General features: G+C 41.6%; 5 protein-coding genes and 1 long non-coding RNA gene across 16 annotated transcripts; 3 read left to right on the forward strand and 3 right to left on the reverse strand.

Moving 5' to 3' along the window:
• Nucleotides 1–4,836: 4,836 nt before the first annotated feature.
• arhgap24 (Rho GTPase activating protein 24) lies at nucleotides 4,837–72,644 on the reverse strand. Of its 3 annotated transcripts, XM_083983826.1 has the most exons (10): nucleotides 72,201–72,644; nucleotides 61,317–61,541; nucleotides 47,424–47,511; nucleotides 17,247–17,369; nucleotides 12,001–12,208; nucleotides 10,967–11,099; nucleotides 9,769–9,842; nucleotides 9,236–9,357; nucleotides 7,900–9,118; nucleotides 4,837–7,082 (listed from the first exon to the last, which is right to left on the reverse strand). In XM_083983826.1, the coding sequence occupies exons 2-10, from the start codon at nucleotides 61,524–61,526 to the stop codon at nucleotides 6,818–6,820; spliced, it is 2,442 nt and encodes an 813-aa protein (XP_083839952.1). In that variant the 5' UTR covers nucleotides 61,527–61,541; nucleotides 72,201–72,644; the 3' UTR covers nucleotides 4,837–6,817. The 3 variants fall into 3 exon arrangements, with proteins under 3 accessions (XP_083839952.1, XP_083839954.1, XP_083839953.1); XM_083983828.1 differs by lacking the exons at nucleotides 47,424–47,511; nucleotides 61,317–61,541; nucleotides 72,201–72,644 and adding an exon at nucleotides 33,125–33,596; XM_083983827.1 differs by lacking the exons at nucleotides 47,424–47,511; nucleotides 61,317–61,541; nucleotides 72,201–72,644 and adding an exon at nucleotides 26,021–26,181.
• Nucleotides 72,645–81,574: 8,930 nt separating this feature from the next.
• Nucleotides 81,575–83,449, reverse strand: esm1 (endothelial cell-specific molecule 1). The gene is made up of 3 exons (XM_083983317.1): nucleotides 82,875–83,449; nucleotides 82,327–82,470; nucleotides 81,575–82,157 (listed from the first exon to the last, which is right to left on the reverse strand). The coding sequence occupies exons 1-3, from the start codon at nucleotides 83,407–83,409 to the stop codon at nucleotides 82,063–82,065; spliced, it is 774 nt and encodes a 257-aa protein (XP_083839443.1). The 5' UTR covers nucleotides 83,410–83,449; the 3' UTR covers nucleotides 81,575–82,062.
• Nucleotides 83,450–84,765: 1,316 nt separating this feature from the next.
• LOC310995256 (putative E3 ubiquitin-protein ligase HERC1) lies at nucleotides 84,766–124,007 on the forward strand. 8 transcript variants are annotated; one of them, XM_083984261.1, is made up of 80 exons: nucleotides 84,766–84,905; nucleotides 88,023–89,028; nucleotides 90,241–90,336; nucleotides 90,442–90,624; nucleotides 91,088–91,300; nucleotides 91,570–91,668; nucleotides 91,776–91,872; nucleotides 91,986–92,129; nucleotides 92,332–92,459; nucleotides 92,597–92,741; nucleotides 92,887–93,058; nucleotides 93,172–93,306; nucleotides 93,455–93,620; nucleotides 93,822–93,947; nucleotides 94,333–94,557; nucleotides 94,679–94,831; nucleotides 94,984–95,116; nucleotides 95,562–95,765; nucleotides 95,923–96,144; nucleotides 96,451–96,624; nucleotides 96,870–96,984; nucleotides 97,153–97,270; nucleotides 97,840–98,044; nucleotides 98,203–98,503; nucleotides 98,605–98,650; nucleotides 98,729–98,771; nucleotides 99,253–99,506; nucleotides 99,794–99,991; nucleotides 100,155–100,275; nucleotides 100,390–100,630; nucleotides 100,753–100,919; nucleotides 101,055–101,207; nucleotides 101,326–101,423; nucleotides 101,595–101,690; nucleotides 102,474–102,641; nucleotides 102,751–102,990; nucleotides 103,082–103,165; nucleotides 103,419–103,644; nucleotides 104,167–104,461; nucleotides 104,814–105,601; nucleotides 106,016–106,229; nucleotides 106,371–106,417; nucleotides 107,879–107,962; nucleotides 108,736–108,922; nucleotides 109,006–109,133; nucleotides 109,258–109,457; nucleotides 109,744–110,003; nucleotides 110,197–110,249; nucleotides 110,350–110,547; nucleotides 111,187–111,352; nucleotides 111,848–112,097; nucleotides 112,664–112,892; nucleotides 113,001–113,278; nucleotides 113,953–114,080; nucleotides 114,202–114,329; nucleotides 114,491–114,718; nucleotides 115,232–115,359; nucleotides 115,509–115,708; nucleotides 115,927–116,041; nucleotides 116,144–116,275; nucleotides 116,409–116,507; nucleotides 116,844–117,017; nucleotides 117,169–117,453; nucleotides 117,561–117,626; nucleotides 117,785–117,910; nucleotides 118,010–118,148; nucleotides 118,298–118,479; nucleotides 118,610–118,765; nucleotides 118,869–118,991; nucleotides 119,233–119,335; nucleotides 119,834–120,003; nucleotides 120,110–120,248; nucleotides 120,348–120,517; nucleotides 120,742–120,911; nucleotides 121,582–121,747; nucleotides 121,845–121,921; nucleotides 122,031–122,283; nucleotides 122,426–122,578; nucleotides 123,082–123,387; nucleotides 123,482–124,007. In XM_083984261.1, the coding sequence occupies exons 2-80, from the start codon at nucleotides 88,054–88,056 to the stop codon at nucleotides 123,665–123,667; spliced, it is 14,343 nt and encodes a 4,780-aa protein (XP_083840387.1). In that variant the 5' UTR covers nucleotides 84,766–84,905; nucleotides 88,023–88,053; the 3' UTR covers nucleotides 123,668–124,007. The 8 variants fall into 8 exon arrangements, with proteins under 8 accessions (XP_083840387.1, XP_083840388.1, XP_083840389.1 ...); XM_083984262.1 differs by having other exon boundaries at nucleotides 106,389–106,417; XM_083984263.1 differs by having other exon boundaries at nucleotides 106,392–106,417.
• On the reverse strand, nucleotides 114,165–119,935 carry LOC310995258. The gene is made up of 3 exons (XR_014595820.1): nucleotides 119,800–119,935; nucleotides 114,467–114,645; nucleotides 114,165–114,293 (listed from the first exon to the last, which is right to left on the reverse strand). It is a non-coding gene; the product is annotated as an uncharacterized lncRNA (long non-coding RNA).
• A 27,752-nt stretch (nucleotides 124,008–151,759) lies between the features above and the next one.
• Nucleotides 151,760–213,687, forward strand: hcn1 (hyperpolarization activated cyclic nucleotide-gated potassium channel 1; the record flags this gene model as incomplete). The annotated part of the gene is made up of 8 exons (XM_083984190.1): nucleotides 151,760–152,185; nucleotides 158,402–158,825; nucleotides 178,581–178,742; nucleotides 190,654–190,872; nucleotides 196,381–196,527; nucleotides 200,069–200,309; nucleotides 205,554–205,718; nucleotides 212,567–213,687. Exons 1-8 carry the CDS (start codon nucleotides 151,830–151,832, stop codon nucleotides 213,685–213,687), a joined length of 2,835 nt encoding a protein of 944 aa, XP_083840316.1. The 5' UTR covers nucleotides 151,760–151,829.
• Nucleotides 213,688–248,501: 34,814 nt separating this feature from the next.
• Nucleotides 248,502–281,158, forward strand: ccbe1 (collagen and calcium binding EGF domains 1). Of its 2 annotated transcripts, none has more exons than XM_083983833.1 (11): nucleotides 248,502–248,694; nucleotides 248,796–248,876; nucleotides 271,770–271,822; nucleotides 272,051–272,185; nucleotides 272,904–273,041; nucleotides 273,925–274,034; nucleotides 275,431–275,539; nucleotides 276,325–276,464; nucleotides 277,887–277,922; nucleotides 280,263–280,298; nucleotides 280,650–281,158. In XM_083983833.1, the coding sequence occupies exons 1-11, from the start codon at nucleotides 248,591–248,593 to the stop codon at nucleotides 280,923–280,925; spliced, it is 1,218 nt and encodes a 405-aa protein (XP_083839959.1). In that variant the 5' UTR covers nucleotides 248,502–248,590; the 3' UTR covers nucleotides 280,926–281,158. The 2 variants fall into 2 exon arrangements, with proteins under 2 accessions (XP_083839959.1, XP_083839960.1); XM_083983834.1 differs by having other exon boundaries at nucleotides 273,928–274,034.
• Nucleotides 281,159–288,358: the final 7,200 nt, after the last annotated feature.

Below are 288,358 nucleotides of genomic sequence, written 5' to 3' on the forward strand. Positions count from 1 at the left end.
TTACACTCAAACTTAAATTATTTTGATTGTGCTCAGACTTCGTGTGACTACATGTAAGGAGTCTGATTTGTGTGTAACGTCCCTTTTATTTCCCCTGGCAGTGTATGATTGATTGGTCCCGCCACCACCACCGCCACCACCACCACCACCACTCCTCCACCACTCCTGCATGTCATTGTGTACCATTAACCCCTCGTAGGCACAGGAGGTTGGTTGATTTCACTGTGGTGTGAACACATGGAGACTCTTCTTATTTATTTGACTCTGACACGTCGAACACTTTCCGAGGGAGATACAAGTTTCCAGTCTGTAGTTTAACGGGGCGGTTGATGAGTGTTAACCTCGTAGCGATGGCTTGTTTTCTTCTGGAGTAAATTCACGTACATGATTTCACATCACGCATCCAAGAAAAAAAGAAAAATGTGCTGTGTTTTTGTTATAATATGAATAAAAAGGGAACCGGACAGAGGCCACCTATCAGTTCTGTTTTTTTTTCTTAGCTGGAAGATTTATTTATTTATTGATCTATTTATTTTGATAGATGGAACCTGAATATGGCAAGTGCCTTTTGGAATGAAGCATTGCAGGTGCAGAAATCTTTTTTCTCTTTTTGTTTTTTCCCCCTCTGCTTCTTCTTTTTCTGCCTTAAAACTACCTGAGTCCCCAAAACTGTTCAATCTCTGGTGGGAAATGAAGCAAAACACTCTGGCCAGATGTTGCCGCTTTAACTTGAGGTGTCAGCAGCCAGTGACTTGTTTTGTGAGGCTTTTAGACAAATCTGTTGCTCATGCTATAGTTTTCTTTCACACGATCAAAGGTTTTCCACCCATTTCGATTTCAGTTTTCACTGAATCCGTCTCCATAGGACTAGATCTTTCTCAGACTGGGACACTAACACACTTAAACACTTAACATGCATTGTTTGCACTGAACTTTGCAAAGGCTTGGCAGCTGTAGTGCACTCTTTGTCTCATTCACGCTGTCAAGTTACAGCTTAGTAAATCACATCTAACCTGTGATTGTGAGAACCCATTGTGTTGTTTTCATTGAAGTTTGTTGGAAGATAAGAACCAGAGAATCATGCAGCATGGAAATGCATCTATCCCATAATATATTTTCACTTTTCATAACAATTTTAAGCTGCAGTATACAATAAGCTTTAGATCAAATTTGCATTATACTCGGTGTGTCATTATGGAATCAAGGAGGAAGTTGTCATTGTTTTAGTTTCCACTGCCATATTTCATGTTTCCATGCAGGTTTTGTGGGTTTAAGCCGTTGAAGTGACCACTGACTAACAGTGCTGGGTTTGAAATCATATTTTTTACAAGCAGAGAAATAGCTTTACACTGTAATGATCTCTGCTGGTGAACAGGAGGACCTTCTGGGAACTGTGAGCTGTGAACAACACAAACAAACAAACAAACGGATCACTCTGTATTTTATGCATCAAAAGCCTGGATTGCCGGTTTTGTCGTGTCAACTGACAACATACGATTTACTCAAAGGCACACCCAAGGATTCTTACACTGTCTCTCCATGAAACATACAATACAATAATCTCTATGAATAGCACCGTGTTTCCTCCATATGGAAATTTGCATGGCTCATATGTTCACCGGGGGTAAAAAAAAGGTTTGCAGTGGTGGTGACGTTGTTAAAAACAGATGTGCTTACATCACTTCCTGTGATCTCTGTATCAGCTGCAGCTGGAACACAGTGGTTCTCTTCTCGCATGTCAAAAAAAAAACCCTCTGAAGAACTTGTACATACATAACTTCGACATTAACAGCTACTTTGTTAACACTCATTCTGCCTGTGGCTTGTGTACAGTGAACCTCACACACAGACTTACAAGTAAACCTTCACGGAGCGAAGAGGGTAACTGAGGGCGGCGTCTCCAGAATAAGCTACGGCTAAAGCTTGGCTTTCTGTTCAGGGTCTGGCCAGGGCAATCTTTCAAAACAGGGTGCAACTTTAAAACATTTTTTGTTTTTTTCCTTTTGTGTTTTGATGTTACGATGAATTTCTCACAAAGGGGGGTTAGCCTGTAGTGTTTGAGCCGGCTCCCCCCGTACACCACAAATATACCCACCACCACAGTACTGTTGCAGTTTTTCTACAGGGCATTTTTAACCATCCACCAACAACTACACTCTTCTTTTCAGTCTATTTTGACATGTTCTGGACACTGAGTACAAAAAATATGAAACATATAATATCTTTTTTTTTTTTTCTTTTTTCTTTTTCTGAATGTGAACTTTGGATCTTTTTTATAAGACGTCCCTCCAGACAATTCTGTTGTAATAATGATAATTATAATAATTAAAAAAAAAGGTGCTTTTGGTCCTGTTTGAAAGTAGAGGTGACTCTAACACAGAAGCAGCTGGGTTGTCAGCACTGAATGTAGAAATGAATGGTTTCACAATATCACACGACATTGCTGCTCTGCTCATCAGTGTGTGCGTGTGTGTGTAAGAGAGAAAGATAGAGAGTGAATGAGTGAGTGTGTGTGTGTGTGTGTGTGAGATTTTAAATTAACCAGCATTCAACTCAAACTGTCTGTAAGGTTTAATTAGAAGATGTGATCTGGGCATATGGGCAAATAAAATTCCACGGTACATGATTTCAGTACAGAGCTCATGGCTTTGATGAGATTGAGTTTGAAGAATGTCGATCAGTACAAGTCATGTGTTTGAAAGTAGTTCATGTGTGTATTTTATTTTTATGTTCGGTCACATTAACTTTAGACTTTAGAAACGTGTCAACTACCAATCCTGTTCCTGATTTTTTTTTCTTTTTTCCCACCACTACTCAATGTGGATTCAGGATTTAGCCACATTCAACGTCTGTTAGCCATTTACCTGTAACATCTGTTCTGACTGACTTGTCATTCGGTCCACAATATTAACGCCAATGTGAAAGTTATATTAAAAAAAAGGATGCATCTCGTACTCAGTTGTGCCAACTTTAAAATCTTTGGGCTCGGTACTTGTGATCCCCGGCTTATTGAATCTCACCTCTTTCTTTTTCGAGTCATACTGTAAATAACAACAATGCGACAATGCAATAAACACTTTATTGCACTCAGACAGGGAGGCAAGCTACTGCAAGGGTCAGGTGATGAAGGCGAATCTTAAATGTGGAACTCAACAATGATGAAAAACCCTGTATAGCTCATCTGAATCAGGTGATGTTGTTCTTCAATTCTTTTATGATTCCTTCTCTCTTGTTTTTCTTTTACTCCGTGCTGTTTTAATGAATCATTCTTTTTTGACATTTGTCAGGTTGAAAAAAAAAGAAAAAAAAAAAGATTAAACTAATAAATTGTATCTGTTTCACGCTGATCTCAAAAGCTTCAGGCTATAGCGTTTCAAATAAAGTGAAAACAAATGCAAAAGAAAAAGAAAAAAAATTACTGAAAGCTGTTACTGTAAACACAACATTTTAAAGGAACTGTGTATGTAAAAATAGTATATGTATGTGATTGAAAATAAACAAAACCTTTGATCTTGGATAATGGAGTAGCTTTTTCTTTTACCTGGACTGTTTTATTTATACTGTGAGGTTAGATAAGATGAGATAGAGATAAAACATGATAGATAATTTATGACTATAAGATAAAATAAACGTTATGAATCCCAAATGAATTTGAGTTTGAGTCCCACCTTCACAGCCTCTAATCCACTGTCAGATACTCTTACTTACAATCTAAAGACACTAGCGTCCATCAACACGTTCCCAGGCAGAGAGAGTAAAAATAATGTGGCCTGGTGGTGCAGGATGTCAGAAGTGCATTGAAACCTGCCTCTTAAATGTTATTTTGAAGTTATGGCAATATGAAGAAAAGTATTACCTTAATGCCATGATATGATAAGGTCATATAAATATATCCGCTCTTAGAGGAACAGTTTATACCGCAGCTATTCATATTTCTGGTTGAATATCAGGCTGTTGTTGACAAGGTTGTGTATCACTGAGCAGAACAGGTTTATGGCAATATCAAATTTTATATGCATGAATGTATTGATGTATTTCAAACTGTGAAGAAACCAAAAATAGATATTATGAATAGATTTTTGAATATCTATTTAACAATTCCCAGAATATGTAAGCTATATTGATATTTTGATACATCTCTCTATGCATAATAGATGCATAGTTTCTTTATTTGCTGCTGTTTAGTTTTCATGGGATGTTTTACTCATGAAAATGCTTTTGGAAACTCATAAACCCATATCTTGGTCCAACAGATTACAGGTTTCACCAAAGGAATTGGATCAGCAACTGTAAAAAATGTTTTGCTGCTTCCTGTTTTTCAAAGGTGAGTATTAGCAGCAACTTCACGTGTCATGGTTTATACAGTATCATAATGAACTGAATATTTATTTTGGTATTAAGCTAAGCGGACCATGTGGAAAAAAAATGTTGGAGCATTTTTCTTGTTGATGTTGTAACAAATAATCAGCAGTGAAGATGGGTGAGAATCACCACAGGCCCTGAGATACATTTTCACGATACTAAATTATTGCGATATAAATGTCTCAAAATGAAAACTTTGATGACATCTGTTTTTTCTAATAAGATAAAACTTCTTAGTCTGTTCTGAGTGAAACTTGGTGTCTGTAAATCAATACTATATTTCCATGCAAAATATTGTGTTACTATGATGTATCGATTCTTTCCCCCACCACTATAGTGAAAATTGTTGTCAGCCAAATTCAACAAAACAGCTGCAAACAGGCTCCAAACAGGAAATAACAAAGGGAGACTCACATGAAAATGCATCTTTATTCATATTAAGTCTTTTTTTTTTCAAAGTTCCTTTGTGTATCAAGTATCTTGTCATGAAAATATTCCTCCATCACACTCCTCCTCTCCTATCCCACTTGCCACGTCCATTATCTGCTCTTTTGTGTGGAATTCACAGAATGAGGTGACACTGTCAGCTTGGCTTAAGCCTATTATTTCCCGGTGAAGGGTGCAAAATGAGAAGCACACAGTCTGCTCCACTCTCCACTCCCCTCCTTCGGTTGTTCAGGCACTTTTTTCTTTTTTCCTTCACCCCACATCTCTCCACGTTCACATTCCAGATGTCCTGCAATGACCAGCAGCAGGTTTTTTAAATGGGACCTGGTCTCCAGAGGAACAGCAGCCAGTAGCCGGCCCTAGTGTGCACACATAATAAACTCCCTTTGAACAACAAGTCCAGTCCTGGTCTGTACTCAGGTGTGTCCCGTGTTTGTACCCAATAGCGAAATCCACATAGCGTGTAGACATTTGGTTTAAAGCTAAATAAATACACTTATAAAGACTTTATCGATATGCAGATACTTTATAGACATTCACTTGTTGCACATCAACCCTCGTGGACTCATGCACCATCATCATGCTCTCACCAATTGCGACTGAATTCAGCAACCAGGTCGTCGGTGTTGACAGACTTGATGCTGTAATCCCCCCGTTTGGTTTTTTGTTTTGTTTTTATTCACATTTACAGCCCCAAAGCACAACTCTGTGATGTAGCTGCAGCTTGTTATTCTGCGCCAAACCACAGGAGGGTATTTTTAAAACTGGCATCATCTCATATGCTCAGACACAGACCTGACTTGTCAGATGGATTTCCCATGAGCATTCGCAGAACAACACCAGCTACACGTCTCTTAATGGGGAGAATACATTTCCATCAACCTGAAATGATGAACAAACTTTTTTGTTTTTTTTTCCTTATTCGATCTGGGATTTACGCCAGTGACCCGTCGTGCAAGTCGTCATCGTGCAAATTTATTTTACAAGCTACAAAACATTCTTCAATCAGTATCCATTCATGAAAACGTGCCATATCCATCTGAATACGCTTCAAACCACAGTACAGACTAACAAGTAGTGTCTACGATCATCTATAAAATATTTACAGTACAGGCTCTTATTCATTTTTTTGGTCATGGGGTACAATGCAACAGCACAGAAGCACAGGCACATCATATACAGTATATTGTTCAATTTTTAAATGATACACACATTGACCGACAGGACGTTCAGTACCACCTTGCTGAGAGACACGAAACAAAACATGTAAGTGCAAGGGAAAAAAAAGAAAAGAAAAAAGAAATTCTTAATATAAAATATCACACATTGATAACTTTGCTTAAATATCAGATAAACATTTAAAGTACTTCTTTAACTTTCATTTATCTTTACATACATATGATGCTGTGTTGTTCTGCTTTGTTTCCCTCTATGTACATGAGCAGAGACAGAATTACAAGGAACAACAATATGTTTTTGTCTTTTCTTTTTCTTTTTTTTTGGTTAGATTTTAAAAGTGAATTAAAAGTAGGGAGGAGTTTTGGTGCTTTCAGGTCCAAGTTGGTATTTTATTCTTTCTTTTTTTGCTGAACAACCATATTATATATCTTTTGCTTTCCCATTTTGACTCTAGGAGCTAATTTATATAAAATCATAGTAGTACTGTAAATCATCATAGACTGTGGCGTAGTGTCTCTTTACTCCACTGCCAAGTCGGATGAGTGCGTACGTACCACAACAGTTTCTAAGAGGGTTGGAGAGTCTGAAAACTGTTTAAATAATGCTGTATTTACAGATAGTGTCACTCTGACATCACTCCAGGTGATGTCTGCATCTATACAGGTGGCTTACGTTAGTCGCCCTCCACCTGTTTCTTTTAAATTAAAACATGCCTTTAACCTTTCCAACTTTGCTTTCTACAACCAGCAGCCAAATCCTGTTTGGAGCCTGCCTAAAGTTCACATCATATAGTTAACAATTTCCAGCCCACTCCCCCCCCCCCCCCCCCTCACTGTATCCAGATGGTGTTGTTACGATCCGGTCGGCGGGGGTCAGGGGCCGCCGTGTTGCCAGTCGCGGTGAGGTCACTGAACGTGGAGAAAAACTGTTCCATCTCTTTCTGCAGCATCTGATTTCGGCGCTCGGCGTCGTCCTTGGCGCGCTCGGCGTTGCGCAGCTTGATCTCGGCCATGGTGTACTTCTTCCTCTCCTGGTCCAGCTCCTCGTGGAGGCTCAGCATCTCCGTCTCCAGCTCCAGGTTGCGCTGCTCCAAGCTGCAAAGGAGGTTAACACAAAGGGTTAAGGAGAGGGAACAAGCAACAGGTCCCAAGGTCAGAAAGACCAGAAAGACAAAACGTGGAGGAAACAGCTTTGATTTTCAAACTTCAATAATACAATCTACAGTTTAAGTCATCATTTTGTAAAATAAAGCTGCTGTATTCAGGTTCTAGAGCCTTTATCACATCATACCCAGTTCTGTTTTATTGTAATATAGCAACTTTTCACCACATGCACCCAATCATGTACTATGTTAAAGGTATGACGAATATTTGATACTTTTAAGTGTTTTATTTGAAGTGTTAATATCCATGATATACTGTATTTATGATTTTAAAGTACCAAAAACCATCCTCCTCTTGTCTCCTCTCTCTGGAGCTCTGGCAACATGTTGGAGAACCAATCAGAAGAGAGACTGTGAGCTTTGGGCTAATTGTTTGCAGACTGATCAAATAATACATTTAGCAGATTTACAGCTAAACACTCCAACTCCAAAATCCTGCAAGGATGGACAGTTGGTCTGGTGGGCGGGGCTTGAAGGATTGACATCACAAAGTTACAGAAATCCTGGTGGCTCGTTTTAAAGCTCAGTTTCTGAATACAGGCTGTGAATATTTATGTGAACTGAACATTTTGATGCTTTCACAATATCACTATAGAACAAAGACTTGTTTTATAATCAAAAACACTGTAAGGATTTAACGGACCAATCACAAGGCTGTGATAAAAACAACTGCTCATTTCAGTTCACAAATAGGACATCATCACTTTTTACATTTGGCATGTAAAAAGTTTTTCATCCTCTTCATTTACCTCTTTATTCTGGCCTCATACTCCGTCTTCTGTTTGTGCATCTCCTGTTTGAGACTGGCCACTAAGCTGTGCAGAGCGCTGTGGTTGCCGGGTCCGTTACCGACAGTGAAACCGTCACTGTTATCACTACTGCTGGTGCTCCGGCTGCTCCTCCCTGCTGCGTCTCCTCCGCCGTCCCTGTTGCTGCTCCTGCCCTCCCCCTCTCCTCCTCCTCCTCCTCCTCCACCTCCTCCCGAGTGAGGAGGTTCATTATCCTGCGCTGGTCCATCCAAGTCTTCGTAGTGACCTCCGTAGAAGTCCTGCTCGGGGCAGGTGGTGGTGGAGGAGCGGCAGGAGGTGGAGTTGTCGGGGAGGGAGATTTCACAGGAGGAGGTGGACCAGGTGGCGCTGTCCACGCTCTGTTTGTCCTCGCAGCTGCTGTTCAGACACGTGTTGGCGATCTGGTTCTGCACCTGCAGGTTCTGGTGGTTCAACTGGACATTATCGTACGTGGACAGACGATTCTGATTGGTTGTTGTTTGTTCCCCGTTGGAGCAGTCGCGCGTTTTATTGTTCACCCGTAACGTGACGCAACCGTTTGGTACCCACAGGCCATTGTTGCGGCCATTCGGACTCCCCGTGCCGGCGGCATCGCACCCTGAAATGCCCATGCGCACCGCTCCAGTCCCGTTCCCTCCGGTGCCGCCTCCGCCCGCCACGCCGCTGGTGCCCATTTTTGTGCCTGAGCCTTTGAGCGTCCCGCTGCGCCGCACCGGTAAACTCCCCCCGCCGCTCAGAGTCTGGCTCTTTTCCTGACTGGGATCTGAGGAGGGGGAGGAGCTGAAGGAGCCGTTGGTAACGATCCCGCTGCCTTTGCTGAACGCCGGGTTCTTTTTCACAGTCAGCGGGGGGCTGCGGGTGATGTCGAAGCGCCCCGCGACCCCGTTGCGAGGGCTGGCCGGCCGCGGGGAGCCGCCGTTGTCCACGTGCTGGCGGTGCGACGGAGACTCGGGCGCCTCCCAGACGCACTGGCGGACCGCCTGCGTGTTGTTGTTCTCTGCGTTCTGAGACACCGTGGTGATGGCGGCGGAGGTAGTTGTGGTGGCTTGTTGTCGCCGTGGTAATTCGATGTTGTTGTTGTTGACCAGCTCCAGGGCTGTGGGGCTGTCCTCGCTGAAGGGGAATAGCACATCGTGGCGGCCGATCAAAACGGCCATGAGCTGCTGGACCAGGACAGTACCTGACGACATGAGACACACATAATGTCAAATAGAATCAGAATAGTAATAATAAATATATAGCTCAGAATAAATATCAGAAAACAAGATGTGTGTACACAACTGACGTAAATACTGACCTTCCATAATCGCTACTGGATCTTCAACCTTTGGCCTCAAGATATTTGGCCCAAACACTGTGGCCAAGTTCTGAACGCTCATTTTATTCACTCCCGAATACGACTGGACTTCATCTAGGAATCTAGAGACAAGAAAAAAATATCATCGATGCTTCACTGTTTAGGAGGGATAGTTCAACAGTTTGGCAAATTGGCCCATTGCCATAATCCCTATAGTTTTAGCAGTAGGTTTGTTATCTTTAATTGTCGGTGCAAGCTATTTTTAGAACGGCGGAGCAGAGCCGCGAGCTGCTCAGAGCTACGCTACGGAGGCTAATGGGATTTCTTGGTTTCCCTCATCAAACTCCTCAAATACACAATCCTGAGCAGCTCACGGCTCTGCTCCGCCGTTCTAAAAACAGCTTGAAGGTAACGAACCTACTGCTATGACTATAGGGATTATGGCAATGGGCCAATTTGCCAAAATGTTGAACTATCCCTTTAATCACACACACAATGAGATGTTATCCAGATGTTTGACGCTAACTCAGTACCTGCAGATGTACTTGAGAAGGTTGTAGTTGACTGGAGGTAGACTGTCCACGAGCCGCCTCAGCTCCTTCATCCCCTGAAAATAAAAAAACGTACACTCATTTCAACCCAGATCAATAATTCATATCAACTCATACAGGTTGTAATCGGTCTTATCAACAGGAGCCTGTGGCAGCGACTGCTCACTTAACCCATGACAATATGATAAAGGACCTTTAATTAACACTGGAACATGGTTTCAGACTCATTAAAAGATTTTTATGAAGGCGATCCTTCATTTTATTTGAGAATTAATGAGATTTAAAGATTCATCAAAACAGTCAGTGGCAAATTATTCCCAACACCCTCGGAGGTATGCGTAAAATAAAAAGGGGAAATAAGATTTTTTATCTTTAGAAGTATTATAATAATAATATAAATGTGTTCTTTTTTTTCCACAAATGTAAAACCTCTATTTTTGTTATGCAAAAACATGAAGTCAAAAAACTAATCAAAAAGATGAAAACTGAAATCAAATAACACATGACACAGTCAGATGATTTATATCATTCCTCTATTTATGTATCATCAGTCACAACTAGTGAATCTCAGAGGATGACTGTGAACCAAAAACCCAGCAGTAACCCGCAGACATGCATTCAACTTCTAAGACTCCACAGCTGCAGAGGCAAACAATGTTTAAAACAAATATTAGAATAAGCAGTATTCCTCTCGCTGCGTCCCCTCTCCCAGGAGGTTTAAACGACAGGGCAGTTCTAATCAAGACTTGAGGCGTTAAAACATTTCTGAACTTTAAAAGAAAACGCCCACGCTGGCGCAAACACAGACACACAAAGACACAAACTTGGATTCTCGAGTGAAAAGCAAAGGGAAAAGATGCTTTGTGAGCAGAAGGAGGAGGCAGGGGAATAGTCCTCTGCTGTTAACTGTGCTTTATGGTGTGAGAGAAATCCTATTTAGATGTTAGAAGTGAAGACAGGCACAACAAAGTCATTGTCAGGACAGCAGAGCTGACCGTGGATAACCGCACACTGAGGCTTTAAAGCCACAGAACAGCAGTGGGGAAGATTTATGCAGGAGCCGGAGCCGCTCACTGCTGCCTTGGATCAAACCTAAAACTTCACTTGGATGAATACAATGTGTGAAACTCAATTTGTTGGTCAAAACAGGTATAAAAGAAACTCATCGAGTCTTTCTCACCATTTCATCATCTTTGCCCAGGAGCTTGGCCGACGCCAGGAACTCATCATACTTGAGAAAGGGGACGACGGGCTCCGGCAGCTCTCTGAGATACAGCTTCAGCAGAGAGGCCACTGTGTGCACATCTGTGTTACTGCAGAGGGAAGACAAGGCGGAGATAGAGAGGAGGAGAGGGGTCGAGGTTATTATTTATTATGGCTGCATGGCATCATGGAGGAAAACACAAATCATCATGAAGGCCTCCTGCAGGGAGAGGGCTGCAGGAAGTGCATGGAATCAGAAGGAAAGATAATGTCAATACCAGAAGTGAAGTAAAGCAAGCAAACAGGTTATAAGAGGAGAAGTGGAGAGGTAAAAAAAGAGGAATAATAGGAAGACTGGAGAGGTTTAAATGATGAGGATTCCCACTGTCGGCTGAGAGACACTAATGAAGCAAGAGGTTCAGGGCCAGTGAGGGAACCAGCAGTTGTGTTAAACAGTGTGATCCTGTATCCATGTTGATGCTCTTACTCTCCTGAGCCTGTGACAAACAGGCTTTAAAACACACTGAGCCGTCACAGCAGGAGAGGCACAGGTGGAAATGATGAATGTGTCTCGGTGCCGAGTCAGCAAACACCATCATCCTCATCATCGCACGACTAAACAAAACTAAATCTAATGCCGTCGTCGTAATAAACCTCATTAACCAGGCGTAACGTTTTCCCCTGCTGTGACATATCAAAGTGTCTGCGGTGTACAGAGACATTAGATCAGTGCATTGTGCTGCTTTTATAGCACTGAGATCTGCCAGTTAACCACAGCACAGGTACTGGAGATTATATACACCAGCATGATACAATAAGAACAGACAGATCATACGTCATGTTCAATCAATCAATCATCAGCAGAATATAGTTGCAAATTTAGCATTAAAATCCAATTGAAAACTTTAGTCATCCCTTTGTTTACGATATGTATTCATGCACGTAGAGTTGAACCAATTATCTGAACCTGTCGACTTCACATCAAAATGCACTGAGGAAATCCAACCGTACCAATCGAAGGAGGGTTTCTCTCCGCAGTCGAAGGCGTCCTGCAGCTCTTTGACCAGGTTGGCCTGTCCGGGCAGCCGGAACAGACCCTCCTCCTGAAGGCCCCACTGCCGAATGAAATCCACACACTGCTCCACCAGCATAGGGGCCAGCTTGTTCCCAAAGCGGCGTTCATACCGCACCGTCTCCTCCAGCTTCTGACCAAAGATCCCTGAAACACAAGGAGACACACTTAATGATGGCGCAAGATTGATTAATAGCAGTGCTGATCTTATATTCACCTCATATTTGACCATTTATTCATATGGGGCGGGCTCATAACAACCTCAAATCAGTCATTTATAATGGGAGCTTTAAGAAGAATGACTTCAACACCTCAAAGATATATATAATGTGATTCTGTCCTTACAGATAGGAATAGAAAGTGATAGTTTATCATTTGAAGTATTGATACTGTTTGATATCCTGCAACTTTTTTACTTTCTCTCCGAAAGTGAAAGGGTCTTTTTTTTTTCAAAGAGTCGAACACACACACACACACAAAAAGAAACATTAGCATACCATCTATCTACAGCTTGAGGCACATCAAAGAGAGCAGTTAAATCAATTGAAAAAAGATTTATGATAAGGGGCGGCCAGACAGTCCAAGCAAAAAGTATGTACACCCACAAAGCCTTAGTCTGATGATCAAATCTCCAACTTCCTGCTGAGCAGCTCTCGCCTTTTGTCTGAGGCAGTCGCTGTAAAAAAAAAAAAAAATGGGTGGTGGGGTTTGGTTAGTTGGGTGGGGTGGGGTGGGGGGGTCTGATTTCCATTTGTAGCTGTCTCATGTGGACGCAACACAAGAGGGGATTAAGGCAGCCTTCCTGAGAGATTTGGATCTGCATACTTTTCCGGTCTCTAGATACAGACAGAGGCTACTCACACACACACACACACACACACACACACACACACACACACACACACACACATACACGTGGTACGGCGAGGTACCGCACGGTGACTGAATTCGGCTGAGCTTACCGGGCGGGACCCTCGTGCTCCTGACAGCACTGGACACAGCGTGTGGGTTTTTTTTTTTTTATATATATACAAACAAGCGGTAGTAGATCTGATCACTGATATCAATATTTGATCAATTCAAAGTGGGGGGGAGGGGCTTTACAGTAGAGAAATGCAACACTCACCCCTCTTGAAACTGACACACCTTGTGAGCTTCCAGAAGAGATGCCTATTAAGAAATTTGTGATAAGATAACATAGCAGAGGTGCAGAGTTTAAAGCGCCTGCATTCTGGCATTTTCCAGCCAGCCTCAGTTGTTTCTTTGTTTTTTTTCTGTTGTCTGAAAGAAATCAGAGCAGCAATCAAAGAGATGCATGGGTTGGAGAGCAGGTCAGCCAAACTGTCTTCATTTCCATCTCTGAGAAAAAAATCGTCTTTCATTTGAACACGAGCTGCTCAGAAGAAGAACAGCAGAGTCTTGTGTTCTCCTCGTCCTCCTCTGGGTCGGTCACGTCGGGGACTCGGATCTTTTACAGCAACAACCCAAATACGACAAAACAGTAAACAGTCACAAATTCCCAAGAAATGTTTGAAGCTGTGTTTTCCATATTCCAGATCTTAGTTGGATCAGAGCGAAGCGCAGATGAGTCGAGCTCCGTCCCAGAGTGAAGAAGGTTGAATATCCTCACACATACACACACACATACACACACACACACACATGTTGGAAAGAGCATCAGAGAACAACGAGGGAGAAGTGACTGAATGAAAACGAGGTCATCCCTCCAGACGTTCTGGTCATGAGTCTAGGAATGTTTTCCCGGGTCACATGTAAGTGTTGTGTGTGTGAACCGGCTTATGCGCTGGCTGCCTGTGCATGTGTTTATACGCGTATTTGCGGCTCTCTCGCTTGGACCCGGTCGTACCACAGACCACAGAGGCTTTGGCACATGCTACAAGTGTGAGACCTCATCGCTGCAGCCACTCAACAGGTTCATTCATCACATTCACACACACAGAGAGAGAGGTCCAGACACAACACACTAGTCCTATCTACTTTTTCTTGTCTATGTTTCTTCTTGTGTGGTGTCCTTCCTTCAACAATCCTCATATAACACAACCTGAGCTGTTTTAGTGTTTCAAACTATACACTGACTAACTAACTATTTTCTCATGCAACAATAATGATTTATCCAGCAGACGACAACAGACAAAACAACTACCGGTACTCATGTTAAACCATGCAACTTGTAAAACCTCTGCATCATGAGGTATTTGGCAAAAAAATATGAAGGTAAATATGTCAGACGTTGAATTTACCAGAAAACAACCAAAGCGAAGCTCGGAGGCTTCAGGGTGTATAAATATTTGCAGGAAGATACTTTTTTATCATGACATATTTATAAAAGAGTCCATCTGGCTTATTTTCATCTTCCTAAAAGCCTTTGTTCACTTTGAAATCATGATACGAGGCGACGTCATTAGAAATGGGAATATCTCACTCAACCAGCGGGAGATTCAAGCTCTGAAAACATATCAGACTGCTTCAGTTTTGGGCTTAGAGTTTAGATCTAGTCCCTGAACTATCACAACAACTCACCTTGATATCATGGTAACTCTTACTCTACCAATCCCATCAGCAGATCAGATTCAATCCATTGACCATTTTGTCCTTTTAACTGAGGTTTAACTCTGAATCAGGACAAAAATGTTGGTTGGAAATATAAAACGTTTTAAGATGCAGACTGAAACAGACACTACCAAGGCCAGAAGAGTGTGTGCTGAACCTGTCTTGTGTGTGGAAATGACTATCATGACCTCTGCCATTAGTGGATTTTTCACTGCACCACAATCATCAGACAAAAATGAATGAAATCAACCAAACAGTCTGGAAATTCTCAATCTAAGCTATAAAACGCACAACCGTTGTAATAAAACAAACTCTAATGGGGCGCTGCAGTGTTTTAATTTCAAGTTTTGATTGAAATTGCCTTTTTAATTTCCTACACAGCGTCGATCCAACAGCAACAACAGTCGCAGCAGCGCTTCAATTTGAAAAAAAAAAAGAAAAAAAAAGTCAGCTCTTTCCCCAAGTTACAGATAAACAAGCTGGTAATTACCATGAAATAAATCTCCAAAGATCCAGATGGAGAGGCCACAGCTGCACATTTCTCAAAAGGTCTGGCTTCAAACTCTCCCCCTGTCCAACTGTTTGCACAGGACGGCCAGTCATTCATTCGGCATCATAGCATTCAGCAGCACGTTGCAGCAAAACATGACAGCAAACCGTTTGGGGCTCCGGGCTCTTGTGTGGGTCAAACACTGGGGGGGCTTAGTTTTGGGAGCTCCCTCCCTGTCCGTCACTCTCTGAACAGAATCACACTTCAGGGCCAATCAGGGCTCAGATGGTCTCTGCTGCTACTGCAAAATGTGAAAGGCTGGAATATGAGAGCGATTGTGTGTGTGTGTGTGTGTGAGGCAGGGAAAGCCAGGCTCCGCTCCAACGTGGAGCCACCTTTCTTGTGGCATCTTTGACAAATGGCTCGTCCTTTTCAAGAGCAGTCAACTGCAATAGACATCAAACTCCCTGCACTGTAAACAGAGGGGGCCAGCTCGGCCTCATCTATTCACTGTGTCACAGAGAGCCGCCCTCAACTCCCCCGTCCGTCCACCCGCTCGCAAATGCCGCGCTTGTGCCCTTGTGCGCGTACACAATGTAGGCCAAGCTCTTGCCAAACTCTGCTCGGTCAACAAACAAGCCACAGCGGCGCAGCAGGAGGCTCACTGATCGACGCACTGATGCCACCAAAGTCAGGAACAAACGTCACCAGAACACATTACATCATGTAGTTCCAGCCACGAAGCGCTGTTTGTTTGATGATGAGCAGTTTGTTGGCTTATTCGACACACATAAATAATTTTAACACATTAATTTCCTTTGTTTATTAGCATGGAGAGGCCGGATACAGAGCAAAAACAAAGTGGAGGATAGAAGACACAACACAGGAGAGGAGATTTGAGGTCACTGGATAAGAGGACAAAGCAATTGTTCTTCCTCTACTCCTGCTAACGATGACTAAAGCTGTTTGTGCATGTTGAAGTCAGGTTTTGTGGATGTCGAATGAAACAGCTAGAGACAAATAAAGAGGCAACCTGTTGCTTTAGCTGCAAACAAACTTGCAGTAATTAGACTTAAAGTCAAATATGTGATGTGTAATCACAAAAGTACAGAATACTTATGCAAACTTAGCAAGTTAAACACAAATGCAGCATTGTGGAATTACTGCTAATTCTTTATTGCACCTCACCAATAGGTCACACTATTGTCACTAATAGTGCATTCACACCAAAAGCTTCCAAAGAGGAAAAGTTGCCTGAGGATGCACTTCAGACAAGACAGCGGCTAAAAATATTTTGCTGCTTTGGTCGCTCTTCATGTGACTGATGTCAAAGTTCGATCGCGCTGGTCATTTAAAGGAGCCAAAGACACCTCTATTCTGACTGGTTGCCGCTGAACCGTGTCATGGCTAATTACCATAAAGTTAACCGAGACTCAACTTCTTGTCTGGTGACGCTTTGGAAGCTTTGGACGCGTGGCTAATGGCAGTTGACGCTTTGGTCGCCGGGCTCTCATTGAAAATGAATGACTTTTTGCGTTTTTGAAGCTTTGGAAGCTTTTGGTGTGAACTCACACAGTAAGACTATTAAAGCTATTCTATTAAAGGGCACATTTATATTTTCTCTGCCACTGAATGGGATTACGTTCACGGCATTACTGATAAATACGGCCTAAAACACGCCCTCTCTGCAGTGCTACATGGATGCTACTGTACAGCGAGCTGCTATTGCACAGTGATGAGGGGTTGGGGCTAGCTGGTTAGCATGCTAATTTGCGCCGGAGAAAATATGTGAAAAAGACAAAAGTTGACATGGTGTTGCTTTCCACTAAATGGACACAGCTGTTGATGAGTAAAGGGAGTGAAGTGTGATGCTGAACTTGCAACACCTCTTCTAGACTGGCAAGTAAACAGCTGTAAATACTGTTTTACTTAGCTGAGTAGCAATAGCATCACTTAGCTCCTTTAAACTCCTTTTGACTGAAAACACACTTATCCTTCGTCCAATAAAGCATTTGTTAACTCTCAAAGTTTATCACACAACCTACACCAAACTCTCCTTAACAGTCTCACGAATCAATAATCATCTCATAAAAACACTGTGTGTGTGTGTGTGTGTATACTGACCTCCACCAAAAGGCGCCCAGATGACCCGGCGGATTGTCTTCACCCAATCCTCCATGTCATTCTGGGTGCTGGCCATAAGGAGGTAGGTCTCATGGTTGGCTGTCATCCGCTCTCTGTCTCCCCCTGTTCACATGAAGCGGAGAGAGAGAAACTGAGATGATTAAAACATCCTGTGCATAATCAAGTCTCACTGGTGGCCCAAATCTCACTGGGACCCAATCTGTCTCCCACATGAGAGAAATCGAGAGCGCTCTCCTCATCTGATTACTTCCATCCAATTAAAACAAGATTTATGAGACTGAGCAACTTTCAAAACATTTTAAAAAGTTAAAGATCCCCTCTAGACATAATTTCCCGACATGCCTAGAATAATAATTTGGTTCTGATAGGTTGTTCTGCAAAAAATGTTTAATATCTAATATTACATCTGCTCCTCCCCCCTTGTTAAAACAAAAAACTTGTTTCTTCTATTATGGGAATGTCAATACTGTCAAAACTGGAAAAAGGATGTGTTTAATGAGCATTGGAGGCTTCAGATTTCCATATTACATGTATGTAAATGTCACTGGCTTTGTCACGTCTGTCATTGTCTCATGTAAATGTCCTGTTTCAGTGCTTGCTATTGTTTGTTCTAATGTCATAGATGTATGTATCTACATCTGCTTTTAGTTGAAATTGTTTTGTCTGAATGCCAGTGCTGCTTTGTGTTACCATCTGCCATCATGAGCTACAATTTTTTATTCAATGTGTATTTGTTATTATGAGCTTTTATTAGGTAAATTGATATCCAAGTTGTACTTTTATACATTATTCAATTGATCCTCTTTTTCGGTTGCCGTTTCTGTTGCCTTTAACAACATGTAGCCAGGGCCTTAGCAACTTTGGCTCACTTGCAGTTTCTCTTAAACTGTTTATAAGTGTTGCATTGTCCCTGTCAAATAAACCAATAAATGCATTAATATTGGACCAAAATCAGCTTTGGCACAGAATCAGGCTTCTTATATGTTAACATCATGACCTCAGGAGTTGAGGTGAGCACCACCTTTGCTCCTTTCGCAGATAAATGAATGAAAACCTCCTTGATGCACTAAACACATCATTCTGCAAAGTGAAAGTCATACACCCAAAGTGAAGTTACAGTAAGTAAAACTCATTACCGAGTCCTCACATGACATGATAATTTACTTGAACATAACATAACCTCCAGTGTCTAAAAATATGGCAACACTCTCACATGCACACACACATTGGCCTTTTAACTGGCCCTCGGTAATAAATCAAAGAAATGTTTATATCTCGGGGCAGGAGTGTATGTTCCATTAGAGGTCGGCTCTGTATCCCGACTCCACTTGTGGATAATGGCCAGTGAAGAGTGTAGCTACTCTGCCGCCGCCGCTGCTGCCGCCGTCATGTGATACCGGACAGATTGGAGATTGCGGAACCTGTGTCACATAACGAATCTGGCTGCAGCAATCGCTATGACAACAGGACCATTTGCACAGCTCGGCTTCAGCTTTAGGGAGATGAAACGAGCAAACGGCGCCTGATGGCATTTCACAGGGACGCACCTGCTCTATTATAGGAGGGAGATGAGCTATTAACAGACCAAACCAATGTGTTACATGACGACAGTTGAATTATTCATGACTCTGATCATGAATGGATCCCGCTGCATTGATTGAGGTCCTGGAGGAGATCAGTGCATTGCATATAAATACTATTTATAGACAACAACAACAGAGTGAGGGTCAGGTGAAGGGCTCAGGTTCACCAGCAGGAAGTCGAGTGAAAAGGTTTATGATACAGGAGCTACCGCAATCAAATGTTGCCATGAATACCTGCATTCATACAAACAAACTCACTGTGCACCAACTGTTTTTTTAAAATAATGAATTCAATATCTTGTGACCGACCACTAAATAATAATATCGAAATAACTATAAAGACAAAACGATATATATTTATCGAAAATGGACCCATTAACAAGTGTGGGTAACGTAGATTCATCCACATTAATATGAGACTCTTTTATAACCAAAAGCAAACTCCTCGGGGTCTCTTTAAAGTTTGTGTCACCAGTGTCACAAACTGATTTACATATTTCATTTGCAATTAAATTGAGTGAAATGTGACAACAACAGCAACAGTTGAGAATAAGTTGGAGGTGAGACAGCTGTGTGTCTGCAGAGTGCCAGAGAGGTGGAGCGGTCAGAGAGCAGCCAAACGCCGACAGTGAGATTGATGCTGTGTGTCAGCCCTGATGAGATCTCATTAGCAGGCAGCAGATGCCAGTGTTTGCCCTGTGTGGCACCCAGCATGTCCACAGTGTGAGTGTTTGTCCACTAAGAGCTCAGCTTCACAAACACGGACGGTGCAAACTCAGTAATGAACCCCGAGTACGGGTCGGCCACATGTTTTGATCTCACATAAAGCGGCATATGTTTCATAAGTTCCAGCTGAAGAGTCCTTATTAGTGCAGATATTCAGGGTCCTGTCACTGTCTCGCACTCTGTGAGTTTATAGTTTCCTTCAGCCATCAACACAGCTCCAGATCTGGATACAGTATCAACAGGCAGTGATTTAATGTGTGTGTGTGTTTAGGCAACTTGTTTGTTTGTCTTATGGGCTGAGGATGATAACTAGCCCTCACTGTTAAGTGCTCCTCAGAACCACTGACATGACTCTGTGCTAACCTCGGTGTGTACTTTCATTTTCCAGTATCATCAGCTCCAGTAAATGCAGCAATGCCACCAAGGAAACAATAAATCTTGAGCTGTCAGTTGATTGACAGAAAATTAATTTGCATTATTTTATATGAGCATTTGCTGCTTTTATCAGTTTTGGACTGTTGTTTGGCCAAAACAATACATTTGAACATGCAAATCTGGCCATTTTAGGCATATTTTCACTACTTTTTTTTTTTTTTTTTTTTTTTTTTTTTACATTTTATGAAGTTAACTAACAGCAAAATTATATGATAAATAAGTCAGTCAGTCAAATCAGTTGGTGCAGCCTTAAAATAACTGGAAATTCTGTACCTTAACAAGTGATTTATACAAATTGATCCGTTATCTATCATTGATCCATTATCCATCACATTTAATAGTTATCCTCATTAATTAAATAATATAATGATAGTATCTGGTTAGCATCAGGTTTAATGTAAAGATAATAATGTAAAGGTTTGAAAACTCACAGGTTACACAGTGATGACGTCTGATGGATGAAGGGTTTCCAAACATCATTACAGCACCAACCCTCCATTCATGCAGTATCCATCCATCCATCCATCCATCCATCCATTCATTAAAGCATCCCTGGATCAACAGTGGCAGTGGTTTATTCGCGCCTGCAGTTAAACTCTTATTAAGTTTTCATCTCTATCTCGATCTGTGCGCGAAAATCAGCTCCTTCATTTGTGCCCCAGCCCACACTTTCCTGTGTCCCCTGATCCAGTGATTAGTCACCACCCGCTTATTGACTTCCCCCCTCACAGCCGTTAATTACACCTCGCATGGAGTCCACACAATCGATCAACTTTGTCAATCACGCCCACGTCTTTTGGCCGTGAACGTGCAGGGGGGTCAGCGTTCGTATCGATACTAAACTTGTGACATCATTTCCATGTTATATTCAGACGCTACTTTTGTCCATTAATGACACAATCATCACAGCTGCAGCTCGTGAAATCTCATCCATGATGTCATGTCATCTTTGCCAGTGCAGCGCGCGACAGGTTCGTGTTGTTTGTCAACAAAACGGAGGCGAGGCGAAGCCAAACACTCACCGGTCTGTGTGCAGCTCACTCTCCTACTCGCACATGTGAGAGATTCTCCAGCCGGTGTGAAAACAGCTTCCCTCCGAAAAAAAAATAAAAAAAACACTCTCCGAACAGACGCTTCACGTTCAGATGATTGACCTCCCCCTCTAGTCCTCCGCGAGACAAACTCCACACATCCGCTGCTCAACCAATAACCGATTTAATCCAGAGAGGAAGAGAGTATCGATCAGTCGGTGTGTCCACTGAGACCGACCGCGAGTGACGACCAGGGCCGCTCCAAGCACATCTGGCGTCCCTGAGAGAAAAGCCCCCACATCCACCCACCCAGTCTAAAGTGGGTTAGAGTAAGTTTCTGCATGTAGGGTTAAAATATCTGAATTTTGGAGCACTCAAAGCTCAGAAATTTCAAGTTTAAAGTCACACATTCACACAAAATGAATTTATGTCAGAATATCCAAGATCAGATAAATCTTGAAACCGAAATTGTAAAAGTAAGTAAGTAAAATTGTATTTATATAGCACTTCTCACAGAGAAGACTCACAAAGTGCTTCACACTTGTGTTTGTTACTCAGTCATAACTTCGCAAGTTTATAATGAAATGTGCAACTTTTAACTTGACAACTCTGAATTTTAAGATGATGGCTACAGATGGCTCTGTAGTTTTTAGTAAACATCAGGAGTACATTTTATTTTTGTTCAGGACTATTTTCAGCTACTTTCCCAGGACGGTGTATGGTGGTGGTGTGGTGGTGGTGGTGTGTGTGTGTGGGGGGGGGGGGGGACATTACACTACAGTCCTTATAATAATATCACAGGTCATAGAGTGCAGCAGAGAGATTGACTGATTTGTTTTGAATAATTTTAGCCTTTGCCTACACTGTTTTTTCTGTTTTGTTTTGGTCTTTTCTTTAGCCTTTTCCATCACAAAGCTGATCTGTAGCAACAGTACAGTATACTTACTGTATCTGTATCTTCTCCTAAATATCCTCCTCTCTCTTTAAAAACCAATCACACATACTTAAATAGTAAAAAGGGAAATAATGATGACAGGTTCATATTAATTAGAAAAGCCACCTGCTTCAACTACGTAACATCTCAGATTACCATGACTGTCCCAACAGGTGCAGGCTATTTTTTTCTGCTGTGAATTATTAGCTGTGCACCAGAAAATACACTTTTCATACTTTTTTTGTGTGTGCAAATTTTCCTGTGTTTGTCAAAATCTAACAAGTAGATGACCTGTTTTTGCTCTGGCTCTGAGATGGGTTAGTGGATCTGCACTGCAAAAACATTCATACATGTGCATTCAGAAAAGGTTGTTTTTTTTCCCATTCAGCTGGTCTGATGTTTTTGTTTAGAGAGCTTCACACTGTTGGTCTGTGTCACAATGTTGCTCAGCTCTGATCGATCTGATTCCCTGTGTTGACCTCTGAGTCGAGGGATTCCACAGTGACACTAATTATTCACACTGGGCCATTTGGCATGCAGAAGTTTTCCAGTCAGCGGCATCCCCACCCTGTCAGCATTGTTCCTGCTGATTGTCATGCTAATGAACAGTGGTTCCCTGCTGTCCCTGAGAGTGTTTTTTTGCCCACATTTAAGATGAATCAGCCTTTAACGCACAGCCGCTGTTTCCATTACTTGCGTTGGAGAGGCAGCATTTCCTCTTGGAAACAAACGGTTGTGAAGCTGTTAAACAAGCATGCAACAGGATTATACAGCATACCATGGCCATTACAACACACTCCTGTTCCTCCTGCCATTTCCTGTTGATGCTCAGCTTTTCTTCCACAGTGGCTGAGTCTGCCCATTTAGTTTATAAAGACGGGTGAAATGTCAAATACACTTAGCACATGGACAACTTCCTGGACAAAACCTTGAAAATTGACATTACAAGACCTCTGAGAGAGCTGTTCAGGCCAAATCCTCAGATTTCTCTCTCAATGACCAGGGAGCACTTCTGGAAAGCCCTCTCCAGCCCTTTTGAGTATTTTCATAGTATAAATATTAATATTATGGCTGTATAGTTGCAGAATATCCATGTCATATTTCCTCTAATGGAAGAAAAACATGCCATGAGAAGCACTTGGATAGAGGTGCAGTCTCAGGCTGTTTGAAACTCAGTCTTGAACAATAAGCCAAATCCAGAGCTGTGGGACCGTACTACGTCAGAAGCTAACAATACAATGTAGGCTGACAGCAAAATAATACTGGGTGCCTTTGTGTGTAGACAGTAAGTTTTGTTGTCTGTGAGAGGTTGACTGCTTTGCACTGGAACACGGAGTTACTGGCACCAGAAGCATCAGTTTGTGCCCGGAGTTGAAGAAGAGTTAGATTCAAGGAGTTGCCTGCATGCTATCAGTTTTAAAGCACTGTTGACTGCTCCACACACTCATGAATTGTGTGTCGTTTGTGTTAGTGAATAATAATGTTTTAGTGCACAGGTGCAACCTGTTGGAATACCTCTCTTTGGCTCATTCACAAACATTTCCAGATAACGCTGCATTGTTTCCTGACCACAGACACGCAAAAGGTCAATCAGTGACTTGACTCCACCATCAGATAAATGGATAATCAGAGAAAACTAAAGCCACATCCCAGCAAAGAACAAATATTAGATTTTCAATCCCCTGTCTGCAGCTTTCATCTAGATTCAGAAAGAAAAGATAAAAACATTTAGCTCAAATACCATCTTGTCGCCTGTGGGCAACTTCTTCCCAATCCGTCTGCTGAATAAAATGACTGGAGGCTGCCTCTTGACAGTTTCTTTACTAGCTGTGGTAAAGCTGCCTTGGAAGTATTATTCTCCACCACATAATTCTTAGACTACTTATGGTGTGACTGGCAACCGCCTCAATCATCGCCTCTTTAAATGAGACCAATCCTAGCAGGAGTTCAGCGCCGGAGACAGACGAGAGGATCTTCACTTATAGCTCGACTGTACCTGAGGAGACAACCGTGGCAGCCGGTGCAATTCCCCCGATTCGCCACGCTTCAGTTCAACTGCTTTCCAAAGTTTTACAAACTCAGCGGTGAACAATTGTCAGCAGCAGCACAGAGGCGAGCCGGCTGGTGCTTCAGAGCACAGCTCGTGCTAAAGAAGCCACACAGCTCAGGATTCCTTCTAATCTTCACAGTCAGATTTAGACTTCAAACAATTAAAAAAAAAAAAAAAGTTTAGAGAATGAGACGATTTCCACACACATTTTTTACTCTTCAAATGTGATTTTGTTGAATATTCTCCGCAGCAGAGCATGACAACTTAGTTTAGACACTTGCAAATCGGAAATACTGTGCTCCAGCTGCATCATATTGCAGCAGTAACTATAAACAGTGTTGAATATCAGCCATGGCACTAAATAAAGGGACATCATCAACCACATCCACACTATATAATCACACAAATCATATTAATAACACACGTCTGAGCTGCTAATTGCATTGATTACCATAATATTAATTGCACTGACGCCATCCCATAGTTTCCTTCTGTGTGTGTCATAATTACCGTGTGAGTGCAGACGGCTGCAACTGTTCACTCCGGTTGTGACCAGTGGCCTTAATAAGTGGCCGAACCCAGCTGCACACTAGCCTCTAACTAATGGCTCCAAACAGGTGGGAGACGACAAAGGATCCCACTGTGCTGTAATTGCTCACAAATACCTGGAGCCTTGATACACTTCACTAACCCAAACCTCTGTGAGTGAGTCATGTAAAGACAAAAGGAGATGTAGAGTATTAAATAAATAGTCAGATCATAAGGGGGTGATTTAATTTAGTTTGGACGAGTATTTATTTACACCAGACTCTTAAAAGAATTGTTGTGGGATATTTAACACTCTTATGTCACATCTGTTAAATATAAGCTACAGTTAGTTATCTTAGCTTAGCAACAAACGCTCCAGGAAGTCCAACACAACACCCCGCTTAAAACAGCAACTTGTCATTTTAACACTTTAATGTCTGTGAGTATTAAACAAACATAATATTACATGTTACTTTGTGAGCTAGGAGCTTTTTCCACCAGACAGAGCCTGGCTATGTCTCCTGCCAAAAGACTAGGCTACGCTAGGCTAACTATCTCCTTGCTGTAGATTTATATAATAAACAAATAGAGATGAAAAATGGCATATTGATCTTCCCTTCTGATACTTGGCCTGAAAGTTACTAAGTATATTTTCCAAATCATTCCTTTAATGTGGTGCAACACAGGATGGAAAACCCTCCCAAAAAATATGGTGTCTGGTAGCTTCAAAGAAGTCAAGCAGTCCGACTATATGACAAAATATTCATTATTCTCAGCAGTGGAATACTTTTTGTGGGAGACTTGTTGTGAGAAAGTTAAGTTCTTCCAGACTCTGATTATCCTGCTTGCCAAGTGGAGGAAGCAGCTGCTGCTGGCCCAGAAAACAATGCAGACACTGTAACTACCTTAGCTTTAAATGGCCAGAAATATGTGTCATAGCTCTCCCGGTGTGTGTGCGTGTATGAGTGTATTTGTGTATGTAAAGTACAGTGGGGTATTACCTGACTACATTAGTGTCAGCTCTCTGTCTTGTCTGCAAGAGTCCTCTTGTTTGCATGCAAGCAGGGACACGTTGAGATTCAATATTGTGTCTAATGATAGTCTTCTCAGAAGTCCACACATCATAAATACCTCCAGCAGAACAGGAAGTCACTCGCTGAGCAGCAACACTACACTGCAAACTGTTCTGCTCGTCCATATGGGATGATGCTGAGGATTAAAAGTGGAAACGAAAACTACTGATATTTCCCCTTTCATCTTTTGTGAATTATGGCACGCTTAAACACAGAGTCTCTTTGATTCATGGGTGATATCACCTCCAGATGAGCTAATCCTCTTGCAAAGTGCAGCTGAAACAACACAGGCGTCTGTAGTAAATACATCCATTGTAATACAGTAGAGACAGTTCATATAAAGCCATCAATAGGCTCAAAGCAGCAGTAGAATGACAAATGTATTATTGTTACCTTGATGTGGCGATAGTAAATCAGATAATCCATACTGTGGTAAACTATGAATCGCCTGATGAACCACCTCCATGCCTCACGCTCCCACACTCCACACTCCTGTCTCTCTGTGTGGCAGTCCAGAAAAGAGGCTTCCTGAGTGGGTTGCAAAGTCCTGGCTATACCTGGGTTAACTTGAGGACGGGAGTTCCTGAAGTGGAGGAGCGGCTCTGCCAGTTTTTTTGGCCTGACTCACAGAATGAGTGAGTGAGCACAGCTGAGAGGGTGTGAAAGAGAAAGGGAAGGAGGGGAGGGAGGTGAGGTTTGAAGAGGGGGTTGGGGAGTACACAGTCACACACACACACATACTTCTCTTAAGCACTGTAGTGGGAACAATAGGCAGATCACTCCGATGGCTTGACACTGGGCATGACCCCCATAAGTAAACATGCAATCTCCCATTCACACTGTGATGCTTTTTTAACATCCGCAACCACAAACTGTTTAGAGCAGAATAATGTAATGTTCCTGACCTTTGACATGTGAACTCAAATGAGCCTTACTACAACAAAAGAGTGTGTACATTATGACGTTAATCCCACTATTACGAAGATTATCACACTTTATTGCCTTAATTTAATTTGTATCATCATTTCATTTCTGCAACGTATCGGATTTATATAGATTTCAGTAAGTAACATCGCACAAAGTTAAAGTGATGACAACGGGGCCAAAGCTAAAGCTAGTTGTTGATAGCAATACAGCTCAATAAAGTCCCAAACGCTGAGCTGATGTGATAAGTTGACCAATCAACAAAAAATCAGAGAATTCATTGAAAACTACGATTTTTTTCCATCATCATTGGAAATCTAATATTTTTGGGATGTAATCTTTGTACCGGTATATAACAGTCTATTTCTACTACCTTTGTGATTTTGCTGGATAATGATAACACATCTCTGTCTTTCTTGTCCAACAAGCCTAAACTCTCACCACAACATGCGCCTTTATCGCGCTGCACAAACCCCCAGAGTACAGCTTTCCCTCTATGTTTCTATATCTTCCTCTGTATACGAGACTCCTGTTTCGCTCCTGGTAAAGGTATCGATGGCTCCCTCCCTTCCTGGTGGCACGGTGGTCCCTGCCTGTCAATAGACATAATATGAAGGCAGACACCACAACATTAGCCTCCACCGGAGTCCCCGAAGACATTGTCTGGTCGAGAACACAGACTCCATAGAGTTCCTATGGCTATCCATTACCATCTGATGCTGCCTGAGCAACAAAGTGAATAGGAGTGGGGGAGGTCAACAGGGTCAAGGCTTGCTTGGCTCTATTGTCCGTCCACAGGCGCCCATAGGGAAGAAGTTAATCATGGCACCAAAAAATGGGGAATAATGGCCACATCAGCTCCTCTTTGGTGCTGACGAGCAAACATGATACCTCATGGGATCAGCAGCTACAAGGTTAGCCACAACAACTGTAGATATCAGTGTGGTGAGGCAACAGGAATACACTTTTAGGCTGTTACTAAGAAACTCCTCTTGATAAAAACAAGTGGGATCAGTCAATACACACTCACTCACTCACTCCTCTGCTTTCAAACTTGGACCGCCCTGGCTGACTAGTTTTAATAAGTCGTCATGAAGACAGTCAGGGAAGCAATGGGTCAGTCCGTTCACGGAGGTCATAGTGCTGTCGAAGAGCCAAGTGTCTCTGTTCTGATTTGATGCCAACTAAATAAAGAGCTATTTCTCTGTGTCCTGCCAAGGCTGCTGTAAATATACCAGTATGTAAGGGGAATCGATTTCAACTTTAGGCAAAGGAAACAGGACTCAGACTTGATTTAAAGTCCCAAGTGTGTGCTGGAAAATATGCTGACATGATAATTAAGACTGATAGAGGCACATGAGGCACAGTAACAGAGTTGTACAGCGTTCCCTTGTTGATGTTTGATCTCCACAATCCAATCCAACAATGAAATGCAATCTTTTTTTTCTTATATTGCATGAAAACGATACTTCATCTTTATCATGAAGGTTAGTTTTTATGGTTTTTATGGTATGGGTTCAAGTTTCTATAAGTTGGTGTTTATATCTCACTGGAACTGAAACCACTGGCTGTCTACAAGGTAGGAAATTTGTATCAAACTGGAAATAAACCGGAAAATGCAAGCAAGAAGTGCATCGTAGATTACATTTTCTAGTAAAAGTGCAAACACATAGAAAAAGTAACAAAAGAATCCTTTATCTTTGTTTTACCGTGACTAAAGCCAGAACTGACGACTGTAAATACAAATCACAAACGACGTTTATGGACGCTCCAAGCCAAACCACAAATATTCCACCAGCCATTTATCTCTGTGGTGACTTGCAGTATAATGTGAGATTAATTCTAGACTAATTCCAAACATCTTCAAACTATGCATGACAACACTTTGAGGTTTGTTAAAATACCAAAATCTTTACGAGTGAACCGTTAAAAACCACTGACAGCTTCAGTGACTACCGGAGCGGGGGGGGGGATTAATGTCCCGTTTAAAAGTTGGGAGTGTTGAGTTTTGGTGAGGGCTGGCAGCTGCTGTCACTCGAACACTTGCACGCTATGCTGCAGGGAGGCTGAAACATTACATCAGCGATACAGGCAGGCTGATACTTAAGAAGAAGCTTCTGGAAAGGTGCAATATATACAGATCCAAGAGAAAAAGCCCCGGTGGCTCTCTTAAGACAACCTGACACTGGTTTTTAATGCGCTTTTAGCCGGGGCATCATCACCAGAGTGTTAGCCCTGCAGGCACGCAGCGACCTGCCAACGTCATTTGAAGTTAATATTTCGGTAAGTATCAGGTACTAAAATTTGATGTCGGGAAAATGTCTGATGTAAACATTAATTTAAAGTAGAATACTGACAACAGCTGAATTTGGTTTAAAGGTATGTTGAAACTTACTCCAACAACTCCATCTTGGATTAGAATAGGGAAAATCCAATGGCTGCTAATGGTCTCAAATGTAAATTAGCCATCAGTCCAATTTCCATTTCGAAGCAAAACGTAAAGTCTATACAACATTTGTTAGTCTGATGTTACACTGTCTGCAGTTTGTCAGACAGGATGAGTGTTGCATATGTGCGTTTCAGTGCGTCTGTGTAAAACATGCAGTCATCCTTGCGGTTATGTAAACATATCTCACTATGACAGATCACCAATTCGACAAGTGTATCATGCACTCGTGGCCGTGACACTGTAAATCTGTATGGCCTGCATGCCGGGGATTCATACTTGCTCTGCACTCTGCAACCCAAGAAAAATGATCTCCCACCGATGTTTATTCAATATTAGTTTTGATTTAGATACAGGATGTTGTCGGTGCTAAACCTCTCTCTCTCTCTCTCTCTCTCTCTCACACACACACACACACACATTGAAAGATAGAAATAAGGAAGCTAAAAGGATTTACAGACTGACAATGTTTCAAAGTAAAACAGTGAGATTTACGAAGATATGTCCGACCTGCTAACACCCCCTTCACATAGATAAAGATAAAGATAAAACATCCAATTGCAATTACGCTGGAAGGAACAGACATAGTCAAACACCCTGGAAACCTCCCTTATCTACACCACAGGATGAAACAAGGAGTGGACTTGACAAAGTGCCTGTTGCTTTCTTCCCTAATACCTTCAAATATCACCTTTCAGCACTGATGACGGCTTGAGGGCAGATGCACACCTGCACTCCCCACAGCCAAAATTGGTGGGTAGTGTCAGCCTGGACTTTGGGAAAAAGGCAAGCCCTTTGAACCTTTCAGGCAGGGTTACAGAAACCTGACTTCTGGTTTATTGTGACTAATGGAGGCAGAGGAGCTCACTCAGTCTGAGAACCAAAGAGAAAGGTCAGCAGAGGAGGATGCATGATCAGAGATGCAGCCTGAGCTTGGATCTGGGCGGGTAAACTCTGGATGAACTGTCAGTTAAGATCTTGACAGCTCTGGTTTAAGAAGAATTTTCACGCACCTGAAGTAGTTTCATTATAAAATGAATTCACTCCTGTTATATGTCATCGACGAATTAATCAGCCTTTTCATTTACTAGATTGCTTAAGGAGATTGACGGGCCTGTCAGAGGTGAACATTATTGTGATAGAAAGTAGAGATAAATCTGACATTCATCAATCACCGCTCTGCATGAGCCATTCCCACCACTTCATATTTCTACTTAGTGATTGATGAGGTACAACAGTGAGTATGAACGGTATATTTTGTTGTGCCTCCCAGAGCAGAAAGATCTGTGTCACTCACTATACAATAAAGTCGAGGTGCTGGGGGATATGTGTCTCTGCACACACGGCCAACCTCGGAGGCTAAAACCTCCTCTTGACTCGCTGCATGGCCAATTATTTGGACAAGCGACGGACAGCGTCCATCAGCTTCGGCTAGATAAGCGTGTTTTCATTTTGGCCATCGCAGCAGTCCTGTCTGCGTTGCCGCTCCGCATCCTCGTTGTTTTCTCTGACAAATCTGGCCACAGTGCACTGGGCCTGAGAGGGGCTGCAGCGCAGAGGGGAAGCACAGGGGAAGCTGCATGGGTCAAAGAAAAAGATCGGTGGTGATCTGAGCGAGAGAGAAAGAGAGAGAGAGAGACAAATGCTGACGATGAGGTCGCCGCTTTGTGTGTTTGAGCGTGCAGTGTTGAACTTTTGCTGAGGTTGTTCGGTCAGTTCTCTCAGTACAAACCTGTGCAATGACGTTAATATAAAACTTTCATCCCCATCACTGATAGGCTACTACCACTGAGCTATAGTGATTGTAAGGATTATTGCATGTTAATGTATCATGGGAACTAACAGCTATTATAAACTAATTTGAAGATTATTTCCTCAGTCTGTTTATTGTTTCGTTCATAAAGGTCTGAATATTTTGAAAATTACCATCCCAACTCTCATATCTTTTGCCATGTCCAAAACCAAGAGGTGTTCAATAGGAGCCTTCTGTTATGTAAGACTACAAAAAGACACGCCAGAACCGGAAAATGTTGGTTATTCTTTAATCAAAGTATAATTAATGATGTTTTGAATTTGTTCCTACACCAGTTTTGATGAAGATGTGAGTCGATGACATCTTTGAGTGTTCTGTTCCTGATTATGTTAAACTGGCCCCATTTGTCGGTTGTGCCCACTCATTGGCTTATCATCCGGTTTCCTTGGCAGGTCAGTCAGCCCCTCGCTCTCTCCACAGGCGAGTAATTAGAAAGATGTGTTGACTTCAGAGTCCAGGAAAAAAGGGGGATTTTACCCATTCACTAGTTCTCAATGTGCTTTTTTATCACAGAGAATTCGTTTTGTGGTGGTTCTGGTTTTCCTCCTCACCTCCAACACCAATTCCTGAAACCTCATTCCACACCCCCAACAGTCTGTATAATGTTGCCTGCTTCCTCTGCCATCTGTTGGCTCAGATTTTCGCACGAGAACATCTTTACCAGGATGGATTTACAGGCAGGCTGGGAGCTATGAATCCAAGAGTCTGCTCTGTTATCTGCCTCAAGCAGCCAAGCAAAGTGAAATTCGATCCAGCTATGAGAATGCTCTTTAGCTAAGCATGATTTTTCTTCCCCTGGCAAGATTTTTTTTAAAGCTACATATCTAGTTCAGCCATACCTGGGTGGCATTTAAATACATATGTGGTTTAAAAGCTTATGCTAATATACAAGTTACTCTAGTCTAATGGCTCTGGTGATTAAAGCGTAAGCATATTATTACCATGGTGATAGATTTACAGTAATAGCAAGACAAAATTACTTTGCAAAACTAAATATTAATTATTTAGTGATTATAATGGAGAGTAATAAAGATAAACATAGGAGTTTTACCATTGGAGATTGTATTCCCCCGAGTTGCTAATGGAAAGTACAGATTGGGTCTAGCAAGTTAGCATGCTAACTTTGGTAGAGGAAAAGACACGATAGAGACCAGAGTCAACACTGGTGTTGTTTTCCACAAATAAAGACACCTCTTGGGGAGTAAAGGAATCAGGTTTGATACTAAACTTGTAAGTAACCCCAAGACTGGTCAGCAAACAGCTGTAGATGCTACTGGCTATGTAGCAATAGCAAAACTTGAATGAATGAATGAAAAAATAACTTCTCTAATGCTTAACTTACTGTCTGGTTTTGTTGCTGCATTTCATTTTCAGCGATACAAGGACTGAAATGCATTGTAGCCTACTACCATAGTAAGTTGAACTAGTCCTGCTCTGTGAGGCTGTAGCCTATAGGCACAGTGGTGCTTCAAATGTTTATGTGAGCATGCTAACAGGCTAACAGAAAGGGTACGTGGCTGATATGAGATGAAAATACCATTAACGTTGAAGGTTTGAAGTCAAAAAACAAACTTTGAACAAACTGAAATTTCAAACCAGATGGTGCCCGATGGAAAAGTGCAACAACCACCAAATGTAAAACAGTTCATCCTGAGGGGGATGGATTTTATGAAAAAAACATCCCATGATGAGATATTGTTGTCAAAGACAACCAAAGCCGGTAGGATTCATCTTCTGGGGATCATCAGTGTCTGTACAAAATTTCATGGCTGAGACGTTTCATCCTGTACCAAAATGCTGGACTCCAAACCAACCAAACCAACTTTCCCGAGAGCAAAGCAGCTGACATGACGAAAAAAAAACAAGGTTTTGAAAGGAGGTATGCCAGATGAAGTTTTTAGAATCACTATTCCAGATATTGGTGTATTAGACAAATGCTGAGGAAGCTGCAGCGATGTCCCCACAGGAAAATCAGGAATGCAGTCATCATAAACTGCTCATCTGATATCACAGCTGTAATAAACATAAGCTATGAACTGGAACTTGTAAAACACCCGTCTGCTGACATGATGAATGAACAGCGTACGGAGGAAACACTTTCTCACTGAGAAAGGAGGGTCATTTGGATTAGATCTGTGAATATCTCTGTGCATTAAGTTTAAAACAAGTCAAGGAGTTCTTCCACACCTTCCTCCGGTTGTAACTGAAACTAAAACAGTGCGAAGTCTAATAATATCTCTGCCATCGTAATGAAACGGTCCAAACCGCATGCAAAATGTGTAAGTATGCATTTCTGTTATGTAAAGACACAGACCTGGGTTGGAGTTAAGATCCATGGGGTGCAGAGGAAGACGTGCCCCCTTGTCTGCTGAAGGGTGAGGGAGCAAAAGCCACGCTGTTGCTGCTGACCGCCGGCCCCCCACTGCCACTTCCTCATCTGTTCTTGTTCTGTGCCACAGATAGATTGATCTCCTTCTGTCTCTGTTAAATCACACGCCACTGCTCTTAACTACTGTCCCTCCAACTCTCCCCTGCTTTCCTTTGTTTCTCTTCCACTCATAACTCTTTCTTCCAAAAACCTCTTTTTTTTTTTTTTTTGTTTGGTCAATGGTAGGTCAATGTGACACACCAATCAGCGGCACTTAGGCGAGGTCAGGCTAAGGCTAGTCTGTCTGCCTCTCTGAAGCCCCCTTCCTCTTCATGTGCTTCTGTCAGAGGAGCTGAAGCAGCAGAGGAAACATATTTCTGAAGACACACACACACGAAAGCAGTGCAGAGAGAAAGTGAGTGAGACAGCAGGCAAGCCGAAGGCAAGATGGTGTGTCTGCTTGTCTCTGAGGGAAGTACAGTGTGAGGGGTGGGGTGGGGAGCTGGTGGTGGTGGTGGTGGGGCAGGAGGGGTGTGGGGGGCGTGGGGTGGGGTGGGGCGGGGTGGTGGAGGGGTTGGTCGGGGGTATCGTAAATCAAGCACAGTGGGCACTCAGCCAAATGACTCATCCAGAGCGCTCTATAAATACAGCCGTGCAGGGTCGACGAGGCTGCTGCTACCGCTGGCCAAGAAACCCTGAGACACCGGGGTTTCTCCCTCTCTCTCCCTCTCTCTCGGAGGAGGAAGGTCTTTAATAACCCTCCTTATCGTTTTTCAGTCGTACTCAGACTCACAGGCGAACCACACATCATTGACTTCCATTAAATGGCAAAGAAGCGCCCCTTTGAACCTATACTAGCCACAGAGGGTGATTACATTTAAAACCAAACCGTCACTACCTGTTGGATTTAACTCAGAGAGAGGGAAGAAAGAAAAAAAATGTAGTTGGGAGACATCTAAATATTTATCCAGAGACTAATCAGTTTACATACCACTGGCCTGAACATTCAAGTCGAGTGTGTGTCCCTATCAGACAAACACACCGCGGTCGTCCAGCAGCGACTTCACTGGGTGCCAAAATGTGCCCTCACTGAGAGCTATGGCCAACCTGATACATGTGGGGTGGGGGGGGGGGTGGTTGTGGACGGGGGTTACAGTGGGGGGCTGATGGCGGAGATTGGTATGTGACATGTCAAATACCGATCCCCTCAATAAGGCTGTTATGTAAGCATCTGGGCTTCCTGTCCTGCCCCGCTCTGTGTCCTGAGACTTGGCCTGTTTGCAGGCCTCAGTGCATTTCCTCCACAGGATCTCACAGCCGCAGCAGAGCCTCGCACACACACACACACACACACACACACAGACACACACATACACACACAGGAATAATGACGCATGGACACAAGGAAAGGAAGAAGACCGGCCTGGAATTCCTTTTACTAGAGCGGATGACAATGAGGCGGATATTTCAAACAACATCTACCGCACAGATGAGGTATGCAGCTTATTGTTTGGACACTCTGGATTCCCTGTCATCCTCTGTTTTGTCACGTACCTTTATGAATCAGCAAGTCCATCATTTCAAACATACAAAAAGTGCATAAAAGGTTTGTTTTATCAATATATGTTGGACTTTAAGCTCATGTAACATTTTCCTTCACACAGCACAGGCTGTTTATCCCTTTTTCATTATATGACAGTGTTGTTAGGAGCTAATGGAGGACACTTCATTAAATGAAACCTCTCCTGTGCAACAGAAAACATATAGCAGGCAACATTGCGTGTCCTCTCATCCCACACGTTATCCCTGTGTTGATGCAGCAGCTGTCTCTCTCCATTTAGAGCCTGATCAATCAGTGGCTTTATGAAAAATGGTCTTCATCATCCACTGTGCAGTCTGAGTCATTATGTGGCCTCCCGTGGGCTTTGAGCTCATCACATATTGTGTTGTTATAGATAAAAACATAAGAACTGTGCCCACTGATCAGGCTACTGATGAACATAAAAAACACCATCAATCAATATTTATGTGCATTTAGAAAGCCTTCTTCACAAAACACTCTTGTTTTATGAACTGCCTTGTGCACTGTGCTTTCCAATCAATTAATTGAACCTTTTCATTTCAGTCAAGTATGTGTACATAGGGCTGTCACAATCATGACATTTTAGGTGATGATTAATTGCCATAAAAATAATAGAAATTAACGATTTCAAATATATTTTTCTAATCATTTTATGCCACTATTATAGCATAAGCCTAAACATAGTTTAATAATACACATGCACCTTATGAAGAAGAAGAGCCATAACTTGGCTTTAAACACTGGAACATAAAAACTACATTTCTGTTTGCCTTTAGGCTTTGCACCTAAATCCATGATGCTTATGTCAACAGATGCAGATGGAAATGTGTTCGTCGAATATTACAAATTAAGCGCCTCGAGATGAACAGTTTGTGGCCATTAAACCATAGCGGAAGAACCATTCAAACCTCAAAAGCGGTGGAAAATGACAAGGAAATGTGATGGAAATATGACAATCTATGTTAGTTTCATCCAGCTGAATGGAAATTGTTTTTAAATGATTGTGGTCATTTCAAATAATTCTGATCAAGTAATTTTGTAATAATTGTGACAGGCCTATGTGTACAGAAGTGAGAGAAATCACATATTCGATGCTGGTTTTTAAAGAACTTTGTGTGCTAGGACTTGTAAGGCTCTAATGACCCAGAGAGGACACCTAAGGTGTCGAGTCGACTGAAGGCTAATTCTTCAGTAGCCTTCCTATAGCTTGTCGGCTGCAAACTCCTATGTAGGTGTTAACCATCACTCACGTGTTTCCACTGCAGCCTGGAAACAATAACTGTATTAACAGTAAAAGGAAGACGTTTACCGCAAACTGCACATTCCACTCATCACTGAACCAAATACTCTCCAGACCTCCTGCCTTTAGCAGTCTGTGAAAGCCTCACACAGTGGCTGGGACACCCTTGAGAATCCAATCTTCCTTTTAACAAACCATTATAAGAATGTAAACACTCCTGTCTGTGAGTGTACAGTGACCAAACATCATGTTGGAGCAAAGCACCTCCTGTGAAGATACTGTGAGGAGCCTGCGCTGGCCAGTGACCTTTTCCCTAATCCACAAAGCACATATTATAAGACTCAGGACTAGCAAACGCAAACTCTCTCAACAATCCGTGAGAGAGGAGAAAACGTTGTCTGCTGAAAATGTTGCTCCTGCTGTTTGAGAAACAACAGGAGCCTGCCGCATTCTTACTTTTAAATCCATTTGACAGTCAACCCGACTTTCCTCTCCAGCACCTTGTCAGAGTCTTTCAGCAGACGGGAGTTTGAGTTGTCTGAGGACTGTTCGAGCACACAAACCCCTCAAAATGCTCTGCTGCCGTAATGGTGGTGGAGCTGGTTCCTGAAAGCCACGTGTCATTCAAGTGTCTTTTCAGTCACGGGCCTCCATCATTACACAGACAGATTTCATTCATGCCTATATAGGCTACACTGCCTTGAAACTGTCTCAGCAACGTCTGCTAAGGGAACGTTTCTCAGGTTCCTCCTCTGTTACTCTGAATAGAGGGCGGTCCACTGGGTTTCTCAAACTGCTTCTTACATCCTCCAACTATTCCTCTATAGTCACTGCGTTTCCGTCTCTAAATGTTTTTTCCAGAACTTCATCGAGAGCTTAATATCATCCACCATTTCCTACATTATCTGCTCCCCATCCAGGGTTAAGTAAGAGAGTAAACTGGATCCAAGGAGCCTCCTTATCAACGGCAACACAATTTTAAGCTACAGCTTTTAAACACAACTCCAGATGGTTGTCTCCATGGTAATGAATAGAAAGGATTGGGATAGACAGTTTGGTCCTAAAATGTTCTTTCATTGTCTCATATGTTTCTCATATGTTCATATAAGTTCATGAAATAAGGACTACAAAGTCAAAATGCAGTTGTGAGACATCATTTGAAAAATTTCTGAAAATGTGCTTGGTTTGCATGTGTGACTATGACTCAACCTATCTTCTTTTTTTTCGGTATTTGTCAGAGCTTTCCTGTAAAAAGACTCATATTTACAAGTAGGATATACATTAAAAAGAGAGAAAAGCTCCAAAAAATATAAAATAATAAAAAATAAAATAATAAAATACATAGTGAAGTATTCTGGTGCCATTGGGGCACATTTATTGACGGACACTCCTCTTTGCTTTGCTCTGATTGGTCAGTCTACTGGCTGGACTGATTCAGAAAAGCAGAAACAACAAAAAGAGTTTTGTCAGTCAACAGTATTACTACGCAGTCTTCTGTATTTTACATGTGCAACTCAAGAGCTGACAGTGATAATGTAAAAAGATAGTAGTAGTAAATATCTCAGTTCACCTCTTGCTCTGGGGAAAATGTTAAATTTGACCAGACGATGGCAGCAGATTATGAATGCCTAAGTGGATAAACTAAATGTGCAGACCAGTCTTCATGACAGTCAGTGGCAAGCGCAGTTAAACAACGTAATTCCTTCAAATGACACGATGGAAACAGAGACATATTCTATTGTGTTTACTGTAAAGTTACAGGAAACTAATCGTGTTTAGTCTAGTTGAAAGGAGCTCTCTCATATCAGTTGCTTCATAATTCAGGCTTCGTGCCTCAGCGCTGAGCTCCAGAAGAACTGACACAATCTCAAACACAAACATCCTCCCTGAGGAAAATGTTACTAATGAAGCCGGTGGGTGGCTCTGAAAAACACCTCTTGTCTATGGTGGATGTTGTGCTTAGAGGAGGCTGATGTCGTCATCTAAATTAATATGAAAAACCTCTGTGTTACATCAGCGTGGAAAAGAAAGTGCAGTCGTTTTTTTTTACTGAAAGTGACAGAGATTTATATCAAAGCAGGAGCTGTATTTTCCATGATATCAGATACAACCTTCAGCTATAGCCCCAGGCATCATTTGGAGCTCACTTCATGTTTCCACAATATTGATATTCACTATTTATGTGTCAGTCTGGGACGGTCCACTACCCCTTTGTGATGCTGAAATCTCAGAGAACATAAATTCAAACATCAGCGGAGCAACAATATGAGATGTGACTCTCTAAAGCCCCATATGGTAATTGTCAACAGCAGCAGGTTAACCAGGCCACAACTCCTCCAGGAAGCCATATACCACCGCGTCACAGACAGCGGGTTATTGACTTCATATTTATACGCACACTGGGAAAACATGGATGCGCATAAACACGTCCACACCACACACACACGCAGACGCCCACCACATACTGTATATAAACAATATAAACGGCTAGAAGAGGAAGAAAAAGAGGGAGAAGTTCAGTTATTGACCTTTTTCTGGAAATGTCATATCACAAAGTGAATTCTTGAGAGGAGAAAAAGGGACGCTGAAACATCCCACGGGCTCCAAGCAGAGCGAGCAGTGGGAGGTGCAGAAATGAAGATAGACCACACTTTTATATGCAAAACAGGATCTTGTCACTCATGCTCCTCCGGCTTTTCATCGTTTCACCACGGCAACGTCGTCTACACCATCAATTCAACTGCTTCCTCTTAAGGCACAACCTCATACTGTTGTTGCCCATATTCCTCCTGGATTTATGATGCATTAGAAGCCGTGCAGGCACTATACATCCAACGGCTAATTAAATCAATATATCAAAATATGGAGTTTGAGACACAGGGAGCTGCTTGTTTATATCTTGTGTGTGTGTGTGTGTGTTGGAGATCAAATTTGATCAGACTCTTGTATGAATTAGCATATATTCTAGACATGACAGTGAAGTGTGCGTGTGTGTGTTGCCCTGATGTAATTTTCTTATTTCTAGGGGCTTTTTAATTTAATAAATTTAATAAAGGTGCATGGTGTGCAATAGCTGGGTCTGCTGTGAAATAGGTGCTTCTCATGTTTTTTTCCCATCTATTTCTTGTGTTTGATGAAATAGAAATAGAAATAGAAATAGACATCCCATAAACACCATTACCCAGTAGCAGCATGATAGAGCAGCACACAACCTATAAATATTAGATGATACATAATGGACCTCAAGAATTAAACATGATAAAAGTTAAAACATCATATAGTCAGAGCTGCACCAGAGGTCACTGAACTCATGCTTATGCTGAAGTCAGAGGGTGCACACACACACACATAGACAGACACATAAATACACACACACACACACACACACCAGTGCCAGCACCACAAGTTTTCCATGACTAATGTGACATGGGGCCTATTTGAAAACCACCTCCATAGATCCTGACACTGAAATGTCAGCACCACAGATTCATATGCTTTCTCAATTACTCCACTGGGGCTTCATTAACCTTAAACACCGATGCCTGGAGAGTCATATTCTCAGACTTAGCCGTGTTTACCGCCATCGACCAACAAGTGGAATAATTGTTGGGGTTATTAAAGGGCAACTACTGCTATGTTTGGGCTTTAAATTTTTTTTTTAATTCCTCTATGCGTCACTCCATCATCAACTTTAGGTGCTTCTCGTCTACATACCAGCTCTGCCAGCTTATGAGTAACCTCTGGCCTCCTGATAATGAACAGTACAGGTGGTGTGGTTTTTTAAAATTGCATGTCTGTCTTCACCTTCTAATAGCCTGACATTCAGTCATTACTGTGTAATTATAAGTATGGTAGTTTATATTCATCATTAAACAGAATAAAAAACAATAAAAAAGAACATTTTCATACACCTGGCCTCCGCTGTCTGGGGTCTGATTTACTCCCACTCTTGCCTGCCTGCTCATAATTACACCGTAATTATCATAACTCAATCACACAAGTCACATGGTGTGAATAAGACATGCTTCTCGGTGATATACGAGAGCCGTAACTCTCTGCAGAGGTCACCCAGGTGGCTACCTATGGCAACCCATCAGGCATGCATGTCAAGCAGTCACAGGATGGTGATGGAGCATTAGTCCTGGGTGCTCTAAATCAAAACATGAAATCATAAAAGACACATTTACATCAAAATCTCATTACATGTTATCACTGGGGAGGTATATGTGCTGATGGCAAAGTGGTAATTAGACCAGACTGAGGGGAGAAATGTAGTAAATTATGAAGCAAATCTAATAACTCAGAACCCACTGAACTATTTTTTTCCGAAGCTCTTGAGAGTAGCACACAGTCTTACTCAGTGCAAAGACTTAGATTTCTTAGTCTGGGTGGAATAAATGTTTACAAATATTCAATAACAAAACTATATTGCACTGCAGTGTTTTCCTTTTACAGTGTATGCAGGCCATCTTATTCAATAAACTAGTGCAAAAATAAATTGAAGTTATGCCTATGCTGCAAATAGAATTCCTACATATTTCAATCATGTCATCAAAATGGATTTAACCCCTTCAGCAACACCATTGTTTCAGAAAATAAATCTGAAATAAACAAAACACCTCATCACATTAAAATAAACTCTAAATAACTGTTGCAATCACAGATGCAGATGAGTCATACAACAGCTTTTGTAACATAAACATCACACAGCTCTCTGTTTGGCAATACATCTTGTTTTTGTTTTTTTGTTTTTTGGTGTAATTACTCAGAAAACCACATGATGGCACTGTCGCCTTTGTTTCCTCAGCTGCTCTGAAGCTTCTCCTTGTCTGAACTTCACCAAAGCATCAAGTCCCTTTAAACGAAGAAAGAGAAAAAACACAGCAGACAATACTTTATACAAAAATGTGGAGCCAAACAACGCCTGAGGAAACTCTTCCACCCCTCAGGTATGTATTACGGACTCTGGCTTTTGCTTTGTAAACAGCATTTAAGCTCGAGACTGTCCACCTGCTCACGGCAACATGATCCCACCGTCCGCTCATAAATGAAAGGATGGTGGTGGGGTGGTGGGGTGCGGGGGGAGGGAAACATTCCCATAATTCAGCAGTGGCATCCTGCTGTGGCCTGACCAGCTACTAACTAGACAACCAAAGGAAACTGAGAGAAACAGAGAGAGAGAGAGAGAGAGAGAGAGAGAGAGAGCAAAAGACTGAGCCTGGGGCAAAGAGAGAGAGAGAGAGAGAGAGAGAGAGAGAGAGAGAGAGAGAGAGAGAGAGAGAGAGAGAGAGAGAGAGAGAGAGAGAGAGTGACATATTGAACTCATACTGGAGCCACAGCCTTGTGTTTATTAGAGCTCGGGGAAAGAGGAGCACACTGTTTTCTCCATCAAAAACACAGCGGGGAGCTCTTCCTGTGTTGATTCTTGTTTTATAGGAATGAGGTGATTAATCACAGTTGGACTGCGGGAATGACATTTAGCTACAGGTATTTATGACAGGTAAATAAATAATGAGTCTGTGCCATTTTGTCTTAATCCACAATACAGACTCTGCTGTCTCACCACCACCATGCTGCAGCCTCAACCTCCTTAGTGTTAGGTGTTAGACATTCTTGGGAGGATTCAGTGACATCAGATAAACCTGCGTGCTGATCCTTTAGCGGCCGGATGTTCTGACGATACGTATTCCAGATATACAGCGTTTTTTTATTCTGTCAGAGCCGCCTGTGCATGAGAGATACTGTAAGGAGCGATGATTGAAGAAGTATGAAGTAACAACATTGAGAAATTTAGTTTCCCGGTGCATCTATAGCTATATCACTACACAGAATCTGTCTTTTGTGATAATGTAATCCTCGGGATGGTGTCGTGTAAACGTTGTGCATGGATTATCTTAAAAATAAAAAGTTTTTACAGAAACTTCGATCCTGTGTTTTGTTGTTATTCCTCTTCCTCTCTGCAGCTCAGGCCAGTGCGTGTGTGTGCTTACACATGTTGTAACGTGTCAGTGTGATGGGAGACAACGTCACGGGTGCTTCAAATCTCAGTTTTGGGTGAGCAAAACAAAAGCCCCAGTGTGTCTGTACCTGTCAAAACGGTCCAAGATATGACATAACCAGGATCCTATAGTCTAAATATTGTTGGCCTGCCTCGTAAATACCCCCACATCTACCACCTCATCATCCCCACTCACTCAATCCTTCTGCGGGTTTAACACAAATCATTCAGATGTGGTGGGTGTGCTCAGAGAGGAAGAAGAGACAAAAGACAAGAGAGAAGCATCAGGGGGTTGCACAGCACAGCGCAGGTGAATGAAGAAGTTGCGGAGATGCTTTCTGAAGTGCTTTGCAACTTTTTTGGGGCTTTTCCCGAGGCACAGAGTACAAGTAACGAAGTAAAACTTTCCAGAAAAGCTAAAAAAACACAGTGTTTGTGTGTGTGTGTGTGTGTGATGACAGAGCAGAGAGTCTCCCGTCCCAGTGTTTGCTATTCAAGCTCCTGCCAGCCGGTCACTAGATACAAGGCTGGTGTTCAGATCTCCTCACCGCCCCGACAAGACAACGGACATCTCTGTACAACTCTTGACTTCCAAACCCCACAGTCCCCTCGTCCCCAAACCCCCTCCCTTCATCACATCCTGTCCGTCTGTCTGTCCCCCAGAGACTGACTGTCCATGTGTTGTGTTCAAACTGCAGGGCCACATTTAGACCAGTGGAATATATGTGTTGTGTTTTCCTTTCATTTGCTCTCTGTGCTTCTCTTAGGGCCTCTTTATTCGCTGCCTCCTAACAAGCCACGTGCTTGTTTTCCAGCTTTTAGTGGTTCTAAATTAGCAGTAGGCTGGGCTGAAGCTCTGTTGAGGCCTGATGTGTTTTCATGTTCTGTGTGAACATGCAGGTACAGTAGTCACAGTTTTACTCCACAGTTTTCAACCTGTGTGAGTAATTTTACGTCATCTGAGACGCAGTCATAACAAACTAGTCAACCTCAGCTTCTGACGGTTTGAAGAAGACGGTTTACTACAGAGGTTGGGTCACTGGAGTTAACTACAAGACCTGACGAGAGTAAAACATCATGGACTGGAACTGCAGAATAACACTGTTTGACATTTGAGGATATAAGCGTATTTCCTTTCTCTCCCTCAAACATGAGGTTACAGCCAGGAGCTGGTTGTCTTAGCTTAACCCTTAATCTGGAGTAACACACAAGTTGAACCCCATAAAACCAGAACATGTTGCCTTTACACTTTGGTTTGTGTTCAGAGGAAATAGCGACGTGTAATATTCGTTCATTTGTGAGGTTTAGAGGTTTTGGCTGATTATTTGGACTCAGCCAGGCTCCTGTTTCCCCCAAGTTTCCATGTGTTATGCTAAGATAATTAAATTTGAGCTAGGTTGAGGTTTAAATTGTAGAGCACAGACATAAGAGTGGTATTGATCCTCCTTTTGACTACAGGTAAGAATACATGAATAACTGTATATTTCCAGACATTTCTTAAGGGTCTGTAACTGAGAGGCTTTTGGAAGAAGAAAAAACAAAATCTTTGCAAATCAAAAGTTTGAAACCAGGCCTCGATGTTACAGCCATGCTTGGCCCTAAATTACACGTAGCCTCCAGTGGATAAAGTTAAGCAAACTTCAGCTAGATGATGCTGTATTACTGAGCCGGTTTGATGCTGTACTTGTGCTTTTAGTCCTCATTGCACCCTGTAACCTCAATGTTCTTCAGTCTTGCTTCAGTGAAAGTAACTTGAAAACACAGTCTGAAGATAAATACCAGCACACTTGAGACATAACAGAAACCACATTTCCATTTTTACCTTAGAGTTTATATCTTTCTGAAGAAGAACATAGCCTATATATATTTCCACACCACATATGTTAGCATGGGGATAAAACTATAAAAATGTAGCGTACACAGTACTGTAAAGGTACAGTGCAGTAACGAAGGCATCATCAATCAAACAACGACCTTGGTTTAAAAAAAACAGATCTGAAAGTGAAGTCATTAGTTATTTCAGGCAACCTACTGGTAGCTGCCCCTGACATTTGACCTTGAACACACTGGCAACATTTTGGGAAATGGCATAGTAGGAAATCATTCATCTTAATCCTAATATTAACTTATGTGTGTCTCGTTTTCTTAATGTAAAAATGTGGTCCAAACTACACTCTGCTTTTCTTATATATAATTTAATGGGCCTCTACTGTGCAGTGACACTGTAATATGTTATCAGACACTTCAAAGTTCCTATTTTTATTATATTTTACGACTTAATTTGAATAAGTAGCACAGTGTTATTTGTACCTAATTTTCCCTGCTTTAATGAATATGGATAAACACTGCTCTGATATGATGAATAACAAAACAAAACAAAAAGTAGATCATGTCAACATTTGATTTACAGTAGAAATTAAGCTAAACTAAATCAGTGGCATGGTGCGTTCACCATATTCACCATCACTTTCCAACCACAAAAGACTATTTGATAAAATAAACACGGTCTCATGTATAGACGAACGAGATACGACACATTTAAAGGTGAGTTCAGGCGAATATGGCAGCAGGGAACAGCCTCTGGTATATTGTGGTAATTATGTTATGACGGCTGTTGCAGGTAGAATAAATTGAGTCAGTGGCATTTCATATTTCCTCTCTGCTCTTTCACAACTTTTACAGAAGTTAATACAGCCAAGTCCTACTGGAAATAAGAGCAGAGGAAAGCGGTAGAGACTGGAAAACACCAACATACTGTACACTCAAGAGCCTTTCAAGTCGACAGAAATTAAAACACCTCATCATTTCTGCAGATGGAGACTAGAAGGAAACTGTAACCCCAGCACCAGTTTGTGTTCACATGCTTACAAAAACATCACAATGCGCCACATCCTAAAATAAACTTTATTTTGGTGAGCAAAACGAACAGCGTGTACTGAAAGTGAAAGTATACGTCAGTGAAGTGTGTGATTACATTTTTGTGCGCTGTATTTACAGCCTTACTACAAAATACACATTTCACAGGAACTTGTCAACATGTCATTCATAAGAGCAATTTTAAATCTTCCTCTTTCTAGTGAAAGGTTAACTAATGTTTATCCCAGTGACTCATGTCTTATCAGGATCCTCTGCAACATGTGTGTTTAACGTTGCTCATGCATTTCTCTAAATAATGCCACGTCTGGGATTATGTACCACCTTCACTTCCTTAATGACTTATCCTTTTTGGGTTGTGGGTATTTTTCAGCTGAAGTGCACGGAAAAAAAAAAAAAAAAACGAGAAGCAGGAATTTATTTTTGATGTAAAAAAAAAAAATTCCCTTTGGTTTCTCTGATGATGGTTTTTATGCCACAGATGAATTGTGAAAAGTACCTTCTTTTTGAGGTCCATATGTGCGATGTCAGTCATGTTCGGTCACAGTGGCTGATGTATTATTATTATCCTGTCAATATGTCTTTAGCCGAGCCTCCAAACCCACACCTGCTCCCTCACTGAAAATAGCATCAAAACACCTAATATCTAGTTTTTTTTGGACAGCCATATACTTATAAAACATTTTCTTTTCATTCCACTTTACGTGCTGCGCTGACACTTCAAAATGCCTTCTACCATGACAACGCTGCTCAAGCATATGAAGAAATGGTAGCTAGACTAATAGTTGTATTGTTTCTCATATGACGTGACCACCTCCAACGCTGAGAAGAACGATTAATCACGAGATGACAAGTTGATTTCCAGTCTGAACATAAAAACTGCAGCACTGAAAAGCAGCGATTCAAAGTCCATGAAATGATCTCAGCGGGGGATTGCTAATCCTCATCTGATGTGGAACGCACCAGATAACCAGCAATGTCATAAGCAGCCGAAAAACAAAAACACCATCAAGAGTCTCTCAAGCTAAACCTACGACACATCTGGGCTGTTTGTCTCTCACCTCTGGCCAGATGCCCAAATACCTCCAGGCTCAGGTTTAGATCTCTCTAAGTGACTTTGGTCTGACAAATCTTACACAGAACTTGTAGCTATACTATTATCTGCGTGTGTGTCTGTGTGTTTCCACTGGGAGCCACAAATCGTATGAGAAAATGTCTTCATACTTTAACTCTTATTAAATACACACCAGGGAAAGAAATGAATACAAATAAAGCAGGGAGTGGATGTCGCACACATCCGGTGTTTTCCGCAGGGTTTCAGATGGATCAGCTGGTGCAGTTGGTTCAGTTTGCTACTGTGTCTTTTAACAGCTGTGTCTTTTTCCCAGGTGCATGTGCTGCGTTAAATATCTGATGCACAGACTCACATTCAGGGCGTTGCTCCGCCTGGGAATTCTTTCTTTATGTTTCCATACAGTCTGCTATGTGTGTCTCTGTCTGTGTCTGTGTGTGATCAGCTCTTAGTTTATGTATATGGGTACATGTGTGGGTGGTAATATAAAGGTCCCTTATTTTAAACTTTTCCATTATTATATGTGATCTATAGGAAGATATATCTGTGGGTTTAAGTCCCAAAAACAACCACAGTATAGTCTCTCATCTTCTCTCTCTCAGGCCAGTCAGCCAATCAGAAGAGAGACTCTTTTCTGAATAAAAATATAGCAAGAGAAACCAAATCCTGCGGGGTTGGACAGTAGCTATGATGGGAGGGGTGTGGGGCGTGGCTGAGGGTGGCAACTGCTTTGTTGTGACAACACAAAGTTACAGAAGTCCTGCAGGCTCGTTTTAAGGAGCAGAGGCCGTCTGCATTCCTCTGTGGATTCACCACTCTGATACTACAATACTTTGTACGAATTGTACAATATGTGAACTTTAAAGCATCCTCTTTAGAAATCCTACTTTGGAAACTGTTGTTAGACAATTGGTTCCTCTTGTTAAATCATCTGCGAGTGCTACAAGTGAGATAGAATATAAGATTATGGTGACATTTCCTTCCCATTTTCGGCATCACTTTTCCCTCCATCGGTGTCTGCATCGTAGAGCCGCCTGCACTTGAATGCCTTCTCATGACCTTTTTAGCAAATCACATCTCTCTAATCCCTGTCACTTTGTTGGATTTCGTCACTGAAGGGGAAATGCCACACAAATATACATACGAAATGTTCAATTATCTTCCTAGGTTATCAATTGAAATTCTGAAAGCCATCCGTCCATGATGTCACATAAAAGCAGACAGGATCAGATCTCACAGCGTCAGTCCCAGCAAACAATCAGTTAAAGCTGCAGCTGCCACAGAGAGCAGCATGAATAAAACCAGTAAATGGCAAAATGTTTCCCTTGACGATTCTCACAGTGTTTAAGACTCTGATTTATTTGCTGCAGACACGAATGATCAAAACCTTATGTTTTTGTTCCCGCTACCGCTCAGTCAGCATCGCTGCCATCACTCTGCCCCTCAGTAAGTGATTAAATTGCCTCCGTCCTCTCCTACCTGGAATGACCTCGAACAGAAATTTCCCCCCTTCATCGCTGCCGGTTGGATGCTCTGAAACTTTGTTTCCTGGTAACGAAATGGTTCCCTGTGGAAAACAAAGAACAGACTGATCAGAAACCATAGTAAAACCCCACACAGCATTTTGTATTTCCACTGTTTCATGTTAAAACAATGCCAGGTTAAACCCTCACAGACAGTCTACATTTGATTTATGCATGCCATGTGTATAATGTGCACATCATTAATATACAATAAACTCCACTCTGGCTATTAAACCCTGCACATACTTTACTTTGTGGAGCCTGCATGACTAAATCAGCCGGTCTCTTGTAACAGCAGCACTTCATGAGCTCAGCAGCATCCATCTCTCTGACGTTACCCCGGGAAAACATGTTTCAAACACTGACATGTTTGGTTATTTAGCATCCTTATATGTATCAGCTCCTCTGCCGGCCGAGGAGGACGGCGTATCGGTCCCGAGGGTTGCGCCCCGGACGATGGAGCTGAGCTGTTATAAAAAATGTGGCGAAGTGGCAGCATTATAGAGGATCACCATCTCAGTGGCTGAGCTCTGCCCACAATGATATATCATCTGTGTGACACCAAAGGCCAGAGATCCTCTGCTTTAAATAGCAGGGGCATCAGCATCTTTTTTACCAGAGTCAACCTCGCAGCAACCTCGCTGTCCAGACTCGCTGTCTGACAGAAACGCTGCAGGGCAGATTTGAGAGTCTCGTCGTCACCGAGCACCAGTGTCACATCGTCAACAGGCCGACACAGTCGATCTGCCTTTGACTGGAACCACAGACACCATAACATTGATTAAGCTGCGCCTGTTATATTGTTGGACATAGGAGGTTCACACAGCATGCGGCTGCAGATAATTATGAGTCTTGGTGGGTCTCATTAGTGATAGCAGCGGTGGAAAGAACCTGCATTTATTGAAGTCCTGAAGTGTTTGTACTTTATTTTTCCAAGTCCTCTATTCCACTATTCCATGCTGATTCATCTTTTACCTATAAAACATAGTATGATCAACTCAAGAAATATTATACATTGTTATGAACCACTTAAGTTCAATTCAAATCCACATGAATCATACAGAAACAATAATATATCATATAATTATGCAACAATGATTCAGTTTGCCAAATTTAACTATTTGCACTTAATTTACATTTTGCTTCTACATTTCCAGTTTTTCCAAGTTAAAATGATGACTGCATGATTGATTCGTGTTGAAACTGCTTTATAGAGGCACAGTTAGTTAAGTACTTGTTAAAACAATCCACAGAATTTTATTGAGCAAAGTGGCCAAACCAATTTAAACCACTCAAATGTGTATAATTGATCTGGTGGTTTGCTTTTGTGATTAAGAATTAATTATATTTGGGCTGTTTGGATTATAAGCTTTTTAAATATTCCCAGTTCAGTTTTGGGAAACTGTGACGGCCAGCTTCCAACGTTCTGTGGGTTGAACATCAGGCTGATCAATTATGCAAATAGTAACGTTACCAAGAAAACTACCAAGTGTGTTAAGAAGAAGTAGTTAAATGAAGTGCTGCATAATTACTGTGTGGTTTAATAATGTTCACATATAACCACACTTCACTTACTTAGCAAATACCTCACCTTCTCCTAATTGCTGTGCGTATAAAAGAGGATTACGACATAACCAGATGCAGGTTTATACAATCAAACAATTGCTTTTCGTTTGATTAACAACTCGGACCTTCGCGCCACAACGCAGCATGCGAGAGCCATTAGACTGACCCCTATCTGGGTTTTAATGCTAACGAAGACAAGATGTTCACCGGTGACAGCATCGGTATTCAGGACCCACACACATGAGCAGGATCTGAGAGGCAGTCGGTTTCCTTCCTGCTGAGAGAGAGAGCGCTTTAATGAGCCATAACTGTGACAACCAGGAAGTGGAAACCCTACCTGCGGCCCCAGATGAAGTGCTTGAAAGGGGGTTATAAAGATGGGGAAGACAAGCTCCAAAGTGGAGGGGAGAGAAGGAGGAGGAGGAGGAGAACAAGCTTGTTTGATGTGCTTGTCAGAAAGAGAATCTGCTTAGCATCAGTATCTTGGGATTAAAAAGCACCTTAAAGAACTTGATTTTTTTTATTTTCCTTCAGAGAACACAGATCTTTTTGTCATGCACGGTGTAGCCTACTGATTCCAGGGAAACAGGAGACGACTTATGAGACGTATACATGTGTGTGCGTCTTGTAAATATATATATTCTTTTTCAAAAAAAGAACAGAAGGGCCTGTGTTGTCCCTCCATACTGTAAAACCACAACAGCGTGGATATCCCACTCCTCTGTTCCACAGCCACACTTTCCATACTGACATCCCCTGGTGGGCTGTTGTTTGCTGCAGACAAACCCGACCACAGACAGAGAAATATTTACCCAGCAAAGACTATACGGCAGCCTGGCCCAACCCAACAGGACACACACACACACAAAGAAACCCAAACTGTCTTGGGGTGTTTTCTGCATTTTTACATTGCTGTTAACAAGGATGAGGTCATTTTTTGGAAACTGTGTAATGCCACCAACCCAATTATCTTTTGTTCTTGAATAGAAAGTCACACACACACACACACACACACACACACATGGATGTAAGAGGCTCGGGGAAATCTGTCAGAGGAAAGTGACAGCAGGAGGCTCAGGCTTGTAAGCAGCGACTCAGCCTGTCATCGGGGGGACTGGGGGAGGTGGTGGTGGGGGGGCTGTTTGTTCCTGGTGCTGTGTCCAACAGTATGCTCCAAATGAAATCAGATTTGTTGTTATTTTCTCAGACTGCAAGGAGGCAAACACCAGAAAACTGACTCCGACTTCAGCTCAGTTAATTCAGTAGAACAATCTACAGCAATTAGACTTGATGTGATGTTCATTTTGGTCATAAAGCAAATATTTCATCTCTGTGAAGACGCCATAAACAAGTTTATTTGAATGCACTATTAGTTCTTGGGGAAGTGTCCAACAAAAGAGTTTGGGACCTTCACATACACCATGGCACATTATAGACTATCTGTTATTATTGTCGTAATGCGTTTTCACCATTAGCATCAGGATAAAGAGCTGCAGTGAATCCATCAAGCCACTTTACATATTTGCTTTATGACATATTTGAACTGATTCATGGAAAATTTTAATCTTTTACATTTAATTGGACAGTTTTATGTGGCTCACTGTGCTTGCTCATTTTTTGTCTTTGTTAGACCCAAGTCAGTGTTTCCAAAATGTTTAGTCTAGTTTAGATCTGGTTAGCAGAACCCATGAAAATGGCCACAGTCATTATGAATAAGACACAGCCTCTTGTGGGGAGAAGAAACAACACAGACGTTGAAAGTCGATGACAAACTTAATGGCAAAGGCTGCTTAGACATCCAATAGTTCCTAAGCAACGTTAGCATCCATTTCATGAACACAAATCTAATATTTATCTCCTTTTACCTCTGCTTTTGGTCTCTACCAAGTCCTATTAGAAAAATATGACTCTGCAGTGGCTACATGAACTGCATGTGTTTTCATTACTCATCTTTATACTTCCACTCTGCTACATTTCAAATGGAAATATTGTACTTTCTGCTCCAGCACGTATTTGACAGCTTTACAGTAAGGCCTGTAACACTTCACTTCACTGACGCACACACCTACACTGTCCTGGGTTCCCCTTCGCCCTGGAGAAAATGTCAACGGGCCCAATAGTCATACTGTAAGTCACACATTGCTGCATGTTATGGTACTGAAGAGGAAACATGTCAGTAGAGGGACTGATCTCATTTCCCACAGAAACTGCTCCTGAGCCTCGGTATATAATGTCAACCCTTTATTAAATCATGTTAAATATTGCTGCCTGGAGAACTCATTTAATTTCACCCACAGGAACTTTCTGCGGGAACCAGGAACCTTTTGAGGGACCATTATGCATTACGTTTTTCATTGTGGTTAAAGATAAAGTCCCAGAAGCGAATGTACGACAGGTGGTTCAGGATCAACATACACTGCAGTGCAGATGATAATATCAAACACAAATTGAAATCAGCAAACCACAATGAAAATTTGCATTTTACAAAACATTATTGCTTTTCAGTACGTCATTTGCCTGTTTTGCATAATATTCCCTGGACTCTAGGTCATGATGGTGGAACATTATTTTATTTCCTCAAGAAAAGGAAAAACAGTTGTTAAAGACAAGGGAGGCAAGGCAAGAGTCTAACTGTAGTTTGCTTAATAACGATCTGGTTTGATGAAGTGGGGAAGAAAACAGGGCACATGTCAAGTTAATAAAATGCAATGCAATATATTGTGGGGCAGAAATTGATTTCACATTGCAAACATATAAATGCTCACACTCGAGTCTATTAACCTGGAGTTATTGGTGTAGCAGATCATTTAAGCGCTCATTAAGCCTTGGCTTGATGACCAGCAGTCTTTTTATCCAATAATTACTGCCCTCCAGCTGCAGTGACCTCTCACACACAGGAAGTCCAACTCAGCAGGACAACCGGAGATGTTAGCTATACTTATCTGCACCATATTAAGTGTGTATAAGTGCAGTGGTGTGTCTATGTGTTTATTTTTGCCTCTATGCGAGTCTCTATTTTGTTCTGAGACCTTCTTGTTCATGTGCCAAAGAGTTACTCATGGTTGTTCTGCTTCTGATTGCTCCACTGAGTCCATCAATCCAATAAATGTCATCGTTACTCCACAGTTATAAAACAGCTACTTCTTGGTCCTCAGCTCTGGCGGGCCGAGCTACGTTCGAGAGCCACTGTAAAATCCACAGCTGCAACTGCATAACACTCACTAAAATATTAATATGGCAGTCAACGGCAATAGGGTGGAAAAGTGGAGGGCTTCACCATTCATTTTTATTCAGGGGGTGGGTTAAGTGTGGGCGAAAGAATGAGAAGTCAGATGTTACATGATGATCCTATAAAGGGAGTGGCTGATTAAAAACAGTAACCCTTGAACTTGGTCGAAACCATCTTCTTAGTTTTTCTCTGAGTTTCTGTTTTAGTTTATGAGGGAAAAAAATCAATTAAAGGCCGAGGCTTTGTTGTGGGAAGACTTAATGAAAACCACACAATCTCTGGAACTAAACACAAGAACAAACCCAACAAATTGTGCAACAAAATCTGGGACAAAGAGCTTTAGTATGAAATGCAGACAACATGGACAAGAAAGGTCTCCAGCATGCTTCTTTGACACTGTGAATCCATCAAAAGCCACAAGATCCTAAAGACCAAAAACAAAAGCAAAAAAGCAAAAAAAAGAAAAGAAAAGCCGACAGTGATTTCTGTGCAAGCAGCTGGAAAACTCTCAACATCCTGTCACTTTCTTGTAGGAATACCTGTCACTGCTGCTGCTGCTGCTGCTTCTGTCGCTGCCTGATGCAAACCCCCCCAAAAAAACCTTTTATCTCTGTCCAAGAAGCACTTGAGTTACATATATAAAGTTCAACACAGGATCATCTGCCAAAAATGTCACATCAGCAAAGCCTCTTAAGAAATTGCTACACTGGTTTGTTTTTCCTTCGTAGAAACTCTAAATGCCGAAGCAATTGTCTTGAAAACTTCAGAGTATAAAATGTTATAAGATGTGGACTAATGGCTCTGCAGTCTATTGTGGGAAAAAAAAGTAATGCTGTAAGAAGAATATACAATAATTTTCAACTAGATATTGCTGCTCCAATTTATTCACTCAGCTACTCACAAAATACTATACAACATGTTATTGTAGGAAAAATATAAGTTAAGAAATAAATAAAATAAAGACAGAGTCGATTGCTTGGCTTTATCATTTTAGAAAATATATCAAACCTAACACTGATGATGATTAGTTTCAAGTTGTCCTCACTTTTCTGGTTGTTGTATAATCTGAACCAACAGTATTAGAGTGTTTTTGGAACATGCACATTTTCATATATAAGTATGATATTATGGACACTAAGCGTGTGTGCACACTTTAAATTCAAGGTAGGTAGTTTGACTCATGTTTTACTGTGAAGTTAGTTTGTAGCTTGTTCAGTCAAACTCTCAGTATCTAGAGCTTTTTTTAAAATGAGAGCACAGCTGCAGGAGGCATTAGTACTTTGGCTTGCAAAGTATACAAATACATAACCACAGAACCGACAGGAGGCATATCCCTGCTCATCAACTATTTTCCAGTGAAACTCGCCTGTAGTCACACCTTTTAAAAAGTGGAGCACAGCTGCAGCGACCACAGAACAGAGAGGAGACACGCTCCGGTTTATTAACTATAGTCTGTCTCACACTGACTGAGGTATAGTTGTGAGTCCAGCTACCAATATCAAACATTAAATAATAAATAAGACTGTGAGTCTCCCAGGGTGCGCTAATGGCAACAAGTGTAAGAATCAGTCCACAAAGAATAAAGTGGTCTACAAATTAAAGCTGACTGTTCCCACATTGTTTTATTGAGCCACAGGAACAGATGAGTAAAATGAGACCTCTCTCAGCAGACACTCTGGAGTCTCACATGATAAACACCCCAGAAGCTGGAAGATAACTGGCTGCAGAGACAAAAAGTACCCTGCAATAAAACACTGATATACAGTAAAAGCTCCCAAACTGATAATGATGGTGACATTTCATTTTCAGCCATATCAAACGATTACGAATGACGCTGACTGAAACAACAAAGGTCGTATGAATGCAGCCTGCCCAGTGTATACTGCTCCTCACATGACACATACAAGTCAAGTTTTGAACTATAACCTTCACTAAAAATGAAAGACGTGCAGTAAATCGTGCTAAATTAAAGGCGTAAACATTAAATATTGATATCTCTGACATTTTCAGCGGTGGGTGGAATGGTACCCAGAAATATAGTATATAAATCAATTTCATTTAAGTCTGCAACAGTGTGTTCAGAGTAGTTTTATACAAAGAGAGGAGCTCATGAAGAAATGATGAAAACCAGAGTTCTTCCTCTGGGGAGTATTAACACCCACGGAGAATTCACTGTGGCCATTAATTTTCAAGATACCTTGTCTTGGTCAAGGGGAATATCTGTGTACAGCTGATAGAAGAGCACTTTTTATTACAGCAGTTTGCAAAGTAGTGAGATTTATAGCTTTAATAAAATCTCATTTTCCAGACTGTGCCCTGTTTGTATCAACACACATGGTATAGCACTATAATCCTAGTGTCTATATACTGTACCATTACCTTCCTCCCATAGAAATAAATATCGTCAGTTACTGTTCATGGGACGACGTGCATGCAAACCCTCCGCTACAGAGGAATCAGAAAAACATTCAGATAAGGGTTGGAGCAGTCTGATCCTGTAGTTGTGTATTAAAGGGATAATTCACCCAAAATTCAAATTTCATCAATTTTACTCACCCTCATGTCGACTAAGGGCTGGGAGAAGTTTCAGAGTCCTCCGGGCGCAGCACTGCATGTCCATATGACGGTTGCGAGCGGAGCTCACTTTTCTTCGTCCAAAAAGACACCAAAAAACATCCAACAGTCCCAACATGAGAAATTGTTCCGAAAAAAATTAAATAAGTCTATATTTTAAGCTTGTTTGTAGCGGAAGCTCCCAGTGTTGCTCTTCCTGGTCCGTCAGTGGTCAGTTTCTCATGTTGGGGCTTCAATACAAGAGGAACATTACAGACAAGCAGTATGGAGGTATTTGGATGTTTTTTGGTGTGTCTTTTTGGACGAAGAAAAGTGAGCTCCGTTCGCAACCGTCATGTGGACATGCAGTGCTGCACGGAGCCGAGCTGTAACTCCGAGAAGGCACGGAGGACTCTGAAACTTCTCCCAGCCCCTAGTCGACATGAGGGTGAGTAGATAATGAGTGAAATTTGAATTTTGGGTGAACTATCCCTTTAAGTGTGTTGCACTGGCTGATCTGTAACAGTGTCAGCACAGGGCCAGCAAGGTCACATCCTGAGTCACCAGAGAAACATATTTGGATTCTGTCGATGCGTAACAGTGTGTTTCAGTGTGTCCGTGTGTGTGTGTGTGTGTGTGTGTGTGTGTGTGTGGCATTATCATGTGTAATCAAGATGATGTGCATGATCATACCCAGATATGCTTTAAGGGTTTCAACCAAGTCTCAGGCATCACTTTGATTTACTGGTGACGAATGGATGAAGATCACAAATCTGGCATGAGATCTTGTGCTGCAATGGATCATATTTTGCATATCTGAGAATCAACATCACATCAGCAGTCTGGACTCTGGGCTGATCGAAGACAAATTTTTCAACTGCAAGGCATCAAGAAGATTTTTTTTTTTTGTGTGTGTGTAGTTCTGACACCCGATTCTGCTCTCAGACCTGCCCCCGGGGCGTCTGAGAGGAGGACACAGTGCAGTGGATTATGTGCCATAAACTGATACTGCTGATGCACATTTTTGTCTGACAGGTTACTTCTGTCGCTGTCTGGGGAACTGACGGAGCAGAGACCTGCCACACAGAATGAGACGCACTCAGAATATAGAGAGCTGCTGCCTGGGATAATACAAACCCTGATGCGTGTAGCCTGCGGAAGGTATTTTAAGTCAGACAAGGTCTCTGCCTCTGGGATACCAGCTGGAAACGCTGTTGTGTGTGAAAAATGTTGATGTGATTTAACACTGCTCCTGCAACCCAGCTGCACACTCGCTTGCTCGCTCCTCTCTCTCCCAGTTGTACAAACACCGCTACACCTGCACATACCTGAAATTCATAGCAGTGCCCCTGTTACCACCTGAGGTAAGAAAGTGCAGTGAAAAAGTAGAACTTGCAAGAACTTGTTGCGAGTCCGGTGAGAGTTAATTGGCTTTTCCATCCATCAATACAGCAGCTTATTAGACATGCGGTCACCTCAGAGGGATCGAAGAGAGTGTAGTCTCTGTATTTAGTGTGCGTACCAGGTACACTGACAGCTACAAGTGTCCTGCATTAATGATTAATGTCTTTACTACTCTAATGTATTGGGCCTGCTGAGGAAGAAAATGTCTGTGAGGATGCATTAACAGACGTGAGACACATATGCATGCAGACCTAACCTGGCACGCTAATGTGAAACATGCATTTAGTGCCGATCTGTATTCAGAAAATTACATAAGGCATTCGGATAACGTCCGCATTCCTCCGACGCTCGGACACAATGCGAGTCAGATCGTTTGTGGATGGATTCACGCCTTATGTAAAGAGTTGCGTTTGCTGTTGTGATCACATGTCACCACAAAAGTCACAAGTTGTACCCCCCCCCCCCCCCGTGGTCTGTTTTGCTCAATGTCAAAAGTGACCTCACTGTCTGCGGAGCTGGCGAGGCGGCGGTGGAGGTCAGATGAATGGTTCAGTGTTAATGTTTCATGGAAGCAGCATTACGACCGGCGCACACAGTCTTGCAGTGTGAAGAATTACACAACTGCAGTGGCATTTTATTTACTCCCGTTAAATGCCAAGGTCAAACAGTTTGCAGCTCAAGCAGGCAAAACAAAGGATTTTCAATGCATTATTGCCCTGTTGCATTATTGATTTCATGCAATTTCTCATTAAAGCGAGGCACTTTTCTCCAGATCATTCTGCCTGGGCGCCCTCACGCCATGAATATTAAATCACTACTATCTTGTAAGTCTTGTTGTGGCTGGAATGGCAATGCACTAATCAAATTGTAATATGCCTTTCATGTCTTAATACATTATAACAGAACCAAATTACTTCAATGTATTCATTCACAATTCTCTCTTTCATTCATGATGTCACCTCACTTACTTCCCTGGCATTGAGATACAATGCTAAGTGGTTTAAATTACAATAATCATTCCAGTTCACCCGCTGCATGAATTCGGCCTTTGTTTATGAACTCCGCCAGATGAAATCTGAGTGCGCATGTGTGTGTGTCTATCTGAGAATTTGAGTGAGTACATGCGTGCTTTGTGTGTGCATACATCTCCATGGACGAGTAAGGGCAGGCAGATGGCATGTTGACTCTAAGCCCACACGTGCCATACACTACGCATGCTTCCCCGTGACCCCTCACCTCCATCTGACTCCCATTCCTCAGATTCCACGCGTTGCTCAGAGAGGTTTGGCCCCCCACTGTATAGGACACAACAGGGTCCCCTGTACTGACAATAATTATACTCTCCGTCCAATAATGTTATCTACAAACATCAGATTCCTCTGGGCAGCCGCGTGCAAGAAAAAAAAAGAACTCCATATAAAGAAGTTAATGAGTTATTAAAGGCTTACGCTGTAAACCGTGGAGGTTAGAGCTGAGCACTTAACACATCAGCACATAATACGGGCTAAATGACAAATTGGGATATATTTCTGACAGAGCCTTTGTGCTCAAAAATGTGACTCTTCAAACTGAAGCTGTCTGAGCTTTGTCGGCGTCTGTGTTTCCATAGGCAACAGAGATGGGCAGATGTTCCCGCTCCCACAGAGGAGGCGGCAATTAGGCTAATGTGACATCTAACAAATGGAGACTTCACTGCACGTGAGAGAATTAATTAATAGCTGATCTAAATATGGCTCCATCCATGCCCCTACGTTATCTAGTTTCATGGCTCAGGACAGGGAGATTTAACTCCCCTGTATCTTTGTGAGCTTTGTGTGTGTCAGTGTGTGTGCGTGTGTGTGTGGATGTTTTGCCCTGATCTTTTACATCAGAGTTGGAGGTGAGGAACAGTTTTAGACAAGGCTGTGTCTCTGTCTCCTCTTTGCCCTTCTTGTGTTCCTTCTTTGCAGGATGCTGCATGGAAACTCTGCTGGGTACCGTATCTTGTTAGGGTGTTGTTCCTTGTGTTGCTCCATGCTCGCTCCGCTTTTGGAGGTCATGGAGATTTAAAGGCTTTGAACGCGCTGCTCTGTGCCTGACCTAGTTTTAATGAATTTGCCCCATTCTCTGCAAGAAGTAGCACTTTTAGGTGTCTGAAATTTATGTTGGCTTTGTCTCAGAACTAGGGTAAGAAGGGAAAGTTGCAAAACACAGAAGAGCGAGAGTGAGAGTGAGAGCGCTCCTCAGGTAGGCGAGGTTGTCGGGACATTAATGAATGTTATTTCTGGGTAGATAAATATAGACGGAGAGATAATTCAAAAGCAAACCAAACAGTTTCTTGTCATTTTCTCTAAATTATTATGAAGAACTGCTGCACGGCATTTGTATCGCTCCCTTGGGACGTTCACAGCACCAAGAGCTAAAACACAACTTTAAATACTGCTGCTTAAGAAACCAGGGCTACCCAGAAATAGCAGTGAGGAAAATCTCCTTTTCCCCTGTATCTGGCCAGCGGCCCACCTTCAGGTCTGGTGCTTTAACCTTCAGAGACTTCTGCTGCTGATGTGGCTGGGGGTTTGGCTGAGCTAGGGGTTGCTGGGAAATCAGCCAGAAGTGTGGGTAGATGAGCAGAATGAAGATTTCAATTGTGCTCCAGTATTTTCCCATGGAAAAAAAAGGGGGGGATATTGTTTGAGTGGAATAGATATTAGAAAAGAAGAAGAAGTTGTTATGTGCAAAGACAAAGAACAGAGCTCCTACAGATGCAAAAGGGAAACACAGCTGGATAAATAGTAGTAGTTACCACTGAATCAGAAAGGGACAATTAATAAAATAAAATAACTGATAATCATTAAAAAGCAGAGTAGTAGAAGTAGAAATTCTCCAAAACTGAACAGATATTGATGAATTAGGTCGCTGTTGCTTCCAGTTTTTATGTCAAACTAATCTACCTCAGCTGGAGTTTCATATTTGTGTGACAGATGAAAGTATTATCGTTTTTCTCGTCTTCCTCTCAGCAAGAAATCACTGAGCAATAAGAAGTATTTCCGCAAGTCAAGTCATACTAAAACGTCTGACTACTTCTTTAATATGCCTTGTTATCTGCAGTCAGTTGTCCTCGGCTCCCTGACACTCAATCCCAAAGCAAACTGATCCCTGAACAGCTGAGCTGAGATATGAAGTAGCATGAATCAATAGGAACAGATTCTAATTTATCACACTTGTCAGTTCAACTTCACCACAGACGTTCTGTTAGAAACACACAGCGCCCTCCGCATTTCTCTGTGATATTTGGTGGGTAATGAGAATCCATACTCTGCCTGGCTGCGTCTTTGTTCAGCTAACACACATGCCCCGGTGACGGAGGCTGCCTGGTTACAGTAGCGTTAGAGACGGCCTTATTGTCTGCATTACTCATCGTCTCCTCCGCTCTCAGCCAGTATTACCTCTGTGTGTCGGCTTCGGAGAGAACGAGCTCACCACGGGTCACTTTGACTAATGGTGAAACAGTCAAAACAACAACCCAGCTCGTTTCAATCAGAGTCGGACCACAGGTGTCCGCTGTTCCGGAGCCGCGACTCTTTGAACTGCACAAAATAACACAATCACAGGAGAGACGGATCCTTTAGTTTGCAAAAGTGCTGCAGAGTTACTTTATATTCATAGAAGTAAATCACCACAGTGAGATAAAAAAGAAAAGTGTCGTAGAATACTTTTATTAGCCTATTTTATATTCAGCCCCTATGCATTCTGGGCTGCAGAAACACAACCATCACATTTTATATTGTTTACTATTATATAAACATTTCACCCCCATTATAAGATAATGAGAATGAATGAGCAATTCCACAGCTATCAAATAAGTGTTTGTTTGTTTCACTCTGGTGTTATAGAAGTTTTTTGTTGGGAACTTTAAGGGCCACATATAGAAAATGGTCTGACTTCTCCATACTGAACATATAGAGTATGTATAGACCCACTAGAGGATTTATGTACCTGTTGTAAAAGCATATGAAGAAGTCCATAATGTGGAAGTGACTCCCACGTCCCACTGCAGATGGAGTTGTGGGAGTCCCACATCCCCTCTGTTGTGGTTCAAATGTCTGAAAATAATGTTAATGCCATGTGGAGACCACAGATTCACCCACCCACAGATGATGATGCTAATTTCAAATGCTAGGATCAAACTAATTCATTAAAGCTTTATTTAAAAAACAACAACATTTGTTTTAATGCACTTCTGGTACGTACAAAGGACCAAGTGTAACCACTTCTTCAACATCAGTTCACCTCCACTCAGCCGGTGCAGCAGCTGGCCACAGTGCATGGGAACTATTAATTGAGTGTGAACGAGAGTGACGCAATATTATCGAATAAATAGATTGTTACCCATGAATCAAATCTCTGTTTTAGTGATGCAGATGATCACGTTCTACAGTCCTGTGGCTTCCTGGCCCCTCCAACGGGTCACAAGATAAATCTGAGGGGGTCACGAGATGATTAACGAGGGAGGAAAGATAAGAAAACTAAATTCTGCTACACAAACCTGTTTCCATTTTTTTTGGAATATTCTCTGCTCTTAGCTGCTTTTAAGGGAAATGTGGATCATTTTTCCACTTTGGACTTCAAATAGAGACTTTAAATGAAACCATCTGAGAAGTTTAGAGAGGAAATCACCTGATCAACCAAAAGAGAAAAGAGAACCGGTTTTCACAAGATTTTTTTTTACAACCCAGATGGGTCTTCTACAGTTTCAATTTGGATTTACTTTATATGATTTGGTTGTATTTTAAATTAATAAATCGTTAATGTATCCAGGAGCTGTAATCAGATTGTGTAATATTTAAGTCTGATGTAGCTGTGGAAATATTCAAGTAAAGTTCATGTACCTCCTCCTGCCATGTAAAGGTACAAAATCAGTTTCTATAAATCCTTAAGTTTCAGTTAATAAGTTGGCTGCTGCTGTAACCCCATCAATTTGTTAGAGCTCAGAGGAGATCAAATTGATTTTTTGATTCAGCCAACAACCAGATGTGCTAAGATGTCTGTTGTGTGTGTGATGCCATGATTTCGAGTTTAGCCGACAGTCGTCCTTCAGTGTTGTGTTCCCAGTCTTACCAGAGCTTTGGTCTCCTCCTCGTCTTTGTAATAGTAGAGCTGGTCCCCTCGCAGCACAAACCAGCGACTGTGCCAGGTCTTGACGAACCCTCCTTGCTTCCTGAGCCACCCACACCTGACGACGCTCGGCCGTCCCTGCCTCTGGACGTCTGAGCCGGCCTGACCTCCGCTGCGCTGCGGGCTGCTGTGGGACACACACTGCTCGTCCATTGCAGCGACTCTGATCTGCAAACAGGGGAAAAACCGGGTTAAATGGGTTTAGATTCACACAGGCTGCAGCTTCCACGTGGACCAAACATGAGGTAAATAAAAATACATTCTACTTTATTCTCCAAACTCATTATTGGCTGTTGATTTACAATACATACTGTACCACATTCTCCCATTCACACATACACACAAGCACCAGGGCCAGTGTGGGTTCACTGTCTTGACCAAGGGCACTTTGATCAATGTGCTGGAGGAGCTGCGGTCGAACCACAACCTCCTGATTAGTGGATGACTTGCCCCAGCTCCTGAGCCACAGCCGCTTCATAGTGTAACAATTACACACATAACATCCATGTAAAAATGTTGCAGCAACAACTTTCATTTACATTATTCATTCAGTTCTTTTAATTATTTTGTTTGTTTCATAATCCTGATTGGGATATTATTTTTTGCTATCAAAATTCCTGGTCAGCAAAACAGGATTTTTTTTTTTTAATCTATTGTTTGTTTTTGTTTTTATGGTTTGGATGAGTCAACTCTTTAACAGAAATGTCTGGACTAATCGCTGTGGTCTCTCTTTTGTGGAGCATTGTGGGATTAGGGGCAGACAGAGCAGACAGAGTGGTGCAAGTAGGCAGCAGCAGCAGCAGAAGGAGAAATGTGGGAGGAGGAATTCATAAGCCAGATAACAAGACCACAGAACAAACCGCAAAATCTCTTATCTTCTTTTTTTCTCCCTGTGTCACCCTCTTTCCCCAAGCTTACTATTCAGCACAAGTCATACGGAAGGAAACGTCCTTCACGGCACCTTAAACCTTCACCCACACACCCACACACATACAGTACAAATACAGTACCAGCGCACTCGCAACTACACTGCACACATTGTTTTCGGAAAGCAAAATGAACCTCAGCATCACTGAGGGACATATGCTACTACTTGGAGACTGCTGCTGTCAGCGTTAGGCAGTGCCATGTTATCAGTGGCTCTGGTGGAGCTTGGCTTGGTGAACATCCAAATCAGCCCACAGGTCCAGATGTGGCCCAGATGCAGGCCAGCAGTGTTCCAGGCAGCAGTGCAGCAAGTGCAGCAGGACCGCTGTGTGTGGAAGTTTCAAAAAACTTCTGTCTGGTTACACACACACACACACACACACACGCACACAGTGGACAGAGGTAAACATGTCCTGTATGCATGTGCAGGCAGAAACACGCTCACTGCTCTGCATTCCTCTCAGAAAAATAGCAGTTTTTTACTTGTTTTGCATTGTGGTAGCCAAAACCTACTCATTATCTGTTATCCCATCTCAACTTCATCGCTGTTCCGTGTGTGTGTGCAGTCAGTGCTCGTCCTTCGACAGCAGTAAAAGCTATCAACTGGGCTCAGCTCTTTCAGGAACAAATTCTTTGTGTGGGATTGTTAAACACTCATAACTTCTTAAATCCTTACACACACTTTCTTTTTTTAGTTTGAACGCTCCATAAATACACTTTTGGACAGACACACATACAGCATTTACCACAGTTGAGGGTTGGTATACACACACATCTGTTGTTGGAGTCACCTGCTGTGCTGCCAGTCTGGTGCCACAGCCCCCTTTGCAATTTCATGGCTCCTGCACAGCGCCTAGTTAACGGCACTGCAGGGACTGACTGAAAAATAAATAACTCAGTTCTTTTTCTTTTTCTAATGTGAATAACTTGGAGCTGAGAGACTATTTACAATTTACAATACAATATACTGTGGTCCAGTCCAGAGGTAATAAATTGCTGCAGAGGGGTAGTAGGCATAATCATTACTACATCTATAAATTACCGGACAAATGGAATAAGATTATTTGAAAAGTTATAGTGGCTCTTTGGCTCATTCAGTAGCAGCATGATGAATTGTGACCTTTAGAAAGTTCTTTGTCTTCATTTCCCTGCTCCTGCTAAAATCTAGTTTGTAGACTCTATCAAACAGAATCATGGGAAATGATGTGTTAACTTAACAACAGCCGTAAAGGAATGATTAATACTGGATTATGCAATGTGGATAAGCAGCTACTTTCAATCTGAAGACTGGAGGATGACACATGGACACAGAGAAGACACAGTACGTTTCTATCTTACTCTTAACCTTTGACCATATGGATCCCAAGAGGCCATGCATATACTGCAGATTCAGTAGTCTTCAAATAGAGGATTAACACTTGTGGTTTCTCAGCTGCAGCTGCATGAAAAGCTGTTGACTCAGAAAAAAAAGAGAAATCTGCAGGATTTGATTATTTCCTCATTGACTCACTCTTACAGTTTGGTAGCCAGCACAACCCCAACTCTGCAGGCTTTTTATAAACACATTTGCACAAAAAGCTTGAACGTACTGTATAATAAATCATAAACAACAACACTGGGTGTGGAGGAGGGGGGATGACAAGCTTACTAACAAAGCAAATGCATTTGTTTATAGTTGCTTGGATTTCGTGAGGCAGTAACATACCAAGGGGCTAAAGGCAGGAGCCGGCTGACCTGTTTTCAGCCACATGGAGCCATTCTTTTTGTGGACACTTTTTTTTTCTCCTTTGAACCTTTCTCTGATGGCCCCAGATGTGGCTGTGAGCACATTTATGATGAAGCAACTGCAAACACTCGGCAAGAACACATCACTTCCTGACTGTTTCGTCCAGTCAGCACATTGAGAGAAACGGCCTCCCAGAGGTGCATCCTGTGGCTCTGTGAAACACCTGTGTGTGCAGGTGCATGCATCTGTCTCTTTCTGTGCAGTTGTATTATCGTCTATGCCCACTGAGCCTTATAGCTTTTCCAAAAATAAGCAGCAGAATTAGATACGTATGTGATGACTCTTTTTTTTCTCCCCGGCCATAATAACAAGATTAGAAAGCAACACTGGAAACAAAGAAATAGGATCTAACTACTTTACCCGAGGCAGCCTGGCTGAAACTTAAATAGAAAGAAATAAAATAAATGTCATTCTTTCAAATTAAGTTGCATTGAGAAATTGCTCAAGGACTTATTTTCTGATTAAACTTTACTGGGGAATGAAGTGATTTGAATTTGACAAGAAATCCAATTTTCCTCTTTAAGTTTTCTCATGACGTCATGTCTGATCACTGGAATAATGAATATGGTGGCATGATGGAGGACTTCATTTTAAAAGCAGTGATTAACTGCTCATATCTATTATCAGTTGTAATCAGTTTCAACTGTATGTAATATTCAACGCCAGAAGTTTCTCACAGCACGTTTGAGAACTTTGACCGTACTTAGCAGTCTGTGGGAAGAGACACCCTGACCTTCTATATAAACAACAACACCAGCCCAGGATACGCAACAGACAACCACACACACACACATAGTCTACTACGCACTCACTTGAAAGGAACGACACAAAGATAGTCACAAATCAGCCCCCTAAGGTTTTGTGGCATGCACTGTAATTTCTTAGCAGGATGTAGAAAAAATGAAACCCCACAAGTAAAAGAAAAAAAGAAGGGAGGAACCTCTCCATGTGGGGTACACAGCTTTCAAAACGGAAATTAGTGCCTTTACCCATCCGAGCACAAAAATACTCATGTTCTTTGTTTGTCTGTGTGTGTCCATCAGTAAGAATGGATGCGGAGCCAAGCTGTGTTGGGTTCAGGGACGCCTTTTTTTGTTGGTTTTAAAATTAGCATCTGTCAGTGAAGTCATATTATGTTCCTGGATGTGTCTTTAAGGGATGAAAGTTGTTCTCAGAGCAGCCGAGAAGGCTTTGAACTGCACAGTAAATCATTTTCTATTGTTTCCTGGGACAAGACCATTTCATGTAAACTGATACTTGTTATTATGATGAACCTATGCATAATGAAAAGGGGGCCTTGGGTTTCATGGGATTTTATGGTCTGATACGCCCTGTAGGATAATTCACAAATAAAAGAGCGATAGCAACCTTTTCACGTTACTCAGCAAAGTGTCTTTCTGCGTGAGTAACTGATGTCAGATGCACCAGATGTCGGATACATCCTGGATAACATTGTACCAACACAGAGGATGTACGGTTACTTAGAGGTCTAAACAAGAAAGTGAGCTTGATGAGACCATAAAATCTCTGAAATGTGATACTGCAGACCTTCTTGTCCATACAGGATCTCTCTCCCCGCGTCAGGGTGTTGCGGGTTCCCTGTGCATACACACACTGTTTGCTCCCCATATGGGAAAGTACTGAAGCTAAAAGCACACAAAAGCCTGAACTGTCTGAATTGCGCCAGTTCGGGGGAGAGGAGATTGAGGCCTTGCTTCACAGTCTGGCTCATCCTTTGGGAAAATAAAGTTGTGCAGGAATTTTTTTTTTTTACCTAAACCATGCATTTGGTCCGTAAAAGTAAAGAGCATGCGTTTGCCCCTCTTTGTTGAGACTGTACAGACTGTCGCCTAAACTGCCAAAAAAATGTTGGTGTCGTGCAGGGACGGTGGCAGGAAATCTTCTGTGACCACAGGAAGTGGCCGGTCAAAGCAGCAGCGGCGAGGGAGCACCACTCCATCCAGGGGAAAAATGCGCTTAGCAAACTTAGGTCTGCTGCCTTTCCCATCCTGTGGTCACTATAAAGCATCTCAGACCAACGTGGTGAACATGAATGTGCGCTAAGTGCATCTTACCAACATCATCTGACACGAATGTACAGTTTTGCTAGCTCCCTCCACCTACGTAGGCTACTAGTGGCATATACTGTGGCCCCAACTGGGCCTTCAATAAGACCGGCATGAAACAAAGCAATAAAAACAATGGCCTGACCCCATGTCAGATGGAAGCTGAGCATATTGAAGGTTTTTCATTATGAAATCTATTCGTTTCATACTGACTCCTGTGCTTGAACACTGCAGTAACTCAAACATAGTTTAAATGAAGACAATAAATTAAACACAGGTCAACCTAAAATCAATCACAATGCTCACAATGAGACCAGCACAGTCAACAACCAGCCACTTGTGCCCATGAATGAAGCAGTAAACAAAGACATCCTGCTTTATCATGACAGCCAGGTGAAGCAAAGATGCAGAGTTTCTATTCATTAGTAGGCTATTAAGAAACATCTTTAACCATACATTGCAGTGATTATCATAGTTTGCCCTCGGTAAAATATCGCGAGATCTCCTCCTCCGTCAGCGACATGCAGTTGACAAGTGTAAACAAACCCAGATGGAGTAGTAGTAGGCTACATTCATTCACCTATGAAAAGTCACAATTTAGTTGTTGACACGTTTCTGTCAAACACAGAGAATCCAACTTACGGTCAGTCAGGAGAGGAACCTCACTCGTCAGGGAGTGGATGTGTAGCTAGCAGTCTGAAGATCAGGTTGTTGTGATTGTGTTTGAAGCTGACCTAGCTAGGCTGGCTAACACACTGGGCTCAACTTTCCATCCTGACTTCTTTGAAGGATGACCAGATGGATTCCTACTGGTTTGGAGTCGTCGAGGAGGTTAAAGCTCCGCCATGATAGTTATATTTCCGACCGGCATGATGATGGTGGTGGCAGGTGGAAGCCAAAATTTGCATTAGTTCAGCAGCTGTCTACATTGGAGTACCGCCGTGGATAAATGAAATGAAAAATGAAAGACATGGCAGTCCTGGCGAACACAATCTTCCATACAACACCTCACCGATTAATCCACGTGGTTGTTGCCGATTAAAGACAAGCGGAGGGATCCGAGCAGCCGCAGCTACCGCCACCAGGTGAGGAGACCCCCGGAGCGCAGCACAACAGGTATGGCGGACCTTTCAAGATAATGTCAAGTTTTTTCTGAAAAGATAATCTTGAAAAAACAGAGTTTCAATCAATCCAGCAACCACACATTCTTCAAATTTCTCTTCCTTGTTCTTCCTACTTTTTTTTTTTAAACTTTTGGTCTTGTTTTCTCGTCGCTCCTCGATGAAGATGTAGCGAAATAGTTCCGCCCACAATTTAACAACATATGATTGGCTAAGACACCTGCCAATATCAAATCCATCACTACGCCTTCATTACCGTTCATTACAGCCAAAGAGTATCTTTGTTACAGATACTGCTGCCAGGAGGACGTGTCACTGAAAAAAAAAATGTGATTGGTCTATTTCCCACATTCAACCCATTGTTTGCCAAAACAGGTTTACAACAAGTAGGCTCTAGAAATGATCATCTCAATGAGTAAATACAAACAAACAAGCAGACAAATAAATAAATATAGCCTAATATTTTAATAGGAGTATACAATTATATTTCCTTGGACCTTTGAGTACCTTGAAGGCCCAGAGGTTTCCCCTCTGACTGCCTGTCAAGCCTTTTACACTCACACATCAGACATAGTAGCCTACTGTTTACAGTAATGACAGGGGCAAATTTACTGCTCTATTTTGAAACAGTTTGCCCTTGATTCCCCCAAGCAGAGGCGAACAAATGTAATTAGGCTAGCCTCCTGAAATTGTTGAAATTGCTGTCTCTGTTGCTATTAATACAACATAATAACCTGCTAAGCTTCTTCTTGTATTGTAGAGACAGACATTAGTGGTCATAACAAATCCCTGTTTGGCTGCCTATAGCTTAAATGCATTTATTACAATTGTAGCAATGCACTTTTCTGAGAATCTCCATGATCAGAGTTATGCAAATAATCTCTTCCTTGAAGCCTTAATGACCCAGTGATTAATACTAGACACGAATTGTATTATTAATGACCTTTGACATGTGGCAGACAGTACGTTTCCATCTGTCTGTCTCCAGTCCTCAGTTTTACATTAGCTGCAGCTGCTGTTCTCCACATTGGCCTCAGTGCTTGCCAGCAATCCGTGTGCCAACTTTCCTTGGATGATGAAAAGGTCAATAGTGCGTGAAAGAAGACAGACAAGATGATGGGCCATGATTACATCTATTTTGACAGCTAGAATTAATCTATCTATCTATCTATCTATCTATCTATCTATCTATCTATCTATCTATCTATCTATCTATCTATCTATCTATCTATCTATCTATCTATCTATCGATACTGGTGAGATGTGTTGACTTCCTTATGTGTGCAGGTCAGCATCTTTGACAGTGGCGCTGCTGAATCCACCCGGCAATGACACAAGCGCTGTCTGTGTTTCATTACCAACCATCTCTCCTGGGCAGATTTACATCAAAGTCAATGTATATGCACGAGTGCCCTGTTAACAGCGAAAACTATCAACAAGAACATGCAACAGAGGAAACATGAACTTCACATTGCCAGTCAGTGCTGTCAACCCTTTAAATACCCCCACGAAGCAGCCTTCCCTCTTAAAGTGTGCACAGTAGGGCCTCCATGACCCACATGTGTTAAAGACAAATATAACCCTCTGCTACCAAAGCTGCTACCTCAAGAGCCGTGTGTTTCTGTTGAGATTCCTGCTGGAGAGTCTCATGAGGTGAGAGGAGGGCATGTTTCTTGCTGGGCTGTTGCTGTGCTAATCGCTGGAGAGGATGTGAAAGAGGAAGGGCTTCAGAGCTGTCACAGATGGAAGCACTCATACTCACACACACAGAGAGAGAAAATGGAAAAAAAAAAAAAAAAAACTGATCCATTGCTCCATCCAACAAACGCACAAAGATTTAAGAGTTCAGTAAGGTTGGGATTTAAGAAGCTATCCTTCATTGTGGGGCAGGTTCATGCATAGTCCACGATCAGACGCTGCCCACGCAAACTACTGTGAGTCACAAAGACATAGGTGGAGGCAGAAAGAAGGACATGGAGGCGAGGGCAGGTCATGCAGTGTATCAGAAACACACAGGCATAAGCTCTTGGATATAAATTTTGTTTTTGCTGCCGCTGCTGAATGCCTAATACACTCGCAGGCTTTGTATGAATCAATGTGATGAGTCAGTGGCTATTTGGTCTACATACTGAATTAGACGCCATATGTGGTCCCCTTCACAGCCCTTTTGGTGTGATACACTCACTGTGATACCCCCCTCACTTGCATTGCCGCCCCTCCCTCACTATTTTCCTCCCATACCATGTGTCACAGAGCGTCTGGGAACTGAGCAACAGCCCTGTGAAGAGATGAGATGAGGGCGAAGACTTCACAACTGAATTCTGACTCATCGTACATGTGTTTGACCGACTGTTACAACTGAATGAATGATACACTTGATGTGGCTTTCTTTTGCAAGACAGATATGGGAATGCAACAGGGCGTTTTCCTCACACAATAAGATACACAAGGTCACAAAGTGAAGACGCGAACTGAAAATAACAGCACCATCATAAACGACAGATTTTAGATTCTCCAAATTGTGTAACATAAAATTATATAGGAGACTTTTGGGGGATAGTTATGTGAGTAGGTTGATACTGCTTCCATGCCCTCAGTTTGCTTTGCTTACCATAAATGTTACAATTTCCTATTCCCAGTCAGAAACTTCAACTGGAAAGACCCCTGAAAGTCAGATTTCTGGCTCGGAAAGTTGGAAGAACCGCAGAAACCTCAACCTCAAAATCCAAAATGGCTATTATGCCCGTCAACAGGAGTGAAAGTTGTACTAATATCCTGTTTATTGCCCCCTTCTGTCTTATTCCATCTCATTAAATCAGTCTCACAAACAGTATTGTCCCACTTCAGTCTGTTGACATGCTGCTACTGTGCTGAGTACCGCAGAGTATGTCGGTGTCAGCTGTACTAGGATGTGCCCATCTCGTCACTCGCAGCTACGACATCTGACTTCTGAGGTAACTTGAACGCAACATCGGTCTACTGCTTGTCTTCAAGCACTTGCCAGACAATCACCGGAGATTCCTGGAAGTTCGTGTGCCTGGCAACACAATAAAAATAGCAAATTATCATTTTTAAACTCCACTTTTCTTTCTCCGTTTGAACAGCTGAGACGTATCATGCTAATTAGTGAAGTGTAGAAGTTGTAAAAGGCAGATTTTGTTCCCCTCCAACAGAGTCCGTCTTTCTGTTTCTCTCCACTAAGCATAAGCCAACCACCTGCTGGCTGCAGCCTTATGTAAGACACGACAGTGGTCATTAATCCTCCGCTTTTAACTGCAAGAAATCAAATAAGTGCATTTTCTGAAATGTAAAACTTATCCTTTTACTTATAAAAATTTTCCATTTGATCTCCACTCTGCTTTTGCCCCCTGTCTCCATCCTTTATCCTGACTCAATAAACAGATATCACAGAGTTAGACCTGGGAACAGGCGAGTGTGGCAGCTGACACAGGGAACCTGATCCCTGGGCTTTCCAGCACCGTCGCTTGTGCACTGCAGACATTCCTGACGCACGGCGGTCATCATATCTCACCCCCCTCCACCTTCTACCTCAGCTCATGCCCTGTTTTACCCTCTACCTCAGCTCATGCCCTGTTTGCCTTCGTATCTTTCTATTCCATTATCACAGCAGGTGGGGAGGGAAACAAATTGCATACATCGTTTTCGGTCCTCCCTGCCATTTTGTCAACATTTTTTCCCCCCTCCTTGTCCTTTCCTCCCACTCCTGTTTGAAATCTTTTGTTCTCCTTTTAACACTGTGGGCATGCTGTGCCTGTTTGCAGTCATCCTCACACATGCAGCACAACAACCATACATTACCACACATTTACCATCGAGACATAATTGAGCTCTCTTGTCTGTTTGTTCAGCCAACAGCCAGAGAGGGGGGGTGGTCAGTGTTTCTGGATGGCACATGCAACAGTCTTGCCATCTGCATGTCCTGCGCCACAATTAGAAGTGGCTCGCAATATGCTGGTCTAACAGAGCCACTGAATTTTAATGATGTGTCTTCTAAAACCTACCTGAAAGTACAGAAGACCGATGCTCTGCACCTGAACAACAGCTGTTGCTATAGTTACCCAGCATAACATTGTTGCTAATGTGCCTAATGCTGGGAGTGTGGCTTTTAGTAATTTTCACAATATATTTCACAGATTCCCAGCATTGCCCACCCAGGTGTTACACGCACACGCACGCACGCCAACACACACACACACACACACACACACACACACACACACACACACACACACACACACACACACACACACACACACACACACACACACACACACACACATATAGAAAGTTATGTGCTTGTTTCCACTGGTGCATCACTCTGGTCGGGTCTCTGTGACACTTAGTGCTGGTGACAGAGCTGGATGAGTTCTGTCACTAGTTTAACACAGTGGAAATAGATCACATTAACGAAGCATTAAGCACTCAAGTCCATTAGAAAAGGAGCATTGCTAGAAGTTTGTTTGAAGTCTGAAGTGCAGTGCAGTCACCAAAAGCACTGATGTGTCTGATCATTGTTCAGTGAGCTAATGACCTCCTCTGTTTATGGTCTGTCTCGAAAGTGAAAAAAAAAAAACATGCAAAATGTCCAAACCTCTAAAAAACCTTATTACCATATTCATCTATGGTCGAAAATGTGATATTACTAGTGCAATTTCTGAGAAGTTCAGCTCCAGAGCTATCTGCTTAAAATGTAAATTACATATCTGCAAATAATGACTCTATCTATCCAGGTTTGAATCCATCAGCCAGACTATTTGGCGGCAGCATCTTCATATTCCTATTACACAGTCCTATTATATGTCAGTGTGGCTCAATATCAGTGGAGGTACTGAACATTAATCCACCGATATTCAGGTAAAACAACACCTCACAATAAAAACCGCATGATATCAAACTGCAGACTCACCTTTCAGATAAACAGCCTTGTTGAATCCCCTCAGCCGTGACGTGTGGTGATGCACAACTATTTTACCCAATCCAGGGACAGGATATCAATCAACAACAATAGAAATCCTGGGGCCGAGACAAACATGAAGTTGTACTCCAGCTCTGCTGCTGCTGCTCCTCCTCCTCTCAGTGAGCTGAGTGGATTGAGTTAGCTGAAGCTCAGACAAGCTGTTACAAACTTTTCCCCTGACTGCTCACACCATCTGCATGCTGCTGAGAAAGTCTCCGTTGTGGACAGGATGGGTCTGTCGCGGTCAGCACAGTCACACATGGGGCAGCATTACAGAGGGAGTCCGCCCAGACACATGCACACCACATGCACCAGCACCACACACTCTCTCTCTCCCAACACTGGAGCCTATGCAGCCCTCGCTCTTCCAGTCATCGTAGCCGGTGAGAAGCTCACACTCTGAGTCTGAGAAGAGTGTGTGTGTATGTTGGTTACAGAGGAGGAGGAGGTGGTGGGAGGAGGAGAGAGGGAGGGGGAAAGTGTGTGTGTGTTAGAGAGAGAGCATGTTTGAGGAAGTCTTAAGATGAGAGCTCTAACTGAGCAGTGCTCCAGCAGTGCAACTGACTTTCCCTTGTATTTCAGATTACACACAAACAACTTTGTGTTCCACTCTGCTGAAAATGCAAACAGGCAGGGAATGACCAAACTTTGCTATGGATTGTGTTCTGAATTTTCCATATACATGCTCTGTGAGTAGTCCAGCACAGACACTGAGGACTGGCTCTGGCTTTAAGGCGTCTTCAAGATGACATATACAAATGACTGCGTGCATGCAGCTTGACAAACATTTATTTAGTGACTCTATCCTCACTTTGGTGCGAGTCCAGCTGTATACACACTAGTGGGGAGTGCATCTTGTTTACTTGGGAGTGCCTATTCCATAGTCTCACGGTAACACCCTCTGAAGAAGAGTTTGTAATATACAGTATGAATGAACATGTTAAATGTGTATAATTAATGGGGATGATGTCAAATTGAAAGTCTTTATTTTGTAGTTATGGATGTTTTGGTGTGTGGGCGCTACATTCCTGAGCTCAATCATGCAATCATTGAGCTCCTTATCTACTTCTCACAATCTGTTTAATAATCAGACACAGGCTATTGATTTATTACAGAGGCAAAAATGAAAAAAAAAAAGTTCATTCCTATAATGCAGGGCTGTCATGCAAGCTATAAAAATGAAATATGGGTAGTTATGAGGTAGTTACATACAATAGAGTGTAATATATACCATATGAGAAAGTTGGAAGTCACTTAAAGGGTGAAGTCAAAGGAAGATAGCAGGGGTTGGATGAATTAATTTTATCTAATGGAGATGCATATAAATCTAACTTAATGTTTCAAATGTGTTTCAAACTCAGCTAAAAGAAAGTGCATGAAGAATCTTTTGGACAACTTGGGCCAACATGTTAATTTATATGATCAATGTAGCACAGATACAGAACCTTAGCAGAACTTGATTGTATCCTTGGCAGGTGTCCATTGCCTGCGCTGGCTCATTATTAATTAGAAATTCAATTCCAATCTATACAGGAGGCAGCTGATATGTCAACTATAATTACTTCCTCAAAATCTAATCATCAGGATGGAAATGAGTTTATTTACAAACTCGTAGCGTACGTGTGAGCGGGGGTAAATCTGACTGGTGTCTATAGAGAAGCTGGTTGACTGACTGCCCTGGTGCTGAATATGGAGGAGGTGACTTGTCAACAAACATGATCCTGGCTGGGTTATTACCGTAAGGCGTCACAGGGTCAAGTGTAGGGTCAGGCTAAGCACATCATGTATTGATCTGTTTGAGGCAGCAGCGCGGTCAGGGTTGATGATGTATACTGTCACACTGTCACTGTTGGGCTTTCTATTAGCATCTGTCAAATGATCGATCATAGAGCCAGGAGCAGAACATGAATCTGTCCAAAACACTTTTCTGAATGACCGTGGCCAGAGTTTGAAGCTATATTTGCAGTTGTTCTCATCAAATTTATTACTTTTGTTTTACAATAAAAACAAGACCAAAATAGATCCTGGGTGTGAGAAATTTATTCAACCCAAGACAAGTCTTTGAACTGTTTTTATAGAAACCTGACTATGCCATGTTATCTGGTATGCCATAAAAATAAAATCTATACAATTTTGCACAAGATAGATATATAATGTTTCTATATAATTTGTTTAGACCTCCTGAGACCCATCAGCTTTATCTTGGGACTCTATCTTGGGATCTTACACTCATAACATACTTAATTGCCCTGGTTATTTGCACTTAAATTGTTCATTTGTTTCTATAGCACAGCTAAGAAATGATCAGTCTGCTACACTGACCTTGGTACAGCCACTGAATCCCTTGCTTGCTGCACAGTAACTGTATAACTGGTCATAATTTTTCATTTGCAGCTGTATACACATATATATTCAACAGTCAACAGTTAAATGTAGTAGAGTTCATTTCTTTCAATAAAACATAATCGCCGCTCAGAAGGTGAGTGTGTTAGACGCCATGAAAAGCCTCATTAGATCACACAAAGATTAAACGAAATGCAGAGAACAAACAACAGTAGCCCCTCAGCCATCTGTCCTCCGCCATCCTTCAGCATGTTTTATTATATTTGCGGGATGTGGAATGCTTAACACGAAACTCTGTGACCTTGTGACGTAAGAAGTGGCCATCTGTAAACAAACTGGGGCTGCATCTCCTCCCCTGGGATACTCTATCTGATAGGAGATAACTTATATGATCAGAACGGATGAATCTCCGCAGAGGAATCCTCTGGGAATTGAACTCTCCTCAATGGGTCTGCTGTTCTCATGGCCTTCGACTCGGAGGGTTTGGACAGTTGGTGACTTCTGGACAGATAATGAAAATCTTTGGAGGCCCCCGTAGACAAAAAAAAAATCTCTCCCAGTGGACCAAGATGACACTAGGACACAGTTCCTTTTTGATTATATAATTTTCAGGCTTCTAGCATTGCATGTGCTAAGGAGGCAGTAACTGAACAACAGTGGTTGGGTGTGTGTGTTTGTGTGTTGTATGACCTCTGTTGGCATGGTGTCTGACCATGGCAGCAGTTCCTGTTTGCATCAAGGTATTAACAAGTGGAGACAGGCCACTAACTTCTTGATCTCTACTTAAGTGTTTTAATTGAAGACTTTGTTAAAACATATTGAACTTTCACAAATAGACGGGGTGTGAACCGGCTGTAGCCAAGTAGAGCAGTCCCAAATAACCAAAGAGGCTCTTTAGACTTTTATTTGAAGCAGAAATAATCAATGCTTTGATAGTAATGATAGTGGGAAAAGCTTGAAAAGCCCAACTCCAAGCAGCAAAGAGTGAGCAGAGAGCTGACGAAGCAGCTAAACAGCCAAATATATGTCTAATATCTGCTAAAACAGAGATAAAGAGGGTAAATATTGGACTTCAATTCACCAAGTAAACACCAACTTCTACTTGCTTTTAATCTGCTGGACATATTATAGTAATGGGGAACTGACTCATTAACTTCAATGGGATGGTGATAAGGTGTCCGTGTTCAGAGTTCATTTCTGCTGCCCCCATATGGCCAAGTTCAGTTATCGCTAATCTGATATCTAAAAAAAAAAAAGTGACCATGACAAAAAAATGTAAAAGTAATGAATAAAATTATAAAATTGAGGGCTTCTTGGTGGCCTAGGGATTTAACGTGCATCATGAACCACCGTGTCTGGGTGGTTTGCAAACGATCCCATTTCTCTGCTCCTTCAATTCCTCTCAGCTCTCTATTACTGACTTTAATGACAGCACAAAATGGAGAAAAGGAGATTGTTGATTGTACTTATAATCAAGTTTAGGAAGGAGTTGTTGTCCGTCAAGGTCAGGGTCACTCCCTCCGTTCTTGTATAGGCGCCACTGTGCTTCTCAATTTGTCTCCTGGCCTGTATGGACACAGAATAACACAGTAGGGAGGTCACTTCTCTCCCTTTTTACTTGCTGACAGTTGTTTTGAAACGTCAACACAAACACATAGACCCATGCAAAGACTTGCACACTGCAGCATGTGTGTATGTGCACTCACACATCTTTATTTTATTTATCTATCTGTCCTCGGGGTATTTTCCTACCTCCTGCCTACTTTAATATGAAAACCCCGGTTGACCCTGGTTTCCATTAACTGGAAACATCACTTAACCTCTGCTTATGCCAATGCTGTGGGACATGAATTATCTATGAACAACTGTACAGAGATCATATCATGCTTTATTTCCAATACTCAGTTATTCTATTTTCCCCTTTATCTATAGTCTTTTCTTTACTGCTGCGGCCGTCCAATTCTCCATCAGATAAAGTTGATGTGTTCTTGAGAGACAGCAGTGCAGCTTTCCACCACAACAACGATCAAACCTGATTGTTTCCCTTGATGCAATATTGCTCTCTGGTGGCGACTTTTGGACTTGATAAAAGAAGAAGCTTGTTTACAGCTATTTCAGTTTATCTTCAAAGTTTTGCATGCATCTTAAAAGTCACCAAAGTCACATCAATATATTAGCCAACTTGAAGAAATTATTCTTATGTTGATTTATGGTACTTTGGCAGTAGCTCATCATTAATGTTATACAACTCTAGTCAGACTTACAGTGTTGCAAATAGACATAATTAAGACTAATTAAAATAACCATGGTGAAATTTGAATATCAAAGTATTTATCAGAGCTTCAGGATAAATTGAATGGAAAGTAAATGCAAAATAACTGTGTGATACAATACTATCAGGGAGCCACCAGAGGTCCATGTGTCATAGCAAAACAAGGCAGCACACAGTGCATGCATTTCAAAACCCTGCACTAAATGTGTGCTATTTATTGATACTTTATCACTGCCTCAGTACTTTTGTTTTATCATTATATGACGTATAATCGTTAGCAGCATATTCATACAAATATTCAGTCATCCACTAACCTAACATGTGTAATCATCCTAACAGGTAAGGAGCTCCATAGGAGAATTGACTCACTGGGGTTGAGCCGACAGAGAGACTAAAGTCACTTAGATATCCACTCTTTACAACTGTGGTAAGCAGAAAAGCTTCTGCTTCTTGTGATGTGGTCAGAATATGGTATTAACAGTGTGAGTGCATGGACCCAGCCTGCTTTGTATCAACAGTCCAGGCTGCTGCTGCTGCTGCTGCTGCTGGTGGTGGTGGTGGTGGTGGCGGTGGTGGTGTGATGATGTGGGGGCTGTTTTCTTGGCTTCTTATTACCAATCAATGATTGTTTGAATGCCACAGAGTGACCATGTGCATCCCTTTATGGCACTGTTTACCACTCTCTAATGGCTCCTTCTAGCATGCTAATGCATCAAACCATGGAGCAGAAGTCCACCTCATGCTGGTTTCATTATGTGTTCATTGGACTTCACTGGTTCCAGGTCTGAATCCAGTCAGGAGAAAAGCAGAAAAATGACATAATCACAATTAGTGAGAAAGAATTTTTAAGCAAAACACAGCCCTCCAACTAATCATGAACAGAACACCAGGCTGCCAGTCATATGGCAGGAAACCACACTTAAAGTAGCACAATTACATCAAGAGATTGTGACAATTATGAAACATGTTGACCTGCTACTAAAACTAACCTACAAAAACTTGGCGTAGTCTTTTGGGGTCAGCCGTTATTGACAGTAAACCATTTGGAAAATGTTCCTTCTGACGTCACATTGTCAAGAAAGAAAGAGACAATCCTCCCCCCGGGGGTCAGCGGTCTGTCAGGTCACTGAGGTCAAGGCCGCTGGAGTAGCCACTGCCAGTTTACTGCGACATGTTTCTGAGAACCATTAAGACAAAGAAAAAAAAAAAAGTAGGGGGAAACCCTGAGATGACGGAGCCACAGAATTCATTAATCAGACTGGCCTCCATTAGCTGAATCAAGTGACGTGACAGTATGTGCGCTAAAGAGCCTCCTGTTTCAATTCACAAGCCTCACTTGTGATATCTGCTATCAGTGTAATCAATCAGACCACTAATTTCCTTGTTTGCAGTGTTTATGTGTTGTCTCCAATACGCCTTGTCATTCTGCAGCTACAATAAACAACCTGTTGAGGCAGAGCCAAACTGTAAATACCAGAACATCTATTTGCAGTAAATCAGTGTTATTTACTACTCCGTTCACGCACCTTTGTTTCTGCAGAGGCGGCAGTGACGTGTTCAGGGAGTCAGATAAAGGGTATTTCTCACCAACGCTTTCCTGTTATTTTCCAGGGTCCTTTGTTTGGTTGCGAGGCCTCGGCCTGTCGGTTCTCAGGGGAATGAGAGGAACATTGGAGTCTGAGCACGAAGAGCACTCCTGCCCTCATACGCAAGACGGCTCCCATACCTGTATCGTTATATGTGTGTGTGTGTGTGTGTGTGTGTGTGTGTGTGTGTGTGTGTGTGTGTGTGTGTGTGTGTGTGTGTGTGTGTGCGTGTGTGCGTGTGTGCATATTTGTGTGTGCATGTGTGTCACCTCGTCCCTGGATTGAGTAGATACATCCATGTTACAGATTTGTGGCCTTCAGAGAACTTTATCCTTCATGAATTTGTCTCTTATGTAATGATACAAAACTGTGAAATTCCTGTTAATGAATTCAACTTTTCATTAATATTTATCAACACTTTGGTTTTAATACTGAATTACCGTCAGAAAATGGGGAAATAAGAAGAAAAAACTGACCTACATTTATTTATAAGTTTGATCCTGCAGAATTGTAGAAATGTATTTTCCTTCTTTTTTTATACGTATATATATTTCAGGAATCCTTAAATACTTTTTTTTTTAATTTACAGAGGGGATGACTTCAAACTACAATGTGTATCACAGTATTAGAATAACTGGTATTAATCTAATGCATGTTTATCCTGTTTAGTAATGTGTCTCAAGGACATTGTGTTTGTTGATGAGTTTTAGGTGTTGAGCTTTCATATAAATAATAATGGAATAAAGTGGATAGGAAGTGTCCTCTTCTGACTCCTGACAAGAGGACAAGGCCTTTGCTGTGTTGTGTGTCACTTCTACATCCCAAGTTTTTGGAAGTGTCACTTGAAAAAATCCTTGCTTTTAAATTCCTATCCTGGACAGACACAACAACAACAGGAAGAAGGACCATTTTCACAGGTGTCAGGAAGCACAGGAAATAAACAAGCTGAATACTGGAAAACATTTTTGTACCAGCAAGAGTCAGAGGTGAGGCTCATAAGAGATATTTTTAACTTGGACAGGATTATTTTTGAAATTTGGTTTAAGATGTTTGATATGTATATTTTTTAATTTCCATTGGATGTTTTTATACTTTAACTCTGGATGTGTGTTTTTTTTTTTATAGAGGAACAAAGAGAAAAGGCGTCTTCCTCTAATAAAGGGTCACTCACCATGTTTGATCATGAATGATTTTAGGTTTCATTCTTGCCTTTAAATTCAGAATCACAGAGATAATGAATATTTGAGCAACTCATTGAGGTTAACCTTATCACAAACTAGCACAAACAGGAATACATTTAATTTGAAAAAGTAACAACTCATGGCTAAATGCATCATTAATTAGTTTAATCTGATGCAATTGGATTTGCAAGCTACTTACACTTATTTACACAGATTCAAATGAAACCAAAATATTCTGGATTTAGAGAGAAACAGTCCCAGGGCTCCTTTATTTATACTTTATAAACTTATTTATAAACTTACTAAAATTCGTACTCGTATGCAAATTGGCGCTGAATATTAGGATGCTGCTCACTCACAAAATGAGGATATCTTGTTTCTGCTCTCTCAGGAAAATGAATCAGTTCAGCTGAAATTCTCAGGATTGTGAGAAGAGCTGAAAGACTGTCATGGTTTTCTCTCTTTCTCCAGGGAGGAAATTCTTCTCAAGAAAAGACCTTGAGCATTGTCTCAAAATTTAAATCATTTCTATTCACAACTTTTTTTTTTCTTTTTTTCCCCCCATGTTGACACATGACTCTGTATTTTGGCTCATCCCAAGATCGTCATCTATTTCAATGCTGCGTTGTTCTCAGAACAAAGTTTTTCTAAAATTCTTCAAATAGCAAAAGTTAGAGGAGTTTCTCTAAATTCTCTCCAACCAGAAAAAATGTCTTTTACGAAACTTGCAAATTGCGTCTTTGCCCTTCACTTCTTCTACTAATAGCGGTGGAAGTATTTTTCCATGAGATGTTTTCTGCATGGGAACAAAGAATATTTTGCCATTTGTGGAAGCTGAGAAAAGCACTGCGTTCCACAGCATAAAAGTCAAGGATGCCTGGATCATTCTCAGCATTAATAATAACTCCTTTTTGCCCCAGTTTTTTGATATACTGTCACATATGAACATGGGAAACAAGAAATCCTCTCGCTCAAGACATTCTTCTCTCCAGACGTTTTAACATTTTTTTCTACCTCTGATACAGTAAACGAATGTCTTCTTGTGAATATAAACAACTTGTCTCCTTTTTTTCTTCAATTCCCATTCAGAAATTAATCTCCCACAGTCTTTCATAGTTGTTTTGATAGTTGTGCAACATGTAGAGGCGTCAAATTCCTCTGGAGAGCATAAAGCATATAAAGTGCGGACACAAGTTCTAAACTTTGCATTTCAGCCGCCGTTTTATTTGACTTTAATTGTGGACCAGGAAAAAGCACCAGTACCACAGATGTCCTAGTGAGAACTTTCATTGCAATATGATGCAAACCTCCAACCTCTGCTTTCTATGTTAACTCATGATATGAATTCAGTTATCCAATTCTGGTGTTTTAATCTTACAGATTGTATCACTTCTGTGCCACTGTGACAGAGATATGTCATTTTACTGCAAAGAGAGAATCTATCCGATGGACAGCTGCAGAGGCTGCAGCGTTCATGCTGTTGACCTTCAGAGTAAAAGTGGCTGAAGTAAAGACAGGCACACAAAGCCCTGATATCTGAGCATTAAACAGATGAATGAAACAAAACAAAACAAAAGATCTGTACAGAGAGACTCTTTACCTAAAGATACACTTTCTTTGAGTTCAGAGAGAGTTGATTCTCCCAGTGCTTTTGTCTTCCCCACACTTTGTATTTAATTTACTTTTTATTTTACTGATCTTTATTTGTTCATCTCACTTGGTGTGTTATGTTCCTTTACTTTGCAGCACTTCTATTTGTTCATCTAGACATGTTTAAATCATATAACTATTGTATATTGAATTCATTTTGTGGATAAAGTATATATTTCTCTGTTGATCGGTGTATCATAAAACCACAGAATGTCTCTTTGTCACTGTTTTTCTATGAAAAATGCAAAACAAACAAAAAAAAACTAGGCAATAAGAGTCAAATGACAGCAGTCAGTGATAACTTTGGTTTAATTGTAAGACCATTCTCTACATTGGCTGGTGTCATATACATGATATTTCCCATGTTTTCATATATACAGTACAAAGAAAAATATCATTATGGAGAACTTGAATATTGCTGTATACAGTTTGAAAGTTAATGAACTGCCTTTCCTTGTGACATCAACTCTTACTCTTACTTAAAACACTGTTGCATGAAGGCACACTAACTCAGGTCGACACTGGAGCTGACAGGAGATCATTTAGTTAATTTACTCCACAAACAGATACATAGCAATAAACGTGAGACAAAGAGCGATAATAACATAGTCTGCATATTTCATTAGAAAAAGATGATGTTGTCAAACAAGGGCCGAACAAACCAAATAAAACTTGCTGTAAAAAATTCTCATCATTTAACATAATAAAATATATCTTTCAGATCATTTATAAGTTAATGCTACATTTACACTGAATAGATTCAGTCTTGTCAGCACTTGTCAGCGAGGGTTGAGCCGCTTCGGAGCAGTGGATCTGTCTGTGCGTTGGTCTGTGCTCTGAGCAGTGCTGACCTCTCCTGAGCCGCCATCTCCCCCTGGAAATACAAGGGACACAATTCAGTAATCTTTCAATTAATGCAGTTACTTAGTCCTTTTTGTGAGACATTTGACTGTTTGACTGGAGCTCACTGGGAATTTACAGATGATCCAAATGCTTAAAAAAACATTATCTTTACACTTTTATAAATCTTCAATAATTTTCACCTGCTTGTGGCTCAGTCTTGAGCTTGCTGGCAATTTTGGCAAAGAATTTGAGGGTGAGACAAGCTCCAGTCTCTCTGTCACAAATGCCTCCTTTGCAGTTGCATGTGTTGCGGCATTCAACCCCATAGGATCCAAACAGACAGTCTGGAAAGGAAAAAATAAAAAATTAGGACCAAAGAATAATTTGAATGGATCTGTAGGGATCATACTTTTTAGATATAGTGTTAAACTGATGTGTGAGCACCAGATGTTTCAGTGCTTTAACTCAAAGGCAAATATAAATTAGGGATAAATCATCAAGTTAAATAACCAATTCACATTAGAGAAGAGGATGCACATGTACCTACCTATAAGCAATGGTTATATGACAATGGTGCTGTTTATGGTGATAAATAAATAAAAAAATAGAGCCTAAAAGATGGTAATGAGATAAAGGGACAGATTTGGTGCAGCAGAGCATCACTCTGATGAGGACGCATCATGCAGGAACAGCAGCAAGATTTTTTTTTTAAATAAATAATAATAATAAATGTGAATGTAGGCTATACCTTTGCAGATTCCGTATTCGTCACCGTAATCGTCCTCGTCTTTGTAGAACTCGCAGAATAAACCCGGTCCGCACTTCACCCCGTGCATCCCCGACACCGTGCGGTAACAGTGCTCTCCTCTGCCGGCTGCGCAGACCTGACAACAGCCGCAGTCATCCAGGACCGTCCGTGTGCACCGCTGCGTGCCGCCACACCGCTCCGGGTTGCATCTGTCGGGGCAGTTCACCGCGTACTTGACGCTGGCGCTCCACGCCTCAGCATCCCGCAGCAGAAGTGAGGACAGCACTGTGATGAGGAGCAGAGACATCACTGGATGCAGAGAGAGACAGGGAGAGAGAGAGAGAGAGAGAGCCCGAGGAAGACTGTTGCTGCTGCTGTGGGCTTTAGGATGAGCGGTTTGTTCGGGGGAGAGCCGGAGAAGAGGGTCGCCTCTGGAAGACTTGAGTGGAGTGACCTCTGGTTCATCAGGTTGCATGGTTATCAGGGATGAACAACTTTGTTTTGCACATGGCTTGCCCCTCGTCAATTTCCTCATTCCGGTGTTGTCGTCCCTTTTGCCAGTCAGCCCCCTTTTTAGAAATCCGGCTTGGAAGTGGGATTAACTCTGCACCGCCATCCAGGAATTGAAATCCGTGTGACCTGATGTCATAAGTTATCTTTGGTTTGTTTTTGTGTGAGTGACGGAACCCCTAAACCCCCAGACTGGCCCGGCTGACCCGGCTTTGAAGCAGTCAGTTCAATGCAACAAGATGTTTTCAGTCACAACATCCTATGACAGGAAAACATAGGCTACTGACAATTAACAGGTCAATTTTATCAAAATTGTGTAAATAAAAAGAAAGAAAGAAAGAGAAATAGATCACAAATAGACACACAACTGGATTTAACAGAGCCTATTGTATTTGATCTTTATGTCTTTTAGAGGAAGAACTGACTAAAAATACAAATAGGCCTAATAAAATGTGAATAATTCACACCATAAACAGCAGCAATTTAGCAACTTTTTTAATTTGAGTGTCAAGTTTCTAACAAGTCTGACTTTAAGCAGTTGATTTTGTTTTTAAGCTTTATAAATGTTGCAAATTATCTAATTGTTCAATAAAAGAGGAATGTTAGACCTTATTATGGCATAATAACGACATAAACAGCAGAATTCACACAAATGTGAAGTGTGCTACAGGCTACTACTGCAGCAATTCAGTGCTGCAGCATCATAAACTTTCACGACTCACAAAATTGAAAATGGTCAAGTTTTTTGGCTGAATCCCTGTTGTGGGCCGAGGTCCAAGAACAATGGATCCTACATTTCCCATGATGCAACATCATCAAGGTTATTTTCTCAGGCATGACAAAGCTCCTTCCAGAGCCAGTGAGGACATTATGCGTCTGTTTTCACATGCTTGACCTTCACGTGTTACAGCATGGACATACTTCTTTAGGAAGCCTATTTTTGTCCTATCCTGTTTATTATAGGCTGCTGCTGTTGCTGTGATAATAAATAAATATTTGCATAATAAAAAAGGAAGGTGGACTGAAGGATGGTTTTGTTATTTTAACATACCGGTAGATTCATAAATCTTAGGGTGGATTTTAGGGGGGGTGGGGGGGGTGGGGGGGGGTGGAGAGGCCTGAGCCCCAGAAACATTTACACAATAGGCTAATTCTTGAAACTTGTAACACAGGTCTCCAGTCTGGATGGAAAAAGGGAAGAAAGAAAAAAACATTGCCAATTCAAAACATAATGGTGATGCTGATTATGATTATGTTTATGATGATTATGATGATGCTGCTGATGTTGGGTGGTGGTTATGATGATGATGAGGAGGATGACGATGATGAGGGGGGGGGGGGTATGATGATGGTGGTGGTGCTGCGTCCTGACTCCGTGACGCAGGGTGGCGGTACCGCAGTCCTCCAGCGGAGTGTGGCCCGAGATTGGAGCCGACGAGGAAGAAGGGGAACTGGGGAAAGCAGCTAGAGAAGGTTGATATGATATTCGCGTCCAAGGGAGACCTCACTGGGACGGGACAGGTAACGCAAACCATTTATCGGCGGAGGCTTTTTTTTTACTGTCAAGGTAACTTACATGTCTGCGGTGCGGTCTATTTTTAAAATTGCAACAACAACAACACCCAGGGCTTAACATGGGGACGAGCCGCGGGACTGTTTGCGTTTTTACCCGAGAGCTGTCAGCGGACAAGCGGAGGGGCTTGGTCAGGTTTTTGACAGCCATGGAGCAGCAGCAGCAGCAGCAGCAGACTAGCAACTGCACTGCAGCCAAGCAGCCAGCGTTAGCTCAGCTGTCACCGCAGATGCAGAATAATGTTACCGGTGTAGACGGCGGAGACTAATAGACCGCGTTAAACAACAACAACAACAAAAACCCGACATAATATGTTGTTGTTTATCTGTGTGGGGAGGAAAAAATAGCTTTAGCTGTAACGACGAGCTAACTGAGAGGAGGAAAAGCGAGTAGGTAAAACGATAAGGCTGCAGAAATTGTTGACAGACGTTTCAAAGTAAGGAGCTACATACTAGCATGGATGGACAATGTCGTTAATTGTGCATAAATGAAATTATCCTGGAGCACGAGTCCCCAACTCATCGCTTAACTTGTGTCAACATGTCCGTGTAGCTACCTGATATTTAATATAACGGTGTGTGTGTGTGGCTGTGTGTGTCTCTAGGTGTGTGTCCTCTCCTCTCCCTCCTGCAGCTTATCATAGACTAATTAAGTTGCTGTCAGACATTAATTCACCTCACTGTCAGCTGAATTAACCTCCTCTAATATTACTTGGGCTACTGCTTATTTTAATATATATTTTTTTAATCAAGTAGGCTATGTTGATTAACACTCATCCATTGCATCCATTGTCTTATTGTCTGGGGTTGCCCTGGCAACAGCAGCAGCTACAGGAGAGACAAGCCCTCGGACCAGCAACTTCCTGCAGCAGAGTCAGGTCAGGTTCAAGTCAGAGGAGGGGGAAATGTCTTTAATCTTTAGCTGCTGTTCTTATCTGGGGTCTTCTCCCACTCAGGCCCCAGAAAGTCATTAAATGGAGGCGGGTGTGTGTTAAGCAGGTGCCATAATAATAACCATTATGACTGGCTTGTCTCAATGTAAAGGAGGATGGGTTTCGTGCAGAGATGCAGCTTATTCTCTTGTGGTTTGAGGCCTGCAGAAAAATGCAATCAATACCAAACATATCTGTAAAATGCTGTTAGTCCATCCTGACTCTTGGTGAGTGTTATATATTATTTAAAATGTTTTTTTCTTCTTTTGGTTTAGATGGTTAGCTGAACACCTTGGATGCTGGGAAATTGTGATGGGTGTTTTTTTCTTTTTATATCATGGTCCAATAGAAAGCATATGTGACTGTTGACACTGCTATTGTTTTGTATGAAATATAACCCAGTTTCATAGTCCCCCCCTCTTAATATGACTGACTTTTACTAGCCTTGATAGTGGCAGTCATTGATAATGTTGACACTGTGCTTTGGTGAGATAATATCCCACCGGTGAGCCTTTCTTTTGTTTTTTTGTATCTCAATATAAAATCGGTGAGATATTTAGCTCAGTTTGGAGTTAGCTTATTAATAAAATATTATTTGCTTGTGCATGTTTTGGATGGATCAGCATTTGTGAAGCGTACATGGTTGGCTACATGTCGTCTGAAGCTAGCAGGGCTAAAGAGAAAAGAGCTATCCTGAATGTGTGCGTCCTACAACTTGAGATAGTTTGTAATCGGTGTGATAGTTATGCCTAACATTACTGGTGGTTGCATACTGGTGGTTGTCTAACCGAGGAGCCCATTACTATATCAATGCTTGCTGTTATTTTTGGCCAGAGTGGAAACCATATAGCCCCACAGGCCTCAGGCAGGGCAAGAGAGATGAGGCTATGTGACTGTGGACTACAGTCAAAGTGGCATGCGCACATGTTCAGCAGGCTGTAACTAGCATTGCCTCACTCATGCCGGTTCATGTTTTTGTGAAACGTTTATTAATAATAACAGGAGAGCCAGCCATGATGAACCAACAATATGGAGATTTCTATCCCACACATCAAAAGCTGATTTGAGTGGTTACTTCACCCTCAAGCTTGTGTGCTGCTTGACAGGAATGAAAACTCATAAGACTAATGCATTTGTATTGAAGGTAGATTTCCATCAAGCCTGAAATACATTCGAAATAAATCTTTCTCGCACTAGCCAAGGCTTTTAAATATAGCCTATTTGGTAGGATGAATGTATTAACACGTGTCATGAGAATGTCATGCGAGTGATATTCCCATGAAGCTATGAATGTTAACCTAAATATTGTAACTGTCATGGGGATGGGCACATTTTTACCTGCGTCTAAGGATTTCAGGCAGTTCAAACCTGTTCGCAAAGTTACACATTACTGATTACAATGCAAACGGGGAACATTCAAATCTGTCTTTCTCAATTCTGAGAAAAGCTGTTCCTTTGGAGATCTAAAATTTCCTCTCGACAGCAACAGCACGCTTGCGTTTTATTTGTCTGGAAAGCTGACAAACTATGCAGACAGGCAGACTGGGGGTTAGGTGGAGGCCAAGAGATCTTTCTGTAGGATTGTATGTCAGAGCATGAGGTGATCAACTTTGAGACAGTTCTGACTGAGATGGAAAATATGAATGAATTGACAGGGGGTGGATCAGACTATAATCACCCAGTGTGCTCTGACAGGCCATATTATGAAGCTAGTATCTTAAATGAAGACAGACAGAATACATGTCTTAAACATTGTGCAGCACAACTGCTTGTGAGACAAAAGTGACCTCATTAGTGAGGTTGTGCTAGATGTAATCATAGGGTGAGATGAACTATTTCAGTGATACCCGCTGGGTCTGTGGCAATAGCCTGGTTGTACTGTATGCTGGAATAGGGCCAACACTTAGAGGAGAAACCTGACACCTTTACAGTGAATTTACTTGGCAGGATAACGCATTAGAAACATTGGCTTTCAGTTGCAGATCCTGCCAGTGGATTGATGATGAAGATAAAAGTGCCTTTTCATTACATCAATCAAGTGTGAGGGAGTGGCACGTGTGAATTATATAGGCTAAATCTGCCAATTCACAGGCCTCATCTAATCAAATTTCCCTTCCTTTTTTTTTTTTTGCAGGTGCACATCAGATCATAGATAATGCTCAGACATGGTGCCTTGTCAGACCCATGTGTTGCTAAAGTGGCAGGAGCACTTCAACAGCTCCTGGGCAGCAGAAGACAGCATACAGACAGCCAGGAGGCACGGAGCTGCTGCGCTCTACAGTAAGCTCCTTCACAACAAGGAGGTGGTGACTCTGGCCCAGCCTGTTCAAGAACTCGTCGGCCCACGTCTGCCAGACTTCGAGTGTGATTCCAGTGCCTCCGAGGAGAAGGAAGAGTACCTGTCCTCCCTGCTCCACAGTCAGCGATGGCTGGCTCACCGCATGCTGACGCAAACCTCCTACACCTTGGGCCTCCACCAGAGGCTGGTAGTTCTTCAGAGGATCTACTACGCACTCCACAGCAAATATCATGACAAATTCCGCGTGCAGCTGCCCTCCCAATCCACGGACAGCGGGGCCGAATGTGGGCAACTTGAGCTGGCCTCAGAGCCTTGCCTACCGGGGGGGCCGTCCAAAGTCAAATCGGGTACAGATGTTCTGATAGAGATGGGAGTGAGGACAGGTTTGAGTCTGCTCTTCTCGTTGCTGCAGCAGAACTGGAGGTACGCCGCCTCTGTTCACCCCGAGTCGGCGCTCTGCAACGACGTGCTCGCCACGGCGTCCTCGGTGCTGACCTCACTACCGCCGCTGTCTCTGGCCAACGAGAACAAGATCCCGTCGGTGGGGCTGGACTGCCTGGCACAGGTGGCCGACTTCCTCAAGAAGACGTCGGTGAGCAGTGGGACCGGCGGGGCGGACCCCACCGGTCGCAGGCTGGCGCTGGAGCTGCTGCTTGGCCTGGCCATGCAGAGAGGCTCTCTGAAGTTCCTGCTGGAGTGGGTGGAGGTGGCTCTGGCTGCTTCCATGTCCTGCACCTCTACGCTGTCTTCCTCCTCCTCCTCCACGCTGAGCTCACAGCAGTCAGCTGGTGTGGGCTTCGAGGTCATCCATCAAACCCTTTTCCAAATGAGGCAATACTCGGTATGTCACATGTTCATCTATATGTTTTTTGGGGGTTGTTGTTATTAGAACTTTGTTTCACATACATGAGAAGCTTTCAAATCAATATATACATATATATGATCTATAATATGTATGCATTTCACATATATTCTATGCCAGGGGGGAAAAGAGCTTACAGCGGTATATTTAATTGTTCATAAACAGTTTTAATTGCTTTTTGGTTTTAAGAAAATTTAATGGAAATGGTGTACTGCCTGAGCTCAGTGTGAAAAGCAACAAAAGATGGTTTTCTTTGCGTATCATCTATATGTTTTCTTCCCTTTTATTACACATGCAGCCATAACTGCTATCAACACCACTGGTGTTTGTGTCATAGACTTAGTAGACTCATAGACTAGTCATAGCTAATTTTAAATCCCTTTGCCTTGACACCAGGATAGAGGAATTTCGACCGATTATTTTATAGAATTTTAATATTTCCAGATTAATGGTTAGTCCATATTCTAATTGGTAACCAACATAAACCTTTATGTAGATGCCAATAAATAAGGCCCTTTGCTTTTTAAGAAGGCAAATGGCTCCTCTGCACTGCCTCATCCCTCATCCCTGCTGTAGACTGTCCTTTTTATTTGAACAGTCTCATTTGAAGCTCATAGTGATGTATTAGTCTGCAGATAAGGATTAGGATTGAGTCAGTCTTCCTGTCCTCTCTAGATATGCACACGGAGTCATCCTTTAGCAGGCTAATCAGCTTTGCAATATTTCTGCCGTGCAAATGACAGCCAGGGCCGGGTCCTGCCAACAACCGCATGGCACTGTTCACGATAACAGATCTTCAGATTATAGATTTAAGAGTTTGCATGCACAGTTACATCCCATATATAAGCTACAATAAAGATCTGAGGGATCACACACCTTTCAACACAATTAGGTTTTGGGTTTCTTCTAGTGAGAGAAAATAGGAGGAAGCAGCCTGCTGCTCTCTCTCTGCTCACTCGTATCTCCACTGACAGCTGTGTCTTTGCCACTTTCTCATTCTTGACTTCTCTCCCTATCTGATCATGCTGTGACATGTCTCTATTTTTGGGAAGTGCATTTTCTTGTTTTGATATATGGTTCAAAATAATGAGCCCCTATAGCACATAAAGTGAAAACTGATTTGCAAAAGATTCAAAGCAGCTTCACATTATGAATATTATGTTGAATGCTAATCATGTTTTTTTTTTCTAGGGTTTCCGTGGAGACTCTGTTAATACTCAGGTGCTGAAGAAGGATGCAGATGGACTTTGTCGGCTCTCCCAGGCAGCTCTCTGCCTTTTTGAGGAGGTAACAGTGAATTCAGTCATATGCTGTAACATACAGAAACTATTAAATCCTGTTATACTCCACAGTCACTGATTTTAAGAACCTCGCTTTCCTCCCCTTCGGCAGATTTGTAACCTAGCGTCCTACTGCCTGTGCTCCTGCAGCACTGATGCAGCTTCTCCTGGTACAGAGAGTGACACAGTCATGGTGTATGTGTGGGGCAGCAACAGCAGCCATCAGCTGGCAGAGGGAACGCTGGAGAAAATCCTGCTGCCAAAACTGACACAGGGCTTCAGTGATGCTCAAATGGTATGACTACAACATAAGCTTAGGACTGAGCACAGGTCTCACGTGATTCCCATTTAACAAATGTAATTATTTTTCAGACTTTGTTTATTATCATTGGTCATATGAAGTTATTACAGCTTAGGGTTTTCTATATATTAAAAGAACTGTTCTGAATATTACTTATGATATTTCTTGATTATTATTTTTTTTAGACTGACTGTTTTGTTCTTTCAGCTAAAACAAACATACACAATTTGCCGGTTTGTATCATTCCCATTCAGCCAGCATCAAAAAAGCATAATAATTTTATAACCAGTGCAAGTTTGACAATAAATCATATGTGAATCACTGCAGTATATAGCATTGATTTCTGTGTGCATTTGTGGGTAGGAAAAATATAAAGTGTGCCAAAAAAATTAAGATTATATAATTCTGTTGCATTACATGTAATCTTTTACCTTTTTCCACTTGGTTCTTCTCGTAGATTGAGGCGGGTCAGTACTGCACATTCTCAGTATCTGCAGATGGGTCAGTGAAGGCATGTGGGAAAGGCAGCTATGGCCGTCTTGGTCTCGGGGACTCCAACAACCAATCCATGCCCAAGAAACTTGTGCTGGAGCCACATAGGAACATGAAGAAAGTGTCATCCTCCAAGGGCTCTGACGGTCACACTCTGGCCATCACTGTGGAGGGAGAGGTAAGAAGTTACAAAGATGGCTGCTACTGAAATGACCTCTGATTGCTCATTCATATTTCAAAGCTTTGTAGACTGTTGTTTCAGCACATAACTCAGTTGCATAACACAAATGAGTAATGTTTTTTTTCTGAATGCATTCAATAAATAGAACACATGCAGTAACATGTAGTATACGTAAGAATTACATCTCCACTTGCTCTGTGCCTATTTGCAAAATTTAACAGATTCCTTCACATATAATTGTAAGATTTTTAAAATGTTTCTTCCAGGTGTTCAGCTGGGGTGATGGAGAGTATGGGAAGCTGGGCCATGGCAACAGTGCTACACAGAAATACCCCAAAATCATCCAAGGGCCGCTATTAGGAAAAGTAAGCAAGCAGGAAGCACATCAGTCTGTAGGGAGTGGCCTTGTACATTTGTTTAAATGAAGTTCTTGTAAAGGCATGAAGTCATTTCACACTTTGTTTTCTGTCAGGTTGTTATTTGCGTGTCTGCTGGCTACAGACACAGTGCTGCTGTGACTAATGATGGAGAGCTGTACACGTGGGGAGAAGGGGACTTTGGCAGACTGGGTATGCACACCTTATTTCTCAAGTTGCTTATCTGGCTCAACATTTTCTGAAAGTGAAATCAGTCCTCTGGTATGTTAGCAATATGCTACTGTATGTTTCTCCCCTCTGACCAGGTCACAGCGACAGTCAGAGTAGGAATGTGCCCACTCTGGTGAAGGACATTAGTGGTGTGGGTCAGGTGGCCTGTGGCAGCTCCCATACCATTGCTGTAGCGCAGGATGGACACACTGTGTGGTCCTTTGGAGGAGGGGACAATGGTATGTTGACATATGACATGGCAGCTTGAAAGTCAAAGGCCTTGTTGCGCAAAATGTAATAAGTCTGAGCAGAAGATCAAATGTATTTTTTGTGCGCTTAATGAAAAACACACAGAAGCACCACAGTATCATCTGTGGAACAGAAAATATCTTGAGTGAGTGGGACGTGATACTGCTGCTCATATATGACTCATCCTTGCAGGTAAACTAGGTCACGGAGACACCAATCGTGTGTATCGCCCCAAGGTCATAGAGGCCCTGCATGGTTTCATCATCAGGAAAGTGTGTGCTGGCAGCCAGTCATCTCTAGCCCTTACCTCTGCAGGACAGGTGAGATGTGGCATTTCAGGTCAGGAGAGATTTTTCAATGTCAGATCTGAAAAGTGCCAAGTGAATAAATGTATTCACATTTAATTACATCCCAAATACATGGACTAGATGGCAATAATGCAATGTTGTTTCTTTAGGTGTTTGCGTGGGGCTGTGGCTCGTGTTTAGGGTGTGGCTCCTCTGAGACGACATCTCTGAGGCCCAGGTTTATAGAAGAGCTGGGAATCACCAAGATCATTGATATCTCATGTGGAGACAGCCACTGTCTGGCTCTGTCCCATGGTAAGATGAACAGTTCAACAGTTATTAGACAGTTGCTCATATGATTATTAAAAACAATGTTGCTTTTCAGAATATTTTTTATGTTTGTAAACAGGATGTTAAAATTGTGCTCTGACTGTAAGGTGTGCTGCTCTTGTTTCATCAGAGAATGAAGTGTATGCCTGGGGGAACAACACCATGGGTCAGTGTGGGCAAGGCCACACTTCAACACCCATTACCAGACCTAAGAAAGTGCTCGGTTTAGAGGGAGTGTCAATCCAGCAAATCACTGCTGGCACTTCTCACAGTCTGGCTTGGACCGCAGTCCCCACTGACCGGTAAAGCCTCAATCTGATATACTGTATTTTTTTTTTTACAGCATAAACATACAGTATGTGTTCTCATCAAATAAATCAGAGCCATTTTTTAAAGTGACTTGGTCTTTTTCCAGGCAACTGGTGGCGTGGCACAGGCCCTTCTGTGTCGACCTGGAGGAGAGTACGTTTACTTACCTACGCAACTTTTTAGAAAGTTACTGTGATGGCATCGGCAATGACACGCCCCCTCCTCCGTTCTTATCTAAAAGGTATGAAATTATCTTACAATTTACAATCAGTTCAGACACTATTCTCTGTATTCAGTGTAGAATCACATGCGCAAAAAAGCACTCCACCAGCAACAATGAAGACACTTGTTCACTCACACTCCTAATGCTCTCTGTGTCTCTGCCTCAGGGACCACCATCAGTTTCTTTTGCTGTGCATGAAGCTGCTGTCCATCCACTTGTCTCTGGCCCATGCTGGGGGCACTGGTGCCATGGTGTTGGGGGCTCAGAGCAGACCCCTTAGAAACCTGCTCTTCAGACTCATAGACACCAACATGCCAGAGTCCATACAACAGGTAAACCAGAAGACTAACCATTTCTTAATAATTTAATTAAATATACTTATGGGATTGCTGCCAGTGTAACAACTATCTAGTGTCTAAATCACAGTGAGATCTCAGTTTTTGGAGCCTATTTGTGCTAATTTTGCAGTTAACACTTCCCCTTGATCACCATGTGTATTTTCATATTGTGCTGATGGTCCTGTCCACCCTCAGGCAGTCTTGAACACGCTGTCCATCGGTGCATCTCTGCTGCTGCCTCCACTGAGGGAAAGAACAGAACTGCTCCTCTCCCTCCTTCCTCAGGGCCCTCAGAGCTTGAACGTCCTCTCCAAAGGGCAGGTATGTGGGGTTCCTTACTGCCATTAAAAAAAAGAAGTAAATTAATTATACGGTAGCATTATTATACATTTATTCAAAAAAATCTGGTCCATATTGAAGATTTTTGTGTAAATGCAAGGACATAATTCAGGGATACATATTCTGCTGCGGCTGCTTGGCTTCCTTCGTTTAACTGAGTGAGTTGGCAAGGAAATGGATGGAGCCAGCAAACAAAGTGTTTGTCAAAATCAAGGCACCAACTTGGAGTGTTGCTAGGCAATATGCGAAGACTGCTTGAATGTTGTGAAAATGTGTTGCTGTAATGACAGTATTTCTTCCCCGCAGAAATGTTTTGGGAACATCACCCATCACTTCTCTTTTCTTCTTTCATCTCCATCTTCCAAAGCGTCTTCAGTTAGACATGGTGCTCAGTAGCCTTCAGGACCAGAGCCATGTAGCTTCTCTGCTAGGCTACAGCAACTTTGGGGAGGTGACAGCCCTGGGACCCCCTCTGACACCCGCTATGTCAGCCCGACCACCCTCTTCATCCAGCTCTGTTGAAGCCTATGACCCTCTACACTTAGCAGAAGTGCTCCTCAGAACTCTGCTCCTCAGCATAGGCTTTTACACGGTATGAAACTGAGGACCTCATGTGTTTATATATAGCTCTGTGTCTTTAATGTCTTGCAATGCAATTGATATTCACAATAGGAATTTTGGGCAAGTGTAATGCTTTTTGTGTGTTCATACAGGAGCGGGCTTTCGGGGAACTGGAGAAAAACAGTGACAAACAGCTTTCGGGTGATAGCCAGGGACAGAGTGATCCTCCCTGTCACTTCCACCAGCTGCTGTCCGGACTTCACAAACACCTGCTCGCCCATTGCTTCATCCATTCCAGCCCCGAAGTACGCTATGTAAAATAAACAAAATATACAGTTGCATTACTGCGACAGAAATAACTAACAGGAAATCAGTCCATGTATTTTTCATATTTAATCATAATATATTACCCAGAGCTCTGCTGTGTTATAACTGTCCATACTCCTTTGTTTTGCAGGATGACAGCAGTGTTACGCTGCTCCGGGAGCATCTTTACCTGCTACTCCCCTGTGCTACTGAGACACTCGGGAGATCCACCAAACTGCTGAAGGAGAGTTCCCAGGATAAACAAATCATCAAGAAGCTGAATAGTAAGATAATGATAATGGATAATCTTAACAAGTGTGTGTCACTGTAGCCTAGATAATCTGATGTCTTACCTTTTATTGTTCCTGTTATGAGAGATGATTGCATAGATCTCAATGGCTCTTTAATTCACAATCAGAAAACATACGGGAAATTATTTATTCCCCTTATTATTATTTAATGACCAATAAAAGGTTATGTTCAAACATTTATGCAGCAGATATGTGTATGTGCTCTAGTATTGTCTACCCAAAGCAACATGTGGCACTGTCAAGGCAAAAGATGTTAAACCATTTGACACTGAGCTCTGATGACAAGCACATAAACACATTCAATAAACTGATTTTAGGATCTATAATTTAATCCTCTGCTTTGCTTCTATAATAGTTTTCTGGCTGTAGTTTCATCGGCAAGTCTAATCCCCCTCTCTCATCTCAACCCTTGTCCCAGTGGTGTTGTACAACTCTGTGGCTGGCAGCCTGCTGTGCCAGGTAATGTATTCCTTACTGCTGCTCCCCCTGGGCACCGTCCAACCTCTCCTGAGCCATTTACTGGCCTTGTTGGAGCACCTCAATGATTTCAATAGGTTGCTGCCAGAGACAGCCCTCATGGAGGAACAAGAACTGGGGTTGGAGGCTCAAAAAACCTGTTCAGGTCAGTGGACTGTGACCTGGCTGCTTGACCCACAGATTTATCTTTAATGCGTGTTATTATTATCTTTGGACACAGTGTTGTCACAGACATAGTATGGCAATTTAGATTTTTTTTTTTTAGAAAGGATGCCGACAATGACAAAGTGTTTTCTCTACAGATAAAAGTGAAGAAAACACATGCCTTGGGCAGCAGCCACAGGAGGAGGAGTGCAAGTGGGCTTGGCTGTTGGACTTGGAACGGTCTGTGGCGTTGGCAGTCGGCCGCTGCCTTGGTGGTATGCTGCAAGGCCCGCCACCCTCACACCAGGAGAAAACAGCAGAGTTCTGGCTATCAAATGTCCTCCTCAGGAACGGCCTTGAGATGGACTTTGAAGAGCTGGGTAAAGAAAACAAACTGCTTGCTTTCAACGCATTCACGTGTCTTAGTGTTTTGGCAAGCCGTCTGAAAACAGTCTTAAGATTAACGTTTCAACACTGTGTCTAAGTTCTGTTTGTTCATGTCGGAGAATATTAATGAGTGGGGAGGAATGTTTCATGACAGTAGAGATACGTAAGAAACATGAGCATCCATTGTAAAACTTAAAGATATCATTTTATTTAGCTACTAAGGGAAAAAAAAAAGATTTTCTAAATGTGATGTGTAGTTTTCACTCACCATGTGTCCCATGCGATGCTTTGGCCTGTAGATAGCAGCATGGCGTGGCTGACTGAGGTGGTGCTCCTGGGCAGCAGTGATGCCAGGCTTGCAGAGCTCAGTCTGAATGAGGAAACCAGGACTTTGCTGGAGCTGGCACTGGGATCCTCCAGAGGATCTGCAGGTGGAATGTGGCAGAAGATGGAGGAGTACGCTCACAGCAAAGGTATTTTCACTTACTTTACTGTTGTGGTATGAATACATGCCAGTTTTTGAATGAAACTTCTTTCTTGAATTACTTTAAACTGGAAAATAAATACCCAGATGATAATTGCTGGATTCCTGCTGATTTTGAAAATCTTGCTTGCTACAATATATACCACAGATTAAATAAAATAAGATCCTCAGGTTTTATATTTTCCCGTCCGTGACTTTGTTGTAATTGAGCCGTTTTCTTTGCTGTGACGGCAGAATGGGAGAGCGGAGGATCCTCAGGCGACTGTTTGCTGCAGACAGTGTGTCGCTGCAGTCTGGCTGCTCTTCTGAAACACACAGGTCTGCAGAATGAGGCCCATTGGCAGGACAGGTTAGTGACATAAACCATAATATTTGCTGAGATGCCTACTCAGTGCTTACATATTGAAGTTTATCTGCTTTGTCATTTTTAAAGGATGTAGTGAATTGTTGTTGTGTAACATGTGCAGTGTGTTGCAGTGAGGAACTTTGCTATTTATCCACTCTTATTTCTCAACAGGTATGAGCCCTGTGAGAAGCTATTAGATGTTTATGAAACTGTTTATAAAATCAGAACCACTCTGCTGGCACATAAAAACTCTACAAGGACATCACAGGTGCAAGCTGCTGCTAAACAGGTACCATTATTATAATTAAACATTTATAGAGCAAATCTGAGTGATGTCTAAACCACGTGTAGTTTAATATTTGTCCTGAATATTGATTATTACAGGAAATTATGATTAGCCCTTTAACTATAACAACTATTGCATATTTACAATTACACTTACGTATACTGTATTCCAGGGGCATCTTTTCTGTCATCATTCATTCCTCCACTACATTAAAGCAGAAGTAAGCGATCCGGTCGTTTTGGCTGACTTCTTGTCAGCCGATGGAGTTAGCAGTCCCTGCCCTCGTCCCTACGTCACCACATTCACGTGCATCCCTTGGCTGCACCGGGCTGCACACACAGAGAGGTCCTCGGCTTACAGCAGAGCAGAGTGACTGACAGACCCGTGTTTCAGACCAAACACTCTATATAAGTGATAGCCGTCGGAAGATATAACTATTTAAGACTTATATTAACACAAACATTCCGCTTACTTCTGCTTTAAGAGGGACTCAGGCATCGATCTGATTGAGACAGAAAAACATGTGTATTTAACATATTTAGAGCCTATGTTTTTGCTTTCTTTAATTGCAGACTGCTCAATCTCCCCAAAGTCCTGATACAGACAGGCAAGAGCCCGGGACCTCAGTGGAGCAAGTAGGAAAGGCTACAGAGCAGCAGCAGCCAGCAGGTCAATGTAGCCGGGAGGTGCAGGTGACCCCACCACCCACAGCCAACCACAACCAGGAGGAGGTTGCAGAGGAGGATGCATTTGGCACTAGCCGTATGTACATGTCAGGTTAGAAATGTATATCTCTGTTTCTGCACTCACACAAGTGATGTTAAAAAAGTATCTTAAAGTGTGAAGGCAGATTCAAACAGGACTACATGTTACATAGAAGTCGTAATTACAATGCATCTGGTTCTCAAGTGTCTTTCCCTGTCTGGTCTGCGCAGAGGTACTAGAATCATTCATGGCCACGCGGGAGGCCATGCAGGTACAGCAGAACGTGACGGTGTACGAGTCCTTTGGCACTTCCACCCTCCCCAGCAGCATGGAAAGCCCCGTCAGCCCAGACAGGGAGCCAGATCCTAAGCAGCAGTGGGAGAAGCAGAGGGAGTCTGAGGAAAGCTTGTCTTTCCCTGCTGCCTGCCATCTGGTGGTGTCCCGCTGTCTCTTCCTCCTGCTGGGAGTCAGGCCGGCCTGGGTGGAACCCAGCGAAAGGGAGAGTAGTCAGAGTACGAACACTGGAGCAAGGTAGGGTTTGTGTCAGGCAGTGTGTTTGTACATTTGGTTTGTTTTAGAGCAGCTGTGGTTTCCATGAACTTTCCCTGAACTTAGTCTCCACCTACTTTCAGAAAATCAACAGAATCCTTCACCACAAATGCTGATGGTCGAAAACAGGTTAGTCTTGCGTGGTGTAGCCAAATGTGGCCCCCCACCGCCTTACCTGTGCTAATATACTGTATTTGTCTCATTTAGTCTGACCAGTCCAAAAGCTTGGCATCCTCCAAAAATAAAATGGGTAAGTGTAAAACCATGTAGCCATCTGCAGGAGAAGTGGAGGTGAAAAACTGCTAAAGAGGTGCCTCATCTGTTGGCCTTCAGGCCAGAGCCAATCCAGCTAATCTAATCTAAACTGACCTGCTGCTGGCTGCAGCCTTATGTTTAGCAAACAGATATGAGGATGGTATCAGTCTTCTTGTCAATCAATCTTAATCCTCAAGAGGGCAAATAAATACATCCCCCCTTATCTATTCCTTTAAAGCAGAATTTCTGTGTTTAGCTGTTTCATCCTCTTGTGCATATACGCTGCATGTGCGTGTGTGACAGACATACTAAGAAATGTTCTGCTTCAAACAGAACTTCAGTGAAACAGTGAGAGAAATCACACCAAGTATTGATTCATACAAAAATTCAGCCTGGATAATTAACACTGTGAAAGGTGTTGAAATATAATATATTTCAGAAAAGAGTGTGACAATATTTGCCTTTTGTTTTTCCAGCCTTACCTCTGTGTTCTCTGGGCGTCATGAAAGACGCTTGGGATCGCCTGCGCCAGTGTATCAGCCCGACCACCACCATGTCCCAGTATGGCAACAACACATTGCCAATTCTTAACCAGGTGTTCCACTTTGTATGTGGAAGCCTGATCCACCTATCATCTTCCACGTCTACACTGCCGGGTGGACAGGCGTGTAGTCACGCAGATCCAAAGGCCATTACCTTTGCTATACTGCAGCAGCAACAGAGGGCTGAGGTAATTAGATTTTTCTTTTTTATATTAAAAGCAAAACAGAAAGAAAAAAGAATACTCCAGAGAAATTCAGCCTCCGTCTCACCTCCAGCTATTTGTTTTACTCATTGATTTCATTATGTTTGTACGTTAATTAAATGAGATGTAATCAACCCCAATGCACCCAAGCGTGCAAATGATTTAAAACCTGCATCAAAGTTTGAAAAACGCAGCTCTGGAAAGGATTTGTTCTTTGATTTCATGTCAAAATTCCCTGTACTTACTGACTCTTCACTCTGTCATGGTGTCAGATGCGTCTGGAGGCCTTGTGTCAGATGTCATCCTTCCTGTCCAAGATGGAGGAGAAGAGCAGCAGCTTCACAGTCGCCCCTCAGTTTCCTGCGTTGCTGCAGTCGGTGCAGCTCCAGTTCCTCTCTGGATGCTTTGGTTTGGGAACACAAATAATTGGCTCTAACTCTGGAGCTAATTATGAGACACAGCATTACATGGTACATCTAGTAATCATGCTATCACATTGTTTGTGCAGATGTATATGATTAGTAACAATGAAAAGAAATAGAGAATGAATATTTAATCCAGCCAACCAGATGTAGAGAGGGGAAATACTGATATTATATTAATTACCTTCCAATTCCTCTCTTTTCAATCCAGTCTGGTACACATGCAGCTTGTATGGATACACAGAGAGAGCTTCAGTCTGCAGCCCACACTTTCTACCAGCAGGTGGTGCGTGTCCTCAGACAGAGGGTTCTGTTGGAAAGAGAACGTACAGGTTCGGTCACTATGTACTTTTGCACTCATTTAACATTGGACAACTCCCCCCCGGCTATCTGCTGTGGCGGTTTTGTATTTGCCCATAATTGAGATATGGTTCAATCTTCCTCAGGCTCCTGCCAGCACCTTCTCCTTGCCACAATGTTTGCACTGAATTTCTGCTACCAACCAGTGGACCTGGTGCTGGTCATCAAATGTGGCATCCTGGAAATCCTTTCCATGCTGACAAACAACAGCTGCGCTCTGATGAACCAGAGCTTGTTTGCAGCCACTTCATCTGGGTCTATGCTCCTGAGCGGGGCTGTCAGACTAGCTTGTACTCGCCTGCTGCAGATACTGACCGTAGCTGCAAGGTGAGAATGTGGGGACTGTAAGCAGCTGTGCAGAAGAAGTGTGCATGACCTGTTCTACTATTTAACTGACTGTAAAGTCTTCAGCGTTGGCAGTTTTATAAGAAAGTGTCCTCTGTTAACAGCTCCTGTGAGGATTCGTTACCTATCGATGTGTCCCATGCATTAATGGACGTGATGTGCGTGCAGCTCCAAAATGTCCTGCAGACTTTCCACCAACAGCAGACAGCAGAGAGAGGCACAGCCGAGAGGACAGATCTGGACTCCAACAACAAGAGCGCAAATCTAGTTGGTGTGGCAAATTAAGCTGTGTTGAAAATCCATAATTGTTTTAACTGTCAGTTTATTCTTTCAAAGGACAAATCTGTGTGTGAAATAGCCTTTGTGTTTCTGAGCGCTGTCTTTCTGCGGTCTTTGTTTTTTTCAGGAGCAGAAAGCAGCAAAGTGGTGGAATCTCAGCTTGCAGATTTCTTGGTGTTTCTGAGGCGAGTGCTGTCACTAAGAGTGATGAAAAAACTTTCCACTTTTGTCAAATGGATTGATCCACTCATGGCCATTATTTCACACAAGTGCCTTTCAGGTAAGAGACTTAGAGACAATAATCATTTTTAAACAGCATTGATATATATTTTTTTTACAGTTCAGAACAGTTCACATTGATTTCCTGTTCACTGCCACTTTCACCATCCTCTTTTCAGGATCTCCTTGCTTCCAGAACCTTCGCACGAAACTCTTGGCCTTTCATGTTTTAGAGAGACTGTTACCTGCTTGTTCTGAGCCAGCGCAAACTCAACAGGTACGATACAACATGCAGTGAAAAAAAAACCCATTTCATGGCAAGAAATCAAGGGAAATTTAAGTAACTGATGGAGACATTCATGCAATTGTCACGGAAATAATTGACATCTTTGATTGTGCATTGGACATTGTACATTGAGATATTTTTCTCCTTGTTGTCTCCTTGTAGATTGTTCAACAACTTTTTCAGCTCTTGTCTATTTATATGTGGGAGGAACCACTAGCTGAGAGGAGTCACGAGGAGCCAGCTGAGAAAGACACAGGGGTAATAAAGTACTATCACACAATAATGCTGTGTACTTTTAAGGCTGATGTCATATTGCTCTGCCACCAGTGTACTTTCTTCTTTCTAGCCATGCATTCTCTAAATTACTCATGTTCAGTTCTCTGGACCACATCACAGTCTGTTCACAGCACTATCTAAATGGCCACTCATAAAAAGCCTATTACCGTAATAGCGATATCATAAAGGAAGGTGTTTTGTGTTTATTACTGCCTGAAAATAGTGAATGAAGTGAAGCGGTAATCTGACAGAAAATGGCTGTGTTCAGGAAGGAGGGAAATTCACTGCTGGCAGCAATGACACAGAAAACAGCAGGGCTTCTTGGTAGAGCAGATGGACCTGTACTCTGTGGTGGAGAAATGGGCGAGGACAGGAAAATAAAAACAACTTTAATAACTGTCAAATTACAAAGAATATTACATGGATTACATGAATATGAAATATAACTATTGAGTTAACAGATAATTAGAATTTGAAAATATGATTTGCTTATCACTGATCATTTATTTACAATTGAACTCTTCCATGCAGTTGGTTAGATAGAATTGTGAACAGATTTAACCTTTTTTTGTGATTTTAATTTAATTATATGTATTATTGGGTTGAATAAATCATTTATGTCAAGTGTTACATATCATATTGTTTATACAGTATCTTTACATTTAGTTTCTGCTATTGCACATTGCAACAAATCTATTTATTCAGCTGTTGGACATGCTGGTACTGTATACAGTGTTAATGTGTTATTCACCATGTGTTTTGCAGAATTCTGGCAACTACGATGAATGTATTCCCATTGGAGATTTTTCCTTTGACCCGCACAAGATAATCTGCTGTTCTTTGGAGAGTGGGAACATCCTCTCCCATGGTTCAGGAGGGAAAGGTTACGGCCTGGCAACCACTTCCATTACCTCTGGCTGTTTCATATGGAAGGTAAGGATTTGCCTCTGCTTTCTGTGTTATGTGTTACGTGTATTGTCTGGATGTTATCACTAAAATCTAAAATAACTTGACATTGACCTACCCAAACTTCACTTCTCAGTTCTACATTACCAAAGAAAACCGAGGCAATGAAGGCACATGCATTGGCGTCTCACGTTGGCCAGTCAGAGATCACAACCACCACACCACCACTGACATGTGGCTGTATCGTGCTTATAGTGGCAACCTGTACCACGGAGGGGAGTTAGTCCGCACGCTTCCCTCTTTTACCCAGGGCGACACCATCACCTGTATCCTGGACATGGAGGCTCACACCATATCATTTGCCAAGAATGACAAGGTCTGACCAGATATTCAAACTTAACATTCAGGTATTTTGCTTTACTTGACTGTTGTGATTTTCTGAATGTGTGTTTGTATGTTTCTTCTAGGAGCCAAAGTTGGCATTTGAAGGTGTGGTTGCCTCAGAGCTGTACCCTTGTGTGTTGTTCTACAGCAGCAATCCTGGAGAGAAGGTAATTGATAGTTAATAACTCTTATTGATAATGTTTTTTTGGCCACAATGGGAATACAGATACATGTGAATTGCAAGAACAGCTGGTTGCACGAACTCCTCCCAATCACCTGAATTGCACCCTTTCATTTACTTATTTGTGAACTGAACAGAAACTGGTTAGCTTGGCTATCCCAGGGTTTCTGGCAGTTTAGTTTGAAGTTTCAGTAATTTTTTTTTAGTTAAACAAAACCATACCTCTGTTTTTGTCACAGGTGGCACTGCGAGACCTCCAGATGAGAGGCATGCCCAGTAATCTGCTCCCTGGCGAACCTCTCTGCAGCCCTCGGATGACGGTGCTGCTGGAGTCGACAGTGCACCTCCTCCGCAGGCTCCATCAGTGTGACCAGTGGGCCTCGCACATCAACCAGCACATCCATATGCAGCTGGAGCTCATTGGTCCTTTGCTGAAAGAGGACGACTTAGGAAACTTCAATCAAGGTTAGCCACACAAGTTTCGAAAACCTAACCAGTGCAGGAAATGTAATATCTTTCTAACTTACTTTCAAGGGAGATTGAACAGCAGTAGTGAATGAAGCCTTCATAGTTTTGCCTGAATGTTTTTTCGAATGTTTTCTGAACCCATGTGATTGTGTTTGTGGTTGATTCCATGGTCACAGATGGGCAGACCTGTTAAACTTAAATAATATTCAAGATTTTGAGATTATTTTTCAGTTATATATGTGAAGAAAAAAAAAAGAATTGGCAATAGAGACTTTAAACAATTCCCTGTCAGTCACAGTCCACCTATTGTGCACCCAGGAGTGAACAGCTGGTGTGAAGAGCAGATGGAGGAATCCAGCTGGAGACTGTATTTGATTTGCTACATCTGTGGCTTGAGCGTCTGCCCCTGACTGTTAAACAGTCTCCTGTATTTGAATTCCATTATTAAAGGAAACTAATGAGCTGAAATGTACTTTTATGTGACATGTCTGAATCAGTATTACTCTTTGTTTCCTTCAGGCTCCATTCCCACACACTCCGAGAAAGAACAGGATGAAAGGCCAAAAGACCAGGCTGGTGACGACGCAGGGGAATTGCCAGCACATCGTCGGTCCCTGTCGGAGGCCAAGCTGGCAGCTCTTTGCAACCAAGTGTGGCCGGTGCTGGCCCTGATCGGAGGAGTGGACAGTGGTCTGCGGGCTGGAGGTCTCTGCCGGCACAAGCCCAGCGGACGCAGGGCTATTCTGCTTGGCGTCCTGAAAGAAGGGAGCTCCCTGACTAAGCTTCAGTGGGAGGAGCCAGACCTCTCTGTCAGGTATTACAAATATATATTCATATGATCACTTATTTATGATTAAATGTCTCCGTACTGTATGTGTTTCTTAAATTACAACATTCATTAACTTCCATTAAACAGTTACTATATTTTCCTTGTCTTGGTCCGTTCAGCATCTTTACTACTCTGTATATTCTTTTCTGTTAGTGTTTATTTTTCCTTCTCTGTAAGTTACTTTATTTTTACTTTATTTTCATCATTTACCCCTCTGATCTTACTTTCTTCTTGCTTCCTCTTCTTCATTCTTAAATCCATTAACCCCTGTTGAATCCGTCCTGGTGTCAATCCATGCTCTATCTGTGGGTTCTTCTCATCCTTCCAAATAACTAAGCTCCATGAATTCTTGGTCACCCAGCGACACGCCGATCATCTCACTGGAGCCCTGTGACTTATCCTGCTGCGATGTCACCCGACTCGGAGGCCTCAAACCGAAGGTGTTGTTAGATCTGATTTATTTGATGGGGCTGCTGGAGGAGCAGGGGTGGCTGGGGACTTATCCAAACCCCAAAAGGAAACACTCAGAGGAAAACATGAAGGAGGGTGAGACACAGAGCTGTTTGGATGAAGACGCGTCTGATGAAGTCAGATGGCTGACGGAAGAAGAGAGGAAGAAGTTCAAGGATCAGAAGGTCGAGACGGACCCCTTCATATCACCGTCCTCAACCAAAGACGCCACGAAGATCACGGACCATCATGAGGTGACCTGTCTACCCCTACCTCACCAAACACCCCAAACCTCCAAAGCAGATGCCTTTGCACTTGAACTGAGAGCAGTTAGAGTCTCATATCTTCTCGTTGGAGCTTTGAAATCCCTCACTGTCATTTTCAGCTGTGAGAAGCTGTCAGATTTGCTCCTAGTGTCTAAACATGACCCTCCCAACTCTCCAGTGAGTCCCCTCTCCAGCCTAAACTCCGACCAGGCTAAGACCAGCAGCAAACAATGGGATGAGAGCGCTGAGCTGAGATCAGTGCTGCAGTATGTGGTGCAGAGCATGGTGAAGTGGGCGGTCAGGCCCTGTCCCATCAAACAGACCGTGTCTCTTACCGACCTGGAGAGGGCTCAGGTCATGATCTACAAAGGAGCCCTTCACAAGCTGCAGGAGGACAAAGAACGCAAAGGTATCTACATTTAAGAATTAGATTGTTGCTGTTTTGCAGAAATGACGACTTATGTCAGACTTTAGACACAAAAAACATGACTTTTACATTATAATGTTAAATCTTTAGACTTGAAATTAATGAGATATTGACAAGAATATCTTGCAGAGCCACATCCCATGAATATTTAGTATTACTATGACTATGACTTGTTTGATATTGGGCCTTGAGGCAGGAGTCATCAGCCATTAAAATAGCATTATTATCATTATTATTATTATTTTTTTTAATCAACTAATCATTGCAGCTCTGGCTTTTCAATAATCCATACAGTAGCTGCAGCTGAATGACTTAAATAACAAACAAATATACAGTATATCATAGAAAATATCTTATGGATTTTCTTTAGTCCTCATTGCTACATTTCCCTTGCAGAATCAGGCCACCACTTGTCCTCTCAGCCCATATCCAAGTCCTCCAGCTCTGTGTCCTTGTACAGTGCAGGGTCAGAAGGCACTGCCATCTTCGGCCAGTCAAACAGAGCCTCTGCCTCGTCCTCTAATACTGACTTGGCATCATCTCTGCCAACACACCTGCAGGCGGATGGCCTCGATAATTTCAACCCTTTCCTCCCAATAAGCCTCCTCCAGTGAGTATAAAATGGGTTTACTATATCAGAAAATATTCATACGATTTATCTCTTGGTTGAGTAAGTCGTGCTAAAAGCTGAGTACAGCACATTCTCAGAAACTGGAGTTATGGTGGATTCTCCTGTTACTGATTGCTACAGACCTGTATCTTTTGGCAGCAGCAGCTTTTCTGAAGTCCAGGGGATGGGTGAGTTAGGATCTATATGAAAAAAAAGAGTGAGGATTCTGCTTGCACTGTCTTTAGTCTAGGCTGCAGCTCTGCCTGCTTGTCTTTCTCTTAACCCAGCCAGCTGATCAGAGTGTCGGTGTTATTCCTGCTTTTAAGAAGCGAACAAACAAACAGCTTCAGGATTACCTAATAAAACAGAAAATAAAATCTTAATCCTCTGGGCAGGAGAATTTGACAAGAGTAGTACCAATCTCTTCGCCAAAAGTCTCTCACAGCACAAAGCACATATTGTGCCACCTTTTCTGAGTTACCAGGGTTGAGCAACATGTTGACGTAATTTGCTGTGACTTCTTAGGCATCTTAATTCCGGTTAAATAAAGCTCAACTCATGCTTTTTTGGTAGGTGAGATTTCAAAAGTTTGTTTGGGACTGACGACTGGTAGTGTAGCACCACTTGCTCTGTGTTGTTACTGTATACACTATCTTCACTCTTTCTAGGCACATGGTGCTAACTCGGTTCCCTACGCTTACCGGCCTGGTTAGTGCTCCCTCCGTTCTGCACCCTTGCTTCAGCCTGGCCAGCTCTGCTTCTTGTGATGCCTTCACAGAGCAGCAGACTAGCTTCATGGAACCAGGTCCCTGCAGCACGCAGGCCAGAAGCAGCCTGGGTAAGAACAAATGCAGAGACGTTTTATGGGGGGAAAAGCTGTCAATGCACAGAGAGGAAAAAGTTGTGTAATTTAAATGTATCTCCTAATTTAAAATTACTGATAAACAACACAATGTTTTATAGAGAATAGCTTTGCTCGTTCCTGCAGAATTGCAGGTCAGTGCCGTTTTTAAACTTTTTTCCCCATTTTGGCTTCACATTCAAACGCTATCAGTGTAATTTCAAAATTACTGTAGTTAAGCTCAGCCAGACTCCTGTTGCAATAGCAGGAGAGCAATCATTGTAAACTCTCTGTCTCTTGCATGATTTTACATGTTCAGCTATTTGTCACTTATCTTATCTGCTGCTCAAAACAGCATGTGTTTTGCTCTGTGATTTGACAGATATGATATTAAAACTATCAACTGCATGCATGACACAGTTTGTGCACTTACATGCTTGAATGGCACCATTTGTTTCATTGTCAGTTATGTTGGTGTTATTTTTGAACATTGCTGGTTAATGCATCAAACTTGAAGGTATTGCTCTGACATTCATATCTTAGACATTAGGATTAATGGGCCAGTTGATTAATATATGTTATTCAGTCAGGACATGAAAACTAGATTGAAAAGTTACATAGAATAGAGAGACATTTTCTCTGTAGACTAATAAAACACTATACAATGAATGAGTAAAACTAAATGTGAAGGTAATTACTCTGCTGAATTCCACAGCAGTCTACATGCATGACAAATTCAAGATGTCGCTGTGGGCTTGTTTTTGTTTTCTGTTTTTTGTGTACTTTTCCTTTTCTCCTCAACCACCAGAACGGACACAAATGTTTGTCACCAGTCGATTGCTAGAAATGGGATTCACTATGAGACATATCTACTGGGCCATGGAGGCAGCAGGTACTGCTTTGTGGAGTGTGTCTGATACCCCAGAGTTTTTTTTTTCTTTTTTTTGCTTCATGTGCTTTTCTATTTTAAACATATGTCCTTCACTGTGTGCTGTAGCCTTCCTGTAGTAAGAGAAAAGTGTGCGTTATGTGTGGAGGAAGATGCATTTTATTGGTTGTTTACTATTTTTAATGTAAAAATAACAGGCATCAAATTACTATTACTGTATATTTGATGCATATTATTGTTGTTATTATCATTATTGTCATCAGGGTGCACAAGTGTTTTCCTGATTTTCTATCTCATCTCTCAGCCTTTAAATATTTCTATTGAGATTGTTGCATCGCTGCAGTGTCATTTTGATTTACATGCAAATCTCCTTTTCACTAAAATGTAGCTCACAGAGGCTTCTTTGGTGACAGTGTCACCTCACGGTAAAACTGAATCAGAATATCTGGCACAGATCATGTGTGTATTATGAGCATGTAAACAAGCGTGCATTTTCACATTTACACATAGCACCAACATACATTTCCACCCTTTCACTTAAATTCCCCTCATTATCCTGATCTCAGGCATTTTCTCACGTACTATAACACATACATCACACCACCCCTCGTCCTACACTGCACCATCAAAGCAGATGTAGCGGTCTGACCTTAAACGTTGCACAGAAGCGCGATCATCTGGTGGTGATGTCCGACATGAAGTAGCAATGCAGCACTCCATGATCCGTCCTTTCTTTTTGAACTCTGACAGTTCAACTTCCCTGTGGTCCCTCCCAGATGTAGCAGGTGACTTGGACTCTCAGACCATCGAGGTGTTGGCCAGCTGGATGCTAGAGCACCCCATGACGGAGGAGCAGCAGGCAGTGGAGTCAGCCAGACCGGAGGGCGCTCCTGAGACGCCGTCCCCAGATGGGCCGGAGACGGTGCAGTGTCCTGAGCGGCCCACCAGCCAACCCACTGAAAGGTCAGAGATTTCAGAGGCACACTGACGTCATTGCTGTGAGCAGAACTAGTTTGCTGATGCACTGCATGTCATCTCGTTCACAGCCTGCTACCAGGGCTGGACTGGATAGAGAGGGAGAACTTCTTGGATGTCCACCTGACCAGGAACAGACCTCCCCCAGCACGACGGAGACGCTCAGGCCCAACTCAGAGGACGTCGTTCCGCAGGGCAGGTCAGAGTGACAGCTTTGAATGAGACGATGAAGATGAAAATGAAGCAGTGTTTATGTGTTAGTTTCACGAAATCTTCTGTGGAAACACCCCCTTACCATACCAACTGTAACATAATCTTTTCAGACTTGCCATCACCCAACCCACTCCCACAGCTGTACACAGCGGTCGGTGAATGGCCAGAGCAGGTGGAGTTTCATCCTTTCTCTGCTGACGAGGAGTCAGAGTTGGGCTACATGGACGATCCGTACCATGAGGAAAGTTATGAGGACCTGCTCACCCCCTCGTTCTTCAGTTTGGAGAGAGACACACTCCAGATAGTGGAGGTGACACTCAGATTATCATCACTAAGGCTGCAAGACGTTGATGAAACACAAATGTAGTTTAGAACGTTTCAATAAATATACTGTATGTTATGAGTTAAAATGCAAAATTATAAACACAGAAGTCACAGATTAAGTAACTACATGCTGCAAAAAATAATAATGTTTAAAGAAGAATCTGAATATGCACATGAATTCAATTGTAGAGTTGTTTATAGGCCTGGTGTGTTGTTTCATTTCAAACCATGTACGAGAAATATTATCATCCATCTTATTCTCCCTGCTTTAGGCCGGAGAAGAACACAGCCAGATGGTGAAGTGTGAGCTGTGCAACACTCTGACCCTGCAGTTTAACAATCACATAAAGCGCCGTCACCCAGGTTGCGGGCAGAGTGCTGCGCGTAAGGGCTACGACAGCACCGGGGCCTACGTGGATGTCTGGTTCAAAGGAGAGTGCGGCTCCAACTTTCCCTTCTACCTCCTCTGCACCTCCTGCAGGGAAAAGTATCTGGCTGCAAACCTGAGCGACGCAAATTCTAAATATGAAAGGTAAAGCAAATGTATGCAAATTTATGTCTGCACGAAACGATGAAGAGATTCATGCAGCACAATTTTCAAAGCAACCTGTCTCTTGATGTCATATATTTATAAGAACTTCATGAGATTTTGATATTGTTAAGTATAACTAGTTACAGTATGCAGCCTGCTATTTATCACTATTCTGTCCTCTTTTTGTTTTTAGGATTAAAGGTCTAACATCTGATTTGATTGGCCAGCTGGACAGCACATCTGATGGTAGGAGAAGGAACTTTCACTCTTACGTGAGACGAGTCGTTTGGTTGTCATGAAATGCAGTTTTGTTTTTAAAACATGAAGGATACTTGTGTTTGCTTAGATGACTGGGAAATGAGCCACCAGGACGAGTGTGACACAGACAAGCTGACAGGCCTGGAGGACTTTGGGCTCTTGCTGAGACCACTGGGGCTGACTGAAAAGAAGCTGGTACCAGACCCCATAACTTTCACTGAACCAGATCCACTGGGAGCCCGGGTTTACAGCTCTGCAGACCCAACAAGAGCCGCAGCTCCCAAAGGTACTGGCTGTTAATTATAGTAGCTAGATGTGACCGACTTTTGGACTGAGTTCAAAAAGTGTCTGTGTCAAATATCTCAGAATATAACATTTAGGAAAGTAGTAGTAGTAGCAGTAGTTAAAGATGACAGTGATGCATTTGCACATACTGTATAATATTAACAGATGCAGAACTGCAAATAAATAAAACATAAAAATGCTGGCATCCACACACCTCTGAATATTAAATAGCTGGTCGTGTACAAAGAGAACAGTAGGCCACATTTACTCAGTGGTTAACTGTCTTCTTGTTCCTGTGGATGTTTCTTTCACTTTATCTCTGGTGAAAGATTTAGCCCACATAACACACACCCACATTCCCTCTGTGCTTGTTGGCAGCATCCACACTCCATCCACAGGCAAACTTGCTGCAGCATAGTGACTCATTACTCATTTATCATAGCTGCACATCTGAGGCCCACATCCTCCCAGTTGTCCCAGTGGTCCAGTATGGTTGTTCTTTTTTTGGGGGGGACGTGGGGATGCTCACATCAGAAGGATAAGCATGCCATGTACTGTGCTTTGATGTGAGTTTAACATGATCATGGGCTTGTCCTATAATTAACAGAGTGCCGTTTGATGCGATTTCTGTCGTTACCAGGAAATGCCCTGGTTGAGCAGAAGACCTCTCTGAGCCTTGGACAGCAGGCGGTGTCGCTGAGGGACTCTCATGACAGACTGAAAGCTTTACGAAGAGTCACCAGCACAGCACAGATTCTGCTAGCCTACAGCATGGTGATGAGAGCTCTGTCTCAGACGGCCTCTAGGTACAGTTCTTTTCTTTTTTCTTTTTTTTTATGTTTTATTTTTTATTTTTTCAGGAACAAAGTTACACTTACCAACTGACAAGACAAATTCAAATCTAGAAAAAAGACAATATCCACAAAATTAAAAATGAACACTATGTACAATAACAGGACAATAGAAAGTGGGGGAAAAATCATAATAATAAATGAATAAATAAAATACATTATGCAATAATCGGAGATACAGAGAGAGACAAAGGGTAGCATCACTACTCATAGATCATGCCAAGTCAAGCTCCAATACAGGGAAATTAGTCAACCTGATGTGCTGGGAGATTTTCCATATACATTTAAAATGGTTGCCATATTTTGTAAAAAGTCTTGCTTCAAAAGGATTTCTGTAAGTTTCTTAGAATAATTTGTGGTACAGTACATTTAACCAAAACATGTTGTTGTTGGTACATTGTCCTTACCCATTCACTGCGGTTTCATCTTTCTTTTATCTCACTCCCCCAGCGCGTCAGTGTGCAGCCAGTCCAACGGATTGGAGTCCTTGGGTCTGGCAGACATCCGCATCTTGGTGCGTTTGATGACTCTTGCAGCAGGGGGCAGGGCACACACCTGTGTGGACCGACAGGCAGGTGGGAAGGGGCTGGCGACAGAACGCAACAACTCCACCTGCCTCAGCTTCCTTACCTCAGCCATCGGCAACGTGGTGTCCCACAGCTCTACTGCTTACAGACAGCTAGTGGAGATATGCACTCAGGTCAGTTTTCTTTGATCAGTCAACCATTTATTAATACTATACATGCTAATTATTGCAAATAGTTGATATCTAAATTTCACATCACATTATACCACTATATCATAGTTTCCCATATGCCTTTGATAACAGCTAATAAACACATTTTAATACATCATTCAATTACATTTCCTCTCTTGTACTATTTCCATATTTGACTGAATTAATTACAGTGGGATCAGTTGGACTCTGAACTTCTGGACTGGAATTAAGGGCCGATTGGCTGGTTGAACATCTGGTTTGATATAATTGGCTCTTTCAAGTGTTTATCGAAAACTGATGAAAGCAAATTTAGGCTTGTAAAAGATCAATGAGCTTCAAGAATGATTAAAATACACAATAAAAAGAGTAATAATCAAAGTAATAATTACAATAGAGCATAGAAAATTATAAAGAATGAAATTAGGATCCATTGAAATAAGGAATTATCCATGTATTACAGGATTATTTCATTGTGGACATGTATAAATGCTGGCAAATGGAGGTAATTTTTCCAAATGTGAATGTCGTGTGAACACTGCTGCTTGTAGGATCTAATGGCGGCAGCTACGGGGGTGAACATCGGGGCCATCAGTGACCCACAACAGAGAGGTTGTCTGAGCTCCAGTCTCACAGCTGCAGCTCAGGGCGCTCAGCAGCAGAGGGACTTCAGTGACCAGACGCCCCCAACCTTCCTGGTCACGCAAAGTCTGGTGACCCTGCTGACTGAAAAGAGTGTTCACTGTTCCAGCCCAGAGAGGGCCGAACACGAGGCTAATGGTGAGAGACGAGTCGCGTCATCATGTGCAATTATTCATCACAGTGTCTGAAATCCTGTGAGCTTGTTATTCATAGTAACTCTCCTCTGCTCGTGTCTGTTTAACATAGATGCAGGGAACCACGGGATGTCTTCTTCGTCCTTGCCCCCCTCCCCTTTACCCCACTTGAATGCCAGAGTGGGCCCTCTGGAGCTGGCTAATGCGTTGGCAGCATGTGTCCTGTCTGCCAGGTTGACCAGTAAACACCGCCAGTGGGCAGCACAGCAGCTGGTGCAGGCCCTGGCCGCCACGGGAAGGGACATCCCTAATCGTCCCCAGACGTACAGCGACCTGGCTAGTGATTTGCGCAAATGTCCTCTCAAGAGGCTGGAAGGACACTATAACAAGGTAAGGGATTTGTAGGATCAGCAGTGTGTCAAGTCAGCGCATTTTCTGCATTATAACTGTTTCCATAGAACAAGCAGTATTCTCCTGGTATATGTTCAGAAACTAAAACCAGGGACTTCTGTTATCTTTATAAGGGTTGGAAAGATGAGTAATTCATAAATATATGAATAATAACCTCTTTAAACATTGTTTTAAAAGCATGCATCATTGTTGTTAAAATCTTTTTCTAAGACTGGATGTCCCTGAAAATGTCCAATGGTGTAACCACAAAGTGTACATCTAAAAAAATATACTTTCTTCTGAAAAAATTAAGTTGAAATAGATTTTTTGCTGTGTTTCTATATTTAAATTTTAATGCATTTTGGCAACAGTGAGCAGGACAAAAACACAGCTTTTTTTTCCAAATTAAATGACAAATTATGAAAATTTTGTTAAGAAACACGGTGTTGCATTGCAAAAGTGAATTACATTTATTCCACACTTGAGTCCAGATTTATTTTCCTGTATAAAGTCAGATTTTTATGAAAAAATACCAGTTACACCGCTTGACACTGGGTTGCATCACGTCATTGACCCATAAACAAAGTGTATGGTCAAGTCTAATAGAATAAATGTATTTAGCTAAAATACATGAAATATTAAGACCTTTAATCAGTATTAATGTTCTGTTTCAGGTGGCCAGCTGTTGCTGGAGCAGTGAGCAGAATTTGCTGGCTACATGTTCTCAGGACAAGGTGGTGCAACTGTGGAGCATCAGCCACAACTCAGTGGAGTTACAGACGACCTTCTCCTGTATCACCAGGTGATGTATTTTTGATTCAGTGTTGATTATTTCATTATTGTTTTGATGTTAAACTTTCAAAAGATATATCTCTTTCGCCCTCCTCCCATCTCAAAAATGTCCTTCATTTGACTCTCTTCAGTAAGGTGGACAGGTCAAACAACGAGAGGCCAGGTCGATGTCACCACATGTCTCCTGTGTACTGGAGTCCAGGGGGAAACTTCCTGGCTGCCCCTGAAAACAAACACATCAACATCATGAACATCAGGGGTGAGTCCTTTTGTCTTTTTCACTAGTCTTAGTTTTTATTATATGTACTCTTCTTTGATATGGTCTTTATACTGTAGCTATATGCCTGAAAGTTTTCAAGTCATCACTTAGGAAATGTTAACTGTCAAACTCCGCACCTACAAACTTCTGTCACTTTACAGGATCTCACTGTCACGTGGAGGCTCAGGTGTCCCGGGTCACGGCCCTCTGCTGGGCCCACACCTTCAGCTTGTGGGTTCTGGACCAGCCGACGTCCTGTAAGAACAGAGCGGCCGAGAGCCTGTTGGTGGGCCGGCTGGATGGCTCCCTCTGCTGGCTGCAGGTCACAATGCAGGAAATGGAGTTGAACATGAAAAGCACTGAACTCATCCACTGCCACAGGAAAGAAGGTGAGGAGGCTGTTGTGCACACTGTTAATTACAGATCTAACAGAATGACATGTTTTTCAAGAAAATTAAGTCACGCACGTTTAATGTATATGTACATCACATTAGGCAACATTAGTAAAGGATTGTTTATTTTACTATATATTTCTCTTTATTTTATTTTTTATTTTTTGCCAATAATTCCTGTTTCCTGCTTTAGGTGTGTTTGGATGGGTACATCTCAGCTCATACCATTTTTAAGATTGAGTTCATGTTGTAGACTTAAAGAACTATTTTTTTCAAGAACTGTGCCTATTTTCCTTCTTGCCAAGAGTTAGATAAGTGGAAGGGTAAACAGATAAAACAGCATCAGCATTCCAGTATTAATACCAACCTAATGAATTCCTGGCTCCACCTTCAAAAACACAGCAGTGGCATCAATCACATAACTCCTGGCAGGAAAGCAAAACATGCATTTCTCAACAATATCAGCTCATTGGTTTTAAACGGCTGTTCCTCTTTCATGATTCCTCCCAGCTCCCCAGTGTGTCGCCTGGCACAGTGAGGACAAGCCGTTTGCAGTGGGCTACCCCACAGGAAAGATCCTGCTGGCCACTACTGAGACCTATGAGAACGAGCAGCCTGTGGTGTTGTCCGTCTTCCAGGTTTGTCTGCAAAGTTTCCTCCACACGCACTTGAACTGCAGCAAAGAGACAAAGAGCTGCTTGCGCTCCACTCTGTTGCCAACACACTGTGACACAGATTTATCTCTTACTGACCACTCCACTCTCCTTCCTCTCCTCTCACCCTCCAGGACGGTGTGAGTGCTCTAAAATGGGACCCCACGGGGCACTTGCTGCTGTGCTTGGGCAGGTCAGAGGTAACAAAGATATTAGGACGCTCTGGGGGCACCTGGGTGACCCTGCACTCCCTCCTTCACTCCAGCACTGTTAACATCGCTGAATGGTGCCCACTCGCTGGCAGAGCTCCTGATCCCAGGCTCATGATGGCTGTGTGAGTTTAAATGACTCTAACATCCTGTTCTATAGTCTTTCTCTGAATATTTTCACACCTTCTTGACAACATTTACCTTTTCTGAAAGAAAAATAGAGAAAGATTTAGTGGAAAATGTCTGATAATAGTGGCATTATTGTATTATTTATTTATTTATTTATTTCATATATTTATATTTCACATCCAGTAATTTGCATTTTATCTCCATGTTTCCACAGGGGTTGTCAGAATGGCTCTGTGTATGTCTGGACACTGCCACAGGGGGGCACCGTTGTGTCTTTGCCCAACATACTGAACAACTCCCCAAGCCAAGAGAAAAACAACGATGTCAAGGTCAGTGTTGTGAGGATTTCATGCACCAGTTACTCAGTTTGGTTTTTAGCTGTTTTAAGCTCATGGAATCACCTGCTTTCTATCCTTTTTTTTTTTTTACAGCAGGACAGCGCAAAGTGTGTGTTTGTGCTTCATGGCCACATTACAGCAGTGAAGTCCCTTTCATTTTGCTCCAGTGGAATGACTCTGGTGTCTGGAGGGATAGGGGGGCTGCTCAACATCTGGTCCTTACAGGTCAGAAAACAATCTTTAAACTGCTGCTGCCACTTTCTAATCTGAAGTCCAAACAAACAAACACTGTTGCCTGAAATTTGAACTATTGTTTAATATAGAATTTGAATCCCCTGCCTCTCTGTGCCTCTTGCAGGATGGTTCAGTCTTACAGACTGCTACAGGCTTGGGTTCAGTCGTCAGCACCACCTGGATACCAAATCTGGGTGTGGCCGCCTGCTTCGGGAGGTCGAAGGTAATTTGAATTTCTACTAAACCTGTTTGTTAATATGAATCTACAAATAAGTGAGCTTTAGAGGTGCTGGCAGAGTTGTCTGGATAAATCCAGACTTATGTTTTCTTCCAGTCTTGCTAATCTAAGTTAGCCAGACATGAGTTACAACAAAACCTTTGTCTTAATTCTTCACAAAACTGTTTTTTAAGTATTTCTTGAAACTACTGTACGACTCTCTAAGTTAGGCATTTACTTATTCATTATTTCCAGAGCTGAAACTATGTAAATTAGCATCCAGTTATCTTCAGATTGCTTGAATTACTTTACAGCTGTGTTCTGTCATTGTGTCTTTACCAGGATGTTTTGTTGATCTGCTGCAACCCCGACTGGATCAGTCAAAATCACGTGCTCTCTTCCTGTCGCATGGTTCTCAGAAGTCAGAACATCCTGGGTCTAAATCGAGCCCCCTGTTTGGCCGTCTTCCTGGAGAGGCTGCCCTTACTGCTGCAGGAGCAGTACAACCATGAGCGGGTCATTAATGAAACTGTGCTTTAAAGTTGTTTGGTTACATTTATTCAGTCAATGTTTTGTGTCTCTTCTGTTTTTGTATCATATCAGTCATTTGTGTTTTTGTCCTTGTGAGCTCCAGCTCCTTACTCGTCTCTGTCTTCTGTTAATGCAGACCCACGTTGCAGCGGGTGACCAGCTGGTCCACAGTGCCTTCCTCCAGAGCCTGGCCTCCTTGACTGTTGGTTTGTCCTTAGATAAACATCTGTGCCGTTTCCCTCGCCCTCCTCACCACATCAGTCCTGATGCCCACTCCTGTCCGTCAGAGTGGAGCTGGCTCACCACGTACGCCACCACCGTCCGCAGCGCCGAGGCTATAGCCAGCGGTACTGCTTTCCCAGAATCCTTCATTGTCTCAGAGTTTCAGGAGATGGAAGACACAGAAATCATTAAGGCACTGGTGAGTGGTGACAAATCTCCTCCTCCTGTTGTTTGTTTAGGGAATAGCTGGATATGTTTCATAAATCTGGATGTTGGCATCTACTGAGACACCTCTCTGTCTTTCAGGACAATAGCAAGTGGAGCTTCAGGATGGATGAGCAGCTGATGTCCTGGGCAACCACCCGACCAGAGGTAACAGCTTGGCTGTCTTTAAATAGAGCACACGACAAATGCCAAACTAAAACAGATTTGTTCTCCAGTTTACTTTCTTACTCTCTTTCTTGTCAGTAAAATCTTTTCTTGGTGTTATCATAAGTTGTCATTTCCATTTCACCTGCTGTGTTGTTTAGGACTGGCAACAGGGAGGGAAGAGTGAGGTGTACCTGTGGGGGAACGGACGTTACGGACAGCTGGCAGGAATGGGAACCAACCTCATGATGCCTACGATTGCACCGTCTCTATCACAGACACAACAGGTAGCAGCCTTTTCTCTCAGGATACAGACTGTCCCTTACTACTACGTTGTTTTGTTTTTTTACCTTTCTCCTCTTGTGGATGTTTTTCATGTCATCCAGGTGGTGTGTGGTCAGAACTGTACCTTCCTGCTCCAGTCCAATGGGACTGTATTGGCTGTCGGAGAAGGACAGTACGGCCGACTGGGCCAGGGGAATTCTGATGATCTCTATGTCCCCACTATTATCTTCGCCTTTCAAGGTGAAGAACAGGGTCAAAGATCCTAAGTCTGAGCTGGTCTGCTTTTAGTTAGAGTTTATAGCTTCTGTTTAGGCTGAATTGTTAATTAATATTCTCGTAATTCTTGTCTTTATGAGCTGAGATTTACTAACTTTCTGCTTTGTGAACAGGGTATGTTGTGACTCAGCTGGTGACGTCTTGTGGTTCTGACGGACACTCGATGGCTCTGACTGAGACCGGGGAGGTGTTCAGCTGGGGAGACGGAGATTTTGGAAAACTGGGGCACGGCAACAGTGAAAGGCAGAGGAGACCTAAACAGATCGAGGCCTTACAAGGAGAAGAGGTCGTTCAGGTAGAAATAAAGTCTGGAAGTGTCAAGAACGATATGAGTAAAAATAATGATAAAATAACTCACTCTAGTGTTGCTGCCACATGTTGAGAAAACCAGTATAAGTGTCATATGGCTTTCTCTCCTCTGCCAGCTTGCCTGTGGTTTCCGGCACTCTGCCGTGGTAACAGCAGATGGGAAACTGTTCACCTTCGGTAGTGGTGAATCTGGCCGTCTGGGTCAAAGGTCAACATCCAACAAGATGCTGCCTGAACGGGTGGCAGCGTTAGAGGGATATCATGTGGGGCAGGTGAGGAATAAACCACCTCTTTAATCATTGAACTCCAGTGGTGACATATATACAGTATGTTGTTATAAGCAAACAAAGCTAAGTCAGCTGTCTCCTTCCTCAGGTGTCATGTGGTCTCAACCACACTCTGGTGGTGTCCCTTGATGGGATGGTTGTGTGGGCCTTTGGAGATGGGGATTATGGTAAATTAGGAACTGGTTCCTCAACGGCAAAATACTACCCCCAGGTACGTCATTAATGCTGTCAAAGACTCACATTTGGGAATCCACTAAAGATAAAACACAGATTGCTTATCCTGCCTGGTTTCTAACAGTGAAGAATACCAGAGACCAGAGACATGCTTATTAGTGCCTCATTTACACTGTTTATGAGTTGAATTAACTGAGTTAGGGTTCTCTCATGCATTTACAGGTGCTTCTGAAGTGTACTGTAGATGAAATATTATTTTTGGTTGTTCCTGTTTTCAGAAAGTGGAGCAGCTGTGCAACAAGGGAATTAAGAAGGTCAGCTGTGGAACTCAGTTTTCTGTGGCGTTGGCCTGTGATGGACATGTGTACACATTTGGACAAGGTACATTTTCACATAAAAACTTGATTTTGAATATTTTTGCAATTCTCGTAAACACTTGGTGTTGATTTATTGTGTGGCAAAATGTAAAGTTTTTTCCTCCAACAGTAATCCTCATCTCATTATATCAGCCTTTGAAAAAAAGAAAAATAACTAATTAGGATACACTTAATTTGCATATACATGAAAAAGTATGTAAAATAGCTTGTAGTGTGTGTGTCTTGATGCACTTACAGTCACCCACATTTGACCCACTGGATATTTCAGATTGCTTCTATCCTGACATGCAACATTTCTGTTTGTTACAAAAAAATAAATAGTGATTTAAAAAAGTTATTAAAAAGTGTCAGTACTTGACATGAAGGGAATGTTCTCCTCATAATTCTTACTAACCAATCCAGCTTAGTTGGTCCAATTGCAGAAAAATAAACAATTCTGTTTAGGGTTTATTTTTAGAGCTGACTCACAGATGTCATTGTGTTTCTTGGTTTCATTCTTCAGAGCGTCTAATCGGCCTGCCGGACTCCATGCTGAAGAATAAATCCTGCCCCCAGGTGGTGCCGTCCCTGGAGGGGCTATTCATAGAGGACATTGCCGTGGGCTGTGAACATGTCCTCGCCCTGTCCTCCACCGGAGACGTCTATGCCTGGGGCTGCAACAGCGAGGGACAGGTAACCAAATGTTCAAATATTAAATTATGCACTTTGAAGTTTGTTTTCACCACACATCAGACACACTCCATGGACTGTACTGTGGTGCTTTATATTTGTGTCTCAGCTCGGTCTTGGACACACGAACCCAGTGAAGGAGCCAACACTCATAGCGGCTCTCCAGGGTAAAAACATCAGACAGATCTCTGCTGGACGCTGCCACAGTTCAGCGTGGACCACCCCCTCTACCTCCATGAAAAACTCAGGTACACACAAACACACCCACAGAGAGTCTTTCTGCACCTGTACACCAGAAAATACTCTCTGCATCTGCACATGGAACAATTTGTTCCCTTCATCTCCAGGTGGCTCTGGAAATTTCCAGCTTGGCCTTCCCCAGTCGGTCCCTCCCCAGTACAACACATTGAAAGACTGCAGCCCTGATGTCCTCAGCATGCGGCTTAGGGTGCTCTACCACTTCTCTGATCTCATGTACAAATCCTGGAGGCTGCTAAACCTGGACAACAAGAGTCCGGTAATCGTTCGTTCCATCTTATACCTGTTTCTCCATTTATTAAAATTCATTTAAAAGAACATGTAAAAAAAAAAACCCAAAAAACCAAAACCTACACACTGAATTATTGCTGGTACTCTCATACATCCTGTGTGTCAGTCTTCTCTCTGCCTCGCTATCATTCTGTCAGCGTGATGCCTCACTCACCTCCTCCTGTTTTATGTCCTGTCCTTCCCTCTGCGCAGGTGTCCACCTCACGCTATAGTTCAGGGACGACAGCTATCATCCGGGGCGAGCTCCGCGGCCTTCTATCGCCCAAGGTCAACACTCTGCCTCTGGTGCGCTCCATTGGCAGAACAATGACCCAGGGCAAAACATATGGGCCACAGATCACTGTGAAACGGATATCCACAAGGTGAGGGTGACCACGATTTCCAGTCTGGTGGCAAGCATCTGTGTGTCTTCAGGGGTCCAGCTGCTAGAAAAAAAGATGGGGGGGGGCAAAACAACTTAGTGTATTTCCAACTGACCAGAGTCAGTAGAAGAATTTTAGTGCTGAATCTGCTGCCTTGTGCGTTTTGCTTGCATTTTCCCCCCTTTAATTGCAGCTGTGTTTATTTTATTGATTTTTTAATTGATTTTTGAACTTGGTACATCATTCATCCGTTAGATCTTTCAAGTCTTTAAACAACTTCCCTCCCTCCACCCAACCAACCCTGAACTTGGAGCAGTCAGTTTAAGAAAACAATGATACTTTGATCCTTTGGAAACTGAAGAGAAAAAAAAAACAAACAAAAAAAAATAGCACACCTGCAAGTCATCTGGTAAAATTTCTTATATAAATAATCAACTGAAATAAATAGAGGAGAAAAAAAAGAGAGAAACATACATATACACAGAATATACATACGTATATATAAAAATAAGAAAGAGAATATTTATGTTTGTAAAATTAAAAAAGCAAACAGAAGTAAAACAGTAAAAAAATAAATAAAACCTGACTAAAATAAAATGTGTTTATCTAATATCTGCTAGTATGTGTCCATCACTTGATTGATGATCTGTCCTCTCCTACACTTGTACAGAGGGCGATCGAGCAAGCCCATCTTCGTGCAGATCGCAAAGCAGGTGGTGAGCTTGAATCCTCTGGAGCTTCGGCTCCCGTCACGAGCCTGGAAGGTCAAGCTTGTTGGGGAGGGAGCGGATGATGCCGGAGGAGTGTTTGATGACACCATCACTGAGATGTGCCAGGTAGCACGCAAGCGAGCAGCAGAGATGGTCTTTTTTTAATGCTGCATGAATATTCTGCTTTATGTAAATCGTCACACTGATGATGTGTTTCCACCAGGAGCTGCAGTCTGGCGTGGTGGATCTTCTGATTCACACTCCCAACAGCTTTGCAGATGTGGGCAGTAACACTGACAGGTGTGTGTGTCTTGTTTTCACAACCACAAACCATAACAACACCTTTAAAGTATGAGAGAATATTAAAGTCTTCAGAAATTATCTTTACCTCTGGCGTGCACCTTCACAGGTTCCTGTTGAACCCGGCCGCGCTCTCGGAGGATCACATAGTCCAGTTTCGCTTCCTGGGCATCCTGATGGCTGTGGCCATTCGCACCAAGAAGCCTCTGGACTTACATCTGGCTCCATGGGTGTGGAAACAGCTCTGCTCGATGCCACTGGGAGGGCCTGACCTTGAGGAGGTGGACCTGCTCACCTACCGCACCCTCCAAGGCATCCTCCATCTAGAAAACAGTGGAATCACAGAGGAGAATTTCCACGTGGTGAGATAAAATGCAAATTATGTTATTGCAGATTTACAACTGTCCAAACTGAAAGATATTTAACATTTTTATTCTTCACCTCTCAACCCCTTTTTGTTTTATTTTTCTATACTATCCTTCCTGTCATATCTGCTGTCTGAAGATGATCCCGCTGGACTCGTTCATGGCCCACAGTGCTGATGGAAGGCTGGTACCTGTGGTTCCTGGAGGCCAAAACATATCTCTAAACTTTGGCAACAAGACTGAATATGTGGAGAGAGCTCTGGACTACAGACTGCATGAGATGGATTCACAGGTTTGACAGGAAATAATTCTTCAGGAAAAGTTTTACACAGCTTGCAACTCAGAGAAAATTGTTCCCAAAGGGAAAATGCTGACAGCGTGGCCTCTGCATCCAGTGTGACCTTTAGCAGTTTTCTTTCAACACGGACAGCAATATTATCATCATCATTATACTGGTATTGAGGCAGGGCTAAAATAGTTAAGAGTCAGCACTAGTCAGTTGAAAATCAAGTCATTTTTTATTTAAAATTCACTTGCTCAAAGATGGACAGACTGAGATCAGCATGAAATATAGATCTTAGTCCTTAATGATGGTAAATTAAGCTCTGGGAAAAAAATACCTCTGGTGTGGATTTCTCTCTGTTTGTGAAACACTGGCTTGGTTTTAAACATTCAGTCTGCTCCCCAGTTTCCATTAGCGCACACTCGACAGCCTGTTTGTTGTTCCCGTTGTTGTTGTTTCCCTTTATCTCGCCCTAAGAAGTATCAAAGCTGACGTTGCTCTGTTGTGTCCAGGTGGCAGCCATCAGAGAGGGCATGTCCACCATCATCCCCGTGCCCCTCCTCTCCCTGCTGACAGCACAGCAGCTGGAGCAGCTGGTCTGCGGCCTGCCAGAGGTCTCTGTCGAGATGCTGAAGAAGCTGGTGCGTTACCGTGACATCACCGAGAGCCACCAGCTCATTGGCTGGTTTTGGCAGAGCTTGGAGGAGTTCACCAATGAGGAGAGGGTGCTGTTCCTACGCTTCGTCTCTGGCAGGTCCAGGTTGCCCTCCAACCCGGCCGATATCACACAGAAGTTTCAAATCATCAAGGTGGACAGGGTAAGGTCATTTCTAAAAAAAAAAAAGTAATTTGTCTATTTACAAAGATAAATACTTTATAATAAAAAAACGCCCTCCTTGTCATCTCCTTCAGCCCATCAACGGCCTCCCTACTGCTCAGACTTGCTTCTTCCTGCTTCGCCTGCCCCCGTACACAAGCCAGGCTGTCCTCGCCGAGCGTCTGCGTTACTCCATCCACAACTGCCCCTCCATCGACATGGACAACTACATGCTGACCCACAACACCGACCCAGCAGACAGCTCTGACACCGAGGACTGAAGCAGAGACTGCGGTGGACAGGGTGATGAATGTATCTTCTCCGATGCCATGCACATTATGCACTGAACACAGATTTTTATTCGCCAAACCTGTATGGTAGTGTACTGTTTATATGTTTGTTGACTCAAAGACATGTGTAGTTTTGATTTTCCAACTGTGCAAGGTGTTGTAATTATTGCAGTGCGTACGATGAATCAAAACTACAGGGATACAGAATAAGATTTTAAAAAATATAGGTGATTAAGCCACAATAAAAGAGTTAATGTGCCTGTTTGTTTGAAAATATGTAATAATTTAATGACCTGTCACACATAGGCAGTATTATTGTAAAATAAAGAGTGTTTAAATAAGGAGTTTGGTGTGCTGTAGTTCACATTTCTGCATCCAAATCCATATTCATTTCTTAAGATCAAAGTGAGCATCATACAGTATACTGTATAACCTACACTGTTTGGAACTATAGAGGTCACAATGAGGGTAGATTTACTGTAGGTTGTGAGAATAAAAGTTTAAGGAAGTTTAAAAAAAAAAAATTAGACTCATTAATTATGTTGTAAGTCTTACATATGCCTGCAGTTTAATTTCATTTGCTAAATTCACAGTTTTTCTCAGTGTGAGCCAGATTGCACTGAGATTTTGACTCTGGGCTAAAATTGATGTGATTTGATTCTAGGATTTTAAGTGTTGTCTCAAAGTACAGGAAAAAAAACAATATTCTTCCCAGTTTGGTAAAGATGTATTGTAAATTAAATGCATCAAGTTTATAGTAATTGAACTCATGTAGTTTGCCACCAAGTCTCCTAGAATCAGCCCTAACAACTGCACTTTCTAAGGCAACTCGCTGCCTCAAAGCTACAATGAAACTAAATGCTATTAGGACCAGTGTGTTTTGCCGATTCTGAGTCAGGATGCTCTGATCAGCTCTGACAAAGACTGTGACGTGTAAACTGAATCAGAGCAGAACATTTTCCTCCAGGCTTCACAGCAGAAAGATATCAGCCCTGAAGAAGAAGCTCAGTTGTTTAGGGCAGAAATTGAATTGGAAACATCATCTTTGGTCTCTGAATATGGGGAGAAAAATGAGCAATTCAGAATTGTAAAAAATGGAAAGATTTAAAATAATATGTTATCTAAAGAGTACGTACTGTATAAGTGATTTTTTCTCTTTATGAGAGAAACAGCAGGGCAACTGTAGATTATTGCTTCACTTATTCAGTTATTGCTTTAGTCACTTACAGAAACATTGAACAGCTTGCTGTCTGATTGTAGGCTGTCGTAAAGAATCCTCTTTTACCCTGGAGATACTTGGAAACATTGTGTGTTGTATCAGTATTTGTATTTATATTACGCATTAGTCTTTAGAGAAACATATTACATGTTTCCTGAATGGCAACAATGTTGAATAAGCAACAATCAAACATAATATTAGGGTGAAAAACTCATTATTTACTGAGGGTTTATCAATTAGAAACTCAACTGTGCTTCATTAGCAAACTAACTCACCATTGTCAAAACATTTTGATGCGAGGAAATACATGACATAGGCTAACATTTTTCCAGCAGAGCCACCCACTTCATGGCAGCGATAAGAGCTCAGATAATCTCAGATCTGCCATGTGGAAAAAACAGTCTGACAGAAAATTATGTGTTTATGTGCGGCCTCATCCTTCATCATAAGAATCTGATGACCAAATAGGTTTTTCAGGGTATTAAAGCCTTTCTATTATATTTCCATCTGTGCATAGTCCCCTCCTATGAAAGGCCATGCAACACACAAAGCAACAACTTCCCTCATTACAAAAAAGAGGTCTTAATTCAGTTCCCCCGAGTCTAATGTTGTCCTGAGTCAGCACTGCTGGTGAGTCTGCAATTTGTCTGAGCTGGTGCGAGGCACGTCTGCTGTGACCTTATTAACCATCTGTTTCCTCGTGCGCGCCGCCCGGCCAGTAAGACAGAATACAACCTGCAGTCAGCAGCCCTGCAGCTGAGAGAGGCAGGCTTTTTCATGAGAGACCTCGCCTGCTATAAATATAACATCCATCCATCAACTTAACAAATGCACAAATTTGGAAAGACGAAGAAGAAGAAGAAAAAAACAAAAACAAAAAGACGATGTTACAGCTGATTTAGACAGGCTGGATTCTACCTGCTATACCCATTGGGATTCAGGTGTGAATTCAGGTACGTATATTACATTACACCTTACTGCAAATGTACTACCGTTGCAATGCAGGGGACAACCTGAATCTACAGTACACTACTATACGCTGTAATGTATATCCACCCACTGACATACAAACAAACGTGGTGCTGGGTTTTACAGGCACTGACTCCACACAACATTCACTTTTACTTATTTATCTACAAGCAGTTAGTGCATTCATTTTCCTCCCTGCTTATGAGGATTCAAATGGGAGTTTGAAGCAGGACAGCAAAAAAGACTACATGTAAATATGGTTTTAATTAAATAGGTAAATTACAACTTACTTTGAAACCAAACTTATTCAAAATCAAATCCATCTCACATCTTCATGATATTTTCTGTCGTGGGTATCAGATCATTTTCTCTCACTCAGATAGGAAACCTCTCGTAAACACTCAATCAATCACCCGAGTCAAGTTGTTCAGACTCGTGCCTCATAAAGAGGGCTGTGATATGCCTGCTGTAATGAAGGCTGGCAGATCAATACTGTAAGAGCAGCTTTAATTTTCTTGATCAAAGTGTAAATAGGCCTGGTTATGAATATGTAATACTTCCTATTCCCACAGGAGGTCAGTGTGGTTGTTGCGCGTAGTTGTTCCTCTGCACAAAGCAAGTTCAAGAGAGCACAGAGAATATGCAGAGATCATTAACACACATACACGCACACACACATTCACGCACACAAGAACACACACACATGTTCACAAGAGAGAGATCTTGTAAAGCTGATGATGCATTTCACCGCAGCTGATCTCTGTCACCCTGTATCTCCCAATCAAAGCTGGTTTGATCTGTCTGAATAGATGGCTACATACTAGATGACAAACAGCTTGTGGTCAGATTACACCTACAGCACACCTCTTCAAATCTCAGCAGCACTCATGGGTGGCACTGACGCATGCATCTCATTTAGACTGAAGGAGTCTAGTTAGTGCCAAAGAAATGCAGCTGGTCTTAGTTTGCCTCCCGAAAATATATTTTTTAAACCAAGTGCTGCTCGTGTGTCACCACTCTAACTAGGTCACTGTCTACGCAGGTGCAATTCACAAAAAAAATGTCTGCTCAGTTTTAAACAGACACATGCACATGTGTATTTCCTCATTTATGCAACTTATTTCATCTATTACAAAACAGAATCTGGGCTTTAGGATTTGACCAGAGTGCAGGACAGTCGGCCGGTCGTATCAAAGAGAGTGCATTCCCACAGGATGGTATGTTTGTCATTTAGGAGGCAACATGAATTAGAGCAGGACTGTGGAGAGAGACATAATAATGTAATACACTGCAATGGGAGCAAGTCAGCAGAACTACTGTGGCAGCTGTGCACCAAGCATTCATCCAGTGAGTGGGGATATTAGCTCTGTTCTGCCCTTAGCCACATGCACATGCAGTGCTTTGGGAGATATCTATTTTGGTTAACTAAAGCTACCCAGAAAGAAAATACATCTACTACCGAAACTTGTTCACACATAAAATACATAAAAAAATAAAAAATCTGGACTGTCAGCTTTGATTTTCTATTCAGTAATTGTTTAACTGTGGCAATGGGGATTGTTCCTAAGGCTGAGCTGCTCAGGGTTTATCCATGATGATGTTGTTGTTGCTGTGTGAGCACTGAGCAGCATGTGCCCTTGGCTTTTGCACATAAACTACACAAAGGTCAAGTGCATGGTGGTGACTGCCTGACGAGGAGTGCATTACCCGGGCGTGTCTTCAGAGAGGCTGTGGGTGGTCAGGAGGTTCAGTTACAGCAGAGAAACAATGGTGAAATAAAAAATGCATTGTATGTAACTGTGTTTAAAGGTGAAATAAATATGTATGGATTTTAGGCATGAAAATGACATGGTCAGGTTTAAAGGGATAGTTCAACATTTTGGCAAATTGGCCCATTGCCATACATGTAATCCCTATAGTCATAGCAGTGGGTTCGTTACCTTTAATTGTCGTGCAAGCTATTTTTAGAATGCCGGAGCAGAGCCATGAGCTGCTCAGAGCTACGCTACGGAGGCTAATGGGATTTTTTGGTTTCCCTCATCAAACTCATCAAATACACAATCCAACAACTCAAAAACGCAGAGTTGTTTTCAAGGCAAATGCAGAGACTCCTTGCTGAAAAACTGCCCCTGACAGGAACGAGCATCAGCTGTTTTGCATGAATTTACCTCGAAAACAACTCTGTCTCGTAACGTTACGTTAGGTCTGAGCAGCTCGCGGCTCGGCCGTTCTAAAAATAGCTTGCACCGACAATTAAAGGTTACGAACCTACTGCTAAAACTATAGGGATTATGGCAATGGGCCAATTTGCCAAAATGTTGAACACTATTATTTAGGCTGAAATAAATACTTTGCTGAGGTTGTTGGATGTTGCTCGTCATGGTTTTAATAATAACTACCTGGTTCAGGTTGTGGAACAATGAGTGTAATGAAGCTTTAATGGTGTTTAGTGCAGGCTTTCACATTAAAGTCTGATGTTTTGATGATTGATCCAGCTCGATCTTCTCCCTACAAGGACGCTGTCACTCAGTAACATTACCTGACCAAGTGGACACTGATCAGACAAAGCAGGTTAGTATCCACTTATTTCACATATTCAAACAGCATCAAATACAGCGAAGGCTCCGCTATAGTTTCTGGTATCTCTACACAGCAGCTCGCCCAAGGCCCTTAAACAGTAAATATCAATAGTCCTTGGCATGTTCCATGATCCCTCTGTAGCTGAGGTGTTCAGAGTGCAGTACATGTAACTGAAGTTTGAACTCAGATTTTATTTCTGTAATGTAACTGTACAACAGTTCAACCTGAACTACTGTCACTGTTCACTATGTTCTCTCTGCATTTGGGTGCTGCATACAGGTGCCTGATCGAATTTAACAAAACTTCCCCCTATTTTTGTCACATCATGACGTTCATGCATCAAGCGAGAAGATAATCACCATGTTGACAGTTTTCCTTCTCCATCTCATTAAATCTTTAAGCGTTTGCTTTGAAAAATAACCCCAGGCTATGAGGGGAAAACAAAAAAAATAGATAGACTTCAGCTAGCTTCGCTGAGCCTGCCAATACCTTTTACACGTCCAAATAAAATTACAGCATCACCAAAGGAAGTGCAGAGTCATTCAAGTAATATGTTTTCATCTTTCCCGTTCCACCCTCTGTTGCTCCTCAGCTCTCTCAAGGTGACAAAAACAAGTAACACATCGTTCATTTCACTCTTCCACAGACTCAAGTGTCATTTCAGCCACAACGAGAACAAACTGCTTTGTTATAAAACCCCATAAAACACAGAAAATGACATCTATAATAATATGGAAGCTAAAGGTGATTAATACTAATAGTCCTTATACAATAATATAATCATTAGGGGTTAAAACAACAACAAAATCAAGAAAATGCAACTAAATGTCAACTGAGACTTAAAGAATGACAGTGATTTTTAACCTGAGTCTTGCAAATGTGACTGTGAATATCTCCTGTGGCACCGAACCACAAGGTTAACACTTCAGTTTAATTTTATTTTCATTTTTATAGTTTTGCAAAAAAAAAACTGGCAGAAATGTTATTATTTTATTAGCAGTGAAATATTTCTCACACCTGTGGAGAAAGAAGCAGGTCTCTCCATCCTGAATTTTTAATGAGTGAGAGGAGGGTGTGACCTACATTGTCTCACTGAGGCAAAACAGGGAATGTGACTGGTCACCTGATCTCCACCCACCCTCCTGCTCCCCTCCAAAATCAGAGGAGCTCATTTCATCTAGACAGTGACAATGGATGAGGGCTGCTGGTGAAACAAGGGCACTTGGGTGCGGGTCAATGAATTGCTGAGGTAATGTGCTGATGTGATGTGTGCCTGGGCTGCTCAGTGCTTGTTAGAGTGTCCTGGTTGGCACCTTCTCTTCTCTTATTACAGGACAGGCAGTTGTGTGTGACCCATGTACCTCAGAGACATTTAAGACTCTGCTACGGTTTCAGTCAGTGATGTGATATGGAGGTGCTTGCCTGCCTGCCTGCCAACTGACGATCAGGTTGTTGTGATATGTGCCAGATGGACGACAGGAAGAAGCTGAGGGCCGTGGGTCTGATTTACAGTTTGCTAAATGTGAGTCAAATGTACAGATAGTGTTTTGGGGGAATATATTTATTAGCAGGCAGTTAGCTAAGCGTAGGTTAGTACAAAGGGGGAACAACAACACAGGTTGGTTCTGGACAAACGGTAGACGGAGGTAAACAACAGTGCCTCATTTTTATTTTACATTGGTCCCCACACAGCCAATCAAAAAACATAAAAAAAAAAAAAAACTTAAATCTTTCCCCCCATTATTTCTCTATCTAAAGCAGCAAATAATCTTTTTTACGTATAAAATTAATCTGTTAAAATTCACCTTGTGTCCTAAGCGCACAGTAATTGTTTTTATGCCAATGCTTCTATTTTGGTGGTTTGAGCTAAATGCTGACATTATCATCTGATCTTCAGAAGGTAAAATGTCATTAAGTGTATTATTATGAGCTGGTAGGTGGATTTAATTACCATTGGACAGACCCAGGCTAGCTCTTTCCCCTTGTTTTCATTCTTTATGCTAAAATAAGATAACTATCTGCTACAGCTTCCTATTTCCTATAATCTCCATCTGCAGTATTAGGCCTTCTTGCTTTTTTGTTTTTAGCTTATTGTTTTATCAGTTCCTCCTTTTACACTCATGGTTCTGTGGTTTATGATATAGAGAAGTTCTGTGTTTACTAGTTTTTTTGTTGTTGTCATTTTAGTATTTTAAAATGACAGAGCAGGTGTTGCTGTGATGACACTGGGCTTTTACCAACTTGCTCTTTAGTTGTACTTCCCCTTGAATGGCCTGTGGAGAGAAAAGCTTGGGTGTGTCATGGGACTTAAGGAGGATTTAAGTGGCACTAGGTGGGAACCTGGTGAGACTGCTCTGATTAATAATGCAGCAGTGTCTGAAGGGGCAACACAATCTCCTCATACTACTGGGCCTTTCTGGAATGAATCAAAAGAGGACTCGAAAAAGACGTGTATCAGGTGGACCTGTTGGCTTAGGTTTTTAATGTTTAAGCTGTTCACTATGTATAAGTTTGCCCGTGGAGATGGCAACCAGTAGTTCACCACTTTCATCCTGACTGATATCTCAGAAACTATTCAATTGATTGGCACAAAACTTTATACAGACATTCATGAACAAATACCAACAAACCTAATGACATTCACACCTGATTCAGCTGTACTCATGATTATGATCAAATGTTAGCATTACACTAAACTACAAAAAATTGAACATACTACTACAGCATTTTGGCATCGTCAGTGTGAGTATGCTATAGTACCATACTGTTAGCATTTGTTCCATGCAGCTCTTTGCCTTCAGTAAGAAGAGTTTCAAATCCAGGCATGTAGCTATTAACTTTTAATCATGTTACTTTAATTAGCATATATACCAACCAACTACAGTGAGTCTCAACAAAAATCACTTATTCCAATACTGTATTGTTGTAAAGTTTATTCATGTTATCTGCTGCTTTCATTTAGTCAAGCTGCACAGGTAGGAGACGTCACACATCAGCTGGTGCAGGCTATTATAAGCATTAACAGTCAGACAGCGTCGCTATTGTCAGGTGAGGCCCGTAATTAGATCTTTGTCATGCACACGGTGTACACTATGTCATCTAGGTGGTGAAACACAGGCTGCCATGTGTTTCCTCTGTGTCACCTACAGTATACAGCACAATCTGCTAGAACTGTTGTGTAGTTTATCACCAACATGAGATGCAGAGAGATTACACTGTTCACCTGTGTTTTCTGAAATAAACTTGAATGTGACATCATCCTTGGCTGCAGCATTTACAGCACAGTGTGTTTATATTATATTGTCTTTTTTCCTGCACAATATCATTTCTTCTGCTATAATTTAATTTTCCTATGTGGGTCATCAGACAAATCTCATCTGAAGAATGATGTTCCTCTACCCTACCACTTTGGCTCTTGTAACACAGAGGCAGTCGCAACAGCAGATGTCAAATCAGATTTAGGATTCAGCCTATTAACTTGATATATACAAAATATCATTTTAACCAGAATTGTTTTCCTGGGGTTAAAGAGGACAACAGTGTTAGCCACTGAACAGGGACACAGTGCTGGAAGGAGGAGGAGAGGACACCAAAAAGAGTCTAATGTCTAACCCAGAGCTGTGGGCAGCGTCTCCACCAGGTGCCTAAAAAAACCTGCTGCTCTCAGTGTGATTGAGATTCACTCTGACATCCTCATCCATGTCATAAAACCGAGCTGCCAATCAGTAAGATAGTCCTCCTCACCATTTTCTAACAAGTCAATGAAGTGAAATCCTGCATATAGCTCACACACCCATCCTAATAAAAAAAAAAACCCTGCTCTTATGATGCGTCATCATCTCTGCTGTTTATGGAGCTGGAGCTAGTTGTCTAACATCTCTGGCTTACAAACGCTTCACAGCAGCGTGTCCGTCCATCCTTTGGCCTGCAGACAGTTCATCATCAATGGCCGGGGCTTTGCCTCCTGTGGGTTGGCAGTAGGCACCAGCGCAGCTTCATGCAGCCAAAGCTGGCCGGCTGCTCCCAGAGGTTGGAAGCCAACACGGAAACAACAGAGCTTTCATTTTCAATGAGCTATTATGCAACAACATCTGGGCAAGGGACCTCGCAAGACCAGCCCATCTCTTTTATAAATCAGCTGTGATTACATCAACACCAGCTTCACCCCTCCCTCTCTTCCCCTTTGGGATCAAAACACGAAGGGCATTCCTATTTGCGTCGTTGATTCGAAGCCAGAAACAGGATTTTTTTTTCAACCGCCTCTCCCTCTCTCTCTTTTTTATTTGCTAATGATGTTGAAATTGGGAATCATTTTGTATTCTCAGTAATCATGAACATCTGGTGTATGCCATCTGCCCATGTTGTTTTCTGATGGGCTTGACCATGATTATAAGTCAAAAAAAGAGACATATAAATGTACAAGCTGGTTTAAGCGGAGCTATTCTTGCAAGATTAGTGATGTACAAATATTTCCAAGCACAGGAGATGAGGTGTAATATGAATTAATACCTTTTGTACTTTTGTTTGTTTGTTTGGACATGAAAATATTAAAAATTAATCTGGTTTGTTTGGCAGCAGAAATAAATGAGGCAATGCTTTGATGTGTCTCTGTATAATATCTGGTCCGGGCTTAGAGACACCTCTGAGATATAGTTTCTGGGACTACACCAGCTCTATATATCACCACTGAAAACAACACTATGTTTGCATGCTGTAGGGACAGGACAGAGAGATGATGACACAGGTGAAAGGGATGGTCAGGATGTGTTGGACCTAGTTAAGCTCCCCCTGAGCTTAAAATACCAAACCAAAGTAGGCCTGTATCATTCAGAAGATAAACTCAAGCAGCACCTGGGATAATGCACAGGCAGCACAGTCTCACATTTGTATACATGCATTCACACACACTTAAAAAATCAACTGTCAGGCAGCCCACTCTAGCTGCAAAACTGTATCTGCAGGGTTTATCACAATAAGCAAAACAACTGTGGTGCAACCGTTTATATGCTGATATGTTTTATACTGCTGTATCTCTACACCATTCACTTCTCCCACAGGTTTATCACCTTAAAGACATCTTCTCTCCTCTGTGACAATATGATGCATGACTTTTACATGCTGAGACCTATGATCATCATAAAACATAGCAAAAGGTAGTGTATCAAGCAGTTATAAGATGCCAGTGACACTGATAGTGTGATGGGAAAAATAGGGGCAATCAAGAAGAGAAATACGTCTGAAGAAAACAGCAAAGAGCAGAATTACCACAGAACAAAACATGACAAAAATATGAATGACCACGGTAGACGGTGACAGGGAGGAGGCAGCAGAGTGCTGCAATGCAGTCTGTGTATGTGCAGACGTACAGCACCTGTATAGCATATGAGACAAATTGCTCACTGCATATAAAATACAGCTTCCTCTGATCTCTGCAAACATCTAAGAACATAGACATGCATCTCTATAGATGCAATAAAAAACTGTTTACACCAAATGCAGTTAATTCCAAATATTAGGGAATTCAATGAGGGGTTTTTAATCATTATACCATTATACAGCACTTAGGTATTAGTCAGCAGTCCGCATTGTTCAGAAAGAAAAGGCTAATGATTTAATGAAGAACTGAAAAAGTCTGGTTTCATGCACAGAAGCATCTCAGGCAGATGAATGGGTCTCCAGTGAATACTGGTGCAGAGCGTACAAGTGGCTGCTGCATTGGGGCATTAGTCTGAAGAGCAGGAAAGAGCAGTAACGGTCAAGGGGGCTTGAGAGGGGGCTGTAGATTCACTTGAGTGTGCTGTTAATACAATATCAAGCAAACAGCACCAGCATTATTGTATGGGTGTGTGTGTGTAGAGCAGGTATCTGCTTGGAAACATGCTGATAATGTCTCCACTCTTCAGATCAGGTCCTGTTCACTCTGCTTATGGAGAAAATAGACAGAGTGCAGGCTGCAGTGTGGGTAGTACAGGGCCAGAATATTATACATTAGGCCAGACACAAACCTGATATACTGGATTACATCACTTTGTGGGAGTTTCAGTCAGGGATGGAGGGAGGTTCAACTCCTGATTGCATTTAAAATCACAGCTAAATTATTCCACTTCATTACTCCAGATCTGGTCGGCCTTACATTATATGTTAGATATCCATGAAAATACAATCTGTTAACCTGACCTACATAAAAGTCCTTGTGTACAGTTGTGCTGACATCAAAGCCGTGAAGATTATATTTTAAGCAGGGTCTGTGATTTATCTTCAGCCTCTTGGTTAACTGTAGTATTAATCATACAGTGAACTGTGCTCTGTGTAGAATACTGTATGAAACCTGCAAATACAACAAACTCTCCCAGAGCCTGAGACACGCTTGTTAAAATTCAGTGAGATAAAGAAAAAATATTGTGAGGAATTCTCACATTGCATGAGTGCAGATTTTATTACAGTATGATATTTTACAGTACAGTGCATCTTACTGCAATTATTTGACCCAGTTACTGACCAAATGTGCAGATTTAACTGGATAAGTGAGAATATAAATGATTATTTAGTAGGTATTTGAGAAGGATAATAATCCCAGAGCCTTACTCAGATACTGTACTGTCCTTTCTTTGCACTTGAGGTGTCTGTGATCAAGTCTTACGCTGCACTGTCGGTGCGAGTGTTGTGGGTACTGTTCTAGTATTACCCACACAGTGTCAGGTGCCCTGGGTGCACTTGTAAACACATCCCAGCTGCAGACAGAGAGAAGTGGCACAGAGAAACTTGAGAGCTTCTATACACCTTTACAGAAAAAAAAAAACTGCCAACAAAAGCTCATACTCACAGAGCTGAGCTCGCCAAACACAGCTACCTCTTCCAACAACTATAGATTTAAACAGTATCCTGTTAATGTGCAATTCTGCGCTTGTATTCCTGCTTAAATGTCACACTATGAATAGTAGATAACGAGAGCAGATACGCAGAAACAATATGTGCAACTGCAAACATATTCGTGCATGTGTGTGTACTCTCTTCCGAACAAAGGTCCAACACTGTCTGTGCGGATGCAGGGAGTCCTAATTAGGAAACACTTGTGCCCGCTGGCAACAGCAAAGTCTCCCTCATTCATCATTCAGACGTGGATTTACAGAGCTGTAACTATCACGTCTGGGTAATAAGGTACAGTAGGACATTATTAATGAAAATGGACAAATTGGCAACATGTGCACATGTGAAACAGACAGTATTTATATAATCACATGGAAATTCAGAATTATAAATTTACTATTTATTGATGCATAGAAACATCTTAATAATGGCTAATGGAAGTGAACCATATAGGATCATATATATATTGATGATTTCAAACCACAATTTAATTTATCGTGGGCATACAGTACTTTACTATATAGGTACATTAAGCCTACCACATAATGCCCATATGTTACTTTGATGGATTCACAGAGTTATGTTATCTTGGCAGAACTGCTTCCTCCCTAATAAACATAAATCTCTGATAAGGAACCGTAGCCTGTAATTGTGCATACTGTATACTGTATATACACATTAGCCTTAAGCTGACCTCCCAGAATGAAGCGGTGGTGTGTGTGTGTGTGTGTGTGTGTGTGTGTGTGTGTGTGTGTTTGTCTGCAGATACAGTATACAACCTCACCTTAAAACTTTATTATGAGATGGGGTTGCCAGTGGAGTGGAGTCATGGGGGTTCAGTTTCTATATGTACTTTATATGAGTGTGCTTTTTATCTTGAGAGGGAATAAATCACAACAACTGCATTGTTTCTTTCAGTGACGCTGCCTTTAAGAGACACTATGTGCTCAGAGTTAGCAGCGGTAACGGGAATGAAAAACGAGCATCAAACCGGCATCCTTCTTGGAAAAACCCTGAACGACCATGAAGCACATTTTTAGCGAGAAAATTTAAAAGCAAAAAGAATTGCATAATGAGATGAAACGAGGGGGAATAGTACACAGCTGACCTCCCGGGGTAAGGATGCTGGCAGAGAGAAGGGGGTGGGGTGGGAGGGGGCTGATAGCTCTACCAGCTGGTAGCCATACCAGCTGTTCACCACGTGTTACACTGGCTGCATTATTAGTATGATGATGAAGTTGGATAAAAAAGCGAGACAGGCTTTTTGTCTCGTTACAAAAGGGGGTTTCGGTTGGTCCCAAAACGACAGAGAGACGCCACAGCACATGAAAAGAAAGCAAGTGAAGAACAAGAGTAAATCAATGGGAGTGCTTGTGTGCTGTATGTGCTGTGTGTGTAGTATTTATCCATGCATGAAGTATGTACAAATGTGTGCGTGTTTGTATGTCTCGAGCTGAAAAGCCTGGCTGGCACACTGTCTTCAATTACGCCGATGTCTGGGCTTATCAATCACAATACAGCTCGTTCCCTGTGTGGCGGACACTCAGTCACATGCTGCACACAGCTGCTGTTTACTTTCCCTGCTGTTGCTACTGTGCTGGCTCTCCAGAACACACTGTTGGCACTGGAGGTTTTTTTTGAACACAGCCTTTTATCTGGAGATCCAAATGCATGACTTGTAAAGCACATGATACCTCCTGTGGCAGAGAGAAAAAATAAACCAGACACGTGGCGCTCTTGATAAGCAGACTTGAGACAAACTTGCAACTGAACCATCTCGTTCACTGAGCACCAAGGGCAGGGACAAAGAAGAAAAAGGAGCATTGTGCCCTGATGTCCATAAAGGTGAAAAGTTGTGTTGCAATCCATCAGTGACTGTATGTTCAGGCGCTGAAACCTAATTTTCTTGAAAGCTTCCTCATGGTTATAACATCAGTCAACGGCTGGATGCTGCCAGCGACGGTTTGTAACCACTCAGCAGGAGCCTTTCTGCATTAATTGATAGCTTTCTGTCAGTGAGGTTATAGCGGCAGAGCCAAAGGTTTTTTCACACGTGATGCATGACTGTGTGATGTAAGTAGGTGGACCGACTCTGAATCATCCAAAGTCTGATCGAGCGACGCAGATTTATAGCAAGCTTCAAAGAGAGAGCTATGGATAATAGAAACAAGAGCATCCACTATCCCAGATACAATCCACTATGTTCAACAAACAAATGCACTGTGTCTGTGTGGGTGTATTTATATCGATCTTGATGCAATTTTTCACTCTCTTTAACAACTTTTACGGGTGACCAGAATGATCCAGCCCACTGAAAACACAACAAAACAGAAAAGTAGCAAACAAAAGTAATGTAAATTTTAACACATTGAAAATGTAGGGCGGTTAATAATATCATGATCACTGAAGTTTCTTTTCCACGAGCTACAGACTCACTGAAGAGAGGAACAGATACTCTACTATCAGGTGCTCATTAGTGACTTCAAGCCTCGACTCCCCCTGTAGCCAGGCAGATTAATTATCAAAATGGCCGTTACTTTATACCAGTGAAAAGATTAGAGCAATTTCCATAATCCATCAAATGCTGTAACCGTAGGAATGACAGCTTTGTTGCCAAGCCAGGGAAAAGTTTGCATCCACTTACGGAGTCAGACACTTTCTGAGCCGAACTTAATTCCAGTAGTTCTTCTTCTGGTGCTGTTAAAAAAGTTCTGATAAAAATGCTAATTAAAATTAAATGTGTGTTAAGTGTTGAGGACATTCATTATAATACGCCCTCTGAGCAGCGCTACATCTTAAGGGCAGATTGGACGCTACAGTGAGTCACTGTCAGAAAGACAGCTAACATCAGTAGAAGGAAAGACATGGACATTATGGAGACAAGTAAACACAAGGACAGCAATGAAATTTAATCTAACACTAGCAGTAGCAGTAGCCAGACAAACAGTAGTTCCTTTAAAGGGATAGTTCAACATTTTGGCAAAATTGGCCCATTGCCATAATCCCTATAGTTTTAGGAGTAGGTTTGTTACCTTTAATCGTCGGTGTAAGCTGTTTTGCATGAATTTACCTTGAAAACAACTCTGTCTCGTAGAGTTCCATTATTATCTCATAGCGTGGTGAATGTGTAGGTCACAACTTGTCCACAAGAGCGTTTTGGAGTTGTTAGATTGTGTATATTATGAGTTTGATGAGGGAAACTAAGAAATTCCATTAGCCTCAGTAGTGTAGCTCTGAGCAGCTCGCGGCTCTGCTCCGCCGTTCTAAAAATAGCTTGCACCGACTTCTGAACCTACTTCTATAACTGTGGGGATTATGGCAATGGGCCAATTTGCCAAAATGTTAAACTATCCCTTTAAGACCAGTAGTTTTTAACATGTTTTGGTCCTGCAGGTGGCCTTAGAGTGGCCAGTGGAGGTTTTGTATCCTCCTTCCTCAATGTCCTGAATGACTAAAATCCCTCTAAACTCCTCTAAAAATGAACTGCACTGAGTGGATATTGTACTGGAATCCTCTGTTTCACTATCCGTCAAATACAAACTAAATATTTTCTGCCATTTTCGCCCTGGTTTCATCTGCCAAGTCCTGAGAAACAATATAATCTCTTGCTGTGTTCGATGTTCTGCTATCTTCACCAGCCACTTGTTTACCCTGGCTCTCTGCCATCTTGTCCTGTCCAGGTAGTGTATAATGAGCTTGTATAAGCTTGAGGGCTTGAGAGCGTTTCTGCCCACGGTTTTTATGAATACTGGTTCGCTTTGCCAGAAACCAATATTTATAGTGTGACCTCTCAGTTAGGTGCTGGCAGCAACATCTCTAGCCTGGGTTGATGTTTTTCAGCTGCTGCATTAATTTGATCAGATATGACTAATCTGTGTTTGTTGCAGTTTGCAGATGTTCTGCTGCACGCTGCAGCGATGGAGGGTGATGTTATTCTACATCAGCAATGCAGGAAGAGATAATTACTGACAATACAGTCAGGTTTGATAAATATTACCCACTTCAGCACTATGGGAAGCACCAGACAATCTCAGTGGGCCTCATGCGGGAAGTAATGTGGTTTACCAGATAATTGAAGGAGATTTAATGAATCGATGCTGATGATGTCCCATTATTTTAAATGCTGTCATCGGCAACATGTTTAATGGGCTGTTGTGTTGTTTTTTCTCCCTGTCTTGTCCACATGTATTACTGAATACTCTAAAACTTAAACAAGTCTGGATAAAAGCAGAGAAATTCAAATACTGTACTACATAAATAGAGACTATTTCTGCTCGGCTTCAGGCTGAACTTATATCCCTCTATTTCAATGTAGAAATTAAACTGATAATAATCTTCTCCTCATTGTGGGAAGTTGGGAACATAGCTATTTAGCTCTTTTAGTTATTTTCTCAGCAACATCAAGAATCATGCCTCACCTGTCCACCAGGGTGCCCTCAGTGTGTGTCTCTGCACTCCTGCTTCCTATCAGCTGAGCAGCCTCACATCCTGCTGCCCACAGGTTGTTCCTTCATGAATCTGCTTATATTCAAAAAGCTAATGATTTAAAAGTGCACGGTTATTCTCTGTACAGTTTACAGTCGTAACACAAAGACATTATCCAGATGGACACAGGTATGTGGAGAGTTACAGTCCTTCAATCTGCTGCACAACATGAGAGACCAAAAAGCACAAGGCAGCAGCAAATTACACACAGCTAATAAAGAGACATGTAATGGAGCAGATCAATCAACCCGAAGAGGGCAGGCATTAAAACGCAGTAAAAACAAGATTAGGTCAGTGAATATAACCTCCAGCTTGTTAAACCCTCGGTATTTTAGAAGAGAAGGACAAGCAGGATAATAAAACAGTCACAGTCACGGCCTCTGGGGAAATAAGAGTTGCTGGAGACACAGGAGGAGTTTTGAAACCTCGAGCCAACACTTGAAGCTAACAGAGTCATGCTGAAGTGTTGTTGGTTAAATGTTGGGTCTACTGATGTCAAGCCCGATGAGCTAAGTGAGCCATTAGTGATAGATTCATTAGCTCAGGATCGAACTAGGGCACCTTGCCATTGTGGGCTTCTTAATTATTCATAAGGGAGAGCTCAAAAGACTTAAACCTGGATTTAAAGCTTTGTCCTGGGCCTCTTTTGGTGCTAATGAATATTGAAAGGATAGAGACCATGTGTAAACCCCAGTCACTATATGTCAGGGTTCGAAGAGCATAAAAAGAGCAGAACATCTGAATATTCATACAGACAAACTGTGGGTAATAAGCATCAATGTTTTTCTCTCTATACGACACCTTATTGGCGACTAAGCATCTTGCCCAAGGGCACTTTGGCACACTTGTTAACAAGCAAGGGGCAGTGGTTCATCTTTTTCCTGTCAGTCCAGCACATGAAAGCAGCAGCCATAGCTTCAACTTCCACTGGGCCTCATTACAGAAAACTGTCTCCATAGAATTTATCTTCTAATCATCTTCAGCAAGTTATTAACAAATCAGATAAATCACCTGCCAAGAAATGGCATGTTTAATCAGGGGTGGCGGTTAAAGTGGACACCACACACTTAAAAGAAAAACTTGATTCCCGTTGGACGATTAAACTTTAAGGGATCGTGACAGTGTGGCTGTGAGCAGCAGGTTCTTATCTCACTTTCAGATCCTGGTAGACAGAGAGCATGATGAATATTGCATCGGTTTCGGCCGCTATGGCAATCTAAACCGATGCAATGCGTCAGCGACAGATTCTGTGTCATGTCAAACAGCAAATTAAAGATGTTTGAGCTGGAATCATTTATACACCTGCTTATCTAATATCACTATTATCATTGCTTTACAGATAGAAAATCCACAGGTGAATTGTGGTGCACTTTAGCAGCACTTTGCACTCGCTGTGTGTGTGTGTGTGTGTGTTTGGCATCTGAATGAACACTGCTTCTCTCTGCACCATCTGTGCCAGGAAAGAAATGAAACTAAATTAATTCAAGTCATATTTCAATATAGAGGGCGGGCTGTGTGCCAGGAACAACATCTTGTTTACTCTACTCCTCATGGAGTTCATCATCAATACAAATCAATACACGTAGGCTATATAGTCCCTTTTGCCAAGTGTCAAAGCAGATGCATTTATGTCTATGATTTGGTTTTCAGCAAAAACAGGCAGGTTTGATTCATAAAAACACACACACGCTAACGTTGCTAAACAGCGAGGGAGGGTGGAGGTGTAATTAGGTGTTACACATTCTGCTGATGAATGGACCTGGACGCCAGTACATAATAAAGTCCACCCAGAGGAAAAGTTCAACTTTTCTGAAGCAATTTTTCAATTACCCATGTTAGCGTGTCTCTGTTGTGTGTCTGTCAGGAGCTGGCACGCTTACTCATGGTTAACAGGCCGGTCTCACCGTGGACATTTTGACATGTCGGAGCAGGAAAAGCACAGGTGTGACTGACTGAGGTGTTGTAGTAAACCCTGCCAATCAGCCAGCCTGCACAACAGCAGGACCCCAGCACTGGCTCACACACCGGAACTAATGTTATTAGTCACACCAGTGTTTAGCAGCTGTGAGAGAGGTCTATAACCTGATATTACAGCAAAAAAAAAAACTTTATTTAGGAATTATTTCATCATAGAAACCTTCAGTGGTTGGAGGAGCTCAGCCTAAATCCAATAAGCTTTATAAAACACACATTTTGTGAGATTTTCATCTTTGGATTAAAATAGTGAGAAGAAAATACAGTATTCAATTTATTTTATCAATTTAGTCTAAATTTAGTGCTGGTATTTTGAAATATTCAATATGATGCTGTTCTGTGTAAGTTGCCAACTGTTTCCTAAACCCATTGCCCAATCCGTGACTGTGCAGTGCAGCTTATTGTAGTGACTGTAACTCAGTATGACAGACTCAGATTTCTCAACGTGCTGAGATGGTTTGCATGGAGATACAATACAAGGGTTACTCAAATGTTAAGGATGTCTTTTCTATCCTTTCGCAATATGTAATATGCAGTCCTATGCAGAATAATTACATTATTCAGAAAAACAAAAAAGAGATATTATTGACTCTGTGAATACTATGATGGTAAAAATCTATTAAGGTATGTTAGTCCCAGATTACAATAAGCCTGTTATGCAACATGCTGCAACATATGACCATGTTTTACTATGAGGCTGACAGTACATTATATGTCATTTTATCCTTATCAAGAAGTTCCATGAAAAAATAAGACTATGAATTCATTTATTCTGCTTGGACTTTCTTGTCATAAGTTGAGTGTACCAGAGAAAACTGTGCCTGCTTACAAATCCTGATGTCTTCATGAGGATTTGCAGACCCTAAACATAATCATCTGATTGGTGGAGCTTGTTGGGGGCATCTTGGGATTAAGCACCGCCTGAGGGGGTTGAATTCAAGATAAGAAAGTTCAGAGATTAACAGACTCGCTCAGTGTCAAATGACCCTGACTGCTCCTTGACACCTCTGAGCCTGACACCTTCACCTGCATCACCTTAGTGGTATTTATCTGGGGCTTGTGCACTCCTGAGACATTTGTTTTTGCCTCAACCTGAGCAGAAGCATTGATTGAATATTGACATTCTAACCACACACAGTACATGTATTTTTCCACACTTTTACCACTTTTCTTGTATGTGAACTACTATATGATCAAGCCGAACACTGTCAATCTTCCAAGGTGAGGCATCCGTATGTGGTAATGGGCAGAACTGCAGGGAGTCTCTTTTATTTGGGGAGATTTAACCTTGCTGTGCTGCTGAGGCAGCAGACTAAAACACCGGGAAGCCTAACCGCCATGACAGAACGGGGGAAAATATAGAGGGCTGAGTGATAGGTTGGGGTTTAGGGAGGACAGATGAAGAGGTACGAGGTAACAGGGGGATAAAAAGGTTTGGGAATAAGGGAGGGTTAGTGTCACTTTTAAAATATGGGTTGAGAGGAATAGTCGACAGGGAGGCTCAGTGTTTGGACAGGGGGGAAAAAAGGGGGGGGATAAGGCAGAGGATGACGTCACAGGTTGCGTAGGTTTGCGCCGACTTCTGTAGAGCAACCCTTCACTTCATTTCCCCAAGCCTTGGACCAGGAACACATCGTATCCTCTTACCCTAAAACGTTCAGAATTCATCTAAAGTAATTCCCTCCTCTTGTTCCCTGCCCCAAATGCAGACAGAAACACACACACACACACACACACACACACACACACACACACACACACACACACACACACACACACACATACGAGCACGCACACACATAGACGCACACACTCTGTCTGTCTGCAGCTGGCTGTGGTCTGCGCTGTCTGGGAGCTAGAGTACTTCAGATCACCATGGATTACTCTGGGATTTTCCCCAACAGCTTCTAAAATCTCTGGCTTTCAACATTTAGGCGATTTGACTTTTTGGAGATATAATTAACATTTAGATTCCTCTCATACTCGACCAGACATGACGTGGCCATTGTTTTCCCCTGGGGGTTTCATCTCGCTCGCAGCATCCCAGACTTGTACAGTATACGCAGCATTTCTGACATGATGAGGTTTAACATGGAGACACAGATTATAGAAAAACATGGGGTGAGCTGTCGTGATGTAAAAAAAACCCAAAAAACCTGCAGACAGCAGCCCCGTCCACTGTGAGGTAACATCACCGCATGCGACAGGTGCCTCAGAGAGAACAGACACACTATCCAACACCCACACTAACACAGCAGATATTAGAAGTAATGATTCAGATGGAGAAGCAGCACTAAGACGTGACAGTACCCATAATCCTCCTCTTATATCAACATTGGTTAAAGTAAGAGAGGAGACTTCTTTAGCCTTGAACTGCACAGATATAACAGAGAGAACAAAAAAAGGCTTTTGTTCTTTTTCTCTAATTGCAAGACCAAATTATTTCCAAAGAGGTGTAAAACACTCTGTTCCCTGCTGACTGAGGCACAAACACAAAAGTGCGATGGTCCCAGCCCGAGCAATTACTGATGCATTAGCAGACGCACAGTGAAGACAGATCTGGTTTTGAAATGCAGTAGGGTCAGAGCCGGTAATGCTTTAAAGAGTGTTGTGGAACATTATAAAGGTGGAACAGCGCTGTCTTGGTAATATCTTTGATGTGTAAGTCAAAATGACAGAGTCTATTCTTTTCAAAAGGTTACATCCTCAGCATCTTATTTCAGCTCAGCAGGTATCTGGGCATCGACCTGGCAACTGTCAAACCCTGTTCTAAAATCGGTCCAGTTTCCTGTAGTGCTGCGAACATTTGGAGCAGAAATGATGATGGGATGGGAAGATGGTGAGAGCAAACTCGGGAGAGGGGAAAGGGCAGTCCGGCAAATCACCACCACTGATCACGCACAAGAATCTTCCCTCTGAGTCTTGTTTGTCTTTCATTACGATGAGTTTCAGATAAGATGGCCGACAGAAAAACAACTGCAACTTTCTTTCAACCTTCTCTCTCTCTCTCCCGAGGTTTTACTCCATTATGCGAGCACTGTGGTTGAACCCGCAGGTAGATGCAGCTAAGCCTAAACACACATACACACATTCACACATGCATACTGATAAACACTCACAAAAACACTCCTCCATGACTGTTCTGAAAGACGCCACCCATCAAGGGATCAACGGACGTCAGTAAATCCATTACTAAAAATACTTGCCAATCCTTTGGGATTACTACGCTTAGCAAGTGGACACTGTGTATGCCACAAATCTGGAATTAGGCAGTGAAAGGCTGTCAATGGTGCATCAACACCTGATCCACTGTCTAGGCATATGTGTTCACAGGGCAAAGGTGGCTGTAACTGTGTCACTTCAAAATGACCTGCGCCATACAGTATGTTCCATTGAACTTTGTTAACTTTTATGAAAAATGGTTCAGAAGAAACTGGCAACACAGTCGCTTACAATCCGTTTTAATTTCACGATGAATAGAAATAGCATGAAAGCTTTGGCCACTTTTGTGCTGCTGAACTACAAGTGTAAGAGCTCAGCAAAATAGACATGCATGGAGGGAAAATCCATTATAAATGTAATTATATACACACGCTTTATTGGAAATTTAACAATAGGTTGCAGTTTTTTTTTTGCCAGAAGACTTGGGGGCACATACTCAGAGGAGAGTGGCTGCTGATCTGTGAATGTTCATATTGTACTACTGTACATACAGTAAACACAGAGAGCAGTTACTGTACTAGTTCTTCTGGGAGCATACTACAGTGTTTCTAATTGGACTGCATGGTCTACTCTACTATCATTGATGATGATATTGAGGTGGGGACCAGATCACTGCAGTGTGGGTTACTCTGTAGGCAGTTTCATGAGCTAATGCAAAGGAATAAAAACATGTATTTTAACAAAACATCTGAAATAATTCTCTCGTAACAGCTGACAATTATCCAACCTGACCTTGGGCCTCAGCAGGATCAGGTGTTGGGTCACTCTGTTGTCTAATAGAGCTGGGATGCATCCAGGTTGGGCGGGCGGGCAGCCCGGTGCAGCATGAGGAACTGACGGTGGCTGTGACTCAGTTCTATACTACTCGCTACTCACTGTACCACAGTGCTGTATACCGATTTTCATGGTACACTGTTTTGGAAGAAAAAAACAGGAAGTGTATATTGTCATTAATCCTAACCCAGTTCTGCAATCATGTATCTGTATTGAGTTTTCCCACTATTCTTCACTACTTCAATATGAGCCCAACAACACAAACTTCAAGTCAGAATCTCTGGATTTGTTTCTGATCGATTAGATGATCAAGAGAAAAATTGCCTGGTAACACTTAGTTATGATAGTAAATTAATTGTTTGAGAAACTTACATTCGCTGATCCCAGTATCACCACATCTACATGTTTGCCAGGAAACTGGTTTTTAGGTTATTGGTGAAAAAACTCCCCATGTATATTTAATATTGTGACCTGATTGGTTGCTGGTTGCAGGAAGAAATTTAAGACAGAAGAAATCTTCAACAGTCAGTCCGTGACCCCAGGGGGTCCGCGGAGGTACTGCAGGGGGGTTGCAAAATTTTTGGTTGATTAGACAATTTAAAAAAAAAGTCAATTTATATTTAAAATAAAAACTTCAATTTGAATAGCGTGTCTGCATGATTATCATGCAATTGACAGACATTGTTGATATTGACATTGGTATTAGTTAACAGGGTCTGTTTATAAATGGCTGACGGACAGCCACCCTATACTCACTGTACCTTGTACACATTTAGAAAAAACATGAATATATGAACCTGTGTATTATTTGAAAAGCTTAGTATTGAATGCACAAGCTATTTATTCATACTGGAGCTATAGTTTTATATAATACACAATTTTTTAATAGTAGGGGTCCCTGCTCCATCTCTCTGTCAGTTTGGGAGTCCTCAGTCCTTGACCTGAAAATATATAATATATATATTATATTATATATTATTATATTATATAATATATTTTCCCCCTTTGTTTTATAGATCACACAAACAATCACTTAGTTGAGAAAAGGATTCACAGACAAATCAATAATAATTGCAGCCCTGTATGCACCTTGTGATTGCCTTTATCTCAGGGTGAGGCACCAGCCGCCCCTCAGCCGCTCTCCTGTGAAACTTCACCCACTGACAGGACTGTGTTAGAAAACCTCATTAGCTTTGAGGGACACAAAATCTCTCTCTCTTCTGTCGCATTGATAAGCAGCAGAATTCATGGATATGAGCTTAAAGGTTAAGTGCAGCTGCAGCCTAGTAGTTGATAATCTGTGGATGTACAACAAGAGCTCAGCTGTGAAGGATCTAATTATGATATGGTAATGCCAACTGTCACATTAACTCCACTAACATGTAACTGGTTCACTTACGTGACTGAATCATTAAGTCCCTGTCACACCATCCTGTTGCAACACAACAGCAGATGAAGTTGCGGAAGTGGGATGATCTGCATGTTCTACTCTAACTTTGAATTCTTGATAAAATATTTCATTCTGTTTTTATTCTTTAACAATGAATTTGTAGGAAAAGTTCATAGAAGAACAACAACTAGCGACGTGTTTCTGTACGTTCCATTAATTGGGTGCTTCACTGTGATGTTTACAAACCTGTACCTCATGATTTTATGATAATCATCTTCTCGACTGAGCTTCCTCTAATGCTCTCATTTGTTTAGACCAGTCAGTTTGCTGATTAAGTCAACCTTGGCCTCAGCTGGGCCCCGTCCAACGCCTCAGCCTCATCCCTGAGGTCCATGATACCCTGATAGTCTCAGCTGGAGACAGACCAAAGCTCGCAATCCTATTACAACACTACCATCTTCCCAGCCCCAATCATGGTTTAATTAAAGTAGTCAGTCATGGGACGAGAGTCCAAAGAGGACAAGTGAATTAGTAGACATGTCTGGCCCGGGAGGTGGAAGATTTGTATTTTTAATTTGTGTTGGTTATTGAGCTTGGTCTCTCTCAGATGTTTCATTGACACTAAAACAGGTGATGTAGGAACGTTGACTTCCAAAATCTACACTGTGGAGGGTTTGGGTAACACTTCCAATATACTGTAACAGAGCAGATGGTAAAATGAATATTGAATAACAAAAACATTACATTTTCTCGTCTTTTTGAGATTTTTTTTCTAAATGTTGCCTCTGTATGTTGTGACCAGAAACAATGCCTCTCTGCCTATACATTGAATGACTTGCAGAAAATGAAAAAGGGGCCGGGGTGCGGGGTGGGGGGGCCATTGTAACAGAATGCTGCCATCCTGTAGCTGGCTGATGCTATTTGTGGCATAAGCAATGGCTGGCAGTGCAGGGCTATGTAATGTTTCATGTCTAGATGAGGTATTGACTGTAAGCAGAGATGACTGGATGTAATCTTAGAGACACAATGCAATATCAGCAGGGCCAATGAGACCGCCAGGAGAGTCAGGAACACATTTTACCACGCAGGATTCAGGATATTTGGCCCAATACTTTCTGGATATTCTGTATTATACTATAAATCAGGATTAAGTCCCAGTGGAATCAGCTTAAACATGATGCAACATTCAGTATATTGAACTATTTAATCTAAATTTACTGAATGTATAGGGTCAGAAATCCCAGCTCTGGTATCTCTATCATTTTCTGCAAAAATGTGTAAAGAAAATATAAATTGCAGCAGTTCAGCCATCTTGTTGTTGACATTTTTACTACTCACTCTTTTCTTAACTTTCTACTGTTGCATCAGAGGAGTTATCCTGCAGTATCAGATGGATGACAACTCTTTGGAGCAGTGACGAGAATTGGCTGGAGGACAAAGATAAATGTTTACCCCGACACTAGTCCATCTCCTTCAGTGACGTCCGTTCTCTACCAGGGTAAATTTATTCTTGTTGTTATTTATTCCCTGACATGTGAATGGGCCATCTGGGATTTGCACTTTGTTCAATATCAGCATTACTTTAAGCCATAAATCTTATGCAACATTTCCCCCCTCCCGCTCCCTCTCTCTCCCTCTCTCTCTCTCTCTCTCTCTTTCTCTCTCTCTCTCAGTACCCCTCCCTGCCCCATTAACTGTGTAACTGAAGTTACACAAGCGTTGTGTTGGGGAAACAGTTGGCATGCCAACTAATCCAACCCAACACAAACCCAGCTGAGAGAAAAAACGCACCGGAAAAAAAAAAAGAAGAAAAAAAGGGATGTCTGTTTCAATTACGGTAACATTTGGATCATTACATAATAATCCACTACCAAACATGCAAAATATCTGAGCTAATGTCCTCTCTAGTTATGTACACAGCCAGCTGCAGTTTTGTGTGGCCATGAAAAGACTGAGCGCATGGGTACGGCGTATTGCCACATTGTGGAAAGTGTTGCAGCCTCACTGACTGGTGCTCGCTGACTTAACCAGTAGAATAGGTGTAGGAAGAATTTCTCAGATTTTTTTTATTATTATTATTTTTTGGAAAGGGAAGTTTATAAAAGTTTTTTTTTTCCAAGTGGCACAATGAAATATGTAACACGTGCAAAAGTCTAAAAAAGTTTCATGAAAAAAGTGCCTTTCAGTCGATCTACTGGGTACAAGTAGCAGCACCTCATTGGAGCAACACCCTCAATTAAAAGCATTTGAAATCGTATTCAAGCAAAAGTATCGAAAAATACTTTAAATATTATGAGTAATATTACTCCTTACGAAGAATGACTGCTGTATGTAAGCTGGACCAGTAAATTACATGAAAAAGTAGCAGGTTGCTATTTCAGGCTGTCATTAACTTTAACTTATTCACACAGACTGAATCTGTAACAACAGGTCAGATTTCATTAAGTGATTGAATATCTATCTCTATAAAATCGAAATCTGATAACTAATCTAGTATCTACATTTAAATAAACATGGTGCTTGAAAAAAGCACTGGGTATAATTACATAATTATGTATGTATGTGTACAGTACATACATACATACATACATGCACACATGCATAATAAGATGTCTGTACTATGGAGTACAGAGCAGATGGGTTTGTAGGGCATGTGGCACTGCAGTGATGCCATCATTGAAAAAACATAAGATGAGTTCTTGTAGACAAACAAGACAGTGAGCTTCTCTCCATCCACTGTTACAGGCTGTGGAAGCTACTGATAACTACATTCATTATCAACTGATGTTAATCAATACCCTGTAGAAAGTATCAAAAAATCCAACAGCCAATGACTTGACATTAGACAAGGCAAGTTTATTTGTAAAGCCCATTTTTACAAACAGTTTGTCTAAAAGGGTTTGGGATGAATGGGGGTTGTTCAGTCGGGGAGGAGCTGATGGAGGCAGCTTCTGGTGCTGGGCCATTTATAGGAGTAGATATAAAAACAGATCACTTCATTTATAATTATCTTGTGGGTAACTTTGAAGCTGTAACTCGTGAAGACTGTACACAAACAACTCATTCATGAGCCACTAAACACCGCTCCATTCACCTCCACACAGTTTGTGGACCACTCCACAAAAGTTAAAGAAACCTTGAGATTCCATGCTCATTACTTTTTGCACATTTGCATGTTAACTTTCTTTTCTATCTACTTATTATTATTACTATTAATAGCCTTACTTGTTTCCTCTTTCTTAACTGTGTGCTGAGCAGTTGTGACAAAGCATTTTCCCTGCAGAGATCATTAAAGTTTCACTGATTCTTTTTCACTTTCTGATATATATATACAAACAGCAAATCCTCATCATGAAGAAGCAGGAACTATCAGGAATGACAAAATGAGGACATTGCAGTATAGTTTGAACAGTGACACTGCATCTGTTCTTGAGAAAAGTTATAAAGTCTCACTAATATCACTCATACTGGTGTTAAGTTATAATCGCCAAATCACCACACAACGATTTCTGTTTCACCATCGCCATAATAAAAGCTCTTCTCCATCACAGTCTTCTCCCATTCCCTCTGTTTTTTTCCAGTAACCAAATTCACCTCATTATAGATTCTCTTTTATCTTGTTCTGTCTCAGTTTCTTTCTCCAATCAATCTGTCTTTTTTCAGGAGCTTATCATTTTATTTATTTGAACTGGTGCCTTGAATAAGGCATGGTTGGTTTCTCAAAATAACTATGAATCCCGTAATTCAATTATAAATGTCTGGGCAGACATATTTGGAGCAGTTTTAGAGTAGCTGGTCATTCCAGTTGTCGAATAAATCATTGTGCATTGTGCAGATATAAGCCAACTAACTCTGGTTTAAAATGCACCGAGCAAATTTTATTTTTAAGTATCATCTACATGCAGTGCATGTATAGGATGAGAGAGGATGTTTGAATAGAAATCAATGCAAACAAGTGCTTCCAGCTTGTAACTATGGACAGAGCTGTGGAGTCAGTGCAGTCACACTCTAGATGTTGGATCAATATGTGCAACACCTTAAAAAGGCGTGATATCCACAAGATGTTCATGTGGTTCTCTCCTATGACCAGATCACAGCGACATCACAATCTGTTGTCTTCTATTACCACTGCTGGGCTGGACCCAGACCTGCTGCCAGCCGAGCCACAGGAAGCACACATGCTCTTTCAAATAATAAAAAAAAAAGAAAAAGAAAAGAAAAGAAGAAAGAATAAAATAAACATGTCTTCATTAACTTCATTGCATCCGCTCTGCTCCCATGATTTTGGCTCCCTCCTGTCATGTGTGGAGCTGAGGAGGCGAGAGGAGACGGAGGGGGGCTATCATGAGCCACATTATGTAAATAAGGTGCAGGAGCATGTGCCAGTTAAACCGCAGTGCCGTGCGAAGTGAGACTGAGGCTGTGGCTTTGGACGGTAGAAGCCGGGGCCGTCGGTAGATGGCGGTAACCCAAGAAACCTGATCCACCGGGCTCTCGGGCACTCTGTCTCAGTTTGCAGCACTCGCATTGAAGGCAGAGGAGCTGAACAGTTTGAAGGACATCAAAAGAAACAGGAGAGCTCACGGCGGGTCCTCTCGAGTTTTGCGCGCAGCCCTCCCGAGCAGGAGCCGGAACGCTTTGTCTCCAAGAAAAACGGGAAAACTAAAAACACCATGGAAGACAAATCTAATTCGTTCTCCAGCAACAAGGAGGAGAAGGCGGATGGGAATAATGTTTTTCAGAGGCAAGACTCGATACAGAAAAATAACACGGGGAGCCAGAATATGAAGGACCATGGCAACTCAGTGGGCTTCAAGGGGGAGCGGGAAGAGGCCATGGTCGGTTTTGACGATTTAGACGGGGCGTCCAGGCAACATGGTTTTATGCAGAGGCAATTTGGGGCCATGATGCAGCCCGGAGTCAATAAGTTCTCATTGCGTATGTTCGGCAGTCAGAAAGCCGTGGAGAAAGAGCAAGAGAGGGTTCAAACGGCCGGATACTGGATCATTCATCCATATAGCGATTTTAGGTAAGGGCTGGAAAAAAAAGACACCTGCTCACCCTCCCTCCTCCCTCTTCTTTTTTATCCACCCCTCTCGTCACCCCGGGGTTCTGCAAGCTATATAGCCTACACTTTCACACATAACGCTCTGTCATCGGCACACGCACAGCCAGCCTGCCCCGAAGCGCATACGCTAATCTACCTCTGTATTTAGGCAATCAGGCTTCCGCTGGCTGAGGGCTTCACTGTCAAAATGTGCTCACTGAGTGTGCGTGTCTGTGTGAGTCTGTGTGTCCGTATGCGTGCGTGCTTGTGTGTGTGTGTTTCATTGCGGCATTTTTATTATAATAGAGAGGGGCGCATTATAAGGCTACAAAGGTGTATCAGTGAAACGTCCTTGGAAAAAGGATGGTGAATGTCATGGTTTTTGAAAACGCGCACAAACGCAGCCCCCTCTTCCGATTGTTCCACAGCAACAACACACTGGTCCAGGTCCCCATTGCGACAATATTCCGCTGGTGTATTGGGGCGACAGTAGGCTACCTGGACACAACGTGACAATGCCATTGCACCATCACAGGTTGTAAACATTTCATGGTAGGCGGCGGTGAGACGGCGGGCCTGCGTGTGAGAAGAGAGAGATAGAAAAAAACGCACAGAATGCGGTAAAACATCGTGCAGGAGGAGGGGTGGGATGGTGGGGGGCGATTAAAGGGAAAATGGCCGTTGTTCTGAATTAATTAGTCAAAACTGATCCTGGAATTTGGAGTTGCAAACATCTGGCAGACAGGGCTGATGTGTGAGTGATGTGTTTTTGTGCCGCTGCCCTGCCGGGTAAATGTGAAGGAATGTGTTTGTATGAGGTGATGTGCAGGATCATGCCACACTTCCCTCCCCATGGCATCCCCTAAATGCCACACTCACATGATGATCAGTAGGCAACTGATCTTTTTTCATTGGCTATAGTGCACTGTCCTACAGAGACAAGCTGTATAAAGTGGAAACTACATTTCCAAACTGCTTAGTAGACGAAGTAGCGACCGCCCATATCGTCACAAGTATTGTCACAGATGAGCCCCCGTCAGTGTGAGCCGCCTCTTTAACATCTTTAACACACATGGTAAACAAATGAGATCAGGTTCAGGCAGGACTGGTTCTCCACAAGCTGCGTGTTTACAGTTCACCACTTCACCAATTAAGCATCTCATCTGGCCCAGGCTCTGCACCAGTGTCCCCTGGCACAGCTTGATGGTGACAATCATCCCAGCTTTCCGCTGTAGCATGTAACATGCCGGGGCACGTTGTTTCCCCTGCCTTCAACATGGTGCTGTCCGTGGTCCTGAACTGAAGAGCAGGCCCGTGTAGCTATATGTATATGCAGCACTCCTGTGTGTCTGGGCTCTTATTTAGAGCTGTAAACTAAAAAGAATCCAGCACTAAAAGTTGCAATGACTCTTTCACTATAGGCGTCATGACTGTAGCTCTGTCTTGCTTGCACTCTTTGAAATGTAAAGAGTCTAATGAGGTACGCCACAATGTGCATAGTGCCTCTTAATGGTGTGTCCAGGAGGTATTGCGTTGTGTGTTTCCCCTGCACTTTAGAATAAAGCTAACTAGGATATCCTGAACTCACCCACACAAAGACACAAACATATTCACATGCCCATGTGCACACACAGATGTACAATGATGGTGGGCAAGGATTAGTAGCACAACACAACAGTCAATGAGCTTAGCAGTCTCTGAAAACAATTATGTAAGGAGATTGACCCCCCTCTAAAAGATGGCCAAAGGCTAGGACCCATACAATCCAGTGATATGTGTACCTTTTCTCTTTTTTCCATTTGTTAATTATTGTTTTGATTAATTACCTCTGCCAAGGAGGTTGTGTTTTCACCCGTGTTTGTTTATTTGTCAGCAGGATTATACAAAAAAGTAATGAACCGATTTGTATCGAACGTGGTGAAGGGATGAGACTCGGACCGTGGAGGAACCCATTAAAATTTGGGGTAGATTTGGATCATTTACCTGGGATTTGATTTGATTTTTTTGTTGGTTGGCTTTGGTGTTTGTCTTAGCTTTCTCAGTGCCCTTCTAGTTTGTTGTGCTGTGTAATGGAACAAGTTTGTTTCTGTGTGCTTTGTTATTTTTGGGCTAAATTTAGGAGAAGGGCTGAAAAATGCTGCGATGGCTCCGTCACTGTCGTTCACGTATGCACGGAATGCTGTGTCTTCGAGCGTATTATGTAAAATAAAAGACGAATTGGCCCATCAATAGGGATTTTGCATTTTAATATCCGCCCAAGGAGACTGACACTTACTTCTGATGTATATAACTACCTCAGGTGGCACCTTAAGGTTTTCTTTCTAATGACATTTTCACACGGTTTTTCACAAGAGGTCCTCGTGCTGTATAGTCAGAGTAAAGACACAACCCTTCCATGTCAATGAGATAGCACCCAGGCTTCAAAGTGAGGTTATATCCCAGTGCTTGAAGCTATCCATCACACTGGTGCATAAATGATGGAGGTGCAAGGGTACACTTTGCTTGGCAGGTCTCCTTGTACGGCAGCTTAAAAGCTAATCTGTTTCTCCACTGTGGGGCTTGACTTAACAACTTCATTATTTTGTGTTTATTCGGTTTCTTTTTACAGGAGTGTATCACTAACATACACTTACATAATTATATTAAACATGCATCATCCCATATCCATTTTGGCAGAACAATGTCTGACCAAAACAAGTAAACAAAAAAGAAAACAGCATATGGTCTTCTGCTGAAAAGTCTTACGTAAGTACAGTCCATGAATGACACCACTATTCACACGGGCTTTATATTGCTTTGTGGGAGTGTTTGAAACTCAATATCCAACATATTCTTTGTACACAGTGGCTGCTTAAAGATTAATGGCAGGTTAGTAATATTAATTATTCATGGAGTTTTGGAGAGGTCTCATGCAAGGCCTCATACACCTCTGGTTATGCTAAGGAGAGGCCTTTGTCGTTGTCTAAAAGACTCTCAGTAATGTTTTCTGTTTTAAAGAGGGCGCCGGTAAAGACAGGATCCATGGGTCTGTTTTAGCCATTAAGTCACATCTAATCACTAATAACATTATTGGTGCCATAGATTTAGAGACAACTGGTGTTTTCTAGCAAAAATGATTATATCCCTATAAGCACATCTTCTATTGAGGATGGTTATGGTTAGTATTTTGATTATTTCAGCTCATCCATACAAATGTATCACTCTCCAGATTTTCAGGGACTGATGTGAGATCTGGTCACCTCTCTGTACCCACATGGGTGTGAGTCATTAACTTCATCAACTATATATAAATCTGCACTCATCGAACTCCATATCATTCTCACTGTTTACGTCCATACAACACGTGACCTCTTGTGGCACGGTGTACCCATTACACTGCAGATTGGATGCTGACTAAGACTGTGTGGAGTTCCCTCTGTTGCTTGGCCAAAAGTGGTCTGGCATTGATTATGATGGAGCACTTGTTCAAGGGAGGAAACCTACAAGAAAAAGAATATGAGCTGGCTTGATTTGGAGCCGGATTGTTGCGATAATAACTCCTCTGCCTCGACTGGAGCTCATTCTCTGGTCCGCTGCAGGAGTGGTAGCTTTAGTGTCAATATAAATTTACTGGTATTCATTTATAGCTCCCACACAGTGACCAGCCGTCACTGAGAAGATTTGAAGAATCTGTCAACTTTGGTAAAGAGCTGAATTATATGAGTTTGTGGTTGTCTGTGATATACTGAGGCAACATAAGCTCATTTTTTCTCAGGGTGTAAATATCAGTCAGGAAAACCAGTGCTCTCTGTGCAGTTATATCTCCCATTTTATACAATAATAACAGCAGCTTGTGTTTACAAATCGGAGCAAGACTCAGGATTAAAAATGACAAGCAGAAAGCAGAGGTCATCATAAAGTGAGAGAATGGCTGCATGGCACAGGACCTGGGTGTACAAATGGGCTGCGAGCACCAGAGCACCAGGTGAATGTAGAGTCCTGTGGCTGCACTGCAGGAGCAGGAGTCTAACTGGGGGACTGCATGCTGAGCTGGTGTTGGGGCTGCTGCACTTACAGTTGGATGCACCACTCTCCGCTTACTGGTTTTACTGGGACTGCAAATTGGAGCATTGGAGCAAGAGTCTGACACAATGATGTAGCAAGAACTGGACACAGGAGCTGGAGCTGGCTGTAGTGTCACGCTATTGACTTGCACTTGCTTTAGATTTGCCTAACAACAAGGACGGTCAGTGGACATTGAACTAACTGAAGTGCACTTCAGTTAGTTCGTGGCGTGAACTGTGTCCTCAGTTCACGCCACGTATTCTTTAAGTTCGTGCAGAAGAGTTTGAGGTCTGCTGCCTTATGATTTCTAATGCAGGAGGAGAAACATGATGTTTTATTCATTAGATAAGTGGGTGTATTAGAGGTCGTGTACAGTATAAATACCGCCTACATAAGTCAAGAGAGAAATAGGAATATCTTAGAGACGTGGGCTCTCATTTTCACCACAAGGCTTTTGATTATATTAATGAGTGGAAAACATCCACCATTTCCTTTACTTGAAACATATCTATGATGAACAGAAACTCATATTTGTTGTTGATTTTGTAAATGTCAGTTATCACTTAATTTTATATATAAAAACACAGTGTCTAGTTTTGATCAAACTAATACTTTTTCACTCTCTTCCATAATTTACTTGATTGCACTTTGACTTTTTGAGGTTTCATCTTTAGAAACGTTTCCTGTTTACTTTTCTCGTTCTTACCCCAGACTATTAAGCTACTTTAAGTCATTTGCTTTCTGCAAATTAAAAGATCCCTAGAAGTATCCTCATAATCATTCACCGTTTCATCTTTGTCTTTGTTCTTGTTCCCTTTAAATATGAACAATTCTCTTCTTTGCATCTTGTTATGAAGCAGTTGAAAAAATGAATTACAGCAGAGTCTTTGCTGCAGCCTCTTATTAAACATTTCTAAACAACAAAAAGAAAATCTCATGCCTCACGCACATACTGTTTATATATGTATTATGCCAGCGTGTTGGCTGAACGGGCATGTAATAATAGCATTTGGACTGTATATTCAAAGTTATAGCTATGATTTACAGTGCTTGCATTTTAAACTGACGCAAACTACAAATCCTGGTCTTCATGCTCCTTGTCATTGTTGCAAAGTGCATGTTTGCATGATGTTGTCTTCTCTGATGTCCCACTCAAGGCTCTCCTCATGACGAGTCCACTCCACGGGCCCCAGTTCAATGTCTGCCGGTGTAAAAATACCTGTGGTGGATATTATGAACCACCTAGAAGACCGCTGTTTAGTTGAAGTGAAAGACAATTATCGGACACATGATCCCTAGATATTTATAAAGCCAAGGCCTCTGCTTAATTTATTCAAACAGATCCATTACTGGGCGGCCAGTATGCCAGGCAGACAGGCAGCCTGCCAACCAGTCTCCCAGTCCATTTCCATCTTCAGCAACGGCAGTGGACTGGGCAGCAAGGCGGAGCAGAGGCATGCAGCGGCAGGGATGGCGTCAGTGGAGAGTTTTTAGCATGAGATAGGATTCCTGAAAGCATCTATTTTCATTCATGGTTCCTCGGCCTTTATGGAGGCCCAGGACACTTGGTGGAAAGAGTAGGCTGCTGATGAATCACTTCTGGCTCTGTTCATCACAAAACAGAGGGCAGGGGCATTAACACAGTCAGGAAGGATAAGAGGGCCTCGTGCTAACAGGGCTCTGCACACATACAGTAAGTGTTGGATGTCTTTGACTCACAGTGAACTTTGGGCTCTGACTGTCTAAAGGATAATAAAGACGTTGGCAGCAACGGTCACAAGTGCTTGTCAGAGCTGTGTCTGTTGTGAGCCTGTGAGTTTTCTACTGATTATTCTTGTTTGTTCAGTGATAGTTTAATTGGAAATACAGGACTGGTTATTGGTCATATGACAGAAAAATAATTAATGGACATTCATCGTCCCTATATTGCTTTCTCACCTATAGCCTTGTACAAAACAGGAGATTTTGATGAGAAATATTCTCTGGAACTGTGGCAAGGTCCGTGGTTGTGTTTCATTTTCATAAATTCTCTTAAACCCTGTTTTGCTCCAGCTTATTCTAATAGTTTTTATCACGTTCTTCCCCTGTTTCGCTTTCTAATTGACCATCTATAAGTTTTCTCACTGATTTGTGTGTGTGTGTTTCGCTCCACAGGTTCTACTGGGACTTGATAATGCTCATCATGATGATGGGGAATCTAATCATCATTCCTGTGGGAATAACCTTCTTCTCAGAGCAGACTACCACCACCTGGCTGGTCTTCAACGTGGCCTCAGACACCATCTTCCTGGTGGACCTGGTCATGAACTTCAGGACGGGGATCGTCAATGAGGAGAGCTCCGAGATCATCCTCGACCCCAAGGTCATCAAGATGAATTACCTGAAGAGCTGGTTCGTTGTGGACTTCCTCTCCTCCATTCCAGTGGATTATATCTTTTTAATAGTGGAGAAAGGCTTTGACTCAGAGGTATATAAAACGGCCCGGGCCCTGCGAATCGTCCGCTTCACCAAGATCCTCAGTCTCCTGCGTCTCTTAAGACTGTCCCGACTCATCAGATACATACATCAGTGGGAGGAGGTGCGTATATGTTTGTGTCTGTGTGCATTAGTGAGCAAGAATTAAAATAGAAGCGGAAATTGACGTAAAAGCGGAGAAGGAGGCAGTGACTCAGAGAGACTTATGGTGTGTACGTTGTTGATGTATTTGTGCTGCGTGCGGTGGGTCTGACTGTGGCTGGCTGCTTTTCCCGGCAGCATGGTAACAACCTTGAAAGGTTAATGCACAGATATAATTGTGCGCGTATAAAAGCTAATAGATTCTGTCAATCAGCACTGGTCAGAAGGTCTTATCTCTGGGTGACAAGTGGTAATGTCAGATTCAGCTCATTGATGGGTGAAATTAATGCAAAATCAGAAATCAAAAGGAATTGCCTCCAGTTTCTTTTCACAGCCCTCGTTCTACACAGTGGGTGTATACATGGATTTAGGGCATAATACGATGCAGTTAACAGTCTTATATTCGAGGTTAAATGAACTTCTCTCTTTATGTTATGCTGGTGTGGTTGTTCCAGATGACTGTAGTGGATTTTGTGTGAACATCCGCAAGGTTAAACCCCACTGGACATAACCGAGAATGATACATTATTACCCTCCATCGAGTCATTGCACTCCCTGACTCAGACTATTTAACCAAGCTCTAGTGTTCTCCCTCTCCTGGTAATGATTTCATTACACCGGACTGATGTAAAGATTCTGCTCCTCCGTATCACACCTGAACCGTCGCTGCATTTTAGATGTCACGGCCCGAAGCACTGACATGATACGTTTGATGTGAACTGTGGCTTAGTTAAAATGTAAATAGGTGACCATAACACAGTAGGTTTTTTAATGAGGCGGCCTCGTCCTCATTCTGATCGTCCTTGCCCTAATGCTCCCCGTCCGTCTCCCTCTCTTGTGTCGTTGCTGCTGCTGTTATCCGTGCCGTTTGTGTGCTTTGCTGTGCTGTGCTGTGCTGTGTTGTCAGGGCTCAACCCCGAGTGCACATATTGCATGGTTCGGTGATACATCAGTAACAATGTCAGTGCAAGACGGAGATAATTCGCTGAATGAAAATGCATCTGACAAACCTAAAGGTCGTGAACCTGTAACCAGCAGCTTTTTCTAAACACACTAGCGTTTATATGTATGAGCAGAATCCAGCCAGGACTTAGTGTAAACAGTGCAATTCTGCAGCGTGTCCAATTCCCTGCTGCCGTGCTATGGATCAGTGAACATTTACAGGGCAGGGAACGACGCTCATCTTTGTTTTCTAAGTACCAATGGGGGCATCAGGCTCTAATAGTGTTTATGGTAGCGTATGTGTCTCTTTATGTTTTAAAACCGCTTTCTATTATCTTTACTGCACAATGTGGCATTAGAAAAACAAAAACATTATTCATGCTTCAGAAAAACATTATTCAAGCTTTGCCAAATGCAGTCTTGAATTAAGGATCCACACACACAAGCACACACACATTTACACAACCATATACTGAAAGTGAGTACCATATGGATTGCAGTTGTGTGGTGTTATTATCTTGGCACGCACACCATGTGGGAAGTTGATTATAGAATTCAGACAGGGCGGTATATCACACTGCTGTATAGGTTGCAGAGCTGTATGCAGTGGGAGGATGAGACCGTATGGACCGGGTTAGAAACACAAAGAGACGGTGCCGCAAGGTTAATAAAAATCTGCAGTGAACATGCTGCGAGGCAGCGCAGTATACATGGATGTGTCATCATGCTCGGATACAACAACCCTGCACTCGTAGTTCATCTCTCCCGTGCTCACTCATTCCTCTTTGTCTCTACTCGTCTCTCTGCTTATCAAACTCTGACTCTGTCTCCCTCTCCGGCCTCACCCCCCTCCACCCCCCGCATGGTATTTCTCACCCTCTCACTCGCGATATGTCATCCTCCGTTAGCACTCTCTGCCTCTCTAGATGTTGTGGTGTCTCTTACCTCAAGATGCTTTAGAAACATACAGATTACGTAGTGTAGAAATTAAATATTACTTAGGTGTGACCGGATTTAACAGCCACGCTGAATAATAAAACAACAGCGAATCAAGATGCGTCCACAGGAGACGTGAGAAGAAAGGAAACTGCACTGGGTGGAAAAATTCCAAGCTGTCGTATGACGTTAGGTATAGGATGCAGGATTAGCGCTTTAATGGAGGGACAAATGCGGTCTCCAGCCATCATAATGGGCTTCAAGCAGTGAACCATCATTACAGCATCAGCCCTGGGACGGACTCCGTTAGTTATTCAGTCAATTTCTACAATAAGTCATCCTCCAGCCTGGATGTCCGTCACTCCCTCAGCTGTCATGTGCAGTCTGCCCCCCCCCCCACCCACTCCCCCCACTCCTCACTCCCCACTCCGCTTTGTCACCATTTCTTCCCTCCATCTGTGATGTAAAGCGCCGGCTGGACGGTCAGAACTAAGCTCACTCAGATTTTTGTCAATACTCTCTATTATCAGACCTTAATGAGCAATAGCCAGGAGAAGATTAATGTGAATTGAGACAATTACCTTATAGTTTGTCTCAATTTTCCCATTAAATACTCAGGTTTCCTTTTCCAAGTGCTGCTGGGAAGTGGCTGCTGGGTTTTATAGCTGAAGTAAACCAGCTGAATAGCTACAGGATTAGTATCCACAGAGGAACTGATGCATATTATTTAAGCAACTCACAAAAGCAGCAGTAGATGACACCATCTGTCTGGGCTAATTAGAAAAATAATTATGACAAATAATAAAAAAAAATGTATTGATGCAATAGTTTGAATCAGGCATTATAATACCTCCACTTCTAGATTTTTTTGGAATCATGTGTTAAACTCGGACCCTAGCTTTTGGTGTTCATGCTACTAGATGCTGCTATTTCTGTGTGTGTATGTTTGTTCAATAATTCATTCATTTGTTTGATCACACATAATTATTGCAATGTGCAGTGCTTAGGGAAATTGCAGCCAACAGCGTGAAGGTCATGCCGAGCAGTAGATACACTGTGTGCTCAAACACCACAGTTCAAACACGCGCCGACCAAATGGAGGCTGATGTGCTGTTGACACATCTGGAGGACGCACGGTGATTCTTGTTATATTCTTGAAACTATGTAAACGCCTAAAGTAAATATAACTGAAGTCGTTCTAATTGACTCTCACTGTACATGTGGCTTAATGTATAGATGTGTACATCATGCAAATGTTTGAGGCACTTTGTGCGTCAGAGGATGCAAGAGGATGTCAATGAGTCAAATATAATGTGACGTAAAATGACAAGTGTGGCCGGTGGAGATGATCCACAGAGACTTCATCATCATCATCATCATCATCATCAGTCAATTCTGTATTTCCCCTCGACCCTTGTAGCACCTTTTAGCTCGATGTTTTGGTTTTGACTTGGGAATCAATTAATGCTGCAGTAGCTGAATGTGACGTTAAACCGTTCCCACAGAGCAGTATTTCCTACAGTACCTAGAGAGGTGAAAAAAATTACCCCAGTCACAGGTTCCTACCCCTCACTAATAGCAACACCCCTGGGATTCATTTTAATGGCTGAGTATTTAACAATTCAGTGAAATAATGAGAATAGTCATCGAGGGCTTTTTTTTTTTGCCCTTTCATCTTTAATTTCACCGGCATTTCTGGATCTTTCAAGGGCATTTTTGCCCCCTGCTCCGATTCATTTCTAACTCCACCTCACTTATGATTCACTTATTATTTCATGCCCCGTCACATACAGAACTAATTATCCCAATGACCTTACAGACTGTTTTTTCCCCACTCAGTTACCTTTGGATATATACACTAATGTTGGAAAGATCTTAATGATTTATGTTACCAGTGATAGTATTGATAGGACCGCATCCGCTGTTGATTTTTGTTCATTTTGTTTAATGAAAAATGCAAAAGCAGACTAAGGGGATAACAGTTTTAAACCGTAGTAGAGAATCCCCACCGCTCCCAGTGCCACATCTGGCTCATCACTGCCACCAGGCCTCCCGCCAGATCCCAATCCAGCACAAGGGCTCAGGTTGAGCTTGTGGCAGGATACCAGCCCCCCCCCAGGGGTGGCACTACCCTTTCCTAAGCCCCAGGCAGCATCTGTCTTTTACCCCCACCATGGGTTAAAAGTTAATGCTGACAAACAAGTACATGCAAGTGTTGCATTGTGTTTGCTGATATACTGACTCACTCATTGTATTTTATGCCTCACCATTATGATGGCATGCAATTCAGCACCATCGTGCTTATGCTCAGTGAAACATATACTGACTGTAATTAAGAATTAAGGTAGATCAATAATCTACAGACACTAAAAAGAGGAACCTTTGTAATTATTTTGACAAAACAACATATGGGCTATGTATTCTGGATAAATGTATATATAAGTGGCTATTTTTAACTGCCAATACAAATACAAATGTCGATTTTAATGAGCTACTTAACCATTTGTTGTATTTTTAATGTCTTTTCTCTGCAGAAAACCTATCAATGATTGCCTTGTAAGACATCTGCTGGGACCTAATTATTATTTCTCTGTGATGCTGTGTTGAAAATGTTAATGAATACATTGCCATAACATTTTGAAAGCCAATTTAGCAAACTGCATGACTAGAGAGTTAACAAAGCTTTAATATATTCTCTACAGCTGATATATAACTCTATATTACAATGTATTTTTATTGATAAACCAGTGCTGGCATTGTTGTTATGAAACTGAGGTAGAGCTGTGTTTGTGTGTTGGAAATCTCCCAATATATTAGAGGTTGTTTTCCTCTGTAGTTAAACAGATATTGTGCTGTATCACCGTACACGTTGTCCTCGGTCGTGTTGCAGTTGCTGTATTTTGATACTATGGTGATACGTTGTCACACCTGCTGACTTACACAATGATTAACAACCCTATACTCAGTGTAAACACACTATAGTACAGCAGGACATGAGGTGATGTTACCAGTTCTACCTGTTGATACTTCACCACTTCACTTCAGAATTGCTGCAGACTTACTTTAACCTCCTTTATTCTCAGAACAGGCAGTACAGTTGGTGTTTTTCTTTCTTTGCTTCCCAGTTTTCCAATTTCCTTTTTATGTTTCTGGACGGATGATCCTGGTGATGAAACTGTGTCATCATCTCGTGCCATCATGTCATCACCAGATTTGTATTCGTGATATTAAGACGCCTTGAAGCACAATTTTCCATGAGCTTCTGCCAACCATAGGCCAAGACATTGATTCTTGATGTCGGGTGCATGGGCTCTTGTCCAAATAAATTAAGTTGATTTATCTTTTGATCTGTGACACGCAATAAGATCTATAGTCAAATTTTATAGGGGAAATGAACTGGAAGTGCACAACGCCATTACAGTAGCAGCTTCTTGTAAGAAGTGGCAGCTAAGCCATGTGACAGACTGAGGCTTCACATCCGATTGTTGTTTATATTTTTTTGCTTTTTTAGCCGGATATATTTCCAGGGGATGGGTTAGTGTCTGCTCCAGCTGACAGCAGAGCATGAAGCAAGTGATCTGTTTAATTAGAGTGTGTCTGTTGGGATGTGTCGACCGAAGCAAAGGTGCACGGTTGATTCGTAGCTCGCTTGGTAAATTGATCTGAAAGGGGGAAACTGTGAGCCAACTGACCCGGGTATCTAGTTCACTGCGTGTGAACAGTAGAGGAGACTTTAACTACATTACACTGGCTAAATGTGGTCCCCACTGAAATAACCCATACTATAGTGTGACAGCCTGACACCACAGACCTTTTTTTTTAATTCTTCCATTTATAGACCCAGTATGTCAACATACAGATGGAGGAGATGTGACTGTTTGACTGCACCTTCTCGCGGTGTCATATGTTCATTTTAGAGAAATAAACATGTTGAATTAGATTATATTCAACTGCACACTTACTGAATTTCAAGTCATGGTATATAAGACTGATGTTTATCAGTAGGTCACTTCACTTTACAGAGCATATGATGATGTCTTCAAGGTCCTTGTTTTGACCCCAAAATGCTAAGAACATAGCTTGCAATGACGAAAACAGCAAATCCGCACATTTGACAAACTGATAAGAACCATTGCTGAATCATAAATGACTCGTTTCCTGTTGCCTGATTGAACGATAAACTGTTGCAACACACGGCAAAGGCTTTGCGAGGTTAAAAGAGATCACGATGAAGCCACTGACGTATTGTAATTTGCCACCTCAGCGACACATAGTTTGATGCCAGGAGATTAGTGGGCTTTGGTTTATTGAGTCCCGTGGACTTGATTCACCTGTCTCTGAATAGGCCATGCCAACTGCGTGGTGCCTAGAGGCCACCGCCCCAGTCTCATGCAGGGACACAGGTGCATAATCACACACGCACGCACACACACACAACAGTGCGTGTTGAATTAGGAAGTGCTGTGTCATGTGTGAAGCCCGCAGAGAGTGCAAGCAAAACAGAAAGAGAGGAAACAAAGGGCTGAATGCATTGTGTTTTAGAGTTCCTGTCACACAGCTTCAACTGTGATTCCACCACTACGTCCTGCTGATTGATTTTCTATTGTGTTGATCCTGTTTCCTTCTGTAATTACAGCTTGTAGAATGACGCTTAACAAAGCAGGAGCAGAGGTTTTTTAAATGTGATTTGCGTTTGTGTCCATACAATCCACCTTTTGCTCTTTTAAAGCTGCAACCCACATGCAATTTATCAACTTAAACAAAGACAAGCTGAATCCATAAAGAAAGTATACAATCCATTTATCACGCAGAACAGCAAATTACATTTATAGGAGGATAATTAAAAGGAGCCTGGCCTCATTACCATGTTCTCTCAAATGGCATTTAGTTGTAGGACACACATACAGTAGTGAGGAGCAGAGATGTGACTGGCTGCAGGACTCTCCTCCGTGAAAGAGCCGTGTTGGAGCGGAGCCTCGGGCTGATGACTGTATACAACTGTTTCCTGTTATGGGATGTGATTTGATGTGAACTGATGTGATGTGTGAGGCTAAGGATTATTGCGAGGACTATGTCATGTCTACGTATTTGTGTGTGTGTGTGTGCATCTGGATATATCAAACTCTGTAGCCTAGAGGTAGCATATGGTAACTATTTTTTTTTTATTTTTTTATTAATTCCTAAAATATATTGTATTCTCAGAGGCCAATACTTTGCAAATGTCAATCTGCCAACACTACACATGGGTTCACAGCAGCGATAAGACAAATAAGAGAAATAATGGCGGAAAAGTGATGATCATTACAGTGTCGGACTCGGAGGGGCTCTACATTAACTCTGATTGCCGACTAAGTCCCCTGTGGCAGGTGTTGAGTTATCCTTCGCTCTGTATTTCTGCTGCACAAGTTGGTTTCTTTCCATTTCATGTCCCAACGAGAACTTGGCGACATGAGGCATTGTTTTTCAAAGAAGAGAAAGGTCTGATTTCACTTAAAGGTATGTTGAGGACACTGAAGCACTACTCTCTGTGTGCCTGGAGATGTATATGTCATTTATGAAAACAGAAGCGGCAGTGGCGGCGGCGGCGGCAGCGGACTGGAAGTGTAGCTTGTAATCTGAGCAGCAGCTTATGTGTTAGAGAAGTTTCCTTTTTCTGTTTCTACGCACTAAAGGAGGAGACGACTGGAAATTGTAAACTGGAATAAAGGGCCAGATGAATGTGCAGGTTTGAGAAGAAACTTCCAGGGGAAAGCGCATCATGGTGTTCACGCCATGACATTGTGATTATTTGGATACGGTTGCATGCACATCTTTTACGAGTGCCACATTCATGCAGCTTATCCCCCTGTGTTTTTCAGTTGTAAAATCCAAAGGTGTTTGCTCTGCATTTTAAAAATCTCGTATTATTTATTAGATACAGGAATCCAGGATTTGCTTGTGAATTGTGACGACCAGTTTAGAGTTTATTACCTCAGGAAAAATAAGTGCATTTGTCAATAAAGCATGTGGAAGAAGCAAATTTTGCTGTCCGGTGCTACTAAGCACTTGGCTACGGAACAGTGAATTCACTGTTCCTTCCTCTTCACTCTTGCATTTTTCATCAGTGCTCAAGCTCCACACTGATGTGTGTGTGTGTGTGTAATGCTTTGTTGCACTTGGTTCAGCAAGTCAGCTGTTTTTTAACAAAAAAAAAAAATCTAACAAATTAGCACTTTCATGTTTACAGCGACCATGTTTTTATTCAGCTCTGACTCTCTGGTATAGCGACGGCCTGTGAATTTGAATGTATCCAAATCAGATTGTGCTCTGCTTTGCTTGTGCTGTGTGTTTTGCTGTGGGGAGAAGTGAACAGGGTGTTTCAATGGTGGCAGTTTGGTGGTCATCAGCATAATCACATTTGGGAACCCCACCCACTTTACAGTAGTGCTTGGCATGGCTTGGCTTGGCAGGCTGTTGGAGGCGAAGCAGACCTTTGTTGTCTTGCGTGTGTGTGTGTGTGTTGTGTGTATGTGTGTGGGAGCTGCAGCCTGCAGGGGGGCTAAACAGCTCTGTCACATGTCTTTATGTGCGACAATCTGACTGTCACACATTTGACATGTCCTGAGGAGGGGGACCTCACTGTTTACCCAAGAGGCACCCACACTGTTCTAGTCGTGCTCACTATATAACATGTTAAATCCACTGGATGACAGTGTTATTTTGTCTCAACAATTATTTGTCTGAAATGTTGCAGTTCTGGTTCTTAAAATTGTGCTTCGTTACATTAAGACATAAAAAATCTGAATGATCAGTCTCCCACAGATATTAGTCGTGCTAAATTTAGTTTAATGAAACAGCGCTCGCACTTTATTCGGGGTGGTACAGATCTCTCTTTTGGTGCAGCAGCTTCTCCACAAACATACATTATCTCTCTCACTTTCCCTCCCTCTTGGTCCATTTCTCTTGCTTCACCCCCTCTCTCTCACACACATACACACACACACACACACACACACACACGCCTAATGGACTCCTCCAGTCCAATTTTGTCAAGCAGACAAAAATGAAGGACAATGCTTTTTCCCCCCTCTCATGCTGTCTGCGTTCTTGTCCTCTCTGTTTTAAGACACGGCTCTCTGACGATGAACATAATGTGCCTCGAATTGTGTTCTTGCTCAGCTCACTGGGGGAAGCTCGCTCTTGGCCCAGGGGCTGGAAAATCCCAGACATCCACTGCCTGAAAGAAAGAGTTTTTCTGCTCATCCCCTGTAGATGGAACCCATTTTCCCTTGCCAAGTCACTGAGTGCTCCTTCTGTTGCTAGTTGGTCTTGTTAACTGCAGTAGAGAGTGTTAATTGCTTGACCATATGGTTTAGCGTACAGAGTTAATTGTGAAACCGGTGGTGTTAAAGTAGAGGGAAAAGTAGCTTTAAGCGCACTAATTATAGTAGCACAACTCCACTTTAAATAGAGGAACATAGTTTTACACACAGGTCTGTTAAAATTAGCATGTCAGCAGAAACGGCTGTACGACGACGACTCTGATCCACAGTCTTACTCAAACACGGTGGTTAAATTAATATGAGGGTGGAACGAAGGTGATGTGCAGGCGTTGCTTTTAATATATCAAATATTGACAGTGCCACAGATAAAAGAGTGTCTTTGAGATGCTTTCACAAATAGAACAGGGGAAAAGGATGAGGGGCTTGAAAGCACTGAACTGTTAAGAAATATAGGTTAAAAATAGGCTTTCTATACTGTGCTAAAGTCTATTACAGCATCTTTACCTCTTATAGAATATTTCTTCAGTCAGTTTTTGGGCAGATTTATGTTATTGCAAAAAACGGTCATGGATCATGTTCATCATGATTGGATTCATCCCTGCTGCTGACTGCTAACTTCACAGGTCAGTCTGTATCATGCTGCCAATAGAAGCTGATCTATGACATTTCAAATGCTGTATACTTGCTCCACTGGGAGTACCTCTATTCATCTCCTTCTCTCTCACGCGCGCGCTTGCTCGCGCTCTCTCTCCGTCCCTCTGTCTGTCTTTTTCTTTTCATCTCTTACTGTCGCTGTCAGTCCGTCCCTCAGCTCGGCCTTTTATTTGATCTAAGATATAAACAGACATGTCTGCACAGTAAAGACAGTGAGACAGAGAGGCAGTGACACCGAGAGGAAGGAGGCTGAGAAAAAGAGCAGGAACTGTTTGTCCACAGAGGAGGCTGAATCTGTTATATAATTATAAAACAGTAGGTTTTTTTTTTCTCTGAAAGATTAAAGGAAGCAGGTTTGATAATATGATGATTTGATGAATTACTGAATTAGAGCAGTAAGTGATACGTGCAGCGCCTTGAAACCACTGTCATCTTCAGTTACTGAGCCTGGGGTATAACTGTTTCAGCAGCCCCACAGCAGTCAAACTAAATAAACATCTGCTCTTCCTTCCAACATCTGCTGCTTTTTTTTTTTTAAGCATAATTTTGTTTTGCAGCTCATGTCACATTTTGATACTTAACAACAGTATTTCCTTGGTAATTTGTTTTAACCCCCTCCAGAGTTTCCAAGAGTCAGTGGAGGCGGCTTTGATCTCCTGTCCATCGCTATGGGGTATCCCCCCCCACCCTCCCCCCGTGAACACAAGTCTCCCTCTGCATAGTGTGCACAGTACAGTAAGCAGACAGATGACAGATATAGTCTTAGGAGGGGACTAAAGTGATAAGTGTGGAGATTAAGCTAATCTCGGTTATTTTTGTTCACGGGGCTGTTGTTGGTGGTTGCTGTGTGCGAGCAGAGGTTCTGCCGGGGGGTCGTTGGGGAGAGGGTGGTCGCACCGTAGGAAACATTCATCTGTGGTCATTAGCTAGGAAAAGCTCTTATAGACTAACTAATGCTTATTCTCATTACTTATTTATCTGGCATTAGATTTCTGGTTTAATCATTTAGTCAATAAAAACAGCAGTAGAAAAAAGACACATTCCAGTTTGTCAGAGTCAAAGGAGACGTCTGCACGTGTCTTGTTTATGCTTAAGGTCTAAAACCCAAAGATGTCGCTAATTTGCTATAATAGAGAACGATTTTAGACGCTGGAGCCATTCAATGTTTTGGCATTTTTGCTTGAAAAAAATACTTAAATGATGAATTGATTACAAAAATAGTTGCTGATAGATTTTCTGTCAATGGACTGTTCACTTGACTAATCCTCCCATCCTCACAAACGTGGCTGATTGATTCTCCATGAAGCACATAATGATCCCTTGGTTATTTAGAGAAGGGGGATTGAGGGTGGGGTTGGGGGGCAATGCTACTCATGGAAGACATCCTGTAATGATGCCTTGTGCAAATTAATTAATTAGTAACTAGCGAAGCATTTCTGCTTTCACTTCCCCAAGAGTTAATGTCGTGGTGGATGGATTTAGTGAAGCACCCTTCATCCATCTGTCATGGCAACAGCTGGGCTGCAACAGTTTAAATATTGTCTTACACAGGAGCATCATTATAGCATTGGACTATTATTGCTATGGTGTGACTACAGTATAGATTAGATTATGAAGCATTATCAGGCGTCGTCATGATGCTACAGCCATCACAGTAAGAGGTATGTGAGATTAGATGATGTGCACTTGCTGCACTGTGGATCATGTGACCGATCACACCATATAACTTTCACGGTGCTGTGTATTTACTGTTGTTGCACTCTTACTGTTAATGCGTATCCTCTTTCTACTCTCTTGGAGACACGGCCACTATTAGAGATATCGTACACCGTGTTTGAGCATCTCGATCGATAGCAGCTTCGAGTGTAGTCTAAAATCACAGCGCGAGGCCGTCTCCACCCACCCGGGGACATTGGGGAGGGCGTGTCCTTGTGCTAAACTGTTGTTGGAAGGGTCCATCTTGCTGATGTTTACATGAGCACAGCAGGTCACCCTGTGCAATCCAGTCAAATCCTTCCTGCTCTCACATGGGCACTAATCTTCCCCCGACTGCCTTCTTAGCACAACCACAACTCGGACTGCAACACACACAGTCCTCTTCTCCTTCACTCCTTCACTCCTCCATGGCATGTGGAAAAAATTACTTTTTTTTGCTCATTTTTGATTTTTCTCCTCTCTCTGCTTCTCTCTTTCCTTTCTTGTCTTTTTACCTGTCAGCACACTGGCCTACCTCCTTCAAATATCTTGTGTGTGCACGGAAAATAAATGAGATAATAAATGCCAACAAGATGTGGCCTACAAACATTTAAATTCTGATACTTGCACTTCTTGTACTCGAACATGAAATGAACAATTTAAAACAGTTTGGTTTGTATGTAGGAAACTTGATATTCCTTTGATTTAACATCAAATAAATCATTTGACATTTAGGAAAATATATTCATCTCCTATAGTTGAGGGTGAGCTAAGAAGATTGATACCACGCTTACAAATGTGTGTTTACAATGCAGCGCTCAGAGTTGATTAGCTTAGCTTAACATAAAGCCTGGAGGCAGGGTGAAGCAGCAAGCTTAGCTCTGTTTAACACAAACAGAAACTTAAAACTGCAAGTGGTGGTTTCTCAGCAACAAAAGGTCAACTCTAGGTGTCCTGGTGCACTTATTTTGGTACTTCAGACTGATACAGGGCCGCTGTTTCCCTCTGTCCCCAGTCTTTATGCTATGCTAAATTAAGCTAAACAAATTGGGTAAATTACAAACTAGGCCTTTAAAGAAATGCTTCTCCCCCAATGCAGCATCATTTTACACTTGTGGACTGTAGAGAGTCTAAAGAAATAAAATGTGATGTTGGCCATTTCAAATTTAGAGCATGTTAAATACTGTAGTGCAAATGTAAAACACATCAAAATATATCCGTACAACCTGCAGAAAAAACCTGCTATGACTGAGATCAAACATATTTCAACAATATTACTGTGTGATCCTTGCTGACTGACCTGCTTACTAATCCATGAGGTGTCATATTTATCCTAGTTCCTGGACAGATGTCGCATGCCTCTCTGATATCTCCCTGTTATCTCTGTTCTTTCTCTCTTTCCTTCTCTCCTCCGTCACAGGCTGACTGACTGAGTGAGTGAGTGAGGACGCTGATTTAATTCCCAGAATGATGTTGTCAAACTGTCGCGCTGAAACAGAACTTGCATAACCAGACAATTGGTGGGAAAATAGGTCACATGGGAAAAAAAGTTGAGCCCACTGGCATGTTTTTGAACAATATGTCCGTGTTCACTTGTTTTCCCTGCGATTTTTTCTTACAGCGTTGACGAGTGGCACAGGTGCTGTTGTGTGATACTGCCTATGTTTGGAGATGTCAGTCATTGTGTGCGTGTTTTCTTTAGAGCTGAGCCCATGTTGTTATTTTGTTACAATGGGTCAGGTTACAGGTACAAATCAATAGAGCATTCAACCTCCTCCTCATCCATAAATACATTGACTTGTTCACCGGATGCTACGAGCTTTTTCCCTGCATATAGACCCTCATATAAGGCGCGACAGAAAATTTCTAGAAGAACGCGCATAAATTAACTGCATACATTAATCCCCACAGGCTCTGTGAATGATAATGTCCACATACTGTAGGGACAAAGAGGAGGCTTGGCAGACTGTGTGGGTCACGATGTATTGATGCGCTGACAGAAGAGGTACAGGGCTTTTTATATTTCAGTCTTAACGGGAGCCTCCCCACAAAATCCACAAATGACTTCCATGCAGAGCACATCATAAACGTGACCCCTGTGGCTGTGCGGGCTTCTGCCCCAGAGGATGCTGCCTCTGCCTCTTGCCAATGCAGCTCTGAATGGTAGAGCACAGATTAAGGCAGAACAGAAGTGTCGAGGTTATCACGCTCACACGACCAAAATAGACGCAGAGCGGGTGAGACAGCGGGCAAGGCAGCTCGGCTCACGGTAGCTATAGTGTGATGTGCTTAGCGGAAGAATAAGAGAAGAATAATGCTGACGGACTCAAAAATGATGGAAAACAGAGCAGTTGAACAGCGGTGCTCCCGTAGGGAAGAGCTACCCAGGCAGAAAGAGTCTTTCTTCTAAACTTGTGACTGACGTATTACCATGGGATGACTCATCCAATTAAAGGAATGCATTGATTAATGGTTGCTATGGGCTAATCCAGAGGAAAAACAGCATTACAACACATTCTATAACACCTAACGTCTTTTTTTATCCTGCACGCAAACACTTATCTTTGAGCCCTAAGTGTTAGCAGTTGTGCTTCATGAGGCATCGACTGCTGCCAAGAGGCTGCATACAAAAAATTTGAAGATTAAACGTGTTGCAAAATTTATATCCAAGTGGTTGTATGAAATAAAAACAAGAGGGAAAATTATTACTAGCAGCCAATGCCTGCAAAGTGTGGGTATTAGCCTACTGCAGTGTGTTCTTTGTGGCTCATTAGTGCTGAACATGATATTTAAGACCCTCCTCAGTGATACAAATATTTACCGTGGGTAACCTGTTTGTCAGATGTATAAAGGTTATATAGCTGCAGAATGCGGTCAGGTTGATGGTGGCTGAACAAACAAGGTGAAGCAGTATGTTAAAAAATGATTTGTATGTATCATTACAGAAATGGACTGAGCCTGCTGTTCTTCTATTATCATCTGTTGTCCTCTCACTGATAGTTTAAAGGTCAGTTAGGCTACTTGCCTAGTGGTGAAAAGTAGCAAATACTTCTATACTATTTTTTCATAGAAAACACAGTTTCTAAAATATAAAGCAATGTTAAAATGCAGATTTAAAGTAGTGATGATGAGCTCCAACATATAATAATAATAATAATAATAATAATAATAATAATAATAATAATAATAATAATAATAATAATAATAATAATAATAATAATAATAATAATAATAATAATAATAATAATAATAATAGGACAATTTTACAATATACCATTCTTTCACTACTAATGCTAATGTGCTTTTATGTTCTACTTCAAGTACTCACTAGTACTTGATCCATGATGTCATGCTTTGCCGGGTGTGTGAGTCAGAGATTCATGTAGCAAAGAAATAATGATCTTCCCTTTAAAGTGTCTTCTGTTACATTAATTGATCACTAATTGTTTTGTGCCCGTGTAAAGATCCCATCGATCTCCACCTGCCTTTTAATTAAGTCTCTGACTACAAATTACTGCTGGGCCTCATTACCTAAATGCACTGCCTCTGCACCACAGAGTCACAGTCTATTGATGCAGAGAAACTATTGTCCTGCAGGTTTTTCTTTCTTTTTTTTCTTTTTGCACAGCTTTGGCATGTTACATATATGACACTGCTCTTCTTGTGCAGTCTAGTCTATTCTTGTCTGTGTTGCACCCAGATTTACAGACTGATTAGCTTCAGAGAGCATACACTACTATGCTGCCTGAAGCTCTGACATAATGCCAAGTCTATTTATGTTTATTTATTGCCGAACTATACATATATCAACATGATTACACATAGAGCATAACAGTGATGTGATTTGTAATTACTTCCAGGAAGCTGCTTTTCTTTTGGGAGGGGTGGGGAGCAGCATTGGAAAAAATGTACATGAAAATTCCTCTTTCGGCTCAGACATACATTGTCTCCAGGAGGGCTTTGGTTTGCTTTTATTCTAAATGGTCAGCAGCTTTATTCCAGAGGAGACACACGGGAAGAGAGAACACGAGACTTGCTAAATCCCGGTGAATTCCCATTACATGATAATATGATTTTTCAAATCCAAGTTCAACTGTAATTTTGTGATTAAGCAAAACCAAGAGAGATCCAAAAGGAGATTTACAAGACGATGTTAAGCGGGAGAATTCCAGATTTTCCTGGAAGCAGTTTTGTCATCCTTCAATGTAATAGCCAGTGGTGGATTTAATCCCCTCAAATTAGTCCCTCGCTAATCCTCACTAACCTCAAACAGAGGTCACTCATGTCCAATTTGAAGATGCATAAAGAACACTTTGTAATTGCGTGTCCAAGGCCCACAGCTTGACGATGAGTAATTCTCCTGCGTGCTCTTTTCACTGCACATCAGATTCAAAATGTCAGCCTACAGTAAACACATCAACCTGACAGACTGCCGCGGTGTGAACGCCTTTTAAATGGAAATTAAACACGTGTTGAATCGCACCTGTGATTATCACAATACAATAACTCACTGATTGACATTTCATCACTTTTGCTCTTGGATGTCTTGAAGCTTATTCACCTTCTTGGTTTTTACATCCACATACCCTCATCTGCTCTGCTCGACCATACTGCGGTGGTGAATGGATGGTGAAGGGCCAAATGTGAATGAGCGGCGTGCTGGCTGGACACAACCAGCGTGTGACCTTGTGTCGCTATCACATCACATCTTGGCTATTCGTCTCTTCTGTATTAGAGGATTATGCTGACCTCTGCCCTTGCCCCCGGTCAAATTTAAGCTTGATGCACTTAATTCTAAGCCTATATTTTGCCATTGCCAGCTGAGAGTATTGGCTGTGCTTTTGGCTCTCTGTCAGTGCCACCTATTTCCTGTAGTCGTGCAGTTTGTGCACGACTACAGGATCTTGGGAATACAGAGCCTTTGTGATTGCTTTGTTTGTGTTTAACATTTGGGGACAATGTTCTGAAATGTCCACCTACTGTCGCTGCCCTGCTCTCTTGTGCGCTTGTAATGCGAACAGGTGATTCAACAATTTTTTTTACGTGGCCCCTTTCAACCCGACACACACGGGCACAGTCATGCAAATGCAGGAAACACTGCAGTGAGTAGATATTTTGCATTCAGTGGACAGGCCACCATTTGGAGCAACACAAACAGATGGTCACAGTCACAAAATCAAGTCAATACATTGACGAAGGAAGAGCACGATAACGCAACAGACCATAGAACACAATAAACACAGACAGGGTCTTGCATGGCAGCACACAGTGCACTTCACACACAGCTTATACTAATGCTGCTTTTGCACACCAGCTTTGCAAACAAAAACAAAGTCAGAATGCACAACAGGCAGCCAATCAGAAGCTCCCATTCTTGATTAACAAAAAAAACACCTCCTCACTTATTAAAATATCAATGAAACAGCCTTTATGCTCGTTGTTGCTCATGGGTTTTGTTGCTGATGCCTCTTCAATCTCTCACTGACCAGTTTCTTGTACTATACAGTGAACAGCCAACATTGTTGGTGCGTTGCTGCTTTTTTTTTTTTTCGGTCTTGGTTTGATTCCCTGCACAGCTGTCTCCCTCTCCGTGGCCTCGATGCAACTCATTAACACTCTGTCACAGAAAGTTGCTGAGTGATGATCCAGTATGAGCATGTTCGCAAGTTGTGGAACAAGACTGTCACAATCATCCTGAACATGACAAAGCAGAGCCTGCTTCCCACTAGAGAAAATTGACTTGTTTATTTGCATAGGAAGGAGAGAGGTTGTATTAATATATTAAAATATGTATATTATTACAAATACAGTGAGTTTGCTACAGTATATGAAAATATAGTTGTAGTTATAATAGAGCAATGGCAACAACTGAAACCCCTCGCTGAAAATTCATCCTAATACATTCCTACATCACCATGAAGGTTATCCTGTATAATCCTCTGACCAGACCAGCCCAGTGATCTACACCCGGAGCTTCTATTATTAAGGACTCTAATAATAGCCCTACCTTGTGGCTACCTGCTGCCACTAGCAGACTTTTCAAACTGAAATACAAACCCAAACAAACCCTGCATCGTGTTAATGAGTTTCTGCATCATTCCTCTCCGGCCTCAGTGACTCAGCGTGACCCAAAGTTCATGCCGGCCTCCCAGCAAAGTGAAATGATCCCTGGGAATTAGCAAAATCCTCCCTGCAACCTTCACACACACACTCGCTGTCCCCCAAAACCTGATCCCCAATTTATTTTTCTCCTTGAGCCTCTTTTGTTGTTGTTTTTGTTTTGTTTTTCCGATGCATTAGTTAAAGGAGGAAAATGCAGACGAGCAGTCGACCCTTTTCTATTTCTGCCTGGTGTGAGTCATTTGCAATTCAATGGGGGACTAAAGTGCGACTTCCTGTTTTCCACTGCTATTGTAATCCACCAGGAATATATACCTTTATTAGTTACCTTCATGTCTCTCTTCTTTCTATCTTTGTATTTTGTCTCTCCCATTCTCTGTCTGTCCGTCTTGTCCTGTGTCTGGTGTTCTTTCCCATCATGTCACCAGACTGTGATGAATGTGGAGATACACACACACACACGCACACACACATGGAGGGAGAGAAAGTTCTTCTAAATTAAGAATAAAGATGTAGGCAGGAGAAGAGATACTGGGTGCATTGAGACAGCCATCCTGTAAGCTAGTGGCTAATTTTAGCCTTTCAGGGCAGTGCACTGTATCTCCCTGTGGATGAGTTGAACCATAGAGGGATCTGAGCATCAGCTCAGCCTCTTGTTCTCTTCTCTGTTTTGTGTGTGGACACTGTCCTTTGTGCAGAAAGGTTAGAGGACAGCCACAATGGGCCACGGTGGGGGGACGTGAATTCAAAGAGCTTTTAAAACACCTGGGGTTTGGTTGTAATGTTAGATTTTTAATATATACACAGTACACGGTGAAACTGGTTCAGAATTATGGCAAAATACATGACGTCGGTACTCGAGCTGTGTCTCCTTTCTGGAGAGGTTGAACTGTATGAGATGAGGAAGTGAGTGGCTTTTGCAAGCTGGTAAAAATGGGTCAGGATTTCTTCCAGATTCTCAGGTATATGAGCCAGAAGGAAGAGGAGAATAAAGGGCAAATGATGTCAAACTTTAGACTGGATAGGGAATTATAGAGTAAAATTTTCAACGTAACATTTCACAGATTTTAATAGGTTCCAATTTCATGTACTACACAAACAAACATGTTAAATTACTTAAATCACTTCCCTGTCATCATTTTAATCTATTACTTGTTTGCAGATTTTAATCATTTATAATTTTCAACTTGGAAACTCTGTAAACTGTCATCATGAGTGTAGAAGACAAAAGAGACAAAAAGGTAATTTTCTCTTATGCACTGTAGTGATGAACTCCAGTCATTACACATGTGAGAAGCAGAATGGGCAGTTTATGGGGGATGGAAAGTCATCAACTTAAAAATAGATAATTACCTGAAATCTGTCATTCAACAAATTGGTGAATGGGACAGGTTTATTATGCAAAACCCACCAATCTTTTTTTTTTTATACCACATTTAACTTTTCTTTTTAGGAGGAGAAATTGAGCTTCGGTGTGAGGATGATTGTGGAATAACTAACCTGGAAAGAAGTAATGGGTTTCACATGCTAATGAGAGGGTCTGAATTAGTGCCCCAGCCAACCGGCCGTGAGTCAATTCTCTTCGCCCAGATCCAAAGTAAATGAAACCGCTTCTCATTGCAGATGTGGTTACTCACCCCGCTGATGACTTTCTATTCTGAAACTTCCTGCTCTGATTTAATAGCCACAGCAGCAGTTAACAGTTGCCCCGGCTGATGGCATTTCTGCCCCTGCACGCCTTCGTGCCTAAACATTTCATTCAGCTCATTCTGTCTGCATGCATTTCCTGCACTGGTCTGTTTGTTTTGGAGAGCAGCCATGTTGAATTATGAGCAGCTCAACATCTGCGACTGCAACACACACACACACACACACACACAAACACTGACAACAATCAAATTCTCTGGTGGCCAAACATACGCACCATGTCTCTACTTCAAAGGTGACTTTGCACTTTGGATTTTTTGTATATGATCGTTAGGAATCTGAAAGACAATAACAGGTTTAAATTCTCTGCATCTGTGTTGACTGCTCAAGCTTGTATAATTCCACACTGAAATTCATTGATCTAACTGTATTCTCTCTCTCTCTCTGTTTCTCTTTGGCAGATCTTCCATATGACCTATGACCTGGCTAGTGCAGTGGTAAGAATATTTAATTTGATAGGGATGATGCTACTTCTGTGTCACTGGGATGGCTGTCTCCAGTACCTGGTGCCTCTCCTCCAAGACTTCCCTCCTGACTGCTGGGTGTCGCTAAACGGTATGGTTGTAAGTATTACACACTCTTCTCTTTTGTTTGTTATTTTTGGCATTTCGTAGCAGAGAAACTGTCTCTGTGTGTCAGAGCCACTGAGCACAGCCGTTTGTCACATGACCATTCACTAAGCTGCTACCCACCTTTTTCCTGGTTGTTTGAAAATGCCAAGTCCAGTTGATTCTTAAATATATTAAAATAAAAGCAGGTATTAAAAATGCACATCATGAGTTTTTGTAAAAACAAACAAAAAAAACAAAACACTGAGGTTAAATCTATGATGATGACAGTAAAATGTCAGCATCCTCCTTCTCTTTCTTATATTTGTTCTTGTAGTGTAGGAGTTAGTGCTGATATTATAGCACAGTATGCTGAGGAAGATATACAATCACTAATTTTTAATGAATGTTACAAGAGACACTATTTGACAGTCACTGTGTGTGGGTGGGGCTTAGTGAATGGTCAGGTACTTAGGTTACTCTGTGCATGTGTGTTGTCATTGGATCAACCTCAGCCTAAAAAAACAGTTTCAGATAAGTTAGTGATTGTTAAGACAATGGTCAAAAACTTGGACTGGACAATTTTAGAGCAATGTGTCAGCTTCGTTGTTGAAAACTTGTGTGGATTGTTTAACCAGTCTTCAACCAGATCAGACTGTTACTCTCTCCTCTTCTGCTTTGGTTAGAGCACAGTTGGCCTTGTTAGACACCAGAAGAGGCACTTAAAGCAATACTTACCGATCTGGCATTTCACTCAGCACAGCACAAACATTTGAAAATCAACAGCTCCACCTCCCTCACAAGTCCCTCCCACCTCTCGCTCCTGCCGCATCTCCACGAGCCCCCTCCCTCCCTGCTGCATGCGTTGGCATGGCAACGGTAAACAGAACAGGAACGCGAGTGAAACGGGAAAAACACAAACAAACACAACACAGAGTTTTACACCGTATAAACGGACTCGGTGATGATGACTGATGAGTTTTATAATAAACTGTTGTTAGCCTACTGCTACTGGAGACGCAGGGGAAGTGATTGTTACAGATTACAGTTCTCAACGAGCCGGGCTGGCGGCCGGACCAGCGCCACCTGATGCTCTGGTTCAGGCCGAAAATAAATCCAGACCGAGCCGAGTCGAGCCGCGCCGGTCCGGACTTCAACCGGGTCCGGACCGCTGAGAACTCACAGAGCTAACAGTAGCCTAGCCGTTAGCACAGAGCTAACAGTAGCCTAGCCCCCTAGCCGTTAGCACTGGATGCTTTATAGACACATGTGACTTCCTGTGTTTACGTATCACTCAGGGCTGATCACTATCAAAGTTACAATATCAGACATGAAACTCCGCGACCAGCTGCGGCTGCAGTTATTGGTCTTTTAAAAAACTATTTATTTCCAAAAACCTTCTTTCTAGTGTGTTGTGACTCTAGTCTCCTCTGCTCTGTGTCCTGCTACTGCTCTGTCAATAAGCGTTCTTCCTGGTCGGGAGGGGGGAGAGGAGGAGAGGGGTGCACAAAGTGATTACATATTAAGTAGGTTCGGTCGCTCTTCAAATCTTATTAATCGGACCGAATAATATTATTGGTCAGACTTTTCTCAGAATTATATGAGAATGAAAAAATGATGAGTTTTTAACCCTGTTGGGTTTCTCTTACATTTTAATGTATCATCAGATTATTAATAGCATTTTAACTTAGACAAAGAAATGTGCAAAAGTTCCAGAAAGGTAAGTATTGCTTTAACTGTGAGTCTTGTGGGTAAAAGGTGCGATTTGACACAGTTAACTGGACTGTAGTGTGAAAAACATACCGCACAATAATAAAAAAAAAAACCCTCTGAAGTTATAATGACTATCTTTCAAAAGAAAAATGGGATCTCCAGATGAAAAGCAGGAGCCACTGAGTGAGTTGACAGGTAGCTAGTGGTGTGTACTGGCCTGGCGCTGTATTCTCCTGGTGTTGTGTTTTGATATAGTATCTAATTTGGAGCGAGAGTCTGTCTATAAATAAGAGATGCAGGCACATTTCATCAGGGATGTTGTTTCAGATACATTATTGCTCTGCCAACCTACAAAGACAAAGCCTAATCAGACAGTTCCCCTGCCGCTTTGAAAAAGTGAGTTAACTCAACTTGGGGTAAATTGTTTGTTCAACATCTTTTTATGAGTTTCATGAGAAAATAGAAAACTGAGTTAAATTAATTGAAGTTGGGTAAAGTTAAATAAACTGAAGTCATATACAGCTGCAGATGCTGAAGCCACTTTGTAGCAAAGACAACAGACAAAGTTCACTATAAAGTGTTTATGAGAAGGTCTGAATTCACGAACCTTCATTATGGTCATATACTGTACATAGATTAATAGTATGAAAAGAACTGTGATATACCATGACTTGTTTTAAAACATGTCTGTTTTCTTCAAACTACAAAAAAGGAGAGTCTCTGGAGTGTTTTGACCCCCAAGCAATGCATGCTGGGAACTCTATTGACATGCCAATAAAAACTGACTCAAATGAGTTGAGTGAACTCTCAGCAGTTCATTCTGTCATTCAGTCATTCAACTCATTTCAAGCCAAAAATCCTCAAGTTTATAAATCCTGAACTCTGAAACTTAAACTAGATAACCCAAACATAATTAACTTGAAATTAGCAAAACATACAAATATATTAAATCAGTGTCAAACCCTGATTGACTTCTGTAGTAACCCTGCCTGTTTTTCTTGGCCTCCTCAGTTTGATAACACTTAGCCTACATAAAAACACTTTTTCTGCACTTTTGTTTGGTAGTTGCTACAGCAAAAGATTAGGGCCAGATGTGATTCATTTTACGTTTGGCTTCTACAAAACTCCAAACAGAAACGGTCTTAGTTCGAGGTGTCTGCAGATTGTTCTTTCCCTCTCTGTGTTTCTTTGTGCTTCTCCACCTCCTTCATGAGTTGGGGTCAAATGGACTGTGGTTGCTCCTCTCAGAGCGATGCGATGGTGCCAAAGTGTGTGCAGGCCTCATGGGTAATGCTGATTGTAAATGCTCGCCCGGGGAGCTCTTCTGCCTTCTCATCTCCCTCTCTCCCACAAACATCTCTGTGCTCCACATGCACGCTGACTGCTCACAGGCATCAGACTGGAGGTGCAGATGTCAGCCTCCCTCAACATCACAGCTCTCTATCCCACTCTTATCTTTACTTTCAGGCAATGAGTTGCCCAAGTGAGCCCACTACCAACTAGCATGTGTTATTCATACAAACAGACATGATCCATCTCGGTTTGCTCCAAAGTAAATGTGCACTGGTATAATTTCCCACTTAACTGTCACAGTTCATCCATGCTAATATGTCATGTATGCAAAACTGGGCAAACTGATTTTTTAAAATTTAAAAAAAAAAACTTTTTTTTGATGCTGTGGGTTCACAAATCACCACTCTAATGATGAACCACTCCTCTTGCTCAGTTTGCTCAGTTATATCTTCCCTCTTGTATGCCAATCAATACAAAATCAAGTAAAGGGATCATTTGCTGCCCCCTGTGCAGCAGGATCATTTACACTATGGAAAGCTACAGCCACAGCCAGAGACGATAGAAGTGTCATTGAACCTTTGAGCTAACATGAGATAGCCATGTGATGGAAGATTTTAGGACAATTGAAACATCTGTGATGACTGATTCATGTGCTCTCTCTCTCTTGAGTTTATAGTATACTATAGTACTTACTAAACAACATAACAAAGACTCCTCTTAGCTCTGCAGATATTTGAGCTGCTTGTTTACAGGATAACAAACCTACACAAAGAGCCTCTCTCACTCAGTCTGTCTGTGCAGGAGCCTAAAGGCATAATAACACTTTACAGATCTCAGGCCAGTGGAGTGGGAGGCTGTTTTTGCGTCATGTGCTCAGGTATGAAAATACGGATCTTGACAGTACTGACATGATTGCTGAAAGGGTCAGCTGATTAATCTCTGGAGTTCTAGGTTGTTAAATAATCAATACTTAGATAGAGGAGGAGCACTGCTCTCACATAATGGTACAACATGAGGGATATGGAATGAAATTAGTTGCTGTTCCTGTGAGAGATGCATGTTTTGTGATGCACACATTGAAACAAGACTTATAAATGTGTTGTATCACCTCTGATGAAACCAATACACAATCAAATACTGTACCGACTAATCTAAACAACACATATAACAAGTTTGATTGTATTTATGAGTAAAATTAGTTTTTCAAATTGGAAAGCATTTGTCTATGGATTGCACAAGTGAGCACTTTCATTTCAGTCTTGCAGATGATGAAACACTGAAACATTTGTCAGCAGTATTGAGGCAAATTTCTCAGAACAATCAAGTTGGGAGAGCAATTACTCAAAATGAAATTAAACATGGCAAACCAGTGCTCTCTCATGCAAGTAAATGCAGATGACTACGAATTCTCTGTGTGCAAATCCAAAGAAAGATGCACTGCACATAAACAAGGGAAGTATTTTAATTTCCCGATCTCTCTTCTATTTTCGTGATGTATGTAAAAACTCATTGAAGCGTGGAGCGTCGCTCTTTCTTAAGATACACAATTAACTTAACAAAACTGCTGACGAAAATAATGGGTTGTTGAAGGCATACACGAGACATGTGGGAGTTTAAACCTGTGCAGAAGTGATAAGTCCTGGTGGAAGTTGAGTAGCTAACATAGTGTTACTGACTGTGATGTGGTAGAATGAGCAATTTGTGGAAATCGCTTCCCTGTGGATCCGTGCAGGAGTCGAGGTCTGTGCGCTGACTGCCGCCTGCTAAATTCAAAGTGAAAAGCCCAACCCACATGCGGGATCCCTTTTCTCACACCATCACAATGCATTAGTGTTCATAAGCAAAAAATATCTTGATAAGATATAACCCCCCCCCCCCACTTTCTATTTACTGCAGGTATAAATACATAATGTGATTATCTGGGCTGTCAGGAGAGCGACTGTCAGGTGAACGTTGCCCTGGAAAAGGTCACGTCTCTCAGCTGCGTTTGCTCGACAGTGACGACTTTGACTTCAGGTTGCGTCATGTTTTTTTTGTTGTTTTTTTGCTTTTTGTTTTTTTCTCGTTGGCTCGGGTACTTTCTGTCTCCAGCTGTGAGGAGAAGAGCGCGGCCAGCGAGGACTGCAGATACTGCTGAGTGGTGCAGTACAGGGTGTAGGGGCTGTTATCTTCTTGACTAATGGCCTGAGAGTAGCTTCTTACTCTTTAGAGGCTGCATTTACTTAATCACCAGACAAGATAATGCTCGCTGTCACTGTGTTGGCTCGGGTGAGAGGGTGATGGGCTGTTGCTTGTGTCTGCAGGTACAGCATGAAGATATGTGTGTTGAGGCATGTGTGTTTTTGTGTGTGCGCAGTGTTTCTGTCGGGGCTCATATTAAGAGAGAGACAGCTGAGCAGTAGTCTGCTGAGGATTCACGTCTCAGTGAGAGTTAGCGGCAGAAACACACACACACACACACACATACATGCAACAAAAGCGAAGAGCCATGGCTAACCATGCATAACTGCCCTTCAGCATCAGTCACCCTTCCCAGCCTCTTTATTCCCTGGACCACCCACTACCCTCCCATATCTTTCTTACCAAACCACTAAATGAGTCACTTCAGTGCAGAGTTATGAATTGATCAAAAAAAAAAAAAAAATCTCCTCTCTGGTTCAACAAAGGAGATGCACTGGTTCCATGTCAGTAGAATTCAAAAACCACTTTTGTCCTGTTGTGAAAAGGACTCATGTCTTTTCTCGTGGTTTATCATTATGTGCAGTACTTTAGCGTCCACAGGATCCAACAGATTCAGATTCACCGTATTTCCTGTGGTCAACCTGGTCTGGGTCGGCTCCTGTTACACTGCTGCAGGTGACAGGTCTGATTAACATCAGAGGATGTGTTAGGATGAGACAGCACCGAACATGTATTAAACCAACTTCCTTGATAAGGACATTGGATTAGCTTGATCAGGAGTTGGCTGCTAATTTTACTTACAAATTAGTCTTAACTTGTTCTCTGGTTGTTGGGTTTGTGTCTTCCAGTCTGGGTTTATGTCCAGCATTTCTTGGCTCTGTATGGGTACAGGTCCCAGCTTTCAAGTAATAGACCGATCCAGGCTGTAGATTTATTTATGTTCTTTGTTGGGTCTGTTATTCACCCCCCCATCCTTGGAGAGTCCTCACTGATAACAGAAGGGCTTGATAAGAGTTGTCGAGTCTTGGTTTACTCAGAAATGCGTATGAGTATTTCGTCCAGAACTGTTGAGTAGGAAAGTCAAGCACTAGCTGCTAAAGTGAAACTCAGCCCTGAAGGACTGAGGCAGGACATTTGAAAATGAGTTTTGCTGCCGAAACAATTCTGACGGACAAGAAATCACTCTTGGTGGCCTATATGAGGAGGCTGTTGTTAATGTGGAGAGTTGGGGCAGTCGCTCATTTCCAAACATGGGATTTCTGTGCTGAGTTTAACCTTTCTGATTGAGGGTGTGCTAATCAGGGAAAGTGGCTGCCGCACATGATTGAGAACAAGAAAGTCACCTCTCCTCTCAGAAAGTCATTCTTGATTTATTCATAACCCTTTAGAGAGCGTTAAAAGAGGGGGGCCTTCCAAGGTTGAAAAGTTAAGAAATACGCTATCTGATAATGAAAATTTTGACAAGTAAACACGTCACAGAGACCAAGGCCCTTACAGAAACTGCTGCCTCACCCGCACTGACCACGTAACAGCTTAAATAATTAGTCGATTAAATGATTAGTCAGTTGGCACAGAAATGCCAAACAGTCAAAAGTTCAATCTAGTAGGAACCTTCTGCTTTTTTTCCTGGCAAAACTTTTGGACTGAGAATTAAAGATGTCCCTCTGGGTTTTTTTCAGGAACATTTTCTCTGTTTTCTGATATTTTTCAACCAATCATTCCACGGCCCTGCGGCGCACCAAAGCTGGAGCAGACCAGTCCCCAAGAAGAATCCCTCGTCATCAGAAGGAGCTGAGCCGACACTAAGCATGAGAACGTACAAGATGAGGGGGAACCCGCAAACTCCCCACAGAGATACACTGCGCTTCACTTGCCAACTTACCGCTTGGTTCTCGTGCACGCCGCCTGCAAATCCCCTCACTTCCTCGCTCATGTGTTCAAAGACTGTTGTGCCTTCTGTGCCCTCCCAGGGAGAACAGCTTGTAGTTTGATTATGTAATTGAAAAAAATGAAAATTGTGCGTCAATTTTTTTTTTCCCCTCCCTGTGCGTGGGACAGCTTGCTGGGTTTTAGAGAGTTATATGATTGAGTAATTAAAACCATCAGTTAATGCGGATGTTTTGCTCATTCAGTTGCATTATTTTGAAACAGAAATGAAGAGAGAATAAACCCAAAATATTACCAAAAGCATAATACTTTGGAAATTGACACAGGCTCTTGAAAGTGTTACGAATAAGGAAAGCAAATGTATTTTCTTTCACTGTTGAGTTATGCTGCAGTGAAACTAGGACAGCTAATGAATCACTGTGCATCTGTGGGAGTACAGATGTGAACTCACTATGATTTTTGCCTCTTGCCCTGTGAGCGCTGCTGCTGTTGAAGGGTCAAATCGTGTCCAGCCGAGCATTACATCCTGTTAGTCTCATTGTTATGTGTCGGTATCACAACAACAAGCGACGCCTCTGGGTCACACACGACGCCGGGACGCCGGTGAATCATCGATTGCCTTCCCGGGGCCACATAATCGCTTACGTTTTTGTGTGAGAAGACGGTTGGAGGCACGATGTTGTGACGTTGTGATTAATGATTTGAAACACTGGCAAGTTGTTAAACGCACCAGTGCACACAGTCAAAGGCCTGCCTCGGTCTAATTACAGAAAGTTGCGAGATGTTGATTGGAATACTTTCACAGTGTGTGGGATGAGATTAGTTTTAATACATGTAATAATAATAATGACGTCTGTGAATTCACTTCACTGTTCTACTTGGAAAACAAAGGCAGAGCCCGCTGACAGATAAATATGCATTATCTGATGCCACTTTTGTCTTTCTGCATCCAGTTCTTAATTATATTTAGTAAAAACTCTGGAGGAAGTGAATGCATCTGCTGGGTCAGCCACATATATTAAAGTCAAGGGAACTGCGAAGAAAAAGAAAGAACATTAAATAAAATGCATTTACTGGGGGAAAGTGTTAATACTGCAATGACTCACTCTTCACAGAAGGTTATACAGCAAGTAACAGTGGTGGGTGTTGATACATTGAACATGTTTATGTCTGTCCTTTGATTACAACTGTAAACAGACCCAAAAAAAAAACTCCAAAACGTAAATGTATGATTGGCTGTTACAATCATAATGCACTGCACCAGACCTACTGCCAGTCACTGATGGCACAAGGAAGAAAACACATTTAAGGCACAACAGTTGATGTACACTTAAACACAACAATTACAGTACACTTAGTGCATCGCTGCTGCTGCTGCTGCTGCTGCTTTGTTTCGCGTGGTGGTTTGTGCTGTTCCTTGGAGAACTGCTGTGGATTCATTTCACAAGCTTTATTGCTGAAACGTTCTGAAACGAGTTTCTCTTTTTCACCCCGTTTTATAAAACCTTCCTCTAAAATTTCAAACATTTTGCACCTGCAGCTCCCAAATTTTACACGTACAATTGCTTCTACTGCAGCGGTCAAATGGCGATGACACAGTCAATTCGATCACAGTCTATTCCCTCCTTTTCTCCTCAACAGGCTACGTAACCTGTTGAATTAACTCGAGCATGCAAGGTTTTACTGAAGCTGCTTTTTTTCTCTCCCCCCTCATTCCAACATCTGACTTATTACTGTAGCATTTACAAACAGCTGGAAATCTTAATCACAGCTTAAGGAAGTGCTACAGTTTGTAATCCCAAAACCTGGAAGTATGTGAGCTGTGCTTAAACACAAGACTTTTTTTTTTATGCCTCCGTGCTGGTACTGTAACAGCTGCGGCCGGAAGCATTATGTTTTAAGGCTGTCCATCTGTACGTGCGTCGGTCCCATTCTCACGCAAGCAATTTCTCAGTAATGCATTGCATCAGGTTTGGCACCAGGGTTGACTCAGAGGATGGACTGATAAGATTTTGGAGATCAAAGGTCAAAAGGTTAATGTGACCTTACAAAAAATGTTTTTTGGCCTCTTGAACATGATATTCCACTGTCTTTCATCACAGTTTACTCGGGAAAGGAGATTTTCAAGTTTCATAATGTTCTCTTAAAAGGATTTAAACAATTTGTATTTGATTAGATCAACAGTACATTACTTAATGAATCATCAATATTAGGTCAATATTTTAATGTATTCATAGAGCATTAAAAATGTCTCATCTGCTCTCCTATGTCACGGTGCAGACAATCCCTTATGTATTTATCTGTGCACCGAGCCCATACAAGGACAAACTGTAAAAGGTGCGGTGAGTCACACCAGCTTGTCTAATATCATCTAGCAAAACTCTGTCTCTGCTTTTCCATGCGTACAAATATGTCAACACAAACACTCACTGTTTTGTGTTGCTCACCCACCATCTCAGCCACACATGCTGCATGTACAAATGGGGAAGGACACCTAAGGTTCACGACCTCACAAATGGCATTTGTTCCACTGACATGGTCGGGTGCGTTTGTTCTCTGTGCGTGTAAACACATTATTCAGTCTATGAGTTGTGAGCCATGAGAAAAATAAAATTACACATTTTTTCACATACAACAGGCTCCAAATATTTCCATTATACTCAATGTTATGGAAGGAATTGTGCTTATCTGTGGCATTTGAAGATGGTATTTTGTCGGCCCAACTCTTTGGAGAGAGAAAGAGAGAAAAAAACTGCCAAGGAAAACAAACTGGACTCTATTTGTTATTGAAACTGGCAAGTGTAATTATCACACATTTTCTAATCAGACTCTGGAAGAAACAACTAATCAGCATAGAGATGAGAAGTGGTGAGTCATCCAGGGCAGATGATTAGCTGTAAATTCTCGTATTTACTCAACCTCGGTAGATGATGAACAACGTGGGGCCGAGCGGAACGAAGAATGGTGTGACAGAAGGAGACAGAGATGAATTATATTTTCTCGCGGCTTTTATATTTCTTTCATTAGCCATTCTGTTTTGGACGAGGTGTGGGTAGGCTACTCTGTATGGAGCGCCTCCTCAGCACTTCTTGCTCACAGGAGAAAGTGAAGCGATTGGAGGAGTCAGCGATTCAACTGTCGCATTTGTCTCCACAGACGAACCTATAGTGGGGTCTTCACGGGGTCTGTTCGCTGGCTAACTAAAGAGTTTGCACATCCTCAGGGAAAAGCTACACTTTCACATGTGACATGTAATGTATTAATGATGAGCCTAAATCCTACTCTGACTCGTAGCTAGGATTTAAACGTAGCGAAAAGAAAATCTGGGAATGGTTGAAAAGGCTGAACATTTTAAGTACTATGTGGTGAATCTCCGTAGGCAGTGAAAAGTCATTTTTAAAACATGAAAGGATGTGCGCAAAACAGACTAGCTCATACAATGTGAGTGACACATGTAGCCACGTGCGTATAGTTTCTCTGAACTGAAAAAGCAGGGAGGCATCAGAGGATCATAATCCCTACTGGATGGTATCCATGAGGTTAGAATAGGAAAATCGCCAGTATATAGCAAAGATTTTACTTTGAGGTTGTGACAAGAAAGAAACCTTCATAACAAGGTCATAAGGAGGGCGCATTCCTTCATCAATTATTCATGATGGCCAGTTCAAGACTGAACGCTGACCTCGAAATGTGGTGGAAAACAACAAAACCCTACGGTGGGGGAAACAAACGTCTTAAAGGCATCAAGTGATCCATCCATGCCTCATAATATCTCAGTCTTAAAGAGTGCATGCTGTTTAGTAATAATGATAGACACAAGGCTGATTGTGAGTGGCAGAATTCAATTTCTCATTGGCTGCATCTCTGCTTTGTTTCCCAGTCAGGCAGCGACTTAATCGGGTTCTATACTCAGGCAACTTAGTCAGCACTGAAATGGTCGCTCATGAACCCAGCTGGACACATTATTGAATAACAGGGGCCTCATGAACCCAGCTTGAGAGATGATCATTATGTAGTGGAGGGCGCCCATCACTTTGTGAGGAGAAGTCACGCTGAGAAGAGCGACTCTCAGCCCACTGCAAATCACTTCCCTTTCGTTTGAAAACACCGAGTCGCTGGTGGCTGACTCACTAAATTTTCATAAAGGCGGATTCTCACGCAGTCCGAGCCGCTCTGTTCCACGACTGTCAGCTCTGAATGCTCTGCCCGTGCATGTGGGGACTTCAGCTCTGCATTCCTGTTTCTGCCTCTAACACACCGAATCCCATTACAACACTTATGAAAATCAAACCGGAGAGAAAAGAGGGAGAGAGAGAGAGAGCCAGACCTCCCCTCCTTTCAATGTGCCACTCTGTGTGTCGGACGCCCTGGGCATTAAGAGAAACGAAGCCTCAGACTTCTCTAAATAATGCAAGTTTGGGTGTTTGGGTTTTTTTTAAGCACTTGCAGACATGAACTGCTCTTGACCTTTTGGCAAACAGACAAAACGAATAAGAGAAGGTAGCACCCAGACAGAGGGAGAGCAAGGAGAGAGGAGGGGGTAACAAGAAGTGTTGAAGAGGTTGAACACTGAGGAGCGAAGGAGGAGAGAGAGAGAGGAGGAGGAGGAGGAGGAGGAGGAGGAGAAAAGTTCAGTCAGTCGGTGAGGGTGAGAGGCTCTGAGGCATGAAGAGCATGTTGGCAAAATGTCTGCTGGAGGTTCAGTGATCCATCAAAGGAAAGCCTGTCTCTCCATCCTGCCTGCTGGAGAGCCCTCTCCTCTGCTGCCTTGCCTTACAGTAACCTCCCCCCGCCCCCTCTCTGTCTCTCCCACCCCACCGTCCCCCGTCTCTCCTGTCTCTGTCTTTCACAGAACGTCTCCTGGGGGAAGCAGTACTCTTACGCCCTCTTCAAAGCCATGAGCCACATGCTGTGCATCGGGTACGGTGCCCGGGCGCCCGTCAGCATGTCTGACCTGTGGATCACCATGCTGAGTATGATTGTAGGCGCCACGTGCTACGCCATGTTTGTGGGCCATGCTACAGCTCTAATCCAATCACTGGACTCCTCGCGCAGGCAATACCAAGAAAAGGTAAGAAGAACCAAGGAGGAGCGACATTGTGGTAGCTAATCCATGAGACTGAAAAACAAACAAAACAATGAGGTCTGTGTGATTTTCATAACACAGGATGGTACAGTAGTAAGAGAACTGCATGGCGTACAACTCATTCATGTTTTGTTGTCTCAAGGTAAGTAATGCTAATTACCACTGGGATGGTCTTAAAGTGCTAATCTGTGGGTTTTGCTCTTTCCGTCGGCGTAAAATCCTGCTCATTGCAGCTCGACTTAAATAAATTAGGTCTCACTTCTCTCAGTGGCCCTGTGGACCAATGGGTTGAGCTCTCGTAGATCACAATATCCGGGGCGGTGACTGGGAAAGAGGATTTTCTCCCCCCAAGCTGATCACACAAGGCCAATGGGGTGAGGAGGTCGATGAGATGGACCAGCAACCGCCAGTCTGTCTGTAGGCTGCCAGTGGACATTTTTATTCTTCCATTTCATTTCAGTCCCTATTTCCTTTTTTTTTTTTTTTAGTCGAGGGTGATTATCCAGCATTTCAGCCGAGCCACCATCTGTGATCCTGCTAAGGGGCCCAGGCAATTCCCAGAACACACGGCCATGACTGATGCGCTGTGTGTGCTCGCACGCAAGAACCTGACTCTAACTCCCAAACTTTTCCTGCGTGTGCCACACAGCTCCGTGTACGTCCGCCACGGCAGAGGAGGGGATTAAAATCCTCTGTGGCATGTCTTCATCCGCTTCAGAACTATGGCCGTGATTAAAATGAAGAGCTGACCTTTAACTTATACAGTAACAAAGATGATGTAAGCTTGAATGGGCTGATTCTCCACGGTCCACCATGTATTTATGATTTTTTTTTCTTTATTCAGATATAAATGTCAGATTTTCCTCAGAGCGATGAACAGAAACTGGTCACGCATGTCTATCGTGTTTTTTTTTCCAGTCATATCCAATTCACATTTACATTGTGATAATATAATGAGTAAAAGTAAAAGAACATTAAATTACAAAAAGTTAATCAACTTTTAATAGATTAACTTTTGAAACATTTTAACTCCAGCTCGATTTTCCACTTTTCTGTGATATGTGATATTAAAGCAAATTAGAGCGGCAACAATTAGTTGATTAATCAATTAGTGCACAGGCAGAAAATTGATGTGGAACTACTTTGATATTCAATTAATCATTTGAGTAAAATTTTGAATGAAAGTGCAAAAATGAGAGTTCACTGTTAGTGTCTGTTTTTAAATCCTTGTAATATCTGAATATCTCTCACTGTCAGACTGTTGGTCAAATAATCATAGTCATTTGACCATGTGTTCCCTTCAATTATAGAAAATTGAATTAGACATTTTTCAATAATGTCTGACATTTCATTCAACAAAAAATAAAAACAGAGCGACTAATCTGTAATAGAAAATAATTGCTGGCTGCAGCTTCTCACCAAATAAATTTGGGTTTTAGGTTACTGGTCGCAGTTAACAAGAAATTTGATGAGTCAAGGCAAATTAAACTGCATTTTCTTTGTCAGTTTACCTGCTGGTTGTTTTCTCAGTCATTTGGTTTGTAAAATGAGAAAACACACAAAAAATGTCACAAGAGTCTCCATAAATTCTGTCTGACCAAGAGCATAGATCCAAAATTACATATATTTTTAAAATATATATAAAATGAACAGCAGCCAGTCTTTATGTCTGAGCCACACACACACACACACACACACACACGAGGCAGGTTGTACAGTACTGTACTGATACATAAAGTACACGTCAGCTCTCCTGCTGGAGGCTGTTGCCATAACTCTTACTGGAGCATCAGTGGAGTCACCTTGACTGTGACAATAACTGCACATGCTAAAATACCAGTTCATTAATTTACACCTTGCATATAAAAGCAGTTAGCAGTTAGATGTTATCAAAAAACGATGAAACTGAATGGCCTGACCTTGCCAGTTTCCCACTGTGGTCAATGCCACCCAGAGCAACCATCCCTCTGCAGCGTTGGCGCAGTGCTGGCACCTAAAACTCGTCATTAAACGCAAGCTGTTTGATAAAGTACAACTAGTGGAAAACCATTATATGACTGTTCAAAGTCATCCACAACTCATAATTTAAAAAAAAAGGCTGAATCATGTAAAAAACGTGGTAAAGTTTTTTTTCAATGAGATGCCTGGAATACTGATACTTACCATTCAATTTTTTTCCTCCCTGACAAACTTCATTTCATCCTCACACCGATTATCAGCAGGGTTTACTCAGTGACTCATTACAGATCAGAAAAGTCAATGCACCACTGAGGCAGGGCGAATACATGCAGATGTGGCGGGGCACAGAGGGGATATCTTCTTTTGTCGTAATTGAAAACATTTCTTAAATTTTTTTTTATCATCGATTACGAGCACACGCCACGGCACATTCCACCAAAAAATTAATGACAGCAGGTCGCCCACAGCAAACAAGTCAGCCGTTCGAAGTCACTGTTTGAATTAGTGACATGTCTCTTGCTCGGTATGTGATGTACATCTGCTTCATAGCAAATCTGCTTAATCTACATCCCACTTTATCCTTTCAACATCCCTCCAGGCATTGAACTGACAGCTTTGAGGCTGTGAATGCTATGTTCATGGTAACAGAGCCCCAGTGTGGAGCCAGATTCAGCTCGGGCTGATTTGCTGCATGGCTGTGCATATCAGCGGAGCAGGCTGAGGAGCAGCAGGGATGGGTTGAGGATGCTCAGCCCCTAGTCATTACATCTATCACTGCCACAGCTGGGGGGCTTGGAGACATGGGTGGATGTGGGTGTGAGGTTAGAAGTTAGCCAAGGACAGAGGAGGGGACAGAAGATGAGAAAAGGTGGAGAAAGACTGATTCTTGACTCAACATGATTTTAAAGATGGAAGGAAAACGCACAGAGAGGAAGATCTAGAGGAAGAGAGGACTCAGAGGAAGAGTAAAGAGTGGGAGGAAATGAGTGTGTAAAGCATGTATGATCTCTCCCTGCTGTGACGCCCTGGAGCTGAATCACTGTAAACCAGCTGCATGTTACTCAGCAGCCCAAAGACTTATTATTTAAGAGGTGTCCAAGCTGTGCCTCATGTTATATACATGACCGAGAGGCTAACGTTAAATTACTTCACTGCTTCTTTGCCCTGAAAAAAATAATTTGCAAAGTAGCACATCATCTACACGCTGAGGCGCTCAAATGTGTTTTTGACTTTCAGATTATACAGGCAGCCAGGTTTTCTCACCAGTCTGTGTCCCCGGGCACAGACCGACTCTCAGGTCTGTGATGACGGCCTAAATGTGAAGCTGTGCTAACAGCTGGTTAGCATTATATTAGTGCTAGCACATGGGTCAAAGGTCAACATACGAGTCGATTCTGCTTCTCTGCTCTTCCCTTCGTCATATGGGACAAAGCTTTCTGCGTGTTCCTGTATTAGAAGGATGTTGTGAAGCTAAAACGACCATGTGATGATCTGCTTCTCTGTCTTACTCTCTGTTTATACAACTAACTAAGATGTGGGATAAGTAGCTAATGTTAAAAAAATCGGAGGTTTGAAAATTTCATCATAAAAATCACAGGAATTGAAACTCCAGGAGAAGATTGAGGAGCAGGGGCAGGAAAATCAGACTCATCCACTGAAGAGATGAGTGTCGAGTTTGTTGGCAGGGCCGCGGGGTGACATTACTTTCTGATTTGTTGAGCGAGTATCTGGATGGCATCAGGTGGAGGGAGCGCCAGGCTCCAGCATGGGGAAAAAATGAAGTCATTTCACATTATTTAGTATCAAACTGCCGATCACATTTATTTACTCATTATTTGCAGGCACCGTGATGCCATTCCAGCTCCTCCTGACCCACTTTAACCCCTGTCTTGCCCTGAAGTATCAAGGATGTCATGTCATGCTCGATGCCACGTTCGCCTCCCCGGTCAAAAATAACCTAGCTGAGCCGCCGGTGACGCTCTCCAACTTCTCAAAATAAATCAATTTCCCGCAAACAAAACCCTGGCCTCTTATCACCTTTCTGCAGCCAGGAGGAGAATCAATGAGGGAGGCATTGTTACTCGAGTGTCTTCTCGCTCGCTGACGAATTTCATTTTGTGTGGACCGTGCTTGCGTCACCGCGGCCATAGAGGCTGCCGCTGGACCGGGTTTCCAGCCCTCACAGCTGCTGCTGGCTCTCACCTACTGCTCCACTGTGATTACAACAGGCAGCGTGAGAGACGGTGTTTATTTTCAGGTGTCAGGGCCCCGAATCGTCCGGGGGAAGATCGAGTTTACCGTCGGGTCTGGAGCAAACTCAGTGAGGAAACAAGAGACTGATCAACATTGATGAGCCTGAGTATTTCACCACTCTTTCCTCCTGCTTTGGGTCAATAGCTTAACTTCAGGTTAATGTGGACAGTGTTTTTCTCACATCTTTGTCACTGGCAGTGTAGCACAAGTGGGAAAGTCCTGCACAGTCACAGGCCATCTGGCTTTTCCCACAGTGAGGACACAAAACATTTCCTCTCTCTTCTCCCTCTTTCCTCCATCTCTCTTACTCTCCCTCTGACATGGTTACTGTAAAATAGGAAATAATATGTGTCTTTACATAAATTTGAAAAATGATATAAAATCTAAATAAAAAAGAAAATGATTTTGGTTCATAAAATAGAACAATTGCTAAAAAAAAGTTTTGAAAATCAAAATTACTTTTACACTTATTTATTTATTTATTTTTCACTAGATAGTGTGTTCTGAATATGAAGTTAGATAGAATATTTCTAATCAATCAGCTATAATAATAAGCTGTTATCATGTTTATTTAAACAGAACAATTCATACACCTGAGTAGTGATGCACATTTTAACTTTAACCACAGTAAATGAAAACACAAGACAAAGGACACAGAAGTTAGAGAACCCCTCTGGCGTCACCTTGGATTCTTGGCAGACCCCACTAATCAATACCATCCTCAATACTATCCATGTTCTCTTAATTAAAGAAGCCACAACAAAAATATTGAAGAGAAAACATGCAAATAATTTCGACTTCCCCCCACCATCTGCTTCGTAGTCTCTGCAGCTCTGAAACCTCTCCAGGATATCAGGTTTACCTTGCTTGTTCACATTAGATCATAGCTGGGTTGCCTATTAGAACTGGGCTTCCTGCATGGCTGAGATAATCAGAACTGCTACCTTGGTCTGACATAGCCCCAAGCTTGTACTTGTTCCTACTTTCCTTCACCACCTGCCTCCCTCGTTCTGCCTCTCCCTCCCCACACACAGAACCAGGACATGGCACTGTGACTATGTGAGAACACGGCTCGTCCTCAATACAGAGACACAAATACACAGTCTGTGAAGATTTGTTATTAATGCAGATTTTCTGTTTACCCGAGGTGGACTCCGAGAGCCGCTGCTTGTCTCGGTTAATTATAAACCCTATCATTAGAATATGATTTGGTGTTTTACATATTGATGCAGCGACTCTTCACTGAACTGCTCTCCTTCTGCTTTTCTTTTCCTTTCTCAGTACAAACAAGTGGAGCAATACATGTCCTTCCACAAGCTCCCGGCGGACATGCGACAGAAAATTCACGACTACTACGAACATCGCTACCAAGGCAAAATCTTTGATGAGGACAACATCCTGAGTGAACTCAACGACCCGCTCAAAGAGGTGAGAAAAACTCTCTCGAAAGACCCTAAACACATTTCTAAGCATCAACTCTCTCAGAAGCTTCTTCACTCTTTTCGATGGCTTTAGTTTTATTTTTGGAACAGATGGAAAGTTACACATATTGGAAATCTGAAAACAACAAAAAAAAAGTTGACAGGTAAGCTGTCACACTGGTTTTAGTTTCGGAACATGAATGAGTTTATTCCCTGAGGAAGAGGAGTGAATTTTCATTTGGCACCTTTAAATGCGCTGGATGTGAAACTGAAAAAAATAAAAATAAATCAGCACCTGTCATCTAATCTTACAAGGTCAAGGTGCAAAAACAACAACACAGATTCTCCTCAGCCATCCTGGGTGAACCCAGACTGAGCATCTAGTATCAAGATATGAAAAATATTTTGTGCAGAAACAAACCTCGGCTCCAGAGCTGCTGAACAATTGCTGTTTTATTTGCAACAGTCTGATATGAGCAGGTTGGCACAGATAAAGAGCCACACGACTGCAGGATCTACTGTATATTATTCACAAAGAGAGGTAATAAGACGGAATATTGAAGTCACCCGTTTTAAACTTCTCATATCAGCACATTACATGGGTATTTATGCACAGAGATAAGGGAGAAGAGAGGAATAAAAAGCAAAGCCAGCGGAGAGATCGTGACCATCTCTCATGTAACCCCATTAAGTCACCTCGCCAAGGCGAACACGGAGGCGTGGGGAGCTGCTGCTGCTCGGTCCCAGACACTCACAGGGAGGTGCAGGGATTTAAAACTATGACTTACAACAGGGAAAATCCTACAGGCTTAGTTCACCGTGCACAGACAGCAAAGTTAAAAAAAAATCTGCATGGAGACGGTGTCGCACAATGAAAGCTATGCCCATGGGAGCGATGGGTAAAAACAAACTGAGTTGCGCCACAGCAAAACAGGACAGATGAGCCAGCTTACGTCGCCATTTTGCTGTACAACAGTTCTCAGGATGTGTCAGTTATGGATTATTTAACAGTCTCTATCTCCCAGAGAAGGTGCATTCATACCTTTCATGCAAAGGACTGAACAAGTGTTTATTAAAAGCTCATTAACCCCCCCCCGCCCACCCTGCCGGTCTCTGGATAATATCATTACAGGAACCAGATCCTGTCGTTTTGCTACTCTCCGTCCAGCAGCATTTTTATTGTTAGTTTCTTTCCAATCTGATGAGAGTGGTTGAAAAAAAAAATCTTTTCAATGTCCATTCCTACAAAAACTAAAACATATATGAAAAGTAGCAATATATACATTCAAAGTGTGAACACTTATTTACTCCACTGAAATCATTAGATCACTGGCTCTCACATCCAAGTATCTTTAAAGATAAACTCACAAGTGTTGATAATATGATAAAGTAGATGTACAGTGCAGATTGTGGAAGATAAGGCAATGCATCATATTGTATGGGTGATGAATGGGTTATGAATTAAGACAATGAGAAAAAACCTTCCCTCTGTGTTTAACTGCTGACGAAAGACCCAGCTGTTGTTAAGGCAACAGATCAGATTGATCACTTTCTGCGTTACACTGTTTCTGTTTTTTACCCTTTTACAAAGGCAGATGACTCAGACCGACTTTGCCAAGGCCACGTTGCTAAATGAGCTTGTTTTTGCCAACTCCTATTTGAATAATGTTAGACCAAACGGAAATTAATTACATTGCCCAGATAGATCTTGATTTGTCAGTGGGACACAGCTAATGGCACTTAATGGCCTATTTGGCTGGTGGAGTAAACTGGCCACAAGTTTTGTCTTTAGAATGAAAGGCAGGGAGTGCTGAGATTTCTTTGTTCAGTCTCTTTTCCACAGTCTGTATCTTCAGCCCCACAAATCAATTAATGCAACCTCCAGCCCGACACATTCCAGGTAGCCGGAGCGAGACAGAGGCGCTGCAGCTGAGCCGGGCTGATTGCTGCTGCTGCTGCTGCTGCTGAGTGTCAGCACGTGGCTTTCCGGCACAATTTTTGGGGGTTGCCAAGTTATAGGTCATTTTGAGATCAGAATCAGCTCCACTCAGCAGCACTCAGACTCGCTTTGGGACCGAGGAGGACCGTGAAATCAGCCCAAGTATCTTGCTGGCTGATTCAGGCATGTCATTTATCACCAGATTTAGGCAGCTGTTGGCTCAAGCGGCAATGACTACGTGAGATTTGCATGACAACCCTGTTTCAGTTTACAAAACATCTTCATATTGGGCGGGTCAAATGTAATGAAGATAACTTTCATAAATAATTTCACATCTTTATTTATTTGTATTCACTCCATGTTTGGGGCCAGTAATCCAGCATTTTTGAACTGTTTCTTTTGCTATGGACAGAAACCACTTTAAAAATGTCTTCATGGTGTTGCTTTCAAGGACACTCAGACATCCAACAATTTATAGTTATCTGCCAAAACGCATTTCATTGATGAGTTCTGGTCTGATGTATGAAGACACACAAGCAAACATGAACAGCATGAAAGAGAAAAATGTGATTCTTTGTTGTATTAAAAGTTTTGCTGCTCAGCAGCCATGTCTGAGATTTCAGATTTCCCACTAATGCACTTTAATGCACTTTCTCAAACTGCGCCTGCTTGAAACCGTACAACACAATGACAAAGTGACTTTGACGAAAAGAATAAAGTAAGAGATAAAACACACACTGTGATGGATTATCTGTCCCACACGAGTTTCAGGAAAGTTGATTTTCAAAGTAAAATGAATAAAGGGGAAAATAAAATACAAACATATCAATATAATAATGTAAATTGCATGGAGCCTGTGCTTAATCAGCTAAGAGCCAGACGGTTTTGCTGCTCTCTGTCCACCCAACTGTCTCGCTGCCTCTTATTCTCCACCATATGACAAATCTTTAAATAGGCATAGCCAAAGATTGTTTCCCCAAGAGTACTCCTGGCTGGGCATGAAAACTGCTTACAATCTAATTCATTAGTTCTGGTGCATGATTGAGGTCAGAGCCCCGTGGCATTAGCTGACACCGGCATCCGATGCTGAGCTAACATCTCTTTGCATTGCCCTCATCTAGCTAGCAAGCGTCCCAGAGATTGGTTATCTCTCTGTTAATGTCCTGTTGTCACTGGAGGAGAGCTATCCCTCATGGGAGGGGGGTCAACAACAACACACCGCCGCAGATGCCAAAGCGCCCCGGCTTTCCATCTGCACAGCAACAGAGATGTGTGTGGGTAAACAGACAACAAGCTCCTAATCTCCCGCTGGGTCTGAGGGGACAGGATGAGACCGGAGAGATGGCCTGCAGCCGGCACCAGAGGGCAAACTCATCAGGATGTGACTCGTGTGCCAAAAAGTTTCTTCTCAGGAGTGATGGGCAGTGCTTTAGAAGTATTAGGGATAAAGCAGCAATATGCATCCAATTCATTTATGCTTGCAGCAGAGATGAAGGATTTTGTGGTGGCGTTTTGTGTCCGACTACCATTTCTCATGCTGTAGGAGGAAATAAAGGAGCTATTAATGGCTCAATCTCACCTGTTTCCTTTTGTTTGTCCCTTCTACCAGGAAATTGTCAACTTCAATTGCCGTAAGCTCGTGGCCACCATGCCTCTGTTTGCCAACGCCGACCCCAACTTTGTAACGGGGATGTTGAGCAAATTGAAGTTTGAGGTCTTTCAACCCAATGACTACATCATCAGAGAAGGCACAGTCGGGAAGAAGATGTATTTCATTCAACACGGCGTCGCAAGTGTCATCACCAAGTTCAATAAGGAGATGAAGCTGACTGACGGCTCCTACTTTGGAGGTAAGACCAAAAATACAACAATCTGAATTTAATTATGAATTCTTTTTATATTTGCTTTTTAATCATTTTCAAAATGCAAATGCAAACATGGATTAAGAGCTTCTGCTGCCAACAGAGAACACCAGGATCTCAGCCACACATGCATTCCTACAGTATGTTCATACAATGATATATTGAGACATGAGTCTAGCCTGAGGTCTTGCGTTTGATGCTGTTTGATGTTAAGTTATTGTAGATGTAGATTCTCATTAACCAGTGTTGGACATTAGTCAGCTTCTGCAGTTACATAACCTCTCATCTGGTTGTTGGAGTAGGCCAAGGCATGGATCAGGCATCCCTTAGGACACACAGAGGTTCCTCCCCCACTCTTACCCTCTCTCTCACACACACACACACACACACACACACACATGCATGAAGTCTTCTCCCCCTCCACATGTTCTCGCTGCATATACTTAGCAATAACAAGAGCAGCTACTGTAGCTGCTCATATTGTGTAAAATCTGAAGATGCTCCCTCGCTCTGTTCTCTATCTCCCTCTCGCTTTCTTCTCAGCTGTTCCCTCCCCAAAACATTATGGACACCATTAATTTTTAAAATGTCAAATGTAATTTCATTGCACGTTGTTTACTCTGACAAAATCCACAGGCAGACACTGTCGTGTCTGTGCGAAAGTAAAGCAAAGTTTCCTATTTTAGAGGCTCTTGCATATTTTATCTCATGAGTTCATCCCCACTATGGAGGGAGGCTGAGGAATCTAAGAATACCTTCACTTTGGTGTGTCTGCTACGTGCAGCTCATGTCTAACAGGCGAGCCACGGAAGACAGTGAATCAAAAAGGAAACAAGTCGTCTTTTTTTTTTCTTCCTGCTTGTTCAAACCACAAGATTGCTGTCATAGACCCTCACATCACGGTACTCGGTTTGCACAGTTACTTGCATTAAATAAGGGGCTGCCGGAGGACGCGGGGCATCTTAAATCCAGCATAGAGTGGACATGTCACACAGTTGAGAGATGTGGGAGTTGCAGTGCAGCAGTACATCTCATTCAAACAATTCATCCTCTGGTCTGTGGCTCGCAGATATTCGGCTAAAGAATCATTGTCAGGATAAAACCTTCGGCCAATGAAGCTCTGACAAATGGATCTTACTGGCAGGGAATGTGGGTGCATTTATCAAAGAGTTTGAGACCAAAAAGAAAAGAAACCAGCAGCAGTTTAACTGACTATCGTCTCCATTTAGAGGAGGAAAAGCAATACTGGAAGTCAGCGGTGAGTGATTATGAGTTTTGAAAGTTTGAAGCTCAACTCTTCTGTAACAATGCAGGTTAATACTTTTGACAGAGCACATTAAGATTAAACTCAAAACTTTAAGTCTAACTTGTAATTACTTGAGCTTTAACAAACATATTTTCTTTATCAATTAATTAATATGTAAATTATTTTCTTGATTAAATTCTGCTTTGTTTTTTTTCCATAACACCAGATTTTTTTTATTATTATATGTCACTATGTCACTTTTATCCTCAAACTGTGTTGTTGAGCAACTGTGCAAAATAGTACATTACAGTAGATTATCATATAATACAAAGGATGGCAGCAAAACGGATATTTTTAGAAGCCTGAAACTACAAATGTTTTCAGTTTTCGGCTCAGACGATTAACTGATAATTAAATAGTCACCAGCTGACTGACGAACTGATCCACTGAGCCATCATTTCATCTCTACACTGCAGTATAATGGAGTCGTGTAGAGCAAATGGGAGTGCTGCTAAGGCTTCCTGCTGGAGATAAAGTGCTCGACTGTTCACTAACAGGAGTCTCAATGAACTGCTCATCTGAGAACTGACCTCTGGGGACCAAATTTAGAAATCCAGGAAATGTGTTGAGGTGACCAGACGGTTACTGCTTTCAGGGATTTTTGGATTATCTTTTTGAAGCTTTATCTAAAAACATTTTGAAGGTTATGCCACAAAATATTAACTACAATCTTTTTTTTTCTTTTTCCCTCGTGTGTGTGATTGGTAAGTGGTGGGTTCTCATTCAGTGCAGATTCACAGACAATACAGTACATCAGCCTGTATTGATTTAGCAGAAAAGAAGAGTGCAATTTTAGACGAGGAATTTACTGTGTAGGATCAAGTCAGCATCTAAAATCATGGAGAACATACAATAGACTTCCCACTTTGATTAATTGTTTAATCTTCTAATTAAAAGATAAGGCGTCTGCCCAGCTGTAACTTTTACCCATTTGTATGGCATTCGTAGAAGGGGAGCAGCTGGCTGTTGCCGGGCACCTCGCTCTTTCCCCCTTTTTCCTCTGATGATTCACACACTCGCCTTACAACCGGGCCAAACCACGGCCAGAATGACAATCAGTGAAGGGGACTGAGACAGAAACGGAAGGGAAGGGAGAGCGAGTCACAAAACCAGAGCCCAGGAACAGGAAACTATTAGCATAGTAATGAGCAGGACATCTATGAGGACAGTAGGTCACAAAGCACGTCCAACCTTGGTCAGAGCCACACCTGCATACCAAAAAGGTATCAGAGCGATCACTCCTATAGGCCTCAGTGAATGGGATTACAGACTGGTACCTCAGCTCCTGAGTCAAGTCACTAAGGGACTAATAGAGTATAATACTAGGACAATGACAGGTGGCGTATCAAAGTCCCTATTGGGGTTGGATGTCTTACTCATGTGGGATTCCTCATCCCAGTCATGGGAGGGGAGAAGGGGAAGGGGAGCCAGTTGCCATGAGTGTAGGCTGTGTGACACATGAAGTGATTGAAAATTATCTGCAAAACTCCTGGGGTCAGCCGTAATGCTTTGTGACAAGGCAACAGACACGTGTCAACCTGCATTATGTGAAGTGTTAACAGCTGGCGTTGCCTCACACCCACACTAACACACCTTGAAATACACACCTATAGATCCTCCAGGTGACAGTACTAATGTTCCCTTTAGCAAGGGTTTTACAGAGAGGTGCATTCACAGACTGAAGATGGCCAAAGGTTGTTCCTTATATAATCTACAATGATTCTATACTGTGGATACAGTATATGGATAAACAGAGGATGTAAGGAAAGCCTAAAAACACAGACTTCCCCTGTCTGTGTTAGCCTGGTGCTTTCATGTTCTCCAACAGTTGCTTACTACTTGAGTTCAGTGGCAGATTGAATAAGCTCTGCTTGAAGTTGCTATTCTGACATAGGAAAACAAAAATGAAAGGGAAAAAAAAAAGTTGGTCTCCCACAGTTGTTCCACTTCTTACAAAATTCAGTCCAGGAGAGGTGTAGCTACAGTACCTGACGACAAAGTCAAAGCAGAAATAGTTAACAGCCGATGCATCAATTCCCATCATCCCCAAACTACAGTCCTGCCAAAAGTTTTCCAATTCTGCTGCTCAGCATTTCGGAAAAGCACTTATTTACGTTTTACTTGAGAAACCATCAATACCACTGTCTGTGTGCCAAATACAAAGCTAGAAATAGCAGATAATTAGCTTAGCTTAGCTAACCAACTCCTGATTTTAGTTTATATTTAACAGACAGAAACGTGAATTGCTCAGTGTTGTCATCTAATTCCCTACAATAACGCTAATGAGTATATTTTCCGACATGTCTATTCTTGTTTTGTTTTCCATATAGTGCAGCATCTTAACAACCTCTGCAGGGCGTTTCGCTCACATTGGTTCTACTTGTCAGTTACAATTAGATCCAGAGAGAACCGCAAATTCAACACAGTGTCTTACCTTGGCACTGCGTTATAGCTAATGATTTAATTGTGCTGGGTTTGTCTGTATTAGGGAAAGCTTTTTCAATACGCGCTGAAACGGCAAAACAGTAATTAGAAGCCTCTGGTGCTTGAGGGAGAAGAAGTTCATTTTAACTATAACAAGTTTCAAAACTGGAGATGGCACTGGTCCAGATCCAGTGCTATGGCAGACAGTCATTTGTTGTTGTTTTTTTTCAGCCAGCTCACCCACTCAGCCAACTGAGCCTCTGTAGACTGGAGCCACTGGCCGCTCACTGCCAAGCGATACATTTACCTCTTGATGTAGCCACGCAGGATGTCGTGCCAGCATGTCGACAGTACAGTTTGATTTTTAACCAACACAGAACAACCACTCACTGTCTGTCCTCCCATTCTGTTTGTGTCCCTTTGTGAAATTACATTAAACGAGACACATGTTTTTTCTTTTTCTGTCTCCCTCCACTTTTTCTTTTTCTATAACCTCTGTGTGTCTTGTTCTGTTAACAGAGGCAGCACTCAGAGGGAGCTTTTCCATTATAACAGCACTCACACCTTATTCACACCCACAGCTTGAGAGTGTTGCTCTCACATCCTGCACAGTCTGTGCTCTATTTTCATGACAGCCCCATGTCATAGCCAAGACAGATCGCACCACAAGTTAACATTTTAAGATTTAATTAAGATGGAAGTTCTGCTGTAGATTGGACAGAAGGGCAAACGTGGGTGGAGACCTTAGTCGTGTTGGTGGCTGAACAGGAACTACAACTACTAGAGGCAATACTTTTCATATGTTTTACATCAATCAGACTATGTATACGTGTGTGTATGATCTGGGTAACCGTCTGGGAAGACAATATGTCATCTGTCATCTCAGTAATTTTAGCGTGTGAGTGTGTGTGTCATGTGCTTCCATTTTATTTCAGAGCTAAATGCAGATAAACATATACACAAACAGGAAACAAGGCGCATGCTATGTTATTAGCTGCTCCGAAGGGGTTAGCTCGGATGCATTGTTCTATTGTTCCATAAACAAAGCCGCGTGTTGTCTTCGCATCTCTTCACGTCAGAGAGCGCAGTGACTGAGGAGGAGCACAGGAATGCTATGTAACCATACCCTCCGCTTTCGTTATACGTTACATTGGAGAACCGACGCAGTGCACTGATGCAGTGATGCGGCGATGCCTGACAGGGTTGTTTTTGTAAAGCTGACTACTGTATCATATTATGGGACCATTAGCTCTCTGCAGGATGATGAATTATCTTAGTGTAATGCAAGTGACAGCAGCGCTGATGGGCTTCTCCTTTTATTTACATTTCACATTAGCTTCTGCTTCTGTACCTTTTCCCGCTCAAGGTTCATCTATATGGTAATCTGTACTGTAATTACTGGGATGATTTCCTTTGTGACCCTCTGTACTCTCCACTAACAGTCTCTTCATGTGTCTAAATGTTTCACACACTCAATCTTTTGCCTCTCTTTGTGCTCACAGAGATCTGTCTGCTCACCAAGGGCAGACGAACGGCGAGCGTGCGGGCAGACACCTACTGCCGACTCTTCTCTCTCTCCGTCGACCATTTCAATGAGGTGCTGGAAGAGTACCCCATGATGCGCCGCGCTTTTGAAACCGTCGCCATTGACCGATTGGACCGCATCGGTAAGACCTGCCTACATCTAATGATCCTCTCTGATTGGTCGAATCTCTTGCCTGTCATCGTGCCTTGTTGTCTTGTCTTAATCAATATTTGTTTGCCTTCTTTCTTCATAAAAGCATTGTGTCTGCCATCTTGTGCTGCATGACCTGTATGCTATCTGTTTTTTTTTCTTACCTACGTCTTTTATTAAATTATATTTGTTGTCTTAAATAACATTTAAAAAGAATTGTTGTAACCAGCATTAATCCTTCTAAAGAACCAAAGTGTTTTGTGGTTGGATTAACTGGAAGGCAGTGCATGTCGCTGTCCGGGAGGGAGTCAGTTCGCCCCCTCGTTGGTTTGGTGTTGACCCCCCCACTGGATGCCAGCGAGTGGATGGAAGCTAACCTCACATGCATGTGTGTCTGGCCCTCTTTCCACTCATCTGCACTCCTGGGTATGAGCAGCACCCCACCCCATATCAAAGATGTCAGAAAAAAAAAAAAAAATCAACCAGACACAAACCCCCAGAAAACAAAACAATGAGCAGGGCCAGGTGCAGCAGGGAGCTTTTCCCACAACCACCAGGTCCAGCCCAGTTTGCTAACAGGAGGCAGGACCCAGCTTTACCCACATCATCAACAGTACTTCCTTATTTCCACTGACATCTACAGAAGCACTTGGCCATGAACGATTTTGAAACATAGCAATTTAGACTTGCAACGTTTAAAAAGGGGCACATGTATGTAACACAAACAGGGCAATAATTGGTTGCATAATTGGCCCTCTACTCTCTGATCTGTACGGTCTGATACTTTGATTGGAGCTGACACATTGATAAATTAAACATGTAGAGGATTACATAATGAGAAAGGAAGTAGCTCGTACTGTATGTCTTTGTCTTTGCTTATATTTTGCTTCATTATAAATATGTATCTTTTTTGAAATGATAATGTTCTCCTTTTATAAGGCTTTTATTTATAGATAACATGTCAATAATCATTCAGCACATTGGATGGAGAGTAAATTTAGACTCTGTTGCTCCTGGATTTGCTGCCGACACGTCAGTGTCATGTTTTCACACTGTCTCAGTTTGTATTTATTCAGTCTTTATCAGAAAATGAAATGACAGTTCTTCTGAACTTGATAGAGGCACACAGTCAGTTCTTACTGTAGTCTTTCTTTGTAGCTTGGCTACTGTACGCTGTCAATAAGTCTGTAGCTGGATGCCACGTGGTACGTGGCGACCTTAATGTGCTGTGAAATAATCTGAGAAGTCTGACTTGTGCTACCACCTCTGACAACTTGCAAACAAAACTCCTCCCCTTTATTTGACAGTTCACCGAGGTGGCAAAACACCAACACTGAAAAAACAGCCTCATACATACAGTTATTATTATTATCTAACATCAGATTAGCTCAAACAGTAGTAGTTCTAATTTATCAAGTGAATCATCTAATATCTATCTTTTTTATTACTATTATTTATAACTTCTTTATAATACAGAAATTTACAGAAAAGTATGTCGTCTTGCAGTCAGAAATACAGAAATGAAATGAAACAAGCCACTTCAGAAATTATTAATGGTTTTCTATCATTATCTTATAAAGCAGCTACTGTAAACAGATAATCCAAACAGCTGATCATCACAAATTACCTGCATCAGTTTATTAGAGCACATAAGGTTTATGTAATTGATTTGTTTCCTTATTACATTAAAAACAAAACAATAACATCACCTGTATATAAAGCTAAAGTTGAACCTGCATATTGACAGTGTGCTAATGTTGTCTCATATCAGTGGTTAAGCTTTCAGTCTGTATCTACTTTTCTATCTGTTATTGTTGTTTTGTTTTTGTTTTGTTTTCTTTGTCATGGCTTTGTATTTGTGTATTATTTTGCCTGACACAGGCCCGTCAGTATTGAATTGCTTTGCAACCCAAGTGTTGACTCCACATTGAAATAACTGCAGTGTCAGGCAAGTCAGCAACAAGCAGTGAACAAAAGATTTGGAACAAGACCTCTCCAAGTCAATCTGAATCCCAACCACAGACGTGTGTCAGTGTTGAGGCAGCCTTTTCTCCTCAGAGTTACGCTCATACCTCACATGGTTGAGGATTACTGTATATGACTGGATTATATGGAAATATCAGATAAAATATATATAAAATGTTCACACCTAGTTTGCCTGCTGGTGCCAGATACGTAAGTTGTGCTTATGGTTTAGATACTGACATATAAAACAACTTTGGTGCAAATTGTGGTCATTAGTGCTTCACAACACTAATTTCTAGTTTAATATGTGTCACACTCACTGTTCCTTGTGCTCCACTAATACCACACTACTTTATTACAAATTGTACATTATCTGCATATGAACGTAATTCACAGGAGACAAGGTTGCATTTCTTTTGGACAAATACAATATTACTATAAAATAAAATAAAAAGAAGAAGACACATGACCTGTCTTTGCCCTGTAGTGAAGTGTATGAATTTGTCCTTTGCAACATACTGTTTGCCCTTTGACCTCAACAAGTCCTGATCTACATTTGCCCTTTTTATGAGAGCTACCCGCTGAGTTAGCTTTTCACCACAGCTAAAAAAAAAAAAGTCTAAAAACGAAAGCTGCCCACTCTGACTGACACCTCTCAGAGTGACAGAGATTGGATCCATCCTTTTCAGACTAACCATGAACGGGGGTTTTGTCTCATACGAGGGAAGATACTTTGTCATGATCCGTGCTGGTTGTATCGTTTCTATATATGAACTGCATTTGGTTACATGCTTGTCTTGCTCTAAAAAGGAAAGAAAAAAGAAAGTAACCATGCTTTGAAACCAATAACGTGTTGCACATTTGACATTATCTTTTATCTATCTAAAAATTATTTGACCAGGAGTCCGTCTTGAGACGAGCACATCTCGTTTTCAAGAGTGCCCTGGCCGACGAGTAGGCATCAGGTAAACACTTTATTCCAATTCCAGTATTCGAACAGGGACAAACTGACCTATAGAGGCTTGCTAAATGGACCCGGTCTCAGAGTCATCCTCCAAGAGTTTGACCTCTTGCTGAAGGTTACATTAACTGTTTTAATTCCTGCATCAGTTGACACATACCTCAAATCACCCACACTAGTCCTGCAGATGTTTTGATGGACACATTCAAAATGTCGAGAACTAAGACAATCAAGGAAACAAAGAGTCCTCATTCAGTGTCACATGCCATGTTTATTTTGTAACAGATTCCTTCACAGCTGGATTGTGCACACATGCTCAGCTCTATTGGTGTGACATTTTCCTTTCAATCTTTGAATCCTTTGTTCAAAGTCTATTCACAAATGAAATCATGTCTGCAGATTAGTAAAGACTTTACTAATGCACTGCCACACACAGTCTTCGTTACATGCAGAAAATCCATTTCATTTTTATTCATGTTGTCACCAATAGAAAAATATATATATTTGTTTCTGATTGTCTGACATGAAATATAAATTCACTCTTTTATGTGTTTTCTGTAATAATGATTTGGGAAAAGACAATAATGACACAACTGACGCTAATGAGAAAAAAAAGGCAATCTAATCTTTTTTGCTTTACTGGATATACATAGAGTTACAGTTACATGTAAACGTTGATTTAATTAATTAAGATTTAATTTACAAATCTAACAATTTCTTTGGGAATGGTGCTGTAAATAAGCCTCAACAAGAAGAGAGGGATTCATCTCCTGAAGTTATTTATAAAAAAGTATTACAGATTATTGGTGATTGATTTAAATGACTTTGTGAGTCAAAATGCAAAATGTGTAATTTCTTTGTGAAGCCTTGAATGCATCTCAGAAAGTGTCTTTTTTTCTTTTTAAAATCAGCCTTTATTATTTATGTATGATGCTCGTTTTCATTATGACGTTTGTGATTGGATTGTTTTGGATTTGATTGTTTGGTGTGTTTGTTCAGCTTTCAGACTGTTTCACACGACTTTGTTTCAGATATGGGTTAATAACAGTATTATTATTTCTTTAAAAAATATATTAATGGATGCACAAAACACACTGGTTCTATTGTGCCAGGAAAAACAAATTAGTAACACAGCATTGTATTTTCTTTTCAAATGTGATACAACCCATATCTGATTTTTCCTTTTTTTTTTATTTGATTTCAATATTACAAGTTTTGTATCAAAAAAAGAAACATTTCTTTACCCATGAGTGGTGTTTACATTGTGTTCATATTTTTGTTTGTTTGTTTTCTTTTCTTTTTCTTTTTTTATGTCAGATTTACCCCCAGAGTTTATAGATATTTTATAGTTATTTTGTAGACATGTTCTGACCACTGGCATTCACTGGAAAGGAAAGGATGAGTTTGTCTCCCAGTCCGTTGAGTGCTACAGGAATGAGTCCAAAAACCTGGAAATTAGTTTTAGCACTTCTGGTTCCCTTGTCCCAAAGTCTTTGGGTGGTCTGAGTAAAAGTTGTAGCATCAGAAACTTCAGTTTGCTGTTGTAAAATCCTATTGGCTTTTTGTCAAGGGAGCCAGGATGATGCTAACATCTGGGTTGGCCTACAGAAACACCTCCGCCCTGTAGCACTCAACAGATGTGGTTAAGTTCAATGCAGTGGTCAGAGCAGGTCAGCAATCATACAACAACAAGGTGTGTGTGTCAGGACACAACTTATCTCATCTTACTGTAAGTGTGTGTTTATGTCTCAGAGGGGGTGTCTGATATAAGTGGTACTAAAATAGTCGTTCATTCAGTCTGTTGAGCTCCTCAGGTTTGTGGCCGCTCAACATCAACATCATAAAATTCTACCAATGCACACAAGGCGTTCACATCCATTCAGATTATTGTCTGTGATATACTGTATCAATCAAGCCAGGGTGAGAGATGGAAAATGAACAGCTACTAATAATAATTATAAACTGCTTACTGTAGAATAATGATAAAATAACTTAAATTAAAGTGTAAATATAGCTTGTATAGTGAGATAAATTATTTGACCATTGTCTGTTTATCTTTTGCATCCTTTCTTTCAGCTAAGAAAAGAAATCAGAGCAAAACCCACTTAAAACCTGTAATAGTGCAATTTGAATGAGCTGGTGTATTTGCTCTTTATTTCCTACCTTTAAACATTTACACACTGTCTTCTACTACTCTGTTAATGTTGCTGTCAGACTACCAAAAATTCACATCCTCACAGCTTCTGTTTGGGAAAACATAGAAAAATGAAAAATGAATATGTGTTGTCCTTCCAATCTGCAGAGTTTAACCCTGTCACCTTTAAAAGTGCAATGCAAGCAGCCTTGTAAGTTAACAGTAGTCTTACAGCCAAGTCCGTGGTGTTACTGTAGTTTTAGCTCTTTACTACCCGATCCCTGTAGTGACTGGTGCAGTGAAATTGAACGTCAAAATGTCGAACTTGATTCTGAAAAACTGACTGTGTAAAAACGAAAAAAAACGCATCAATCCATTTTCAGCCGTTACAGCAAGGAAAGTCCTGTCTCATAGCTGAATGCACAGCTCGTTGGCAGCCTTGAGAGGAGAGAGCCGCCCTGCAAGCGCTGCTCAACGGCGGAGAAATTTCCTGTCCTCAAGGACGGGCTTTAATGATTGAGTGACTGTGGCTAAAGCCTTCAGCACGCTAAAAGTCCACTCTGTCTTCTTTACCAACTAATAATGATTCACAGCCTGTCGATACACAAGGTCGACAGTAATTACAGGAAACACGGCTTTTGTAAATAAATTTGGACACAGTCATTCAAAGTGAAGATGTTAAATGGAGCTTTATTATTATCACTATTGTGGCAGTTCCCTCGTCATAAAAAAGGACGACATTCGTGCCTTTAGTACCACTTAGCATTTTACCACAGTTTTGTTCCCAGACTCCCAAAGCCACAAAAGTGGTTGGTGTTTAAAGAAGCCATCTGTCAAACATTTTCTTACTATCACGGCTCATGGCTTATGACAGGCTGGTGAAGACGTCCGGGCCTGTGGCCTCCAACGACCTTTAGAGTGCACAACTGAAGCAAAACCAAAGTGTTTGCTGTGTTAAACTGACCGTGTATTATTGTTATTGTTAGAGAAATTGGAACGCAAAACAATTTACCAAAATAAATGCAAATCGTCATGCAAATTTCAATGCTAAGGATAAATTATTGCAATCTGTGGTAAAATGTGTAAAGTTTAGTTGTACTGAATATATATTTGTGTTTATTGTACTTAGTTATGGTGAGGTGTCGTAGTTTGTTAGGAATAGATCCTTGTCGCTTTGTTTTGTTGTTTTTATCTGACCTTGTTTAAAAACCTATAAGAAGTTTATTCCGAGTATCCTTGTGATGTGTTTTAGCCGAGTTGTCACTGTGATTTAAACAGGATGTGACTTTAAATTTATTCTTAGAGCTTAGACTCTTTGTCTTTTCTTCTAAAAACTGTCCAGTAACGTGTGATGTGTGGGTACAACTCATCTGTATTCTTCTGTGTCTCATTGTCCACATCAGCACCTTCACAGTCTTACGCTCTCACGTCATACTTTCAGTAATCTTTGTCTCCTTATGTGTCCTTCACTCCTCCGTATACTGTATCCCATAGTCATTACCATTCAATGTCCTCCACACTTTATATTCAACATGACAAACCTTAGCGGACATGAAAAGATGCAGCTTGTAACATGAAAGAAAACGTTTGAATTTATAAATTTAGTGAAACTGAGATGAAGCTTCTCTGTTTTAAGTTTGGTGTCTTTAAAGAGCTGAGGTCTCCTGCAAGCTGCATCTTTATTAATACTGTCCTGATTGCTGTCCTTTTCCTGTGGTTTAGTGCAACCAAAGTTTGCCATGACTGTATGTGCTCACCTCTTCTGACTGCATCCCAACAGGGAAGAAGAACTCCTTGCTGCTGCAGAAGTTCCAGAAGGATCTGAACGCCGGCGTTTTCAACACGCAGGAGAACGAGATATTGAAGCAGATTATCCGTCAGGACAGGGAGATGGTGATGATGGTGGACCGCAAACAGTCAGTCACCGGGATGAACTCAACTCCAATGTCAGGAAACTCCATCATTAACTCACCCGCCCAGCCACCTTTCGCCACTGCCTTCGGCACTAATCAGCTCCAGCAGTCCTCTGTCCCTCTGACCTACAGCGCTTCAGCTATTGCTAACGCCTCTGCTGCCCGCATGCTGCCGGCCGCTGCCGCTGCTGCTGCTGCAGCGCAGGGGGTTTACTCTGCTCCCAGTCTTTCCCATGGCAACCTGAATTCTTCCTTAACCAACCCACAGACCCCTCTCCAGCAGCAGGGAGCAATCATGTCGCCCTGCTCCTTCACGGCTGCCATGTGTAGTCCGTCCGTGCAGACCCCTCTGGCCAGCCGGAGCTTCCAGTACGGCTCGCGCACAGCCTCCCAGCTGTCACTTATCCAGCAGCCCCTTGCCCAACCGTCTCTAGCCGCACAGCAACAGCTCGCTCAGCAGCCGGCTGCGTCATCTGCAGCTGGAACCTCTGCCACACAGCAGCAGCAGCAGCAGCAGCAGTCGTCGCCTCAGCAGCAGCAGCAGCAGGTCCCCTCACCTCAGCGGGGGGACATCCACAAGAGCACACAGGCTCTTCAGTCAGGCAGCTTGAGTCGAGATGTCCGACACTTATCGGCCTCCCAACCGTCACTGCCACATGACACATCTCTGGGGCCCAGAGCGCACCCAACCTCAGGAGACTCTCTGGCCTCCATCGTGCCACCGTCGGCGGCAGCGATGCAGGGAATGAGTCTGCAGAGCGGCCTCCGCACCACGGTTCCCCAGCGGGTCAATTTATTCCGGCAGATGTCGTCAGGAGCTTTGCCCCCGGTTCGCTCGGCCTCGGCGGCGGCGGCGGCGGCAGCAGCAGCAGCGGCAGCATCATCATCCTCAGCCCAGCACAGGGAATCCCCCGGATCTAGGAGAGATTCTGTCCTGAGCAGTACAGAGACTGAGCAAGACAAAATGCGTTTTGCATCAAATTTATGATCCCATTTTTCCCTTTTGATTTTTTAAACTTAAATTTGTTTCAACTGAATTTTAAAAATGGAGATACGGCAAAAGAGATACAAATGAGGAACTTCAGCATTTTTGTTTCTCTCCAGTTTTCTTCTAAAATAACCCATAGAAATCCTGTACATACAAGCCCTTGTATTATATTTTAGACACATTGTCTCCCTAAACGTAAGAATGTATATTATACAGACGACACATCTCTCTTTTCTTTGACGCCATATTAATCATTTTACATACATATATATGTGTGTATATACATATATATGTATATATAAATGAACGGATGGATGTGTGAGTGTGTGTGCGTGCATGTGACCGCGTGTGTAAAATCCAACTACAATATTTGGCAATGGCAATTTAAAAGCTGTAGTATAAACATGAGTCTTCCTTTCTGAGAAATATAAAGAATTATATCAAATGTATGAATTTTTTTTATTTTATTTTATTTTTTCTTTCTGTTTTTTTTTGTTTTTTTTAACCTGGAATGCATTGTGGATTCTGATGATGCCGATTTGTTTGTTTTGTTTTGTTTTTTCTACTATTGAGGAAGAGTAAATTGACCTTCTCCTATTAAGCAGCTTTAGGCACCACTGTGGAATAAATGCAAGCAACTCTGACTAATAATCTCAAAAAGCACACACACAAGTGAATCTCATACCGTTTTTTCCTGAACCCTCATTTCAGACATCAAACACAAATACTGTAACAAAGTGTTATGTTGCTCTCAGCAACGAAAATACAGTCTGCTGAGCCACTATATCCCCACAGCGGCTCACATACCAATCACAACAGTGTTATGGGTCCAAAGGGAATAGATAATAGAAATGCTGCTTTCTTTGTTTATTTTCGAGGAGAATGGAGTTTGGAGAAAGATATGGATGGATGCTATTGTTTTCTATTTCTGATTTCAGATGGCTGAGATGTTACGTAATGTTGCTTAAAAATTCTGTGTATATTTATAATATTTATAAACTAAAGATTATCACCATTATGCAATAGACTGTGACATAAAGATTACCTATATGTGTGCTGTAAATAGTTTTGTAGATCTAGTATTTACAGATACTGTGTGGTGCATTCTCTATCATAACAATGTCTTACTTCTATCAGGAACCTGGATATCATCTATATGCGACAAAGGTTAAGTGACAAAATACATATGTTTCATAAGAGATAAACAAACCTTAATGCAATAGCTAGCACTACTTGATGCTGAGAAATGCCTGATTGGAGTACATTTAAGATAGCCCCTCCTTCCCCCCTGTCCCTCTGTATACTACTCCTAGTCCTTGTATGGTTTTTTGATTTCACATCAAGTGAGCATATACGATATTTACCTACCATTCAAACTTGTCCTATTGAAAGTAAACGTGTCTTTTCTAACGCCTCATTCCCCCAAAAATCTGGTTAGAATCATTTTCAGAATGATTCTCTGGTTTATATTAAAGGTGGAAGTGATTATTTTATGAAACGTGTATCGTTCAAGGGCAGAAATGAGGCTCACATTTTTGAATCATTACACTTTTTAAAAAACAAAACAAAAAAAACACCACAGTTTATAATATAGTGCTTGGTCATCTGCTTCTTGAGTAAAACTGTACTGTTTGCTGTCACATCACAATTGCTGTAGTTGAAGAGCCTGGCACGAGAGTTGCAACACACGTGTTTTCGGTTAAAGACGTCAGGAATCCAGTAATTTAAGTGTGTGGGGGGACAATTTCACCGAGAGGTTTCTCTTTATTTTTCTGCTGCTGCATGTGTGGGGGGAAAAATTGCTGGTTTGCATTAAGGTTTATGTCTCATGTAAATCCACTATTTGGGCTTAGGCACTCTAAACTGGCGTGGGAGGGAAGGTCAAGCCAGAATATTGTGACTCTATAAAAAGGGATAAAAGATATTTTGACTATTTTTAATCCTGTAATATCTAAAGTATTTAATGACTCTACTAAAATCAGGCAGCCATTATTATGGCTTAAAGGTCATCTCCCTGCACATACTGTCGATTGTGACGTTGTGCCCGAGGCCTTCCTGTGCACCTCTCACTCAGATGAGTTCGACTCTCTTTTTCTATTCAGAGTCACAGTTTTCATGGCACCAAACATCCGATCGGTTCAGAGCGACTAAGCCCCCCCGGAGACGCCGTTTTAAAAAGATTTACAAGTCTTCGCTACAGATTGTGTCGATAGTGTACCAATACAGTCAACCCACCAATGTCATGAAAGCATGCACTGTCACAAATACTTAAAAAGATACTATCTCAAAAATGTTGACGTTAAATGTAATGTTAGATTATGTTTTGTTCATTGTCTGTCTGCCTAGACGTTATCTGTGTGTGAACAGAAGCATTGACTTTTCACATGGACATTCTTAAGTATTTGTGCCTAAACTATAGCCATGTTCCATCCTTTGTTGAAGAGTGTGAGCTCAGTGCGTATGGGAAGATGGGGGGGAAGGAATACGGGGGAGAGGGGGGAGGGCAGGGGTGGGGCGGGGAGGGGCACTTCTGCACAAAAACTGCGCATTCATCCTTACTATACTCTCTGTGTTTTATGTCTCAGTGTTTTTAGACGGGATGGGAATAAGCAATGATGACGACGGCCAAAAAATAATAATAATGTCTCAGTTTATCTAATTGGTATCTTTTACTTACAATGTGAACTTCTAGAGGCAGGTTGTTTTTTTTTCTAACATTTCTGAACAGTCGGAGCTGTTTAGGACATTAAATGGAAAAGTCATGTACAGTTTAAAAAGAGAAGTGCAATCCTTATGGTAAATAATATCACACTCGATGAGACATTGTACAAATTTGGAGAACCTTTATACCTTTCTTTGTAGCTATAGCCACTGATGTTTGGGTTGAATATTGATGTGTGGAAGGAAACTGGCCAAAGCAAAACATTCTAAGTCATTGTCTTTGTTTTTGAATTGCACTTTCTGATTTACTAATAAAAAAGAGAAAAGGGTGCAGCTTCTTTCAGCTATAGGTTAGATGTTGAGTGAGTTAGAGAGGGAGCAATATCCCCGAGAGTTTGTGCTGCCCTGGTCCTGTAAGAGGTTTTAATGATAGGAGGGGGGAAATGTTCTATTTACAACAGAGAGCGCTTAAATCGTGAATATGCCATAGTGTATAGGAACTATAGTACGCAGTCGAGATGGACAGCAGCACTGTTGGTTTGTGCTGTTTTTGATACTTGCCTTTGGAGGGAGAGCTTCCCAACTATGTGCTTTTTTCACTATACCAATCACAACTAACATACTGGAATGGGCATTAATGGTGATGTAAAACACAAACTAATGAGCTTACATATTAGCAGTATAGAGACTCTCAACAAACCAGCACATATATTTGTATATTTCTTTTTTTTGTTTGTTTTTGTTGGTTTGAGGAAAAAAAAAAAAGAGAGATGCAAAAAGAACTGAGAATAATGCCCAGAGAGGACAAACCAAATGTTGATTTGGTTCTGATGACCACAGGTTTCATATGTTTACTGACGATGTGTGCGGTGGAGAGAGAGAGGCGGAGGCTACTACGGCGAGCTTCTCCGTCCTCTCAAACCGCGCCCACATGGTCATCGTTCAGCTCATTCATGTAATCCGAGGCTTAGAGAAAACGAACTATTAGTTGGTTACTTGATACAGACGAAAGAAAGATAAATGTAAACTTTCTTACAACAATATGCAGACAAACAGTGTTTGTCAAAAAATCTTTTTGATTTTTTTTGTTTTGTTTATTTTGTTTGTAAATAATAAACCTTTAAAATATAGAAAATAAACGACATATTGTCATTTAAAAACCAAGTGTGTGTGATTCTGTCGTCGACCAGCTTGTGCGGGACAGGGGCTCTCGCTCATTTGCACTTTGATGGAGAGAGAAAATGGAGAGGTGATATCAAGAGATGAGGCAGAGATGGAGAGGGTCAGAGAGTTTTCAGGAACAGTCTCTGTCAGCAGTTACAGGAGAGGTGAGAAATCTGTCTCTTCAGCCGGCAGGGATTTCCATTCATTACCTATAAATCCAGCTATCAGTCATGAAGTCATCTCACAAAAGACAGATTTTCTGTGACGGCCATGTCCTCCTCTACAGGAGCTGCTAAATACAGGCTCTCTGTGTTGCCTCTCTGTAATGATATCAAATCTATATTGATTTTTTTTGGCTGCATGTGCAAAGCTTAGTTGATATGTTTTTTTATGACCAAAAAAACAATAATAAAAACAAACATGTGAGTTGTAACACTTTAGATCAGAGGTCTTCAACATAGGGGTCACAGAGGTGCTGCAGGCGGGTCGTCGAATTTTTGGTTGATTAGACAATGTTTTATATCTTTTAGTTTCCACATTTATGTTCCAAATAAAAACGTCAATTTGGATAGCTTGTCTGCATGATTACCATGCTACAGACAGACATGTTGATACTGGCATTGGCATCAGTGAACAAGGTCTGTTTATAAATGGCAGAGGGACGGCTACTCTACTCACTGTACATTGTAGAGAAAACATGAATATATCAATCTGTATGTTATTTCAAAAGCTTAGTATTGAATGTACAATGTCAAGCTACTGTACGTTTATACATGGTACTGGGCCTATAGTACAATTTTTTAATATAGTAGTGGTCCCTGCTCCATTTCTCCGTCAGTTTGGGGGTCTCTAGCCTGAAAAACGTTGAAGACCCCTGCTTTAGATGAAACCTGGCAGGATAAACTACTTTACACCACGAGGCTGTCCGTCTTCTCTCTGCCTGTTCCTAACAGAAGACAGCACAGCTCAGATTGCAGAGGTGGTCTGCAGTCACCTTGCCGAAGCCCTGCTCACAGGGGTTAAACCAGGGGTGGTGCTGACTTCAGCCAATCTGTGGCTCCATTATCAGAGGCATGCTGCCCATGCATTAGGCATTTATGTTTCATTACATGTGAGTAATTGGCTTCAGGGGATGTTATTTTCTTTGCATGTGAGATATTATGATTTGTGATATAACTACAAAATTTGCCTGCAGCGCTGTTATCACAGCAGCATCTTCACCTGCCACATAATCACCAAAGCCATTACATTTACAGTGATGTAATATTAATAGATATGAGAATGAAATATATATGTTGAGATTCAAAAGAACTGCATAACCTTTGTTTAAGACTTTTAATTTACAGTACAAGACGATCAAAGAAAGGAATCCTCCTTCTTTAATAATCTAGATTGACTTCTTTGGATTAAGTTTTCTTTGGCTGCTGTCCAGCAGACGCTGCAGTGCACATGCTCCTCCTCAGACTGTTTCATAGAGGATGGCATGGTAATAAAACATGTATATAACATCACAACACATTGTCCCGCTGCAGGCTCGGGACTCTGATTGGCTGCTGAGTCCACATGGGACTAGTGTGGGAATTTTAAAACACCTTTAATTTACAGTAGGCTGGGTTCAACCAGGAACTGCTGGAGGAGCAGTGAGTCTGCTCACTGTCCTGTAAAGGTTTAGAGGCATAAGTTGGATGTTTCTGGTTCCCACTGGGTGCAGTTTGAATATTTAACCACACTCCTGCCAAATGACTACTCAGTGCACACACTACTCTTGAGGTCTCTATAAATATACAAATGTAAGACAAATGTACTGTGCAACTAAATTCATATCTGAACAGGCATGGCTTCACTGCAAACTGGAACTACAGTACTATAATGAAGCACCTGAGGGTGCAGATTGTCCAAATGTGAAGACATACAGAAAAAGCTACAATACATCTGAGCAACAGATAACTCATCTCCATGGCAACATTTTATTTTCTGTTTACTGCAGCCAAATCGAGAGAAACCTGTTGTGGATATTTCAACAGACACTCACCACTGCCTGGGCACTTTATGTATCTCAATGCAATCCAATATAATCCAACACTGCAGCTCTGCTACTTATTCGTTAATGTGTGTGTTTATTGTTCTGGTTGTAGCCAACGATGACGTTGTTTGTACTATATGGACATTTCTATTCAAGTATTCTTCCCTCCTCATCGTTGTAAACGAGGTGGACAAGACCTCTCAACGTAATGAAGTGCAGCTCAACAACAATGCAACTACGACCTCAAGAATAAATGAATATCTTTCTGACAGATGCTAACAGAACTGAGCTTTATGAACTAGGCGAAGATTTAAATTTATAGAAGTGCTGTTATATTTGATTACATTTGATTTTAAAAATGCAAATAATAAGGTAGCCACTTTGCTCTATAAGAAAAATATGTACTGTAGTGCTTTGAATGGCAACTGGCTGAAGGAACCAAAACATCCACAACTACAATATGATACAACAACAAAGGCAACACAGAAGAAGAGCTGAGCAGGTGAGTTACACTGACCAGGGTGTGTTTTATCCTTTATTGTATAAGTAATAAAAGATTAGTATAGTATTATTAGAGGTTGGTTGTACTCTCAAAAAAGACAAGACTTTCTATCAAAGTCATTTCTGTCTGTATATGTTTCCCCCAGTCACCTTTTCAAAAATAATCACTCTACTATGTGATGTTTGGTAAATATGAATCTTTTGTACTTAATTTGGTTTTATTTTCACGTGCATGATACTTTCTACTCTATGATCTGTGTCAGTATACAACCATCTGGCTACTGTGAGTCAGTTCATGGCCTGACGAGGTCCTTTCAGGGAAGCCGAGATGCCACACCAGGTCGTCATGAATACATAAAGTAGGTCTAACTCCCAGGTTGCATCTGTCAACATTGCTAAAATTAAAAAAAAAAAAAAAAAAAAGTTTTTAATTCCTTAGTCTGTCACTCTCTTTCTTTCATACAGACTAGTTAGGCTTTGTCCACCCTTCCAGGCCTGCGTGTCAATGGTTGGGATTAGTGGGTGTTATCTCCTTTGAAATAAGACTAAAATAAGGTTACAGGCTTAGGATTGACCCTCACTGATCCGGCAGGAACTCAAGGTTGTCAGATGTGTTTGAGAGAAACTAAAGGCCTTATATCGGTAGTCTTATCAATCAATCTATATGTCATTATTTCATTACCTGTGCACTGACCATTAATGCTTCTTCGTCCTGTGGTAATCATGAAGACTTATCATTCTAGTGAACTGTATTTACTGATTAATGTTCCCTATGCTACCTGACTTGACTTAGGGAGAATTTGAAGTCCTTGCATAACACCCATCTGTGAGGTAACTCCGTAGCTCCAGTGTCACACTGAGGGGAACATGCACCTTAACCTTGGTATGACCATGAAGTGATTTGCGACCTACAGCTACATTTACTTGTCCTTTAGGATGATGTTATCCTATATTATCCTTCAATTTACCTAGAGTTGCATATCAGGGTGTTTTATTTGACCTGCAGCTCTATAGGGTCGACAATCATGTTACAGTTAAATTATACCAAGGACAGAGCTGTGCATTATACCGTAGGGTATAGACTGCACAAACATGCACTGATGAAGGTTACCAGTGACCAACAGTCTCACTACTGTTAGTTTGAAATGAATGACACACTGTCAAGTTCTCCTGAAAAGTAATGGATCTGAAATGTAACTTCTTTTCGCCCATTCAGATATATTCTAATGAATCTGAGGCACAAGTGGTCATAAATTATGACTTACCATTCATCCACAGCTTAATGAGCTACTCTGCTTACCCCATCACACCAAGTACTTCAATGGCTTTGATGAGATCTAAGAGTTTAAATCCACTGCTCTGCTCCAGGACATCGTCATTTTTTCGGAGTCAGAGAAGAAAAATCATTAAAGAACATGAATTTTTGTGCAAGAAAACAACACAACCAAGCTTGTAGTAGACAGGTATGACCCACAGACAGCAGTAATAGCTGTTGTCATCAATGACACAGTTGTGAATTTGTGTTACTGTGACTTTGCCGATGACTAATATAATACTCCAAACATCCCTGTCTGAGACATGTAATTAATTACTGCATGCACATCAACAGCCTGTTTACTAAAAGGCGCCTATTTGTCCCTGTGATTGAATTTCATCATACCAGTCAACTCAATGTCAGCTTAACTTTCTTCCCTGCAGCGTATTTCATTTTCAGCAATCACCTCAAGACATTTATAACATTAGGAACCGAGTGACCGTCCTCAGGTGCTCGGGTAAGGTCGCAAACACCACGAGAGACAAGCACAAAAAATCCAGAAAGCAATTCTGAGAGATCTGCGGCTCTGAAAGGAGTCATATTTATGGAGGCTTTTCGTTTCCACATGTCCAGAGAGTGATTGTGGACTTAGCAGGGTCACCTAATTCTCCACGTGTCCCACGATGACCTGCTTTCCCTCACTCTGATATATCCCCCACTGTCCTGAGTCAAACTCATTTACCTCAGTCTGCATTTGCACACTAGAGTCAAAAATGTCATGTTTTTAAAATATGTTTCAGTCTTAAAGCAAAATTCTTTTTCATAACTTTTCCATCATCTGTTGTCCCTCAAGACCCGTTAACAAGCTGCCAAAGCAAGATTAGAATTTTAAACATTTTTTGTGCAAAAAATATTCAATAACAAAAACTTAAAATACTTCATTTAAAAGCACTGTTTGTGTTTCCTCATTATCTGTGTGAGAGCTGATGAGACACACGATGTCCTGGACTGAGGGTGAGGAGGTGAGCGCTTCCTGGGAGCCAAAACACAGGACTCTGATTAGGATGCAGGAGCTGCCCTGCTGCTGTTTGGCCTCTTCGGCTGCTGCTTTGTCTCTGTCTGTGTCTGCACACTCTATTTGCCTACAGATCACACACACACACACACACACACACACACACACACACACACACACACACACACACACACACACACACACACACACACACACACACACACACACACACACACACACACACACACACAGAGCAGCAGCCGGCCTATTTGTGTTTTGTTTTGTTCCTTTTGTCCTGGTGCAAATGTCAGTGAGAGGACGATGAGATAAAACATTAAATAATTTGCATAATTAAGAGTGTATATATGCAAAATAACAAAACAAAACAGGACAAAAAAAGACCCTACAACCTAAAAAATGTGTTCATGACCTGACCAGAAAGCACATTACTCCTTTAACCACCTAAATAATGCAATAGAGAGGAATACAAATTCTTTCCCACTGGTCACACAGAGTGAACCTGATATCGACCTATGAGATGCTCCTTCTCTGTAGCTTCATAAACACACCGTCTCAACATGTCCATAAACTGTGACGTCAGTAAACACAATGCCGAGATGTTATCTACAACACTGCAGGTGGAGTTCTCGGTAAATTCAACATGAAACCCACATCAAGACGAGCCTCACGCAGCCCGGGCTAAGAGAGGTACTCATTTATGCACACGGATATGGATGGCAAAAGGTCAGAGGTCTTCAAGCATTGTAGTGGAAATGGAGTCATCTTTCCACACATCTTCTTCAAAGAGGGCACAGCGGGAGTGCTGCCTCTGTCTGATCTCAGCTCAATACTGAAGTCAGGCAGCAACAGGGAAGTCGATCAAGATTAGCTCTGTGAGGTCTCTGCCCTTCACGGGAGGCCGTTTTCAACTAGGACATTGGAGGTATTGTACTAGCCGCTATGAATTTGTTGTAGCCACACACACACACACACAAAAAGAGAGAAATTGGAAAGTTTTGATTGATTGGAAACCAGCCACAAGAACATAACTGGTAACTAGTTTCAATGTTTGGTTGATCAGTGTTGTATACACGTGTACAGTACACACACTCACTCCCACACTACCCAAAAAATGTGTAGATGTGTAAAAATAGATAGCAAATAGCAAAAAGAAAGCAGCATTTGTAATAGAGTATGATTAATGAATAACAAGAATCAAAATTATCACATTATTTAGTTCACATGAGGTTCAGTCGGTGGTGAAATTTTACTTTAGGCATAGCAACAGCTCAGCTACAAGGTCACGACACTGGTGGATCACCTCATTGTTTACTGTACATCACACTGCAGCCAACACCCGTCCATAAACTCCATGAAAATGGACTTTGCACTCAGTCAAATGTGAAAATGTGTCCCTATAAATCGAAGCTTACAGTCCATAAAAGGTGCACACAGGTGCTGACACCACGCAGGAAGCACAAACTACAGCCTCTGATGACAAGTCGTGCTGCTGATTTAAAAACTCTGTCTGTTTGCCACAGCCTCAGTCTCTGTGGAATATATATGACTGTGTGTGGACTATAATCATAGAAGCAGTCAAGGCCACAGAGGCTGCACATGCAGCTTTCTGTCAGTGAGTGGGGAGGCAGTAGCCTGACAAACCAGACTATATCATTAAAATGTATAGTCTGGCAATGACCGGTATCCTCGGCTCAATCCAGGGGGCGGGATGAAGGCTGTCTTTCAAACTGCCTCTGCACGCAATAGGGTAGCGCCGTAGCGCTACGACCAATCAGAACAAAGAGCAGGATTACGTTAACCTGACAAGCCAATTAAAATGTATGTCGCCATCGCGTTAAGCCCGCCCAACGACTCTCTAAACAGATAGCGCTGTGATTGGTGAACACAATCGGTGTTCGAGACTCAAAAAGTTCCTATGGCTCGTTTCTAGACCCACCTACGGAGCAAATATATTTGCTGCCGCTAGGGTGCGTCTAGATTTCTAGGCTAGGGAGGCAGCCCATCTTCGGTCCATTACAGTCATGGCTGCTCTCAGAGGGGCTCTTCTCACCCTCAGAGCTTGAAACTCAAAGATGTGTTTTTGTAGTGCCAAACTTTACTGCATCACACAAGAGATGTAAATACTTTTGCAATGATATAATGTCAGAACCAAATGTCATTATTGTTTCGCTTCAGACTATTATTTTGCCTCTCATGCCAAACATGTCCAAAACAATGTTTCATGTGCACTAATGAATGGTAATGAAACAGAGGAAAGCTGTAAATATACAAGAAACCACCATGTTAATTAATTCATTGCTAAAGCTGCCATTGATTGAACGATTGATTCTCTCAGCGCCCTTACATGAACTCTTGTACCGAGCAGACTGCTTGTAGCAGCTTTCCTCTCCGCCCACTGGGATCACACTCAAGATATTTTCTCTGTATATGTGTGTGTGCCTACTTGCCTGTGGTACACAGATGTGCTGTGAGTCACTTTAACCTTTCCCAAGCACCTTGCCTTCACATAGCATTTAACCTCAAATATGACTGCTGGATGTCTTGGCCGACCTCCGCTAGAGGTTAGAGGCTTTCTCGTTATCTTGTAACTCACACACGCACACACTCACACTCACACAGATATACTCAGTTTCTCCCTGAGTGAGAAAGCCTCCCCATTTCCTGTGTTAGCAAGGCCTGAACCCTGATTATCAGCACAAACGCTTGGAGGAGACAGCAGAGGAGGGTGTGCACAAAGAAATGAAAGATAAACTGAGCTGCATCAGAGTGACATAAGTCAATATTAAATGTGAATATTATTATATCAGCCCCCTCGGCTCTTTATCTGCCGGCCCCTTCATGTAGCTGATGCTGCCTTGCCCTGCGCCACTCAAACTGCTATTGATGAACTGTCAGCAGATGGTGTTCGTCATCTCCTCCATGGAACACATCTTTCCATCAATTACACCTAGAGGATTTTTCTGCTCGGCAGCTCGCTCCTGCATCTTTATTTTCCTCCTGTCCTCCCTGCAGCCCCCAAATCTGCTCTCAACAGAGTCGATGGGAGGAAATAAAAGTCTCTGTCTGTGAGTGGGAGTGAGTCTATTGATGTCAGTGTCTGGCAGGCCCTAACAAACTTCATTCACTTTTTTTTTGCATTCAGAAAGTTAGAGACCTAATAATGTGATCATTTCAATAGGAAGAGTTGAGGGAATATATTGTTCTTTAAATGCTGCTTAATCAGTAGAATCTATCGCTCTACATTCCTATATACTACAACATATAGGACAAGATATCATCTCCCTCAAAGTCAGCACACACCCAGAGGGGACTGAAATGATTATAAATTCACAGAGTACTATAGGTTTGTCTCAATCTAATCTAGAGATAATAACTGCACAAACTACTGGCTAACTGCAGGGTGAGGGATATCAGATTAAGTGAGGGGGTGTTATTGAATTGAAAAAGTTTATTTTCTGACCTTTCCAGTGGTGATTTATCTTCATTTGCATGCACAAATGAGATTTTAAACTCGCCCTCTCTCAGGTTTTGACAAGGATTAATTTGTCACTGTGGGTAAACACGACAAATGTTGTCGATATTATACAAAGAGTCTCGTCTTTGTGCTGCATTTAATGTGATCAAATGAATATCACGGGCACACAACTGTGGATGAATGCGTCGTCCCACGAGAAGCTCAGTATCTTCAGTCTCTCATCTGAATCCCTCTGGCTTTGATCCCACACACATGCGGCAGGGGTCCTCTTAACGGGTCTCGATCAGCAGATTATCTTATAACTGCATCAAGGACGACATACAATATCCCTTTACCAGACCCGCTCCTCTGCTCTCCAACATTAATCTGTCTGAACAAGCCAGGATTAATACTTTCCCAGAAATACCAGCCTACAATATGAACAAGTTACAGGGCAGAGGGAAACCTGACATCCTCCCTCTGATCCTCCTGAGGTCAAGGTCTCGCACACAATGGGTCGTGTGTTAACAAATGTGCTGCACCGGGTCTGAAGCAGCTGCTGTACGTTGCATTGATCTAAAGGATTTTAAACTCAACTAAACATGATACTGCATAGGTAAGGATGTTATGGGTGATTCCAATCTCAGTTCATTGTTTAGTCTATGAAGCATTAGACAGCATCATATTTCTTTTTCTTTTTAAGAGTACCAGCCCAAAACACCACAATATTCAATCTTAGATAAAGAAAAGAAGCAAATTCTTACACTTGAGAACTGGGGACCATCAAATATTTGGTATTTGTACTTGATCAACAGTCAGTCAAAAAACTAAAAGAGAAGCTGCTTATTTTTTTATCAACTGGTGGATCAATTGATGAATCATTGCTGCAGTGTTAACCTTGTGAAATATACTTTCAGGCTTCAAGCTTCAAGCTGTTGAGCAGTTTAGACCTACAGTATGAGTGTCCTATGAGGGAGGAATTACCAGCAGCTACTGGTGTGTCTTAGACGTACAGTAACCACGTGCAGCATGGTGGCTCAGCTGTGGCATCAGTTTTATCAGAACTGAAGGACATTTCTTTAAGAAAATAGGGGCAAACAACGTCAGCACTGATGGTTTTTCTCAATGAGATGTTCTGATGAGCAAGAGTTTGATTCCGGTGATGAAGGATTTAGAGTTTGATTGGTTGAAGTTGGTCCGTGACAGACAGTGATAGACAGATGGGTCATCCAATCACCTGCCAAGTTTTTTTTTTTTTAAGCCCCTGCCCTTTTCGAAACAGCTTCTATGAAACCTTCCCAGATGGTTCTGTATAACAAACCATCTGCTGCATCAGTCTGTTACAATGCAGTTTGAATGTAAAAAATGTCTCTTTGTGTCTCACTGTGTTGGATAACACTGGCCAAATAAAAATGTTTCGCCAATGTATTGTGGGCTACTTATCAGCCCTTGATAGTCACATGTCTGTGCTGTTGTTGAGTGCACATGGACTTTTAATTGTTTGTTTATCTACCGTTTATACAATATAATTGATAAGGAGTCACAAGTACAGGGACATAATGGTCCTATGGGCTATAATGGTTAACAGTGCAGCTGAGATAAATGCATAGACAATCATGGTAAAATAATAATGTTTCATATTTACCATAATTTGCTAATTAGCTGCAAACAAAAAGTAACCAATACATCATGAGAGGGCACATGAATGTATGAACTAAACTTCTTAAAGATAGAAAAAGTCAGTGAAAGTGGATACCAGCTTAAAACAAAGATATGAGTCACTGAAAACTAAATACAGCACAAATGTATCTTTAAAGTCAACAATGAGACTTCATACTTCACTACTGCATGCACAGTTTCAAAAGACATGAACTAAAGCCTCAACATATCTTTTACAAAAGAGAAACAAGGTAATGCAATACTGTACCTATCAGACTGAGAACAACAACACACAATGTGGTGCAATGAGCCACAGTGTCCCCCACATTGTTGTGATGTGACACACAACACCCGCTACTCTCTCCATCTACAACATCATCATGTAATGAGGTTCCACTTAACTGTGCAGAGGATATGTGTAATAATTAATTTCTGGACTCCCCATTAGAATGATGGAGCACCATACACATAGAAGGTTACTGACAATTTAAAAAAGATGAATGGTCATTATGCTTAGATTGAAAAAGTGGTAATCAATTCATGCTGAGTGGATTTTCTGGGATGATTCATATTACAGAACTATTGTGCTGGCTTTGCAAACTAAATGAGATCACATGTGCACACACAATAATTAATTTTCTCATCTCTTAGCATGTGCAATGTATAAAAATAGCACTGTATAGTATCTAATTGAATCTAATCTAATAAAAACAATAATTAATCTGAGTTTAAACCACTTGACTTTGAAGTATGATAGCAGTAAGTATCGTAGCAGGAAAGCTACATTGCTGGTTTCCAGTTTTAAAATGCAACAGCAATTTATCAGTGAATCACTGAGTTTCCCCCACTGCCACATCCTGCATAAGATTTCCCACTGATGAAAAGCATGTATGAAAATTTAAAAATTTAAAACTTCACGTGTACTGTATGTGTTTCTTTCAGAAATCTGAATATCATATATGCATATTTGGCTAAGCATTCATATTCTTCCTGATGAGAAAACTACTTTAGCATTGTCATACTGCATACAGCACACTGCTGATTGTCATAATGATGGTCCTCTATCACCATTACAAAGACAAGTGAGGAGCACCATTCCCTTTGCCTTTACTACATAGAATTGCATCTATATTCTTAATTAAGAAGATGTGACATATTGCATGTTGTATGTATGTTTCAGTTTGATAAACATGTAAATATTGATCATAGAGACAGACTTTACCTTCAGAGAAATTACAGTACATCTCTCAGCACATGTCGCTGCTTTAATTGAGGTCTATAAAATTTGGGTGCTGATCTATGAATCACATCACATCCCCTCATTTATTCTGTGACTCTTGCTTTCATATTTAATGGAGTGTTGATTACAAAGTGCATATAATCATTCCAGGTTCCAGGATGCCGCATCAATTACTCACTGATCATACACAGACAGTACACCCTGCTGTAACTGTGTCATAAATAAAAGCCATACGATAAGCACATTAACGCATGTAGAACATCAGTTTAATTAAATGCATGTGAGGCTGTATGTCACCAGCAAACATTATCTGCAAAGAGAACAGAGCTGACAGGATAAAAAGCACTGTACTCGATCTAATCTGTTAGATAAAGTGCATCTTTTAACTCCTCTGGCGCTTCTCTCTCTGCAGACATCGGCCTCAGAGTGTGATGGAACGTGACCAAACTAAAATTAGTGCGATGCATCAACAGCAGTGGATACTGGATAAAGTGACAGATCACCACCTTTCTGCACTTGCTGGGAGCTCGTCTGCTCTGGTTTGACTGGTTACAGATTGATTTTTGAACTACTGTGTGATTAGCTGTAACTGCAAGGTCATAGGGTTAGTCGATTAGTGTGAGTTGATTTATCAGTCGAGTGACTAAGTTTCCTATTAGGCTAATTGCCAATCCAAATACATGACAAAAAGTGCCAGGACTGTCAATTTGAAAAACAACAATAGACTGATGCATAGTTTTAATAAGCCTGCAATAACTGCCTGACATTCTCATTTTATACAGTTTAGAAATGCTTGTGGAAGCAGTAAATTAGCAAAACCATTTTAATTTAACATATAATCAATATTTTTATAGTAGGAATGGTTCAGGGAAAGCTTGAATAAGAGAATTATTGCTTAACTCTGCAGCCTCACTTGGTTGTATTCAGTTTCAGCTCATTGTTTAGCTGTCAGGTCTTCAACTCTACTGTTTTGATTCGCTCTGACACTCTCTTAATGTGCTGCAGCAGCAGTTTTTAGTGAAAAAAGCTCTACATACTAAACACCAAGCAGCAGATAGACACACTCAGCGAGTAGTCACTGAAAACAATGAGCATTTAGCAGCTGAAGAGCCACATACTTCAATTAGCTGCTGGTAGAAACCAAATGGGAAGTTCTGAGACTGAAGTCAATCCCATAGACTTCGATGTTAAAGTGTACAGCTATACAGCAGAAATAAACATGTTCACAGCCAGGCACAAGAAAACTGTGTTGGTCTCAATCATTTCCTCCTTCAAGACAACTCTACTTAGGGATTATTTTCAAATTAAGATACTCATTTAGATTGTATTAAGGCTTCTTAATTCTGTATAATTACAGCCATACTTCATTGAGGTGGGTAAGAGTACACTGGCCACAAGAAGTCTCAGCTCCACACACACCCCTCCAGTTTGGCCATTTTTGGATTAGCCATGAGTTCAGCAGTCAGGTGTTGGCAAGAACATCCAACACTGACCTAAATTGTACAATGTGGTGATGTGACCATTCTGCCTTTAAGTACATCCAACTCGTAGTACCAGCATTAACATAAGTAAATCTGAACCCAGGAATCCAACTGATATAGAGGAACAGTTGAAAATACTTGAAAAGATGTGATATATTCTTGACCGTAGCACAGACCATCTCCTTCTCTGAACAATAGGTAACCCCCGAAGCTCATGCTGAGGCTGAAAAATAAGAATATCCCTGTCAAGAGTGTCAATGTTTGCCGTAAGAGCCATGTTCCCTCATATCAACCTCCAGAAACCTTCAGTTTGAAGTGATTCATCAGGAACTCCCCCAAACACCAGCAACAACCTGTGGGGAAATATGCCACAAATCCAGCTCGGCTCAGTTCATAACACTCACACAGACTCAGCCAGTTGGCCTTGTTGTTTTTTCACCACAGTGTATATTAAGAGCATGAAAGCATCATTATGCAGTCGTCAAACAACCGCCAACGGAGAAGTGACCTCTGCCTCAACAACTAATGAATATTAATCCACAATTAAAGACAGTTCAAATACTCCTTGTAGTCAGAAGCTCATCAGCAGCAGAGCGCAAGCAAATAGCCAGCAGGAGGTCTGCAGCCTCATCAAGCAGTCCACAAGTAAACACAACTAAATACAGCAGAGCAGTGAACTTAGGATGCTGCATGGTAGCACAAGCGGACACCAAACAAACTCCTCACTTACCTTGAGAACCAGGACCAGGCTGGAGACTGGTGGGAGACGCAGGAAACTTCTAGTTTGTAGCTGAAAGGTGTTAATCTGTTGGGAAAAAAAAGTGAAATTACTATTAGTAGGTGGGCTATCTTGATAAACAGAGCTGCTTTTTGGGGTTCACCTGTTCTGTCAGTTGCCAGTTTATCAGGTACATCCAGCTATCCCAAGGTTTCTATTGGCCAACAGTGATGGAAGAAGCATTCAGTGTTGGTGGAAGGAGTATTTCCCTTTTACGCTACCCAGTAATCAAAATTCTTGCACATTAATATATTCTGTCATTGAACTAACCATTTTCAGCTGTAGGCGACCGTTTGCCGGCAGCTTACAATTAATTATTTGAGTCATGTGGTGAAATAATTTCCGTCCAAGATCATGCGATGTTATGCCATAAGCAGCTGCACAAGAAAGTGATTCATCTCACACTGGTAGAAGAAATCTTCATGACATAAAAATAAAAACACAACCACGGAAAATACTCTAGTGTAAGGGTCTTAAATGTTAACTTATCTAGATTATTCTTGATGCTTTGTATGTGCTGGTACAACGTGATGTTTATTTTAAAGACAAAGTTTGCGGAAGTACAATTTATAACAATGCATCATATTCTACTAGTGGATCATATATATTGTAGGTAAAACCTTAATCGCATCGGAGTCTGATGTACATATTTAGTATTGAATTCTAATGCAGTGAAAGGAAATGGCATATGATTACATAATGGCCACAGATCATGACATTGCGTGGGTTACATCATCATACAAAGGAAAAGAGCAGCCAGTTGTTGTGGTCTTTGTGGAAGAAGGTTTTCTTTCAGAGAACCGCTCACCACAAACGGTAACTGCAGTTCAGCATGGTTGGATTATATCTGATCTGAGGAAATGACGTCGGCATTGTTTTCAAGCATGAATGAACTGAATCTGCTCTGGCAATCTGTCACACGTGATGGCTTCCAGTTTTAACACCATGTGATGATGAAAGGTCACGGAATAAAATACATTTACTGTATGTGTGTAATGTAATTCATTCTCACCACTGGTTGTCATTTTAACATGTTTCTTTTCTCTGGTGTGACCTATGTGTGTTTTATTTATTGCACCCATTTTGTGGAGTTTAGGTATCAGGAAATATATTTGAAACATTTAACAACTGTGTCTCTAACAAATATAATATCACAGTTTCGTACAGTACCTTATTCTAGACATTTTGTTCCACAGAAGTCTGCTGAGCTGCCTGCTTATTTCCATTCAGATGGCCATGTCATTATGCGGCAAAGAGATGTTACATGAGGAAACGGGGAATTGGAAATGTGAGCGTTTTGTACCTGTTTATACATGCATAGCCTGGGCATGGCTGCCCAGTATGAATTATTGGGTTTGCAGGAACATTTTGTTTTTTGCATTTCATTACACGGTGCACCTACATAGACTCAAACCCTGACCATTCAGTATCAGTTAGTCATCACTGAAGTAAACAGTAATCTGGTCAGTTGGAGGGCAAATAGATGTCAAAGGTTTCCCTCTGATGTAGAGCCCCTATCCCTATCCTAGACTCCATGGACATGTGACACCTAAAGCCTCCTGCATAACAGTAAATAATCCTGCCATCGTTAAACCCAGCCAGATTAAAGCAAATCCCTTATGAATTGACTTTTTGTTGTAGTTTCCATAACCATATTAATGATAATATTATGATTCTCCCCTCGTTTTTCTCTTCTGTGTATCATCAGGACAAGGATGTGAACAGATTGCAGAAGTATGGTGACCAGTACACACACAGCAGAGTTGGGCACTGGAGGAAAACTACCGAGGGTGAAAAAGTGCGAGTGACTGGCACGGCACATTCAGATATACAAAACATGTATTTGTAATTTAATGGATTGAGAAGTGAGTGACCTCTGCAGCCGGTTAAGTCTAAGCTGTGGGATGCTGAACCGTCTGTTAGACGACTTAAGCTTTTTTTTTTTTTTTTTTTTTTCCAAAATAAACTATGAAAGGGATCTGATGTAATTCTATTATGGCACTGATACTGCTGCTAGTTATTCTGCTTGTGTTATTGCCTGAACTGAATGCCACAAAATGAAATACAACTACTGTTACCATGATTTTATTGGAGTACTGAGGTGTTTTTGTAATAATAAACTGACTGTGAGCTTGAGAAAATGCACTTTTATACAAGTCATGAAAAATATTGTGAAGGTTTTTGCAACAAACATAAAAATTCTCCTTTCCCTACGATCCTCAGGGAACTCAGACTCCAACACTGCTGCAGACTGGTACAGGTTTTGTGTAGGAGGACAGGTGCACTATGCTTTGCACATAATGTACTGGGTCTTTAATGCATGGTCTGCAGATATATATTTCCTTTGCACTCAACAAAAATATAAAAACTCTTCAACGTGACATATTTTAAATAAGAGATTCCAAAATATTGGCTCATCAGTGATGATTCACCTGTCGACTTGTCTTTCAAACAGATAGAAAGTGAAGTTCCCACTGACAATAACATCCAGTGCTTTTTTTTTTTTTTTTTTTTTTACTTCTGCTCTTGCATGTCAAACTCTCTCCACTTTTTTAGGTCAGCAGATTAAGTTTCTCATCTGTGACACTCACAAGTCATATTGTGCCGTTTACTCTGCTCCTTGCATGACAGATGTCTGATGCAATCCTGATATAATCTGGCATTAAGGTTGGACCAGTGGAGACTTTGTGATTTCTTTCTCTTTTGTTATTTTTATTCATTGATTTATTTATTTCATTTTCTCCAAAAAAGAAAAAAGAAAAAAAAAGAGAGTGCCGTCACAGACGTCTTAAGTAGCAGACATTTGTGGCCTCTTTCACATGCAAGCCCTAGATTCTGAGAAGTGTTGTTGTGGAGCAGATTTGTATCTGAACTCCTCATACGACCTCAAACGAACACAAATACAACTATTACATAAGTTGAACTATTATTAAGGACAAACAACTTAATTTTTCAAGGCTATATTTCATGCATTTATTTATAAATACTTCATTAAATTACTGGTCTCTCTATTATTATCTATGGATAAATATAAATATCTTCTATAAGGATGCTGCTGTCCTCTAGAGTTGTACGTACCATCCACTCTGCAGTATGTGTGTATTCATGAGATTTCCAACTGTACACATGATCAAATCTAAAAAGAAAAAAGAAGATAAGGACAGAGGAAGTATTGGTGTCAAACGTATAATTTCATTTTTGGTAAAACATAAATATAATATAAAGAGATTAGGGATTCACCAGGGACAGTAAAGCCATTTAAGGGAGAAAATATTATGTTCATAAAAAAACAGCCATCTGCGTGACCTTACATCCCCCCTTGTGTTGCAGGACGAGCCCTCGCTGCTCTGACAGAAGCTATGTGATAATCAAATGGCGTCCTGATTCATCAGGAGGAAGTATTACATCATAGACTGGAATGGACATGTGCAGATGTGGTGTAAAAGTAGCCAACCACACACTGATGGTCAGCCTGAAGTAATAATAGGCACGCTCAGTGGCCATGTGGCTGTTACGCAGTCAGTCAAGCCACGATGGAACAGCTAGACAAGTTGTAACAACGTGTATGACCCCAAAGATGCATTAACCAATAAATAAAGAAGCTTTCACTCCTGAACTATAGGGCTGTGACAGGGTGTTTGCAGATGACAATATACACTGCCAACGGCAATTGCAACCCCATCCAATTTTGCAATGGGAAGTTCTGCAAATCAAATTTTGTGCAGAAATTCACAGTCCTCAGAGGCTGAATCTGGCTGAGATTGATGATCGTCTCACTTTTCCATATGGCGCCACTGTAACGTGTACTGTTTTATTTTTATCTCAGCATATATCGAACCCTAACCCCCCCATACATCTCAGCAACCAGGTGGATTGCTTTGACATTTGGTAGACATTCATGATCCCCAGAGGATGAATCCTATGGTGATCCTCTGGGTTTTTTTTTTCCAACACTGCAATATAGGGCTGATATTTGTAGTTTTATGAGAAATATCTCAGCAATTAATGGATTAATTGTTTTTAAATTTGGCAAAGACATTCATATCAATTCGTGCCATGGAGGTTTATGATTCATTTGGTGCCATCCTCAGGTCAAACAAAATCAATATATTCAATTCAAAAAAAAGTTCAATAGAAAAATCCAATCTCTTCAACCTCAACATGAGTTAACCTTCTGTACAAATTCAAGCGTTTTAAGTAGAAATTCTGTGAAGTAAAAAAAAAAAAGTAGATTAATCATCAAAGCAAGTGCTCTATGCTTCTCTCGCTTCTGAGGTGGAAACCCTGAGCTCTGGCCTGTGTGTGTTGCCATTAGATTCACACCCTGTCCATTCATATGCAGCCGAGCGTGCACCGATGATTTACGTAGCTGACACGTGGCGGCCATTAATCAGGTATTTGCTCATGGCTGGGAGTGGTGATAAGACCAGTGGTTGAGGATGAATGCTAGTGGGGGGGATGAAAACGCATTGTATCTTTTTTTCCTTTACCCCTTTACAGTACATTTGTCATATTGATTCAATGAATTTACATAACAAAGAATCCAGGTGATCTCTCTCTCTCTCTCTCTGCTCTGTGCTCAGATGTTGCTGTGGAAAGTTTTTCTTTGTCATCCTGACACTGGAAGAGGAAAGCTATTTCTGGATCACTGTTTGCTTTTGACTCTGATGCAGCATCCCAGAGGTTTATTGACAAGAGGGAAGCTGCTGGGCTACTTGACACACACACACACGCACGCCAAACCTCAGATGACCTATATGCACAGCGCCCACAGAGGAAAAATCTGTGATTACTATTAGAAGAGTTGAAGTCCTCTGATACCAAATTCTTTTTTTATGTGTAGATAAAGACCAAATTCCATTATTCATATATAATCCTCTAATTTGCAGTTCAAAACATGACATTGTCCCAGCAGCTGTTGTTCTTCTGGAGGCTGACCTTATGTGGTTACTGCTCATTTTAAACAGCACCACTCAGGCCTTCACATTTTCATGTTCCCACAAAATAAATGTCTTTTTGATGCAAGGTAGCACAAAAAAACAAGTAAATATGACATGAAGATAATTCAAGACGTCAATATTATGTCAATATATGCTCAAAAAATACAGTTAAAAACATAAAAGCAAGGACAAACCGGCTTAAGGTTGGCGTTTTCCTACAATAGATTGACTCAGAACTTAGTTTACTGAGCTCTGTATGTAAGTGATTTTGAAAGCTCCATTGATGCCCTAATTTAGCTTTTAATTACATTTTAGTTCTTGTTGAATCTTGTTTCCAATACAGGCTTAATTTTGCCACCAGGCTTTATATCCCCCTGCCAACAGAGCATGGAGAAAATCAGTAGTAACTGGTTGGTGATTCATCCACAGGTGGACGGCAGCACGCTGGTGTGATGTGATTGCACAGGAAGCAGCAGCAGCGAAAATCGAGCAACTCTATTTGACAGTTTAATAGACTCTTCAGTTGGTAATGACACTGCACAATTTCAGCCAAGACATCAGCAGGTCAGAACACAGCGCTGCTTAAGTTGTCAGGATGAGGATGCTCTGCAGGCTTGTTTCATCTCAGCGCTTAAATGTTCTATTTTGATGTTTCTGAGCACTGTTCAGTCACGCCGAACACTGTAGGCATAATATTTGAAGCACCCAACCCAGGGATGTCATGCTGCGTCAATGTTACTCTGACTAAAAAGTGCAATAAGTGTGCCAATCTAAAAAGAAGAAAGGGAAAGGAAAAGGCCCTGGACACTCATACTGACTTGTGTGTTGCATCCATGAGTCTTTACTTAGCAATACTGAATCACAGCAAAGGTCATTTCCTCAACTACAGATTTACCACCACACTCTTAGGCTAAAAAATAGTATTTATTTTATTCCACACATCCTTCTTCTTTCTCAAAGCCCAGGACCTAATTTTCCAACAATGATAAAGATAAAGATTGTAATTTGGTTTAATGCAGAAAAAATGCAGACATAACATGTTTATTCACATTAAACAAAATCACAATCTTTTTCCAACCTAAACCAAAGCCCTTTTCTTGCTTTTCTTGATGGGACTGAGGATGTAAAACCAGGTCTGTGGTGTCACAGTTGTGTCCGCCATCCACCTCAACCACCTAAATGTAGCACTTCAATTATTCATTCCAGAAAAAAAGAAAGAAAGGAAATTGTCTCTGAATATAATCCTGCATGTACTGTATGTAATACAACATATTGTATCTGCAAAGGAATCTGTTTTCTCAGCTTTCTTTTCCAGTAAATTTTGCATTTTTTCACAATTAATCTGCTTTAATTATCAACTTTTTTCTCTTAAGTCTATATTCTGTGGGTTCACGTCCTATCCTGCCATAATAGTGAGGAAAAAAACTCAAATTGACCTGAGAGCTCTGAACCATAAAGCGCAGTTCATGCATCCATCATCCATAGTGCCGTGAGGACAACATGTGCCCTTAATCCAGCCACGCCATAAGTCAACTTGTGATGCCAAATAGAGTTTGATGAACAGATGAAAAGAGTTGGGGTTTTTCTGCTGACCTGGTGAAAGTCATTCATGCATTCATCATCTAACGGTTGATTTACTACGACTCTCTCTCTCTCTCTCTCTCTCTCTCTACCATTGCCTCAGTCGAACGGAAGTTGTACGCTTGTGTTTTGTCCTAAATGCTGCAGCAGGACTTTGGGAAAAGCAAATTACTTCTCAACTGTACCTGCATTATTCATCCAAACCTCTACAACAATACTAATTGTTGTGAAGGACTGAGATGAGAACATTTCTCACTCATTCCCTCCTCTCTTGGAGTGAACCCCCTCCCCTCTCTTTCTCCTTTCCAGCTCTTTCTATCACGCTCTGAATTGCAAACATGTCACCACCATCCTCTGTCCTTGAGCCTATCTGACTTTCTGGTAATTAAATTAGCGGGATGAAATGTGCAGGTACTTCGACCAATTCATATATTTCCAAAGTTAACAGCCTTCCGGTTCGACCGACAGTGTTTGCTAATCAACTCAGTGCAGGGTCCAGAACATGCACAGCCCCACATGACTACTTATACATGAAAGGGAATTTTAAAAAGAAAAGGCCCCGAGTCCTATTTCTGGACCATCAGTGGAAATATTGTCAAATAATCATTAATTGACATTGTTTCATAGCATCAGAATTATAAAATATGTTTTTGTAATGTTAGATGACCTATCTCTTGCAACTTATTTCACTAGGACTTTGGCTTGTTAGATAACTGGAGGAAAGAAAACACATAACCACTCTAAAATTCAGTCAGGTCAATTTCCTGGTCCATTTCACATTTTTCAGCGTATCACCTGAATTATTACTGTCCTATACGGAGCACGGCAAATTATGCCACTGAAAGAAGGATTAATAAATGATAAAGCAGCAGCCGTGAGCATCACTGTTATGCAATCGTATAGTGAATCATGCAAAGTGAGAGTGAGTGAGATGACCATGTGGCTGAGGTGAGAGAGAGGGAGCAAAGTGGCAAAGACTCCAGCGTCATGGATGCATGAGACTTATCCATATTGATGCTGTGTTTACCATGGCTGCCTCTCCACATCCACCTGAAAGTTACTGTTTAATGCATTTTTAAAAAGGACCTCAAGTGTTCTGAACAATATATAGAGTATGACAAGTGTTTGTTGCGTGTACATATGTATATATTTAGCATATTCAGTGCCTAGTTAATGCCGGTAGTTTCAAAGGTGCTCAAAATGTTGAGAAGAGGAATACACAGGGAATGAAAGATAGTTGAAACGACACAAACTGCACAGTGCTGAGTATCCATGGAGAACTTGTGTGTGAAGTGTGTGGAAATAGTTGGAGATTGTTGTTTATGCGCATCAATTAAGGAGCCTGGTTAGATAACTATGCTTTGTGCCCCGATGTTGATGTTGATGGTGCTTGTGTCTCCATAGCAGCTCAATATATCAGAGTTAAAGCATCAGACAGACAGACAGAATTTCTGCAACACAAAATAACCCTTGTTTTTTTCTCTCGTAGCCATGCTGTCTGAATAACAATGTCAGTCAGTCTGGCTGTTGTTCAGTCGGGTCACCACTTTGATCCGTATCTGAATATTTCAACAACTGCTGCAGACATAAATCACCTGATAGTGGCACCAGCAGGTTCTGTAAGGTCAACCATTTTTGGATGGACTGCCATTCAATTTTGGTGCAGATTTCTATTGTTTACTGTACCAAGATGATCCCATTATTCTTCTTTTACTATTAGTATTAACACACAAATGTTAACATGCTTAAACTAAACTAAGGTGTATGTATATGTATGTATATGGTAAACAAAATGGGCTACCTGCATCAGTGCATTGTTACTGTGCTAGCTCACTCTGTTGTTTTGTTAGTCTTTTTTTTTTTGCTTCCGGCTTTTAACAGTCTGTTAAAAATGAAAGGGGGTAAATAACTCCTTGGACTGTACTGCAGTTGGTGATAAGAGCTGCAGGTGGACTCTACTTCATGTTGAAGGGTCATAAACCAAAAAGCATGTGTGCAGCTGCTTTATAGGAGAAGGTGACAGACCATCTTTTCCCACATAACAACATCCCATCAAAGTTATCTCTTGCACTTTGCTTGCTATTATTTAATCATGTGCATTGTTGTTCAGGGGCAAAGCTTTTCTCCTCACATTAATCTTACCTTTATCCTGGCTTCTACTGTGACAGAGTCAGGTAAATGGGAAAATAGAGTTTAAGCCTGTGATGCATTAATATTTAAATGAGGGCCAAAACAGAGAAACTTTGAATTCTTAGATTCCTGGAAATTTCAATATCCCAGTTGTTAAAATGAATCCACAAATCTCTACTCAAGTGTTGAGGGTATAAAAAGAACCACTGAAATCTCAATTAAAGACTGAATTAAACAAGTGCGAGTTGAAGCAATTTGCACTTTTGTTTTCATTTTGTTTTTCATCTATTGTGACACAGCTGATTTGGGGGCTGTGCGTCATAACTGATCAACATCACATTGCTGCGAATTGGTACTAAAATATCAGTCCAGTGCTCAAGGATGAAAATGTTCTGTCCCATGGGAGAGAGAGTGCAGCCGAGGTATAGAAAAGCATAGAAGGTAGAAAATCATCATCACAACTTTTCAATGTAGACTATTTGCAGCAAAGTAAAAACAACTTTTCACCTGTGGATACTTCCAGCTCAAATCCTGATTGTGAGCTCCACAAGTCTGTGACACAGCTGGACGAGGCTCCACAGTGTGAAACCCACAGCCGCTCTGACGAGTGTCCACCACCTACAGTACGTACACATCCAGGCTTGACTTTCTGTTTACTTCTCTCCCAACTGTTGCCACCACACTGACATTTTAAACGTATGACTAACCAATCAGTGACATTTCTGAAGGGTAAATCAATCAAAAGCAGAAAACGGTGAGGGCTTCGGCTGACTGCGGCTGTATGATTGACACCTTGGCCAGCTCACATGAAATTCAATTAGCTGATACAATCAGCTGATGACCTCTCAGACAGGTCAGTCAGATGCCGTGGCAGCGCTACATGACATGCAGGGCTGACAAGTGTTTTTTTTTTAGGCCAAACGAGAAAGACCGAACATAGAGAATTACACATGATAAGCAAAGATCTAAAGGCTTTGGATGCAATTACTTTATTATTTGGGGTCTGTTGCATTATGGATTAAAGCTGTCAGTCATTTTCTGTACATGAAGTTAGTGATGTTGTTCCTTTTTTTGTTGCTTTTTACCAACATTTCCCTCAAAATATGAGAAAATAAAGCACTTTTGGGTACACTGTGTGAGGAAAAGCCTAAAAGCAAGGCTAACATTGACATATACTGTGAGGTTCTATAGCATTTTAAGGCAGACAATGCTCAGCTCTAAGGAAATAAAGACTAATGTGAAGCCGCCCCTGTATTTGGAGACATTTGGCAACTAATGTAGTTGGCTAACAACCATAGAGCCGAGCCAACAGACAAAAGCTATGTCAGGCTTCCCTAAGATTATGGAAGGGAAAGATATACTACCAGCAACAAAGTGAAAGTAAATCCTGCCAAAACCAACCTCTAATTCTGTTTATATAACATCACGGAGAATTCTCGTCATTGCTAAATACCGATTGCTCCACTGATTCTTCACATTAGAGTCTGTTTCCAGGTCGTCTGAAAAAAATCTAGCGTTGAGGTCTGGGACTTAGAAAGAAGAGTGTTTACAATACCAAACCTCTGTGGCCCACTCCTCATATCTGCTTCAAATCACTATAGAATGATAAGACACAGAAATATGTGGTTGAAATTTGAGCAGTTCTGTGTACTGTATGCAGGCAGTGAGGCCAACAAGGAAGAAGAATGAGAGTAAACAGCATCTCTGTTTCTTCCCATCCATTTTGCTTGTTTGCTGAAACTGCCATTGCATTATAATGGGAATCTGTGCAGTGCTTATTTAATAACCAGCAGCATATTATAGTAGTTGCATTTTTCTTCACTGAGAGTGCAAATCCCAAGTCATCATTTAATAAAATAAACATTTCAATTGAGCACGACTGAAAACACTTAAAGTGTGGCACAAACATATTGCACAATACACAATGCAGGGGATAGAAAAAGTAATGGCATGCATCCAAAGAGAAAATATAAAAGATTAAAACAACCCCACCGGCGGTATAAACTACAATAAGCAGGGAAATGTTTTCCTACAGTAGGTGTCGGGTTTTGTAGAGGGAGGATATGGAAGATGAAGACAGACAGGGAAGTAACCCATCCAGAGGCGATAGCTTCAACTTTATGTTTACAGCTTGCCACAAGTGATCACTGTAGCAGTGAAAGGTGTACCTGTGCACTGCACGCCTGCGCTGAACTGTGCACGTCCAGGTCAACTTGAGACCCACCTCTCAGTCATGTGGGCAATTCAAAACAACCCACTGCGCTAGTTCTGTTCACACGAAACCACACAAATTTAATCTTAAAAGCAACAACTTCTGGAGAGGGAAATCTGCGACGACTGTCTTTGCTGCGACTTCAAATATCCCGTGCCACCGATAAGAAAATGAATGGGTGTCGTGATCGCTGCTCTGCTGAACAATATGGCGCGGTGTGCTGGTGCATGTTGCCACAACTGGGTCATAAATTCACTGATAACCAGGGCCAATTCTGCCTAATGCTTCAGAACTAATTTAAATGATGATGAGCCATATTACCACCAGACCTGCGCAGGTCCTGATCACCATACCCCGCAGGACTCATCACCTTAAGATAGGGAAAGTATAGAGAAAAGCAGGGCAGGAGAGAAGAGTGGAAGAGGTAGGAAAAGAGGAGGATGGAGAGAAGAAACTCAACGTGTTATCACTAGAAATAGAAATATAATAGCTCCATTTTCTATAGATCATAGATCCTAATACACTATTTCAGATCATATTAGTACAAAGGGTCTAAAATCCCCTCATCTACTTTTTCTTCTTCTTCCCTTTTTTACCGCATGGGTTGCCACAACCATCTGCTCGTTGGCTCTCTATTTCAGTGCACCCAGATCAAGAAATATGCAGCACACTCTCCATGTCTCAAGAAATAAAAGCATCCATCTGATGAAGGAACTGCCAACAGTCCTGCCAGGCAAATCAGCAATGTCCACATCCATTATAACTTATTTTATGACTCATTTTTTTCTCTCGCGCTCTTCTTATTAACTCCATATGATACCACTCCAGACCCAATATGTTCCCCTATCAACAAGTATCTGGATCCGATGAAGGGGATGAACAGGAAGGATGAATGCAAGGAGGAGGGATGCAATGAACTGTGTGTGTTTGTGTGTGTGTTAGGTATGGGCGTTAAAAATGAGCCAGGAGATCCAGAGGAGGGGGAGAGACATAATGGCAGGGAGGGGCGGTGAAATGCGGCCATCCCAAGGACACTGCACTGAGGTTATATTTATTGATCACAGGAGCTCTGAGGGGACACGTGCACAGACATGAACTGTAGTGGAAGTAAATTCCACTCTCACAGTAACTGTTATTGCTTTTTGCATCGTTATCAACGGAGGAGAAGTGCTTCAAATCGGCTTAGTCCAGATTTTGATTGTTTCTGCAGAGAATCTGTAAGATTTAAGTTGTAGGATTTTGGCAAATATAAATAAATAAAATGCTTTTTTTTTTTGCAGCAGTACTGTGGATGTATTATGACATCATGTTGTTTTGCTTAAGAACAACTATGATATTACAGCCACAGAGCAAGCAAGAATCTCTCACACATATCTCTTCTTTACACTTTATATGCCTCACCACCAGTGACCCATTGAACAGCTGGGGGCAAGTGAAGAAAGACAGAGAGAGAAGGAGAACAAAGGAGAGAGAGAGACAGAGATAGTCACAGTGACTTGTGTTGGGTGAAATCGTTCTCACTGAGATGACAGGAGGAAAACTCCATATTAACCTGCTGCCACACCAGTGGAGGAGAAAGAGCCAAAGCAATGGTCGGTTATGCTTCACTTGCTCCACTAGGCCGTCCTGATTGGATTGCTGTGTTATCATCTACCCATGATATCCATCTATCTCCACCCCACATGATTTGTTTTCAGATTTAGACTGCTCAAGCTTCACATTGGCTTTGGCTGAACTGCACAGAATAAGCACTGAGCTTTTTGTTCCCCATTTCTTATTTTGGCATTGTATAGAGAAGAAGAAACACTCCCAGCTATACCAAAAACCGCTTCAGTGTCCTTAAGAGCATCTGAATGTTGTTTTAAGACTGACTTGAAAAAATGCAAACCCATCCTCTAAGACGATTTGCAGACCATTTTTCTTCCACTTGGCCTCCACTCCATTCTGTTTGATGCATCATAAACTCATGCCAAAAAAGAAATACATCTTCCCTGTGTTTATGGCTTGTTTTTTTTCCACAATTTTCCATTTCACCATCTGAGCTTCTTTGATATCATCTTTCCTGTTATTCTCCCATTTATTGAATCTTTTCTGAGAGCCATGAATCACAATGTTTATGCTCTTTGATTGCATCACTGGTCTATTTTCGCTGCAACGTCTGTAATAGAGAAAAATAAATAACAGTCTATTGTCATAAAATATACTACCATGAATGAAGAGTTACTAAACCACCACAGTGTTTGAAAGTGAACCAAATATATAAATATACTCTCTGATTACATTTTCAATGGTTTGATGTAATTGCTATGATATTACAGGAACAGGAGTGGCCTGGTTTTTAAATAAAATATACATATATGGTGCATAAAAAAGAAGCCTGCTGAGATCTAAGGCAGTGAGAAGATAATAAACATAGAGAGTATGGAGCTTTATAGACAAAGTTAAACATAGCATTAAGCTAAATCACTGTATTAATGATGATAATGAAAAATATATAAATCTAATAAAAATAAATTGGACATGAGTGAACAAGGAGAGGTAGTGATACTCTGTGTTGAAGCTGCTCTGACTGTGTTCAAACTGCTTGTGGGAGGAAACGTGACCTTGAGACAAAAGGAAAGAGAAAGTCCCTGGTTCGATTCCTGCACAGCAAATGTGTTGCCACCAGTTTAAAAAATGTCATGAAGGATTTTATATCTCCACCTCACGTAAGAGTTCAGTTCCTGGTGCAGAGAGTGGGAATGCACGAAGGTGTCTGTGATGCAGGCTGTTAATATTTCTAGTGAGCTCTAACTTGTTGTGGCTCTCTCCCAGTCTGTCTGGGCATGTGCAGAGAAGCACTGCAGTGCTGCACTGAGAAAAGAGAGAGAGAAAGAGAGAGAGTGAGAGAGAGAGCAGGAGACACGAGTTTTGACAGTGGGTGCTCATTCATTCCCTGCAATATTCTTGCTGTCATCCCATGTGTGAGGGAGCATCTCGAGGATAAAGGACTATGTTTTTGTTCAGTCCATTGCAGCATCTCCACATTATAAAGCATCCATTAGGCATGAAAAGGTTAATGTCAACATTAGAAAACTACATGGCACTAAATCCATTTTGGACTGAACATAATCTCACCGGACAGCTTGAGCTTTTCTGATTTTCTCTTTCCAAACAACCAAACCAAGTCCATATCCATACAACCACTAAATCACATGTAAGTCTGGTTGTTCTCCACCTTTCACCAGCTCAACTCCAGGCTCTCATTGGGATCTCAAAAACAGAAGACAGAAACAACCTATCAAAGACAAGGTTTAGTCTTTTTGGCTTCTGTTTGTTCCCATGCAAATCTCTGCTAACTGCTTTTCTCCTTCGATCACTTTTCTTTGATTCGATTTCATTTGTTTTTTTGTTTTCTTGATGGTGCTGATTCTTTAGGCAGAGATTCACTTGTTGTTGCTGTTTAGTGGGTAAAAAGTTCAGCTGTGCTCTAAGCTCAGCCTTCATGTGAGGAAACTCCCAGCTCAAACCAATAGGGAGGAAATAGTGGGACCAACAACACCATTAAAGAAGCTTTCACTACTGTTTTATACTATATATAACAAAACTATTAAACTATTAAAACTATTGTTAGTTCTATAACAGGACACTACCACATTTGTTTGAAAGGGAAAACGAAGTATAAACAGAGTAAAGTGGGGGGAAACAGCTTCCTTTGATGCTCTGTGTTGTGTTCTGGAAAATGATGACATGGCAAAAGAGTCACAGGTAATTTTTTCATATCTCTAAGGCAGGAGAGGTTGTGTGTATGGTCATTAGCCCTGTAGCTTTGATACAGCATCATCCTGCAACATTAATTGGCTACTTGTGCTGTCGCAGGCTTGATCATCCCTTGCCTCTCGGGCTGCTGAGGCATCAAAACAGGTGGAACATAAATGGCACAGCATGTGCACCTCGGAGTCGTGACGCACCCTGGTATTTCTAAAAGCTGTCATCCATTTTGTGGGCAATGATGACGATAGTGGCAAAAAAATAAAAAAATAAAAAAAAATAAAGGGGGGGTTGGGGGAGAGATCTCTTGGCTGAAAGGGCCATCAAGTGGTCAGAAGATGAACTGCACCCTCGGCCAGTTGCTGAGCTACAGAGGCTGTGCCGAAATGAAGTGAGCAGACCGGTGAAACACTTGCTTTCCCTTGAATTGAAATGGACATGCTTGAGCAGACCCTTTGTGGCAGGCTCCAGGTGTCATTTTCTGTTAAATGATGCCAAAAGGAGGCACGATTTCTCAGTCTTAAATAAAAGAAAAACACGACTGCAAGAGGAATTATGGTGTAAAATTTCTCCCTGATAGAAACGTCATTTTCAGAGGAGAGTTAAATCATACCTGACTGACCTCACTGATTTCAAAAAGCCAGTATAACGGCTGTAAGTGACACCGCAGTCCTCCAGTTTCGCTGGGATATCCCTTACAGGCTCTTCGGTGGCTCTGCTATCCAGCTCCCTGTAATGCCACACTGCATTCCTGAGAAACCTGAAGAACCCTCAGGTCGGTGGAGCAGGTGCCAGTGAACAGCGCCTCGCCTCAGGTCAGGCCTGTGGGCAGAGGTCACACAGAGGTCAGGGTCATTCAGAAGGAAAGTCAGCATCTTATTAAGAGTAGTATTTCTCATTCATGACTCCACGGCGAGGTGGGTGAGCTGCATAGCCTAACATTCATAATGGTAAAAGATATTCAAATTAAACTGTTTTCTATTCACTATAATGACTTGTTTATGAATGAATGCAGTTCTTCTACCAGGCAGCTACAACTGATGATTAGCGGTGTGTTGTGGCTACATAATCAGTTGTGGTTGGGTGTGATATAATAAAGTGTACCACTGGGCTCCAGGCCATAAATATATAATGTTTGTCCTACAATCCTGCAGTTGATTTTTTTTTTTTCGTGATGCAACCTCTTAATTCACAGACTCTGCTTTTCATTTTCAACATGCAGCTCAGATTTGTTTGTGATGACTTAGTTGATACTGTGCAGCCTAAGTCCCCAGTGTTTTGACACAGTTAGTAGAGACTGTACAGTGCTTTGCTTATGCAGACACTCTTCTCTTAAAAAAAGCTGCCTGCCCTCTGGGTTCTGCAATTACAGCGTAATCAGTTGCATCAAATGTGACAGAAGACTTAAGGCAGTGGCCTGAGTTGTGTTAGTGTAAATAAATAGTGCACTAATTTTCTTTGCTGAGATTGTGCTAATGACTCAACATGTTTGTCTGACTGATTAAAATCTGCATATTTTTGTCTCTTTAAGCCTCATCAAGTTAAAAGTATCATCATCAAAGAGATTAAATGATTTTTAAATATGATGTGATTCTTGAATATTTGAAAAGCACATAGGACTTTCATTGTTTAATTGAAGTATTATTTGGTTTTGTACATCATATATAGATACACGCATACGTATATATATATATATATATATATATATATATATATATATATATTACTATACTCCTCATGATGTAACCCAGTAGCCGCTTTCATTCAATATTTATTCTTTGTTAAGCTTTCACAAAGCTCCCTGCAGAGACACAGAAGAAATTAAATAACTTTATCTTTTCCCACAGGCTTCGAAGCACTAACTGAACTTCATCTGTGAAAATCTGTGGAGGACCCCTTTAATATTTCAGGAAATCTCATTAAATCAATGTATGAATAATGAATGCTTACAACTTCAAATGGAGGTAGAATAAATGAATTACCTGAAATGTATTTGCCCTCGTATTGCTGATGCATTTTAATGGGTTGATTTTTGGAGCGTCCACCGTGAACGTCACATTTCCATTTCAGTGAAATACAGACATGAATCAAATTTTTTGTCTTTTGCAAACATGAGAGTTGTTGTAGCCCATGCAGATTCACATTTCTCTGCGGCTATTACAATTATGGCACCACACTTTCTGATGAGGCACCATTTATACAGATTTTATAACACATAGGCTAGTTCATTATTTTATGAATGATAAATAAATAATTTTATGAATGCTTTATAGATGAGTTAAAAGCAATTGATAAGGACAATTTCTAGGTGGCCAGGTTGTGGAAAATCCTCCTCCAGCATGACTTTGCTTATCCATAGACTGTAATGCTTATCTTTTTTATTTCCTTTTTTAACTAAATAGACCATGTTCATGCTAAGGTAGGTTATTTCACAACCTGGCAACCCTAACGTTGTTATTGACGCTTAATCTATAAAGGTTCAGGAGTGATATTCACAATCAAGATAACTACTAATTATAGTATATAACCCCTTAACAAAATTATACAATTATTTACTTACTAATTAATGAGCAGTTGTTTCAATTACAGCCACGCGGTGGTAGTAATGGTGCAGTCGGCTCTTAATGACGTAGTCTACCTAACGCGTGCGGCTCTAGTGTGTGCCGCCTTCTTGTCATTAATATTCATGGTCTCACTTAAGTGAAAGCTCAAGCCATAAAAAGAGAAAAGTTTATGTGTCGACACACACCTCCTCGGAGACATTTTAACGATTCTAAGGTGAAATATATTCCTTCTGTTTTGTTTCATTTGTTTTTCAACCTGCTGAAACTACACTGAGGGGAAAGTTGAGCAGGGACACCTCCAGCTCTTAACAGCGCCTCATCCAGCTGCTGCTGCTGCTCGGAGAAGCGGGTGGGAGAGTGGGAGGGTCTGTGGGTGAGCCTGCACCACTTTACCCTGAGAAGTTGTATCAGTGGGGAGGTTATCACCACCAGTGTGGATTAACTGACAGCACCCGAGGTGACTGGACCGATGAGATGAGACTGACACACAGCGGGAGTCCTCTTCTGCTCACCGTCACCTGCATGTGCTTCTCGGGAGGTCTGCTCTGGTCCTACCAGGAGGAGGATGCCAGTGACGGGTAAACTCAAGAACATGACAAGCATCAAAGAAGCACTTGGTTTTTTTAGTTAAAGGGTAAATGCTCACTTTGCCTCAAAAAATGTTTTCCTCCTTCCACAGTGGAGAGTGCTCTGAAAATAACATCTCTACAACTAAGTACCCCTGCGTGAAGTCGACCGGAGAAGTCACGACGTGTTACAGGTATAGTGTGAATAATGTGAGTCATGGAGCTGGATGCTGCAGGGATCACTAGCTGCAATGCAGTTGGCTGTGTGTCTCTAAAAATGATTTTTTTTTTAAATGTAGCTCTGGATTATGTAAAACTTGACCTGACTTTTTGTCATTTATCTCTCAGAGTAAAAAAAAATGCAGCTCAGATGTTGCAGCTTGTTGAAATGTAGCCTAAGTTAAGTGGAAAAATAGTTGAGACACTGGGCACAGGTTCTGCTTTATGGAGCACTGAGAGATAGATGTAAGTGAAAGTCACATAAAATCTTATTGCCTGAGGCTGCCAGTGTTATTAAAATAAAAATCAATAGGCTGGTAAACATTCCTCAGTGTCACTTTTATTATCATTATTATCTTTTATTATGCCTTTGATTTTTGATTTTGCTCCAGTTTTGAAGTGAGCTGTTGATTATCTGCTTCCTAACAAGGCTATAGTTGTATGTCATATGTTGACATGAAGTGATTACTACTTAATGGGCCATTGTCATCCTATTGTGAACTAAAGGGATCATAACAATCTAAATGTCCACACACAAGCCCCCAAATTGGTCTGTTCAGCTCTGACACCAGCTTTAATTATGACGGGTCACAGACACAGTGGACACAGCGTTGCCTCTCAGCAAAACTCCTGTCAGAGGCTACAGATTAAGTTGTTAACAACCTAATCTGTCTTCATACCAAGGGGCCCCACAGGCTTAATAAAAAAAAGACATGTAACTGCAGACTTTTAAAGAGTTTTGTCAACATAATATTCACTAATTTTGATTGATTTACACACCAGAAGTGTATGAGAAACAGCAGGATGAGTTTAAGTTAGTCTGTAATAAAAGCTGGGGCAATTCATTACAATAAGAGCTGAGATGTGGTACTGCAACACACCCACACCACTCCTCAGGGTGTTCTTTTACTACACGTTATTGTTATAAGAATCATTCATTCAGTCATAATCTTATCATGGGCAGCTATTCAACGCTCACACACCCCTATGTGGAAATTCAGTGGTCTTTATTTCCAAGCACACTGTGACTCAGGCTGATGAGATGCACAGTCTCTCTTTGGAAATTGAATCATGCGACTTATTCAGGGAACTAATTTCAAGCATTTTATAAATGATTTTGATTTAAAGCAAATCTATTTGTGTGTGCCTCTCTGGGAAAACAGTATGGAGAATGAGAGAAATGCCCGACTGTTGGATAACGCTTGTGAGAAGTCGCCCAAATGTCGACTTTGGGAGGTTTCATCCCTGCATCACTTGACAAACTGCTGGTTACGGTTCAAGCACGCAGTGACATCCCGTTTGATCTTCAAATCTCAAACACACTCTTAACATAATTATGTTGTTTTATGGTTATTGGCTACGGCCGCAGTTGTTTCCCCGCAATGTTTATTTAAAGAAGAAAAACGGTTTCAGCCAAGAGCCAAGATAATGTGCCCTGGGTGCATTTCGGTTCACCTGCACAGTGTGGGCTGATGACTGCACATCGGCCCTGTAATTGTTTGTAGAGAGGTTTTATTGTGGTGCCAGAAATTCAGATTAATGATCTGATTTTGATAAGATGAATATGGCACTTGCATTCTGCAATTTTTATTATTTATTTTTCTTTCTTTTTCCCCCGAAAATGCAGGCACATACCAGCGCAATTACGCCTTGGCATGACTGAGCTGGAGTTCAAAGGGAACTAAGCGTGATTTAAGTTGGCAACATTCAGGTGCCGCAGGAAAATGTAGGCTTATGGCATTCATTAAGGCACTCTGTGTAGTATCACCATGTCTGTACGTTTCGGAGCATTTCATTGCTGTCATAAATTTTTCCATTTTTTTAAAAGCACTGTCAGAAAAACTGTGAAAACCTTGTTGCTTGCACAGACAGGTGTGCTCTGCTTTGATGATATAACATGGGACCACAATAAATACATCATCTGTGATCTAATTCTGATTGTATCATCACCCTGGAGTTTCCATTCATACAGACCTACAACTACCACTAGGCTTCATGGTGGTGGGGGGGGGGGGTTCCAGCTGACATAGGGTAGGGGCAGGTTACGTCATGGGTAGGTTGCCAGTCTATCATCACCATTAACCATTAACAGGCCTCTTCCAAACCAGGTTTTGAACCCAGAAGCTTCTTGGTTTTCGAAAATATTTTATTCTTGTTTGGTGATTTGGCGAATATGTAAATGCAATTTTTCACCAGCTAGAAAACTGAACTCAGTAACGTGCATCAGAAATGTGTTACAAATTTCTTAAAAATCGATGTGAATGTCCAGCATGCCAATAAGTGAGTGCCAGAGTTTGATTTTGTAGACCGAGCCAGAGTGGCTGGCTGAACACTAAACTAAGTTAAGAGGCGGATGTTTGTAGCTGTGTATTTTAGACACAGACGTCAGATCAGTGACCTAACTCTTGACAAGAAAGCAGATAAGCATATTTCCCAATATGTCAAAGCAGTCCTTCAAATAAGCCTTAACATTCACTTTATTTTAAAACATTTTTGAGGCGTTGAAATTCAAGCCTTTCCCTGTCAGCCCAGTGGGAGAAGAGAGGCCCTGATGATGGGATTTTGAAACAGACCCCCCAGCCCCCGCCCCTCCTTTGGTCATGGCATGCCACTGTGTGCACAGTTTAACACTCATCCTTGAGGCATTTATCATATTGTGAAACAGCACCCGAGGAGACGCCTGAGACCCAGAGACCATATGTCACAGTACGAGAGAGGTACCAGAACCTCGGCTGACTCCGACCATATCCGTCTCACTGTCAGGGCAGCCTCCTTCATCTCTCACTACTGTCTCTCTGGGTTGTTTCATCCAGAGATTGGCATATTTGGGTTAAAGGCCTAGTTTTGTAGTGTGTTAGGATGCAGCATGTACATGCTCATAGTTGTGTACCTACAGGCTGTGGAGTTAAAACGTGCTTGGCGGTGCAGAGTTGTTGTTTGAGGAGTTGCAGCTCAATCACGAAGGCCTGTGATTGCAGCAGAAATGCTCCACTAAAATCCAAAGGAGGCTTTGATTAAAATGATAAGGTGTGAGCTGTTTGTTGAAATTTACTGTTCACTGCTATTGCATTTCTGCAATGCACCATAAACAGTTTTACCGGCAGCGTTTCTCCAAGGAGGAGGCTTTTTGTTGTAGTTTCTGTTGATGCCTATTGTTTCTCTTGGTTTCTCCATGGCGGTCAGTCACTATTGGCTAACTGTGCTGTTTTTCCTTATAGTGTTCTTATTTTTGTTGAAACCACAGTTGCTGCTGCTGAAAGCATTAATCCATCACTTTCTTTGTCCAGAAAATGTTCTTTAATGTGGTGTCTATCACAAAGCAGGATTACTGAATAGAGCTGGACCAGTATAGCACAGAAGAGGTTTTTATTAGAGTCCATGTTGCAGATTTGAAAGGCCTCCAGGTTTTTACTCAGCAGTTATCCAGCTAACTTCGTAATCCTGCTTTGTGAGAGAGAGACCCTCCTGGAAAAAGTATACCTGACAGCAGCTGTTAGCAAACAGCAAATCTCTCAGCTGTCATGATTTCTTTCAGGCTAAGTCGCTTTATCAGCTGGCAACAGCAACCTCACACAGCACAGTTGTGGATGTTTTTTTTTTCTTCTGCTGAGATGAAGTATCATATGACATCTGTGAAAGTCCAAGATGAGAGCCAGAGCCGATGTGTTCACCATCGTAGCATCGAGACACATTAATAGTCTCTGTTTATAACTTCTCTTAGGTGACGAGAGGGTACATGAAGCAGTGATTACACTGGTTTGACTTATTGCATATCTGCGACGTCGGCCTCACCTTACCCTGTAAAAGGGAATGCTGCTCTGGACAAGAAGCAGAGCAGAGCGCAAGGCAGAGCGAGTCTTTCCACTACAGTATGCAGCTGTAACAGTTACGCATAATTGATGTGTGGCATGTGTAATTGTTGCTTTGTTATTCTTCCAAATAATTGTGGTGGTAAGACGCAGTTTGTTGTGTTCTTTGCCCCCTTTCTCTTGAGACCCCCCCCTCACTCTGGAGTTTACACAGTACGGAAACTGAGGATAACATTTCTCCCCCTCCTCCCTTCCATTGTGAGACATGATAGTCACGATACTTCACATGCACTTGGCCGATGCAGGCAGCATTCTTTGGGTCTTGTTAAAAAAATCCCCATCACCTTATTCCAATGAATTCACATAGGATATTTCCTAATCTCTTATTTTAACTTCATCAGAATGTGATCCATGTTCCATTGACGGCAAAACCAGTAATTGATTCATACTGCAGTTCCCAGCAAGTGAAACACAGAGGGGGGTGCTGCTCAGTTCCAGAGAAATGATGACTTAAGTCTGAGGGCTGAAGACTCTTGTTTCGTCTGTTTTCCACATCACACTCGTACGTACTCTGCACCTTGGAAGGATCTCCTCATCTGAACTTGGGCTCCGTCTCTTAATTCAAATAGTTTTCAGCACCAGAAATACACCCGGAGGGTTCTTCGTTGCCATATTGTCGTCCCTCTGGTGATCCTCGCGCCATGAGGGATATGTTGTGGCATAGCTTAAGCTGTTCAGCAGGCCTCGGTTAGTCATGTTGATTACTTTTCGGCTGCTTACGTTTCGGATACAACTATAAATACTCTGGACCGAGAAGTAGAACAAGCCGTAGATTTATGGACAGCGTAAGAGTAGCATCTTTCAGGAGGTGGAAACATGTGTCATCCAGGTAGGCCACCATGTTATGATACTGGGACATTAATATCAACTGACCTATGGGCACACGTCCAGTGTTTCAAAGTAGACTTTAATAGGTTAGAGTCCTTTAAAAAGAAGCCAAACTTGAATTTTCCAGCAGCTTTAAATACCCGTCATAGGTGAAATTACACATACAATCATTCAGTATAATTAGGTGATCATTTAAGGATAAAAGACTGAAACCGACCGCTGGGGAACTGATGACTGCACATGAGTGAGATGGAAAACATAAGGCAATTTGAAATGATTGAAGTCTGCGGCATTCTCTATAGGAGGCGTGTTTTCGATTACTTACAAACCTAATGATCAGCCACCTGTTGTACGCTTCATGTCGGAGAACCAGTTAGTAGACTTCATACTTGTCAAGTCTTGTTTGTGGGTGATAAAAACAGCAGTATCAGCAAGGCAGAAAGTAGCGTAGCATTGAAGCACAATAGAAAATCATTACACTTCTGTGGTTTCCATTTAAGGTAGAAGTTTCAAAGCAAGCATACTTTTTTTTTATTTAATAAAGCCAAATTTGTTTTTACTCAGCAAACAGTTTTAGATTTTGTTTAAACCACTAATTATTATTCTTTTTTGTAGGAATAACAACATTATAAACTGTTTCAGCTCAGCGTCTGAACAGACAAGAATGCATCGAGATGAAGTAAATAAGTCGTCTGAGGAAGGAGCGTGGAATAAGTCCAAGCTGTTTCTCAACATCCCTTTGAGTGAAACAGAGTTTACTGGAATTAACCCCAGTAGATGCAGAATGAGATAAGGCTGCTGGAAATCATGCCAATCAAAAATGCCTGAAATGATTTACTATACCTGGCACAGATTCAAAGCACTGTGATACTGTATACTGTAGAGTAATAAAATAAAAAGGCTGCTGTCTTAATGAACGCCATTACATTCCACAAGCAGCTCTATTGTTATAACGCCATACACTTCTGCTAAATTACAAAGTGCTCAACACGTGTGCTAGATATCTGACACAACCATAACACTTTATCTGAGATATATCCCATAATTCATCACAACTCAGATGTCCTGTCAAGAAAAAGACGTCAACATCTGTTTTCTATCGATGCTCAGAGAGAGGATATGAAGCCTGTTAACCGAAGGGGACTGCCGTATTACAGAGACTGTGCTGCGGGTTCAAGGAGTTAACGTGAACATTTGGTGTTAGCCTGACAGCTCCCACACAGCGGAGAGTCAAAGGGGTCTGAAGGCGTACAGGGGAGGTCAGCTGCCATGTTGAGCTAATGATCCCAGTTTGTCTAATCTGAGACCTGATAGGGATCAAGTGAAGATGTCCAGTGAAATACTTTTCATAACTTGTTGATTCCTCTTTTTTTTCCATTCATAAATTCAGGAACTTTACTCTTGAAAGGTGGTGAATCAAGAACATAAAATCAGTGGCCTTAGCATGTTTACTGTTTCCTCTTCTCTTTGACTACCTCAAATTAGACCCCAAAGTATTTTTGTTAAAGGACAATTCCAGGCAAATTCAACCTGGGGCTATAGTTTCCTAATATTTTAGGTCTAAAAGAAGGATTCTCAAGATTTTTTTTTAGTTGCTCCTGTTTTGCAGTATTTCTGTCAGTATCTGCATCAGCACAGCAGCGTTAAATGAAAGCAGACAGATCTTACGCTTAGGGTGTTTACATCCCTCAAAACCACAATTTTCTTCCACAGACAACATCAGATGGCTATTCAAAAACACACCGAGGGGTTTGATTACTTCAAACAAGCAGACATGTTTGTAAACGGAGCTGTAATACAAAGACTCGCAAAGACTCGCAAAGTCTCGCGTGAGAGTCACGTTGAAGGCTTACTTATGTTAAAGGTCATCTGAATCACTCCCGTTTGTTTTTATCAACAAAGGAATATCAACTCAGAGCCACAGCATCTTCGTAGCAGTAAGAGTAAGTCTGGATATTGTTTATTCTGCCTTTAAACATACTGAGCATGTCAATTTGACTCTTGTATGCGAGACTTCGCGAGACTTTGTCTTACAGCTCCGTTTACAAACATGTCAGCTTTCTTGAACTAAACAAACCCCTGGGTGTATGTTTGAATAGCCATCTGATGTTGTCTGTGGAAAAAAAGGATGGGATGCGAACAGCCTAAACAGCGTAAGATCGTTCTGCTCCCATTATACGCTGCTGTGGCGATGCGGGGACAGACAGAACTACTGCAAAACAGGAGCAATTAAAAAGAAAATCTTTGGATTCCTTTAGACCAAGAATATTCGGAAACTATAGCTCCAGGTTGAATTTGCCTGAAATTGTCCTTAAATGAACAACTTATATAAGTGGTGGGAATCTAATTTCGTGCCTTTATCGTCAGGGCACCAGACACCATTTGTCAGTGTCTTACCCTGCAATAGAAAATCTAACAAGATGTCTAAGATTTGGTTCATTTCCAGCACATTATCTTCTCAGTAGGTCAGAAAACAATTAAAATGAGTGAAGATAAAATCTGTTCATGCCATGGACTCTGAATTCATCCCAGCGTAATTTCAGTTTCATCACATGCATCTGGAGCTTTTCAACTTGAAAGTAAACAGGCTGTTTCTAGTGTAATTTCTCATAAGCAGCTTCTCTGCTGTTGAGTTTCTGTGATTGGCAGTAATAACCCTCCTCCATGTGTTGGACTGAAGAAGAGGGCATGAGGCTTTCACTCCCTGCTGCACATATAGACATCACTTTGTACTTTATCTCTTCCGCCACCACCGATTCCTTAGTCAGAGGCCTTTTCCTACTTTATGTGTTCATTAGTGATGTCAAATCAAGACATAACTTTATATTACTCTACAGAGGAAATCATTAGTTGCAGTGTGAAGTTCTGAGCTTGCAGAACTCAATAATATTGTATAATACACAATTAACCTAGGCCATTTTTTATTTCCTTTCACTGAGGTAACAAGACAAATCTGCATTTTTGGGATAATTCAGATACAATCAAATGTTATGTTGTCATTTATCAAGTCAGGAGTTGTACATATTTGTGTTATGCCGAGAAGCTAGAAGAGGCAGAAGTAAAAATAAATAAATAATAAAAGAATTTGAAAATATAATATCAAATACACATTTAATCACATTAGGGAATAGCAGAAAAAAGAATTTAGCAGCCTGTAACATGTTCAGAAGTTCTCTTCATCACTGAAATATTCTTTGATATCGACATATTTCCTTTTGAATGGACATGCACACACCTGCATTTACAGAAAAGCCAATTGAGTAAGAAAGAAAGTGAGGAAGATCTCTGTCTTCTGTCACAGATTAGATTTAGTTGTTAGACCGAAAACAGAGCCAAGAAGAGGTGCAGACATCTAGGTTGCTCTCCCTCCACATGAATTACAGTATGCTGAAAGGCGAATAAGGAATTTTCGCCCATTGACGCCAAAAAAACGACTGTCTACCTCGGCTATTGTTTTCATATATCAGCTTTATTTATGACTATCAACTGCTTTTTGTCCCTTCTGTCAGTTTTCCTGTCCTATAGAAATATTAGGTATGTTGATACTAATAATTCACAGCACACATGCCCCACAGCGTGTGTCACTTTAATGGTGTCGCACTTTGCACCGTTTATTGAGTAATATTGTTATAGAAGTCGAGCCAGTTGGCTCCGAGCTATTTCTGCAGGTCTTGTCATTAATGTATTGGTGTGTTGTTGGGAGTTCTCACAGTCTGTGGTGTGAAGAAGAGGAAGAGGTGGTGGTGGTGGTGGTGGTGGGGGCAGGTTTTTCAACTCTGATTTACAGTCGCCGTTCACCTTTGCTCCCATAGAGGGTGATATTTTACAAAGCATTTTAATACGTATCTGTATGATTTTATTCTAAATGAGATGTGAAGTAGCTGCTTACACTCAGTGTTGTCAACAATTCATCTGATATGCCCTTTTGGCTAATGGATGAATGGCCATCCTGGCCCTTAGAAGACAAAGCAGAGTGTAAGTTATCATGGTTAAAGCTGGGGAGGACATGTTAGTGTTAAGGAGCATTCCTAAGTGACGGATGTAGAGCACAAGCAGCAGCAAACATCCTCTCTCTCCTCTATTATTGCTTTGGTGCATTAATCAACAAACAAGTTTCTCTCTCAAAATAGCAAATGAAACACTTCCTTCCCCCCCCCCCCCCCCCCCCCCCCCCCCCTCTCTCTGCCTACCTTCATTAACGGATCGATTTTTCTCTCTTTGAATAATCATAAACAGTTGTTTTTCTGGATCGTAATCAGACTTATTATTTCAACATTTTCAGCGTTATTGGACATTGGAGTCAGATTAGTCCACTGGAGTCTAACTTGATTTGGTTAAATATATTCATCTGTTTCCACTTGAAAGAGGACTGTAATGCAAAACATGCCTTTACCGGAAAGACCGTGACTTTCCGAGGTCAGATACTTTATAATGTGTCCAAAAGACTGGAGTTGTTGTATCTGAATGATTTGACATGTGCAATTTGGATGATTTTGACCTATCACCCGTCACAACACTACACACAGTAGTTTTAAACTAAACAGTGTGTTTAAAGTACAGAACTGACTGAATGACAAAATGAATGGCAGTGAATCAACATATGACTAAAGAACATCCTTAAAGTCAGACTGATTTCATATGGCATAAGTATATTTGTGTTAACATATAGGAAGAGGAAGTGCTGAAGCATTGAAACATGGTCTAAAAGATATAGGAAGTACATCCTGCATGAAGTGAACTGTAAGGCTGATTTGGTGCCTGGTGATCTTTGAGACCTTGTGGATCTGGTTCTCATTCAACTTAATATTTTCAGATCACAGGCATTTTTCCCTCTCTGAACCATGTATCACTGAGTTTTTTGATTTCTTAAAATCTCACTCCTGTTTCTTTTGGCCGATGCTCATTCACCCATCTGGTTCTTTCCGCGGAGAACTGTAGTGTGGTCACGCTTTGGTCATGCTGTGGGTTTTTCAATGGTTAAGAGATGTGGTGATATGTAAACCGCAGGTTGTGTTTTTTTCTGCCTCCAATGCTCTGGTTGTATTTATGGTTATTATATTCTACCCCCCAAAAAGATATATTCAAATTATAATCACAAAGTAAAATTCTTTTGACAAGTTAATCACCTAATCGAGAGCAACTGGCCGTTTTCTTTTTTTTTTTTTTTTTAAGTCTGTATTTTTTTCTATAGCTCATTGTTATTCATCATTGGGGAACTTCAAGCCTTAATTTATTCTCCCATTAGTGAAAAGAATAAGCTGCTAATTTATCAGCCCTGAAGGACAGCAGCTAGCCAAAGGAAATGTTAGGCTGCAACAGTGAACACACAGCTCTATACCAGTCGTTTCAAATCGTAAACAGCTGCAGAATTCAACATTAATAATACACTTTGGAAAAGAGGCTTCGTGTTTAGTAGCACATGTTACCCCCTCCATTGAGATTTTCGCTTGTATGTTGATGAATGTCAGTATTTTTTGTCAGTTGTAATCCAGTTTAATGATATTCCCCACTACCACAATCACCATCAGTGTGTTTGTCCACCTGTCAAGAGCATGTTATACTGCAGTTACCGAGCTACATCATGCCAGTTCGCTTAAATCACTAATTTGTCTTCCTCCCCGCCCTCGTCTCTCCACTCACGTCATATTGCTGTTCCAAGTATGTTTTATTAGTAAGGAAATGTGCACATTTATAAGAGTTATTTTAAACTGCAATCCGAGTTAGCCAGTGCTTGCTAATTTTTATGTGCAGTCCCTGGGCGGGATATTAACTTTCACTGCATGCAAGTTTTGAAATAACACGCAAACCACAAAGCCTCTAATGGGCTAACGTATGTCACATACCACACATCTCAGTTACCTTACACACAGCATGTCAGGAGAACATGTGAAACAGGTAAAATGAGAAATATAATAGGCTACAGTAACCACATCACATCGAGCGATTATCGTCTCCAGCCGTGACACAACTTCAGGACGAGCCTCGTATCAGATATCCTGTGTTTAATGCATGTCTGGTCTCTTGACTGTGGACAGCTAAGAAAAGATAGGTCCCTTTGTAAGAGGTGAGGCTGTAAGCAGGCTAATATTAGCATGTTAGCATTGAACACAACCTAGAGCAAAGGCGGATGGGAATGTTATATTAGCAAAGTATAGAAGATTTGACCTCATGACAGCATTAGAGCAAAAGTCCAGAGATAAGAAAGGTTGTTAAGGGTTCATCCTGAGGGGAACATGAAGGCCTGCACCAGACGACATGACAGTTTATCCAGTAGTTGTTGAGACATTTGACTAAAATCAGATAATTTCAACTAAAGGAAAAAGTCATGTGCTCTCCACAGTCACAGGGGGTTCCTCCTGGGGGGAACATGAATGTCTGTACAAAACAAAAAAAATAATGGCAACAGTTGAGACCAAAGTCTGATGTCTGGACCACAGTGGTGGACGGACTGATATTTCCATTCCTTGAGCCGTATCACAAGCGTGACTAAAAACAGGGAAGCAGCACAAAATTACGAGTCAACCTCACAAGAAAAACCAAGCCATAAATGTCAAAGTTCGACTCGTCTTCTGAACACAACACGGCGCCTGTCACTTCCCACGGCTTTATAACACTTCATCTAATTCTCCCAAGTGTGATTCGCGGAGAAGCCGTTTGTAGCTTTGAAGTAAATGAAGTGTTTTGATCTCTCTCTCACGTACCACCCTCCAGTCCCATTGTCATGAAGTTCGAATGGATCGATGATTGATTGAGAGCTCTTTTTCAATTTAGGCCACTTTTTCCCCTGTAGTTTATAAATTTCTTTTTAAATCATCCAGAGACAGTAGTAACACGGCAGACCAACTCTGACTACTGGAAGGTCTTTGCCTGAGAAACAGAGAACATCTGCTTTTTACATTTAAGTATTTATGGATATTGTTGGAGTCAATGTTACATTTCTGCTCTGGGATGAAAGATATTCCATTTTAAAAGGCAAATAATCTGTTATAAACTACTGTTGGTTTTAGTTCACCTGTCAGAAGGCCAGTTCTTCAGGGACCTGTTTGCTTTAAATCCATTTTTACATCTGAGTTTTTTGCATCATCTGCTGTGTAGGACTATTCATATTACAGGTTTTCTTCTCTCTTTTTTTGCAGATTTTTCCACACTGTTTACGTAATGAGGTGTTAAATACGTGAATAAAAACAAAGGAATTAAGTTACAAATAATCCCTTTGAGATTTTGAGATTCTTTTTGTATTTCCCTCAAGTGGAAGTTGCACGCTTTCACAGCAACTTCAGTGTTTGAAGGTGATTGGTAATATCTGGCTTATGTCCAGTAGAATGGTTTGAGTTAGAAACACATGGAGGGACTGATGATGGCTTACTGTAACAGGCCACAGACACGGTGCTCTGTATAATTTCCTGAGGTGTCAGGAACAGAAACATCACCCATAACTCTGCACTTGCTCTCAGCTTTTTTACAGTGAAAGTTTATATACATGAAAAATTGAGTTTCTTCAGTCAAAATGTGACACAAGAGCAGATAGATTTCTTCACATTGTACAGCATGTGGTCAGAGTCAAATCCGATTTGTCTGAGGCGGGTGCACCGCGGCAATATAGAGCAGCAGAGGCTCAGATTGCCTCTGTTACAGCCGACAGTCTTGTTGGATTATGTTGGAAATGGCAGCACAACATGAGTGCTGTACATGGAGAGGGAGATTATTTCAAGTGACCCTCTTCAGTCACTCCATTGTTCAGTTGCCATGTATTGTAACAATTACTCATGTCCTATACGGCTGTATACAGGGCAGACAGACAGGGGTAGTTGTTTTCTGGTTTTGGCCTGTTGCTGTGGGCTGAACCTCACACCCAAACGCATGCTGATCCATGAAATCACTGTTAGAGCCTTTAAGAGTAGGAAAACACAGATTCCATTCATGAATATTCAGGAGCTGGCACATTATGCTGTAGTTGGAAAAGAATAGTTCCATATTTTGGGAAATACACTTTATTTTTATCTTTTGCCAAGTGTTGGAACTGAAAACATGTGGAAACATCCAGCCAAACTCTGTTTTAATGTTAAATAAGGTGCAAAAAAATGAAAACTTATTTTTTTTTACACTTGTGTCAGATTAGATCAGATTAAACAAACAACGATATTAGATGACGATTAATGAGCTGTCGATGTATTGTTAGACAGATTTTGTTGTACTTGTGGACATAGCCAGTTGTACATGTGTCCCCCTGTCTAGTATTGGTGCTAGGTTAAGCTAACTGGCCATACAGACATGACGTATGAACCATCTCAATAAGGTCAAGAAAGTAAAGTATACCTCTGAAAATGTGAAGTACCCCTTGATAGGCTACCCTATGACTAGCCATAATGACAGACATTTGTAAAACTATCAACAACAGCTCCCTCCAACTTGTGTATATGTTTTGCGGCTACGCGCTCTGACAGCATATTTTCCTACCTTTTCCACATTTACCAGGCTGCCCTGTTACCGTTGTGTCACTGGAGAGAAAATGAAAACAAAAGGGCAAGAATTAAAAGCTGAGTTTCGAATTAGTGACGTTAAATTGAGCGATGCATTTGCAGAGTTTTCAAACCAGACTGCTTGTTTGTTTTAAATGTGGGGGTCTGACCAAAGGGGGGAGGGGTTTGTACCAAAGCTTGTGTGACTGTTGCAGGCAGTGAACTCTGAGTTCAAACAGTCATTAACCAATAGGTTATGTTAATGTACCATGGTAGTGATCAAATGAGGCGCCATTATTTCTCTGGGCAGACGTATATGCACTCACCCTGGATACCGATAGAAACAGCGTTGCAGACAGCATTACATTTTAAATGGAATAAAAGACCTGCTGAGAAGTCATATCTAATGTCCCAATGTTGCCTTTCTTTCATTTTCTAATACCTTTTTATGCTTACTATACCATGGTTTTTTTCTTTTTTCCATTCAGCTGCATTCAATTTTTAATACGACCTCCTTGAAAGTTCATGACGTCAGCAGGGTTGAGATATGAATTGCATACAGTCCGATTTGTGACGGGGTCATGGTGTGGTCAATATGTCCTTTAAGCTCCATTAAGGTGTTAATATTCAGTCAGATGACTACATGTAATGTGAAAAGGGGGTTGCCTGCAGTGAAATCTAATGTGGAGCTCTATTGAGTCTTTTAGCCTCATTAAATTCACAGTTCTGGTTTTATGGATGCCAACTGGTTGATAATACTTCCATGTGTCAGTTGGATGTGGATGTGTATGGTGTTGTTTTCCAACACCAGCATTCGCCAGAACTGGGTGATAAGGTGATAATATGTTAGCTCTTGTGTGTGTGTGTGTGTGTGTGTGTGTGTGTAGAAGCTTGTCTTGGAGTTCTTCTGTACCTTATTGGCTTAGTGGCCAGTTCCTTATTAATGCAGCTGGCAAATATCAGTTTTTTTCTCAGGTAAATCTTCAAGCATCGACAGGTGGAGCCACTCAAAGCTGCTTATAAGCTATGTTGCAAGGTATTTTGGTATGAGTAGGTAACACGATGCTCTGCAACAACTTGTTTTGCACATTTATCTGCCCCAATTCAGACATTCTATCTGGTGCCATCTTAATACAACACCAGACGCCATTAAACATGTTACATTTTATTTATGTAGCAGAGGGGTTGTGCCAGGAACAACTACCCTGTTCCATCCTTTCTTATAAAGTTCAGTGTGTGCATGAAGCACTTGAACAGCTGAGTTGTTGTTGGAACATGCGATCAGTGTAGTGTCCCTTTAGTCTTCACGCTGAGTTATACTGCTAAGTGCTTTGGGGTCATAATGCGCTAACTGCGTCCAACAGACAGATAGCAGCTTATGGAAAAACATATTCCGCCAACAGTGTTTGCCTTTTATGGCATCTCCAAACAATCACCTTTAATTACATTGTAATTGGTCACAATTACAAAGACATAATATAGCAGAGCTGTATTATGTCAGTGACGCATTTAAAAGAGGAATGTTAGTGCGTTGTGAACCGTCATGACTGCCTTTTCCGAGTGTAGTATTTTTACCAGGATAAATGACCTTTACAAGAGCGTTTAGTTTTTTCAGTATGGAGAGTTGGAAAACACAAAGGTATCCAGGCACTCTGCAAACACACTCTGTATTTTGTATTTTTATGTGTGGCTATAAACTCATTCTCCAGAGGGGGTTATTTATTTTGGATTCAGTATTGGCAGAAGTATCTATCCCTCCTAATAGACCACATAGTAGTTTTGTCTAGCTCTGGAATCCCCATTGTGTTGCTTAACTTTATCTTCTCTTTGTCATGTAGCCCGGTGTGTGCTTACGGATGTATGGGACACATCCTGACATGTTGTGCGTTTTATTTCTAAATGACCTAATGTGAATCTCCGGAACAAATGTCAAAACCAGGAGGCGTTACAAACTGCAGTGCACCTCTGTTCAGCTCTTTAAATCACAATGTGGTGACCCAAGGGGCTGCAGAGGGAGGCTGTGTTTCTAAACATGACTGAGAGGGTTTATGTGAATATGACAGCATTTAAATAGCCTTAAATATACAGTTTCAATATCCTGAGATAACCATGATATTTATTGTGTGTAGTAGTACAGTAATAGAATCAGTAATCCATGAGGACTGTAGGTCATCATCACTGTGGTTAATCTAGATCTAGTTAAAGTTTGACTGCCTGTTTTACTTTTTTATTCCCTACTGATTTTTTTTGCTTTGACAGTGTTCATCAATTAGAGGGAGATATTTTGATGGGGGAGTTTTAACTTGTCTACATAAGTTACACAGTAGGGAAATATAAAGGCACTCTAGGTATGTGAAGATATCCCAGAATCACGCTATGTGATTCTAGAGCAGGAAATGAGTATTTACATTATTGCTTAATCCGGCAATTATTGTGTGGATATCCGTCTCCACTTCCTTCCACTGTTATTTGGAGTGAGTGTCTGTGCACTGTTGATCAATGGTAGAGCCGCAGTATCAATGTCTCAAAGATCACCAGCTGTCAATCATGGTGTCACACCTCTCTTGTTTGTTTGGATTAAAAAACTACCTAAAATGTCAGAGAATATTCTCGGGAAAAAGGTATTTGACATGTACGACTTCTTTAGTTCAATGTCCCATTTGCGAACATTTAGCATGCAGGGTTTATGACCTATACTGTAGCCTACCACGAGGGGGCGTTCAGGGAAGCTGAATTAGGGATTTTTTTCCCTTAGAAGATACATAAAAATAATCAATTATCACAAAAGTGGAAAATTGATTATCTTTCCATTCAAAAATGTATTAATCTACTAAGCGTTTCAGCTCTGATTCCCTCACTAGTCCATCAGGAAAATGTCACAGGAACAAAGGTTTACAGAGGAGGATGCTTGTGACTCCACTTGGTGCTGTGGAGCTTTTATACTGTATCATGTTGTAACATCCAGGAGGTATCATGAGGACACACACATGCCCCAACAGCTGCTAAACTGTAACATTGCCATAGAAAATAGAGATCAGGCGAAAAAGTCAATGAAAGGGTTTTATTATAGCAGAGAGAGAGATGAATGAATTCAATTTTTCCTCAAAGGACTAATATTAATTCATATTCAGTGGACGAACAGTGTCCTAAAAAACCAGACTCCTTCCTCTGAGTGTGAGTTTTTTGTTATCATTTGGCTGCTGAGAGGCAATTACAAGTAGTACCACCGACTGGACCCACTCAGTCTAGGCTTGGAAAAGAAATGAAAGTTGGGGGTGATTATCCTTCAAACTATCATTTCTCTGATTGCTAATTTTTCAGTATTATGTTTCTTTTCATGATGCTGCCAGCAGCCATTCTCCAAATCAAGTATTAAACATAAGGAAGTCAGATCATTACATGCTGCACTAGAAAATCAATTCCATTGTACAGTATCTGTAGCACACTTTCTGACTTTCGATACCACATTACTTAATCACAATCAAATCACTGATAACTGAAAGTGCTGGAAAAGCACACTTTGAGTCCAGAGGAATGAATGAGAGTGGAGAGTGAATGACCTGCGAATTGACCCTGCTAGTACAGTGTACACAGTGCCAAGTAGATCTGTACTGTATGTCTGCAGAATACAGGGAAAGATGATCAGTTTCATTGGGGATTAAGTCAAAGTGTCAGTGCCAGGGCTTTGGATCCAACAGCTAAAAAGAGGGAGAGTTGTACATCTGGATGAACTAAAGGAACTGGAGGTTGGCTAGGAGCGAAGTGCTACAGTCCAGACCATAGAACGAACCTGGGTTGTTGTTGATGAGGAAACGTCTGATTTAACAGATGGTTTTGTGCAAACACATCGAATAGTTTATGCCTTTGTTGCAGATTTTGGACAGCGCATAGTTGTCTAAGATCAGACTGAATTCCTGGAAGCTGAAGCAGGAGCAACCATGGTCTTGTCAACAATGACATGGTGTAGAGGGTATAATATTGATGGAAAAACAAACTGCAGCCTCTCCATACTTAGCACGAGGCAGCTGGTTGAAATTAATGACAGTGTTGCAGGATGCAACAGTGACGCAAGTGAAGAGTGAGAATGAGGAGAGAAATGTCACTGAGAAGAACTTGTGGAATTTGATTTAAAAAAAGAGGACAAAGGAAAAGAGAAGAAGAAGCAGTCAATGCTGAGCTTTGGGGGGCTCCAGAGGATGGACTAAAGAGAGCAGTTCAATAAGTATGCAAATAATTAAGAGGCCTTTGACACTGATTAATGAATGTGAGCGTAAATCAAGTCAGAATAATCAGGAACTCTTTAATCAGCTATTTGTTGTTTGTTGTTTTTGTTCCCCAAATACAAGCAGAAAGTGGAGAAAAATATCACAAACTACAATGTTTTTCATCTTCCTAGTGACAAAGAATAGACATTTATGACCTGATAGTTTCAAGCTGTAAACAGTCAACAGGCATTTCATAGCCACGATGAATGTTCATTGATTTACCCAAAGATATTTTCTTCAATATAACAAATTGGCAGTAAAAGCCTACAGTATACAAGCAATCAAAATCAGTTAATTTAATGCTGCAACTAATTTGTATTGATTGATGGATTTGCGCAATTTACTCTATAAAACTTTCTGGCATGTAGTCTGTAGATTATCTGGTTTTTCCAATATTAAATGTACAGTGAACGAAAGACAAAGACAAAGTTTGGGAAGCTGGGACCAGATAATGTTTGACAGAATGGTAATCACCATTTTATTAAATAGCTGTTTTTTATGTCACACTTAATCCACTTTATTCTGCATGCGTGAGTATGAAAGTTGTGTCCTCTCCGTGTTTGAAACGCATCTCTTGTGTGGAATGCAGACATGTTATTGTATATCACTGGAAGCAATGCTAGACAAATAAGCCTCCTGTGAGCAGACCGCATGTGTTGCCTCACAGCTGTGTGTTTGTGTGTGTATGTGTGTGCGCAATACCCCTCCGTTTTGTAATTGCTATCCCTGTTAGAGAGGAGGGCATACTGTGGAGAGGCCTCCTCGTGTGTACATCTATAAATTCACAACTCTCGTGCACTTTTTGCACTGAATGATTCTGTGGTTTTACACAGAGTGTCTGTGTGAATTAGTGTGTTTCTTTACTAGACAAACCCAGGCCGGGCTGGTCCACCGTGTTAGTTCAGGAGAGGTCCTCTGTTTATAAGGTAATTAGAGTGCTTATGGTTCACCCCGGGTAACTGAGGTCAGACTAATCTATGTCTACATTTCAGGGGGGTGAGTAAAATGATATGGATCCCTGGCAAAATTAAATAACCTTTAGGGTGAAAAAAGGCACAGGTGGCAAAACACTGATGTCCTGCTCATTGTGAACAAGTGCAGGACTCCCCGTGTGGTGTGTCTCCAGTCAAATGTCATTCAACAAGCTGGTACAGCGTGTTTGGACATGTGACTTTGCAAACTGCGCTCATTGATATTCTTGTAAAAGAGTGTCACCAAGGCTTCTGGGATATCTATCCCCCCCACCTTGTTCTCTTGCTCATGAATATGAATGAAATCCACATGTGTTTTGAATTTGTTTGCTGATTTGCATGAAGTTCACGAGCAGCTAACAAGTATATGCGCAGGAATTTATTCTTAGTCGCTATGAAATGTGCTATGGCTCTGTGCGTTGTCGCTCAGCATGCTCTTGTTTTGTGTTCTGAATATTATGAGAGATTTATCTTTAATCACCCATATTTAAGCTTTTGAAAAGTGGTAAAATGCTACAGCTTCAAAGAAAAATTCATATCACGCTCCTAGACTGTCCCCTTGTGTGTCTGTGTGGAGACTGATCCTGATCTGAGCTGTTTCCGTTGTTCAAACACTGCGAGAGGAGCTGAGGTGGACTGCTAAATAGCTTTTGGGGGAATCAATGCAAAATATTGACTGAGACGGTTGTTCAAATCTAGACAAAGCTGTTTGGGTAGAATTATATCCCTTTCGATTTCAGCATTAGCCGAGGCCAGAGTTTATTACCTTACTTCACACACACCGCATCTATTAAAAGTATCACTTTTATCTCATGCACCTTCAACACTCACCTTTCCAGAAAGGTGTGTCACAGTTTTGCAAATGTTACAAAGCCACATTAGCATTAACAGCTGTTTACCAACCAGTCCAGGGGAAATATCTAATTTAACTTCAGTACTATGAAGACCTGTCTGCAGCAGTGGAAAGCCACACCAATGTTAACTCTTGTCTCTACTGACGTTAGCATGCTAAGCAGCTAGCCTCGGCCTGTCTTATTTTTTTGTTTTTTGTTTTTCTGGTAGCGACTCACTGTAGCCTCCAATCTGGGCTGTTCAGAGAGTGTATTCAAAAATGTATGTAAAATAGGCAACATTATTCCACTTGACTCTCAAACCAGAAGAACAAATACTTCAGCACCAATAGTTTTAATATGGGATTTCAACTATTAGCATTTAGGTTTGCCCCATCTAGCTACACATCAGTCTACTTCTGGTATGAGATAAGAATGTAATGAGTGCTTAAGTTCACATATCTGAATTTTATCTCCGAGAACCTCCATATCAAACACTTGACAGATTTTTTTTACTCCCAAAATATAAATCATGTAGGCGCTTTTAGATTATTTCATTGCTCAAAGCACTGACCTTTAGCCGTGTGTCATTTCTAGACATGTTGTTTTAACTTGTAGACAGGTCATATCATTACCATCTCAGCTCTCGCTTGCTCTGCCTGTTTTCATGTCCACATGTGTCAAAATATAAAAGGTTAACAAAGGGACAACATAAGAAATCAACCGTTTTAAATTGAATCAATTTGTATAAATGGAAAATGCAAGATAATATTGTGATTGTATTCTTAAAGTGCTTTAATCTGCAAAGTAACCAAATATGACTTTTTAGATGTGTTTACTTAATGATATAATGAGAGAAAGTACAATAAGGTAGGGGCTAATAAGCATCTCTGAATGCTAATGTAATAAAGGCACAGTTTAGTAAAAAATGAACTCAGATATGGAGTTTCCATGGGACGTTGTTGCCTCTTTCATGATCTTCTGGAGACGGACGTAGATGTTTGTTTTCTCACGATTGTTCAACCAGCCCTGGTTATTTTGCTAAGCTGCTTATTTGCTATAAGTGCCTTCTGTCCTCCTGGGGATGTTATTGTGACATGAAATATTGGGTCACACAGGAAACCGTCCTCAGACCAGCTCTCTCAGGGTGTCCAAGCCGTAGCCTCTCCCACCCACAAACACCACCACAACACACAAGCGTGCGTGCTTACATGTAATAAACTAGATCCACAGTGTGGAAATAATCTATCTCCAGCTAAAATTAAAACATCCAAAGCTACACTACTCACTGCAGCTGAAGCTTGAAGCATAGCTAATGTGTGCCACCTCACAAAATATAATTACACCAGCTGCTGTGGATAGAGAAATCACATGGAGACAGTAAAAACTATGAACTTCTTATTGGAAACTCGTGACTGTTGATAGTGGAGATAATGTTAAATGAGATGAAGAAAGATTCAGCAACTCTAGTGAGGCTAATTTGGGACACATTAAAGGGGCACATTATAACCAGAGAAGTTTGAAAATGAAAAAGAGAAGTGTTTCAACTGTGTCTATGTGTCTTTTTCACTTCTCCCCACTTGTTCTTTCGTGTTCTTGTTGATATTTTACAGATGTAAATGCTGGAAACACATGTACACAAACACACACTCTACACCTATGCTTTATGACAGTGAAAGTAACTTAGAAATGAAGGTGTCCAGGTGTTATATACACTAGGATGTGCCAGGAATGTCTGAGTAACTCGAAATGTATTCCTCTATCACACTCACACAGTATATTTAGATGCATACACACAAACTCTCATGGAGGGCCTCCTGGGTGGTGCCTGTTGCTCTTCTGAGTGTCATCAAAGACATGAAATTAGATTGTTGCAGGTTAATATTCTGCTGTGGGAGCGTCAAGTGCAGTGAAGGAGGTCCTTATTGCCCCTCTAGGTAGTAAATATTCAGTCGTGTGAATGGATAAGCACCTGGCTGCTCTTTTTATCGTCTACCTGTCGAAAAGCAGTCTGTATGTGGTAGCCACGTTTCATTGCAGTGGTGCAGAGCTGGTGATTTACGTATTCAGTTATACTCAGATCATTTCAGCGATGATGTTAATGAAAAAGCAAACCGTTTTTATAGCTGGGTCACTGGATTCACAAATACAACGGGAAGTAGTAGCAAAATGGAGAAAGTGAAACTGAGATCCTTGATTTCAAAATGTACCACTGCACTACACTCAGTCTGTTCCAAGTTCCTAATGGAGCATTAAAGAGGGAGAGTTCATAAATCAATCAGCGGTCTGTCTTCAGATATCGGGCACTGCTTTTCTTACTTTTCCACAACATTCATTCACGTTATATCCTTATATAACCTTTATGTGCAGCCCATTATTTTTTTTTCTCCTCTTCGATGGTGTTTCACAGCAGCGTTTTTTTCCCCCTCAGAATGAAACTGTAACTTTAGCCATCCCTTTTTACCCGAATGCCTGGTGTGCGAGTAAATACCTGTAAAACTACTGGCATTCCCATCAGCCTCGGTAACACACTAAACCACATGCTAAATGTTGCACCATGTTAGCATGATGACATTAGCATACAGCCTAACAGAGTCGCTGGGATACAGTCTCAGCCCTGTGTTCCTATGTGCAATGAGTCGTGCTGTGTAAAATAAATGAATTGATAAATTACATCAATTGTATTTGAATGCTGGTGAGCAGAGGAGGGGGAGCCTCCATTAGATGAAATTACCACACAGGGACCGCAGGAACCATCAGAATTGCTCCTGGATAAAAGCTGTAAAGCATTAGACAGTAATCTTTTTTCAGTGACTCTATCAATGTGAGTGAGACTGCGGTGACTTCATGGCAGTGTAATTGGATTTTTTTTAGATTTTTTTTTTTATCACCTCCTGTTTGAAAGCGACACCTGGTAGCACTTTTCCTCAGAGCTTGAGCGTGAGCAAGGGATGAAAAATGCTTCATGATGATGTGACTTGGACTTGATAAAATATTGCATCAATATGTTATTGCGGTGAGGCGTTGGTACGACTTCACACGGATGTTGGGGGAAGTGATGGAACTCATTTAAAAGGAGAGCTTGATAGTTTTGTTGCTTCACATTGTCTCATCAAGTTGTTTTCTCTCACCCTGACACACCCAGACAAACCATTTGGATAAGGAGTGAATCTATGACCTCTTTGAAATGACATGAAATCTAAGCACAGATGTGTGTGATTATGCTGGAAAATGTGACTGTTGGGTAAAAGAGGAGGAAATAATCAGGAAAGAAAATGGTAAGTAAATTGGTACAGGTATTTCTTCACCAATGAGGGATTCAAAATCTAAAATGGAAATTTTGGGTATTCAGCACAATCGACTTGATAGGGGATTTTAACTGTAAATCACAGCAGTGTTGTTGGACATGAATGGACAAGCAACAGCAGTGTGTGTGTAGTCCAGCCTCAGAGATGTTTTCCACATTAACACAATTGTAAAAACAGACTGAATCACTGGACCACAACAAATCCTGCATAAATCCTACATGGCAAAATATTAAGTCTACACATTATGTGAAAATCTGGGATCTAGTGTGTGTAAGTTAAATTATTGTTATTATATATTATCTTCCAACTTATATTCATGTGTGTTTGGTGTTTTACAGAAAGAAATGTTGCAAGGGCTTCAAGTTTGTGTTGGGCCAGTGTATTCCTGAAGGTAGGAAATTCTGTTTGGATATCTGTCTTGTGTGATTCTGATTCTTTTTGGAATTCTCTCCCATCATGTCCCATAAGGTCTTTTTTTTGCCTTTTAATGTTCTTGACTCAACTTTCTCTTGTTTTAACCTCACTGAATGTTCAATGGTCTGTGGCAGACATGTTGGCTGAAGTTTGGAGATGGATGCGAGATTCACACTAATAATGAAATCCCTCATTTGTTGCGTAGATTATGACGTGTGTGCTGGCGCCCCCTGTGAGCAACAGTGCACAGACCATTTCGGGCGTGTGGTGTGCACCTGTTATTCCGGCTACCGCTACGACCGCGAGCGCCACAGAAAGCGAGAGAAGCCTTACTGTCTGGGTGAGAACTTGTGCAACAACTGAATGTAATTCTTTTTAAAATGTGGAGATGCTTCATGTTTTTAGATGATTTACAGGTGAAAAGAAGAGACGCACATTTATTGCTGTCTGTCATGAGCAGTGGAAACTTCTTCAAACAGTCTCTAGACTGGCTTGGTCTGGTGACTAATATTATAGAGCCAAACTTGGCAAAAAAGATTCAAACTGCAGCACTTTTAGATTTATTCGGTTTTAAATCAATTTAATAAATGTATTATATCATATTGTCAATTACAGTCACACATGTGGAATAGTTTCAAGATCAGATATGTCTTTTTACCCTTTGTGAATGCTGCAGCTGTGCCTTGTGCACCATTTATATCAATAATTTATGCAAAGCTCTTGGAAACTTCTGCACAGCATTGCTGCCCTTTAAAAACCACAAATCTCCAAAGCAACAACTTTTCATGATTTTATCTGTCTTTGCAAATTAAGTAATTTGTCAACTCTTAAAAATGCACTTAATCCTTGGGTTGACGCCATCAAATCTGGAGATACGTGGTTTACTTTGGACAGCAGTGATAAGTTTGCAGATTTCAGATTGAACTATTTGTATGTATTTTCATACGATCATGTGCATTATAGTTGGCGCTGTGTTATCTTTACTGACATTTTTTGACGTTTTATTTCCATTTGTTCACTTTCTCATCCATGTCTCTGTCTGTCACTGCCACATGCAGACATCGACGAATGTGCGGACAAAAACACGACTGCGTGCTCTCAGATCTGCATCAATTCTGTGGGGAGCTACAGGTGTGAGTGTGAGAAAGGGTTTTTCCTGGAAGAGGATGGGAAAACATGCACCAAGGGGGAGAGAGGTGAGAGGACACTTTCTCTTTATTCAAGGGCACATCTGACTGTGATGTGGAGCTGACCACACATTGTTATTTGGTGTGTGTGTGTCGAGAGAAAAGGGGGTACTGCAAATACAGACACCTGGTAGTCATTACACATCCCAGCTCCTTGTGCATGTCAGAACAGTTCTGTCTCCCAAACATACCACGGCCCCCATGACTCCTGGTCTGTTCTGATTTGCTGGATGCATTTGAGGAAAACATCACAAATGGTCCAGACAATAATAAAGTCTCGCTCTTTTTCTTCCTTTTTTTTTTTTGCCCCAGCTTCAGTTTCCAGTGAAGCGGTCAGAGGCTGTAGATTTGCTACTTCCTCCCCTGAGTTTATCTTCCATTACCTACTAAAACATTTCAGGAGAAGCTGGAGAGTGAGAAATGATGGTTCATATAGTCATGCTCCTGCTTTATGTTCTGCCTTGTAACGCAGTGGGGAAAATAGTGTCCAGACACTTTCACTCATCCATTAAATATATGCAAGCTCAGTGTAGGGTCCATTCTGCTACAGGCCAGAGACAAATGCAGCAGAGCTAAGTCGGCTTTGTGCTTATCAGCTTGCTCTTACTTTTCACAGGATTGTGTAAGGTTATTGCTTAAATCTTAATGTTTTAAAGCAGCAAGTGAATACAGGGTGATAGAGGGAATGTGGGTGGATAATCCATCTCCAAACTGAAAGTGTTACAGATGTGTTATTTGCCTAAATGTTGCCAAGTCTGTCTACTGATTTATAAAGTGAGGAGGTATTATGGTTTGACTTTTTCTGACCTTTTCTGATGATTTTCTGAAAGAAAACATTTTTTCTGGTGATGTCTGTGACAGAAACATTTTCTTTTTTTTCTCCAATTCCCAGCAGTGCATCTGTTTGAGAAATCCGACAATGTCATGAACGCCGGGACTTGCTCAGCCACCTGTAACGATTTCCAACAGATCAAGATGTCTGTCCTGCAGCTTAAACAGAAGGTAAAGGCCACAGAAATATCACAAGAAGCTCACACATTACTATCTTAAAATGTAAAATCCATGTAATTTACCCATTACACTACACTATTTTCATTTTAAATGATAATCTGCAGCTTTTCCTAGTTGTTCTACAGCTGACCACAGAAAACCTCCGGGGGGATAAAACATACAGTCTTGATTCAGATGAATGTAAATATCTGCAAACCTGCTCTGGTTCTTTACTACCACCTAAAGATCTCACTGTACCTCCAAGGAGTCCATACCTGACCCTATTTCAGAAACAACAGCAGCCGGATTATTTTACAACTCTCTTGAGATGCATTATAGCACTTTATTAACTCATAAAGAAACATGCTGAAGAAGTTTCCTTTACTGTAGGTGGTTGATTGTAAGTGCGAGCTGGTGGGCGGTTTGTGCAATAGCAGTGGTGTAACATTTACCTCTGTGTAATCGCAGGCGTCGGAACCGATCTGAGCACGAGTCTGTCAACAGTGGCACTCAACACCCGCGACTGTAACGCATGATATATTGCTTCCAGCTGTGTGCTTTGGTGCTCCCACAGTTGTACTGTATATACTCTCTTTTTTTCTCAATGTCAATACATTAAGACAGAGCGAAAATATTGTATATGCTTGCTATACTTCCTAATACGATGTTACAGTATGATAATGATTATATTCTCATTTATTCATATCACAGGAAGGTTCAAGTTTAGGTTTAGGATTATACTACGGTTCAGACACCTGTGTCCAAGGTCACAGGCTGCAATCTCGTATAATACTCATTGATCGGCAGGTGAACCTGTGTGTGTGTGTGTTAGCATATGCTCGAACGTCTGTGTGCATGAATCCTGATTTGCCAGACTTTGCAGCATAGCAAGGTCTTTTGCATGTTTCCCTCTGGGATTGCCACATCCGCATGATGTTACACAGAGATCAAAGATAACTTTTTTTTTCTCCCAAGGATGCCACTTAGCATACAGGGCAGGAGCTCTCCTGGTCATGCTGAATAATGTAGAGGGGTTTGCCTGGCCCTCCATCTGTCTGGGTTACAGCCCGTAGCTTGGTGCAGATGGAGGATCAGCTTTCATCTTTGCCAGGATACATAATTTTAACATAATTTTATGTGAAGTTGGTCCTTCAGTGTATCATTTTCATATCCTGTTTGACAGCACAGATCTTATGAGGCATTGTCTGTAAAAGCATTATAGGTATGACAATCAAGGGACAATATTGTACAGTTATGTATTTGGATGTTTGGTATCATTTCCAAATGAAAGGGGAAAATAAGATACTATAGGTATCTTTGTTGGCATTTTGATATATAGTTCATTATTTCTAGCTGTCTTCTAGCGGACCTGTTCATTTAGTCATTGTGTTCTGTATCCTTCTTTAAGATGGCCATGCTGTCAAACAGCGCTGACGTCCCTGAGCAAATGACCAGCGAGAAAATCCTGACGTCCTCCATATTTTTACCAGGGCCCCCAGGTCTCCCTGGTCCTCCAGGTAAAATACATTCAGCTAAAAATGATGAAATAGTGACTCTGAATAAGGACACTGTCCTGCATCCATCAGGGACAGTATGAAAATCTATGGCCGTGATAGCCACCCTGAAAATACTTGGGCCTGGCTATGTCACAAGCTGAATGCTAAAGTCAGCTGACAAAGACAATGCCAATATCTTGATGTTTACCAGATATAATTTTCACCATCTTTGAAGGCTAACATTGCTAATTTTGATTTTAAAATAAAGTAAAAACCGAGGCTGAAGGGAATGATGCAATTCGTTTTCAGGTATCTGATCATAAATCAAGGTTTTCGATAAATTACATTTTTTGACCCTTTGATGGCACATGATGAAAAGATGAGGTATCAGGGAAGCATCAGAGAGTATCAGATGCTCATGGTAATTTTTCCATTAGTTGTCGAGACATTTTACTCAAAGCCACAAACATAAACCTACAAGAAAAGTCATCAGATCACCATCAATCAATCACTGGGATTCATAATCTGGGGAAAATTATTCTCTGTAGCAGATGTTTGTAGTATCCAGTAGATGTTGAGATTTTTCTTCAAATTCAACCTGTTGGTGACACCAGGGGAATAGTCAGGGCCTTATAACAATGCAATCATGGTTGTTAAGATATATCAGTCAGGACCAAAGTGGTGGACTGACCACCTGAACAACACTGGCCCACAGAGACTTCGATCTATTCTGCAAACTGAGTCTAGTTTTGCTGGGATTACATCCGTTTTCTCTCGATCGCTAATATCAGTCTGGATCATTTTAGGAGCTCCAGGACCAGAGGGTCCTCCAGGATTTCAAGGACTACTGGGGCCCCCTGGCCTGCCCGGTCCCAGGGGCTTGATGGGGCCCATGGGACCCACACCAGACCTGCACCACATCAAACGTGGCCCTCGAGGACCGGTGGTCAGTTGATATTTACAGTAATTATATCTAACAAGACTCCGCATTTTATATAATAACTAATTTGTCATGTTGCTCATATTTAACAGTGCAGGCTTCTGTATCAGTGTGAATGTGTTTGTCTCCTGACTGCTCTTCTGAGTAATTTTAGGACTCAGTAAACTGCGCTCTCACACCCTGCTCTGCCTTTGTTCTGTTTTAGTTCACTTTCATACTTCTGCTTTGTGTCACAAGGCTGAATTAAAAAAAGATTTTATGGGGTTTCGGGTTTAACTCACCATAGTAATTGGGATAATTTAGTAATCCTGCATCGTGACACGAGGCCCAGGAGAGCTGTGAATGACTTATCTGTATGAAGCAACCAAGTGTCTCATGTTTCATTTGACACATTTCAGAAACACAGAAAGCACAACCTCTTACAGTTGCCTTCATCCCTGCAAGGTGAAAAGGGATAACACGTAGTAATGGTAATGACAATAACAACAGAGAGGACTGAATCCTTCCACAGCTTTAGCTGTTTTCTTTGGCTTGCTGTGTTTTTGTGCAGCACTCCGTCTTGCCTTTAAGTGTGAACCCTGCGTGTTGCGCAGTGGGATCTGAATCAAGAATGTGCAGGATGTGGCAAATGAGACATATTTTTAGTTGTTTTTTTATCTTGTATTCATGCAGTCTTGTTATTAATAAATCAGACTATCAACACCTGCAATTAGTCATATCACAAGCTGCATGATGCCAAACCAACACATCTGGAACAATGTGTTAGCAGTAGAAAGTGATCCATTGCTTCTATTGTGTGTCTGAATTCGAAGCTTTCTAGATGCAGGACGTGTTAGTACATTAAATATCTGCACTTGCTGGTGAGTTCTGACTAAGAGGGAGTTGTCCTCTCTTCACACAACCCTGATTAGATTCTGAGCACAGTTATGAGGTTTGGCAGCCAGGTCACATGTGTTTGACTGCATGTGAGGGTTTCAGAGACGATGAACGTGTGTGTGACTCAGAGGATTGATACTGATCTAAATACTGGCCCTACTCCTTATACCATGCCGTCACGCTTCTTTAATGATGATTATCCCAGGAAGGAGATCAAAGCCGTCTCTACCATCATGCTGAAGTCGCTCAGAAAGGGCCTGAGGGCAGGCACACAGTTAATCTTGGATTGATCTGTGCTGGTGGAGCGTGATGAAGATGTCAGTTTTGTGTTCAAAAAAGAAAAGAGTGGAATGAATAATAACACATTTCTGTTTGGGTGTAAAACACACCATCATGTTGCGTGTGTGTGTGTCAGCAAGCTGACAGACAAATAGACAATCACATGCCTGTTTACGTCTGTGGACTGTTACCGCATCCAGCCACCTGACTTTGGAGTGTGAAAGTTGATTGAAACAGAAATAAAATGTGTGTGTGTTTATTATTATTTAACAGGGGCCTCCGGGAGCACCAGGAAAAGACGGTCTAAAGGTGAGGAAACACTAAAAAAAAACAATTTTGTCAGGTTGTCTTGCCATGTGTATTTCTTTTCTTTTTCATAAAAGGCAAACATTTCAGGCAAAAATCTTTTTTTGAATTGCACCGACTCTGTCGAGCAGGGGGTCCAGTGCACTACCCCCCGGCAGAGGACCCAGATGTTGGCAGCAGAGTTTGACTCTTGGCTGACTGAGTCCTGTCTCAAAGGCAAGAAACCAAACAAATGTTGGTGCAGAAAGTTTGAAAGTACCAACTGAATAGTTTCGGCTCAACTGCCAAACACCAAAAGAAATTTCTCAATAGCGAAATTGCCTCTCAACTCCTCCACATTTGTGGAGAGTGAATAGAACAAAGCAGGTGCCAGGATATTCACAAATCCTCAGCTGGATGCTGCTCAGACAGAGTTAGTCCCTGCAGACCACAGCTTCACTTTACTACAAGTTGCTACGAGTTGAGAGAGGAAGACTAGTGTGCCAGACAGCAGTTTGCGCGATTTTACTGTATTTGAACAAAAGTAGAGCATTTCTTTCTTTCTGTATGTATGGCCTTTTGCACATAACCGTACCTGACTGCGGATAAGTATGGATTATTGCGATTCATAGGAATATTGTATGGATTACACAAAGAGCGGCTTTGGATTGGCTACTGGGAGGCACTAACTACATTTCAATAGGCTAACTGGAGTGCTTTTCCCTGCTTCTCTCTCCTGGGAGGCTTAGGGCGTAAATGTTAACAAAAAAGAAGCTCCATGAGATGGTAAAGCCTCAGATTAAGGAGGCACAATGCAGATCCCATCCTGGGATTGTGAGATTTTGTGTTTGCGTTTTTCACATTTTTTGGCATTTAGACTGATTTTTCCCTTCTTCCTTCTGTGATATTCAAAGACAGGAAATCAAAGAGCAGACAAAGTGAGGCGAGTACAGCACCATTATATCTGTAGATGATGTCTGTCTGTCTTGACCTTCAGACTTTCGGCAGCTGAGTTTGACAATCGGCTCATTCTCATTCAGATGGGAGGTACACACAGCCCAAATGGAAATATTTAGCTACTGTCTGACAGATTTGAGCCTTATATTAATATGTATCATATGAATTTGAAGCTGTGTGGATCCTGCAGGACGTCAGAGTCAGTTCAGACTGATTGAGATCGCTCGGGCAGATAACGTAGGAGACTTAGCAACATTATCAAAACTAAAATTGTCCATTATTATACGGGAGTCTGGTTTGGATTCTGTAAAGCTCGAAGGATACAATTTCCAATCTGTAGCTAGTTATGGCTGACTTATTACAGCATTAAGGTCTGAATGATTGTAATTTTGATCAGCAGAGATTTTGTTACCTGTCATCAAGAATCACCAGTCATCCATGCTGCACTGACTTGAGAGAGCCATAAGGTCTAAAAGCTGACGAGGCTCTTGTCTGTTTGCTTTACATGTGGATCACGTATGGAACAACTTAGGTGCATCTGCCTTATTGACACAGTACCACGCTATCCTTTCAGTACAGCTGGGATGTTTGTGTGGATAGATCGGAGGGCGATGGTAATCTTTCTCTCTGAGTTACAAATCCAAACCATCTGCCAAAACACTCTCAGCCCCGGTGTGACCCTGAACCTGGCTAACAACCACAGGAGTAGTAGTCAGGTCAATGTGTGCAAGCTACCGTATAGGTCAATGGGCTGCCGTGATGCTTCATAATCAAGCTACGCTTACATTACACTTACTCGTTTACAGATATGATGAAGTAAGTTTGATTTGATTTGGTAGGTTTGATATTTTGGGACATACATGTTGCAAAGAGGACTGATGCTTCTTCCATGTCTGGGTTTTAACCACTGTTTAAAGCAGGAGCAGTTAGCTTAGCGTAGTCATTAAGACAGGAAGCAGGGGGAAGTCTGGATAAACCGACCACCATGACTCATTGACACTTTGTATCATGTTTGTTTCATCCAAACACAAACTGAAAAGGAAATGAAAACTACAACTTGTCTTTTCACATTTCATGGTGGTGCATGGATTAAAAAAAAGCATGATATTAATTATTGAGTTTTAGATGTGATGCTGAGGTGTATTTGGAGAGAGCAAGGTTAAGTGTTTCCCCGTGCATCCAAGACCAGCAGCACACAGGCATGAAAGTGGTATCCCATATTAAACATATTGAATAAACACATTTCCCAAATGGACAAATTATTCTTTACAGGAGGCATCTGTGGTTATTCTCATCCTGATCCCAGCTTGCTCTTGCCCCTTGAAAACCAGAACATTATGAATTCCTCTCATGCTTTTTTTTTCCACTGTAATTCATCTAAAGTAAATATTTGTTTTGTTTCCCCAGGGGGACAGAGGAGCTCCTGGGCCTGCTGGACCACCAGTAAGACGCTGGCTATCTATACTGATGCCACACTATTGTAACTTGTTGCTACAACCCAGAACAAAAGTTAAAGTAAAGCAGCAATGGAAAACAGGCCACTGTGGACTCTGGACATTAAGCGCCACTGTTAATGATACTGTCAAACTCAAAGTAAATAGTATCCAGTACAGAGTAAGCATTATCGCCTTGGATAAACACTGATGGTGCTAATGTCAACAAATCACGAGGGAAGAGTTCAGTAGTCCCTGGCCACTCTTTGTAATCTAATCTTTCCATAATTTTAATTTAATTCAAATAATATAAAAAAGAAAGTTAGGTTCCTTATTTGTTTTCGTTCTATCTGACTCTCAGGGCCCTCCAGGCTCCTTTGATTTCCTGCTCCTTCTTATGGCTGACATCCGCAACGACATCGCTGACCTGCAGAGCAAGGTGTACGGTCGACCGATGCACTCGCCGGGGGAGGAGATAACTGCGGTGCCTGACAGCTGGAGGGAAAACCAGGACAGTCTGGATGTAGGATCGGGTGAGGACTACAAGGAGCCTCCACCTCGGACAGGAGGAGGGGCCAAGAGGAGCAGGAAGAGGAAACCAGTGAGAGACAGAACAGACTTTGACTGGAATATTTAAAGAGGGTGGAATTTAATACTTTATGTCTGGGTGTAAATATTGAAGTGGTTTGTTTTTCTGCTTTTATTTAAGTGTTTTTAAACAGAATGTACTGTATGTCTTTGGATCACAGATGTTTATTTTTGTATGATATACAAGATTATGTGTGAATATTTTTTAACAAAATGAGTAGACTGTGCAAATGCATGTTTTTTAATACATTTTCAGAAACATATGGTTCCTTCACAGCACATTAAACAAGTCTCTCATGAATGAAGGTTGTTCCTCATTTCTTTATCATGGCAAACTATTGTGTTTCACACGTACTTTAGAAAGTCAGCCACCACCTTTAATGATTTGACTTAATGTTGAACTGGAGCATACAGTTTTTTCCAATTAGTCACTCAATAGTGTGGTCTATGAAATGTCAAAAATAGACTGAAACAATTAAATATGTCATCTAATAAGTCATAAACTAAAACGTATAATAAATGAACAAATAGGTTGATTGGTTGTAATGCTGAAAAACACTGTCATCTTGGGCATCTTCTCCAAGCCTAAGATTAGTGCATATTAAAGATGCAATGAATGCATTCAGGTTTATTTTGCAGATATGGAGAGGAATGATTTTTTTTGAAGGCTTATTTTAAATTCAAGTCACCAAAACTCTCCTTTGCTGCATTCACACAGCTGTTAAACGAGCTTTATGGGACTGAATTTCTAACATTTGATTCTGTTGTCCACCAGAGGGAGACCTTCTCAAAGGCAAAGGTCCAAATCACTGACATTTACAAAGGCCTGGATACCTTGTTGCATGATTCCTGCAATACCCTAACCTGGAAAATAAGGGATCACTGATGAATCTGTCTCATGTTGCAATATGCTTAATATAAAAAAGAAAAGATTTCCGGTCTCTATTGACTTTTTAGCAGAAAACAGCAACAGCAACATATCTATTGCAAATGATGGAAATACAAAGTCATGTTTAAAGAGTGGGCTAGCTGTGGGCTCTCTAATGGAAAAAAGTGTTGGAAACTTGTAATGGATATGCACATACTGAATAAACTGCAGTTTTCCAAGGTGAAAGATGCAGAACATTTATAAGAGTTCATATTAAGGTGAGTCAGGTGAATTGCCTCAAGGTTTATACAATGGTGTAGGATGGCAGTGCATGCTTTTTACTGTGTACAGTTGTTTTTGTTCTGTATGGTGTTCATATTAAAAAAGATTATGGAACTGAAAGTTAGATTTTAACTAAGAGTCCTTCTACTACGTTTCTATAAGCAGTATAAGCATTTAATGGATGGTTACCAACTTACTACAATGAAGCAGGAAACAGTCATAAGGAAATTTTAAGTGTTTAACAGTGAACTGCTTATCCTCTATAAGACATGCTGTAGTTTATGTAATTGTGTACTGACACTCACTGTCTGTTCATAGATAAACTCATAATACTACAAACTACATATGTTTGATTAACCTATTATAGAGTGTTGTGAGGGAATGATTGTATATTGATTGCAAATGTTAAAAGTGGTACATAAAGTGTTAAACCAGCGAGAGTTTCAAAAAATTATTAAACTGACAAGGGCAATAGATTGTACATTGTAACATTACACAGTTTCTTGCCATTACCCGGAATAACTTGCTCTGGTGTCCCCACTAAAATGCTGAGGGCTGTGAGGTCATATGCAGTCATAGCTGGAAGAGGCTGAACAGCTGCTGGGCCTCTGAACTCAGAGTGAGGTTTTGGCTGTAGAACAGCCTATTCTGAAGTCATACACTTTGTAGTTTCACTCCTCTTTGTTCACCTTTGACTCTGTTAACAGTGCCTCACATTTATCACACCGTTTAGTTTTTTATTTGAGAGAAGAAAAAGTCACAGATACGACAGATATGATCTCCGGAGCTTGACCAAAACAAGGTGATGTCACTATTTTTTATGAATAACGAGACCAGGCAATAAAACTAAAAACGGCCCATCAAGAAACTGTCGGCGTCATTTTTCAGCTCTCGGGTTGTAACTGCTTTCAAAGTGTTTCAACAGCCTCAGTAGAAATGGATGATTCATCACATCTGTTAAAATGTAAAAATGATTCTTCAAATTCACCAACAGGTCGGTATGTACGGAAAAAATGCTGCCATAATCATTTTCAAATTAGTTTCCATGCTGTTTCACATCAGTGTTGCCTAAAAATGCCTGATCTGCACCACATTCTTTTTGAATAAGGCACATTTTTTGTCAGAGGCCTAATCAAGAAAGGATTCAACTCTGCCCGACAAACATGCAGTACTCTTTAAGTCCACTGGGTGGCAGTCATCTTTCAGTCAAATACACTATGACTATACACTGATGTATGAAGGCAACCCCTCTAGATGATGCACAACACACTGTGTCTAATGAACTCATTAAACTTTGCAGTGTGGTTCACAAAGAAGCACATGACAATAATCAAAACACAATCATGAATACAGCTTTGTGGACATGTCCACTCAGCGTGGGTAACGTCTATTTTTCTTGTTTACATACAGACTTATTATTATATAGCATACTAAACATCTTTCCTCTCAAAGACTGACCCATATCTGTCAGGAAAAACGATTTTAACCATTTTGTTTCTTCATAAACTTTTCACACATTCTTGGCAACGCATAAAAAAAAACAATCAAATAACGTCCAGAGTCTTTGTTGTCTATTAGAATTAAAATAACTCACATCAGAATAAGGATCAGTATTATCACCATCCCAATCATCATCATCATCATCATTTGTGTTGTTCAGAACAAAAACAACACAGGCCAAGCGTCCTTCAAAACAGTCAGAGGCCACTTTCATTGAACACTACATCATTGTTTACATGTTGTGTGTTTGCGTCATAATGAGTCCATTTTCAGAGGCCCGTACAAGCCATGATTCGCATTTGATTAAAGAGAGACCGAAATTAAAAAGTTCTCTGCACATCATTTTAACAAGGTCGTCCCATTCGGAAAAAGAAAAGAGGAGAGCTTGGCAATATATTTCTCCGAAATCCTTTCTGGAAGTAATTAATCACCGTCATACAAGGGCCAGCCTTAAAAGATTTCAAATATTTGCTGAAGTGCCCCCTTGTTCCTAATTATATCTCCCTGCTTGTCCCCCTCATTATTTAGAACCACCCACAAAAAGATGCAACACTGAATGGGAACTGTCACACACTCAGCCCCCTTCCAAAGAAAATGTTACATAGCAAATGAATGAGTGAGTTACTGTGCTGCGATAAAGGCCTTAATGAGGTAATTTTATTAGTAGCGGCTGCCCAGAACTGCTGGAAACAGATGGAGGAAACAAACAGAGAGAGGCAGCATAGAGAAAATTAGTGTTACCCAATTCATTAATTAATGCATTAGTGTGGGCAGCAAATTAACTGCCCCAAAAATCCCCCATTCAGTGAAGATTATGATGAAAAAAATACATTGTTGCCCTCCAACGTAATTACAAGACAGTGCAAATTCAATTCTAATGAGGCGAAAGGCACCCCCTTAACATGCATCCCCTATTTCCCTCTCTAAAAGGGGCTTGCTCTTGAATTGAGGCCTAAGTTTAAGGAAGTACTGAGAGTGAAGGAGACAATAATGAGAGATCGGCCTGGCTCTAAGTGCTTTATATGCTGCAAACAGGTAAAGAGGATTGAATGGCTCTCTTTCTGGGACTCCTGGGGGGCCTGTCTTCCCAGCACAACAACACTTGGCCCTGAGAAAAGGGTCTGCTGAGGAGCCTGGAGGGTGAATGGACCTGTGCTGCAGCGGGTCAGACTGAATGGCCACATGTTCTTCAATGATTACAAACTATGTTTTGCCAACCTGGGCTCCACACATGCACACAAACACACACACACGCACGTACACACACCTATGTGCGGACACACACAGAAACACCCGTAGACGGCCCTCGCCCTTCCACCTCTTCCTCTCATTGAGTTATCTTTACTCAGGCTTTGTCTCCTCTAATTGGAGCTGATGAGGGACTAATTGGTAGCTTTTTTTACAACACCCAGTACTTAAGCAATGGCAAGCTGAGGGAGGCAGCATGAGTGGAGTTAATGAGAGGCTTTGCACAAATAAAAGATTTAGTGTGGGCCTGTTTCACAGAATGGGAGAAAAGGAAAGTTGAGGATATCTTTTGTGTCCTCCACATCTTTCACTTATGTGCAGGTATCTGAAAAGAGGAGGGAGTGGCGAAGGGCACACAGTGGCTGCTGAAACGTTGAGCACTTGTGCGCATAAAGGGATCTGTTCTGTATTGTTTGGGGGCCCATAGTTTAGTGTGTCTGTTAATAATGAGAAAGGGCTGCTCCTCAAATGAATGTGGCAAAGCCCTCAGTGGACAATAAGTGCCCTCTCTTCCCTGGACCACACTGGGCCGTGTTGAAGCAATCTGAAATAAAGGTTTAGTCCCTTTGAAATGTTCAGGGTGAGTATTTGGCCCTATGTGCGCAGAATTGAGCCAACAAATAATACAGCAGCAGTCTATTCGTTATTGAAAGATCCAAAATCCTTTGTAGATTATTGTTTCAAAGAATCATTAATCAAATTAAAAAAGCTGGTCTTGTGTGTCTCTTGTTCGGGGGGTGAGGGGGGGCACATCTATGATGCGTGACAGATATACTGTCAGAAAAACTGCTTCATTTAAGGGTAATTTAGACTTAAAATGATGCTCTCTGGTCCATCAGTTAGAAATTTGCATCACGGAGGAAAACTTAAGAGCACAGCATGTTCGTTTCCTTAGCATGCTGTCATCTCAGCAGACGTGTAGTTCATGTGATAATGGTTGTTCTTTGTGCTTTTCAGGTATGAATAAACACTGTGAAGCAACAGGCTTCATTTAACTAAGCCACTGCGTCACACCAGGAGGTGACAAGCCACTCTCCCTTTCCCCCTAATGTGACATGGGTAATACAAACATCTTTAAGTAGCTCCATGCATGGCACAAATGTTATTTGTTTTATCTGTCTAGGCCAATTTAAAGCTCCCAAAATCATGACACAATCAAATGATGGTTTACAATAATACAGATCAAGTGAAGGTGAGGTATCAAATGTTTAACAGAAAAAGGGAATAAGTGAAAGATGAACAAGTTACACTACAGCTATGGGTACAGACTGATCAAATGCAGAATAAATGAAAACAAGCAGTATTTCAATGTAAGTTTCAATATCAACACTACGAGCTCCAGTAAATACATAACACAGCGAAACGCAGATTAACTCGCTGTCGGTTCCAAGATACATTTCCTACAGCATCGTGTAATTCACTGGCCAAATATTTGTGCTGACTCATGTGATAGGCTATTCACAGTCTCAGTGACCCATTAACATCCTACAGGTTCCCATTGTCCACCCCTAAATGGATCCATTAGCATTGCTATTGTTATTTAAATCCTACGGTTCCTGACAAAGAGTGTGGTTTAACTTTCTAATGAGGACTTCCTCACACAAAGGACAGAGGCCTCTATTTTCTCTGCTCCCTAAATCCACTGGAAACCTGTCACACTTCAAATCTTGTACCAGAGTTTGCATCTAATTTATTATTTCATGTTCCCTGTTTGGAATTTCTGGTGCTGTTGCAGGTTTGGCCGACATTGTTATTATAGTGTGTCGTCACATTTTCCTTTTTTTTGTTACGTCCGGTCACTCTTTACTACATCTACAGTGTCACTGTTTGCTGACGAGCCATCCCAATTTTCTCACAGAGATAATATTTACAGTACTTTTCAGAGTTGCATAACCTCAGAAACAGATATGTCTCTATCACTGAGTGACAAACTGTACTATTTAAAACACTACATACGAGCCGGTTAGACAATATGTAATAACTTACCATCCCTGTCATTGAATAGATTTTAATATTGACAGAAAAGATGCTGAGTCTTGATCTGATAGTGTCAGTTTTTATGTATTTTTCATCTTAATAACTAACTAGACTTTGTACCCACGACTGATTAGGATTAAGAAAATTATTGGGACATACAGTAAATTGAGGTTAAAGCAGATATCAGTGGAATGTTTTTGTTAATATAAGTCCTAAATAGTCCTATTTTCCGTCAGCAATCACTTACATGAAGTATTTCAGCCTAAACACGAGTCTCTCCGTCACTCTGCTCTGCTGTAACCCGAGGAGAAAATTTTCCTTGTGGGATACAAGTGTTATCCAATGAGGAGAGAGAACGGCATGAAGGGCTGTGTGTGCAGCCAAGGGATGCGCGTGAATGTGGTGACGTAGCACGAGGACCAATTGATGCCTGACAAGGGCGGGGGCTGCTAACTCATGGTGCGTTCAAAGAAACTCGTACTTTGTGTTTTTCCTTCCTGTGAAGTCATACCAGTTCGATCTGGTACGAGTTCACGGGTCGGAAGTTACGAGTGGCCGTTATAGGGAACTTTCACAGACAACAGGATGGTAAAAACACGAGCTACGGGTTACCTGGAACGCTACCAAGTCGTAGTTGTGACTTGAAGCTGTAACTTACGGTTTCAAAAGCCTGCCTTGAACGCAGCATTAGCCGAAACGGCCGTGAAGCTGATATCTGCTTTAACTGTATTCTGCTCCAGTGTGGTCTATAGGGTTACAACAACAAAGGAAATATCTAATTTAATAATGAGCATTTTCAGGCTCTTTAATTCTTATGTGCTGTCAAAATTTGGTCTGAGGCAACATAAACACAATGTTTTTGCCCAAGAGAGTGTGGACTCATCTCTGTCTGTAACGTAGCATGATTTATCATAGTATTTAGTTGTGATATGATTGGCACTATTCATATTTCTGCTATGGAAACCGTGTTGAGTGTGTAATTGTTGACTCTGTGGTGTATTAATAAGGTGGGAAAAAGTATCAGTGGTTAACACATGTAAAGCAAAAAGGTGTAAAAGGTAACAGGCCAGACATGTGCATTTATGCTGAGTGACTATAATGAAAACTATGTGTAATGTATATGAAATTCAAGGCAGCATTAAATCATATTGCTGTTAACACGTAGAGATCAGTCCCTTCCTTTTGCCGATCATTTGCCCAAATAGACAAAATCCCCAGATTAGTGTCACCACAATAGCATGTTTTGTTCTGGGGTTCGTTCTGAACCACTAATCACAGGCCCTCACAGAAAGTGATGCTGCACCTCCATAAGCAACGAGAGGAAGCTGGTGAAAGTAAATAGAAAGTGAGTGGCACATCATTGTGTCATTTCCCATCACCCACTGAGGCATTCAGACAGCAGTGAAAGCTCCTGCAGCCATCACGACTCTGGCGCCTAACCTTTCACTGACCTCACACGGTCTTAACAACACAGGTGATACAGAAACTGACAGGACCGAGGCCTTTTCCACACGGAAACGGAGCTTCCCCCAAAACGATATTTTTCGAGTTTGTAAAAATCACCATGAGGATTTAAGCGCACTTGTTACATTTGATGGTCGTTAGTG

The sequence above is a fragment of the Trachurus trachurus genome (assembly GCF_905171665.1).
Source record: "Trachurus trachurus genome assembly, chromosome: 12".
Lineage (NCBI taxonomy): Eukaryota > Metazoa > Chordata > Actinopteri > Carangiformes > Carangidae > Trachurus > Trachurus trachurus.

Bases quoted from the DNA above. Each gene is read 5' to 3' on its own strand.
- arhgap24 (XM_083983826.1), bottom strand. From the start codon at position 61,526: ATGGACGAGCAGTGTGTGTCCCACAGCAGCCCGCAGCGCAGCGGAGGT. The intron at 47,512-61,316 runs GTAAGACTGGGA...TGTTTTCCACAG, and splicing joins AGGAGGAGACCAAAGCTCTG to GGAACCATTTCGTTACCAGG. The intron at 12,209-17,246 runs GTCAGTATACAC...CTTGTGTTTCAG, and splicing joins CTGGGCGCCTTTTGGTGGAG to GGATCTTTGGTCAGAAGCTG.
- esm1 (XM_083983317.1), bottom strand. From the start codon at position 83,409: ATGAGGAAATTGACGAGGGGCAAGCCATGTGCAAAACAAAGTTGTTCA. The intron at 82,471-82,874 runs GTATAGCCTACA...TTTCCTTTCCAG, and splicing joins CGAATACGGAATCTGCAAAG to ACTGTCTGTTTGGATCCTAT. The intron at 82,158-82,326 runs GTGAAAATTATT...TTGTATTTCCAG, and splicing joins CAAGACTGAGCCACAAGCAG to GGGGAGATGGCGGCTCAGGA.
- LOC310995256 (XM_083984256.1), top strand. From the start codon at position 88,054: ATGGTGCCTTGTCAGACCCATGTGTTGCTAAAGTGGCAGGAGCACTTC. The intron at 120,249-120,347 runs GTACACACAAAC...CTTCATCTCCAG, and splicing joins TACCTCCATGAAAAACTCAG to GTGGCTCTGGAAATTTCCAG. The intron at 121,922-122,030 runs GTGTGTGTGTCT...GCACCTTCACAG, and splicing joins GTGGGCAGTAACACTGACAG to GTTCCTGTTGAACCCGGCCG.
- ccbe1 (XM_083983833.1), top strand. From the start codon at position 248,591: ATGAGACTGACACACAGCGGGAGTCCTCTTCTGCTCACCGTCACCTGC. The intron at 248,877-271,769 runs GTATAGTGTGAA...GGTGTTTTACAG, and splicing joins GAAGTCACGACGTGTTACAG to AAAGAAATGTTGCAAGGGCT. The intron at 277,923-280,262 runs GTGAGGAAACAC...TTGTTTCCCCAG, and splicing joins CAGGAAAAGACGGTCTAAAG to GGGGACAGAGGAGCTCCTGG.